We start from the raw sequence: 244,334 nt of genomic DNA on the forward strand, positions 1-244,334 counted from the left end.
CAGAAACCAAATTGAATCACAGAGACATAATCCTGGCCAAATGTAACAACATCATTAATCCAATACTGTATCCACTGAGCAATGACTCAGAGGATACAGTTGCGTCATGAAAGCTCTAGTCACATACAGGTCAGTAACATCAATCACACTCCTGCTCATTCTATAATGAGGTTTTCAGGTACTTCTTATTACTTCAACTCTGTTTTAGTGACTGATGTTTTATGGTGGTCATGCAAATGTTCTCTTGGATCCAAGTATTGAAAATGAATGCACATGAAATTCATGCATGAAAATGCAATTTGTGATGGCAGCTTCAATTTTTTTTCTTTAAAACTTGTGCATCTGTCTACCAGTAAGACTCAAGTCATTTTTGTTCTTTCCCATCTATGTTGAGCAAATAGATAATGAGTTTCCTACCTTATTCAACAGAGGACGAAATATTCTAATAACAAAGATGTGTCCTCGCACTGGGACCACCCTGATAGTGGTGTATAACCCATCTCACACTCCTGGTCAGGCCCAGGTGGGTCATTTCCATGTCCAGTGTTGATAGGCATTGATTGGATCTGCACAGCTCTGACCCCAATATGAGCCTCAGGAGAGGATTTCAGTTTCCAAGGTATACACCAGATCTGCACTGTCAGTCCTGCTCCATCATAATTATGTCCAGCCAGGACCAATGCATCCCGTTCTTCCTGTTCAACACAAATGAGCTCAGAGGATTGAATGGAGCATTAGGATTTTTAATGCTGCAATTTCAATGGCAGACAGGAAATTTGATTTCCAAAATGAACAGAATGAACAACATGATTGCTTGCAATGCATTACTGGAATGCACTTTAGGACAAACATGATAGAATTGCATGTGCTTTTGCAGAACCAGGTAATACATTTTTATGATAAAACTAAATGCCAAAAAGATAAATGATGACTTCAGTTTTATGTTATTTCCCCTCTTATCTTATCTTTACTTTTCACCAATATTGGTAACAGGTTATATTTATGTTTAGTCATAAACTACCTCTGCAATTTTGGGTGGAGGTTTTTTGATACTTTTGTCAATTTTTGTGCATAAGGTGAGAAACAATCAATATTCTGAATTTGCATCATCAATCAGCATCTCACTCAAGTGTCTTACCACTCACTTACATTTTGTTTCCCTGCCTGCCCATTACAGGCAAATATTAAAACAAAAGACTTGCCACATTGACTTTCATAAGGAATATATCACTAATATTTTCAACCACGGCTGTTATGATGTGTAAATTATGCACCAGATTTGGCCTTATTTTATAATCATGAGACCATTCACTTTCAAGGTGTCAGACATTTTCTCTTGCCACGATTTGCCCTTTAACTCACAGTGTCTGAGAACTTTGACGGAGAGGCTTTTAAATCATTTGGATTTTATGAGGCACTCACGGTTCCTCAGACAGCTGAGGCTATGCGGTGATGACCTGGGTTTTTTAGCAGCATCATTTCTCTACCTACCTACCAAGCTAGCTACATTCTTGTTTACTTGTTTTTCAATATTGTTTGCTACTGGCTGCTTCCTTTGTCAGCGTCCGTGTCAGCATTCGTATTGTTACCGACATCTAACTCATCCTTGTTGTGGCCAAAGAAGCGGAAAGAAAAGATTTACAGATAGACACAGTTTGCATGGCTTCGCTTCGATCGGGCTCTTGTCTGGGAGCTCTTAGACACACCTTCCTAAGCACATTAAGATCTCATCTAGGGCAGGAAGAATTGATTCCAGTCAGCTGTGATTGTGGGGTTCCATGTCAGTAAAGAGTGCTTGTGTAAGAGACTGCAGGCTGACAAATGGGATGAACTTTACAGTTCTACTCACACAGTGGTGTCTTGTCCTTTAAATTGCACACATGCAGAAAAACATATACAGTTACACCTGCACATATACAAACTTGTGTATGTGCACATACTGTTACACACATACACTGACTTTTGGGTGTGCAGTGAGATCTAAGACCCTGTCGCCGTGTCTTCTTTCTCAATGAGTTTTTATTCATTCTGTCTCCAGAGCATCATTTAAAAGTTATAAATTCTTTGAATATAACAACCAGCAAAGTATGACAGCTCTGTATTCCAGTTCCCGGTCTGTCAGCCTCTCAGTTCCTAATCTGTGACGTACAATTTTGTAAGCCAGCCTTTCAGCTTTCAGTCTACTTTGTTGAAGGCTTTGATGGCTAAAACGACCACACAAGCTCCTTGACTGTGGACATTAGGAGAAGGCCACCTGTAAATCAGACTTCTGGGAAGAAGAGGAGATCGGGGATGGCCCAGACCAATTAATCCCTTCAGGATTTGTGGGGCTGTGCCTCAAGACAGGTGTGGTTTAATACCCCTCCCTGAGCTGTAAAAAATGGCACTGCAGAGTACATTGAGGAGGTGACATTAATTCCTGCTCTATCTGCAGGTGTCACATAAGACCATCTATCTTCCTCACTCTTGCTGTATGACATATTAGACACTGCACTTGGGAGCAGTCTCACCTTCCTGTCTATCACTGAGATGCTGAATACATTAATGAACAGGCTAATCTGTCTCCTCCAGAGACTATGCATTAACTACTCAGTGTGCTGTAACAGATGTGGACTGCTAAGATAAAAACCTCCCTCTGGTCAACTATTGCGTTCTTTTGCTCTGCCTTCCCATTTCTTTTAGTTTTTTGGGTTTTTTTTTTCTTTTTTAAAGAAAAATCTTGGTAAAAATGTTCCCCAAATGTTCCTAAATAGTGCTGGCCATCCTTCAGTGGTATATGGCAAGCGCAGTGTGGATGTGGCATATGCAGGGTGTAGCCGGGTTCACCTCATGTGATAATGCCCCCACCACACTGCCTTTTAAAAAACAGCTTGTGAAAATGGTTTGCTTGCAGAAATATGAATCGATGAACAGTAAGTAATTATTTTTGTACTCAGCATATGATGCCTTTTTTGCCAAGAAGAAGATGCAAAGTGGAAGTGCTAAACATCAGAAGCCCGCCAGTGAGACAGTGAGCAGTTCCAGTGACAGGCTTCAACTATATTTCCATTTGGCCTGTGTGTTACAGCTCAGAGAACCACATTTGGATCTCTGCTGAGGCACCGTTTGCTCATTTCTGACCAGCAGTGGAAGATGTATTCAGATCCTGAAGGAAGCGAAGCCACAATGTAAAAACACAACATACGTATGTTAGGAGAACAGAAGCATTACTGTACTTATCAAAATGTATATAATGTATGAAAGAAACTAAATTTACCATGTGTTTGTACCTTAATCTTAGTCAATGCAAAATAACAAGTAGTATAGCTTATAAAATTTAGTTGAGTGTAAGCACAAAGAACCATTAAATGAAACAGAATTTTGCTTAATTAGTAATTATTTATTTATTTATTTACTGAACAGACTGTCTGTAACAGAAAATGCATGTTAAACCCTGCAAGATGATAAAATATACACCCAAAATATGAGTGGCATACATTTATGTTAAACGTAATGTGCTTGAGCGAAGCAAGATTTACACACACACACACACACACACACACACACACACACACACACACACACACACACACACACACACACACACACACACACACACACACACACACGTATATGCATTTACACAAAAAATCTCAGTTGTATCTATGGAATAACATCATAACACTAAAACATCTTGCATGAAGCAATGGAATGGGTTGACCCCCCTGCAGGCAGTGTGAAGTGGGCGATCGATATCCTCACATGAGGCGTGCAAGTCTCTGGCACAGGAGCCAAGCACTCCAGGTAATGAACTGCCTGCTTGATATATATCCCTCACAGGGCCGGATTGCAGCGGTGCAACATGGTACTGCAACAGCAGCAATTCTTTGATTGGCCATTTCTCCTCCATCACGCTTCTCTGGCCCACAGAGAAATCGCTCACACACATACACTAAGCGTCTGTCGATGTGTCAACATGTGCGAACTCAAACTGTCCTGCAGGACACTCACAGAGGTCATGCCACCTTTCATACTGCAGAGACATGACAGTTAAATGACAGTTGCAGGGCTATTTCACTGTTTAATGAAGTTCAGCCCGGACAGTTGTGGTTATTCTATTTATCTTGGGGTGAGATGTTTTAAATAAACCACTTGTTTGCTATTTAATTTCATCTAGATAACGTCTTGCATGTTTACCTTTGTGTTATGTTCTTTTGTGTGATGCAGACTATTTGTAACCCCAGCCTAGTGTGACACCACACTAGACTAGTGGTAATGACACTCTTAAATCAACTGCCTGAATCATCAATGGATATAACCAATGACCAGCTAAATACGTTTGCTTAAGTCTATTCAACTACACTGAAATGTAAAGTACTAACAGGTCATCAGTCTGCCAGATGTGTTTGGATCCTCAGAGCTGTTTCCTGTTTTTATTGTGTCCACTGAGAATCCAGACAGGCTTCCCACTAAAGTGAACTTGATTATGATGATTCAGGGAAGTAAGCAAAAGGCTGTTTAGACTGATAACAGAACACTTCACATCCAGGACAAAACAACAGAGCCTCTACAGACAAGAGAGCTCATCCGCCCAGACATCTGGTCAGCGTTCCCTTTAGATACATGCTGTGACCCTGAATTTCTTACTGTCTGCTTGCCATATTGCTGAGCTTCATTCTACTCTTCTCCATGCACATATGATGGATTAAAGAAGTTGTGTTTAATAAACCTTAAATACATGATGTATAATAACAAGTCTAAGAGTCTACAGCCATCCTAGCAGCTCTGTGACTCTCTGGCTATGTGGTCATAATGACAGCACTAACATGTTTAGCAGGTGGACTGTATACCATGCTCTCCATCTTAGTTTAGCATCTTATCATGCCAACATTTGCTAACAATATGTGAATGTTGTTAGTATTTTGCATTTGGTCATGAAGCAAACTGTTGCACTTATCAAAATTTTGACCTGATGTTGTTGCTACATGAAGAGCCAAAATCTTCAAATTGATTACATTTGAACCTGCAAGGGACATTAATGTCTGCACCAAGTGTCAAAAAGTGGCTAATATATCGTTTGCATAAAAGGCATTTAAGTGCTAAGGCAGTGAATTGTGTGGCGACAAAGCTTTGCTTTTTGTGTCTGGGCTTTTGCTTAATGGCACTTAATCCTTTAAAATACTGCACCTTCCTGATGAGAAAGGAAAGCTCGCACTTCATGATTCAGAGCAACCACAGAGGACTTTTCCCCGGGGCCTCATTACTGGGGTGAATAAAAGAGAGACGTCAACATCTCACTTGATTCTCTCATACGTGTGTTCATATACAACTATTTAGAAGACATTATCAGGGAGCTGAGCAGCTTGGGATTGGGTAATTGAAACATAAAAATCTGTTTCCAGCATCACACTTGTCATCAGCAAATTGTCAAAAGTACATTTTCAGATGTTATTCTTCCTGGGATGATCTTACTAAATGTCTTGTTTGACATTTACATGCATTCACACCTGGGAGCTGCTTATTGCAACTTGCATACTGAGCAGTTACTGAAGCACATCTCCCTCAATTCAAAGTTTTTATTTTGCCAATCAAGAAGTTAAAAAAAAAAGAATCAAATCGGTGCCAAAGGCCTGTGACGGACCGTCACACTGCACTTGCAAACCCCCTCTTTGGAATTAATGAAGTATTTATACATGCATCCGCTGAGATATTAGGGATGCAATTATGGCTTTAATCCAAAGTCCAAACAACCTTCTTGCTCTCCAATCAGAAATCCTATTGTAGACACTGAACCTTTCAGAGAATGTGTCCTTGTAAATTGTCATCACTGTGTAATATGATGAAGCAGGTGGCCATTTACGAAATGAACTGGCACATGATTCATTTCTGAGCTTTCATGTTTCACCACTCATGTCTGTACTGCAGTTCACTGAATATTCAAAGCAGAGAATCAAGGCTGCGTGTAGGATCAACATTCAAATCATCAGAGCTGATGGTGCGGTTCAAGCATTTTTGCACTTTTATGTCATAAAACATTACATATGTTGTCTTTGTACTGTTTCCAATCGAGTATATATCAAAAAGGATTATCAAATGATCACATTCTGGTTTATTTGCTTTACACAGTGTCCCGATGTTTTTGGAAATGGGGTTGTATTAGAATTTACCAGCATTGACGTTTGTATTATTTAATCATGAGTAATCTTTTCAAGTGGTTTTAGTTTTCTAACATTAACCACTGTATACCTTAAAGTCCACATCCACTCATAAATCTGTTTTTCTTTTGTTGATTGTTCACTTGGATGTTTGAGCTTCACTGTGCAGGTTGATGTATGTGCACAGTCAGAAAGCTGTTTTCACATTCATCTGCTGAAAGAGGAACATTTCTCTGCGCTGAACTTTAATCTGACCACTCCATGCACTTACAAACTTTCACTCTTTAGACATATTAAACAACACTCAGATAATAAAGTAATTTCTGATGATGACAGTGAACATTGTGTAAATGATACCTTGAAGGGAAACCCTCTCCGGGTTCATTTCCACTAAAACATAATTAACTGATGCAAAAAAATGCAGTTGAATACAGTATGACCTTAATTTGTAGGAGAGTGTGTTTTTTTCTAGCTTCAAATGAGCCTTCACTCTGCTTTCATTTCCCTACAGTATGAAAATAAATGTGTGGACACTTGAGACCTGGTATACAATCACAGTCACCGTCATGTCTGCTTTCATTGCTCTCAGTGAGAGGCAACTAAAGCATAAGCTCAGACTTAATTGAAAAGTCTGCGCTGAATAACATTCAACCATGAGGTAACGCAAAGGTGAATGAAAAGCAGTGACATAATGTTCACAGTGATGGATCCACTATAACTCAGTCTAAGTCTCAAGGCTATGCAAGCAGATGTACAGTGATATTAAACAGAGGAAAACCAGCTGCTGACTGTAACGCTGGAAAAAAAAAAAAAAAACACATTTATATGGGGTAATATCTGCAGTATATATCATATATTGATAGACTAAACAAAGTGAAGATAGTTGTATAATCTTCTCTGTCTGCATCTGTATTTTGGAATACAATGTTGCTTTGAATGTGTGATTTTTATGTAGTTTTCCAGACAAATGCACCAACTGTGCAGTCCAGAGTTCTGTCCCCTTTGACCTGATTAAAAAGCAAAAGTGAGGGTCAAACCTAATCAGCTCCCATTGATCTCCTCTCCATGATCCAGAATAGAAGTCTTTGGACGTGAAATTTATAACCTCAGGCGAGTCCTTGGGGCTGCCCCTCATGTCTGATACAGTTCCTTTACTGGCCATTATAATGAGGCTTTAAGCAGCGTGGAGACTGTAAATCTGTTATGCTAAGATTGCACTGCTCCTGGTCTGACTGGACTTCACCTCACTAAATCTCACATCCAGGTCCATGGAATAATTTATTGTCTTCTCCCGAGCACGCTCACCAGAGCAGAGTGAAGACAGCGATCAAGTCACCAGGAAAGTCAACTATTTGTTGGTGGGAAGAGATTTAGCCAAACGTGAATTTATACGAAATTCTGTGCTCAGATGTCTGGTGAGGATGCTGTTTAACCAAAGCTGTGAGGACAGAAGACTTCTGCTGACATGTGACTGTATGATGTTTTCAAGGCAATTAACGCGACATTTTTAAAAACAGTTTGACTATTGTTTATCTTTTCTGTACTAAAGATACTGAATTTATTCACATCCATAGATCATGTTTAGCTTGCGAGGACAACAGAAGTCAGAGAAGTAAATATGGGCCAAACTAAGTGCACTGACAGCATTACTTCCCTACAATTCAGGCATGTCCTCACCAAACCAAAGAGCCAAAGTATATATTTAGAATAAACTCCCGAATAACATATTCAGTGGCACATACCGCATAAGTAGCCCACCATCTAAAAGAGCTGCTGCGCTGGTGTAAACTTGACCAGCTGATTGCAGACCGGGTACAGGACCTGCAGGGCTTGCTGGGGACGGAGAGAGCAGCGCGCCAGAACAGGCTGCTGCGCGCTGGCGGAGCGTAAAGACCGCTTTTCCTGGGGGACACGGTGAATTTCATGGGGCGGACTGTTGTAAAGTAACGACATGATGAGGCAATAGACGTTTTTATTCGGTAAATGACCTATTTTTCAGGCATCAACACAGCGTTGGTCAAGTGTCCAAACCGTGAGCGCGCAAGAGTCCGGCATGTCAGAGAGGACGAGCGCTGGACACCGCAGCTCCGAGGCTTCATCACCGATAACTCCCGCGGATCAGATGGTGCCGAAAAAATGACTCGGGCTCTCTGCGTCCTCGCTTGCCTTTTCTCTTTGATCCACTGTAAGTGTGTCTTTCTTTGCCTTGTGTGACTTCTGCTAATTTAGGCCGTTCTAGCATGTGCGTTAATCTGAGTCAGATCCAGATTTATTCGGGTGAAAGTTGTGCGCTGAGAAGTGATTGTCTTCCTTTTAGTGTCCCAAAGTTGGAGCGCGGTTCAGTTTAGTTGCTCAGACGATGATAATGAAAATGCAGATCCCCCCAAATTTCTTGCTTTATTTTTTTTACCAATAAAACTTGAAATTTTAAAGTACACTTACTATAAGTCAGAAACACATGCATGGATAGCATAGAGGCAATTTGATGAGTCAGCCCTACTATAAAAGTGGCCTGTTTTCACCAAATTAGCAATCAGCACTGGTTTGAGATTTTTTAGTCACAACCTATAGGCACTTATACAATTGATAAGTGTAATACAATATTACAAACAGCTTCCTAAACATATAAAATTACAATTTCAGGAAGCCTTTATGTTCACCACCCTTCTCTTAACTCCTTCACTATCATCACTATTGTGTGTGTTTAGTTGATCAATGAGTTTACTGATGTTAAAAAGTAAAGTACTGTATCGTCCCCTGTGTAAGTATTTTGTCAGTCCATTATGGCGTTTATGTGATGAATCCTCATGTGTGTCACAAAGACAAAGCTTCTACTTTATTCTCCATAGGGACTTTTTATACGGAGAACCTTTGCCCTGCGTCTTGGCTCATTTACACACTTGATTGCACTCATGTCTCCAGATGTATTACATTTTGGTAGAATTATGTTTTTCAGTGTGGAGGGTGCAGAGTGACCTTATCAGCTCCACAATGGCTGACTAGTATTGTATTAGCACGCCTGACCTCACTCTCAATCAGGGTAATGTCAACACAACACTTATGAGATGCTGTTCATTTTACACATTAAACCTACACACACACACACACACACACACACACACACACACACACACACACACACACACACACACACACACACACACACACACATGCACCAGTGGCAGTTCACAGCGGGTAATCACAAGTTTGGTTGGGCCTTCGCCTCTGGGGAAAGGAGAGCTTGTTTGACTCTGGTCTCCGAGGGCTTTGACAACACACCATCTGTTACAGAGGGCTGCGGAGGTCCGACCGTGTTGCGGAGGTCCGACCTCACTCAATTGACTGACAAAGGCACAGTCATGGCAGCATGCGCTGACCCATGGGGCTCGGCTGTTGGTATGCCACGCCCTGCAAAGCTCCAGGAGTTTGTGGGCTGATGATGACGCACGTAGTTGGATACTGAAATTGGAAGTCTGACATTTTCTTACTTATAGTACCAGGCATCATCACATAGCTTCACGAAAGGCACATGAGATGCATCTCTGGGGTCCTGCAGCCATGAATATCACTCTGCAGTTTATTGACAACAGCAGCGATTCTTCTTCAGCAGGCTCATCAGTAGGAATCTCACCTCATTGGCGTGTTTCTCTTGAGTAAGTCGACTCAGCTACTCCCAGCCTTGTGGGGGCATCAATAACCAGCTGCATGTAAAGAAAATGGAAGAGGTAGTGCTACATGTATTCATTCTGCTCCAGATGGGAAGCACTGATCATCAGTTTCAATCAGGCTCGTATTCACCCCCTGACATGAGCTTCATTTATCAGGGATGGATGTGGAGAAAGAGGTGGGGTGTAAGACTTTGTATTCATAGCTTATTCTCATTTGAAAGATGCATCCAGTGGTTTAGCTTTAGGCAAAGACAAAATTATTAACATGCTGTGAAAATATCTGCCCTCATCCCAAATGTAATTACTTATTTGAAAATAACTGTGGGGAACTACGTAACATTTCAGCATAATTTCCACAACACAGCCGTCTCTGGCTTTGTTAATTGACAGCTGCTGTTACCCTGAAGACTTGAAAAGTTGTATGAAGCAGTCTGACACATTGACAGTGGAAGAGAGCCTGTATTGTATATATCAAGTCTGCAACAGTACATCCAGAAGCTTCAACAGCTGTACCATCCCTGTATTCCCAGTATTCCTATGAACACTGAAATTGGATGGGGTGGTGGATAATTGTCTGGCTTCCAGCTTTTATGTAGTGCACCATGAGCTCTTGTGCACTTTTAAATACCTGACTTTAAAGACACAGTGAAATAAAAAAAAAAAATATATATATATATATATATACATTTTTCCATGTTCTAATTCTGTGTTTCTCAACATTCATGTTCATTATTTGTCATGTGCACAACAATCTCATTGAACCAGTCGTTGGGAATGAAATTTTCGTTCTCAGGCTCCCATCAGCCAGCCAAGTAAATGAGAAATGAATAAAGATAATCTAAGACATAAGGCATCGTGTCTGGCAATAGTGGTAGATTAAAACAACCCTTTTATTGCACATTTAAGAAGACCTAGTTTTTAAGTACTTATGAGGACTTCTCTGGTCTGAATGCCCAGAATGGCCAGGGAGCAAAGCAGCACTAATCTGGATTGTTTGGGTCATAGTAGGAAACCGCTGCAGTACACTTTGTCACTGACATCCCCCTCCGTGATTTAAAAATAAGCATTGAATAAAACTGTGTCACCAGGTAGCAGCGGCGCTGACTCGGAGGAGCGTCTCATGAACTGGTTGCTGGGAAAGAATCGTTACAATCCGCTGATCCGCCCGGCTGTCAACAGAACCGAGAGAGTCACAGTGAAGCTGCAAGTGTCTCTGGCTCAGCTCATCAGTGTGGTAAGTCACCACATAGTCCTGTCCACCAGGAAGATGTGTGTGTATTTATTTATGTGTATGTGAGGGTGCTAGGGAGACAAAGAGCGAGACAGGGAAAGAAAGACAGGGAAAAAGAAAGAGGATGATAGAAAAGACAGAGGAAGAGCCACAAAGCTTTGAGAAAGCAGTTAATTACAAACCTGCCTGTGTAGAGAGGCTGTAGCTCTAAAAGGATGGATGAAGTGGAAGATAGATGTGGTCAGCTGTGATCTCTGCCTCTGTCATGTCCAGATTGAAACTTCAGCACATTGGATTAAAAGGGGCCATAAAGCTGTTTTAGCCACAGTGATAGAGGCTCTGCTCTGATTTACAGTGGAGGCCACTCCTGGCTGCAGACCAAGGCAGCAAGGCTCAGTTTATGAGTTTGCATTGTACCATTTGGACTAATTGCCATTTGCTATCGATTTATTGGAAGTGTATGTCATGGCAGTGTGATGACAATGCCACCAACAAACATGTTAACAAGCAGTCTGAGAAGGATTTAAATGCAGCCATTTTTGTCCTGTCTTCAAGCTAGCAGCCAGAGCAAGAATGACAGTAAGGTTACAACAGCTCTGCCCTCGAGTCTCCAGGACTTTTGCTTTGCATTGAAAGTGAGAGTCAGAGAGCAGCTGTTTTGATGCTGACACAGTCCAGTCAAAGTGGTAATTCATTGTGTATGCTAAAGCTTACTGTGTGGTCGTTACACCAGCAGAGACTACCTTCTTCTGTTGGTCCTCAGCGTCTTCATTGACTCTGAAGCAGCTTTATCATCTGTAATAAGTAGGTCGACAGCGTTGACCTGTGATCAAAGGTCCATTAAGTTTCTCTTTTTAGGAAAATATTTTGTTAAAATGTTCTTTGGTGAGCTCTAGCTATTAATGTTAACACTGTTGATTAAATAAAAGTTGATATTGTTAATAATCTTTCATAAAATTGAATTGTCAGTGCTGGTTTGATCAAGTTTACATTCATACTACAGCTCCTCAGACTGACCGTTTCAACCATTTACCCATTGCTTTTTGCTATTTCAGTATTTACCCATTACTTTTAGCAATCTGTCTCAACTGTTTATTAGTTACTTCTAGCTATTTAAGCGACCTCTCAGTTATTTCACTTTCTTTGCTTGCTCGCTTGCTAATTTGTTGCAGTGTTACGGTGTGACTTGTAATTTGCCTTCGCGTTTTCCTCCATATATATTTTTAATCTGGTCATCATTTTTATTTTTTCAAATGAGCTACCACACAATCCTTCCACCCTCACATGTAGTGAACAATCCACATCTTAAATCAGTGTGCAGTAAACACTGTAAAATCTGCTAAACTTTATTATTATTTAGTATTTGTACATGGAAACTGCTCTGAATGTAATTCCCACCTCACTTGTACATTTCCAGAATGAAAGAGAACAGATCATGACTACAAATGTCTGGCTCACTCAGGTAAGTGTGATGAAGCTCAGAGTCATATACCCTCAGTCAGCCTATGGCTTGTTAAGTGTCCTTTCCCCTGAACTTGAATTAAACCATATCCCGTCTTCTTCTCTCGATGTGGAACAAACTGCCCCTGTAATTGTGCTCCAGACGTATTCCACTGATAATGAAGCATGTAATTAGAAATGAGCTGGTCTTGAGAAAGTGTGCAGAAGTCAGACTTGACAGCCTGCTCTCTCCATTTCTCCAGCACTGGGTCGATTACAGGTTATCATGGGACCCTACAAAGTACGAAGGTATCGACAAGCTGCGTATTCCCTCCAGACATGTCTGGCTGCCAGATATTGTCCTGTACAACAAGTAAGCATCACTGTCATAGCGTTAAGTGACAGAGATTTTATGTCTTAAAATTAAAATTAAAATGAATGGTTACTCTTTAAAGAACCTGTCCATGTGTTCTCTGTAAGGCTCAACCTGCATTTTTGGATAGGAAGAAGAAACTTTCTCTTATAAACAAACATTTGACAATGAAGATAAATTACTAACTTCCAACATGAATATATATATGATGAAGTTATTAGTCTGTCCTCTGAGATCTTGGATTTTGGTCTGATATTGATTCAACTGTCCTTGGCTATAGACAAAAAAACAATACAAATTTCAGATTTCAGGGCTTATAACACAAGTCGAAGAGATTGATTCACAGGCTCTCTAAAGTTTTCTTTCTCTTTCCTCCTCTTCTCACAGCGCCGATGGTACATATGAGGTAACAGTCTTCACCAACGTCATTCTCCTTTTCAATGGCAGCATCAACTGGCTTCCTCCAGCCATCTATAAAAGCGCTTGTAAGATTGAGGTCAAGCATTTTCCCTTCGACCAGCAGAACTGCACCCTCAAGTTCCGCTCTTGGACGTATGACCACACAGAGATCGACCTGATCTTGAAGTCTGAGGCGGCTAGCATGGATGATTTTACTCCCAGTGGTGAGTGGGACATCTTGGCGCTGCCAGGCAGACGGACTGTCAACCCTCTGGATCCCACCTATGTGGACCTCACGTATGACTTCATCATCAAGAGGAAGCCCCTTTTCTACACCATAAACCTCATCATTCCCTGTGTTTTGATCACTTCTCTGGCCATTCTGGTCTTCTACTTACCTTCAGACTGTGGGGAGAAGATGACCCTCTGCATCTCTGTCCTCCTGGCTCTCACTGTCTTCTTGCTTTTAATCTCAAAAATTGTTCCTCCAACCTCGCTGGATGTGCCCCTGATTGGCAAGTACCTGATGTTCACCATGGTGCTGGTGACCTTCTCCATCATCACCAGTGTGTGCGTGCTCAACGTGCACCACCGCTCTCCCAGCACCCACACCATGCCCTCCTGGGTCAAGCTGATTTTTCTTGTCAAACTGCCTGCCTTACTCTTCATGAGACGCCCTCACAGTAACTCTGCACGCCAAAGACTTCGCCAACAGAGGTGTCTACGTGCGAGGAGAGCCATTTTGGGCCTGGGTTACCCAGTCGCATCCAAAACAGGTATCACCTTGTCGTCCTCTGCCCTGCTGTCTTCCGACTCAGCCTTCTCCACACCAGGACACAAAAATGTGGCTCCTCCACTAAGCTACAGCCACTCCAACAGGAAAGGGGACCTGCGCTCCACTGATTACCTTCCCGGTAGTTTGACTTCTACACAGGACCTCCAGCAGAGAAGCAACTCAGATTGGGCTGCTGACGTCCAAGAGGCGGTGAACGGGGTGCGCTTTGTGGCTGAGCACATGATGGGAGATGACGATGATCAGAGTGTATGTATACACATTTAAACCAAATGTTTCACTGCATCTATGTGGTGCTATAAAAACAAACGTTTTGCAAAATTCATTGTGTCATTAAGGAATTTCACATTTGTTAAATTTAAGAATTTACGAACAATGGATGTTTTGTCTGCAGAGAAAGACATTTATACTGTTAAGTTTTTAAACTTAAATAGATTTTTAAAAAAAAAGAAGAAAAAAACGTTGCATCAAAGTGCTTCTTCCGTAAATGTCAGACAACATCTGAAAATCAGACCAGAACTTGGAACATTTCTGATTTATGCTGTTCTCCTCAGATCCAATGTTGAGTACATTGTATATTGAATGAATATATTGTTTGCAGATATTCAGAGCATGTGAGTCATTCACCAGTGAACTTAAGTAAACCAATCAGTCATTAACCTTGATGGACTGATAAAGTAAACCGTATTATCATTGTCATTGCTTACTTAAGAGTAATATCATACATAACACTTCTTATAGTGTGATGCATAAAACTTTAATATGTAAGTCCAACCAGTGTCCAGGGCAGTGTCAGAAAATGTTTCAGAATATGACTGAAATTTAAAGAAATAGTTCAAAAATTTGGGGAAAACATATTAACTTTCTTTCCGAGAGATAGATGAAAAGACTGATGCTACTCTTATGTATGCGAATAATAAGGCAGCTCCACAGACCTTACAAACCAAAGTCTGTTTCCAGCCTTGAAGAGCACAGTACGTCTACATACGTGGAAAAAAAAAAAAAAAAAGTTGTGAAAAGCCTTTTGTGACTCCATGGTGGTGAAATCTGGGGTTGTGGAGTAAAGAAGAAGTGTCAAACTGCCGAAGCTCAAGTTGCATGGTGGATAATTTTGGTGACAGGTTTTAAGCTAGGAGACAAAGACAAAAAGACAAAAAGTTAAGGATGCAAAGATGTTGGTAAAGAAACACTCTAGTTTCTGCACATAAAGTCTTTCTGTTTGTTTGCACATGGCCGAAATAAACAAAAATGTCTTCATTTGGGAGTTTTAGAGGTGCTGGGAGGTGGATTTTCAAACTTTAGAGAGTCGTCCTAGCTCTCCCAGTCTTTGTGCTGAGTGAGGAGAATCATTTCTCACAGCAACACAGTAAACAAGAGGTAAACAGAAACATGAACACATAATCTGTCCATCATCAATCAAATTATGAGACAATATAATACATTCTCATGCACTCATCTTGTGATAAGGTTAAAAGTTAGCAGTTAAAATAACATTGACTAAGTTCAGAGTTGATATATTTTGCTACCAAAGCTATATCTGATTGGGTATTCACAAAATTTAACAGGCTCCACTGTCAGCGCCCTGCTCGTCCATCTATCCTGATCCCAATAAACTGGATCAAAGGTGTTTGTATTGACGTGATAATATTTACTCCACTGTGACCCCTGAGGTGCAGGAAGCAATACCACTAATCTTCAGTAGTGGCTGTGACCTACAAAATTGAAGGCAAACTCGGGGTAATCAATTGCTTTCTCTGATAAATCAATACAATAAGGTGGGAACAAGGAATGAGAAATGACTCATTTCAGAAACTACCAAGGCCAGCGTTGAAAATGGGGTGAAAGGGTCAATAGCTTTTTCAGTACAGATCTCAGCAATGTGGAAATGGTCCTAACTTTACTACGTTCCCATTCAAATATCACTCAATCAGCATCCTAAGAATAAGCTTACTGACACTAAACAATATTACTGGCATGAAGGGAACACATATGAAAGTGTGTTACAGAACTCTGTGTGTTCCAAACCAGTCCAAATGCAAACAAACACAATGGACTACAAGACATTTAAGATGTGTCATCAGGATTTAACAGTTTGTTTAGAACCTAGATTCAGAAAATGAGAGTACTCTCACACTTATTCACTCATTCATTCGCTCAGTTACACTCTCTGCCTCTAGTGGCTGCACAGGGGCCGTACCTGCCGACATTGGGATTTGAAAAGAAGAGAAATTAGCCCTGCCCGAGCTGTCCCACCACCCTTACCACTGTCCACATTCCCCTCACAATTAGACGAGGGTACACACAGTGAATCCTAAAATCACCACTGGGCGACCACTTGCTTTAAAATATCAGAGCAACATGGATTGGCTTTACAAGGATTGATAGTATAAATACAGTCATTGGTGGAGCATGTTTCTGAGGCTCTTAGTTGAACTTATGCTTGGCAGATTTGTTACAAAGCGTGACTTTGACTGATGTTGCTCTTCATCAAGTCTGATTAAACCTTTTCCCATTTGCTATGAATGATCTCTCGTAACTACCATCTTATACTCCACATGCTGCCTCCTGCTGTACCAGAGGGGAATATAGTAAACACATATAACAGGCAGTTATGCCTCCTGTCAACATTACAGACAACCTTTTTCCCCCTTTACTAAAAAAAAAAAAAAAAAAATAGAATATGGGGGATTTACCATCACACAGTAAACACACTGAAGCAGGGTCATTTGCTCATCTCAGTGTTCTGCAGTATTGCTGGTTTATTTTAATAAATGCCTGTGGTAAAGTTGTTGCGCATGCTGACTAATTTAAATTTGACCTCTGTGTATTTACAGGTGATTGAGGACTGGAAGTACGTGGCTATGGTGGTGGATCGAATGTTCCTGTGGATCTTTGTGATAGTGTGTGTGGTGGGCACCCTGGGCTTATTTCTTCAGCCTCTCTTCCAGAATCAGATTCCTCCCAACCAGGAGCCCAGCTCAGAAACTCCTCGCATATGATGAGCAGCAAAGAAGGCAGGGCGAGTTTTAGGTTTTTCAGCCATTACAGTAAGCTGTTAGGATAAGCATTTTTACACGCAGATGCTGGCCAGGAGCAGTTGCAAAGACTGGTGTTTGTTGAAAGGCTGTTGTACCATATTGGTGGGGTCAAAAACAGCAACATAATCTGTGCCAAACCACACCAGTAAGGCAACTGAGAGGGTTAAACCAGAGCAGAAAGTACTTACAAAAACTCACTGTGCACAGCAATACAACAGACAGGATCTTTGTGTGAGATAGAACATGGATGAAATGTCTCCTAATTATAAAAAAAACACTTGGTCTACAGCAATACAACCCTCTACAGCACCCAGTATTTTGAGGAAATGCGACATCTGCATGTGGACTAATGTGGATTCATTGCAGGTCATTTCTCTTTGTGTCTAAAAAACAGCTGCACAACTGGACTCCACCTTTCACTGCTCTGAAGTATGCTGAACGATTGCAGAAATATAACCAATATGGCAGAAATATGAGGAACATCTGTCAGATGCTGTTGGACTCCTTTCTTGTGTTTAAGTTATATTACCATGTCATTGAAATGTGATGTGTGATTAAAGAATGAGTAATAAAGATAAATCTGTGTCCTCTTTCGGTTTGATTTAATGTGTGAAATCCCCAGTAAAGTCTTAAAATTGTCAAGATCTTGCCAAAGTGCTTGGATAATTTACGTTGCTGCCAGTGATAAAGTTTGTCCTCGGAGCCAATACGTTCGCTGAAGATGTGCCAATTAGAACATTTCATCACATAGATAAGACAGGTGTCCGCTTGAAATGTGAGAATGCCGACCAGGCAAAAAAAATATGTTGATAAAACAAAACCGCTGGAGATGGACCAGTACTTTTGCTGTGGTAATAGTAGTAGACCTGATACATACACACATCTGTACTAAGACTTTAAATCTGTGAGAAAGAGAGAACAACATGCATTTGCTCCAGGCGCTGTAATCTTACAGCCACTCATTTGTGCCTTTACACCAGGGCACATCTCTGTTAAATGCTTATCTGCACAGCCGAGCAAGTGCAGACACACACATAAATGATGCTTCATGAAACGCATGCTGAACTGATCCTTCACACACACACGCACACACACACACACACACACACACACACACACACACACACACACACACACACACACAGAACATTTACTGCTCGATAAACAGTGCTGACTGTGCTCGTTAGAGATTCTGCAGACTGTTGGTTCTTTTGTGAGACCTTCATTTAAATAAAGAGATAGTAATCAGTGTCTGTGTTAATGGCCGCACTTGCTCTGCTTTAATCTCTGTTTACAGTGTTTGAGATCGTTCAACGCTTTTTCATTCACCTGCTCACTTCCTGTCATTAGTTCAGAGAGACAACGCAGCGCCACAGCATATCCATCAACAGTTCATCATCTGCTTCAGGCCAAACAAAGCAGGGGGAGTCGTCATTCAGCGCTCAGTGGAAGGTCCCATAAATCACACGCCATATGTCAGCAGCCTTTTGTCATTAGTCTCCAATAAGATATGCGTGGAAACATTGCCCTGAAAATTGTCCTGCCACTTATGAACAAGGCATTATATCAACAAATATCAACCCTGAAAATGTGAGGATTAGGATAACCTTTGCAGGATGAGGTGTTTGGAAGCTGCTTGTCACTGAAGATAGTCTTGTTAAATGACCCAAGCATCAGCTGAAGTCTTCAATGTGTTGGTGTACAAACAACCTAAAGTTCCATTCACTGCTGTCTGAATGAAAACTTTCTAAAGGTCAAATTAACATTTCTTTCCATTTCCATGTGATGTAATCCCATATAACCCTTATGCATGAGCGATTGTCTTTTCACCTGTCCCACTTAAAGGAGTTGAGTGTGCGGGGTCAGACACCAAACAGCATCTCTTGGGCTTGTGGGGATTTATTTATTGTTTGAGGGCACTTCAGCAGGGTTGAAAAGCACTTGGACGTCCCTGTCATCCACCTTCAGGACAGAACTGCCAGCCCACTGGGACGCCCTGCTGGCAGAGGGAAAGAAGAATACTGCTCTGAAATGACAATGGAGAGAGAAAGAAAGGAAAGCCAGAGCCAAAGACGGAGCTATATCACAATTAGAAGTGGAATTGACAGCAGATATTGACATAAATTAAAAAAAAAATACTATGTGGAAATTAAAATCAATAAAGAATCAATCAATCAATCCAGAAAAATTCTGTTATGTTCTTAAGGTGAGACTGAGGGACACCCTAACTCCAACCCAGTGGCAGACAGTGGCTATTGATCTTATTTGATGAACCGGAAACTATTTGGTGGTTCAATATGGACGTCCAGTGTGAGCGGAAAATTTGTGTGAACACCACCTGGGTGCACATTCAGTGCCCACGGGAAATGCTCACTCTGCACTACCTCTGTGCCAAAATGTCTTCATGCAAGAGATTCAAATGGATTAAAGGTAAAGCTGCAAATCTTTCTTTATAACCTTATATATACATGGATAAATACATAGATCTTTTTTTTTAAGTAGTGTTTATTCGCAGTTTGACACTAAAAAAGGTGACTGGTTGCAATTTGATCAGATTTGAACAACCTTGATCAAACAGCCCACCGAACATGCTGCTGGATCCTGATTGGTGCACAAAAGTATGTGACATCACCTTTTTCCAAGGGAATCTGAATTACTTCAGATGAGTGAGATAAAGGAAAAGAAATACAGAAATCTCTCATGTCAGATGTACAAATTTTAAGCAAAAACTGCTCTTGTAAGGAGTCCTATCACTCATATTTAGAAGCCATTTTGGGGCCTTTTAAAAGCCCAGATTATTTTTCTTACCCTCATACCCCAGTTTAAGAACAAAAAGAGAAAAAAAAAAAACACCTTATAATGCAATGTCTTAAAACACATTTAAAAAAAAAGGGGGGGGGGGGGGGCAATCTAGCTTCAGTTGGTTTTCCAATTCAAAGACTGAGAGAGAAAGCTGTGGTGACAGTGAGGAGACGGATCCAATAGAGCAGACGCATCCTGTGTTAATAAAGGATCTAATCAAGCTCAGCTGAGCTGATCTGAAGCCAGTGGAAGCCTGCTGTGATCTCCACCACTTTAACCCTTGTTTTCTCACACTGGGTCGCTTGCTTTTTTTTTTTTTGCAGTGCTGTGTGACTGTGTGTCTCAGTGTGGCTCAGTCTCTCCTCCTCTCACTGGAGCTACGGACGCGCTTTCACTCTTGCCACTTTCTCCTCCTGTCTGCTCCGCGGAGCTCCGCTGCCACTGACCCTGGATTCGGTTAGGATTCGTCACGCAGGATGAAAGTCAATGTTTGCTTCGTTTTGCGCACATGTTCCCTCCTTCTTTTTCTAACGCCAGGTGAGTAATGACCTCCTACTTGAACACATCTTGTTACTTACTTGTTGCTTTACATGATGTGATTAATCATTGGCGCATTTAATTGTCAGCTACCTGTACGAAATCGACAAATAGAAATCTACATTATATTTTAGAAGCATTTTGAAATAACGTCATGCATTTTATATAACTTCAACATTCTGGGGAATCAAGGCAATACATTTTGATTTTAGGCTATTGTTGTTTATTTAAAGGAATGCATGTATGTGCATTGTGTCAATAATGATTCTTTTCCCTGAGGAAATAAATCAGACGAACACAGAATGATAATTTGAAGGCAAGACTGGGAATAGAAAAAAGTGCTTAGGGATTAATAATCAGTTCACTGAAACAGGTGAAATATCCTGCATCTGGCTGTTAGTCACCTTACAACTAAGCTGTGCTGTATAATAAACAAAACCACATTGCAGTGTCAGATGCCTGACCCTCTGCTCTTACTCAGGAGGCTCCTGCTCAGATGCAGAGCATAAGCTCTTCTCTGTGATATTCTCCAACTACAACCAGTACATACGACCCGTGGAAAATGTGACCGACCCAGTCATTGTACAGTTCGAGGTGTCCATGTCACAGCTGGTCAAGGTGGTAAGTGGCACAAAGGGTTTTTTTTCTGTTTCTGTGCTGGGAGTTATGGGCTGCTACTTCACACCACGTCAAACATATATCACTGTGCCCAGTGAGCTGAGAGAAAAACACAGGGAATAACATAAATGTTAAATGTGGAGGCTCTGAGCCTGAGGAGAAGCAGCCTGTGTGTCCATCTGTGGACAACAAAGTTTAAGAGAAAGGGACTATTACCATCTGAGACACCTGAGATGGGAAGAGCTGCTCCCTGCCAGTGCAAAGGAGCCCCTGGTGCACAATCCTGGGGAGGGAACTAGATGAAAAGAGGGGCTGTGTGTCTGGCCAAGACAAGATGGGAAATGTCAGCTGTCTGAGTACCTCTCAGTTTAGGCAGCCTCAATCACTGCCACTTCGGATGAGATGCTCTAGATTTAGCGGCAGGTTTTGCTGGAGCTTGTTGACCGCAGACTGGTGGGGTGGACAGACGGCTCTCTCCCTTGACTCAGACAGGTCTAGAGTGGATGTCGCTAATTAAGCAAAAAGGCTTGCGTCGGACAGGAAGGACAGTTTCATTCACAAAATGAACAGGCTTAGATATATTACTGTAGCCTACATGAGTTCTTCTGTCTGTCCTGAATGACAAGAGGAGATGATCAGCAGCTCTTTTATTTTAGACATCCTGATTGTCTCTTTATGCTATTGACAAGACAACTTAGAGATACTGCGTTACCTCCATCAAACTGATTTACATTAAAAGGAACAGTTAGAAAGGTTTGGAAACCCACTTATATAGCCAAGGAGATGTGTTTAGTTTAGCTTATAAAGAATGAAAGCAGGAGAAAAGCTGTAGAATAGCATGGCTGTGTCCAAAGCTAAAAATAAATGTAAAACATCAAACAACCCCTCGTACATAACCCCCTCTTAGAACTGCAAATTTTAGAGGTGCTAGTTGATCAGGGCTAGCTGTTTCCCCACTCTTTATGCTAAGCTAGTCTTCTGGCTGTAGCTTAATGTTTAACAGAAAGATAGAGAATGGCATCTATCCCTTCATCTAATTCTTTGTAAAACAGCCAAAAAGGATATTTCCTGAAATGTCTAACTATTTCTTTAAATTCCTAAATTAAAAAATGCTATCAGCCAACTGCAGCCAATAATATAAAAGTATGTCACCATGTGTTTGCAATAGTAGCCTAGATGAGATTTATTATAGACTGTGTAGACAGAATGGGTGATGCTTAATTCCTACACAGTGATGACAAAAAGATAAGGCGTAGTATGTGAGATTCTCCTTAACCCAGTCGATGTAGCTGATGGATGACTATCATTCCCTCCACGCACCTGGTGCTCCTCACCCAGGTGCAATTGGTATTGGTCAGCCTACACCAATTACAACTGTATGAGCTCATTTAGACCATCAATAGCTCATCTGCAGAGCTGGCTCAGTCATCAGCTCACAATTAAGGATCATATCACCTCTTTGCTCGAGGGTTTCAGAGCAGGTGGTGTTGTGGTACAGTGGTATCAGAGACTGTTCTTTAAAGAAACCTTGTGACATTTCGGGCTTATTCACTTTCTTGCAAGATGTAGATGAGAAGCTTGATGCCACTCTCCTGTCTGCCCATTAAATACAAAGCTATAGTCAGGTTAGCTTAGCTTAGCATAATGCTTTAGGGTTGTAGCTTCATATTTAAGCACAAACATGAGAGTGGAATCAATTTTCATGTCTAACTCTGGGCGAGAGCGAATAAGCATATTTTCCCAAATTCTGTATATGAGTTTAATACCCAAGGAACAGTTGCTGGTGAAATGGTGTCACTCTTGCATTCTGAGCATTCCAACCATCATGCAGGCAGAGGAAAACAATACCCAAGCTTTCCTTGTACATCCTGGAGAAAAAACACCACACTGAATCCTAAATGAGTGTTTCCTTTGTGACTCTGCACCCTGACTGCTTTGGTGGTAAGATACAGGTTGTGCACTTCAGCTATCAAAGTTCTATAACATCACCACTCTCTCAAAGATAATCAAATTAAGGTTGCGCTGAAGCCTCTTGCACACCTGTGCTCACCAGCCTCGTAGAACCTCTCCTGGATACTAAATTGTAACATCAATGGTTAATGTTATGCACTGGGTCATGAGATTTGTTCATTCACGGTCCAAGTCACACACAAACCTGACCCCCACAGTTTGTCCCTCTCCCCTGCTTTAGTCCCTCTGCTCCAGCTTTACCATTCAGTTGTTAGAATAAAAGTTAAGGCTGTGCTGCGACCCCCTGGCTCCAGCTGTCATGTGGGTTACGCTCCAGGCATGGAGGACTCAGGTGTGCCTTTCTTAATCCTCTTGTCTGGGATACGCAGTGGTCTGACCTTGCAGACAACACTGAGCAGTGAACAGGATGATTGCCTGTGATGGTGTTTTTCCTCTATTAACGTAAACATGCTAATATTTATGGGTTTTCTTTGCTTAAATGTCTTCATTATCAATTCTGCTCTGTTCTCAGGATGAAGTCAATCAGATCATGGAGACAAATCTGTGGCTGAGACATGTAAGTTTATGATGCATGACTGTGCAAATGGACCTTGAGCAAGGACACTGAGTATGGATCCAGCCCTCTGTCATATATGATTCTTCAGGGCTAGACTGACAAGTTGAATTATTCATGGAGGAGAGCTTTTTAAACACATTGATCCTTCTAGTTGTTTTAAAAAAGAATTCTAGAAAGCAAATGCACTGAGATTTCATGGTCAATTTTATAATGTTTTTGAAATAATTTGACAGTGGTCTGGAATTGATCATACTTGCCAAAGTCCATAATATTTCTTTTGACAGTGTGACAGAAACCTCAGAGCCTCTGCAGTTTACTGAAAATGAAAGATTAAACCAGTTTAACCTCAGCTGTATTTCCTAATCATGTCCATAATCTTGTCCATACATGCTGTATGGCTGGTTTTGGTTTTGTCATTTATTTAGGCTCACATGATGTGTCTGCTGCCATGATGCACAGTGCAGTGCACCAGTTTTGAATCCAATGAGGCAGGGCAGTTCTCCAGGTCCCATATTACAAGTCCTGAGCAAATGCTCATCTGTGCTGGAGCCATGTTCATACTAAAGGGTTGAGCTGCAACTGCTCTTTGCTGAGAACTGAAGCACTGTTCCGCTTACTTTAATGTCATCTGTTGTTTTACAGTCACTCCAAGCACTGTACAAACAACAGAGTGAGGTACATTTCTCCTGCTGGCCATACAAATCTAGCAATCCACTCCAGATGCGTACTGGTTATTAATTAAGTGAAACTCTCTGAGCTTTCTGTACTATTGTTGCTTTATGAGTCTCATGAGAATCACTGGCTGTTCTCTAGAGAGGGTAAAAAACTGTGGCCAAAATGTCTATAAAACACACACTGTGGTCCATTATATCTCCTCTTAGACTACATACTGCACTGTATAAACTCTGTTTATATGCCACAGTTGGAGATGATGACGACTCATTGTTTTTATGAGGGACATTTTTTCCAAGAGAATGCATTAGAACAGTAGATTTGCATAGTAAAAGATAATAAACCATGAGGACACAGCTGCTGTCCTCTTGCATTTCTATAAGGCTGTTTACAACAAACTTCTTTCAACCAGTTGGATTGACAGAACACATCATGCTTGGAAGGGACAATTTGCTCTAGGAATGGCCATGAAAGTGATGAAATTTTATACAGACATTCATGGTCTCCCGAAGACACATCTTTATGACTTTGGTGATCCTCTGGCTATTTGTGCTTTTGAGTGAAATGTGTCAACAAATATTAGATGGTCTACCATGTAATTTGGTACAGGCATTCACATCCCCGTCACAATGAACTGTACTAACTTAACCAATTTAATTTGACCAAGAATTTGCAGTGCTAATTACATTCCCATCAGCCTCATGGTACTTGGTATTCATTGCTAACACAAGCATGCTAAGCAGCTAAAATAAGAGGCATGTTAACATATTGATGTTAGCATTTAGCTGAAACCACCACTTTGAGTACAGAGCTGCGAGCTATAGACTCTTAGTCTTATACTTTAGACTGGTGTTTGGATTATATTTTGAATTTTATCTTGGAAGTATTCATGTTCTATATATCTCGTATTTTATGTCTGTGAATCAGGGGTGGAAGATTTGTTAAAGAGTACAAATGTCTGTGATTTTAGTGAATTTGTTAAAATGTAAAATTCTGCTTATATGTTAATGATTGAACAACTTGATTTATAAGAAGCAGTCAATTCAAATCTCTGTGGTAAACAGATCCATGTTTAGTCCAACCAATTTACATCCTCATCTATGCCTCAAATTGACTTGAAGCGAATTGTTAGTTATTATTGTTTTGTTTTGAAATGAATCGCCTATTTGGTTTTTCAGATCTGGAATGACTACAAACTCAGATGGAATCCAAAAGATTTTGGAGGCGTCGAGTTTATCCGAGTGCCGTCCAACAGGATATGGAAGCCAGACATTGTGCTGTATAACAAGTGAGAGTGACAACAAATAAAAACCTGGCTTAACATTTTCATTGATTGTTGGATGCATTTGCAACAATGTCATTTTTTGTTTTGTATATTCTGAAGGAACATCGAAGGGTGCAATTTACTGAAACCACAAGGCATCTTTTTTGATTAATATCTTCATTACACAATGGACAATTAATTATATCCTTCAATTTAATATTTGGGTCAAAATTAATGACTCAACCTTCGGTCTGTCCTCCTCTTTCACTCTCTCACTCTTTCTCTCTACAGTGCAGTTGGAGATTTCCAGGTTGATGACAAAACAAAGGCCCTGCTTCATTACAATGGTGATGTTACCTGGATCCCTCCAGCCATATTCAAGAGCTCCTGCAAGATCGACGTGACTTACTTCCCCTTTGACTACCAAAATTGCACCATGAAGTTTGGCTCCTGGACATATGACAAGGCCAAGATCGATCTGGTGCAAATTGGCTCAACCATCAACCTCAAGGACTTCTGGGAGACCGGGGAGTGGGTGATCATCGATGCCCCTGGTTACAAACACGACATTAAGTACAACTGCTGCGAGGAAATCTACACGGATATCACTTACTCTGTGTACATCCGCCGCTTGCCACTTTTCTACACCATCAACATGATCATCCCTTGCCTCCTCATCTCCTTCCTCACTGTGCTAGTCTTCTACCTGCCGTCTGATTGTGGTGAGAAAGTCACTCTGTGTATCTCAGTCCTGCTGTCGTTAACTGTCTTCCTCCTCGTCATCACAGAGACCATCCCCTCCACCTCTCTAGTCATCCCCCTGATTGGCGAATACCTCCTCTTCACCATGATCTTCGTCACCCTCTCTATTGTCATCACTGTTTTCGTATTGAACGTCCACTACCGCACACCAAAGACCCACACTATGCCCTGCTGGGTGCGGACTGTGTTCCTGGGACTGTTGCCCAGGGTGATGTTCATGACAAGGCCAGAGAGGGACCCTGAGCAGGTGAGAGTGGTTGGCAATGTTCAGACCATGCATTCTAGACCCTGTGCCATTCATTCATCAGGTACTTTGCAAAAGCAGCACAAACCTCAGGGGCTGGCCTCCAGCGTGGTGTCCAGCCTGACAAAGCGCCAACGGATTTTCAACAACACAGAGCTCTCCAACCTCAATAACTTAAGTGGGGACCCGGTCAAAGGTGCAGGCTCTGCGTTTTTGTGCTGCGAGGGCCGTTGCAACTGCTGCTGGCGCCAGAAATCCAGCAAACTGCCTGCAGACTCTGGAGGAGGAAGCGGAGGACTGGGCAGCCTGGGGACACTGGCCGGAGGTAGTGCTGTTGGGGTCGGAGGGGAGAGTCAGTGCTCCAGCTCTGAGTCTCTGGATGGAGGCATAATTACCCTGTTGCCACTCTCCCCAGAGGTCAGGGAGGCCATTGAGAGTGTCAAATACATAGCAGAGAACATGAGACTACAGAATGAAGCCAAAGAGGTGAGCGCTCACAGTCACAAAAGCATTTTAAACTATAGCTTTTAAACCTCTATCAGAAATTTGCTCTCAAGGTAACTATGATAATGTCGCCATATCGATTAAAATGTTTTCAATGTGATCCTCTTGTAGGTTCAGGATGACTGGAAATACGTTGCCATGGTTATCGACCGGATCTTCCTGTGGGTTTTTGTCCTTGTGTGCATCCTGGGAACAGCTGGCCTCTTCCTCCAGCCTCTATTACTTGGAGAGGACATTTGAATCAGTTTGACAAAACTAATACTTCAGACTGCTGAACTGTGCAGCATTCTTTATAAATAAGATTCTTGCCATGACTCAGGCAGAGAAAATACAGAGGAGCTCCAAAGTCAAGAAGAACAGATGATTCTGTCTGCCAAATGTTGATGCAAATGGTGTATTGACTGTTTTTTCACAGATAGAGGAGATGATCTTTGTTTGACAAAGTGGTTTAAGGACTTTCCAGTGCTGAGACCATGGTTGTTAGTCATTTCATTGTGTACAAACTCCCTCTGCAGTAACTGGCAATATAATTTATAATGCCAAGGCAACACCCTTGCCCAATCTAAGATGTGCAATTCTTATTTTGATGAGCGAGAAATGGGGACAGTGATTACATTTATTGAACTTGAAGCACGTAATCTGATGTTAAACAAGTATGTAGAGACGTTCACAAATGCAACCATTATGCCTTTATGTTCCATTACAAGAAAATCTCAAATATTTTCTTCTTTAAAACTTTAAGTCATTTTTGAGTACCATGCCAAAAATATACGTGTTCATGGAGATAACAGAACAAACTGTTCACGCTGTCAACATATTCAACATTCAACACGGATTTCCATGTTTCTGAGAACCAAGCAAGGTTTTTTTGTTCAAAGAGTGACATCATGTGGTCATCCTTTGCTACTACAAAGTATAACTAAGTTTTCTGGCAGTTAAAGGGTTAAGTCACCCAGTTTGTCATCATCTCTGTTGTTTCATATTCCCAGTTGTAAAATGTTTTGTAAAGTTTTACTTTATATGCGTAAAGATGCTGCTGTTTGATCAGCGTAGCGTAACTTTCTGGACTGGGTAGCTTAAAAAGAATTTTTGTGATCATTCAAATTGAATATTGTATGTTTGTTCTGTTTAAATCACATATTTCTGTAAATAAATCTTTAAAATAGTTACATAAAGGTGTAAGGTGGACCTCTAGTGCATCTGTGGTTTGTCTGAACTATCAGTATTTCTGAGACTGGAAATATGGGATGTAGCTGTAATTTCAAAGAGGCCACTGAGGTTTATTACTCTGTTCCTCGATGTCTCCTTGGAGCTAACTCAGCTTATTGGATCACAATCAATACAGAGAGCAAGTGATGAAGGACCTTATTGGATTCCTCTATTTTCTTCATCTAACTGTTCTTCTTCATTCAGGGCCAGACCTGTGTGACTCCATGCACTGTGAGTATCTGTGTTGAAAGGGTCCTTCATGGGGTCTGACCATCAGCATCTGATTCTTATTATACAGCTAACAATCAGAGCAGATGGCGAGCTATGTCAGTACAAGAAAATCCAGCCCGTAGTAATTGAACACAAGCAGGGGAGCACAGACAGATAGTCTATTAGCTCTCTGTCACATCTGATAAGAAACCTCTGGCTAATGAATTTAATTAAAGCTCACTGAAAATTCATGTGGCTGTTCTGCAGGAAGGCAGGAGATCTCCCAAACAGATATGCTGTATGATGTACAAAATAAATGAGCTTTTGCAGGTGTCAGTGAATATTCTCTGATGTGTCCTTTTGAGAGGCGACGTCCTGCAGAAACTGACTTCAAACAGGGGAAAAGGAACAAAAGTTATAAAGATGTACAAGGACAAATGCTCGATAAAAGCATGCATGGGCAATGTCAAACTGGTGATCAAGTGTTCAAATGTCACAAGGCGCCACAGAATGTACAGGAAGTGGTTCATTATAGTTACTACAAATTCACTCATCTAGCTGTGTAGGAGTGAACAACTGCCTGTGCAAGGTTTGACATGGTGCTGTGGAGACTGTCTTTGGGTGTCACACTGCTTGTAATCATGAAAATAATCACCGTTCTTCTGTGTAAGTACAATGACAACTGATATGTTTCATGCTAATTGTATTTATAATTGAGTGAACTTTGTGTGCAAGTATAAAGAAGAAGGACCAATTTTGCTTTTTTCTTTTCTTCAAGGTGCTTTCGCAAATCTGGTCACAAGCCAAGCTAATGGTGAGCTTTTGATCATTAGACGACATCCATGTGCTGCGTTCTCAATGTAATGGTTTTGCATTGTATCATTTATCAATGTCTGTCTCCAGACAGACCAGTCTCCAGTCTCCCTCAACCAGACAGCGATGCAGATATTTTTCCTGCGAGGATGCTGGTTCAGCAGAAAACTTTAAGCGAGAACAGTGACCTTTATCTAACCTGCAGCATATTTGGGTCCATGACAGATGCCATGGTTTATTTTTATATATGTAAGGATGGCCTCGTAATAAAAAAAGAAAGACGGAAGTCAAATCCAGATTCCACCCTTACCATACACAAGGTTGGTCTTAATTACAGTGGAAGTTACAGCTGTGTTTACTCCATAAAGGATTACTCGTTTTCCAGAGTAGCCAAGAGAGGATTCAACATCATTCAGATTGTCGTTATAGGTAAGGATTTTCATTCCTGTCAAAACGCTATGTTAATGTTAGTGCCCTCCACTCATGTTGTTCCTCTGCCACACAGCCAATTTTCTCCCTGCAGATATTTCACTAGCTGGACCGTCCACTGTCCATGAGGGAGATGATGTTAAGTTGAGATGTACCGTTTCTGGCACCCTGCAAACATTCGATGAATGTCAGTTCATCTGCTCTTACCTCATGAGGAACGAGAGCATCCTCCAAGTGCAAGCATTTAATGTCATGCGGAGGGAGGCAACTTTCACCATCAAGGGCGCCGTCACGAGGGATTCGGGTGATTACAGCTGCATGGTGCTGCCATCTAAATGCATCCAAGAGCATGAGAAAACACTCTATGGAAATAACACAGTATTACTCAGGGTCAAAGGTGAGCGTGTCAGCTGGTCATAATTACAAAGTGCAACGGAGAAATATGGAACAAATGGAGTTATTCAGATTTTTTGTTTGAGATGATAATACTTGAAAGACAGTCATGTTCATTATATTGGGGCTGACGTGTCTGTTTTGCTTTCCAGAGAGTTTGTTTTTCCGGGCAATTTTGTGTTGTGAAGCGATAACCATGATGTTATTATTGCTGTGTCTGTGGTGGATCAACAAAAGAGGTCAGATGATCAGTCACAAGTCAAAATTGCTCAATTTCAGACTGTAAATGTTGTAGTAAGCGTCACTTGTGGTTGTCCTGTACAATCTGAATGTATTTTCTTAGTATAGCATGCATGGTTTGTTTCACTTCAAAATTCTCTTTATTTTCTATTTCAGCTCTGTGCAATCCATGGTGAGTGTTAATCCAATCTGACTGATGCTGTCTGATGAATTTAAGGGCATTGCCAAATTAACATAGGCTCATCGACAGCTAGTCATTCGGGGTTTTCGTACTTGATGCACAAATGGACAGTCAGACAATGCTGAGTTCATTAAAGTTTGAATTGTGTTTGTTTCGCACAGTGCGGTGAGTCCGCAGACAAACACTGTCATGCTGGAGGAACAGCAGGAGCAGCCAGAGGGAGAGGATCTGGAAGCACTGGATGGTATGTTGAAAATGGAATTACAGTAAGGGCAAACTCTAGGGGGATTATAATGACATTTCCTCCGATGAGTTAAAAAGAAAATATAATCAAAATAACAGTAACAGGAACAACGATAACTATCTTTTATTTATTTTTTTTTACATTTTCTACCGACTTAAAATATTTTCTGCCAAAACCTAAAATGCATGAGAGAGCTGATCCGTGCATGTGGTCATTATAATCCCTTAAGAATGATTTGTATCACTGCATGTCTTATGGTCACTGTGACTTTCTTCAGAAAAGTGAAACTATTGTAATAAACTGTTGATTAGCGTAATTCAAAGGACAATGCAGAAAAATAAATGTATTTCTCTTTTCTCTCCTTTGTGCAATCTTTTCTTTTTCAATTATCAGAAGACTCTTTCAGCATGGAGGAGGAAGAAGTGTAAGAATCTAAATTAATTTCAATACAAACTATTACTTCAGTGTTACTTTTTAACTGGTGGTGAGTGAGATATGCTTCACCGTGTTATATTAGCGAGCTTTAATATTTTGAACCACATGAGAAATGATGGAATTTGCTAAAGGAAATTGACCTGCAATGAAAAATTCAGATATGAACTGATTCATATTTAAAAACTTTACTTTTACAGTTCATTTTGAGAAAAGAGAAGCGAAATTAATTTTGTGTAATCTTTCAGATTCAGATTTTTCTCTGAAGAAATGTAACAACATCTTTTATAGTGTCATTCTTAACATAAAGACATGACTATTATTATTTTTATTCTTGCCAACATTTTCCCAGATGCCATAATGCCGTGGATACTGAGGACCCTTATTCTGATGATTGTGAGGGAGTGTACAGTGTTGCAGGTGAGTGATGTGCTACCACAGAAGTAGTTTTCAAAGCTTGTTGAAGGTCACACAGATGACTTTGTTTTCTTACATGCAGATGAGACAGGGAAGGACTACGATGATGTGATCACGTGTGTGCCAACTGACAAATTTTAAATGCTAAAGGTAGTGTAAAATGCCCAGCTGTCTTTACAATGAGTACATATTGACTAAAATACCGTTGGCGAGGTGAAATAGTGTCATTCACTGAATGCACCATTTGTTCTTGGTGTTTAGATGCAACAAGATAACAAGGACGGAAAATTGAGATGAGCAGGTTTTACTGTGAGTGAGTTCAGTGTATATTACAGGAAATCCACATCTTCATTTGCAGCAGCAGGGCAGATGAGAATAGCATTTTGTGGCAGACTTTCTGACTCACAAGAGCTAAGTTTCTCATGAGACGGGTGATAGAAAAAGATCTGAAACAACCAAGAAAGAAATGTGTGGGTGCCAAAGAGCAGATCACGCAGAGCCCACTATTTAACTGTGAACCTCTCAACCACAGATGATCCACCTGAGAGACCAAGTCAACAATGTTTTTATACCACGTCCACACGGAGAAAAAAACCAGATCCAGCGCTCAGCCGATACTACCGTCAGTTAACTACATAACTATGATTTATGCCTGTTTTGTTCAGTCTGTGTCCCATGACAGTCAGGTAATGTTCATGTTTAGCATAGGTGAATATAGCTGCAGAAGGAACTGCTCCTCATCGCAGAAGGTATAAAGAAGTCCTCATACATCTCATTGTTACATGCATCCTTTCTTTGTTGCAGAAGGATTAAATTCTTTGTTTCTGCCATTTTGTATAAAATCTACCACAATTTGTTACCAGTAATCAAGTGAGTGTTGTTGCATTGATTGGATTTGCTTTGCATTAACAAGTGTAGAAAACAGATACTTCCTCGTCCTGCATTTAATCAGACATGCTTGTTCTTTGTTGTTTCCACTGTCCACACATGTAAAGCACATGCTAGTAGAATTAAAAGCTAAATAAATAGCTGATTTTGACACCAACATAATTTTAAATCACACATTTGCATTGTATTTTGATATACTGAAGATGCATATGGTTTAAGAAGAAGATAAACTGTTCAACTGTATCGACTCCTTTACATAAGCAAAAGTACAAGTACAACAATATAAAAATACTCCTGTACAAGTGAAAGCCCTGCATTAAAAATCCTGCTTAATGCAAGATACTAAAGTATTTTCAGGAAAGTGTACTGATGTAGAAAAGGTGAACAGTGGAAGTACTGGTACTGGAAACAATGTGTGACTCTTAGATGATTATATATTTCATTAGGTTGTTCATACCGATGCAGCATTGTATAAACATGATTTACTGTTGTAGCTGCTTGGCTGTTATTTGTGAATTATTGGAGAATATTATGATGATACTATCTGAGGAGATCAGAGTTTTATTTTGTAAACCATAAATGGAAATGTTAAATCCTGCCATTATCAAAAGAACTATTTTTCATTTGTTAATCTTGTACTTTTTTTAAATCTTGATTCTGAACATCAGCGGTTTTAGTGATAACTCTTAGCAGCAAAAGAGTGATCTCTTTTTTTTGAGAGAGAGAGTCTTTGTTTTAGTAATAGTGCAAGTTTCATGGAGTAGGGTCTGTGTATGAGTTGCAGGTGTAATCAAACACAGTGTAAAGCCCAATATTAATCAAACATAATGAATTGCATCTCATACCTGGACCCTCTGTCTTTATTTTCCCTTTTGTCATGATTAGATACTGTCTAATCAGTAACCTTGTGAAAGTTCAACCAAAGAGTTCAGTGACCTTATCTGATAAGAGAGACACTCCATCAGTAGCACTGACTGTAATGGCTTCCCGTGTTCTTCAGCTGATGAGCTACCAATCAAGAGGAGCATCCAGTATATTTGTCACTGCTGCTTTCCTCCTCTCTCTCATTACTGCTGCAACTCCCGTGGGAAATACAAGAGAGAAGCTGATGGAAAGAATGGAGTTACTACTTTGTCATCAAAAACAGGGAACAGATGTGCGCGTTGCTGTCAATAGCTTTCTCTGTGAGCCATGTTAAGTTTTTTTTGTTTAGTTTTGCTGCCATGTTCTCTCAAAGTTGTTCACTGTAATTTTCCATTCTGAAAGTGTGAGGTCTAACATACCAATAATTTCTTTGGGAGGAAAAACTAGCCCCCATATTACCTGCTGTTCATCTAAAAAATGTCTTATAGTTAATGTCTGCGGCATTAGCAGCCTGCATTGAAAACAGACTTATCAGCAGACCTGCACAATCTCTGCTGGGCTGCCCGACCAACATCAAAGACACGTTTGATATCCAGAATCAATGGGTTTGTTTTTCTGTGAGGAAGTTTTCAGATACAAGGGGGCAAGATATGAACCAAGCATCAAACCAGCATCCTGACATCCGGACCTGAGCACTCATCATCCACATCTAGATGACTACTACAATTACAGTATGACTGTTCAAACTCACAAAGTATGGAGAGCCTTCTGGGGGAAGAACTGTGGGAGGATTTCAGAACCAATGCTGGAGACAATGTTAGCACTTTAATGGCAGATCACACTCATATCTTTGGTCTTGTCCCATCATCATCTCTGGTCAAGCCACCATTAGATTTGATATTGAGTTCTGTTGCCTCTCTCTATACTTAGGACACATATCTAAGGAATCACAGAGATACGTTTACTAAAAACTATCATGGTAGCAGGCGACAAGGCAATGACAGGATGTTGGCATCTTAAGGAGCCTCCCACCCTGAAACAATGGAGAGATATGGATGGATCATGTCTGGTTTTCACCCTGTCCTTCCTTGGAACAAGAACAAATTCCTGTTATTTAGTGAAGGCTCAGATATGTAACCCAAGCATAATTCCTCTGCTGCACCTAAAGGTGGACTATGGGGTGTCTGTTTTAGTTTTGTGTTTTTGTTGCATGACAGTTGTATTAATTGATGCTGTTGGGACCAGCTTTACCGATTCATCATGAAACAATCAAAACTAGTGAGACAAATGACTTTTAATGACTCTTTTCACTTAATTGAGCTATAAATAGAGCAGGATACAGTTGAGGGTCTTGTCATTTTTTAATTTGTTTTACTTTTCAAGCATTTCTCAAAACACAGAAATCTGAAAACCACAAGTGGGAGAAAAGTTATCACTGCAGCAGTAGCCAGAAAAAACAGAGCTACATCCAGAGAGTGGTAGGAATACCAGGGCAGTCTGTAGGACTCTGTTCTCAGGTGAGCTGCTCCTTTGTGTCTCATGACAAACTCTATCCAGAAGAGGGCGGTATCCAGCGGCTTCATTGGCTGATCTCTGTGCAGCCTGGAGAGTCTCTGCATGTTCATCCTGTAGGAGGGCTCATGCAGGACTTCCTGTATGGCCTTCAAGAAGTTGTCGTCTTTATCCACTGTGGCTAATGTAAGAATCTTAGCTGCTCCTCTGTCTTTCAGACGCATCAGGTTGTCGTATTGGTCAAAAAACAAGGGCAAACCCACAACTGGGACTCCATGATAAAGGGCCTCCTGAACTCCATTTGTTCCTCCATGAGCCACAAATAGTTTTATCTTGGGATGTCCTAAAAGATCATTCTGTGGCATCCAGTCAACTATTAAAGTGTTGTTGCCCAGAGTTGCTGGTCTGCCTCCTTTATAACTCCAGATGACTTTCTGAGGTAATTTGGCAAAAGCTGCTGCAATCTCATCTGCTAGATCAGCAGGAAGTTCACTCACAAAAGTCCCCAGAGACATGATGATGACTCCATGTTCTCCAGAACTCTGCACAAACTCCTCCAGGTGTTCAGGTAAAGGTTTGGCAGGTTTACACTGGAACCCACCCATGTAGACAACATTAGGCATGGTGGGACGAGGAAACTCAAACACAAAGTCCACTCTCATGAGCCAAATGTCTGCTCCCTTTAATAGGTCACTATATCTGACTTCTGGGCCAAAGAACTTATTACAAACAGCTTGATACTGAGGGCTGATTATAAATCTGTCCTGAGCTTGCCAAATGATGTAAGAAATGAGATTTTTGACCCGTTGCATGAAAGTCATTTTGTCCGTCAGTCCTAAGCCAGTTATTGGGATGTAAGACAAAGGAGAAGGCGCAATGGCCAAATGTCCCTCTCCACTAGTTATCCACCGCACATTATAAACAAGAGGCAGTTTAAGAGCGTGAGCCAACAATATACCTGCACCCCATGCTGGGTCAGTAAGGACCAGGTCATACTCACTCTCCTTGAAACTATTCATTAAGTCTTTATCTTTAAACATGCTAGCGGCCATTTCGGACATCATTCTATGTATGTTAAACATCGCATGAAACATTTCAACCTGCAAACTGGCAAAAGTCAAAACTGTGCTCTCTCCTCTTTCTATATCAATGATCTTTTCCAGAATCGGCTTAATAAAGTCATGATTAAAAGCTTCAGCGACAGGAACTGTGATTGTCTTGTAGTGTGGAGAGTCGTCCTGGATGTACCAGCTTTCACTGGTTCGTAAAACGTCGATAGAGTGTCCTCGAGAGTGCAGTGCTTTGATCATGATGTCCATGTTCACCCAGTGGCTTCCCTCTAAGGGAACAACCAGAATCTTGCCTCCATGAGAAATTCTCCATGACAAGAACGTGATAGATAATAGGAGAAGAAAAGTTGCATATCCATGGCATGGCATCTTTTCCCTGAAATGGAAAAAACAAACGAATGAGAAAGTATTCATAAGAAAACTAGTTTTTAAATTTTAAAATTATTCATTAGAAATTAGTTATTTTTTACATAAAAAGGTAAATTTAAGTGTGAAATTACACATTTAAGTACATTCAAAAAAACTCATATTTGATCTGTAACACACCTGTTCGAGGAAGCTCCGTGCATGTAAGTGCTCAGATGCTGGAGTGAAACACCAAAGGTACCACTGAATAAATCCAGACAAATTCCAGGAATGCTTACACAAGTGGATTATGGGTAAGCTTTTTTCTTCACGAATGGACAACAATGTGGCCACTTTGTTGAAGCTGTGAACAGAAATGTGCTACAGCTGCTTATTTTCACATCCTCCTGTGAATTCTGATCTGAGTGTATTTCTTCTAAGTAGCATGTTCAGTATTTCATATTTCAGGTCAATGACATGCTCTCATTAGAGGAGCATTTTCAAAGGCATGCTCACACAAAATCACAAATAAGATTGAAAGCCAGTTTGATCATTTGTGAAAGAGCTATATATACATACTTTTACATGTATACATATACTGTATGTAGTATTGTGTGCGTCAGTTCAGCAGCCAATAGTCCTGACAAACCAGCAGCTTCTGCTGGACTCATCTGGACCTACTTTTATTTGTCTCATCTCCCCCCAAAAAGCCATTCTTTACCTGCACTTATTCTTTTTAAAATAATCTTTCTTTACAATCTCTATATTTACCATAATAGTGACTGAAACTGGAATGTCATTGATTTATCACCACAGTCACCAGCACACTCATGCTTATGGTGCCTCTTTTGTGTGTTTTTTTTCTTGTTTGTTGTTGTTGTTTTTCAGCTGTAATGTGAAGATATGGACATGTGGGGGCAGTGCAGGCTCAGCCAAGGCTGTGCTGCTCAGCCACTGCAGCACAATGAGTCTTCCTGGTTCTTGAAAATGTTGAACCTAAGGCGATTTGTTGCATTTCTCTGATCAACATCATTTTGAGCAATCTGTATGCGAGACAGATTTTGTTGTTACTGAACCTGTTTTCACTTCTAATGGAGAGCAGGCTAAAAAGTCCTGGTACAGGTCTTTTATTCAAGGGAATGTGTTTTTCCATCCTCACTCCTTTGTCCTTGCTCTTGATCATATTTCATGTTTACCTAAGAGAGTGTTCTACAGAAACGTTAAGATCTCTTCAGACTGATACTGATGCCATGATGCGTAAAGGGGATTTGTGAAACTAGAATTACAGAAAAGCAAAGCTGAATCATCACATTTATTTGAATTATGCCCCACAGAAAAAATAGCCATCTTTCTAAATGTAACTGATAGCAGACAGGCAGACAGAGTCTAATGTAAAATGAGACTGAAGCTCTTCTCCTTCTTGTGTGTGTATCTGCTGATCTGGTGGCGAGCTGCCACATAATTACCCACAAATTGGTGCTCAACTGAACTAAACTGAACTGGTATTCATCACTGTAACTGCCCTTACGTATATGTAAGGGTAGTTAATGAGACATTTATCCTACAATGATCCTGTGAGGACATGTGTTCTTGCCATGTAAAAATCTCTATAAATCTAAACTCTATGATGCCAGCAAATGAAATGAATATCTTGACATTTATTGATGTGTGAGCTGTGGGAAAAAATGCATTTTCTTATCACATGTAGTACATCAATGGAGTCTTTTCATTTAACTTTAAACTCAGAAGTGCAGGATTCAAACTCTCGCTAACGATATATACTCTGCAAACAAGGTCCCAAATCTGCAGCTTTATCTCTGGCACAACTGTAGCTTGCAGAGTGACTGTGGATAAGCAGGGCATATCTGAGTGGTAATCTCAGTATCTCAGTCTGTCAAATCCCAAATAAGACCCATAACGAGCTGTTAATGTGCTTTGCTTCCATTTGTGTTTGATTGAACTGCAGTTCTTAGAGGGTACTTCCAGCATGCTTAGGGACAATGATGTTTGCCCATTTGTAAATAACCGGGATGAAGAGGAGAGCAGAGCCCAGGATCGACACCAGGAGGAAGGCCCAAAGAAACATTCGGTCCAGGACCTGGGCGACAAACTTCCAGTCTTGCACGACCTGACACAAAAAAGATGCGCAAGTCAAGACTAGTTATGCACAGAGACATAAATAAGCCAGATTTTGATCTATGTGGTGATTGATTAACAAACAATTTTACAGACTTTGTCATAACTTGTTGTTAGGGCTAAAATGACTGTTTATACTGCTTCCTATTGTTGTATAAATACACTAAATCCAACATACTCACCTCTCTGACCTCATTTTCTTTAACCACATGCATGGTTATGTAGCGAATAGAATCCAAGGCTGCTTGTAGGTTATGTCTGGTATAGAGGAGAGGTGTCAGTTCAGGCACAGAGCCCTTCATCATACCCACTCTGGCAGCTCCAGTTGTAGCGTAACGGTCCACATGGCTGCGCATGCACAACAGCTTTGGCAGCCGATGCAGGAAAATCCTCTTCACCCAAGGTGCCATGCCATTATGTGTCGAAGAAGAGCGATGGTGGATGTTGATGGCGAAGACGGTGATGATAATGGACAGTGTGACGAAGATCATGGTGAAGACCAAGTACTCCCCGATGAGAGGGATGGCCTTTGATGAGGAGGGGATGATTTCCTCAATGACCAGGAGGAAAACTGTGAGTGACACCAGGACTGAGGTGCAGAGTGAGATCTTCTCGCCACCGTTGGAGGGTAGATAGAAGACGAGGATGGTGAGGAAGGACAGGCCAATGCAGGGGATGATGAGGAAGAGGGTGTAGAAAAGAGGCAGCCTGCGGATGATGAAGAAGTAGGTGATGGTGGGATAGAAAGAGCTGCCGTCTGTCCTCAGACTACGGCTACCCGTGGCCTTCACTATTTCCCATTCACCATTGTCAAAATAGTCTTGTTTGTCCACATGGAAGTCCTCCAGAATGATGTCCACCTGTGAAATACAGAGTGAAGTGCTGATCAGTGGTGGTCATGACTGACACTAATGTACTGTGCACATACTGTGGAGTAGAGACTCACCTGTGAGCCATCATATGTCCAAGAGCCAAACTTCATTGAGCAGTTCTGGAGGTCAAAAGGGAAGAAGGTGACATCAATGGTGCAGGCTGACTTGTAATTGGCTGGCGGTGTCCATGAAATGGTTCCATCATACTTAACAACAGCCTTGGTGACAGTACCCTCAAAACGCCCATCTGAACTGTTAAAAGAAATGACATTTATTCATCTAAAAGTTAACCTGTTAACTACATCATCTTATTTTATAGTCATTGTCAGAATGTCTATATCATGCAGAGCTGCATGCTTCTTTTGAGGTTAACATAGTTGCATTTTATTGAGAAACACATCATTATGCTTTTAAATTTTTTTCATTAGACTTTCATCTGTACAGGTTTTTAAAAATCCTTCAAAATCCATGGCATTTCCTTCCACATATAATGACACATACTTATCATACAGTACGACATCAGGGAGCCAGATCCTGTCAGATGGGACTCGGATTATTGTGATGCCCAGATAGTCATCAGGGTTCCATCTGAGTTTCATGTCAATCCACTCCTACATCAAGGAAAAATGGAAAGTTAGTAAAAACTGGAAAGGAAAGGTTTGACCTTTGGGAAGAAAAATGCTCATTTGAAAAAACACTGATAACACTCATGCCTGTAAGCAAAGAAGCTACAGCCAGCAATTCGGCTAACTTAGCTTAGCACAGACACAGAGGAAAATGGCTGGCCTGGCTCTTCAGTAACAAAATCTGCTCACCAGCACCTCTAAAGCTCACTAATTAACACACTGTATCTCACTTGTTTAAGAGCTAACTGTTTCCCCCCGTTTCCAGTTTTTGTGCTAAGATAACCAGCTGCTGGTGATGGCTTCCTATTTTTTGCCAGGACATGAGAGTGCTATTAATCTTATCATTTTACACTTGGCAAGAAAGCAAATAAGCAGTTTCCTTTAACATACAATATATCTCCAAGCTCCAGTCTCCATAGAAGGTACATGTTCAAGCTAATACAGCAAAACTTCCTCTTGCTAGATTGTTTGCTAGCAAATCTGTCAGACTTCAGACTTGGCATAGACATGCTGTATTTAAATGGTAAGAACTTTATGGTACAACAGTTTGGACAGTAAGCCAGTGTAAGAAACAAGCTTTAACTCAGTATTCCTTTTCGAAATCAAAAAGATGACCTCCAAATGAAAGAGATAATATCCAATTACAAAATGTCTACTTGACAAATGATCTCTAATATGATAGATAGACATCACCACTGGGGTCACTGCCCTTCCAGCTCTCCTTTTGCATGATGGTAATCCATCATAGTGAAGCGGACAGCTGACCTGAATGGCAGAGCCTGGAGTGTGGGGATAATTTATAAGATGCACGACAGAGAGGACGCCCAAGACCATGAATAAGGCTGATAGGAGCAGGAGTGAGGAGGAGGAGGAGGAGGCATGAGGAGAACGGTGCTTTGGCACACAGCCAAAAGGACTGATAAGGCCTGTCCGTGAAATGTCACCAGGTCAGATTAAAATGGGTGTATAGAGGTTGACTGGCTGTGCCATGTAAGGCAAGGGTTGTTTCAAACTAACAGCCATACTCTAACAACTTGTAACACAATGCGATGTTGCATCAGTTGATGTCGAGCTCTACTTGCCTGTTTCATCCACACGTTGGTCGTCATTCGCTGATTCTTCTCATCCTAGAATGGTGAAACAACAATGTTTGAATTTCTTGAGTTGAAATGTTTTTTTGGTTTTTTTTTGAGCAACAGTTTAATTAGCATTCTGTCTTTCAGCTCTACTGTGTTTTACATGTGCGTGTTGTAGTCAACACCTCAGCGGCACACATTCATACAACAATATCATTAACCAGTGCTGTTGTATCCTCACCACGTCAACTAGCTGGGAGATGGCGAGTCCAAACTTCACACGGATCGTTTGGTTTAGGTATTCCACTGGACGAACCCATTTCTGGTAGTTTCCAAAGAGGTATTTCAACAGCTTGTCCTCTGCTTTTGCGTAGGAGGATAGTTTTGGAACCCCTGAAAGAAATACAGAAGAACTGAAAGATTAACATTGACTTGTCCTTTGATTTATTCAGTGGTCCCTTGTAGAATCCGTGCTCGATAAAAGCTCTGTTACAAGCATTGATCTCACACAGCGCTGCATTCACCTCTCTGACCTTACTACAATGTTTATGGCTAGAGTTTCTGGGTATGACCTCTGTGGTAAAGCTTTTGTTTCAAGAGGCAGAGAAACCAAATCTTTGTTCCAGACACATGCAGAAAATACAATGGCATTAAGAATCCTTAAAACAAATAATGTGTGAAAGCCTGAATATAAATGCTAAAATGACTAGATTTGTAACCTAACTGCCATCCATCAGCAACAGAGATAGCAGGTGACCTTTATCCAGTTAAGTTTCAGTAATGGAGCCATTAAACACAAAAATGTAGCAGTAGGTAGGAGTCGGTCGGTATGTTTTTATACTCTATCATTTGGCTGCATGTCTGTCAACTAGAGCAAACATATTTAAACATAATTCTGTCCAGCTAACAATATACAGTAAGAGACTCAAAGGACTCTCATGTTTATGTTGTCACGTGTGATTATCCCAGAGTACAGCTGCAAAGCAGTTATTGCATTGCAGATTTGGCCCACTTCCTTTTGCAGCATGTTCTTTCTTCATTCACGACAGTAAGATTTTAATATGCCTGTTTATCTGTTTTGCACTATGACTCATATGCGTTGGTGATTGTAAATAATGAAGGCACTCTCACATCATGGGCCATCATTACAGAATCATTCCTTACCAATGGATCTTGGGAGAATAAGTGTAAATGTAATAAAAGGTAAATACAGGATACTGTAAGTGGGACAATGGAGTGTGTCGATGTGTTGGAAAGGTCAAATGTGTGAAAATACTTCTTGGACTGACATGTAACAATGTGCCAATTTTCACCTTTCAAAATTGGCAGTTGGTATTGATTGGCACACAAAGACATACATTAGGGAAAAAGACAGAAAGCCTATGAAAACCATATGCTACTAACTGTCAGTGATTGACCACTATTTCATTTGAGTTTGAGCTTCCTTTAGCTTCTGCACAATGCTGAAAAAAGTGTGCAGAAACTATTTTATTTATATTCATACATGCATGAAGGCATGTACTGACTAGGTACTGTAGTTATGACATTCAAGCTGCAGTAGGTAAGATGGAGAAGAGAGCAGACTCAGCCTGAAAATTTGAACCAACACAAGTTTCATGTCACTCCCCCTCCCTCTCCGCTGCACTCATGTCCTGCCTCCAAGACCCTCCTCCCTGCAGCAAGCTAACTCTGTCCAGCCGCTACATCACAGTTGCTAACATACTGTACGCGCTGCAGAGTGTTACTGTAACAATCACCATATTAGCTTTATGGTTATTTGTTGTCTTAGCCGTATCTGCTGTTGTTGGCAGCGGCGGTATGGGCAGTTTCTCCTTTGAAGGTGGCTGTTGCTCCGCCATAGCTTTCACTAGCCTCCTGACGCCGCTCACAGAGCTGTTTGACTGAGCGGCAGCCAGCAGCATGAGCAGAGGGAGGGGGCGGTTCGCAGTGTGTGAGTAGTGATTGACAGATGTCAGACAGTCCCTCAGATGCTCCTCTGGCTCTGATTGGTTGTTTTGTTTTGGGTGCAGTGGATTCTTGCAAATTGCAATAGGAGCAGTAGGTGGGACCAATGGAGCCACAGATTACATGTTTCATGTACTGCTGTCTGGGCAAAGGGACAGTTTCAGCAAATATGACAAAAAAAATACTTTTATACAAGTTACCTACTGCAGCTTTAAGTGCAGGTACAAGATGAGTGTAACTATCACTTTGTCTCAGGCTTACGTGGCTGTGTTAATCACAGTCAAGCTCTACAGTGTAGAAAATATTGATTTCATTTTGACTTATACACAATTTCTTTCATCCTACACTATTAAATCATTCACCAGCACTGTTATAAACTCAATTTATGGATGGAGAATGTGGCTGGAAATCTACCACAAGACTGATGACAAAGGCATGGTGTCACCCTCTCAGTGTGTGTGGATCAATAAAAACAAGGCTGCAGCACCCTCAGTCAGTAATGACTGTGGGATAAGCAAATTCATCATCTCTTCAGCCTCTCCCTCACTATCACCAGCATCTTGTTCGACTGAAAGGCAAGCCGCAGAATCTGCTGGATTCTACATTAATCTGTTTTGGCGTATGCTAAGTGTCGTGTAGAGTCAGGAATATACTAGTGCACAAAGATAATGTATGTGCAAGATGATAAACAGAATGCTCATTTACACCTCATACTGGAGTGCAATTAATCTTTAATGGTAACTCATTCCTGCATTTTCAAGGACACCTCAGTCAGCGCTTGTTGCTATCTGCGGTGGGAAGCGTGACAAAAAGCAAATCATCATAAATGAAACATGGGATATATAATGTATGTGTGGTATGCTGTCACACAGATGGTGAGGCATTACAGCGAGAGCAAACGAAGATGACATGTTGATACAACGAGCCAAACATGCAAAACATCAATGGCAGACAGGGAAACCAAGAAAATGTACAGCAAAAGGTGAAACAATCCTGAAATCCCATAAGGTTCAAACACATACAAACAAACTGTATGCATAAATATGCTATCCATATAAAGGACAGGCTGTATACATGTATACAAGTATATTGTACACTAGATGCACACACACACACAACAGTATACACACTGTTGTGGTAACAGTGGTCCCTCTCTTTCCTCCTCTCCTGCTACATTGCACACAGTTAATGCATCCCATACAACCCTCTCCTGTCATTCCTCACCTGCCCACAAGCTGTTGCTACAGAGTTTACTGCTTCATCTCATCACCTCACCCAGTCATTTGTGCAGCCAGTTGTGCCTGATTCACCTCAGTGTACACAGCATAAAGGATAGCTCTCAGTTTCCTCCTTTATTGAGTTGTGTAAATTCTGTTCTGTTGCTGTTGTCCATGTTCTGATGACCTTTAGTCTGCCTTTTTGCTTTCATGTCATGTTGGAGTTACCTTAATTATAACTTTCAAGGTTCATTTATTTATCATTCTACAACAGGGCTGTAAAATGAAATGCAAGCTATAGGCCCTTTATGCTACTAACAAAACAATTATTATTATAATTACAATTAGGGCGGAGAGTGGTCTCACAGCCTGAGGAAAGGAGCTAGAAGAAGAAGAAATCAGAGGGACAATCCCCTTTTTATTTGTCACACACTGCTACACATGCTAACACACACTAAGCATTGGTGAAATTTGTCCTCCGCTTTTGTCCTCCTCTGCAAGGCAGAGGATACTTCTGTATCGCTGGCCAGATGGCAGCACGGTGAACAGACTGTGACTGAAGTGGGTATCGTAGATAGTGTTTGCATCAACATCCAAGTTGTAAATACAACTGGGAAAGTCAAATTTTTCTGAAAGCTTGCTGACACCCGGCTTGGCTCATGATAATTGGGAAGTGGTTGATAACCAAGAAAATGAATGAACACGTAACATCAGGTCAGCCAAAAGTGTCTCAGCCAGTAAGTTAAACTCTTTGAAATGCTGTAATATTGTTAATGCACACTATTCTTAACAACTCTGCCATCCCACAACTGTTCTGAGTTGTGCTGTCAAATGAACACCAGGAGATTCTTTCCCGTCTTTCCCACCCATCTAATACAGCATTAGCTCGCTGTGTTTTCCTGGTTTTTTGGTTATTGACTCTGCATTGTGTAGCACAGAGACCTCATGCTTAATTATTCCCTCTCAAAATTAGAGACTGAAGTCCAACTTTTCTTTGCAAATTTTTGACTATTGGGTTTCTGGTTTTTAGGAGAAATTGCAGATGTTTAGTTAAAATTTTAGGTGGTCTTTCACTTATTAGCTAGTACAAAAGGTGCTGCTTGTTCAAGAGCTGCATAGTTTTCTTACTTTTCAAGCCCTAATCTGAATTTGGTTATCATGTTTTCTGTGCAGCTAAACTCATCATTTGCCAAAAAAAATGGAAATCAAACTGTAAAATGTAAGAAGGTAAGCAGTCACACTGACACCAGTACTTTTTGTTTGATCTGAACTTGACAAGCTCTCCTCACTCTTCACTGACCATCTGCCAATTTCCTGTTCGTGCTCTGTTTCTACATATCCACAAGAGTCCAGCTTATCCTCGACTATGCCATCTGTCATACTGACGACAGTACATTTCACCGTGGTAATTTGATGAGGCATTCCCAGTGCTTAGGAAACTTACGCAGTGAGTGGCACAGGTGGCAGCAGCACAGCAACGGCAACAGCAGCAGCAGTGCGAGAGAGGTGGCTGCTCCTCCTGCTCTCAGCATCGTATCAGAGGTGGCACTGGATCCACTCAGCTGCTCCCTTTGGCCTCACAGAGCTGGAAAATAAATAGTAAGAATGGTGGTTATTAAAGACAGCTTTTGTGTATATTGGACATACAGCTGAGCTTTTGGAGCACGGCTTTAATCATGCCTTGGGTTAAGGGTTCAAATCCCAATTGGGTAGCTTGCTCTACTTTGGTAAAGCTACATGCATTCGCAGTTACAGATTTCAGTGAATAGGCTGCGTATAGCTAAAAATGAATCTCATTATTCAAACGAAATAAGGAACTGCAAAAATCACACACATTTAGTAAACATCACGCACAAGCCAAGAATGCAGCCTACCCTCACCTTGCAGACCTCTACAAGGCAATGCTTCCATTCCACACAGCAAGGATGCAAACACTGCATACATACCACCTCTAAGTCTCCTCCATTAATACACAATCCAGAGTGGTGCTGATGGTGGAGGCGGTGGCGGTCTTGACGACAGCGACAGTGATGCTCTATTCCTGTTCCTCCATTCCATGCAGGTTCTTTCTCTCGCCTCACACAGATGCTGCCTCACTCCCTCCTGCCTCCAATTGTGCACAGGCAATGCATTTTCATCTCCTCCTCCTCCTCCTCCTCCTCCTCCTCCTCCTCCTCCATCAGAGCCCGCCCTGTTTCCCCCACCTCCTCTCCTTCTTCCAGAGCATTTCCGTGGTCACTAATCATAGACAGGGACAGTCGCCCCCTCCATGCAGCCACCTCACTGCCTCTCCCTCGGGGAATAGCAAGGACAGGTCTGCCACTGAGATTCTGCTTTACATTTTCAGATTCCAGGTTGCTATTTCGCGTCCACAGCTAAATGTGCTACACTTTGTACCTCTGGTTCCTCTCAATCCCTCTGTTCGCATCAGTGACTGTGCTTCCATGGTGACAGCATATTGTGGGACCCAGAGATTGGGGGCGGGGGGGGGGGGGGGGGGGGGGGGGCAGCTACTCAGCTTGTGTTGAAAAATCAATTTTTACAGTCACTTCTGAATATTTCATTTAGATGATTATACATTCAAACATCAAAACCTGTCAAAATAGAGATAGAGATAGAGATATAGAGAAAATGTACTTTAAACAGACATAATTTCTCTATGAATTTCAGACAAACATAATACATACAATGGCATGTCCATGTCAAGAATGCAGCGTTTAAAGAGGAGAATTGATGATTTAAAAAAAAAAAAATCCAACTATAAGAGTAAAAGGCTTGAAAATAAAACAAACAGCAAAAAGAGGGGTAACACCGACTTTTGCTCAGAATGAAATGCCAAACAGTGCATGTCTCTGTATTGATTTCTAGTTGAGTCGGGTCACTGAATCTCAGGCGTCACGATGCCCTCTGCATGAGCAGCAGCATTCTATACAAGGAATCCTAATTGCTAATTTTGCAAGACTTTCCAGACACAAATCTACAGCAAAGCAACAAGATGCGTTTGTCAATAATGGTAATTACAGTTTATTGTCATCACTCAATGAAAGCTTTCCTACAGGAGGCTGCAGCAGTGACTGCAGACAAGAGCATCCAGACGCTCTAATGCTGATAATTCAGGCCCGCTGACAGTTTGGGGTTGTAGACTCAAATGAAAGCAGTCAGTGCAAAGACTACGCTGGAACAAAGCCAGAGCAGACTGATATCAGCACAATTTAGATTGGATTTCATATGCAGCCTGTGGTGTAGTCATCATTCAAGTAACTAAATTACAGTAAGCAATTGTTATGCTTATGTGTTAGGCTGGTCTAATAAATGGTGAGTGAATGGATGAATAAAAGCACGCTGAATTCAGACTGCATTACTCACTGCTCCTCGGTGTTATTGTACTGGGCCCATTTCTCAGTCACTTCCTTACAGGCAGTGTTTCCTGCACCTTATGGCCCGTGATGGCCTGTCCTCCTCCGGTGCTCCACCTCCGTCCTCAGCCGCTCCTCCCCGGCGGACTGAGGGCGGCTCTGGAGGTCTGACGCTAGGTTCTTCTGCACCGGGACTTTTGTAGTGTGGACTGTAGACAGTAAGTAGATTAAAGAAAGTAAAAACGCTTCGTGATTAGTTTGTTTGACCGTAGATTGGCTTGTATAACGTATGTTTGACGTTGCTCTTCACGCCAGTGGAAACGTTAGTAACGTTAGGCGCTGAGCTTCACTGTTGCGCGTTGTTGTGCAAGAAGTAAATGGTTTTCTACAAACGAGCTTTACATGCGCATCTGATGAACAATGAGGGTGAAGAAACAACTGAAGTAATCAAAGGAATCGACTGCAGGCGTCTGAGGAGTGCGGCTGGGAGGACTTGTGCGGAAAAAGAAGCGACTTCTGAGCAACAGATTTTAAAGCGCGAGCTAATAGATGTTGCAGTGGAAAATTGTGGAGGTGTAGTCCACAGTTTGAAAGTAAGAAATCCTGTGAAGAAGCTCTTACTTTTCAGTCATGGTATCATCAGAAGATTTTGTGTTAACTAAGTTTTGAAGGAAGCGGTAGTTGAAATGATCACAGTGCGTCTCCATTGTAATGTTTAATGGGATGTTTTCTTTCACCTTGCCAATTGATTGTCCATTGTTTTGCATTCAGATGAGGTTGATCTGTTGCTGCAGTGCTCTGCTGCTGCTGCTGCTGCTCGTCCTCACTCCCAGAGACTGTCAAGCAGGCAACATCCTGGTCTTTCCTATTGAAGGCAGCCACTGGGTAAACATGGATATCCTACTTCAAGCTTTGCACTCCAGAGGACACAATGTAACTATAGTGCGTTCCAGCAAAAGCTGGTACATCAAGGAGAAATCCTCTTATTACAACAGCTTTACAATTCAAGTGGAGAGGAGCTTAGATCAGAAGTTCATTACAGAGATCATATCTAAGACCATTGAGTTTGAAAGGGGGTCTCTTCCCTTGCTACATTTTCTGCACATGACAGTAGGAATGTTCAGCACATTCCTTGATGCTCACGCAGCTCTGGGTGAATTTGTGTCAGCGATGCTAGGTGATCAAGAGTTGATGAGGACTATGAAGGACAGCAAGTTTGACCTGGTGGTCACAGACCCCTGCTGGGGTGGAGGAGTCATATTGGCCAAATATTTGAACCTCCCTTTGGTTTATAATGTCCGCTGGCTACTTGCTGGGGAGGGTCATCTTGCTATTGCTCCTTCACCTCTGTCGTATGTTCCTATCACAGGATCCGGCAACACCGATAAGATGACCTTTTTTCAGAGAGTTAAAAACGTGGTTTTGCATCTAATAACCCAAACACATAATTACTTGGTGGCTGAGAAAATCTACCAGAAATTATGTGACAAATACCTTGGGCCTGGTAATGATTATTTCCATCATGTGGTTGATGCAGACCTGTGGCTCATGAGAGTGGACTTTGTGTTTGAGTTTCCTCGTCCCACCATGCCTAATGTTGTCTACATAGGTGGGTTCCAGTGTAAACCTGCCAAACCTTTACCTGAACACCTGGAGGAGTTTGTGCAGAGTTCTGGAGAACATGGAGTCATCATCATGTCTCTGGGGACTTTTGTGAGTGAACTTCCTGCTGATCTAGCAGATGAGATTGCAGCAGCTTTTGCCAAATTACCTCAGAAAGTCATCTGGAGGTATAAAGGTGACAGACCAGCAACTCTGGGCAACAACACTTTAATAGTCGACTGGATGCCACAGAATGATCTTTTAGGACATCCCAAGATAAAACTATTTGTGGCTCATGGAGGAACAAATGGAGTTCAGGAGGCCCTTTATCATGGAGTCCCAGTTGTGGGTTTGCCCTTGTTTTTTGACCAATACGACAACCTGATGCGTCTGAAAGACAGAGGAGCAGCTAAGATTCTTACATTAGCCACAGTGGATAAAGACGACAACTTCTTGAAGGCCATACAGGAAGTCCTGCATGAGCCCTCCTACAGGATGAACATGCAGAAACTCTCCAGGCTGCACAGAGATCAGCCAATGAAGCCGCTGGATACCGCCCTCTTCTGGATAGAGTTTGTCATGAGACACAAAGGAGCAGCTCACCTGAAAGCAGCGTCCTACAAACTGCCCTGGTATTCCTACCACTCTGTGGATGTAGCTTTGTTCCTGGCTGCAGCTGTGCTGCTTGTGCTTTGGACCATTTTCATTCTGATGAGGTGTTTGTACACTACAGTGTGTAAGCATAAAGTCAAACGTGACTGATGGTTCATCAGGGCAAATGCGTTTTGTGTGTTAGATTTATAAAAACAGGATTGATTAAGCTAAATTAGAAATGAATACAACATTCACTCAACTAATCATTTATGCAGCATTTTGACATTTTGTTATTAAGCAATGACATAATTTTGCAGTATATTTCAATTTCTGTCATAATTGTATTTTATTAAAGTATTTTTATGAATTAAATGGATATTGTGTCCCTTTTCGTTACACTGTACAAATAAAACACTAGGAATGAAAGTAAATGTGCCAGCAGTGTTATTTAAGCTCTGTCTCAACCCATATTGTATGATTTTTCTTCTGTAGTGAACATTCTCAGTTTGTATGCACATTTGTTTGTGCTTGTGTTTTCACCTCCTACCACCAAGTGGTGCATCTGTGTCTTGACATAGCTGCTGTAGGTGTACACTGGGAGATCAGTGCAATCACCTTCAGGTGTTGCTGCTTTGTGTTGTGTGAGAAGAATCCAGTTTTTAAATGTGCCCGCTGAGCCGCTGCCTTTTGTTTGTCCAGTTTCATGGTTTGTGCTTTTCCTGAAACATTTGACAAGGAAACATTTGACAATACTGGAACAGCAAATGGTGAGCTGTAAAGAACATTACAATACTTCTGAACTGTCTCTCTTCAAACTGAGCATTTATTGCAAGTACACATCACCACTAAATCTCACAGTAACAACCTCTCAATGGCTTTTTAGGAGGCGATAAACCTTTGTTTTTCATAGTAGCATGTTTCACTTCCTTTATCGTGACTCATTTGACAACAATAAACATGTTTCCCAAGACGTGGAGTCTTTACCTCAAGGGTGTGCACAGGTCTCTGCACGTACCATGATTATATAGGCTTGGTCTATGCCTGCTTTTTAATGCAGATCCAAAGTTCAAGAAGTCATATTAAATCTGAGTGCGTGTCAATGTTTCAGATTCAGCTGATTGAGTACTGGTCATTTTTTCAGTTTTACAGCTTGTCAGTGTTGCCTTGTAGTTTTAAATGATGTATGACCACGGTAAGGAGAAACACTTTCCCGTACACTACTTTGTAGTTGTGCCTAACTGCACTAGAATGAGTGAACTTCCCTCAATGAGACGAGAGCTTAATGCTGCAGAGTTCAGCAGAGCTGGGGTGAGGCAAATGTTGCAAAAATAAAACAAAAATCAGGAAGTGTTTTTTCAGTCCCACTGGTTTGAATCCAGTTCTGCACAGGGTTTTAATGTAAGTTTGCTAATTATAGATTTGCTTCATGTCAATATGTTGCCTGTCGGTGTCAAAATGTTTCTAAATGTTTTGTTACATGGAGCAATGTTACTGCTGAAAAGGGAATGTCGTTGGTCTGTTCTGTAGCTTTTGAAAGATGAACTTTATGATTTTACCATGTCATGTCCACACCTTTGAGGACTATGTGGTGAGAACATGTAGAATGATGAATTGTGTTCCTTTTTTCTGAATTACTGCTGAGACAGTGTGATACATAAAGCATGCAGTATGCCATTTAGACTCCTAATTTTGCATTGAACTACCGTCATTCCACACTCATTGCTCTGTGTTTCATGAAATGTCTGTATTAGCACAAATATCACACTTGATGTCTCATCGCAAATGTTTAAGTGTTAATCAGTTAGTGGACCATCCAAATTATGCAGAACTGTTATTTAAGCGGCATGAATGTTGCAGCACCAATAAAGAGAAACATTTTTCTTTTGTTCTTTGTTTGTTTTTTGTCGTATTTTAAGATTCAGTAGTTCTGACTCATCTGGTCCCACCGCATTTTAAAAGGTTCTGGTGTACTGACTGTTTAAAAGGTCAGAATATGAAATAGACCGTAATGTTTAACCATTACACAGTAACTACTTCCTGTTAATAACGTCACAGCTCTGTGTCATTGCACCATAAGGATTAATGTTCCCCAGGAAGAGATACTGTAAGAGTGTTGCAGCAATGGTCTTGAGGGTGGGACAAAAGAAACCAGGAAGTGTTTTACTGTCAACCTGATTTGACTTTAGCTCTTCGCTGGTTTGTCAACTTTCTGGTGTAAGAGTTTGTTGACATAAGTGCCAGCAAGGCTTTCTCTGTAAGACTGACATTTACAGATTTTGTTTTCAGGTTATGAGGAAAGAGCAAGTGATTGTTGCTGAGACAGTTGTAAGCAGCAGTTGAGTACTAAAAGGGGAACATTTGTTTCTAGCCTTTGCCAGCTAATGTAAGTGGAACTGATATTCAATTAAATCCATTGTTGAAGGATTAGACATTTGAGCAATTGGAAAATAGGTGCATGGGATTTGTTAAACAGGGATTATGTGTTTTCTTAGCTGGATGCTCCTGAATGTTCTTTTTATGGAGAAGGAACATCGTTGCTGTTGTGAAAATGGGGCTCAGCACAGAATGCATGCAGAGCTCTTGGCACTGACCAGCATTTCCTGAGAGAGGCTCCATGTGCTCCATCCACGTGATGGAATTTTCTCACACAAATAGAGAGACAATTGAAAGGAGCATCACTGTAGCTCTCTGTTTTGGACATCCTGATATATCACCCACCTTTCTGCAAGTTTCCTGGAATACTAAAGTACCCGCTTTTCTGCTCTTCTTGTATTTCAGATTGCACAGTTTGACAGGATTTGAAGATGTTTCTGCTTTTGATTACCATCGTCTCTGTTTTGGCAGTCATTCTTCCTGCTGCCCACAGTGGGAATGTTCTGGTATTTCCACATGACGGCAGCCACTGGGTGAACATGAAGGTACTTGTAGAGGCGCTGCATTCAAGGGGACACGCTGTGACTGTCATTCGGGCTGCAGACAGCTGGTACATCAGCAAAACATCTCCACATTACAATACTGTCACAGTGGATATTGCTGGTGGTGCAGATGAGGATTTTTTTCGTCTCTTTGTCTCTGAAGTTATTCAAATTAAACGAAGCAAAGGGTCTGTGTGGGCCCGTTTTGCTTTGGACATGGAGTTAAAAAACAAGTTCTTTGAATTACACAGAAAAGTCTGCGAAGTGGTCACGTACATATTTGAAAATAAAGAGCTAATGAAGTCCATTGAAGACGCCAAGTATGATGTGGTTCTGACAGACCCCGCTAACGGAGGAGGAGTAATGCTGGCTCACCACCTTGGATTGCCATTAGTGTTTAATGCTCGCTGGACTGTTCATGGTGAGGCCCATTTCGCTATTGCACCCTCCCCACTTTCCTATGTGCCACTTCCACCTTCGGAATTAACAGATGAAATGACTTTCTTTGAGAGGGTCAAAAACATGGTTTTTTACACCATGAGAATGCATCTGTACAAGCAGACAGTTGGGCCACACTATTCTGCATTGTCTAGCCGCTACTTTGGCCCGCAAGTAGACTACTTCTCCCTGTTTCAAGCTGCGGACCTGTGGCTCATGAGAGTGGACTTTGTGTTTGAGTTTCCACGCCCCACAATGCCAAATGTTGTCTACATGGGAGGGTTCCAGTGTAAACCTGCCAAACCTGTTCCTCAGCATTTGGAGGAGTTTGTGCAGAGTTCTGGAGAGCATGGGGTCATCATCATGTCTCTGGGCACTCTGATTGGAGAGCTTCCACATGACCTTGCTGATGAGATTGCAGCAGCTTTTGCCAAATTACCTCAGAAAGTCATCTGGAGGTATAAAGGTGACAGACCAGCCACTGTGGGCAACAACACTTTACTAGTCGACTGGATGCCGCAGAATGATCTTTTAGGACACCCAAAGGTTAAGCTATTTATAAGTCATGGAGGAACAAATGGAATATATGAGGCTATATATCATGGAGTTCCAATCGTAGGCCTTCCCATTGTGTTCGATCAGGCCGACAACCTCTCCAGACTGAAGGCAAAGGGTGTTGCAAAGGTCATAGATGTTTCTGAATTGGATAGGAAAACATTTCAGAATGTCATACAGGAAGTCCTGCATGAGCCCTCCTACAGGATGAACATGCAGAGACTCTCCAGGCTGCACAGAGATCAGCCAATGAAGCCGCTGGATACCGCCCTCTTCTGGATAGAGTTTGTCATGAGACACAAAGGAGCAGCTCACCTGAGAACAGAGTCCTACAGACTGCCCTGGTATTCCTACCACTCTGTGGATGTCATATTATTCTTACTAACAATTGCACTTTTTATGTTATTATTGCTTGCTGGATTCGTATGGTCATGCTTCAGATTATGTTTGAAAAGAAAACTGAAATCTGACTAACCAAGACAGATGGATTGATCACTGTCATGTTGATCAATAGATAGGACAATCAGCAGATTACTGAAAGGAGCAGATATTTTACTTTGCAGTTGTGCTTTGAGTTGATGAAGTTCTAATTTTTCTAGAAAGGTACACTGTAAGAAATTACATATAACTGCCAGTTGTGACTGCTAACTTGCAAGAGTGGTGTCTGATTTCTTTGTTGTTGTTTGTCATTTTTTTTATTTTAACTGAGCTGCATGCATACATTATTTTATCTTTACATTTGCTGTGAACCAAATGAAAGTCGGAGACTTCACAGCAAATAGAAACTCCCACAAGACTAATAAAGCAACTTAACCAAGGAAATGAGCCAAGATACAAATTTCAGCTCTTCTATGCTCTATTTTGTTGTATATACTACATTATGCTAAAAGCTCACTGTTGAAGGATCCTGAAAATAAAAACACTCATTGTGTGATTATCAATAAAAAAAATCCAAATAACGTGGACATTAAGGCAGGAGAAATACAGTACAATGCTGTCTCATTTCTTTTTTTCCAGGGAGAATAAGTTTTCCCTGCTGAAAGCCAGTCCTCTAGGTTTGCTGAAATGGATGTATTAAAAACGCCTGATCCAAGTGAGGAGATGCTGATTTCCTTACCAGCCAGCAGTGGATATTTTTCTGCCATTTATGGTATTTTTAGGCCATATGAAAAATAAGACTGAATGAACTGAATGAATTATTGACCTCCAATAAAATTAGTAATTTAAACTGATATTTTACCCCAATCTGAACCTTTCATGTAACTAAACACCTGTAACACAGGAAAATAATCTGTCAGCTTCCCAATCATTTATTTTTATCTCTGATAATGGTTTAGCAGTTAAACACAATCGATAACTGACAGGCTACTCTCCTTGTACTCTATTACGACATGTGCCTTTGAACATGATACTGCAGTACCAAAGTCCTACTCAGGCTGGAACCTGGAAGGATTGGCACAAATTCTGCTCTCTCCCTGTGGCAAAGGACAAATATTGGACAAAGAATACTTTGGATACTAAGAAAAAAAAAACAAAACAAAGGTAGTAGATTTTTTCAGTCTCTTTCTAATATAAATGACTGTTGGCTATGTTAGTGTTTCAACTTCTGCATGGTTCTAAAATGTGCACATTGCTTGCTAGTTAGCTGTCACTGTACATGTTAAAAGGACTTGCATATGGATAAACACTGTGCTGCTGTGTATAGCACCATACATTAACAATTAGATTAAATACAAATGTAATTCCAGCAGGCTACACATACTACAGGAAAATTATTGAAAGCAAACTAACATAACAACTATAACACGTTTGAAGGATCAGTTATATAACCTGTATTTTCTATATTTAAGTAAATGACAATAAAAATGCTACTTGTACTGAAAATTCTGCATTTGATATTAAAATGCTTTCTTTCTAACTACAGAATAAAAATGCATTGGCCCTGGGTATGGATCACTCTCTGCTTGCTCTGTCCAACTGTGGTTTACGGTGGCAAAGTTCTTGTTTTTCCTGTGGACGGAAGCCACTGGGTGAACATGAAAGTCATTATTGAGGGACTACATTCAAGGGGCCACCAGGTTTCTGTTATACGATCATCAGACAGCTGGTACATCAAGGAAAACTCCCCATTTTATACTTCAATTACACTCAATATGGACTCTGGATTTGATGAAGACTTTGTGACTATGTTTGTGGCCCGGTTGCTGGAAATCCAGAGGGCAGGGAAGTCTTTCTGGACACGTTATAAACTGGAAATGGAACAAGCAGAAAAGGCCTCTGAGATGCATGAGAAAGCATCCAAAATGCTTGAGCGTCTTTTTGAAAACAAAGATCTGATACAGACGATACAGGATGCCAAATATGACCTTGTCCTTACAGACCCTGCCCTTTCAATGGGTGTTATATTTGCCCACTACCTCAGGTTGCCTCTAGTTTTCAATGTCAGATGGACTAGTCACGGTGAAGGCCATTTCTCAATTGCACCTTCTCCTCTTTCTTATGTTCCCCTGACGGGGACCGAGTTTTCAGATAAAATTAGCTTTCTTGAGAGACTTCTTAATGTAATCACTTTTGGCTTTTGGCAATTTCAGACAGTACAGTATATCTCACCATGTTATGCTGGATTAATTGAAAAATATATAGGTCCAGACATAGACTACTCATCCCTGTTTCAAGCTGCAGACCTGTGGCTCATGAGAGTGGACTTTGTGTTTGAGTTTCCTCGTCCCACCATGCCTAATGTTGTCTACATGGGTGGGTTCCAGTGTAAACCTGCCAAACCTTTACCTGAACACCTGGAGGAGTTTGTGCAGAGTTCTGGAGAACATGGAGTCGTCATCATGTCTCTGGGCACTCTGATTGGAGAGCTTCCACATGACCTTGCTGATGAGATTGCAGCAGCTTTTGCCAAATTACCTCAGAAAGTCATCTGGAGGTATAAAGGTGACAGACCAGCCACTGTGGGCAACAACACTTTAATAGTCGACTGGATGCCACAGAATGATCTTTTAGGACATCCCAAGATAAAAGCATTTGTGGCTCATGGAGGAACAAATGGTGTACAAGAGGCCCTTTATCATGGAGTTCCTATTGTGGGACTTCCACTGATTTTTGATCAACGTGATAATCTCCTCAGGATTGAAGCAAGAGGAGCCGGGAAGATAATTGATATTTTTACAATGAATGAAGACATCTTCTTTCAGGGAATTCAGGAAGTCCTGCATGAGCCCTCCTACAGGATGAACATGCAGAGACTCTCCAGGCTGCACAGAGATCAGCCAATGAAGCCGCTGGATACCGCCCTCTTCTGGATAGAGTTTGTCATGAGACACAAAGGAGCAGCTCACCTGAGAACAGAGTCCTACAGACTGCCCTGGTATTCCTACCACTCTCTGGATGTGCTGCTCCTGTTAGGGGGAGTTGTGCTGATTATTCTGGCCTCCTTTGCTGCCTTGATAAGATGTTTATACTCTGTGTGCTTGAGAACAAAAAGTAAACATGATTAATACAAATCAAAGTAGCAACAAATTTCCAATTATCTGCAAAAGCTGATTCCAATAAAAAAAGACAACAAACAGAATCATTCAGTGCTTTGCAATATATTTTATCAACAAGGAAAAACACATATTTGATTGAGTATATTCTTAAACTATTGTTTTTTCACAAACCCGGTTCTCTGGATAAACAAACCTTGACATGCAATGATTCTCTGCTGATTGGCAAGTACATTGAAAAAAAAAAAAAAAGAAAGAAAGAAAGAAAAAGAAAAAAAGAGCATTTTAAAATTTTTCAATGATTTTTATGAGCCCACTGTGGAAATAATGTTTGCATATGCCTTTGCTCTTTCCCCAGCTTTCTTGTACACTGTAGCATAATACACTTAAATCTCTCATTTTTAAACGACTTCCTTCTTTTCTCAGTGTTACCCAGCATTTAGCTGTGGTCTTATCTCATCCAAGCCAAGTGTATTTCACACACAAAGATTAGAGCGACACAGTGGGGCTATACTGGGCCCTTATATGTCTAAATCCTCGCCACATTTTTTAATTGTATGAATTTGTATCATGGGCTCTTTTTTCATGGCTCAATCCTTATTCTTTTTTTATACAACACATAAGATGACACCAGTTTCAGTGTTGATGAGAAGCCTCTTATTCTGGTCTGACCATCTGACTTCAAACAAACTGAAAAGTGTGATCAGTAAAAATATATTTGTGTTTTACAATATACTGAGATAATGAATGCTGAAATTCTAAGAATGACCGTTTCAGAAGGACATAAACACTTTAAATATAATGAAGTTCAAGTGGTTTTATTCACTAATACAGTATTTCTTTTTTTTATTTTTTCTTGCAATGACCTGACATGGCGTGCACCCTGCAGAGAATAATTGTTCTACTTTTGATGCAGCTCTCATGCCTCTTTGACTATCCTCTCATGGTGTATGAAAAACAGTTGAAACAAAGAGAGCATATCTTGGTAATGATTTTTGCAAGTTCACAAGTGGGGAAGTTGTCTGCAACATTTCACAAGATGTGCAAAATAGTTATAACACATTTAGAGTCAACTTCATTAATAGCATAAAGAGCATGCTGATCTTTACTTCATCAGCATGGGCTGTCGGTATAATATCATATATATCTTTAGCATATTAAGTCAGAGGAAATGGAGCCATCTTTGCCTTTATGTAACACGGGAACAACTCAGGACTGTCAGACAAGACAAATTTTGCACTAAAGGTTTAAAACTTATATTTGCAAATGAAAGCTTAGGGCAAGCTCCTTGCCAAACAGTTAGCATGTTATTTGTGATGAATACACTAGACTAGGAGCCTTGTCATATATAGTAGTATCTGTGACTCAAGAGAGTTGCCGTTGTGTTAAAGCTGTCCCTTAATAGTTGGATGAGGATTGGTCTCTGGAGACTTTTGTAGCAGAAATCCCTGCTACAAAAAAAGTGAGATAGCTGCAGCATTTGCTAAATTAGTTCTGAAAAATCATAAGAGTGATAGGCCAGCTTCTCTGGACAAAAACAACACATCATCAAGGTCATCCAAAATCAAATACATTCTCGCTTAGGAAGTAAGTAAAATAGTTCAAGACTCCTTTGAGTCCCAGTGGCAGGTCAACATTTGTTTGCCCATGAATATGACACCCTGCTGAGTCCAGAAGTCGGGGGAGCTGAGAGGATAAAGACAACAATTTCCTCATGGCCATCCAGGACGTCCCGAATAAGCCCTCCCAGAGGATGAACATGCCGGATCTGCCCTCATTTCTACACTTAATGGGCTTAAGTGACACTCAGATAGTGTTGTAAGTATCAAAAATAAATAAATATTACAAGTTTGAACTACACTACTGCTCTCAGATTTTGGCAGACCTGCAGAGAATCACTCAGGCTGCAGAGATCAGCCAATAAACTCTCTGAACTGCAATTTTTTCTGGATAAAAGCGCTCTTAAGACACAAAGGTGTGGCTCGCCTGAGAATCTACAGACAGTCTTTGTGTTCCTCCATAGACACCATGCATGACATTGATTATTCTGCACATTTTTAGTGAAGGGCCCCTGTTTCAGCTTTGCTAAACTACGGAATGTGTGGTATTTACTATAATCCCACTAAACATCGAAAGGATATTCCCAATGTTACCACTTGTTGCTGTGAATGTCAAAACAAGAGTATCTGTAATTCAAATGATCATGTTTTGTCCAACAGTGTATTGGTATTTGCAAAATTCACTTGCTCGAGAAATGATGCAGAGAGAAGTTTCACAACTGAGCTGATCACACATTTGTACAAACACTGTCGGTTTGTGAGCATTGTAGAAACTAACAGGCCATCAGGACATGACTGTACAAAATCCCTGAGGGTTTTACTTCAATAAATTAATTCTTTTATTACAAAACAATAATAAAAAAAAAAACATACCGCAAATACTGTTATGGAATTTGTGTCTACATCCTACTGGTGGCTGGTTGCAGCCATGATACAAATCATTACGTACAGTACAAGGTTTTACATCTATAGCTGTCAAACAGGTAAATCATGAGGAATATCAGTTCACTCTGAATCATCACTGTTAGGTAGGATTAGACGTGATGGGGGTCCAATCCTGCACCAGTCTGGAGACAGGCGGGACAACAATAATACTTCCAGAGAAAGTTCAATTTGATAGAACACTTTCATTTCACCTCAAGTCAACTAATATAAGTCAGATCAATACTAGCTGCCTGGTGGATTCCACTTGTGTCAATATAGCAAATACAAAAGACATGAAAAAAAAAAAAAAATCTTCCACATTTGAAACATGAAATGCTATTTCAAGGTATGAGAAGCTGAAAGTAAGACAGCAGAACTTATTGCGTTTCTCAGTGCTGCTGGCTCACAATTCATGTGAAAACTGAAAAAAATGTGCCAAAGTGAAATGTCACTTTACAGGAATAATTTGACATTTTGGGAAACGCTTATTTGCCTTCTTGCAGACAGATGAGACGACTGATACTACAGTCATGTAAATATGAAGCTGGAGTCAGCAGCCAGGGAGCAGAACTTAGCATAAAGACTGGAAACAGGAAATTCACTATTTTATTGGGGGTTATGCACTGGACTATCTCTTGCAGTAACTTCCTGGCGTCTCTGCCTGGCTGACTGGGTACTACAATCTTACAAAAAATATTCTGACAAACGACCCCTGTAAAACAGCAAATTGGCATTTCTATACTGGGCTTTTTTACGAATCAAACAAACTGAATATAATAGATGAATTAGTGACCTATAGAGGTGGTGGTAAGCTGATTTTGTTACCTGTGACAGAGCCAGGCTGGCTGTTTGGCCCTTTTTTGAATTCTTATGTGAAGCTAAGCTAACCAGCTGCTGGCTGTAGCTTCATATTTAGCACGCAGACATGAGAGTGGCATCAATCTTGTCATCTAAGTCTTGACAAAAAGTGAATAAGCATTTCCAAAAATATTCAAAAAGCCCTATAAAATCATGAATAAGGGCACAACACCGATAACATATTCACTGATAATACAGGGAAAAAACAAAAGCACTGTTTTCAATTACATCCACCCATTTACGGCAACTTCATATGGCAGCATCACTGACCATATGTCCAATATGTATACGGCAAAATACTTTCAAACGGCACCTATTGACATTAGTTCTGAAAACTCGTAGTAAAGTCTGTTCAAGGTATTTACAAAGTGTCCATGCCAGCAGGGCAGGTGTGGTGGGCGGTGTAAGTCCTCTCATGATGTCCTGGTCCGTAGAGAGCTCATCCTGAGCACGGTGAGCTCAGCTACATCTGCATCCTGCATCTCCACCTCTTGTTGGCAGCTTTCTCTGATTACATACACTACGAGACCCACACAGATGAAAATGAGGAGGACTATGCCTATAACCTGGGGTACAAAAGAGTGAAGCAACACTTTTAGTAAGCATCCACAGAAAATGTGTATTTTTGATTAACAAAGTCTATTAACAGAGCAGTATAATAGTTTCCAAACTGTAATAGCATCACATTGTGGATATGTTCTCTCCAGTGCATGCTCTGAGGGGGAGGTATTTCCACTCCAATCCTCCAACAAAATCTTCTGTAAACTAGGAAATATTCAACTCACCTGAGAAAAAACAAACAGCTGCTGTGAGCGGAGCATTAGTTCTTGTGGGGTGACATCTCCCTCACTAATTGGCTCACACCACTTCTGCGGAGCTGCCTTGTCAACTAGTACAAATCTACCCTCCCAGTCTGTCATAGCACAAGCAAAGTATTGGCCATCGAGGAACAACAAAATCAGCCACACGATAGCAGGAACGAAACTGGAGAGGGAAACAGTTTTCCTGCACCACGAATCACATCTGCATCCTTGAATGATTAGCATCAAGGTGAAGGCCATGACGGCAGGAATGATGAAGAATGCTGATGAAAACACTCCGTTCCATGTAGGGTTGCAAGGACACTCAAACTCCAGCTCCACCAGCTTCTCTAGTCCCATGAGGATAAAGCCAAAAGCCACATTTGATACCAGAGGACTGTTGCTAAGTTCATTTTTCAGCCTGGTAAGCCATTGTTGTCTACTTTCCATACTAGATTGACCGAAAAATGAAGACAATCGTTGTAAAAAGCCCAAAAGAGGGTCCACCGTTGTGAACACATTGGCAACAGCTAAGTGATGCGTAATTAACTCATCCAGGGGTAAGTTTTCCCCTCGGGCAAAATGCCACACTTCCACTCTGATTGGTTTTGAACAAAGGAGGGTGTGCCGTCTGCTCTGACACTGCTCTAGCTGATTGGCCTGGGCGAAGTTTCAGGTGGGGTTACATTTTAAATGTGGTCTCCCATGGACAAACTGGAGGGAGGGCTGTAAAGTGGAGGGAAGTTTGTTCTGCAGCTGTGCACAGACTAGCCATTTGCAATTGTGCAGCAAAAAAAAATGCATGGAGGTGCAGGCATGTGTCAAAGGGCGAGCCCTTGCAATGAAGAATCGGGTTACAGGCCCAGATTTTCACACAAACACAAACACACACACACAAAAATAAATAAACAGAAGTGAAATGCAAGTTGTAATTTACCATTAAAATATACTAAAGAAAAGTCACTGAATTGAGCTCATGCGACGACAAGCCGTTCTAAGTGTATCAAGTTCTCAGGTGTTTTTGGTTTATTTGCTGCAATTGTCTGCAATTTAAAAAAAAATAGATGCATGCTGACTCGGTTCAGTTCAGTTTACCACAGCTGGCCGCATGAGGTCGCCCATGTAGCAGCACAGATTAAGAACAGGGAGGATTACAGGAGGCCATGTTGAGCTTTCAAGGGGGATGTACTACGTACAGCTTGAGAACACCCAGGCCACTGATGTGATGACATAATTTATAAATGACCTCAGTGAGCTCAAGAGCATCACCATAATCTCCTCACATTAAAACCTGACAGGAGAAAGTGTTTAGGCTCTGTGAACCAGGCCTGGAAAGATGGGACTGGACTGCATAACCACTGCACGTTTTTAAATGTTCCTGCCCACATCTGGCCTGGAAGGCATGTCTGCCTCCTGTTCTGCTTAGTTTGCGACAAATCTGACTTGAGTTCTGGTGATAAACGAGCTAAGAGCTTCTATTTACATTAATATTGCAAGAGCTGTTGAGATGAGTGAGGGAATCATACTGGCCAGGCTCTGACTGCAGCCAGCGACACTCTGAGCAGAACAACACCTTGCAAACAGCAGATGACGAAAATGAGCACCTGTCACCTTGTAAAAAAATAAATAAATAAATAAAATAAAAAATAAATAAAAAAAATGAAGCGACAAGGAAACGAAGACTGACGGGGCACATAACTGACTGAACTCACAAACATCAATTTCATTCGCGCGCGTGTGTGTCCACGGTCGTGAGAGTATAGGGCACGCGCAGCTCGTCGTTGCTGCTGTCGGTGTCCTACCAGCATCTGTCCCTCTTTTTGGACCAGACTGATGTTTCGGCTACATCACTTCCTGTCGGGAATCGTTTGTGCGCTACTTTCATTTTAATCACCGAGCCGTGACCGTGAGAGCGCAAATGCGCATCGCTCTGCGCATCTTTGAGTCTTCAGAACCACACTGTGGACAATCTCCCTGACATCCGAAGACCTCTCCTCCGCAATCTGACGAGGCTTCTTCACCGCCTATGGCCGCACATCGGCATCCGTGAGCCGCTGGCCTCGTCCCGGACCTTTCACCCACCGCTGTCCTCGAAAGGTCTTTGAATCAACGGAGACGTCTGCAAACATTTTGATTCAATCATCCTCGGCTGGCTGTTTGTTTTTGTTTTGGTTTTTCTTTCTTTTCTTTTTTTTTTTTTTTTTTTTAAGAACCCGGTGCTATGCTGGGCCCATCTCTCTAGATCTTGTGATAAATACACGATCTCTCCTCCCACATTCGTCCGACCGAGACCTGCTCTCTCATCGAGCCCCGACAATGCATCCTCACGCAGCGATGCTGGCGGTGGTCCTTCTGGGGAACTTGATGCTGCCTTTCACCTCGGCGCAAAACGGTAAGAAAGCAGATGTGACCATGGCACGATTGTAAACAGCGCACTGAGGGAAAGTGACTTGACTTGTGTGAAGACGCCCGAGCGAGATGTTCCTGCGAGGATTCTGAGAATGACTGCTTTAAGGCTACTACTATAGTTTCACGCATCTCGACAACAAGGCCAGAGTGAGACGCCAACTAATCTGAAGCCATAGCTGACCATATGATTTAACCTTTAGGGAACCCACAAACTAAGAAAACAGGAAGAAAACTGACATTTTTGCGAGGTTGTCAGTCGGCTGTGGAGTGCAGGTGTGTCTGTGGGGGGAATATGCTGTCTAATCTCTGAGGTGTGTACCTTCATTGAACTAGTTCAGAATATTTACACATAGAAGGAGCCTATGCGTAGCCTTAGGCTGCAGTTTGTTAACAGGGACTGGGTAGCAGAGCATGTCAAGCAAGACTAACTTGCTCTGGATGCTGATCTAGTGACATATTATGAACATCAAACAGACTAAAGGCTCGCCCACTGTGTGCAGAGTGCTGTAAATACAAGGCCCTTCTGTATCACAGTTGCTGGCCCTGTGCATCTATTTGGCAAAACTACTCCACTATTATACCACATTTCCTGTCGCGCCAGCTTGACTGGACCATTCTCTCTTGCTCTACTGACTCAGTCTGCAGTTATTGCAAAACTAAATGCACAAGTAACATCCTTATTTCCCTTTCTGATGACCATTTTTGGCACGTTTGAGCACCAGATGTTTCTTTTATCCAATTATTCAAAGGAAAGGAATAAGGGATTTGGTTGTCAGGGATTCATGTGACTTTCATTGCAGAAGTGCAGTGTGCATTAATCATAATAAGACTGACATGATTTGGTTTAAGTAAATGTCAGTAAGATGCTGTTGGGTGTTCCAGGCTGTCCTCTGATACAGCATGTCCTGACTTCAAATTCTGTTGAATCACATCAGCCAGAGGGCCACACAAATCAGCAGCTATTCATACAATGAAAGTGGAATCTTTAGAGTCTTTATTTTTCAATTTTTCAAATAACCTCAATAGGTCCCTCGAGCAACTCTGACTTAACTGTGAAGATGTTGGCGCTTTAATCACTGCCTATATTCATATCACTTAAGAAGCTTCTGTGCCCACATGTCAAGGGCCCCGTGTTGACGAATCAATATCCCTGACATGATCTAATCTCCTTTTCCGATTTACTCTGCATACTTAAAATTTTAATGCTTAATGTCCACCTCGGCCTTTCTGTGGGATAATCAGACACCCACTATGCAAGACTTAATAAGACACGTGTTTTGATGGTGGAATGAGGAGGTTGCATAAAACGTCACTCCAGCACCTTTTAAGGATTTATTTTTGAAATGGAAAAATGTTCAAGATTAAGTCTAAATATCCAAAGAAGTAGAATATATTGGAACAGTTTGCACTGTTTTCATATTACATTATGTTGAAGTAAAACACAATATTCAGAAATGAAAGAAGTACAATAAACAAAATTTAGGTCATTTTACAAGAAAGTACAGAAGCAACCTATGTCTTCAGCTTGTAAGGAGGCAAACAACTAAAATACCACAACCACAAATACCAGTTATGTAACAAAATATTATCCCCTGAATTCCTTTCTTTCTTAATTTCTCAAAGGCACTTTAAGTATGAGTATGCACGCTGACGTGTTCTCTGATCTTGCAATCTGGAAAATCAAATACCCAATAAGCCCTCTATTGTGTGATAAAGTTCGAGCGAAGGCATTCCAAGCACTTCCTGTGGTCTTTGCCCAGTGTCAGTGTCCACTGAACGAGGCCTCGTTCACACGCAGACATGTAGAGCCAGAGGTCAGTGGGAGACAGACTGGTGCTGCAGTCACTAAATGTGTCTGTGCTTTGCCTGTTTTGTGCACAAATCCTAACTTCACAGGCAATCCACACAGAGACCCGACAGTCATTGCAGGTTTGAGCCCGGCTGTAATAAGCTACAGTTAGTGCTTAACACTGTTGGTGATATTCAGATGTTTGCTCACATCGCATGCATCCAAAAGCCATTTCAATTCTCTCCCTCACAGTTCAGATTAAGGGTAATCGGTGCATGGCTTCTTATGCAATCCTAGATTTTCCTGTGATATTACAGAATTCAGTCAGTGGCATGGGGAGAATAATAATTATAAGTGCTTGAGAAGTAATCACTGGATCTGAGAAGCAGTGGGAATTCATGCCATTGTTTCCTTCTGTTCAGGGAAAAGTAGGCCTACTATAGGTGGCTTGTTTCTGCGACAGATATTTGGAGGACTGTAAATAGCATCCGTCCATTCTGCCTCGTTTCTATTTTTACCATCGAGACACAGCACTGAGAACTGTGGCTTTAAGGTCCTTTTGTGAAAGTGAATTCATTAACTCTTAATGGACGGCCTCCTTGTGCACAGCTGCACAGCCTTCTTAAGACTCGCTAGGTGGCTGTGAACTATTTAAGCCGAGAGATGATGTGATCTTGATGCAAAGACAGGCTGTTATGAAGGTGGCTGGGGCTGACCTGAGGAAGTGCATTAATGTCTTACATAATTTCCCCCTACGAAGCATGTTGCCTGCTCTCCTGCTGCCAGTGTTTTTGTATTATCCCTGCCTGTGTAAATCTAAAAATGCAGACCATGTCAAGACAACCTTTATCTGGTATAATTACTGCCATTTATATGTTTTCTTTCATTGAGGTTAGGTTAGTGGTTGCTTAAGGCTGAGCACAACCAAAGCAAAGAGTGGTTCTTGTTAAGGTAGGTAAGTATAAAGACATGATGTAGACAAAGTCATGCCCACATGTATTGCAGTATGTACAGCAATAACAGTATGCTGTTTTTTGTGAATGTGTGCCTCTTTAAATCTGTTCTTATGTCGCTTCTGTATTACCATTAACAGAGGCCAGCACTGCATTTTAAGTGACATACCATTCAATCAGTAGACCTCTGTGATGTAGCAGCTTGTCCATTATCACATTTCTGTCCAGGCTCTGGACAAAGGTGCATTCGTGAGTCTGGAAAATATGCTGTAGGACTCAAGCCAGCACTTACACTGAGTCATGCTTGCCCACTGTGAAATCTGATATGGGCTGCACTGATTAGGAGCAGCATCACACAGTACAAAACACACTGCAGGTATATACTGATGCACAACTGTAAAGTGAGCAATGGTTTCGGCTTTTTAAAATGACACTGGGTTTTTGCTGAGCATGCATGCCGTTTTTTTTTTTAGCACCAACCTGCTTCACATTCATACACATTCACAGCTGGAAGTTCCTCAATTTAGCCGCAGCCCTGGCTGTTGTGCTGGAACAGGTTAAGAGTGCGGCATGAGAGCAGCTCAGAGACAGAATACTCAAAGAGGGTACTCTCACTTTTACCTGGCCTGATTTGTCCCAGCGGCCTGAGTATTTTAACCAATGACCCAGCAGACACAAGGCTGCTTTTCTCACTTCGAAGCTCATGCCAGCTTTTATTTAGCAGACCAGAGTAAGCTGACAAATAATAATACTTTGAATAATACTTTGAAGCATGTGGGAGGCTGGGGAATCGAATTTGTCACCCCTGCAGAAAACAGTGAGTAGTGGAAGAGACTCTCCTCGAGGTGTGGTTCTGCTATTTTTAGAATTATTCTTATTGCAGTGATGAGTATCAGTGTCCCTGTGATGCATCTTTCTCCATGCTTCTCTGGTTTTACATCAAATTATTTGAAGTCCCTTGTTTTGACCTCTGAGAGAGAAATAGGAAGTGCTCTCTGGTTGTGATTAGAGGATGGGATTAGAGCATTTCTACCCAGCACAGAGGTTATTGGGATTTAAATCTCATTAAACTGTTGCCTCTCCTCTGTGATCTGAATGACAGACTCAAGTATTACCAGTAAAATGGAAACGGTTGGCCCAGCGCCTCCTTTTTCTGGAAATTCAGCTTCGCAAAGAATGTAAATACGTTGCTCCATTGCAGTTACGTCAAATTAGGTATTATCAGTGATGTGATAAAGTCAGTGAGGGAAACTATAACCTCTCTGTCATCAGAGCGTTTGGGGCTATACATCATCACAGCCTCTGACACAAATTTAGCTGCATGCTACATATCACATATCACAAAGTGTATTTCAAGGGTATTGGAAGTTCTTACATGAATACTGATGATTGGCAAATAAGCTTATTTTAAAAAATTACATTGTAAACAAGATGACTTGTACACACTTAATAGCATTTCCCTGTATGCTAATACAAATATTGATATAAGCATATTTGTTCTGTTTGTAGGGGCAGAAAATGGCATTCTTGGACCTACACTTAACCAAAAAGTACTGCTACTACTAACCGTTTAACAAAGACCTTCTCGCCATGCATACATTGATTTATATTCATTTTAGCATATATGAATATTGACTTGCAAAGACTTGAAACTTGGCTGGCATGTGTAATTCATCATCGTAAACATTTAGAACAATGTATGTATTCATTCATTTCTATGCAAAGTGGGTTTGGTAATATGTTTGCGATCAGTATATGTTTCAGCAGTGTCTACCACACTCAGTGTACAGAGGTATCGTCTGGCTTCTTGGTGGGATTTTCCAGATACATTTTGTGAATGTCATGCTTTTTCAACTGCTGAAAAAGAAAAACTATTGGAGGATTATAGAAATAGGAAGGACTATGGAGGTTATGTTCTATGTCAAGCTTGTTTCGGAGGGCTGATTTTTAAATGTTTCACTAAACACAACATATCTGTAAGGCGGGATCAGTATTGTGACAAAATATCAAAATATTGTGGCTGATCTAGGCACCCATAGTACTCATTAGGCACTTAGCCACTTCTGCCTAATTTGACCTTTTCTCTGAATTGTGTGGGCGTGTACAGACTTTGACTGATAGCTCCATCCCTTGTCTTGTTTTGTGTCACCTGTTCAGAGCAGCAAGTTACACCCTTGTGATTCTTCTAGGTTTTTGGAGATTAGTGACCTTGGCGCACCCCAAGGATAGCTGTGCCCAACTCGAACCTGAGCGAGGTCCAAATCAGCTAGAATAAATGAAAGCATCTGTGTGGATATGGGAGGCTTTTATATTTAACCAAGATCAGCGAGCCAAGGGGTTCCAAGATTACATTCTGGCCAATGTGTTCTGCCTCTTTTGCTCTCCAAACACACTATACCTATACTCAACCAAAGCCTGCCCAAACATGATTGGTCTATACTAGTGAGACTACAAATGGAACTCAGAACCCTTCAGTTACCAAAATGTTGTCCCTTGCCTACATTAATATGCCGATAGCGATTACCAAACCATGAGTGAAGGATGTTGAAATATAAACTACTGTCACAACTGTGATCTATAGTGTCATACAAGCGACCTGTAAAGACACACATATCTGTCCCAGTACTATGCGGGTACAACAAAGATGCCACCGCATCGACACACGCACACATACTGCCAAACACAAAACCAGTTCAGTTGCCCCCAGGGGGTTTCCTACTTGCTGCATTCACTGTCTGTGTTGTGGGATGCGGATGGGGATCCAGGTTGTAGGAAGGCAGCTGACTCACTCTCAGGCTGCATGGTGGTGGTGTGTGGCTTGCTGTCAGTCCTCAGGGGAGCTCTCTTCTCTACCTACATCAGTGGAGAATGGAGGCTGTAATGACCGTGACTTCCATGCAGTCTTAGACAGAGCTTGTCACAGAAAACTGCAGGTTATTTTGCGATACTATTGTGCACATGTCATACTGGAATAAAGCGGGCTAAAGCATGTAAGGCAACACATGGCACTGTGAGGGACTTCCATTATTTTGTGTTGACTGTTTCTGTTAGACGTTTGACCTCCTTGGTTTGATTACATACATGCTACCATAGCAATTACACCTCTGCATGCATTCTATTGTGGATGGAAGTGGAAAAGACAATGGATTAGCTAAAAGAGATGGCCCCCATATTAGCTCCGCAAGCATTAGCCACCTTTAGCAGCTTTAGAAAATGGCAGGCAGTTTAACGTTGGGTTTATATACGTGAAGGACCAAGCTAACCAGTTTTCAGAGGTACCTTTAAAGCCTGCAGAGAGCAAATATTTGATACTCACATGTTAGAATTTAGGTGGAGTAAACAGTGAATGGAGGCCTGAGCTGCATGTCAGCAAACTCCAGCAAAGTGATCATTTACCAAAATTTTGATGAAGAGTTTGTTTACATGTCTTAAGCTGTTCTAATTGATTAGGTAAATAGCTCATAAAATCAACAATTTTGATTAGAGGTTAATTGTTCAAGTAATTCACCAAGCAAATGTGCAAGAGAAATAAAAATATCAATCTCAAGACATCATCTTAGGCTAAATACTTTTTTGGATTAAACAATATATTGACAAATTGAAAAATAATCAACTAATTAATCAATAAATAAGACTTATGGGCCGCTGTAGCCCTAAAAGTCTTTTACTGTGCTCACTAGGCATAAAAATCCAACATACAATAGTAAAAGTCCGCTAGCATGAGACGATGGCATGCGTAAAGATGAACATTTCTCCTCTGTCACCTCTGAGATCTGTCCATCACCCATCGCTCTCCTCTTTTTCACTTCTTGTCTCCCAGCATGCTTTTGACATGAATGAGTACCGGCTGGCTGCTTTGTGTTTTGTTCATAGACTGTATAAAAGACATAGAAGTAGCCTCCGGGTCTAAAAGGAGAAGCCAATGTGGAAGTGTCTCAAACCTGCATTCTCTCTAATGGCCAGCAGGAGGCGACCCCTGTGGTTGCAAAAAGAAATAAGTAAGCTTGTGAGAAAAGGATCCAACTTCCTCTAATGGGTTTATGGTCTCAAACGCTACAACTTTCCTAGTCTTTTGTTCTTCCTGTTCCAACGTGTCTGAAATGTGTTGTTGCATCAAATTCAGGATAAGCAGATATTAAGTTTTACAGTGTCCCAACTTTTTTTGAAATCAGGGTTGTGAATAGCTGTGAACTTGTTTCTGGGTGTTTTCACAGTAAAACTTTGACCCTTTCACCATGTGTCATATTAGTGAGATCCACCCTGATGCCCAAATATGGTCAGTTCTGCCCCTCCCCGCCAAAAAACAACATGACAAACTCCAGGCTTCAAAACAGCAGTCCACAGACTGATGGGTGATATGACTTCTTTTATACAGTCTATGGTTTTGTGTTCACTCCCAGCAGATGCTCCATGTTTAAACAACACAAAAATCAGTCTGCTCATCGGCCGAGTGTTGTCTGTGCTTTGTCCTGTGTGTATATCTCCACAGAACCTCCCTGAGCCTCAATTTAAATGAAGTCATCTGTTCCTTTTTCTGCTTTAATTATCCATCACCTTGGAGAGCATTCATTACTTTTTTAAAGCAGATACTATATTATGATTAAAAGCACTTGTGCATGACTGACAATAGTTATCTGTGTCATGTGCCAACTTACTGTCATTCCCACAATCATGGTGCAGGATGCCATAGTAAATGTTCTGTCAAACTGAAATATTGCTGTTACAGTGTAGGCGGTTAGGCTTGGATTCACCCTCTGGGATTATGTGGTGAGCTTGATGGGCCCAGATGTTTCCAGAGAAAAGAAACAAATGCTAATTACTCTGCGTATCTCCAGGCATCGCACATAGAAACACAAGTTGTAAGCACCAGATATCCTCAGACACATGGCCTTGTAGGAAGGCTACATTTTTTACATTTTTTTCACATTTTTTTGGCCAAATTCTCCTCACAACTTCTGTTTCCTTTCATCCAATGTATTTTCATGTGGCTGTGAGTCACAAACTGGTGTTGGGCAACAGACTTGTTACCATGGAACTAACTAAAATCTATTTATTGTTAAGTATGCGAAATATTTTGGCTGTACTTTGACAGCCAGTTTGAGTCCAGTGCACAGAGAATAATACTCTCAAGCTTTCTGCACACCATGTAAAATAGTGCTACAGACAAAGGGTACAATAAAGCATGTGAACCCTGTGAACTCTATTTATTCTCACCTGGCAATTAAACTTTCAATGCGGTTATTCAAATGAAATGTAACTGGCTTCATTGGGGGAGTGAGCTGACTACTGCAGTTGTTTACACTCCTTCCTCAGGCTTCCACAGGCTTATCTGTTCATGTGCTTATGATACATTACTCTGAGCAGGGCAGACAGATCTGGGAGGGCCTGTAAGCTGTTGTATTTAGACACAACACAGTCTAACACTCAAAGAGACCACAGGCTCTTTGTTCCCATTTCCTCTATGACAATTCAGGGCAGAGTTAAGGCAGTGTGTTTTTTTTTTTCCTTCTGATTTATTTAAGCACATGTGCTTTACAGCTGACAGGCTGCAGGGGCGGCACAGAATAGTGTCTGTAGTCCAGGTGATTTGTCATTTGATGGGGTTCATTAAGGCTGGCAGTGTATTGTTGGACTAACTACTGATGTGAAACAGGGTCATGAATCAGGCAGACACAGCATGGTACACTCACAGCGGTGGTAATAATGCTTATGGATCATGTTTCATTACGAATTCCTCAGCATTTCAGCTTCAAATGTGTTTCCTATTCCACCTGGCAGTAAGGTAGTTAGAAAAAATGGGGGTAGTTTTTCAGCTCCCTAAGATTAAATGCCAGTGGTGAGCTTTATTCTGGATATTGGTGCATATGCAGGTTCCTCATGTCACTTGCTTTAAAAGTATAAATTAACTGTATGTTATTCCAAAGTGTCAGCCATTCAGTGTTTATGGAGGAGCTGGTTGACCATCTTATTCCACCGTGACCACACGTGAATTTTGAAAACCTGCTCTTAAAGTCCAGCTTATCCAAAATGGGAGCTGTCTGACCTAATTTTTGGCTTTACCAGCGCGAGCTGATAAGGATGAAAAGATTAGGTTTATACATACATACATACATACAGTTACATCTATTTGTGACGATGAAGACGGGAAAGATAAACCATGACAGTTGCCATCAGTTTTTAAACATATTAAATACATATTTATATAATACAACATAAAATGCAGACATTTAAAATGGACTTTTCAGTCAGTATGTTTTAAAACATACCGGGTTACAACATCACCTAGTAGAATTACGGAGAGATGGTGGTGCCAGAAGGCCATGGGTTTGTATGTGTGTCTGCATGGGTTTCCTCCAGGATCTCCGGTTTCCTCCCACAGTCCAATGACATGCAGGTTATGTGAACCGTTGTCTTGAAATCACCCGTAGGTGTGAATATGAGTGTGAATGTGTTTGTCCGTCTGTATGTGTTAGCCTTGTGAAAGGCTGGCGACGTATCCGGGGCGTACCCTGCCTCTTAACCCATGTGTGCTGGGACAGGCTCCAGTGTCCTGTGATCCTGAACAGGATAAGCGGGCTTAGAAAACAGATTGATGGATTATAGGAAATTGGTGTAAAAAAAAATAGAAAAGTCATAAAGCTTATATGTATGCAGTCCAGTATTGAACAGTATTGAAGGATCTGTAAATATAGTCATTGCTAAAAAACAAAACAAAACAAAACAAGAACGTGACATATGGACACATTATATCATCTTCAGAGCCAAACATGGATTACCTGCTCCTCTGCCTGAGGTTCATCTTTCAAGATTCTATTGATGGCTTATTCTACTCAACTTTCTAACATCTTTGGTGGAGGCAACAACCTGATACCTGCACGACTGACGACACCGACTGTACTCAGGAATCCAATTTATTGTCCCTTTTAATTCAGCAGGGTAAATGTCCAGTGTGCAGGATTTAGTGGCATCTATCAGTGAGGATGCAGATTGCTCCTCTCCTCACTCTCCCCTGCAGTGGCTGCTACAAACAGCCCATTCTGGGCTACCGTAGAAACATGGTGGACCCTGTGGAAGAGGACCCACTCCCTCTGTAGATATGAAGAGCTCATTCAAAGCAAACAAAAAGGCAACCATTCTTAATTTAATTTTAAAATACACTAATGAAATCATACTCACAAATATCATATTCTGCCAATAGATTCATCTAAATCATACACACTGGACCTTTAAATAACTCTTAAGTGACATTCATCCCTCTGACAGATTGGTGTGACACTTCAGCTCAAGTGGAAAATTTCCAAGCCAGTGATTTTGATGAATCACACGATTTTCTGTGTAGTGTTCTTTTCCAGGTCTGACAAATGTATGGTTCAAATGTATGAAATTTTCATGTCAATGAGTTCAAGTAGGAGTGGTACCGCTGATTGCTGCGTCACAGTGAGGCACTTGTGTGATTGTTCACCTACTTCACACGGCTCTCTGATAGACAAATCTTTAAGGAGATTAAACTCAGTGAGAATGTACAATTAGTTCTCCCCTTTAACATGCATTGAGTTTTTTGGGACATTTTAAGGTAAGGTTTGCTTCCCATGTACTGCATTTGATTTACTGCACCTAACTGTTTGCATCTCATCTGTACAAGGTTAAGTGTGAGAGAAACAGACACGACTTGCCGGCATGGACTTGGGACTGTTGACTGTGACTGTGTCTGACAGCTGTATGGCCTTAGTGGGCCAGGGATCCCTGACGTTGAACAGACTGGATTAAGACAATCATTAACCTTTTCTTTTTTCACCTATCAATGATTTGAGGCTTGCTTCTTTTTCATTTGGCTTTAATCATCCTCTCTTTTGTTTGTATGTACTCTGATCCTCTTTAATTTCCTTCTCCATCCCTTGGCCTTTCCACACTTTCCTACTGCTCTAACCCTCTTCTACCCTTTCCTTCCCTGCCATCCCAATACACTTTTCCTCTCCAGCTGGGTTTGTGAAGTCGCCCATGTCTGAGACTAAGCTTACGGGGGACACCTTTGAGCTGTACTGCGACGTGGTCGGTAACCCCACTCCAGAGATCCAGTGGTGGTATGCTGAGATCAACCGAGCTGACTCCTTCAAGCAGCTGTGGGACGGAGCCCGCAAGCGTCGGGTATCCATCAACACGGCCTACGGCACCAATGGGGTCAGTGTGCTCGGCATCACGCGCCTCACGCTGGAGGACTCTGGGACCTATGAGTGCCGAGCCAGCAACGACCCTAGGCGCAATGACCTCCGACAAAACCCTGCCATCACCTGGATCCGCGCCCAGGCCACCATTTCGGTGCTACAGAGTGAGTGGTCTATGTCCTAGATGGTGAACGAACTACTAACTCCCTGTCCCAACCACTCCAACCCGTACAAAAACCTCTCAAGAGCCCACCCTCACCACAGCGGCCACTGGTCAGGCAGAAACAAACAAACACCAGTTCTGTATTCATTTGCATTTTTTAAGTTACTTTTCACGAGTGGAAACCATTTATGCCAGTGGTTGCATTTTGTGTTTTGTTTCTTAATTTGGTTAGATAAAAATTTACATTCTTTCCTAGTGAACTTGGTAAACTCCCTGTCTCTTCTAAAATTCCCTCGAGCATCTTGTTGTAAATGACCACAAACCCAGGAACTTTACCCAGTCTCTATCTACATTTCCCTCTTTCCTCCCGCACCAAACTTTTGTTCTAACTGCCTCATGTGTCCTTTTACAATATTCTAATCATTATCTTTTTCTCTGTATCCTGATTTCACCCATTTCCTATTCCTGGATTTATTTGTGATACTTATTCCCTTAACGTTATGTTGTGTATCTTGTGTTGCGTGGATTGTTTTATTTACTTCAAAGCCCTGCCTGCTAAATGCAGCGGAAACCTAGTGGTGCTTTGAAGTAATGGTGCTTTTGATATGGCTGTCTCACTCTGGGCACAGTGTAAATGGGACTGTAAGAAGACACAAGGAGGGATCCGATAAGGTGTAAAAGAGTGATTCCTGCTGTCAACTCTTTCCTGATAAAAGCAAACATTTTCTACTTTCAAATTTCAGTGTGGTAATCCATTAAAGGATAAGACCACGTGTTGGCCACGAGTGTCTCATTTCTCATTCAGATGAGACAAGAGATTTCACTCCTACAGAACAGTCTCTCTGGACTTGCCTGTGCTCCGCGTAACCTTGTGCCTTCTCAGCCATTAAGTGTGTGAGTGTGAATCAGTAATGACATTATATCCTTTAACCCTCTGCTCTGTGCGCACAAACATTCAAACAAACTGAATTTCAACTGGACCCTTCGAATCTGTGCATGCTTCAGTGCTCTGCCCACTGGAGCACAGGGAGATGTGGAATGTTGTTAGTCATAGTGAAGCTCTCTGAGGAGCTTAGGGGAGCTTGATCCTTGCTGGCTCTTCTGATTGGACTGACAAATTTTGATTTCTGTGTCAGCACGATTTGATTAGGTGTAGGGCCAATGCAATTTGAACGATTATAAGAGGTGCAAAGGACTGTTTCCTACTTTCCAACTGCAACGTGCAAGTCCTCACTAAATATATTCTGTCATTACTGAGGAGTAAATGTTCTTCGCATATACATGTAAAAGTTATTACATGTATATTACAGGCTATACATAATAGCCCATTGATATGAATGTATAGTTTGTAGCTGGGGAAACATGCTGAAGTCTTGTTTTGGCCTTTTGCTTAATTTAGCTTGTGAATGTGAATCGCTCTAAGTCACGTTACCCCGAATCAGTCTATTTATGTCATCATATATTGCCATTAGCATTTGGATTTTTAAGTAGATGCTTTTTAATGATGAATCCCACCCCCCTATGCATGCATGGATAAAACCTACTGGAGGTATATGTTTTCAAAGTGTACGTTCTACATGTTATTAAAGTGATATTCTGCTCAAATCTTATGAATATGAAACTCTCCAAAACTTTTGTTTGCTTATTAAAAGAATAGTTTGACAGTTTGGGAAACATGCTTATTAGATTTGCTTTGTTTTTTAACCCTCTCTCATGTCTATATGGTAAATGTAAAGCTATGGCTAGCAGCCAGTTAGCTTGCATTAGCAAAACAACTGGAAACAGGCATAAACGGCTAGTCTGGCTCTGTCCAAGGTTAAACACCGCCACCTGTAAAGCTATTTAATTAATATGTTATATGTTAAAAGTATAGTCAAAGTGTAAAAAGGACATGTTGTGGATTTACAGACTATTTCTGGGCTGGGAGCAGGGACTTCCTGAAGCCAGGCTAGCTGTTTCGCCCTTGTTTCCACTCTTTATGCTAAACTAAGATGCTAGGCTGCTGGCTGTAGCTTCAAATTCAGTGTACAGATATGAGAAATGCACTGATCTACTCATCTAACTGCCAGCAAGAAAGCAAATAAGCATGTTTTCTAAAATGTTGCACAATTTTTCAACAAACAGCAGCAGCCGTGCTCAACTTGAATTCATCTTGATTAAAACTGATTCCAATGGTTACAAAAACATCTGTATAAACTTTCCCAACCACTCCTGCATCTTTGTGGATTGTACAAAAAAATATGGCTAAATACATAAATGCTTTTGTTATGCACTTCTGGAGTTTCCATGAAAGTAGTTTATTTAGCTGTATTTTGCTAAAATGGCTGTCTGGAATGTAACTGAACATACAAAAGAGACAGCAGAGAAGTGGAGCATGTTGCAGGAGTGGTTTGCAAGATTTCTGTGGATGATTTTCCAGCTTTTCCAGCGTGGAAAAACTTTTCACCTTTGGAATTCCTCGTGGCCCACATGAATTCAAGCTGAGCACAGCTGGTATCTCTGTGAAAAAGTAAACCTCAAATCTTTTTCAGACACTTTTCAAGCCTCCTTGGGGTGAGTGTTTCATACTCAAATACATATTCATAGATTTTATGCGTAGTATCACAAACGTATAGCATAGATCTCAGTAGATTTTGACTACACTGCACACATTTGTGAGACTTTGCAAACTCACGTATCATTATACGTCATCATAATGGTATGTGAAGTTGTACGGATTGTATTGCAAATTAACTTAAATGTGTGTTCTAAATTAGACACAAGAATGTAATGAAAATTGCGTATCCTTATTAAGAATGAGTGGTTCAAACCATTTAGCTCAACCACGTGCTCAGAAGGCCCATTACTCTCTCTGTGCTTGCACAGACACTCGGACATCTCACTGGCAGTGCACTTTTTATATTGTAATATGCTACAGTATCATGAATTGAGGCCTGCTTCGCCATTTACAATGATATAATGTTCCCCCGAATGTAGACCTTGCCAAGTTGGTTACTATGTCTGACCTATATAGTTGAACTGATTTAGTACACCTTGGCAAAATGTAACAGAATGCAGCTCTATTTGATATCAACTCAAAACTGGTACCTAAATAACTACCAGATGATGTAAAGCCTATACAGCATATTTGTGCTCATAATGAAATAATGTTAAAAAGTAACACCCTCATGTAACATCTGTCAGGTAATTGGATACAATATCAATCTAAATCCAGCACTGTATTCCAGTACCAGCAAGAGGAAAGGGGAGATCAGGCTTCACTACATCTTGATCCATTTAGAGCAACATTCTATATTTGGTTCCATTCGGATACAGCGATACATTATCGAGCTGATTTTAAGCTGTGACAAGGTGTCCTACAAACAACCTTCTGGTTAAACTGCCTGTGGACCACTGTGCCGTGTTTGCTAAATGTTAATTTATGTACCTCGTGTTGTGTGTGTGTGTGTGTGTGTATGCATGTCTCTGAGATACTATTAATAGTACATGTGGTTCTGCTTGGTGGGGGAGAGAGAGATGTCAGGGGGGAGGGGAGAGAAATCCCCTTAGCTATTGAGTTGTATACAGAATTGTGAGAAGAAGGTTCCATGAATGCTAATAGAAGTCACTTGCCAGTCTCAGTGTCCCTCCTCTCCCCTCCCTTTTGCTTTCCTAGTGGCCTTGCAGCAGCAGCCAGTAGTAGGATTATGATGCTTCTCATCTCTGCTCCTCCCCTCGGGGGCTCCATCGTTGCTATGGTTGGTTCGCCCCGGAGGAGGGATGTGGGTGGGGGGTGGGCGGGGGCAGGGCAGAGGAGGCTTCACTACTCAAGGCAGAGCAAAGGGCACTCTGCTCTCAGATGACACCTCCTGCTTCCCTGAACGTCCTTGAGAAATGGACCCTGATACTGTTTAGCAACCAGTGTATTTAGCAATGTGGAGGGTGAAGTAATTTAGGAGCAGTTATGTAAAGACACTTTAGTGGAAATCTTCAGCCAAGATCTCCAAATACATGGCTGTTTTTACACTTCTACATTTTGATGACATTTACATGTAAGCTTGCAAAGGGTGGGTCATCTTTGGGAGCCTGTTCAGCTTCCTCTGTTACAATGACACATTAAAATTGCTGCAGTTATCAGCTGCATTCTATCTTCTATCTGTCGATATCCTCCAGGAGACTGTGCGACTGTAAGAGTACTCAGAAAAATCCTTCATTATTGCATTGCTATGACAAGACATAGGTATTTAAGGGCATCAATCCATCCAAAAATGACTACATTTTAATTCTAAAGATAAATGGTTGATACAAGGCATTCCAGCTTTCATGTGCTAACTATGTCTTTTGTTTATTTGTTGTGTGCACTTTTGTCTTCACTTCATAGACACCTTCCCACACAGATCGTATAAAAACAGCATACAGCCTACAGCTACTACACCATGGGAAGAAGCATTAAAACAGCTTTGAGCCCCAGTTCTGTGATAAGGTTTGACTGTCTCTGTCTTCCAGAACCAAAGATCAGTGCTTCTGATCAGATCATCCTGTTAGCGGACAGCACTAGCAAACCAGTTACCCTGCAGTGTAACCTCACCACTGCTCAAACTCCCCACGAGGAGAGCTTCTGGATGAAGAATGGACAGGAGATCGTCAATACGCGGACAGAGCAGAGGAACACAGTATACAGGTGAGAAGCAGCCTCCCCTCAACGTACTAAGTATAACATATTCTGGGAGAGAGGACAGTGCGGACAATGAGAGCTCCCAGCAATGGAACGTGAATGAGAATTCATCTGCAATTTATCTAAATGTTTCATTTAAAATGGAATGCAGGGAAAGAAATATGCTCTGGTAATCTTGACGAGCAGGAAATAAATATATCGTAAATAGGTCAGACCACAGACCATAGTGGTGCAGGCATTTTCCATTCTACAATGAGTCGTCAGTTTGCCATAGACATGGGAGGGGAGGAGATTGTACGTCCAGCCATCCTCAAGCTTCAAGTTACCAGAGCAATCAATACACAATGCACCAAAATGAAAAAGTGCATCATTTGTCAGCAATTAGCGATATACTGAAATATCCTTAAATTACGCAGACCTTGTTAAGAATACTGCTGAATTTGGCATCCTATTCATTTTGAATATCGAGATCAGTGCTGAGGTAACTCCTGACTCTCTCGCCCATTTGATTTTCAAAAAACAATGCATTGTTTCTGCCTTAATCCAAATATTGAACCATACCTATGCATCTCACTGGAAAAAAGAAAGAAAAACAAAACCATCATAGCCTAAAGTATCAACTAGTTGTTAGTTCCTGCTGTCACACAGTATAACCATTGGAGCACAAAGCTACTGTCGCCCCCGTAGACATACCACAGACTCTCCCTAGCCACAAGATGAGACCAATTGGTCACTTCCTTGTCACATTACATCAGTGATACTCTGAAGATTACAGCTAAAATGCCCGTGGTGCCCATCCCTGCTGCTGTTCCGTAATATAACAGCATAATGCCAACATTTTGTCTCCCAGGGCCTTGTAGGCCCCTCAAGCTTTCACTGTTGTAGTCCAAACTAATTACTTGAGTTAATGTGAAATTACTTGACTTTATTGTCTTGACTACATGCAGTGAAAGTTACTGGTAAACTAAAGTTATGGAGTAAGTGTGTTTTGTGTTTTGTTGTAGAATCATTAAACCACGGGCTGATGATTCTGGGGAATACATGTGTGTTTACACATTTTATATGGCACCGAATGCAAATGCAACAATTGAAGTAAAAGGTAAGATCCCTCTGTGACATATTAACTATGAACCTTTGTTACGTTGTTATGAATGACCCAAATATCACTACTTAAAAAAAAAAAAAAAAAAAAAAGTTGTCTTCCACCATGGTGTATCAAAATCTGAAAAAGCCCTGGTATAAATTTGAGCTTTTACCAGGTCTTCTGTGGTTTTCTACCGAGACGTGCAGAGATAAAGGTGTCCTAGAAAAGTTAACCACCCAAAGCTGTGTGAAGTCCTTGTTGACAAAGAGGTCTGAATTCGTCCAGTGCAGTGGTGATGACGGGGAGTCCGGAGGCTGTTGTCACTCTTGGCTTTTCACTGAGACAACACTCTAGCAAAGTGGACAGGCACTGCACATGCTTACCAAAACATGCAGACACAAAGCCCTCTTGAAGGCATCCATAACAGCAGCTATACACCTTTAAAAACAGAATCGAACTGATGATTTACGATTTGTTGTTTCATAGAGATAATAGCAGTTTAAGTAGAGCAAGTTAACGAGAACAGAATGTAACAAAAGAACTACTGTGTTGGTTTCATTCAAGCTAACAGCGAAGCCATCAACTTGAATAAGGAATCTTCTCTGAGAAAGGGCAAGTGGAACCCTGTTCAAGAGAAGCTTGCCTGTGTGTAGTGCTGAAGCCAATTTGCTGTGGCATGGCTATGGTGCATACTGAGCATGCCCTGCCTCTTATTCCGCGGCTGTCTTAAAGCGCTGCCTGATTGCATAACATGGGTGATGACCGTGTGTGTGCTGCTTTCACTGGATTGCGAGATGATGGGAATCATCGCCATTCAAACTGAAGTGTCTTAGGCATAACTCGACTGCAGGCCTGTGACTGTTGAGGCTTGCTATCTGTCCCCTGGAGAAAGAGTCAGTCTTTTAGCTAAACTGATGATGCATGATTTTGTCCTTTAAAGAGGTTCTGGGTCGAAAACAATGTTGAAACAACAGAATATTTTGACGTTCAGGGTACGTACAACTGCTAGATCTAAACAAAACATTTTCTTCAGTTCCTAAATGCTCTTGTGATTTTCTAGAGGTGTTTGAGATCTTTTGTGACCCAGGTAGCAAGCCCACTGTTATGCTAGTCAGCTTTGCACTGCGCTACTGGCAGCAGTTCACTGAGATCCCTCGCCTACAGTGTCCTTGGCACACTCATCCTTGCAGGACTCGGCTCAGAGGCAACAGATGGAGGGTTCTGTGATGTTGTAGGATTAAGGCTCTGAATCCGGTTCCAGCCATCTCTGTGGCAGGAGTGGAGTTTATTGTCTGTGATACTAAGCTTACCACGGATACATATTTGGTGCCTCATATTTCCCAAATTTTAGTAAATGTGAAGCATGCTGTAAATGTTTTAACATGCTCACTGATATGTCTATAGTCTATTCAATTATACACAAATTCTCCAAAACATGTAGCTACTTACTGTCGACATAAAATGTGGGAAGCAGCTATTGCAGGACCTGATTTAGTGGCTCTTCAACATCTCATGTCATCTTTATCAGCTTTTTTTCTATTCTTCCTGACAGCTTTGACCTTGCTCCTCCTCACACATCCCTCTCACATTCATGTGTCACTTCACCTCTGTCTAGCACACACAGATTAATATTCACAGTAATCGTATGAAATGGAGGTTTCTGCTTGTATTAGCGCCACTCTGAGGGCTGTCTCTGTGCTGTCAGTCACTGACATAATACAGTCAGGATAAAGCACAAATGAGCTTGGCCACTCCCCTGCTCAGGGAGCACGTGTGCACCATAATTAGAGTGGGGTGATGTCACCAAAGAGCTCAGACCCCTCCTGCTCCATTATCCATGCGCAGCTGAAAAATGCTCACTCCAGGCCTCTCCCTTATCCTGCTTAATTGCATGGAAGGAATTATTGTAATTTTGGGGATTAGTGGAAAAGCAGGAGCAGTTATCTTCCTGATGCTGTGCAGAGTTACACGGAGAGTTCACCTTTGGGAAAGACTGTTCTATTGATCAGTTTGACTTGGCATCTGTCGGCAGTGCTTTATGACATATGCCTGAATTGATTACATTCATCACCTTTGTGCTGCATTTTTATTATCAGCTATTCATTAATCAGGGCCAATTCACACCGTCTTCCTTCTGCTCAAAATCTCTTTTGTTGAATTCACTGTAGAATTGATTTGAATGGGAACATCTGGCTCTCATATCACACGGATCTCCGTCTTCCATGACCTCATTATGAATTGTATTGAAATGCTTTTATCTCTTTCAGAGTGATATTCACCATTGCTGGGGTTTGGTGGTAGGGGCGCACAAAATAACTGCACACCCTAAAAGTCATTTTTATTGAGAGCAGTAGTCAACCCTTACTCCTGGACAAGCCTCTGTTCTACTAGACCCTGTTACACAGTGCAGTTTTACAGATACAGAGCTATCTGATGTGAAAAATCATACTGGGTTATTTGTCTGTATGTTCCACTAAACAGGTACTAAAAAACTGCTGTATATTACTGTGAAGCTATTTTGTAAGCGTTCAACAACTACAGCCCACATGAGAAGACTCATTGGAGCTGTAGTTTTTGAAACCTAACAAAATAATTCGTGCTACATGTTAAAACTATACTTGCAAGTACAGTCGTAGCTACCCACTTAAAACAAAAATCCCCCTGTACTGTATCATGTTTTAGCTTTTTTATCTTAGAAAGAATGATAAAAAAAAAACCCTATGAAATGAAGAGGAGTGGTAGGAAACACGATACAGCACATATTCAGTTACCTCTGTGTGAGATACTGAATGAAGTTACAACATGATCATGCACATGATGCTTGGAAATATCTTCTACTATGCTTCGCCTTAACTGCAATAGCTTGAAATTCTAAAGGTTTCAAAGGAAACTGAGCTGCTTCAGTGAATCAGCCGTGCTGCAGAAACTCTTAATTACACTCCTCTCTCTTACACAGTCATCTGAATTACACATATTATTACCATAGCCAGAACAGCCAATCATGCTTTCCTTATTCATGCCATCTGGTAGGAGTTAAAAGGTTCCTTTGAATGTCTTACCTCTGCCAACACAGCTAATGATCAACTTTATTTATTTATTTCACCTTTCCAGCAAAACCTGATATCACTGGCCACAAGCGAAGTGAAAATAAAAACGAGGGAGAAAATGCAATGCTTTACTGCAAGTCTGTTGGCTACCCACACCCCACCTGGACATGGCGCAAAGTGGACGGGACATCCTACACGGTATATGTACATGCTCTGTACTGTATATGCACTACACAAATATATACATATAAAAACTGAGAGATACAAACATGTATATATGTATAGGCACACCACAGTAAAGGGCAGGCCATATATCTACTCCAAGTGAATCATTTTTACCTTGTTTTCAATGTAATTAACTTTGAGAAAATGATCGTTGTGTTCAAGGACATTGACAACTCCACCGGACGCTTCTTCATCACTAACAGAGACAACTACACAGAGCTCAACATACTAAACCTGGATATAAACACTGATCCTGGAAAATACGAATGCAATGCCACTAACGTGATTGGAAACACAGCTGAGACCACTATACTACGGGTGCGCAGCCACCTTGCACCACTTTGGCCTTTCCTGGGTGTGCTTGCAGAAATTATAATCCTTGTAGTCATCATTGTTGTGTACGAGAAACGCAAGACGCCAGACGACATTATTGATGGTAAGAAAACTTTTTCTCTGTTACTAGCAGTTGACACTGATAAATAAGAAACTATGAAAGTAGATAGTACATTATCTATGTGCAAAGTACGACTATGCAATTCCAAACCCTGAGACACTGAGGTTGCTTGTCTGTTCTCAGATCTTACCTACTTCCTGTACATACTGCCCTGAAACTGAGACCAAGAGGCACAGTTTTAGTGATGGTAAATCAGTAAAGCTTTGCTGTGAACTGTCTGATAAGTAAGGTCTGCTTTGAACTGTCAGATAAGAAGTTTCAGCAAGTGCAGAAACGACAAAGTAACACCCTTTTCCAAAAGGACAGTGCCTTTAAGGTCAAATGTCATCGGCAGAGGAGCGTATCAGAGCTTCAGATACAGAGATGTTTACAGATGCAAGTAAAGTACTGAATCAAAAGGTTGCATCTGCTCCCAGAGGAGATCTGTAGTGGCCAACTTGACTATCACAAAGGACTTGCCTCTCGACAAGTGTGGTGAGAGGAGGAAGGAAGGAAGTTGTCACTCACTATAAGATGCATGCAAATATGACCTTTATACATTCACATTAGGTGAACAACACAGGGCCCACGGCTAACCTTTCCGAGAGCTGGCTATTTGTGTGCTGCGCTAATGCAAAGGTAACAGCAGAATAAGTGTTCAGAAACATGCGGGGTATAAAACACATCAGTCCAACTATATAACTTAATTGGTTACTATTTCTTTCCCTTCCTCCTTCTTTCCTAATGGCAACATAATCTTAATGGGTGGTAAGTGAGAGATCCTGCATGGTTTCAGAGACTTTTTTCTTTCTGTCAGTTTGTATGTTTTTATGAGCCGACAGTCCATCCACAACCATGATGATCTTTGCTGAGATATTAACACAGTAAATTGCCTTTAAATTGCCTTTTTAAGATGATTGAAAATTATTCATTTCCATCAGGTTGAACCCAAAGCGATTGATATGTTTCCACAGGTCAAATGTCTTGATGACTGATTAAACTGTGTATATCTCCAAAGAGCCACAATCTTTAGTCATATTGAAAATCAGGATTTTTCACGAGTAAACTTTTTCTGTTTCTCCACTGACCCTAATTAAAAATGCATGCCTGTATCAGCATGTTAGCAATCCTAATGTCACAGCCTAACCGAACCACGTGAGAGAAAGAAGTGAAAAACAATCCAGTCCAAACCAGATCGAACCTCCAGGCTTGAGAGTGGAGCACGTACACACACACACATCCGAGCACCCATATGGACAAGGCAAGGAATAAGCCACCTTAGGGGGCCATCCACACTGAGAGGGCCCCCGGCCCATGACTAGGGAGCGCCACCCAAGATCACCCCAACCCAGGCAGACAGGAGGCCCCCACACCGAGGTGCAGAGGCCTCCAGCTATCCAGGCCAGAGCCGTCCCCTCGGCAGCGCCCCCATCAGTAGACCAAGAGCAACTCCTAGTGTGCTGCAGCTAAAAACCAGGGAACTAAGACATAAACACTGAATGAAATAAAATGAGTAAATGAAATAAATAGTAAATAAAGATGTCGTTAATTATTTAGTTAATTGGACTAAATTAACTAATTCATGAGCAAATACAGATTGCTGAGGAACAATAATTATTATTCAATTATACTTTCTAATGTGGACAAAGAAACACAATAGTAGGAACATAGGAATGAAAAAACATAGGAATAAAGAAATATGGAACAGGGAAATAAAATACTTAAACTAATTTATGCAACATTTCTTTCAACTTAGAGTAGCTTTGTCTATTATTCCTCCATTAGATCATCTTTTCCATTTAGCAGAAGAAAAGACCCATGTTTCGGAGGTAGTTCTAATCACATGACAAGAACGTGACAAGATCTAAATGTCTCGAAAGCCCAAAGGCATTTCCAGTCACCAAAGGTTCTGTCTGACCTCCACTCATGTGGCTTTCTTCTCTTTTCATTATGGAATACACATGAACACCAAACCACAAGTCGCCCCACTAATATGAATCACTCCAAGTGGGCAACAGTTGTACGCCACACTCTATTACAGACTACACAAATAGCACCTCAGGGTACATCCTGCTTTTCATTTACTTAAACAAATAAGATTTATTCAGTAAAATGTGTAAGGAATATTAAGTCGCTGAAGCTGTTTAGACTTCAGTGTCGTATGGCGTTCATCAGCTTTCATGCTGCTTTCTCCTTAACTCAGCGGACACACTTTACCCATATTTTATGCAATCACACAGTGAGGGTTAGAGTGACCGACTGAAAATGTTTGAATCATTTTATTGTGTCCAAAATATTGGGTACTGATGCTTCACCAGCCACTTATTAACCATACAACTGCTAAAGATATCAGGTTACAATAGCTGCCAGGACATATTTCTTAAAGTTTAAAAGATGTTAATAATTCTGACGCATTATTTAAGGCAGAATTTTGTTAGTGTATCATATAATGTTACTTGTTTGTGGCATTTTAAAATAGTTAATTACATAAATATCATAACAAAACACAGACTACATACTAGAAAATTTGCTCAAAACACATGCATGCATACACAAACAGCACAGCTCAAGTAAGCTCTGTGCTTGTCCTCTAGTTTGGTTTCATCTACCGGAAAAATGAAGCGATTAAGGTGGATTATATTTGCCATGTTTACGCCATTCAAATCAGGAATGAGGACTCCCTGCTCATGATGCACAGCCTTTCTAAAATCTCCTTTTAGCATCCCGTATTCCCGGAGGTTTTGGCCCCTGTCTGTGTGCATTATGAATTCTGGTCTCTTGATGGCTTAGCCGTGTTTGAACACTTTTATACTTCACAGGCAAGGGCTCTGAGGCAGAGGCTGACATTTCTATCCTGTGTTTCAAAACCAGTGGCTAAAGTTACAGATTTTGCTGTGTGATGATTTTCAAAATAACAATGCACTTATTGCAATGAGATGAATTTTAAGCTAACAAAACATACATCCACATCCTGTATTTTTTGATGTTACATAAAAAGCTAGCCCATGATGTCAGACTTGACAGTGACTATTATCAGTGTCCAACTATCAATCTCACACAGCACAAATCTGTTATTTGTTCTGTGCTTGCAAAGCCATTATAGTAAACATAGCTTTTGTGGTGTACACAGGAGGTGTGAAAACGGTGGGATATGCCAACAGATGTTCCTCCTCCGAGTGGTCACAGAATCATGTTTTTTGTCTAACATTATAACTGTCATAATCTGCTCCATATTAATGCCATGGAATGCTGCTAATGCTGCTTATCTCCGACTTATAGCTGCATGGAATATACCTCACTGTGACTGGTTACTTACCTGTTGACACATTTTCATCTGTATGCCAAACACCAACCACCATGTCAGCCCCAAGGTCATGGGTTTTTGAACTAACATGTCACTCAGTACAACAATGTCCACTATTATGTCTTTATTACTGATACACTGTAATGTTTGTTGTGTATTCCACTGCTGTATGGCAAGAAAGAAAGACTACTGAGAAAATTATTACTTAAAAATGTGTATTTTTATTGACCTTATGCGAGTGATGAATATAGAGATATTAAACACTGCAGGGGATTGATATGACCTCTAAATGTTGAGAGACAGCTTTGTAGAGATTCGTGTTTTTTTGCCAAGTCAGTCACGATACCACACACTCATGTGCAAGGCTCTTTCAGAATTACTGTGAAATTGCTGAGTGTAATTAAAAGATGGCTTTAAGTGAGCCATCTGTAACCCTCCTACACATATGCTCCGTCTGAAACGAACAGGAACCCCATGAGATTCAGATGCCATGTGAGGTTAAGTTTACAATCCTGGGCATGAAAGATGTGGTAGATTAAGAGACCATACCAGAGTGTGTTTTTTTTTTTTCCACATTTCAGCCCTTGCACTACAAATATGTCACAGCTGACTATTTTCCACAAACATACAGTTGTTTTTACTGAATGAGGCTTTACCACGTTCCAGTGAGCCTTTAGCAGCCGTCAGTGTCCAAAAACCTTCATTACTGTAAGAAGCTACTAAATTCACACTCCTGTGTTTGCTCACCGTTTTCCCTCTGAGTCTGTTTATCAGACACAAAGCTGTTGTGATGTCAGAGCTTCCCACCAGTGCACGACTCACACCAGCGTTCAAAGCAATCTGTGCTTTCAGCTGCATCATCACACAATACTAATGTTCACAGAAGGATTTGGTAACCTATCCAATAGGTAAACTAACGGCTGCCCGGGGAAACAATGGAGAATTGCGAAAACTGTCAGCAAACTTGCAGTAAATGTGCTGAAACATGCTACACTTCCTTATATCTTTATCTCACATTTGACTTCTGTGTTCTCTTTCTGTTCTCTTCTCGTGCCAAAGATGACGAACCAGCTGGACCAATGTAAGTACACAGGTATTCTTATTGCTACACCTAGAATTCACACGGAAATACAGGGTACTGTGATTTGAATTGCAATTACCTTTAGGTCACTAAATCATAACTGCTTCTTTCCTAGGAAAACAAATTCAACAAACAACCACAAGGACAAAAACATTCGCCAGAGGAATACAAAATAAGCAATTTACTCAAGTAAGACACTGTTGTAGGGGATGGAGGCTAAATATAGAACCCACTGTGAGGATTATCCATAGTCACGCCTTCTCTTGATTTTCTCTTCACAGATGAGATGGCTAAACTGCATTTTTTTGACTACATGAAGCTGTCAGAGGTGGATAGAGCTCCGGGCAGTTTGGGAAAAAAGCATATCTTGTCTCATTTTATGAGAAACAATATCAGCATAACACTGGCAACAAAAAGAACATAATGGCTGTCTTAAGCATGCCTTATTCAGTCTTACATGGAGATTTCAGGATGATGAATAATGACTAAAACCACCACAAAGGTGTACACATTTTTAATGTGCTGTTGGTGTCTCCTTTATTAATTTTATCATATCCTCAAATGAGGTGATCCCTTTTGTATTACATATCATGTACAATGCATGCAAGATAATTACGCAATAGGATACTCAGAATAGACATTTTCTGTTGTTATCCCTCGTGTGGCTTTTTTTGCATCTAAAATGACCTGTTTTTTATGGAGTCATCCTTAAAATTCTCTATATATATATATATATATATATATATGTATATGTACATATACACATATATATATAGTTAGTTTTATTCTTAAAAATTTGTACAGCATATCATGTTCATTTAACTGTTTGATTTTGTGACAAGAAGTCCACTTTTAACAGAACTTTTATTGTGAAGCAAGGGCTTCAAGGACTGGCAGTATTTTAAATTTAATTGAGAGTGATTACAGAAAATGACTACTGTGTGTTTAACTATCTAAACAAAAATGATACGTGTATTATTTTATTTTCTTTCCAGAGTAACTTAGGTGTCTTGTATATGTTGAAGTATGAGTGTTCAAATGATAGGAAATCTGTAAAAAAAAAATATTTTTTTTATATTTCCCAATTTCATTTATTATTATTTGGATTTTTTATTTTTCTCTCTCTTTAACTGTATAGCATGGCTATAATCCTATGCAATATGTATTCTTAAATAGATATATGGAGGGCAGTTTGTTTTACTCAGTGAAGCTTTAATATTGTGGGATCACTTGGAAGCTGGCATAGCAAAATTCACTGCTGTAGCTGCATGACTCCTGTTTCAATACAATGTATCCATGTGTGTTGCGGTGGAAACGGACCTGCATTATGTGGTGGGAACAGAGGGACCAGAGTATATAGCCACGATAAAACATATGAGTGAGACCAATATTTTTTTTCTGAATAAAAAGTTTGAAAATGAATCCAGATTTATTTCGCTTTGACAAATTCTTCTTCTAATTACCGAAATTCAATAAAATCTCAGCATCCTCTTTGAACCGTATACCATAACAACTAATGCGCAACAATATTTCAAACAACATCAGCAGCACAGCAAGAAACACTTTAACACCAGGTACTGCCTACACACACTGTATAAGAAAAAAACCACTGCACCGACTTGACCTTTCTGCCTTCGGCTGTTGTTGTGATTCTTCATTCTTCAAGCAGTTTCTGAAGCTCCCCCTCTACCTTCTCCACAAATGCATGAAAGCTGGGATCCAGCAGACAAATACGCAGGATGGGCTCCAAGTCACCTTGTGCCAAAGAACTGTGGCGATATACTTGAGGCAGAGTGACAGCACGCTCTCCCATGAAGTGCTGTGGAAGGTCCAACAAATACGTATTTTTTTTTATTGAATTTAATGAGGCAGCAGTTATTTTAGTGGACTATGTTCATGGTCATAATTTGAAGAAGTTAATTAGCTGAGCGCCCTGCGCCGCATGAAACTCAGTGCTTCTTAGTTGAATTTAATGCGAAATTACAATGAATATGTCGCACAAAAATGGACGTTCAATTTGATTAGCTGTTACTTTTAAATATGAGACCTGGGTGAGACGCTTGATGGACAATGATCCTTGGACAACCTCAGGCTCAACTCCCACAGCCGTTCCCTGCCAAGTAAAACATAGTTGTACACAAAAGAAGAAAAAAGATTGAACAGACACAGCATGACACCACAGGGTTAAGAGACCAATCAATGGATTCATTACTAATTGAACGATATCCACCCCTCAAAGCCCTTTCATCTCCACTGTGAACTCCTTCAGTGGGTCTGTTCGCTAAAGGTCACATTCGAGCCCATCGCAGAGTCCATTCCTTTCTCAGTCCTTAAATGTTGCGAGCCAGATGGCTGGATCTATGTTTTACTCAAAATCCAATTTCTAATTAAGAACACGCTCGTCAAAGTATTTGACGGTAAATAAAAGGTCACCGCTGAAATGAGGTAGAGCTGAATGACAGAGCGTCTCATTCTTATAGTGTGTCATCGGTGTGTGTTTCAACTGGTGAAATGCTTTAATGGCACGTTTTCTTGTTGTTTTTTAGCTTTGCGACAAAAATGTTTGTTTTCGCAATCAACAACTTGACTGTTAAAGGCAAAATTAAGAACTCATTGTTTCAGTTGATTAAAGGGTATGCCCCTTTGATAGTTTAGATAGTTTAGTATAGCATATATATCTATATATATCTCTCTCTCTCTCTCTCTCTCTCTCTCTCTCTCTCTCTCTCTCTCTCTCTCTCTCTCTCTCTCTCTCTCTCTCTCTCTCTCTCTCTATATATATATATATATATATATATATATATATATATATATATATATATATATATATATATATATATATATCATTGTTCTACATTCCTGTCTGTGTGCCTGTGTGTTTGGGGTAGGACATACTGTTTTCTACACCATATGCTGTATTGTGATTGGCTAATGACTCCTGTACAGTATATACTATCAGTCCACCTATTGTAGCAGTAGTGTCACCTCTGACAGCAAGACACTATTGTAAATAGCACCATCTAGTGAGCATAATATGGCCAGTGTTCATGAAGCCAACTACAGCAATGTGACAATACTGTTGATTAAGCAATCATTTATGACTATATGACACCTTCTATTATGGCAGATTACATTGCGCTGATATACTTTTTTTTTAATTTACAAAATATTGTGCAATAAATGGTGACATAGACAAGATCAGTGTCTCATTTTTACCAAACAAAGTCTACGCCACTCAAGTTACTACTTACGTCACTGGCCTATTTTTGAGATTTCGATGAGCAACACATTTGAAATGTACAAGCACCTGATCTGTGTGTTGTGCTATCAATAAAGACATTTTATTTACTGAATTGTTAAGTGGCCAACCTGTATCAGCGGTGCAGAGGCCTCAGCGGGGGACTGATGACGGGGCTGTGAGGCGTCGTCCTGAGTGGTGACAGGCATGTACTCCATCAGTTTTTCCACAGCACTTGAACACTCCTTTATAGCCTCTGCCCTGCTTCCGCCATCAAACTGCATTCTGATTATGCGGCCCACTCCCTGCAGAAATCCACAAATACATTCAATCTGTAACTGTCAATCTGAACTGCTCCAGTGAAAACAAACTCTGTGGTTTGTGTGTTGCTTTTGTGAAATCAGTATTTCATTACGCTAAAAAAAAAAAAAAGGCTTTGGCAGACAAGGAGACGGTTAAATTTGATGTTCAGGCAACTCATGTCTGAGCAATATGCTTAACAGCAAATTAGATAATAGTTCCAGTATGAGGAGGCCATTCATCACAGTATCTGAATAAACAGTATAAAAAAATCTAATCTAGAGTATTTATAGTTTTCCCTTTTCATTTTGAATATATAGAATGATCTTGTTCTTGCAAGGGAATTAAGGTATTAGGACAGACCTTGAGAAAACAGTACCCATTGTGGGATTGCAATGCATCTCACGACTCACCTTCACAGTAAATTGAAACATCAGGTTGTCAGATTTCTGGTGTGCTTTGAGAGTGTCAGAGCCACAGAGCAAAGGGATTGTATCCTGAGAAAAGATGAGAGAATAAACGTCTTCATTAGTCAGAACAGGAGACTGTTTCATCCATAGACTACATTAACTGTACAGAAACCATTTTTGGTGATTTTTAAGAATGTAAAATAATCTTTCACACTATGCCAAGTAAAACCAACTTCATTTCCGTTCATTCACTCATAAAAATTACTTGATGAAATTAATGAACAAAAGAGTATTATTCGTTTATCATGCCGATGGAGGGATAAGTTACCTAAAACTGTCTGCAGGGGTCTCTGTTTACTCAGTAACCTTAGATTTGAGGCGACAATGAGCTTTGTCATGCACACAATCGAACAGCTTAATACGCCAATCAGCCTATTTTATTAAATGTGCTTTACACATACATTTGGTTTGACTTAAAAATAACAGTGTAGGTATACCAACAGAGTTTCCCTTGGAACAACACCATTGGACCAGGAAGTAGGTGCTCTGCTGGACTGAAGCGTCGCCATTCTACATCCAATGTTGGTTATACACATTTTTGATCCTAACAGCAGCATCATGCTTAGTACTTTTATACCAATCTTAATCAAGCGTCTTTGGTGGCATTGCAAAAACATATTGCTGGAAAGAGTACGAAAATGATGTGAATCATATTCTATGGCCTTCACAGCCACCAGCTCCGAACCCAGTTACACACATAAAGGAGATCTAAGACAATACTCTCAATCATTATTATCAAATCACCAAATGAAGGAACGTGTTTTGGAACAATTGCGTTTAGTACCTCCAGCAGTGTTCTTCCTTTAAACTGTCACCATGTGTTGCATGTTGAGTACGAGTCAATGCCAAGTACATCTGCATTTACTGAGGACTGATATTTCTTTTTAGGGTGATGCCTGTTAAAGTCAGGAGTATCCAAATTTTAAGGAGAGCACATAAGGCCTTCAACAATACCTCCATTCTCTACGATACAGCAAATTCCAGTTTTGTTCCAAAGCTTTCCTTCAGACCTTATCGTGCGGCCTATAGGCCGAAGCTCTCTGTATTGGAAGTTCCTGAGCATTCACTGCACCAATCTATAATAGACCAGTCTATCATCCTCAGTGAAAGCTCTCTGCAGTCTGACCTGAATATCTGTCTGGCTCGGCACCCTGGCGCAGCAAGATAGCCGTGTCACCTGCCAGAACTCCATTAATGAGACACTGAGCAGTCCCTCAAATTTCTGTTGTCTGTAGGACTGAAAGTTAACTTTTTTTTTAACTTAGATTTTTATTAGTTTTTCATTAGTTTTAAAGTACAAAAACAAACAAACAACAAAAAAAAGTGTGTCTGGGTCAATTACTGTATGGAACTTACATGTCATAACAATGAACAGTGGGGAGTCAGAGGTCACAGTTCAGGTCAAACCGAGCAAAAGTAATACATATATATATTCACATACAAAATCGTACATGTATATACATATATTGCAAAAAGAAAATCATTTGCAATAGGTAAAGGAATAAATCATACACTCACTGTGAGGAGCTAGATTGTGGTTGGGCTTAAAAATTTTTAATCCATTTCTCCCATTTTCTGTAAAAGGCAAATTTCCTCAGTCTTAAGGTATATGTCAATTTTTCCATCAGAAAGATCTCCTGGATGATTCCTGTCCAGTCTGAATGTTGTGGTGGGTCAGACTTGAGCCAGTTTTTTTGTTATGGCCTTCCTTGCCACTGTTAGAAGGATCTTAGTCAAGGAGAGGTCTTCTTTGTGTACAGCTGTGCAATGTTTCCTAGGTACAGTGTGGTACATTCCTTTGGGACATTGTAGCCTAAAACTACATTTATCACAGTACTAACTGTTGGCCAAAATGGTTGGATTCCCGGACAACTCCAGAAGATGTGGGAGTGATGTGCCTCCGTGCTGCCACAGTTCCTCTAGCAGGACTGTGGCCTCAGGAGTTGTTTACTTTTTATATGAGGAGTGATAAAGAACCGAATCATATTCTTCCACTGAAAGTTAACTTTTTGTCTAAAGGCCACAACAACTGCTAAAAGCCCCAAATTCATGGTTTACTTTGACTATTTTGTGTGCTAAACCAGACTTCGGCAGCATAACACACCTATAGCTAACAGGAATGAAAATGTTGGTTAAACACACGTGACTTTAGTAATTCCTTGCCCGGATTGTCCACAACTGGCCTGGTTATGGAATTGAGATGTTTGTCTCACTCTGCTGTTCCAAGGGTGTCAACAAACCAACACACCAGCAGGACAACGAATGTCAAGTCCATGCTCTATGAGGCAAACCAGAACCTGAATCAAGTGATTCAACTGAATCATATAACTTCATGCCCAAGCTGACAACCACATAAAATATTTCTATCAAAATCCAAACCAAGGCTGAAAAGAGTTTAAGCTTTATATGAGCCTGAACCTTAAATATTTGACAATAATGTTCTTTCACTGATTTGGAATCTGTGCCCAAAAGGTTCTGAGGAATAAAAATCCCATCGGACTTGAGTAGAAATGTCAAGCTCTCCTGCAGAATAATTCATATAGTCTTCATCAAAGCCTTTTATCTGGAAAGTAAATTTCTGTAACAAATTTACATCCCAGAAAATCTGCTGAGAGAATGCTGGACTGGACTTTCTTTAGCCATGCTATGAAAGGTTCAGTTGAAAAATACTCATACGTCTTTACATAAAACAAAATATGAAGCCGTCATGTCCCATCTAGGAATGTCTTTTGGACATTCCTAGATGGGACATGAATTAATAGAACATGAGGACATGAATTAATAGAATTCACATTCAAGGTTCCCTCCATATGGGGGAGGACAACCAATAATAACAACTGTGCTGTGCTTGAGATTGCCAAGTGTTGGAGCATAACAACTGCAGCTGCAGGCTCAAATGATTTCAAGCTATTCCCCTATAGCCACAACTTATTTTTTTCAATTACTCACTGCAACACCTATGCAACACAGTGATTCTTGTTCCGGCATCTGCTACAGTCTAGAGATGAAATATCAAGGTCATGAGCTATAAGTCTGTATGTGAATATCAAACTGAAGTGATGTACAGCACAGAACTGCTCCACCAATTTTAAACTGAGGATTTCTCTGTATTCATGAGACTAAAGTCTATTTCAAAGGAGACTATTTTCTTTTTTGTCAACATTTGAAAAACCTTTGCTGGTGATATTTTGAACCACAAGCTTTGCATATTTCAATCTATAATTACTAATCTTTTGTATGGAAACTCACAATAGAGGTCTTTTTTGCCTTTTTGCTTCTTTTTCCCAAAAGGGTAAGAGTCACCACTCAAACAGTCCATTTGAAAGACAATGAATAGGAAGCAGTGACATGAATCAGTTTCAGAAAGCTGTAAAGACACAAAGAATAGGCCTTCTCACCACCAACAAACACACCCATTAGGCTGGATCTAAACATAGAGTACCAGGATCTGGAAAATAAGGCTTAATGTTCAGGTTGTATGCATTTCATATGGGACCATGCATGGAAAAGAAAAGCAGTCAATATAGCCACACAGTCTTCCTACCAAGCTTTGTTGTCCTTGCAATACCAGCAAGTAGCCAGATTCCACAATTGTGAGGACAATTTCTGGTTTATTGCCATTTGCATCAAATACCTGGTGAAGAGAAAAGAATATTAGCCAGTGCAAAGTTATTGTAATTTGTTTTCCAGATCAACTCTTGATGGAAATACATATTTATAAATTTTAGAGGATGTCTGGTGGCAACAGATGTGCCATTGTTTCAAATTAAGGTAAATGAGGCAGTCTCTGAGTGTTGATTTATATGGGTCTCTCTGTTCTGGGACACACATGATTTGGCAGCCTATTTGGTAAGGCACCATGTACTTGATAGCATTTTCTTAAAATTGTTATTTCTGTTATTAAAATAGCTGCACTGCCATGAACTATACATTACACCCTGCATTGCGGTGGAGTCCCATAGATGGAGAGTAAATGCTGCTAAATTAATCATTGGGAATTTCTGCCCGTTCCTGTAGTTTTACTCAGAGTTGTCACACAGTATACTTGTTGGTAATGTAGGTAGATTTTGGTTTCAGACATCCATCTCTGTCTTCACACTAAACACACGGCTCCAGCTTGCCATCTAGAGTCTGATGCAGTTAATGAAAGACAAACCCACAATTCTTGACGGAACATTTCTTTAATTCATTACGCCACAGCTTTCCCAGCTCAGTTTCCACACACACTATTCTAAGAACTGACCATTTTCTACTCTGTGGAAACAAACTGAAATTAACATTTTACCCACTACATCTCTTTCAGGAATATAAACATTTACAATTTTAAGACCAGTCTACATTATACACAATATACATGACTAGCTTTCTTCAAACTCCCTTCAGAGGTTAGTTCCCTCACTTTCTTTCCCAAGGACACCCAAAGCACATGCAGATGCATTCTTTCTGGTCAAATGGATGACCTACAGTAACATCTGTTGAACTTTTTGGCTGATGCTTCTACAAATTTGTATCCCTTTCACGTTATTTTGATCAATCTACTGATGAATTTTCTATTTCTGGAGATCTGTTTTAGTGTCTTGAACTGCATGTGAGGATTGTGTTTTCAAATAAAGTACCATAACTGAATTTAAATCACGGCTGGGAATCACTGCAGAACTGTTTTAGTTGCGAGTAAAACTTCAAACAAAGGTCTTATCAGTCAACACCAGTTCTCTCCAACATGAACTGCAGACGCTCTAAATTTGTTTATACAGCTTCCCAAGTGAAAGCTGCAGACAGTGAAGAGTTATTTTCTCATTTTCAGACGATAGTTCATTGTTTATTTAGTGGTTTATTTTATTTATAATTCTCATTTTTGGAACTGTATACACTTAATTATTAACTGATTACTCAAGAACACACAGAAGAAGAAAAAAAAAACAGATTAACAAATACTGAAAATATCTATGACTTGTATATCCAAATGGGAACATCTTAATATTTATTTTGCTCACTTAGCTTTTGTACCAAACCAGAGATAATATGGGGGTGTCAAACCTCATGCATAGCTTCATTAAATAGAGGCAGCCCAACTGTGGTTGTGTTCGTTTCTACTATCATGACCCATGTTACATGAGAGGCAGACACTGGGGCAAGTATCCTAGCTAGCAAGGTAATCTCCCAAATAAAACTAACAATACATGGAGTGAGGTTTAATTCATGGTTTTGTACACAATAATGATAAGGTGAGCCGTAAGTAACACCTGTAATGACGGTAAATTCCACCGGCCACACTATGGTTAATTGGAACTGAGAGCAGCTAGTGTCAGACTATGCTATGCTAAACAGCCGCTAATGTTAGCTTAATTGGAAAAGTTAGCGAATCATAGCTAGCTAGCATAATGTACTTGAGTAAGTGTAAAGCAAACACCAGTTACCTTCCAAGACTTCCCCCTGGTTTCCCCACAGCCTGGAACGAAGCGCCCGTAGCGTTTTAGCCTCCATGCCTGACTGGTGGTCATTTCCCGTGATGTTAAAGAAGTTCTCTGTTGATACTTTTCCTATGGCTACAATGGGGTAAGAGTTTATATTTTAACGGAGACTCATGAGAATTCTTCACACTTTCATTCTAGACAGCAGTGTTATGAGTTACCCAGAGTTCCAAGGGACAGATTCAACGCAATTATAACCTATGTTTTTAAAAGTAAAGCAGTTTCAAATCTGAAAACAGTCTATGGCAAGTGACTATTGAAAGGGAGCGAGCGTGTATTAGAAATGTGAGTGTCTGGCGGCGGCAGATGGGCACCATGGGAAAGATGGAAACGACATAGGAGAGGTATATATAGTTGGGGTATCGTTAGGTTTTCAGTTAAGGTTGTAGTTGAATATGTCTGACTAACATTTATTGAGGGGTCACTTTTCAGATATTTAAAATTAAGACATTGATAGCTATTTTGAGAATTATTAGTCAAGGGATAAGTTATGATTTAACAATGCTGAGAGGTTTTCATGGGTCTCACCCAGATGAAGTATTATTTTTGTTCTTTGTGAAACCTTCTGACTTTAATTGTTGTTTTATATTGTTTTTGTAAATATTATATTTTGGGCCTTTACCATGTCAGGAACAGCTGAAGACAATACACAATGACTCACAGGTGAGAGTTGAACATGCAGACACTGCAAAGGAATGAAAGCCTCAGCACATCGGGCGCACACCTTACTCACTGAGCTATAGGGGCATGGCTTACTTTTCTTGTTTTGACTGGATGTCAAGAAGATTATTGACAACTTTGTGGAGAAAATTTTTGATTTGATGTGTTGATCTGTGGTGCCCTGTGGCTACCGCAAGTAGCCAAGCCCCACAACTCCTCCAGCAATTGATAGTTATCATCCCAATCAGCTTATGTTGACTAAGACATTGCATGTTTATTTCTTCCCTGAGCAAGAATAAGCAAACATGCTGCTATTTTGTACAAGGAAGTAGGCCTATATGAAAATACTGCTTATCTAAAGAGATACAGTAGAAAGAGTTTGGGTCTGGTTGGTATAGCAGTGCAAAGAATGCTGGAATATGTATTGTGTGTGTAATACAGTAAGTAACTTGTCAGTGCTGTCAGGTGAAGTTATTTAAGGACTGACTTCAAAACTTCTTGTTAGTTATCGCCGACATTTATTGAGACCAGTATATCTAGAATAAGCTAATATCAGCTGTTATTTCAGCATGGCCAGTGTGTTGCTCCAGCTCTGTTAGATTTCTGCCACGTCTACTGTAGCTCAAAGCAGTTTGCTGCTCAGCATCCAGTCTCATCTCCCTACTGTATTTTTTCTTCCCAGATCTGGCTGCTAACTTGCCTAACAAGAGGGACACAGCAGAGCACAGGTAGGACTTACAACAGACAATGGCAAGAAAAGGCCTGACAAACAAAACAACCTGAATCAATTCAGATTGTGAACACCCACACTAAACAACTCTGAACAGCATTGACCCTGAACCTTTATGTCACAATCACATAGTGTGTGGTCATGTGGATTATGCTTTCTACATTTGAATTTTTGATCTGCGTTCAGTGTGAGGAGGGAAACACTGACAGCATTTCTGACTAGCACTGTGACAAAACATATGTTCATCTTAGAGTAATACTACAGATTGTACAGATGGACTGTTTATTTTTGTGACGTGTGTGTTTAGTATGGTAGTTATGACTTAAAAGGAGAGCCTACATGTTTTCGTGTATGTCTTATAATGACACTGGGACCAATAAACAGCTGAAGTCTCTCAAAGGTTTTGCATTGTTCTGAAATCAAAAAAAATGCTGATTGTTGGATTAAATGTTTAATCCAATTATTCATGTTCTATTTCAAATAATTAATCATTTTAAGTGTTTTAAGTGTTCTTCATCATTCAGGTTCTACTCTTTCACCTAACTGATAATAGATTTTTGAGGCAGCTACCAATATGATATCTGATATCATGGACTGTATGCCATTTTGTAGATATGAACATGTAACTAAAATTTTTGAGTGTACCTTTTTGAATTTTTTTTTTCAATTGTGACCAAGATATGTACTTTTGTGCAAAGCGAGTACAGTAAAAAATATCTTCCCCAACATCATCGATAAAATGAGCCGTGACTAATTACAATGTGAACATTTTGGGTTTGTCTGCCAGCTTATATAAGGGTAGAATGTTGGAGCTAATAGGATGACTTTTTCTCATATTGAAATGAACAGAAAGTAAAGGACCTATACACACAATGAAAGTATCATGTATCTACTTTGCTAAATGAAAGTTTATTTGTGTTTGTCACAGACACAATTAGATTAACAGTGTGGTCATTGTGAATAAATGACATAAAGGCTCAGAATCCAGGCTGACAAAGGTACATCCTTTTTCACATACATGCCATAAATGATTAATTGCGTGTGGGGAAATGATGGGGAAGTTCCCTACAGCTACATATCATTACTGAGCCATGTCATTAAAAGCAGTGCAGGGAAGGCAAGGGAACAAACAGTTGCAAAAAGGGTTTACTCATAAGATCATACATTTGTTATTCTCTTGACAATATGCTTTGTATTTGTTTATCAGTAAAAACAGGAAAAACTATTTAAAAATATATTTGTCCATTCTAACAGGCAATGTGCTGTGGCACCACAAAGATAGGCCTATATTATATTATAAAGCCATAATTGGACAAATAATAAGGAAATCCAGTATGTACCTATTTATGTATTGGCATGTGAGAGATAAGTCGCATACCTACAAGTCTCGCCTGTTTGATAAAACACCGTTTGCCAAATTATAGACAAGCCTAATAATAAACCTCAACTGTATTCGTGTGCGCAAATTACGCAGTGGATCAGGCTGATAATAGGGATGGCAAACAGGCGGTTCTTCCAAGCGGTGCCCACTGGAAGGCTGAACAATGGGTTTGCATCGCCTACCTGTAGCCTTAACTTAAGAGAACAGGAGAGCGTTTTAAGAATGGGAAGAGCATTCCCCTTTAAACAAGGTGGGCTGAGCTTATTTGCAGTTCTCGCTCCTATGGCAACCCAATAGATCAGCATCATGAATATTCACAATTCGCCAAAACGCACCATGACTATGGATCAGTGATGTCAGCGGTCCCTGGAATGCTCTACTGTATTTTGCATGATTGTGTCGCGTTATTTGATGGCAGCTGGCAAGACATCTGGTGAAAAGCGCATCCTGCGTCGTGCATGACCTTTCCCTCGTCTCCATATCACGGTCCGTCGGCACGTCCCTCACATGTCACGCTAAGGTGACTTTCAAGCAGTTTTTTCCACTTTTGCGCACAATGTCGGAGCGGCACAAAGATGTACATCGGGGACGCAATGGCCAAGCGGACCGCCCAGGCTGTGCGTGAGGACATATGCAAACTGTCAGGTAGTCTAATTATGAAAAAGACTATCTCTCATCTGCTTCAGTAGAGCCACGGCGGTCCATGTCATGTGCAGCAGGCTTTCATGGATTCAGATTAGCTCCAGACTGATCGCTCTCACGAACAGATAGGGAGCGTGGGGCTGGTGGCAATAATCGTTAGCTCTCGTACAGCCTAACAATCTGGGTTCATTGAATTTTCTCCACTGTGTCTCAATGTCATAATGGACAGGTTGCACTCTTCCATGCGTAAAAGGCTCTACAGTTTGCCACAGCACATTGGACAGAAAGCATCTATAATGGGCGAAGGAGAAGACGCAGACAAGGACACCCGGAGGAAGAGTATTAGGATGAAGCCTCTACCGTCACCGTCGCCGACCTCTGGGGGAAGCTGCAAAGGCATCGGGGAGACCAAAAGTGGGGAGTCTGTGATCATGGAGACGGACATAGGAAGACCGATGAAGACCAGCTCAAATGGAGACTGCCGGAGATTTCGTGGCAGTCTCTCGTCCATCACAAGTCGGCATGTGCACGACTCTGACTCGGCGGAGGAGAGGCGCCTCATCACCGAGGGGGATGTCACCCCGAGCGAGGAGAGCCCCCCCGGAGCCATCGGTGATGGGCCGCCGGATCAAGGCGCGCAAGGGGCGAGCGGCGGCGGCGGCCAGAAAGATTCCCCAGACCAGCAGTCAGGGTTTATAAAGTTGGATGGCATTGATCAAATTCTGCCGGACGACGAGAGATTATATCAAGCTGGGTTCATACACAGACAGTTTGGAGCAATGCTTCAACCAGGGGTCAACAAGTTCTCCCTGAGGATGTTTGGAAGTGAGAAGGCGGTTGAACGAGAACAAGAGCGGGTTAAATCCGCCGGATTTTGGATCATTCACCCGTACAGTGATTTCAGGTAAATTTAGACATCTTATACTCAAGCTCTCCAAACAACAAAAGGTTTAGAGTGAAGCGTCACGTCGATGCCTCGCACAGGCCCAGATGTTTTCTCAGTGTGTGTTGATCATTTATGAGGGCATTCATCAGCTCAAGAGCAGCCCATTCATTGTTTCCTTCAGCCTGACAGCACCTTCATCACTTATCTTACTGCTTTGCGTTGAAAGATGACATTTGACCAAAGCCATAATTATAATCAATTGCCTGTATTGTCCTGTAAATTGCAATTGCAATTTACTAATTAGTTTATAGATTCATCAGATTTTTCAGTGTCAGCAGAGGAATTATATTCATGAGTTTCAGGGTATGTACATATTACTCACGAGGCCTGTAGTTACACTGAGTTGTGTTATGGAACGACCCACAGATAGCTCAACCTTTGCTAAATAGGCCAATTTACCTATCTTGTGCAAATGCTATCCATAGGATGCATACTTGCAGCCGTTTAGAGGTTTCTCCTTGATTTGAGAAAACTTGTGCACAGGGGCCATGGTTTCTCACTGATGAGGGCTAGTGATCAGGCCCTCACTTCAAACTGTCGTTAAAGCTTTACATATTTATTTTATCCTCCTTTTTTACATGGTATTTTGAAAAGTAACGAGCAAAAGCCATTTGAGTTTAATTAAGTTTTACCAGTGATTATACTGCTAGATCAATTTTGAAATGATCGACACATTTGAAGTCAGCATTTAATAGCATCGTCTACTCTAGTGACAAACTGCAGCCGCAAAGCTAAACAGGGAACGTCCAGGAGCACTCCTGTATCGGCCTACAGATTCCTCTCTGTTGTTAGTGCCCTTGACTTTGTTATTGGCCATATGCATCTGATTCACGGCCACATGGAGGCTCTTAACTGCCAAGCAAGGCTGGATTTAAGGTCCTTCATCCTTGCTTTCTGGATTTTAGAAAGATGGTGATGCATTGCTTTTAAACAAATGATGATACGCAGCAGTTTAACTCAAATGCATATCTATGTGTGTATGTGCATTTTCAGCATCTCAGGTGGCCAATTTCTAAGAGGTGCTGGTCAGCAGTTTGTTTACACTTCTTGTTTGTCACCAAAACAGCAATACTTTGGGTCAAACTACACACTCTACACATTATACACACTGTGGCACACACGAGCGTGTAGGATCTTGGCATTATTGGATGGACCTCATGCAATGATGTGGTTTTGATTGAAAAGTGCTCACAGAATTTGCTTCCTTCAACATGTCCGGTTGAATCAAATTTGATTAAAAAAAATCTAATTTGACTTCTTCATAGCTTGCGTTGTAAGTCAAGTAATGGACCTTGTTTACTTTTTTAAAATTGAACACATTTTCCTCTCGTTTGAAGGACTTCATTCGGAGCTGTGTCAGCGTTGGCAGTTAGTTCACGTCTACTTCGTATCATTTAAAGCATGTGGAGATATTTGTGCCTCTATTAAAGGACCTACAGAAAGATTGTTCTTGTCACTCATACTGTATTTCTCCTTGTCTGTGACATTGAATGTTGCCTGCTGTTTCAGTGGCTGTGATGGCGTAATTGCGTGTGATATAGAAACTCACTTCCAACCAAAAGTGTGTTTTTCTACCACATGAACAAGATGTCTGACTTGACTGAGAGACATGAGAGTTGCAGTGTGAGTTGTTCACAGGCCCAGGTTGTCAGTGGAAAAGATTAAATAAGACTCTTCCTAGAATAGAAAACAGACACATTTGTCTGCCTGTTTATCCTGAGAGAAGCAGCACTGTGGTGGCTAGACTGGATGTTGTCTGCTGAATGTTGTTTTTAAGACTGACTCATACATCAGCTGTCTCAAACTGTCGTGAAAAAGTATTTCTTAATCGCGCCAATATGCACTTGAGAAAAGAAAGAGGGGAGATATGTGAATAACAATTCAGGTACAACGTCTGGCATACAGTACTTTGCCAGTGTCTGCTCAGTCAAATCCTGTAAACAGGTACAAGCCTGTCTGAGGCATGTCAAGCATAATGTTGTTTGGGACGTATTTGCAGCTATACTAAAACACCACGCTTATCAGCGATTCCTATTTCCACATCCACACACAGTTTAGACAGGTCATCATCAGCAAGTGAGACATGTATTCGACAGTTTGCCATTTTTGTGATGCTCCTCCCAGCTGGTTGCGATTCCTCTGACCCCCCTGCTCTCTTACTCACAGTGTTAAATGTCATGGGGAAGGGTGATTTGGGGCTTGGGGAGACTGTCCTGATACCGAAAGGTCAGGGACTTGGCACCAGCCATCAGTTTTGAAGTGTCTTTGAGCAAGATGCTGAAACCGGGGCTCCGCACTGCACTTTCTCAGCGAGATGCTCTAAAATAAACAGATAAATGAACGTGCACTGAGAGAGAAGTGCTCTGAAAAATGAGGTTAGCCAGCCACTTGTTTGGGGTCTGAGGAAGGATACTTCATATTACCATAATTAAACATTTTGGCGATTTGAGAGCAGTTTGCTTGTGATTCAATCACTCGCCACTATGATTACGTAATCACTCTACAATTAAAACCACAGATGTGGCACTCAAGCAGGAGGGTAAAAAATGAACCTGCGCTTCGGCTAACTCTGTTTGGGAAGAAGACTCTTGTCCATTTCTCTGAGACAACATGAAGAAGACAAAGCAACTCCGTAATTCACATGTAGATTAAAGGATAATGAGTTATTACAGAAGGAGGTCGATGTCGATGGCACCTTTTTATCAGTATTTAAATGCTTCATATCATATTTGAAACCCATCTCCCTGCCAGATGGAGAAATAGTATGTTATGTCAGTGAGTTAACGCAGCATGCTGAGATGAGTTACAGCTACTATTTTATTTTTAATGAACTGAAGGAGAAACATGATGCTTCCTCCAAAATCAGGATCAGAGACAGGACAAGATGACTGTAATTAAAGTACACAAGGAGATGAGTGGGACCTTTTAATGGGCCACGAGAAGAGAAGGGTCTCTGTGACTAAAAGTTTTATTCCCATGTCTGCATCAAAGCTTTGCCACTATAAGCTCAAATTAGAGTGTCACAAGAAATCACATAGTCATCACTGCGCCGGAATTCAGCAAAATCTCCTCTTGTCAAGTTTTGTATAACGCTAAGAAGCAAGGGAGGAGAAATATCTTGCAAGGGAAAAAGACGGATTAAAAATGGCATCATAATCCAATCTACAGCCTCATTTCCAGATCCAAAGCTGAACAGCCTCCTTCGATTCTGAACAAGCCAGTGAGCAGATGCGGTCAGTTAACCGAGTGAGTGGCACCCCAACCCCCCCACCCCCCCACCCCCCCAAAAAAAACACAAGGAGACAGGCTTTGCTACAAAATTCCTGATTCATATGGAGCCCTTTAAAGAAGGATGATGCCTACGTTTCTTGACCGTAAAATATCTGTGGGGGGTTGATAGGATTGTTGAACATTATAATTGATGGTGAGATTACTGGCTGCCCCCCCCCCACCCCACCCCCGCCCTGCTCCTCACTGGCTGCTTCTGTTGGATATCCGCACAGCTCTGCCAGCTCCTCAAAATGTGACTTTACATTTCCTATTTAAAAGCTGCTATAACCATAAACTGTGCTGAAAACCATGGACAATGTCCTTGGTCTAAATCTCTAGATGTCATATAATGCTTATTGCCCCTTTTAAAAATAGAATATTTCAGCGCTTGACTGACAAAATGATACCCCTCTCACAGAATAGACCCTCTATCTTGGTATGATGAAAACCAGGTAATGATTTTTTTTTCTTACCTCGGAGTGGTATCAATGCAACTGAGTTCTACACAAATAGCGCCACACAATATTAGAATGCAGCCCTCTGATCGTCAAGTGCCTTTTAATTATCTTGTGATTTAGAGCCCAGAGGACACATCTGTTGGAAAGTCTTCCACATTTCCCTGGGGAGATAGAAAAGGAGATGTTGCACATAAGAACTTTCTTTTTGTACTGAAGGCTCCATTAATCTCCCTTTTTCCTTTAGAAGCGTGTTGCCAACACTATCAGAGAGGGGGGTCGACTGTCCTGCAGTTTCTGTCAATCAGTTAAATCCCTTTGCAACAGTCAGGCGAATCCTTCCGTCGCCTCTGCAAAGTCCACTCCTTTAAACAGCCTTTTATTTCTCCCGCACATCCAGTTCTGTTTCCCAGAAGACTCGTACCTAGACAGTGGCAAAAATAAATCCTCTGAATAGACATCTTACAATTTTGCCTCTGTTGTTTTTTGCAGAGAATACATTAAAGAAAAGTAGAGCAGACGTAGTCACAGATGTGCACATTAAGGTTGTGATACAGTTAAAGGGAGCTAAGTTTGAAGCAAAGTGTTGACTAAATGAACTGTGTTCCTCAAGCCGTTTATGTTATCTACTCATGCAGCCAGTTTCTAATTTTATGTTTTCGTTCTCCTGCTAAAGTGAGTCATAGCATGTTTATTGTCTTCCATTAGCCCAAATAAATTGGACAGCTTCTCACAATATGAGCATAACTATATTGACTTTTACACATTTTTATATCTATAAAGACTAAGGACAATCTTTGCGCTACCTGCAATTACACTGCCCTTGTCCTTTGTGATAAATGTGGAAAAATAAATCCCACGGTCGTCATTGGCTCGATGAATTCTGAGATATTTGAATACTGTACGTCTTAGCTTTACAGTCCTTATCAAGCATTAGCTGCCACTCACAGCCACAGGCTTTTCGTTGAAGATACAATACTCTTACTGTACCGGAGTGTGTGCACATGTGTCTGTGTGTATTGTGTTCGCGGGCGTATGGGATCAGATTAAATAACAGCATTCTCTAGTTCAGTCAGGTTGATTACAGTTGATTTGAGAGTACGTTTTGCTATTGATCTGTTTGGGTCCTGCGGGGCCTCCGGCTCGCGATCGCTGCATTTATTGAAAAATGAGATGGAGAAACATAGACGGCTGCAGCGAGGGTAATTCCCCTTCTTGTGGCGGTGGCAGGACTCATAGTCTGGGTGAGAATTACACAAAAGTCAAGGCGAGGTGCTGGAGGTGCAGTAGAGCAATGTAAAGGCTGCACATTAAGAGCCACATTTAGACCATTTTTGAATAAAAGATGCATGAATTGTGCCCAGACTGCAGAGTGTTAGTGTCCCCTCGTGGACCACGTCGTCTTTTTGTCTCAGAGTGCTAATCTGCATGGGAAAGTTGGAGGAAAAGGCCTTTTGACACTACATAGGATGAATGACACTCTATTCCTTTCGGTCTCCATTAAATAATTCCTCTTTTAATTTAGTGAGGGTAAAACATGGGGATTACAGATGGTTCTGGCTGGGCCTGAAAGTGGGGTAATCAAAATAGACTGCTGTGCTCATCCACGAATATTAGGAGCCAAGAGATTATTACAGCACAATTTATTTAATGGAGGGAGCCCAGGGAGGATGTGCATGGCCGGTGGGTGGAAGGTTGCCTGTCATAGTGGCAGAATGATTGAACAGTACCGTGTGACCTCGCCAGGCACACTTGTGTGGGAGTGTGAAATCAGCACACGTGATCACAACTGTAAAACAATGACTTTTTCATTCCTTTTTTTTTTTTTCATAGGTGAGTGTCCCCTCGCCCCCTGATATGTCATTTAATTCATCTTTACGTATTAGGCAGACAGCTGAGTTTAACCTTGGCAAAGTGATGGTAATCTGGAGGTCAGATTATATTGATTGATTGGACATCATATACATTTTGAAAATGGGAAAGCCTGCAGGGAGCATTTTCTGTTAAGTGCCGCATGTCACCCAGCTGGAAATGCTTGATGTGTTTTGGTCACCTGACAAATGTAATGTTGTCCTTCCCACGCCACCATCCTCTGCGCTGCAACATCAATTTATAATCTCTCCAGGTGGATACACAGCACTAGTCAGCCAAGAACCATTCGCGAGTTTTTCCCCTTTGAGCACATTTCAGTGTCAAATGTATTTCTCTTGCTGCTGGACAGATGTGATTATTGTCCCACTGACTAGAGGTAAATATGTCACTTTCACTTATCTCATCATTTGAGGGCGGTTGATGGAGAAAATCTATATTTGTTGACAAATTATCAGTCCATAGTCAAGTCACGTTTGAAGTGCCTTGTGTGTGACATGAGAGCAACCAAGACCTCCATTGACCTTTATGTATTCCTGTTGACACGCTCTGCTTCTGGCTATGCTACAGAATCGTTTTCGCACCACTTCTTGTTTTGAGAAAGAGACGAGTGCACAAAATATATATAGATATACATAAAGAGTGCCTGCTCAGTCTGCACAATGACCTGACGCTTGTCCCTCGTTGACTTCACCTGTCCGTGCAGGGGAGAAGTTGTACTGTATGCTTTCCTTTTTTGGCCTGTGGCGCAGTGGCAGCAATTTTCCATCCAAGCTGTGGCTCCAGTTATAAATCTCATTTTACACATTTAGTTTTAATTTCAATCTGACATTTGACTTGCAATCAGCGCTGGTCGAAAAGCAATCAACGTCAACACAGATTATGTAGGTGTAATCTTCCAATGATACCCAAGAGGGCATTCTTTACTCTGATTAGGGGCACTGCAGTGATTCAGCCTCCTGCATCATCACCTAATTGATAACCAGACTAACGAATGTTCTCTTTGGTATTTTTTGCTTTTACTAACCCATGTGTGTGTTGGCTGAAGAATTCATTGCACACAGAAAATGAAAAATTTGAAAACAAGATATCACTTGGTTGCCAGCAATCAAGAAAGCACAGCACGCTGCATTTTATGGGAATTGTCAGCATGGTGGGAATGAATAATTAAGATTGCCTGGGTTAAAATACCTCCTGTGTGCTATCAATTCTCTCTGATGTCTTCCATTCAGCGTCCAGGCACACTATTCACACAGAGACCTGGGTGAAATACTGTTTGCAACTGCTTTTCTTTGCTTAGGAGCCAGATGGTGGGACTGTCTATTTTTAACAACGCTATGAGGGTCCAAAACACAAACACTCACATGTTACGGCACTTTTTTTGACCTGATATATGAAAGCCCATCCTTTCGCGTCCCATGCAGGTTAATTAATTGCAAACTAGATTTGAACTCTGATTCGTCTTTCGCGCGCAGAAAACTGGTATATTTTCCCTAAAATATTCCTTAATGTTTCATGCGTAGTCTTTATCATGCTCTATCCAAAACACACCTTCGCCTGTGTTGACCTCTGCATGCACGCTATAGCCCTGGCCTGTTCATTCCTCCTCACACAGATTCTGCTATATCTAGTACAGGTTGACCTTTTCAGACCTCCCTGTGTCCCAGGTGGATTCTCACACACCCTGTCTCTCTGAAATTGGATTGCTTTTTTTCCTTTCGGCCTAGATAGGAAATGGCCAAGATGTCAAACTGGCAGTGATATGCTGCTGCAGGGGGTGGACGCAATATGAGAAACACCATATTAAAAAGTATTTTATGTTTAATGTAAGAGACTTGTCATTAGAAAGACAGCTTCACACGCAAGTTCTATTACACTCAGAGCCAATTAGTAGAGTGTGCCAGAAACAATGATCAGTTCCACCTGCAGGTGACTCCGGTGTCATGTAACTGTGACAGTTACTTCGCGCCAGGACTTTCAGGTTATTTCATTCTGCTATTTCTCGTGTTTCTTAATTTCTTACTACCAAGTAATGTAGAAAATGATATAAATGTGAAGAGCAGACGTAAATTAAAGTAGAGCTGCAACGATTAATCAATTAGTTGTCAAATATTTAATTAATCAACAACAATTCTGATAAATGATTATCTGGTTTGAGTAATTTTTTAAGAAAAAAAAGTCAAAATTCCCTGATTCCAGCTGTTCAAATGTGATTATTTTCTGGTTTCTTTACTCCTCTGTGAATATCTTTGGGTTGTGGACAAAACAAGACATTTGGTCTGTGATGGATCATATTGTGTTTAGCGTTAAATATTAAAACAAAAAAAATTTGCTTAACAAAATTAGAAAAATTCAAGATAAAGATTGAAATATCCGACGTGAAGTGGACCTTGAGTTGTTTTGTCAAATTACAGTTCCCTAGGAATCAATAAGTACTTAAGTACTATATCATGAAAAGCAAGCGTTCTACATATCTGCTAACGATCCTTCACACAACCTGCCCATAACTCACCTGTGATCGCCATTCGTCCATCGCTAATGTCACTCTCTGCAGCCACCATTGTCGAACAGACATGGCAGGAGGATGGCATTTCCTTAGAGGACCTCTCCGCGGTTAACTCTGTAAGAATGTAGAGAAGACTGAAGTGCTTTGGAAACAGTGGGGTGTCCACTCAGAGAGGACCAGAGTCCAGTGCGCTGAATAAGGAACTCTGTGTGTGGCTGGTGTGATTCACAGGAAATACTTACCTGGATCAATGTGTTTGGCCTGGCCGTGCCACACGCTGGGTGTCTAGAAGACTCAGACAAATGACTGGATTATGAGACATGGGGTGGTGAGAGACAGATTGTTCCCTCTCCTCTGCTATGGGGGGGGGGGGGGGGGGGGGTGTCCTGATTTATTTTCACCGTCCCTATAGCCGATAGCATGTTTTTCCCTTTTGGTCATACAAAGTTACCCCATGCGTAATTAAAGAGGGAGGCAGCAGCAAAGTTGTTGTATAAATCTAATCCCTGGCCCTGTTTTGCATGTACAATCGAGAAATTATAGCGCTAACAAATAAACATGATAAATCCTGCCCTGTTTGGTTTAACAGTCAGATAAGCCGCCGCTTTTGCTTACTCATGCAGACCGGCAAAAATCAGATAAACCGCATCTCCTCTCCAATTTGATTTAATTTCATTTCATGCTCCAAGTGTCTTCTTAGTGAGGGTTTCCCATCAGCTTTTAAGCTGTATTAAGTTTGCTTTTATTTACCTGCACCTTTTTAATTTCCTCTTTATGTAATGTTGCTCAAAACAACAGTGTGGAAAGAAAAGTGATGTGTGTACAGCAGGCCGTACCGACACATATCTCTTCATACACTCCCTCTCTTGGTTGTCAATGCACTTCGGCATTAATGTGCTGTACAGAATCTCATTTTCTCTCACTGTTTCCACATTTTCTCTCCCCACATTTTCTCTTTTCATGCCCCTTCCCTCCTTGTCGCCCTTTGACCTCAGATCGCCGTTTTCGGAGATGGATAGAAAAGGCTTTCATTGTGGCTGCTCCATTTGCTGATTGCAGCTCCTGAGGTGGTGAAGATAATGGCCCAGCACTGGTGCAGGCCAGAGCAAGGGCACGAGGTGACGGTGTACAGTGTGACCAGCTCCTGGTATTATAGACAGCACATTATCTTAGCACTTCATCTATGTTAAGAGAAAGCCCATCTCTCTCTCTCTGGCTCTCTCCTGTCCAACGGAGCAGCGGGCTGGTGGTTGGGGGGAGGGGGAAGGGGTTTTTGTGTTCAGTCGGAGACACTGGCTAGTTTTCCTTTGTCACACTCTGTGGCTGGCTGACAGGGGACTCCTTTGACATGACCCTCAGGACCTTGTGGGAGATAACAAGGCATCATGATAAAACACAGAAGCAATTAGTGGTAGGATGACTGTCCAGTGCAGATACTGGCATATGCTAGTAGGATAAGTGCGTGCCGGCAAGCTTTCTGTCCTCTCCGTGTCTTCTACTGTACAGCCCTGCCACTCACTGCTGCTCTGTTTTTTCCCCACAGAGGACATATTTATTTGCTGACTGCACGATGTCCGTGTATAGCTTTTGTTCCTCTGAGCAGACAGGTAGCAGGTTGCACTCTGGGAAACTGTGAAGGACTCTACAGGACAAGGACAGGGATACTGAGCAGTCACTTGTGGCGCCAGGCAGAGCCTCTCCAGCAATGGGACAGGAGACTTCAGAGCATTCTTCTCAGTGGGCTCCCTGATTACATCTGGTCAGTTTGCAAAGTGGCCCTGGTGATTCACGATGTAGCCAGAGCTCTTAAGTGCATACTTCAGAGCTATTCAAACATCAGAGCAAGTTTAGGCTGGACTTATTTCAATGAGTGTATCTGGGGCATATTCTTCAGTGTCTGGGGCTGCCGCTGCGGCATTTAGAGAGTTCCACTGAGATGATTAGCCTGGTTCCACACCTCTGAATCAGTGCCCGCATCCACATTTTGAATGAAGTTGAAGCAAAAGGAAACCAGCGATTCAGTGATTCTTACACATCTGAATGGTTTAGATCTTTAAAGCAATAATAGAGGATCATCATTGAAGGAATGGGCCAGGGTTTTTTGTTTTTTTTTTGCTTTGTTTTTTGCAAATACTCTGATCGAGTGAGAGGGCTTGCAGCAATGACGTGTCTTTATGTATTGTCAGTGCTTACCTTTAAAGGGTCAAACCTCTACCTGTTAGAAAATGTTCTACTGCAGCCGATTTGACATTGTCTTCAGCATTGTCTTTCTCGAGGCTGTGTTGAATAACAGTCCTAGACAGAGCTTTAGAGGTGAATGAATTATCATACTCTGTACCCTTAACTTGATGTCTTACCATAGAACTACTTGTAATCTTATTTATGGATCTCTTTCAGCAGTGTTGACCCAGGTTGACTCCTTTCAGTTGGTTTTGCTTCTCCTCTCCCCTCTGTAGGTATTTAGTAAATCCCTCTGTTTTCTCGTAGGCTAAAGTTGGGGAGATTTGCCTCTCCCTCTGATGAAATCTTCTTAGCCTTGGTTTGATAAAGCAGCGTGCCTCACCTAAATATAGCCACCTGCGACTGCACAGCCCCAGTGTCAGTGATGTGCTTGCAGTGTGCCTGCTGGCAGTGCTCAGCAAAGACAGCGCCGTTATGACAGTTCATTGGAGCGGGTGACAACAAAAATAGGATTAACCCTTTTAACCCAATTTTTTTCTCTCTTAGACACTTAAGTCTTGCTGTGTTTGCTAACCAGCTTGTTTAATGCCAATGGGCTGCTCTTTTATGGGCAATACGCAGGCATTTTTTTGTCATTACAGATGTTCTCCCGTTAAGTGTGACAAGCTTTATCATAGACTGCCTTTCCCTGTGGCTAAGTGTAGCTTATGTAAAAAGAAGTGATTTTTTTTCCCTCTCAAGAGCATTTCATGCTTAATTTTTGTTCAATCCTCCTCATTCATTCATTCAAAAATGCCAATGAACTTAATGAGGCTGTCTGTCAGTTATCGTTTGAGGTTAACTGAGATCTGGTTCAGTGAAACTGATGCTACAACAGCTATTTGCAGATAAAATGCAGCTACATGTAAAGTTAGATTCAAACAGGAACACCAAATGCATTTAGGTATAGAAGTAAGTTTTAGGAGAGGAAATGTGGGAACTGTGTACAGGCAGTCCAAAATGAAACAGGGTGTTGTGCTATTGATATTTAATGTAACTTGAGCCGGAATTCTCAGCATATTGTGAGTCAGTACTTCTGAGCAGGACCCCTGATAACCAAATCTTCAGAGAGAAAATGGGAGCACACACACGCACGCACGCACGCACGCACGCACGCACGCACGCACGCACGCACGCACATAAATGCATTATTCAAAAGGGAAACTGCTTTTTCATGCAAAAGCAGATAAATTTCAATCATTTAATCAGCCCAAATCACATTTACGGTGCACACAAAGTTGGCTGGTGCCCTCGTGGAAGTGTAGCCTGGGAGCACCCACTGTTCTTCTGCTGTTCCCATTCAGTCAGTGTGGTGCAGAATAAAGGGAGGCACTGTTAACTGCTGTCTGCCACGTGTACCTGACATGACAGATGATCTGCTTGCGTGCTATGCCATCAGTCTCCCAGCATGGTAGCCAGCAGATCGGCATCTCTACAAGGGTAAAGTAAACAAGTGCACACATGTATAGGTGCACAAATACATACACTACCTGTGTATGCCAGACTATATGTACTCCATTCTGGTTTCCCCTGTCCCCCTCAATTTACATATAGGCCACTCTGAAAGGTAAGTGTGTGTCCATCTTGGACTGTTGGTCGCGGCTCTCACAATCCCTTTCAGGTAGCCTGGCTGGCAGGGTGAGCAGAATGAGAGAGGCTTATCATGTAGTCAGATGCACTCTGAGGGTGACAACATGTTCCTGCTGTCCCTGGTCACCCCACCGGAGAGCAGAGTGGGCTGTGGCTCTGTCCCCACAGACAGCAAAATGTCAGGGCTCCCTTCATCAGTGCATTACGCGCTCAGCACCACAACAAGTTAGGTGTGAGCTATTCTGCCGCTTCTTTTTCCGCAGCGTTTCCAGTGTTTCTCTGCTTTGCTGGGCCTCAGTTCTAAAAGTGTGTACCGCCGCGTTAGCCTTTACTGTTACTTCAGCTCAGTTCAGTTTTTTTTTTTATTTTGGTTCACCTTCACGCAGTCTACCATTTACTTCGTTGTCATGCAGGCAGCTCTGACATTCCCCAGTGATCATGTAATCGTATGAACACACACGCAAGCTTTGGCCATGTTTTTTATGTGTTCAGAGTCTTATATGTTTTTATCATATTTTTTATCTTATGTATTTTGTTTCCTGCAAAGCCCTTGCGCTGTCACATGTCAAAAAAAAAGAAAGGATAAATCCTCATATTTGTTTCATGTGAGATGTTTTTCTCTCACCAAACACCTGGGAACATCACCTTCATTTCATCACTGCTAGGTTGCTGAATTTCTCTTTTTCGTTTTATTTCTAGACAGGTGGTATACCACCACACTGTGTAAGCCTGTGATTTGGGATGCAGACAGAGATATGGGATTGTTTAATGCCTTTGAAATGTCCGACTAACATCCCGCTCTTTCCCAACTGTATTTATAGAACAATGTTCTTCTATGTCAGGGTCCCAGTGCATAATAAAACACAGTAAATGGATCCCTGCTATGTTTAGGTGGCCTGACCTCCATTAGGAGCCAACCGCAAGAGTGAAAAGGAGAAATCATGAGCATTTACTCTGCACATGCATGCACGCACACACGCACGAACACGTGCATGTAAAACCACAGTCTGCACAGCACTACACAGGGAATCCTACACAGCTCCTTGAAATTCTGCATACTGAGATATGTTCTTTTCCCATAATATTGCAGTGGGTCAATGGGTGTCGTCAAACTCTATCTAAATAATGATCATAAGATGTCTTCCACTTTTTCGATTTATTAGAAAAAAATCCAATCGTACCGTGATCTAGTGTGTTTTTCTCTTTTTTGTCTTGGAACATTTCCTTTCACATTTAAAAAGCGCCATTTTCACAATGAGCATACAGCAGCTGCTGTTAATCTTACCAGTCCCCACACTCCTGTGACAAGTGAGGCTTACTCAAACAAGTGGCAGCAGTAGCTGTGTTCTGCCAAAGTGACGTCCAGAGGTCTTAAACAGCATTCTGCCTTGTTATTCTTTCTGCAGAGATGCTGAGGAGATCTCCTCTTTCACTACTTTTCTATTTTTTCACTTTCTGTCATTCATACAGTGTCATCTAACTGCTGGCTGATGTTTTTCTGTAAGGTTTGATTTTAAACATCTTTGTCAAACTCACTTCAATGCCTTGACTTGTTGTTTTTTTATGGTGCTGAAAGATACCCAGTTGTTGAACTCAGAGTGCATTTCTTTTTATTAGCCAGGCTAGCTGCATGGCTGTAGGGATGTCAATATCGGTTTGTCTGCATCAAGTCAAAGTCTATTTGTCTCAACGTTTTGGTTTATGATCACAGTACCTGCAAAATTAATGACATTCGTGTCAGCCTTAACTGTACCTGGTGTATAGTCCTAATTAGCAAATGTCACCATGCTAAAGTAAAATGATGAACATGGTAAACTTGCCTGCTTGTGTACACAGCCCGACCATGGAATATCATTGTTTTATGAACATCATTTTGAATGTTTGCTGTCTGCTATAAGTCATGCTGTATGTATTTTAAATTACCATTAACCACAATATTCATTAATTTATGTGGGAATGTGGTGTTAACTTACAGTTGCATTGCCACCCACTGACAATGTGACTTTAGTTTCACATTCCTATAGACTGATTTTCACCAACTAAATGAAAACCGACGTCAGTGTAGACAAATGAAAACAGACATTTTTAAATGCTATGGTATGCTTCAGGAAATGTCTATTTGTCATAGTATTTTGTATTTTGTAGTAACCAACCTGCAGGAATAGAAAAACATTGACATTGTCCTTTAAATGTGAAAAGGAGTATTACTCTATGTGTGTGGATACAAAGAGCTAAACAAAGGCAAGGATTTGCAGTTATTACAGTCACTTAAAGATGCAAATAATCTTGTTTATTTGCTGCCAGACCCTGTGAAGTGCAGGGAGCACACGTATACAAATGCACAGGCTATCAAGCATTTGTAATGTTAGAGAACATGGCAACATGAAGAACAAATGTCATTACCTATGTTTGCATTTCTTCCTTTGGAGTTTTTCTTGTCCTCTTGGGCTTTCAGTCTTAACATGAGCAAACACAATAGTGGCAAGGTCTGTCTAAATAAAACTGCACTTGACAACAAGCTGGAACAGTAGATACCCTTTTACTTTGAAGAATTCCAATTACTGTCACTATTCCTTAGTGTGTGTGTGTGTGTGTGTGTGTGTGCGCTGTATATTGATGTATGCATGTGTAAGTGTGATATGCTCTTGTAAACTCTAAGTGTCAAGTGTCTGCTACTGAATAGCTGCTACATACATAGTTTTGCCGTATTTTGCAGTAATTATTTATTGAAAGTGACGTGACCTCTTGTCTCCAAAGGCAACCATGACAAAGAGTAACAAGGAGAGGACAGCGCTGGCCATAACTGATGTCCCATGTTTTGTCTCCTATATGCATCAGTACTGGAGTTTAGTTATGCTGACAGAACCAAAAAAAAAAAAATAGAAGACTGCTAGCAAAAAAGAAATAAATATTAGCTGTGAGCAACTCTGCACCATTTAAAGGACAAAACTCACAATTTCTTTTACGGCAACGTGGAACCCCAGTGACTGTGGTGGCATCAATGGGGCTTCATCACAAGCAAGGGAAAAGGCCATTTTAGATCTAATTAATGCTCAATGAAATGGTAAAAAAACAAAACAGGACGAACAGGAAAATGTTAAAGGGAAAAAAATGGAAGACACCCGATGTGTGCCACGTAGGTCTTTGCTCTGTGAGGCAGAAAGTATCTACCAAAATGTAAATGTTGACTCAACTTGACTCAGAGCAAAGGTCTTTATTTACTCAGTTATTTACTTCAGCACACTGTGAATCAAGCATGAAATCTATAGACGTCAGCTGCAACAAGGAAAGTGAAAGAGCAGTAATTATTTTCTGTAGTCTACCCAGCTTGCAGTAACATGCGTCTCCTCTCTGCTTATGCATGTAGTATTTTTTCTTCCTGATTTGTTATGGCCCCACTCTTGAAATTGGTTTTGCACAGATGCAGATTTTTGTGGCCCAGTTAAAGGTGAGTGGGTAAATCATCCAAGCTCACTGGGCCAGAGCACAATGCTGAACTCCGTCATGGTGCAATCTATAGAGTATCCAGGATATATCGCCCTCAACACAAAAGAGCCAACCTGGATTCAATTACCAAGGCAGCAGAGAGTGCAATTTATATCCAAACTCTCAGGCCTGGAAGATGGACGAGGTCACAGTACAGTTTGTAATTAACAGTTAACCCTCATTGACCTTTGAGTTGTGATTTACAGTCCAAACCCAAATAGCTCTCATGTCAAGCTGCCTTCCAGCATGGTGGGCAGGTTGCATACATATATATATAGTTTATTACACTATCATTACGCCCTGTGTGTGTAAGCCTGCTTCCACCACACATCCACAACACCCAGAGGCACCTGAGGTTAAAAGAGGCTTGTGATGAGACACCGTGTGAGTTACATCAGTGATTGCTCATACAGAGAAACAACACATCAGTCCGTAAATGTGTGGCCAGATAGATGATTCATGTTTATATTTGTCTGCAGTATTTGCCAAGCAGTGTATATGTGGGTCAGTGGAGGCCATTTTCAAAAAAAATCACTGTCAACAAAGAGATACGATTGATATTTATTGATCCCCATCAAGGAAAATATACTGGAAAGCAATAAATACACACCTAAAGACTTGAGGAACATTAAAACGACTTGGGAATATTGAGTTCAATTAATTTTGTGTACATGTTGTCATAACCAGCAAACACAAAGAATTAATTTAACATATATATGAGATCAGTCTGCAATTTATATGACAGTATAAATTATTGAAGACATCACAAGTGAACCTATAAGCAACATTATTACCTCTGATCGGCCTTGATCCACAGCAGACATTGAACTTGTCACTGTAGGAAAAGCACAGGTGGTACTAAACAATGGCTCAGTTCTACTCAGGTGTCTAAGTAAGCATGACAGACGACAGCGTAACAGTGAGCCAGCGTGCACAACTCCAGCACCCGATGCTGAAGTGGCGAACGGGAATTCAGCCGTCATTCATTTTGATATTACACTTTTGCTAATGAGACGTGTCTGTGTCTTCTAGGAAAAAGGCCCTAACTATAGATGTTTCACATAAAACTCACAATGATACATTTCTCTATTAATATTAAGAAATTAATTTATTTCTTTTTGTGTGACAAACCCAAGAGTGTGAATTACAGAGAATAGAGGATATATCTGTTTGTGTTTATCTCTATTTGTTGGATGACCATGATAGACAGAGTGTGCATGCTTTAGAGAAGGTCCTTGTTTAGTTTCTGGTGCATTTTATTTTAAAAACCTTGAAAAAATGGCAGCTTTGACAAAGAAGAATAATGTTACCCTCTAAACATCCCATCTCTGTCTTTCTCCATTTCTCTCTCCAACAAGGTTTTACTGGGATTTGACCATGCTGCTGCTGATGGTGGGCAACCTCATCATCATCCCCGTGGGCATCACGTTCTTCAAGGACGAGCACACGCCCCCCTGGATCGTGTTCAACGTGGTGTCCGACACCTTCTTCCTCATGGACCTGGTCCTCAACTTCAGGACAGGCATCGTCAAGGAGGACAACACAGAGATCATCCTGGATCCGCAGCAGATCAAGATCAAGTACTTGCGGAGTTGGTTTGTGGTGGACTTCATCTCCTCCATCCCTGTGGACTACATCTTCCTCATCGTGGAGACACGCATTGACTCAGATTTCTACAAGACGGCGCGCGCCTTGCGGATTGTCCGCTTCACAAAGATCCTAAGCTTGCTGCGACTCCTGCGCCTCTCTAGACTCATTCGCTACATCCACCAATGGGAAGAGGTAGGAAAGTGCACCTTTATGTGTTTACTGTATGTGTATATTTGTGCTGAATGTTGCCCACTTTCCTGTATGATGTGTACGGTGCATGCTATTTCGGCTTGTCCTTGGCAAACTGGATTCCCTGGATGTCGACAAAACGGATTCACACAGAGAGAAAAAGACAGAGATGAGGAGACGGGGAAAATACCAAGGAAATCTCAGTGATTGACAGTCATACAAGCATCCCATTTGATGATGCTAGTCAAACACAGGGCTTTACTTCCTAAATCCAATTATAATCTAAATGATATTTCCATGCTGGGGAGCTACTGCAAGTATGTTGGCAGATCTCTGTACCTTCCCCTTTCCCCTGAGGAGGAAATATAGATAGATGCTGCTTCTGATTACATCCACCCTTGAAATGAGCGAAGAGGCTCTTTTGCTGTACCCCAGTCACCAATAAGTTGATGAAGCAGGGATGTTGATTAGCAGTTTCTCTCTGTGTATCCATCTAGCTAGCAGTGGGACCGCAGAGCCCAGAGAGGCAGTGCTGCAATACGGGCATGATTATAATTGCGGCAATAATTAGAAAAGTTTCCATTGCTCTCACTGGATGGATCTTGTTGTTTAGTCTCAGAGGTAAAAGGTGCAAAGTGAAGCATCAGAGTCTCAGCGTGGAGTCAACAAGAAGGCACTCCACTAGAGGGTAATATGGGACAGCCAGGGCTGCTCTAGTGAGTCAGGCATAAGAAAAGAGAGAGCACTGGATAATTTAATGAATGCGATCGTAGGACTTCCTCTAATAAACTGATGTTTGTCGTTTCACATATCTTCCCTGAGCCGCAAACTGAGCCGCCGATGAGCTTGTATTTCTGTGAGGTGCTGGCAGTGCAGAGTGGAGGCTTTAGTTCAGGGTGTAGTGTCTGCAGGCCCAGATGGATTTCACACTTCATGTCTATACATCTCATAGCACACTGGAATATGACTGGTTCCCACAGCATTGAACTCTAAGTGTGTTTATTACCCAGTAATGACTTTTGTGTTCAAATTACTTCAGTTTCTTTTCCTATCCAGCCTCAGTTTTGATAGTTATAGTATTTAATGGGACCTTATGCATGATTACTATAGAAAAAAAAACATTGAAAAGGTTTCACTGTTTAACTATACATAGAAACTGTAAAGGCACGTAGAGTAGACCTGGTCCATGGCAGTGAGGAAAATGCATTAATTATGTTTTGCTGCAGCTTCCTCCCAAAGAGCTTCATTCGGTTTCAGTGTTACTGAGGGAAGATGCTGTTTACTCTTCATAAAAACAATCACAGTCAACAAAATAAAATAATAATTCCAGTGTGAATCTCCGGTTATGTTTCTCTCTTTGTGGCGCCACTGATTGAAGTCCTTTAATTTTATCCATGAAATGCACACAAGTACACATCACTTTTGTTCTTATGGACAAATACAAGCAAACTTTAGAATGATGAAAAGAATAAGGAACGTTTTCAGAAATGAGGTCCTTGGCGCAGCTGTGTTGTGCTTTGAATTAGACTATTTTAGAAAATGCACAGTGGACTGCTCAAGGTCACACAAACAGCACATGGTAATTTTCTTTTACAGTGAACTTTTGCCTTTATTTCATATTCACATGCTAAAAACACTGTATTGATTCATTATTTAGCCTCTTTCAGTTAGTTGTGAGTGTGTTCACACGATGTATATGGACAGTTGAAAAGGTTGAATAGCAAGCTGATTGCCAGTCATGCATCCCCAGACCTGCCCGTGGGTATTCTGAAAAGTTCCTGGTTTTTCAAATATTCAGCTGGCACTCTGGGTAGAACAGTGTATATAAGTGTGGTGACATTAATCATGCAGGGCCTCTGTGATGCCATTTCAATGAGAGGAAAAGTTCAAATGAATCACTGGGGGAGACTCCCTTTGCCACCCTGTGCCTCCATGAATGCCTGCTGCTGTACTTCTGAGCCCAAAATGAAGGCAGGGATACATCCAGTTGAGGCCAGCCTTCATTTGAATAGAGTGGACACGCTGACAGTGAGCTGTCACAGTCTGTGCAATAAGGCGACAAAGGAAGGAGAGGAGCGAAGAGGACATGATGGGAGGAAATGAAAGGAAGGGAAAGAAAGACAGAGAGTAGCATCACCTGCTGAACGAGCTCATCATGTCTAAAAACCACCAAAACAATACAACAAATAAAGGGGACAATACACTCTGAGAGCCAGCTGCCATTTCCATGTTTTATGCCTGTGTGTGCGTATGTGAGGTTTGCTGATGAATGCTAGCTAGGCAGACAAAGCGAAAGGCCAGCTTTGCCTCAGCGCCAAAGTACTCCAAATGCAACCTCACAGAAATGTCATCTGTCACTGCAGAATAACTTGTCGCAGAGATCTCACCACCTGACTGACTTTTTGACTTTTCCTATTGACAGCTACACTTCAGACGTGTGTGCATCTCATCGCCCTTTGAATGTTTTGGGAGCTCTTCACACTGACCTTGCTTTGGTCTGTTCACCTGCGTATTGTGCTTATGAGAGGATTTGAAGCGACACAGTAGTTACTGTGGTGGCACTTTCATACATTTATGCTAAGCTCACCTACAATTAATATCTTGCACAGCGAAAAATAAAACAGCTATAAAAAAGTTATTATGCCCTCTGGTTTTCACAGCACATTTGCGCAGGATCCTTGTGATCCATGACACAGCGCAATTTTTAGCCTCTGTAACACCACTGAATGCCACTGAGCATCGCTTGCCACTCTAAATATGGCGCCCAGATGAGGTGCACACCTCTGACACCACAGAAGCTGCAGACCTGTGATGTCCTGATGTCCTCCGAAAGGCGAAGCTGATTTATTTTACCCCTATTTCACAAGTATCTGCGAGCTATAAATACCCCTGCACGAATTCATTTGGTTTGTTATTGTTTGAGTTTCATTTCCTCCCCAGTAAGAAGTCACACAGAGGACACTTCTTCCGGGAAGCGTTGAATACAGCTCAGTGAACTGTGCTGCATGGTTTAATGCCTCGTAGAGTGATACTGTTGGGAACAAATTTTAAAATTAGAATCTTTTCTCATGTGCTCGCTGCAGTGAATAAAGCTTTTTAGGAATTCAGGACAAGACAAAGGAGTGTAACACGTGCTACTGAAGAGATGGAGAAGCAATATGTTACAGCTGAACATTTCAAGACCATGTCTGTTCTGAAGTTGTCAAAAATAGATTCACACAATAGGACACAGAGACCATGCAGAAACCTTTGTCAAAAAGTAAAATGACACCCATGTGATCTTCACATTTATGTATGTATGTATGTGCGGCGCGTGTTCCTGCGTGAGTATGTGGATGCTCTGGCTGGCTTTGTTGACATGAACTGTAATTGCATGTCCTTAGTAGAGCATACTGTGCTACAGCGGTAGCCTGAAGCTCAGACATGTTTTCACATAACCACAAATTGCTGAAGTGTCCTTGAGCGTGATGCTTGACCCCCAAACTGCTCCGGTGGGGATTCACAAAAGACAACAGAAGGGATTGTGGGTCAAAGCAGCATCAAACATACAACAGCTCAGTGTTATGGTTTTTTGAGTATTGCTGCAGTAGTAATAAATAACTTACTCCACTGTGTGTTGCTTCACAGATTCAGATTATTCATTCCAAATATAATCAACAAATAAATTATCATGTGATAATATACATTAAATTATCCAGCAGTATTTAAAATAATTAGCATTAGCTCCACCTTTACCAGCTCCAAATTGATCTGTACATTAATGCATAAATAATTATTCAATGATATGTTATATTCTCAAATGAGCCTAATGAGTACTTTTACTTTTGGTACTTCAAGTATATTTTGACGCTAAAAGTTTTGTACTTTTAAAGAAGTAAAAGTTTTAATGTAAGTATTTTAGTTTTAGCAGAATATTTCTGCCCTGTGGTACTGATACTTTTACTTATGCTCGGATCAGACAACACAGTATTTTTAATGGCCACCGTGTGTAACGCTCACAGTGCCATAACGCCTTGCTCGGGTGACTGGCATGACTTGTCCCCAACCAATCACTGCACGTCTTACTTCACGATTATGCACGAGGTCAGATGTTATCGGGGAGGCGGGTGAAGCAACTGTCAGTCATGGCGACAGAAGTGTTGTGTGTGATGCTCGTGGTCAAAGAAGAGAGCGAACAAACAGCTGTGGATGCTCTCCTGGGTCACGCATGAAGAGGACAGTATGGACAACCAACTTTACTTCCCTTGTGTTGTCCCAGATGATAGCAGCAACCTCAGCATCCCCCCTCCTCCTCCCCTTTGCCATGTTTGTGACCTGACTGTGCTGTGAAGAGGGCGTGTGATCGGTCAACGTTAAGGAACACGTCGTGGGAGATGTCACGCGCAGCGTGTCAAGACAAAAACGTCTGACATGCGAGACTTTTCACCAGGGTGTCGTGGGATGTCACAGATGCTGCACAGCAAGTTTAGCACGTCAGACTACACTGCTATAAAAGCCTGATTCCTGTCATTCATAATCTCAAACACGAGAACTATTTTCTCTATTCTATCTTATTTCCCTTTTTGTATAGTAATGCACTGATCATAAACTAGGACTGAAAAAAGAATATATGTGTTTTACACACTCTTCCTGGCTCCCTTTGAAGTTTGGGATGTAATATTCACTGTCCTAACAGTAAAAGGCCTGTTTGTGTCAAGTCTGTTGAAGCAGTGTGTCTTCACAGTAACATCCTCACAGTTTGGGAAGGGAAAAAGACACAGTCCACAAAATGCTCTTATGACATTTCAGCAAGCAAAGTGATGTCTGAAACTGTAATCATATCATCTTCACCTCCTCAAACACCACCGCTATCCCTCTGCATAACTAAAGCGATGCCCCGATCCCCCACCAGCTCGCAAATCTCCCTCTTCCACGTCCTTTTTACCACAGCTGTCATAAATTAGCTCTGATTGCTTCCATTTCCTCTCCAAACACTCCAGATTTAAGGGTGTTTTTTCACAACTGCCATGTTGACAGAATGTTGTTTACAAACAAGGAGGTTTTGGTGGTGGCGGCTACGTGCCAGTGGTAACACTGTGGAGCACGATGACGTTCAGCACGGTGTGCAGATATCCATCACACACACACGCACGGAGCACACTGCCGTTACGGCGTCTCCCCTGTCTCCCTCGTCAGCTTCCTCTTGTCACTTTTCATCTAGATAAAAATAAGACTGTGGCCGGATATTCTCCTCATTGGAGTTGTCTCCTGTTGACGAACCAGTGACTTGGATGAAATTAGTCATCCTGTTAAATCAGATTCAAGGCAGTGCGCTAATGACTAAGCTCAGAGGGCTTCCTTCCATCGTGCCTGATGCCTGCAACATAACTGTCTCCACTGGCCGACCCAGTAAACATTGCTTATAGCATGAATGGAGATGAATGTATAAGACAAGAGCTGAGGCCTTAACTACAGGGAGGGCAGTGTAGGGGATGTTTTCTGGTAAGGTGAGTGGTCAAAAGACTATCCCACACCACCTGTGTTTAGTTATTACGAGGCGGCAGAATGCCTATCTCTATTAATACTGGCACCTTGGATCGTTAAGATTTATGACTCTACTCACCGACGTGGCTGTGTGGGAGAGACAAAACAAAATGCTCTGTTAGAAGTTAGTCATGTGGCTGCCCCGTGGGCCCAGAGAGGGAGCGAGGCGCCTTCCACCCAGTGAATCTATACAAAAATATTTAGATAAAGTTACCAGCACCAGTCACTGACCCATTACCTAGGCCAAGGAATGGTCTTTCAGAGATAAGAAAATCTGGAAGAATAGATTTAATGGGCTATTATTGAGTGCACAATGAGGCTTGCCGGTGACAGTGACAGGTCCTCAATGCTCTGAATAAGCCTCGTGTGATATCAATACCCACGGTGGATTTGCTTAAAAAACTATTACACAGAAATTTGTAATCCTGCACAAACCCAATGGCACATCTTGGTAGGGAGCAAAGTGAGAGTGGTTTTTGTGATCCGAGCCCTGCAGGCCTGTTCAGACAGATGATGGAAGGGTGTTCCCAGCGGTCCACTCCCAGGCCTACTTCTCATTCTCCACGTGTGCTTTGTCCACCATGACAGCATGCATGAGCGTGACATTTTGGTCTAAGGCATTTATAGTGAGAAATCTAACCCCTGCCCCCATCAGTGTGGATGATTTCATTGATAAACCTCATTACTCATCACAGGGAAATCATGTCTTGCCCAAACACAGGAGGATGCAGCATGTGGCTCACTAAATCTAGCAAACATAAAAGATGCAGTACAAAATTAGCTCTATTTATAGAAAAAAGACAATGACATAAATAATAATGAAAAATGTTTCTTTGTATTTAGAAATGGTCGAGTTGAAATGTATGAAGCTGAGAGTCAGCAACAGTTGTTAAAATCGATCTTTTTATGTTGCCTCTGTGTTGTAAACTGATCAATCAGATTCAGCTCATACTGTCACAGTTAGATTTTAAACCATATCTTTGTAGTACAAACTGACAATGACTGAAAACAGTGAGCTCCACTATGTACGAGTGGTGAATCCTCAAAACCAGAAAGATGATTATCACTAAATGACAGTGTTATTTATTATTTAATGCAATAATACATTATTTAATTTGGGAGCTGTCCAGTTGATGATTTTTGCCCTCTGTGTTGCTAATTATTAAATAAGTGTTGCAGAAATGGAGCTTTTACAATTAAATGTAATTATTACATGAATTATGCAAAACCAATTAAAGTAAATCAAGCAACTTTTTTTTTTAATGAAGAACATCACTTCAAGAGCCAATGGCCAAGATCTGAGGTAAACGGGACACGTGCTGAGGTTCAGTCAGCAAAATGGCGTCATAAAAACAGTAAGAGTGAAGAATTTTGTTTTCTCTTATGTGTCGAGACGCCGTCGTGCCAAACATTCATCATCATTAGCGGCGCGAGCAGCAAACACCAGATGCCTGGGTATATTGCTGCGTCGACTGTGTCTGGGCAGCTACCATCAGCACCATGGGACATACGTGTCTATTCTCTCACCTGGATCACGCTCTTCTCACTCCATCTGTTTGAGATGACTCGGCAGCTGCCTTCATCCACTCTGTGCCTGTCTGGGCCTGATCGCTGGCTCACAGGATGCAGATTAGGTGATGAGTTTCTCACGTAACACTGCTTATGACCGCTGCCATGTTTTTTATTTCTTTATTTACTGGTTTTATTTGTCTGAGAAACACTGTGAAAATCTTTGATTTCTCTGTTGCATTGGTAAAAGTCACTTTGTGTTAAAATGTGCCGCAGATGCATTTATTTGTAAAGCATTACTCGACTGGTGTTCGTAGAACTGTAGTTTAAGTTGAAAGCAGTGGTAGTCAGCAGGGAAATAGATTTTAGTAATCCAGCACGTTCTCAGCCCAGGTTGTCAAATACTGATGCTGGTTTGTCACGCCTCCTGGCTTCTCATACAGATGGCAAAGTGTCTGTGTGCGACGTGCAAAGTCTTCCTGCCAGAAAACCTTTCAAACACGTCGTTAACGTGCAACTGTCACTGCTGTGAAACGCTCACAGTTTGCTTATGTTTTAGAACATGCTGATTTGAGAAAAGCCACTCTAAAACATGGTTACAGTTATGAAACTGTTCGGTTAGGTTCAGGAAAAGATTGTTGACTTTTGGTGTCACGCCCTGGTCTCCTGGGTGAAGGTCTACACTGACCTCCTACCTCTAAGGACTTTTTTCTCTTTATACTGTGTCACCTTGAGTGTCTAATATTGCCGTGGATGGGTTGACAGTGGAGTTGAAAGCCTGGTGCGTCTCATACAAGGGTGCACCTGTATGAGATGCTGAGGGCAGTGACCAAACATCTGTATTTAACAACCTGGGAATGAGAGAGGCCTCAGTAATCATAGTATTTTCAATTGTAATTTAGTGACAGTAGTAGTTTTATGTGTTGCTTCATTTGATTTTTTAGTTTGCCTTGTAACAGTCAGTGTGGTTAAAGTGGCTTTCCCACACAGTTACTGTGTACAGTCTTAAACTGCTTACAACCATATAATTGCTGTTTCATTAGTCGCATTTATGAAACCGCTACATGGATTTCTGTAGGTCACATGATTTGACCCATGTTTTTCATAAAAAAAAAAAAAAAAGCCTTGCAGACATCAGCATGGCCCCTCATATGGAGAGGCCTAATGAGGGTAGTGAGAGTAACAACCAGCTCCCCATAAGAACCGTGCCCTCATCAATCAAAGCTCTCTTGTTTATGCTGATGCTAATACTGCCAGGCTCACTCTGTGTCCCTATCAATTAAAAGAAAGTGGTCAGCAATCCATCATCCTGCATGTAACAAGCCATGCTGCGTGTTGTGTTGTGCCGTGTGTGCAAACGGTGCGTGTATTCACATTCGTGTGTTTGTGGTAAATACTCTATGTGTGCATGTTTATGGCGCAGCATGTTTCTTTGTTAAACATGCACAGACGCTCAACTGTGTGTGGCTGTTTTGTCATTTACAAGAGACGACAGAACTGAAAGGAGAGGGAGAGGAGATGCAGGGACCTCGTTCGTTTGCCTCACTATAATGTTCCTTTAATAATGATCCGACCTTCTAACAGAACCAATCTTGGAAACAATTTTTCGTAGCTGGAAAGTCTGTTCCTGCCTGGCATGGCTGTATTTGAATTGATTGCAGCTGTGAAGAGAGATAGGGGAATCACCTTCCTCCAGTGACAGTAGAGTTTGGGTTACAAACTGGAGATTTGCATGGCATTACCCGTGACAGTTCTCACAGGCTTTATTCTCCACACAGTGGTTAAGTGCCAGAGGTCTTTTGAGGGCACATCTACAGTAGGAACGTTGCAGGAGTTATTGTTAAACAGTAATGAGTCATTCCGGCTGTGCCACGAGATATTGAAAGGAATTTATCCTGCTTCAGAAATATACCGACACTGTAGAGAGTTTGATAGTATTCACTATATTGACAGGCTCAAGGACAACCCACACAATGTGCATGACACACTGGAGACAGTAGATCATGCACCATAAGAAGATTTCCAAAATGAGCCAGTGCTGTGCACTGTTTTGGAAGATGGAGGTAACACCTACAACCTCAAAAGCAATACTGGTGCTTAAGGGGTACTCCACCAAATTTGTATGGTATTTCCATTAAGGTGGGGGACTCACAGCACGCATGTTTAAAAAAGAATAGTCAAAATCGATGCAGCAGAGGAGGAGACATCCTGACTTATACATACTCAGAAAATGAGAGATCCCATATGCCCATGATGCAACTCAATAGTCTCTAATTAAACCCCCTCTGCCTGGTAAATACCCGCGTCTATCAAACTCAGAGCCTCTGAGTTCCTCCAGAGCTACAGAAGATATAATACAGATGTTTTTACATGACAAGTAAGCTCATTCTGATGTGTGAAATCAGAGCAATCTGAAAATAAAACAAATGTGGAAAAAACACATTACAGTCCAGTATCATAAATCAATCAACAAAATACACAACTTTGTCCCGCAGAGCAAATGTAATATTGGAACAGTAATAATGTCAAATCTCAAATAACTATTTAATCTATTTAAAAATCAGCATTTCAAATGTAAACAATGCACTGTGTGTTTGCAAGCTGTGTACCTTTGTCAATATTTAATGTCCCAGGAATTGCTGTAAGTCACATTTTACTTAAAAATGTGTTTCTAGATTTAAAAGCAAAGCTTCCCTTTCCTGACGGGAAATACGATTTCACAAATGAAAAATATATCAAGCTCAGTGTGGGAGATGGAAAGGGGTACTTCATGATTTATTCATTCGCCACAGAGTGAATTTAACACTCTAATGTTATGGAATGCCATTATGGCTCCAGCAGGAAATTTGACATCACACATCGCTGCATATTAGATGACATAACTTACTTATCACTGCATTTAAAGAAAATACTGGCTGCTAAAAAAGGATAAACAAACTACCCCAAAACAACAAACAATAACTCACATTTGACGTGCAGCTGTGAGCAAACGTAGAAAATTAGGGGATGCTGTGCGATGAGCGAGAAAAGGTGCGGTGCAGCTGGGCGGATGATTCAGCTAAGGTGTTGTGAAAGTGCCTAAGGCTAAACATTTTGAACAAGAGCCCAAAGAAAAAGGGGATGGGACAGAGTGGGAGAGGGACACACTGAGTTTCAGTGTGTAACGTGTGTGTAGACAGACAGAGTGCGTGAGCGGGGATGTCTCCATCCACCCTGAGAGAGAGCGCCTGGCTCCTCTCCTCGTCCAGGCACTTTTTCCTGGGTGTACCTCTGGCTTCATGCTAGCCTGCTGATGGAGCTAAATTGATGTGATTTGATGGTGCAGCAGCACCCACACCATCCCAAACACCGCACCGGTCCCTGCCAGCCCTCCCTCTTAACACGCACACAGATACACGCTCGCACTTGTATGCGTTCAGACAGAAACAGAAAAATAAGTCCAGTGCTTTAGGAACTAGGACTAAGAGGAAACTTTGGCTGACAAATACGTCCTCATCATCACCTACAACAAAGTAAAGATGGAGTGTCCCCTCTCATTTGCAAGCTCTTAAAAGGCACCGAGTGGATTTTAATAAGGAGTGGAGTGGTTAGCAGTGCACACCGTGGTCTTCGATGGGATTAAGAGGCTTTGAATAGTTGAGGCCATTAAAACCTACACCAGCCCTGGAGTCCTGGAGTGCCTCATGAGCATATTTATCATTAGGATTAACAAACCAAGCCTGTGAACACTCTCACCCCAGGAGCGCAGCCAGGGGCGGACTGGGACAAGAAATCAGCCCTGGCATTTTGGACCAGACTAGCCGACCACATTTGATAACGCGCACCTTTTCGGTCCTTTCGGTCTCTTGAATGTGTGTACCAACTGTGCAACTCTTTAAAACCACATACCTTAAACCATGCAATGAGTTAACGGGAATCAGTGAGAGTGGACACATTAAATACTTCCAAAAAGTGTAATTTATTAACACTACAAAAAAAGTATGCTCCACCACTCCATCACAGTAATGGATCTTTAAGCAGAATTCATCCTATTGGGTGCACCTATGTGTTTCAGGGAGGAAGAAAAAGAAAGAATAGAAATGAGAAATGATGGATCAGAGGCTAACTCTTCCAAGAGTAGTATTCAATAAATTGTGAACTGACCCAGTCCAAAAGGATGAATGTAGCTGAACTCCTGAATGAACTTTGAACTGTGTGTGTGTGTGTATGTTTGAGAGAGAAAGAGAGAGACAGAGATTTAATTATTGGTCAATCTTCAAGATAAAAATAGCAGCTTAGAAACTGAAAACTTAAGAGGGATGATGACAAATGAATGAGGGAGAGGGCTACATACACAATGTCTTATTGCATATACAGGTATTACAAACTAACTAGAATACAAACTCACCTGGCCATAGAACATTAGTCAAAAATATGTTATTGATGTTTTATCATTGTCAGATTTACCAAGGGGCTGGGTTGCTTTCCTCATTACAAGTGTTCTGAAAGCAGTCCAGCTGTTTAATGTCGCCAGCACCACCACTGTCATCGGCCACGGGAGCTGATGAAGGCCCTGCCGTGGCAAACATATCATATAAATTTTTGCGCATTTGGCAGCGTTGGTTTGAAGGGCCAGCTTCTTCCTGTCTCGCAGTTTCTCTGCACCTCCTTTTTGTTTTCTCTCCATTTTCAAAGTTCCTAACAGATTATGTTACCGACAAAAAAGGGGAAGTGTTTCATGATATGATTGGGCGAGATGAGCACCGTCACATGTCAGTGAAGGAAATAACCTATGGGCCACAGACCAGCGTGTGTCGAGGGCCGACTGGTGGTTATGAACAAACTCTTGCGCTGACTTTTTTTTTGCCGAATGCATTTCGCCGGCAGGACCAAAGCGAAAGGGGTTGGTGTTTAACGATGTGATTGGGCCAGCCTAATGTCAATCGGGCCACTGATCAATTGTCTGGTATTATGGGCCAGTCAGACCAATCTTTAAAATAAAAAAAAAAGTGGCCGACTAGCACGTCGGCCCACCAGGAAAATGCCCAGTATGCCAGATGGTCAGTCCGTCCCTGAGCGCAGCCACCTCTACCCTTGTACCATTATTGTGTTTGGCTGAGTGGCTGATGATAAGAGCGATTCAGCAGCAGGGTAGGTAAAGCTCTGCTCCCAGTCTGCTGACCATCCCCAGTGGACCATTCTCAGAACAGCAACAGCTGCATCCACCAGCTCATCTGTGTGCCATGAAAAAAGATAAGGTTTCTACAGGCTAAGTACATTGTAGTCTAATTCCTAAACCACAAACCGTGTTCATGACGTGATCACAGAATAGACCCAGAAGTCGCTGAACTGCTTGTGGAGGAGAAAAATCTCCCCTGAGGACATGTGTGTGTGTGTGTGTGTGTGTGTGTGTGTGTGTGTGTGTGTGTGTGTGTGTGTGTGTGTGTGTGTGTGTGTGTGTGTGTGTGTGTGTGTGTGCGCGTGTGTGTGTGTGTGTGTGTGTGTGTGAGAGAGGGAGAGAGCTTTGCAGTCTCGAGAGATTTCAGGGATTTGGCCATCAGCGCGTTGAGTCATCCTGCCCTAACCCATTTCCTGCTTCCTTCGTGTCCAACCCCTCAGATCTTCCACATGACCTATGACCTTGCCAGCGCCATGGTAAGGATAGTCAACCTGATCGGCATGATGCTGCTGCTGTGTCACTGGGACGGTTGTCTGCAGTTCCTGGTGCCCATGCTGCAGGACTTCCCCGCCGACTGCTGGGTGTCCAAAAATAAGATGGTGGTAAGTGCTTCTCCTGCGCAGTGTCCTCCTGCCTGTTCGAATCAGATTATGCCCTGTCTTATCTCATCCATCATACTTCAGTAATTACTATACTAAAACCCTTTAGCATCCTTGGAAATATTTCCGCTCATATCTGTCATTTTAAGCCCTAAATCAAATATATTTATCTGCTACATTTGCCCACATTTATTCAATTCGCTGGTTATTTTTATTTATTTGGACCTCTCGACATCTGTCCTTATTGTGAAAGGAGAGAGACACTGAGGCCATGCAGGGAACATTGATTTTCTGAGGAGGAAAGACAGCCCTTATCCAATATTGGTTGAATATTGATAGTTTCCGGTGAGCACTCATGCTGTGCTTTAATTTTGTTGTACTGCTAAAACAGACGCTGGAGGAGAGTCTCCGTTAAAGCCCACCTCACCATAGAGTTCTTTTTTATTTGCTTATGGAAGCGGACTGTGTCACACCTGATGTGCGACTGCATCACCCGCAGCTGATGACCTCGTGATAACTTGTTAGGTTATGAAAGAGTGCAGCTCCAAAGGAATCTGAATTAATGTCAGGTTTTGAGGTGTTGCCCTCAATAGGGACTGATCTGACATCAGTGAATGCTTCTCTCTCCAGTAATAACATATCAATAGCTCAACATATGTGACCCTGAAGGAACGCAGCTGAGGAGAAGGGTTCCCTAACTGATGGCTCATCAATATACACACTGATGCAAGTGTCAATAGGACAATGCGTGAGCTTTCTTGTGGTCGGTGACTCATTGAATTAAAAAACTGAAAGATGTCCACAAGAGTAAAGGACTGGTTTGAATAGATTTATTGACGACATTTTGACCAAACAAGTTTTCCTTGTCAATGTATTGACGTCAGCTGGTTAATGTATAATGATATCTATATAATATAATGATCACTTCCCTTTTGTCATAATTCTCTTTGTAGAAAAATACATATTGTTTTTATTAGATTTTAATTACCATGCAGGGTAATTTTACTTGTTTTAAAGTTATTTAATAATATACACAAAACACTGTATTTCTTAACAGAATAGTGAAAGATTGAAAGCCCACAATAAATGCATTTTTAAACTGTGACAACAAAACAAATTCAAGGAAGCCAACTTTTAGTTTCACATCAAGCAGCTTCTAGTCAGCTGTATGTTCAGCTCTCCGTGCCAGAGCAGATGTCACATGAGTAGCTACATCGCTCAAGGTAGGATGTATTTGGTTCATCATGCCTCACTGCCTCCCTGACATGCTCACTTGTTATGTTTAATCATAAGAAATGACAGATGTTGCAAACCGCTGTCCCTTGGGATGTTTCACACTTAAGCTAATTTTAGCTTGTTTTCCATACCTGTCTGTGCAGAGATACAGTCAGGTGAGGTGGTCCTGCTCAGGAACAGTGCCGGCACTGGGGATCAAACCAGCAAAGAGAAGATCCTCCCAGTTTAACAAACCTCTTTCAGTGATCTGGATTAAGACATTAACATTAAGATGTACATTCAGTCTTCTAGAAGTTGCAAATAGTTACATCCAAACCATCACCGTTTCCTTTTTATGCTGCTATTTCCATTTTTATGCTGCTATTCCCTTGTGTGCCATGAAAGATGCATTTTACCACTAGTTCAATATGCATAAAGCCAAGTTGCTGGGGAATTATGTTAAATTACATAAGGCTGAGCTGTTAGGCAACATGGTGTAAACTGTGGCTCATCATTAAGGTATAGTACAGTATGCAGGGATTCAGATTAGATTTGATGTCTTGTTCTTCAGCAGTGAACACACGTGAAAACAAGGACATGATGTTTTACTGATCTTTTGGTTTTATTCTGACAAACATACTGTATTTGAGCTTTATGTACATTGCAGAGGTAGAATTAATACTGCTTGATACACAGCAGAGAAGGGCATTTAAAATAGTCCTGTAGAGCAATATGAGACATTTGGCATCTTGTTTTTTAATTAAAAAAAAATGACATTTTGCTGTTATGTGTCCACGTATTTAGAAAAATATTCCCAATATTGCTTTTATCCTATATCAAGGCCTACTTTTTCTTTACCATCATTTATTATTATTATTAAAACCTAAAGTCCAGTCTTCCATTTCTTAAATGTTTTAATACCCTCGTCTCAGCGACTCCAGAATAGGGACTCACATGCCAAAGGCCCTGTCACGAGATGATTTCATGCAGTTCTGACTCGATTATATTTAGGCATTTTCAGCTTCTCATGTTGTTACAGCTCAGAGTCATGTTCCCAAATCTTCCGCAGAGGTTGCGCTGCTTTCCTCCTCGGATTTCTGCACCCAAAAAAAGCCCTTTGCATCCAGCAGTGCTGAGGCCCTGAGATGTGAGGAAGGACACTTGTAATGTACTCAGTTTAAAATCCAGTGTGAGGCATGTAGGCTCTCATTAACATCAACATGGAGTTAGTTGTGTTTCATACAGTAAACACTGTCTAATTAACTGCATTAAGTCGAAGAATGGTTCTCAGCGAGACAGAATAACAAATATATCTTGGTGAATTAATTCAAGCCTCAGGGGCAGGCACCTCTCTGATGGAAAGCTGCTCATGTTTCGCTGACATTACCAGTTAGACAACGAGTTTGTTCGTATCGACTCAGTCATGCTTGGTTTGGTTCTGATTAGAATCATTAGGAGACACTTTTTGTCTTCTTTTACAGTAGCGGTCCCATTATCTTACTGGGTCATCCCTCCTTACCTTTTCAGGAGGGCTCTAATAAAATTGCTATCTCTCTCTCGGCTTTTCCACTGTGGAAATGAGTTTGAAAGCAATTTGGACATGTCACCCCCAGGAGGGAGTTGATATTGATTTGCCATGAACTACCACCGGGATCTAAAGGAAAAGGGGCAATTTATCTACAAATGAGAAAACTCACAGAGAAATCACATTTTTCTAAATAGCTGACCTACTTACTGTCATGCAAGCCTCCAGTGTCTCATGCTCCATCCGTCCATTCTCAGGGCTCTGTTTTAGGCTCTCACCCAAATGTCTGCTTGCTCCAAATGTTTGCATATTGAAAAGTATGTCTTACCCTGCCAGCTGCTCTGTATTGAACTATAAGACAGTTTGAAGTGGACATCTGCCATTAGTTTTGTCTTAAGAAATTGGATGTGTGCGTGTATGTGTGTGAGCTGTCAGGGTGCTCATTGACCTTTAATGTGCCATCAGCACCATTATGAAAGAGAGAGAGAGAGAGACAGAGAGAGAGAGAGGGAGGGGGGGGGGGAGAGAGCAAGATAGAAAGTGTTCCAATGTACTCACCCTAACTCACCCCATGTCCTCTGTTTCATCCAGAATGACACATGGGGACAGCAGTACTCCTACGCACTTTTCAAAGCTATGAGCCACATGCTGTGTATTGGGTATGGCATGTACCCCCCTGTGGGCATGACAGACGTGTGGCTGACCATCCTCAGCATGATTGTGGGCGCTACCTGCTACGCCATGTTTGTGGGCCACGCCACCGCGCTAATCCAATCTCTAGACTCATCTCGACGGCAGTACCAGGAGAAGGTGAGTCAAGATGACGTTTTGCTGACAGCGGTGTTGTCTTGATTTATTTGGAAGAGAGAACATTGGTGGTAAGGTAGGATGCGGGTTCATCTTCAGCTTTAGACTGGCTTCTGTTTTGTCGATTAATGCAGAAGTTCACCCCAAAATTTTATTTCTTTGATGTTTTTACAGGTACTAAAAACGCACTGACATCTAGGCATTGCGGTGCCATCATAGCACTTTTGAAATTGGAAAATAAGCACCATCAGAGTCCTCTAAACCAGAGCTTTTCAAAGTGTGACACTGTGGGCCCCCCTCTGAGAAAACAGATAACTGTGTCCCCAACACGCAACTCAAATGTCAAAAAATAGTAGGTAGTTCAACATGAACAAAGATCCAATCACTGAATTTTGTCACTCCTATTAATATTTGTCATACTCACAATGATGGTACACTTCTCAAGATATTCATACTCCAAATTATCAAACTGCCTTGGGAATGAAGAGGAAGCATAATGTTGCCATGGATTCAGTTAGTTATGCTGTAGTTGACACATACATATTGATATTTGTTTACAGTTTGGCAAATTGAAAGTGTACAGCATTAGCTATTAGCAGTACATGTCTGCAATATACTCATAGATATACAGACAAATGTCACTGGATTACTGTGATACTGAAGAAAACCTGAAAACATGATGATCCTCAGACAGTCCTGGAGTTATAAGGAGTGTAATTGATTATTTCTGAGCAGATATATGGACCTTCTGTCCAGCTAGAGGACGTTTGAGTGGCACATCACTGTCCTGTGAAAACAATGCAGCAATGCAGCTCCAAAATCAAGTGTGCGTTCAGCAAAACAAATGCGTTTTTGAATGGTTTATCTATGGTATCTTAAGAAGTAGGGCCATTTTCTTGAAGAGGGAACCCTTCAATTGATACATGGTTTTCTTTGGACAGCAACAAACACAGAAGGCACCATTACTATAAATGAGGTATCCACATCTTCTCAGCTCTTGCAAGTCCGCCTTTTGTCTTTGGCTGGATGGGGGTTTTTGGCTGTGGAACCATCCATATAGAGACAGGAACCCCCAGTCTCCCCAGTTCAGTGAAAGGAAAGCCCTGACAGCTTGCTGTGAAGGCCGAGCCATGTTCCACAGTGCCATGCCCTCTGTCAGCCCAGCGTGGGCGATAATGAGCTGAGTTGCCAGGCTGCCACCTTGCCCCATCATCTGTGGCGAGGAGCACACAGGAGAGGATGACCTCCAGGGAATGGAAGCAGAGGCTCTCAAGACCCCACCCAAATGAAAGGGGGAGAGTGGGAGTGAAAGAGGGCAGAGAAAAACACCCACGCAGACAAGCAGAGGAACAGATTAGCTGGCGTAATGGGTGTGTGTTGCTCCATCTTCAAAAGGAGAGAAGTTGCACTGGATAAATTAACACCTCAGATCTTGCAGTGAGTAACAAAGAGACTAGTTTTCCACCAAATTCTCACCAGATAAAAAGTCCAAAAAATTGAAACATGCAAGTGCTGCTGATCTGAGTAGCTGCTTAATGAAAGGGGAGAAAACCACCCCCCAGCTCAGCGCTCTCCACTTGTCTGCTTCTCAGCTTCAGAGATGCCTTGCTGCCAAGTAGAGTGAACAGCTGGCCTGTCTCAGCACCAGTCAGCATGTGCTACCAAAGCCATTTTCTGCTGTTTCTGGGATCACCCCCTAAGGCGCCTTCAGAATCCCCCAGCCAGCTAAAAAGGTTCCCCTGTGCTCCCACAGCTCCCATGGTGCCTGCCTGCAGAAAGGTTATTACTGCAGACTGCAATTAATTTTAAAGAGTGTGGATTCTCTCATTTATCTTTCCGCTTGCCTCAGTGATAAAGCTCTCTCTGAGTGCACTGTCACTACATGCTCATCTGGCTGTGGTAGCCAGATAGTAGTAATTTGTACCTCACTGTCCTATACCCACTCCTTTCTGCTTATAGACGTTAGTTCCTTCAACAACATAAACCTTTTTGTCATTTGCCCTTGCATCAGTTGTGTGACACTCCGCTTTTTTGTGTTGGAATAACACCATAATCCACGTGCTGAAGAAGTGGGCAATCCATTGGTCAGTCCCTTGAGTTTTGAGAGCACAGGTGCTGTTTTCAGGTGACCATTGGCCCGTCATGACAGGGACAGCTGTTGTCTGCTGGGACTCATCCTGGAGACACAACTGCTAACTGAGACACCACCAACACAGCAGCCAGTGTCCAACCTGCCGTCATACACCAAGTTATTGTACACGCCTGTCTGTAAGAGTCAGCAAGTGATTCTTTGCTGTCTCACTCGTTAAAGAAAGGTGCAGGATGGTGATATGTCAGAAATGAGGTAAATATGAAATACTAAATGATTACAAACAATGATGCAAATAGCATCATATAAGAGGTATAAATCTTTATTCTTGAACCCAGTGAAGGATATGGCACACACTGGGTAAGAATTAATGGTGCACCAAGGCAATCTGCATAACAAAAACATTAATTCCACTGCTTTGAAATATCAAGTAAAAACACCGTTCAAAGACAGAAAATGCCCTCTTTACGTATATATTTGCATATTATATGGTAGATACTTTAAATAATGGTATATGTGTCAATATTAATCTGTGCTCTCCTCTCAGGGCACATTTCTGAGTGTTTTTGAACTCAAAAACTCTCAGAGTGGGTGCTTTACTTCACTCATCAAAACCGCTTTAGGTGTGTAACACATTATATGAAAGAGGATTACACAAAGTGGCTGTTCATGTTTTTAGGGTGTCATAAAAATTAAGAAAAAAAGAACTCTCATAAATATGTTGACCCACAGCTCTGCCATAAAATGTGTTTTTCAGCTCTGGTCTCACGGTCTTTCTTGGTTTCTAAACATCAACACAGTGTTCAGAGACACTCTTTTAACACATAATTTGGCGTGTTAACTCAACACATGCATAGCTGATGTTGCAGATTACAGACTGTGAAATGTCTGAGGAACTAGACTTTTTGACTCATTAGCAAATGCTGGAAAATGCCACCAGTCTCTTATCTGTTGGCTGTTGGGTGCTTAAATGGATCTCTGTAGTTTGCAGTTTGGAGTTTTTGTGTTTGGAAGCCAAATGTGCCCATCTTGATATTCCAAAGATGCTGTCAGCATGAGTACAAAACTGCAGCATTTGCATACACCACCAGTCTGTGAAGTAGCATCAATTGTCTGCAACGTAGATGCTATGCAGCCGCATAAATCAATGTTATGTGTTTTTATAATCATACTTTTTACACAGTGATTGCAAAATCCAATGTGCATGGGAGGATAAATAAAGGAGAACATTAGCTAGCATGGAGCTCTATTACAGTTGTGTATGGCCTCTGACCTGAGCCAGCGTGTGGGTAAACACCCAAAAGACAACAACACAAATTCACACCCTCTACCGTCACAGTGGGACAGATAATAAGTTATTGAAAGAAGTCAAAAAGCAGATCAATGTTGAGCCAAGCTGCACATCGCCATATTTAACTGTTAGGCTCTGTATTCTGGAAATGAGCTGCAAAATTGAGACCATGGGGCTGTCATACGTGTAACTGTATGGTCAAGACATGAGGCCATCTGTCCAGTTGGTATGCAGAGGTGATGTCCAGGTAACAGTTAATTGGCAAATCTAAATTGTCCTTAGTTGTGAATGTGAGCATGAATGGTTGTTTGTCTCTATGTGTCAGCCCTGACACATAGTGGACCCCACCTCTAGTTCAATGTCAGCTGGGATTCAGCTCCAGCCCCCCACCATCCTGCAGAAGGATGAGTGATTATAGATAAAGGATGGACCAATGAGAGAAACCTCTTTGGGGGACTATGATGAAGAAATCAGTCTATGAAGGAATCTTAGCAGTGTACAGATGGAGAATATGAAAGGAGGGGGGAAAAAAAGCTCTGCCATCAAAGATGGTGAAAATTATCATCAGAAAGCCCGAGTATAATCTTTTCTGAATAGAATTCTATTACAATGTGGTGCCATGTGATAAATGCCTGGGCTGTCAGAAGCTAGCAAGCAGGCTTAAATGAGCTCTTAAATAGGAATCAGGCAGCCTGTTAACTGTTACACAAAGTAGAGAGCGCAACAATCACGCTAAATATGAGGGGTTGAAGTGTGGCCCCCACTGAGATGAAAAATAACATTAATTTTCTCTCTGTTGAAAATGTATGACTGATGTCAGTCTTTCGCTGAGTGTAAACAGAGCCTGTAGGTGCAGAATAATAAAACGTGCTTTTTCTGCCCGTTTGCTACTCTATTTGCTGCCGATGTACCTGACTGCTTGTGTTAGGTTGGGTCCATATCAGGTCTGAATGGAAAGGAGACGTTGAAGGTGGATGTGGTGTAAGCTTTTCCTCAGCGCTACCTTTTCTACTCAGTGACTTCCATGTGCAGAGTGCGAGTTACTGTGTGCTGTAGTCATGGGATTTTTTTTTCAAGTAGAGACACACACTGTGCTTTCTTTATGTGAACTAGTCTGCGCTCCCTGCTCATTGAGTTCACTTTAATTGTACCAAATGGTGCTCTGACATTTTAATTTTTCTAAAATGCTATAGGGCAACAACTGACTCATTTTGATTGTTCTGTTGATTATTCTTTTAATTAGATTTCAATTGTTAATCTATAAAATGGGAAGATGAAACTTTCACATTGCTTTGTTTTATTCTAATAACAGTCCAAAAGCCAGGATAGATAGCCAAGATTTTCAATTTACAATGAATATTAAAAGAGAAAAAGCATCAAGTACCCTCATTTGAAAAAAACATATATTCTTTGACATTTGTTGCTTAATAAAGGACTTTAACAATTAGTAGAATGATTATCTAATTTGGTCAGTATTGGATAGGGTTAGGGTTCTGTTAAAAAACATGACAAAAGACTTATAATACTATAATACTAATACATTGAAGAGTAATTTGCCCTTTTTTTGGTCATTTTCTGTCCTATTTGCTCTAACTGTCTCTACAGGAGTACAATGTTACTGTTGTGGAATGGCACTGTAGTACAGAAAAATACATTAAAAATACAGCACTGTAGTTTCTAGTATTTTACTGTATTATAGAATCATGTGGCATTATTCAGTAATCTGCTCCCCTCATTGAACACCTGTATCACCCAGTGAGAAGTTCTGCCACTCCACACTCTAAAACATTACGAGCTGGAAAGGGTTAAGTATCTGCCACATTCCCCCAAGGATTCCCCCCTCTTGTCTCAGGCATGTTCGGAACCATTATCACACAAAGAGAATCACATCTCTCCAGATTGGCAGCACAAGATGGCTGCATATGTGACTGTGCATACAGGGTACGCCTGCCACTCCAGCTCTGTGTAAGCTGCTGCTTATCTGCCACTATGGCCCTCTACAGTGGAAACGCATAGAGCACAGAGAGAAGGGGATGGAGACGGTAAACAAAAGACATAATCTCATTCATTTGTAGGTAAATTGTGATCCATGTTGTCTTACTTTAGAGAAGCTCTCTGATCCTTTTAAGCATTTCTCCTCTCAGGTTTTTCTCAGTATATTGTTAATATTGTTGTGCGTGGGATAACAGAGTGATGTTCTATTTGTTGTTGGTAGTGAGTGATGAAATCAGGCATGCCCAGGAGGGACTTGTATATGAGGAGCGTGTTGAAGCACGCCAGTCCCAAATGGCTTTAGAAGGAAATGGCACTGGGGTGCTGCAGCCCCTCCACTCTAAATCTCTAATTAACACTTGGCAATTAAACATGGCTCTTTGGGGGATAGTTAATAAGAGGCCCAAAGCTGATTATTTGAGGGTGAAGAGGCTCTAGAGATCTTTTGTTCCCCTACTTCAATCCCCCAATCAAGACCTTTGGCAATACAGTAAATAGTCATCAGACGGGGACTGTATTTTTACACTTAGAGAGTTGTGACTTTCTTCCCGAGAGGAATAAAAATGGATTAATGCTGTCAGGGAACTACTAAACCGCAGTTCTTGTGTTTTCCTTAATTAGGCTAAATATTTCACCCTGTCTGCATTGAACAATGAAATAAACTAGTATGACAAAGATGTAGGTTTTATCCAATAATAACAATAACTTTGTGGAGCCTTGTAGAGGTTAAGTCATGATTTCCCCATAAAACCAACCCAAGGACACAGCTGTCAACAAGTTGAGGAGCTTAAGTCTGATTCTGCCTTACAGTAAGAGCTGTTCTCATTAGTCAGGACCTGACTGATGGCATTAATCTAAACCCTGTTATGTTCCCTTTTCCTCTCTGTCTGACACACAACTTTCACTGCTCATTCAAGGACTGTTGACATGCCCCAGAGGTGCTCCCTGAAATACCCGCTCTCTGAGGGTATGAACTAAACCAAATCAAAGGCGCAGCTATTGTCAATAGACTTTAGATTTTATACCAAATGTATGCTTTCTGCAGCATTTGCAGTGGTCATTTTAAGATCGCCATTCCTACATATGTACAGCATTTTATTTGACATGCAGTAGCAACATAGTGTTTGTGAAGAACAAGGAAGTTACTTTCGGCTAGGATGGACCACAGTCATCAGTAACTGATCACACCCTCTTAACTAACTATAGTCCGATGGCCTTTGGACTGATAACATCATAAGACATCACTAAATGTGAATAAATACAGATACATATATGCATACTAACTGTTCATTATCTTGGTTTAACCAGCTATGGTTTGTTAATTAGTACTAAACACAAAATTAGGTCAATTGGAAGGTCCCTGTGGTTTTGTAGATATTTGGTCATAAAGCAAAAAATCAGTATCATCAAAGGTTTTACAATTCATCCTGAGCAGGCCATGAATGTCTGTGTCACATTTTAAGGCCGACTGGCAGGCCAACAGTGGCACCACGCTTCTAGCATGGCTAAAAACCTCGATGCAGTTTCACACAAGCAGAGGATGTAATCAATGCTTCCACAATTAGCAGAAATTAGCCATGGTTAGTGGAATAATTAGATTGGATTTACATGCGAGCAGTCATTTTATGAGACCGCTGTAGCACAATATTACACCATATGAACGGCTGTCCACAAGTGCCACTGCCAGTCCTGAATTCAATGGTGTTGACTTCACTGAGAGTGAGCTGTCCACCAACACATATATCACAGAATTAGCAGGTGGAGCCTTCTTTATAACATGTTTTGCTAATTTCTCCTTTGCTCATTTTTCAAACTTGCATATGTGGGTGCAAAAATAAGTAATATTTCAGTTAGCCTTATTATATGACATATCTTTTGTATCTTTTCCATGCAATGCAAGGTTATGGACAAGGAGATAGAAAACAGTGAAGAAAAATAAATGTTTAGAAAGTATAATTAAGTGGCTGACATTTCTTTTGGGAAATGAATTATTCATATTTTATTTGGTAAAAAAAAAATAAATAAATTAGCATTTGCTTGGAGAGCTGCATGAGAGAGCCTGGACAAAAATTAAAAAGCATGATAAAAGAGCAGAGGGACAGCAGAAAAAAAGAAAAGTATGAATGGGAAACAGACCAAAGAATGGCCGTGTGGAGACAGATCAAAACAGAAAGAGAGGAAGAGGGAGAGGATTTGTGAAATGAAATATCACGAAGATACAGTTCTATATAGCTACTTCTGTAATACTGCCAAGGCTGCAAGCTAATAGGCTCACCCACACACACACAAAACATCTATACTGTAATGGACTTAGAGGATGGTAAATTACAGTAAGGCACTTATATACTGTACAGATGCGTGGTTCACTCTCAACCAGGTCAGTACAGGCAAGGTTCGCAGGGATACTTTGTGTACAATCTACCCAGATGAACAGTCCAATGGTATGGACATGGGGAAGACTTGAATATCACAAAAACTCTAAATCAAAATTCAATATCCATAACCAAACAATGCAGTGTTAAAGCCACAGAAGATGATTGAAAATTTGTCACACTTTGATTTTGACTTATTTGTTGTCGTGCCAAGACTTGAGAGAAAAGAATGATATCACTCTCATATCTGTAGTCAGCAGCCCGTTAGCTTAGCATAGCATGTAGACCGGAAACAGTGGGAAACAGCGAGTCTGTCTCTGTCCAAAGGTAACAAAATCCTCCTACTGCCACCTCAAAAGCTTACTAATTAACACATTATATCTTGTTTGTTTATTCTGTGCAAAAACCAAAGTGTAAAAAAGACTTGCTTATGTAACTATTTCTTGGCTCGGTGCAGTAACATCCTGGAGTCTTGTCATTATCATGAGGATGCCAGACTTCACTGATTGCCTGCTAGTGGAATCTTGGTTGCCTGAGCTCTAGAGGTGTTGGTCGGCAGGCGCTTTTTTTTTTACCTTTTGACAAAGCCAGACAAGCTACAAAGCCTTGTGCTAAGCTAAGCTAATCAACTGCTCATGGTTACCGTGCAGATATGAAAGTGGCATTGATCTTTTCATTCACCAAATTTGGTATTTCCTAAAGATCTAAAGAAAGAAAGACTAAATCCTATGGTTCTTATCAGCTACTCTTAAATTTTGAACAGCTGCCCTGCAGCCTGAACCCCCTGGTTTTCAGAGTGCAGCAAGGGGTGCTGATGGTGGAATGATTACATCCTTAGTGCTGACTATAACTCGATTTAGCTGAGTAGAGCAGGAGAGCAGGGATCTTCTTGATGGCAGTGTGATGGTGACGGTGTGGCAATAAGATAATTTCCTGTCGCGGGGGGGTGGGTGTTATCAGCCCATCGCAGTGCCAGGAGAGCACAAGACCCCCCCCCCCAGTTGGTGTCTTTACATCCGTGTCAGCTCCTCTGTGACTCAGCTGTGATTAGTAAATATAAAATGCCTCTGAGTGAGCTACTGAGCTACTGTATGAACTACAGCTGTACTCATCACAATATAAAAGCATTATGACATTATTGTGCATTTGTTCACTTGACTAATGCCCTTTCATGCTGTGGGAATCAAATTGTGACACGTCGAAAAGCTGAGGATAAATGGTTGCATTACATATCAGCAGCGTTTTGTTTTTTGATAAAAAATAAAGGCTTGAGAGACATTCTGAAGGAGATGATCCACGCCTTTGAAACAGAGCGCCATGCTGTGGCATGTCTAATGTGGGAGACATAAAGACATTAGACAAGATGCAGAATGTGGGTTACACCTGTCATCTTCACCCCGGCATTACACGCAGACAAGCCGTCTTTGCTGCAATACTCAGCAGCCAATGGGACTCGAACTGGAGACGTCTGCGATTGTTTTCTAGAGCTTTCCGTCTCTTGGAGTAGAGGAGCAAAAGTTCCTCTCTGTGCAAGGATTCTATTTCATCATCAGATCAGTAAATGCTCAATTTTATGCCAAAGGGATTGTGGGGATAAAGACTCAAACCCTTACCCCATGACAGAGCTCATCCATCTCCCCACAGATACACAGAGACCGGATATCTAAAAGCTTCTTTCCACATCTTATTCTTGCTTGTGCAAGCATTTAATTTTCCCTGGTCGCTTTACACATACAAATTGTCAAATATTTCACTTGACATTCCTAAGAGGTGAAGTTATATTTTAAGCATGTAAGATGAGCAGTTTCTTCGCGTTGGATATTCCAGATAACTGATGTGTCATATCTGCAGCATTTCCTGTTGTAGACTGTGTGCACGTGCTTTTATATGGACACACACATATGTATATATTGTAGTGTTTGTGATTGTAACAACAGCAGTGTATTAAAAATCTCCACTACAAGCTGGGACACACCACACTTTGTGGTCACAATCAGGGGGCTTTATCATCGATATGCACGGGCTGACTCCAAACTGTTTTCTTTGTTCGCGAGGGACTCGAAAGGCTCCCGTCAAACACAGACTAAAATCCATCAAAATTTGGCAAAGAGGGGAGCATAGGGGGCAGAAGAAAACATTGCTGAACTGAGCGTTGTAGTGGGTGAGAGAGGGGGCCGCAGAAAGGAAGATTACAAACACAACAGGGTGTCTGAAGGTCGTTGCAAGGGTAGAAGACTTCACCTGCAGAGCCTCGTTGTCAAATGGATCAGACTCATTCCGAAGTAGTTATACAGAAGTTTATTCTGCCTCCATGTTTTACGGCACTGCACTCTAACCCTGTTCGGCTCTGTGTTTCTTTCCAAGTCTACTCGCATCTCCTGATTTTCAGGAAGCCTGACAGCTTCTCTGCTCTCACAAAAAAACAATCTGACTTGCATGAGACAGCTGTCTTTATTTACTGTGCTATATTTCCAAAAGATTGGCCTTTTGATCTCTTGCAAGATTAGCAGTGACTAGAGTATTAGAGCCAGATAACAAAGACAGAGACATCTGAGGTCACTCGTGTCACTGAGAGGTAGAGCTGTTGGTAGAGTAGAAGTGGTGATCAAAGAGCACCTCCAGCATTGCCCTATGAATGGCTAATTTCTTTTTTCTTTCTACTTAATTTTTTCTTTCACTGAGGGTCAAGGATTCTACCTGTTATTATTCCCGAGATGCACCCGGTGTGCTTTGATCTATATCTCTGCCTCCTATACTGTAGAATCAGTGAAAGGCCGTCCAGCACAACGCTTTTCTTTTTAACAACGTAAAGGCTGGAGGATACAGACACACACAGTATTCACTGCAAACATACATATACATTGCTAGGTGTTTTGATGTACACAGCGATTGAGGAGCCAGAGGGCTTTGTTTGTTACGAATTACAACACTACACTCACATAATACTGTATAAACAGACATTATCATAGTACACATCAATGAGAACACAGCATGGTTTTCATACAGAGGAAGATTTTTCATTAGATTTTATTTTGATCTCATTTTAGTGCCTTTTGTACTTTGGTATATTTTTTTTTGTAATCTTTAATAGTTTGTATTAACAATTTCCACATTCTTATTCTTTGTATGTGAACAAAAATATGAACTTTTGTTGGTTTCAAGTATGATTTAGTTGCAGTTTATGATGTTAGCAGAAACCTATAATTGATCACACATAGATAAGTACACGCATTCACACACACACACACACACACACACACACACACACACACACACACACACACACACACACACACACACACACACACACACACACCATCAGTGTCTCAAGCACCTGTCCTACTGTAACTGTTCTTTCCTGTCACTGCTTTAAAGGCGTGATTTGAATTTCTAATCACATCACACCTTTTCTTGAACACCATCACCTCATCACAATCCTTCTTTCTCACACTTAATTCACTGTTCTATAGCCCCCAAATACTCACTAAATATAAGACATTATAGTGTCCTGTAGCCCTTTATGTGATTTATCTATTATTAGCTACTGCATGCAGATTATTTGAGTGCCACAATATGAATGAATGTTGATAGAGGGTCAACTCTGGTATTCCGGTGTACAAATAGTTGTCATACCAGCTGCTAATAAATTTGAGGGGACAGAGAAACACACACTCCAACTGGATGTTGAAGTTACAGATTTACTTTAGTCTGAGAATATTTCAGTAGCAAACCAGATCTAGATTAGCCACAATGGTGAATCCTTTCCAAGCTCCAGTGAATTGTCATGATTAAAACACCTCTCAACAATGATCACATTTCAATCCATTTTAAAACAACCTGCCCTTGATCCACCAGCGTAGACAGAAACAGCTCTACTGGGAATGACAAATGATGTCCTCATGCAGGCTGACGATGGTGAACGTTTAATCTGGCCCTGTTTGACTTAACTGCTGATACTATTGATCGCTCCATCCTTGTTGAACATCTAAATAAGTGGGTTGGTCATATGGACTGCGCCCTCCGTCAACCTGACAGTAACTGTGTTTCTCCTGTTTGGGCCCCATCCCTCTGGAACAGTCCCACCTCTCTGTTAGAGCCGTTGCCTTTGTGAATGGCTTTAAAAATTATTCTCTTTTTTGCATCCATAAGGGTGCTGTATTATTATTATTTATCTATCCATTTTCTGTACCCGACTATCCCTTTTCGAGGTTGCGGGGGGGCTGGAGCCAGTCGATTGCAGGGTAACATATATAGACAACCATTCACACTCACACTCACACCTAAGGATAATTTAGAGTCACCAATTAACCTAATGAGCATGTTTTTGGTCTGTGGTCTCACACAGAAAGGCCCCGCCCGACCCGGGGATCAAACCAGTGACCTTCTTGCTGTGAGGCACGCGCCACGTGCCACCTCTGTTATTATTATTATTGTTCAGTATATTTCTTTATATGTATGTTGTTTTTTTCTGTAGCCTGTGCAGAACTTTGTAACTTTGTTTTAAAAGGCGCTATACAAATATGATTTTACTTACGTACTCTCTCAATTCTCAGATATCTTTAGGGAAGCAAAACTGCACTTGAAATAATATTTAATCTGTTTATCGCAAATATGGAGTTAGTGCATTATGCCAGATTCCTTTAAGTCTTTTTAGACGTATAGACTGTAATGATCGAAGACTGGAAAAGTGCTATCTTGTTGGGCGTAACCTCCAAGAGCCAGGATGGCCTGTTTGTATCTGTCTCTGTTTCCTTGTGTGTCTGACCTCAGTGCCAGCTGTTCCCTGTGGCTGTGTATCTGTGCTACAGCACTATGGCCTTTGAGTAACCTGATTGTTGTGTGTCTCTGTGTCCCTGCAGTACAAACAGGTGGAGCAGTACATGTCCTTCCACAAGCTGCCGGCAGATATGAGGCAGAGAATCCACGACTACTACGAGCACCGTTACCAGGGCAAGATGTTCGACGAGGAGAGCATCCTAGGAGAGCTGAATGAGCCGCTCCGAGAGGTGGGATGAGTTGAATGTCTGCGTTTGAATCTCCTGAACATGCAGCCATGATGTAGTCAAAAGCTTGTGCATTGCTTGACATTTCCCTCAGTTTTTTTAACTGCTATCTCCATGCGCTCACGCAGGAAATCATCAACTTTAACTGTCGAAAGCTGGTGGCATCCATGCCTCTGTTTGCCAACGCCGACCCCAACTTTGTAACCTCCATGCTCACCAAACTGAAGTTTGAGGTGTTCCAGCCTGGGGATTATATCATCAGGGAGGGCACCATCGGCAAGAAAATGTACTTCATACAGCACGGGGTTGTCAGCGTACTAACCAAGGGCAATAAAGAGACCAAGCTTTCAGACGGCTCCTACTTTGGAGGTAAGACGAGCTGGTGCTGCACGAGAATTGCAAGCTCAAAGGTCACATAACACACACATCGTTCTGTGGAGCTTCAATCTGCTCTGTTTTAATATTAATAATGCTGTCCTTTTGCACCTTAAAAGGTTGGCCTGGGTTTGAATTTTTATTTTTCGAGGCAACAGCATTTGGATAATGCTATTCTGGCTCTGATATTAGCTTGTCGTGAGCATGAAGTGGTATGCTGTGCAGCACTTGTCACCTCACTGAAAAATTCTGCTTCATGGTTTATGCAGGACTTTTCCCTTAATTCACATCATGAGCTGTCTCTTAAATATAGGCCATACCCAACTTAAGAAAACAGTACTTGCTGTCGCACAAATGAAGAAATGTGCATTTAAAGGTCAGAGAGTCAGAAAGCTGTGAAATTCCATACTATGTGCATGCTTAAGACTTGCGTGATAACCTGGAGTTGTTATGTACTTAACTCGTGTTCTGTTCTTAATCAGGGTCAGATAATGCGTGGCCCTCTCGTGGTCCCACTGCGCCTATGACACATGTAGGAGACAATGCTGCCATACTGCCCTCACCAAATACCAATTAATTTGCTCAGTGACAGCGTATCATTTAGACTGCACTGTTAAGTAATGAGAAATGGTGGCAAAGCGTTTAACAGCACATGACCTGCCTGTGGAAGTTTAATTACGCCTTGCCTACTCAAGTCCATCCTCATGCCCTCTCTCCGGGGGGTTCCAGAGAAATAATGAAAAGATGGCAGGCAATCTATCTCTACACATGCCAAAACTAATCAACATTTTAGACAACATGGCCTCAGTTCTCTCGAGGGCCATGTTGTCCAAAATGTTCCTTCCTTCAGTCCCTTCTCAGCAAGGCAGAGCTCAGATTCAAAGAGGGGCTCAGTGAGCTTATGGGCTTGTTTGTAGCACATGCCTCGTGGTAATGGCACAGTTTGTGACATTCTGCCACTCAAAGACGCTGAACTGAGTGTACTCTTGACGACAATGTCATTTTAATGCACTAGAGGTGGATGTATCTGACTTTTTTCTTGTTGCCTTAAGTAAACATGCGTAGGGAAACCAACAAAAGTGCAAATGCACTGATTTTGGAATAGAAACTGGCTTGCTCACTTTAATTTTAGGCTATGGATCTGTAATTATTTTCCCCTTTTGCACACTATTGGCACAAGGCTTTTGCCTGTATTATCGTGTGACTGTTCCTGGCAGTGCCACTCCTCTTGCGGGGTTGGGGACTCGGGGGGTGGTTGGGATGGGGGCTAGTGAGGTAAGCCTGGAGCAACTGGGAGTTTGTTACCAAACATGAGTTAGTCACTCATGAAATGAATTGGTGCAGGATCAGCACAGGGAGTATGTGGTACATGTGGCTATCAGCAAGCAGGAAGTCAAAAGCAATAAGTTTGTTTGTTTTTTTTTAATATGTGCAGAACACGGAGACCTCCTCCATGTGGATTGCAAGGTTTTGCCTCTCTCCTGGGTGTGTGAGCATGAAGAGCAGCAGCCGCACAGTCATTGAAAAGCTTTGTATGTCAAACACATTCAATGTCAGCAGGCTCCAGTTTACAACACAGCAAATGGCATGCGTATATGCTCATCACCATCTCAGCAAACCCATGTACCGTAACTATTTCATTCATAGACGGCCTGAATTATTCACACAATTATATACTCAGCAGTCTGCTTCAGTTTGTTAGCTGTTGGATTAGCTCGAGCCAGAGAGCCTAAAGTCTAAAGTGGACACGACATGTCCTGGATGGGAGCGTCGGCTGGGCACACAGCGATCCAGTGGAGAGGGGAAATGTAATGTGACTGCAGTACTAACGCCAAGGGACACATGGATCGCTGCCAAGCCCACTCTCTGGACGCTGCTCTGGGCTCAGAAAGAAAACATGCACCCCCCCATCCCCGCCTCCACTTCCCTCTTTCTCTCCTTATAGTTCAGTATTGAAACACTTATCTGAACAGCATCTCCGCTGGCCTCTCAGTGCCCAGACAGAGCAGGTTATTGTGTTGTTATAGTTCATCCTTTGTTGCCTTCAGTAATTGATGTGTTGCCAGCGCAGACTGCACCTCTCTCATGGTTGGAGTAGAGCTCAGTGACCTTGTGGTGGCCCTGCGTGCCAGTCAGAGGTGCTTATCAAAAGCTGCCTTTGATTGCACCCCTAAGATGGCTCACTTTGCCTGTGAGTGAAAGGCCTGGAGCAGCTCTGTGAGTGGGGGTAAGAAAAGACGGTGAGACGGAGTCAGAAAGTGGGAGGGGGTTGAGGAGGGTATTAAGTCAACGGCACAGTTTGCAATCTCCTGTTTTGGCTTTACTGTCTTTGACTGGTTTTCTGTGAATGGTGCTCTCTTAATCGGTAGTCTTGTGAAATACTTGGTTAGGGGACTAATACTCCTCCCGTCTCCCCTCTCCCTTTCACTATTTTTTGCCCCCCCCCACCACCCCTCTCTGGGCTCAGACTGGCTATGCTATAGAGCTGACAAATGGCCACCCTGACTGAGCGAGTCAGTGAGAGAGCCTGGCAGCAGGAAAGGCCCAGGTAATCCTCCCAGTCCTTAACCCAGTTAACACCTCTGCACCTCTTATTCTGAAGCCGCATCAGCTGAAGATCTAGGCACTGCATCCCTGACTGAGTGACAGTCTGGGATATGATGATATATATAGCAGTCTCTGTAATATGACAGGTTGAATAGGATAGCATTATATACAATACACTGCTTTGTTTGGATACAACATATGATGTGATACAACACAATACGTCGTGTCATCCAAACGCTAAAGGTGCACTGCGGTCGACTGGAAAATGAATGATGGCACATAACAGACGATGTCATACATATACATACTAATATTATGGAGTTATTAGATAGCATAAGGGTGCGATATAGTATACAATGAAAAGCATACAGTAGGTGTATATTTATACAAACTTTACTGGTCAAAGCAATCCCTGAAGTAGCAACTGCTTTACCAACTTCCATCCTGGATATATGTTGCCATCATCAGCTGTTCTCTGATTATTTTTCTCTCATTACAAATAATGAGAGATTATTTTTCATTATTAGCATTATTTTTGTAGGTATTTAATCAAAAACCAAAGTGTTGGACAAAATTATATTTTTTGGCCGTAGATGAGAAGTTAAGGGATCACTGAAGTTACTGGAATCTATCTTGAAGGGAACATGGATATGTGTACCATATTTCGTGTCAGTGCATCCGATAGTCAAGACATTTCTCTCAAAACCACAAATGTGAACCTCATGATATCGTTACTGTGTAGTCTAGGGATCATTGAAGTCATTAGGTTTTATCCTCTGGGGACCATGACTATAGAGACATTTGTGCCACTCCAACCAATATTTGCCGCGATATTTTGGTCTGGGCCAAGATTAAGATTAAGATTAAGATTTTACTTTATTAATCAAAATAAATAATCAAAAAAAATTAATCAAAAGCCAAAGTGGTAGACCAACCAACAGACCGCCATAGCCATCCACTAGCATGGCTGAATATTCTTATTAGGACAATGGAAATGCCAGTAATGATTATTGTTATGTTTTAGATTGTTTCTATTTTGAAAAGCACAGTATGCCACTGTTGCTTTAGGCTTATCAAACCAAAAATGAGTTGATTTGTGGATTTGCATTTGTATGTATACACAAACATCTTCTGCTTCTTGAATGTTGTTTTATTGTGCCTTTTGTCCCTCGCCAACATAACCAGCCTCAGTTCAGGGGGTTATAAAGAGACAATGAGATGTGACGGGACCCCAGCATCGGCCACAGTGCTGAAAAACTCCAGATATCCCCTACCTGTCTATGCATGCTAGCCAAACGGTAGGTGTTTGCACAGCTATGCTAATGCTGTGAGGGAGTGAGCATGGCATGTCACGGGGAATCAGGCAGCCCACTGTGGATGTTTCAAAGGTTAGACAATGCCCGCTCCGTGGGCTGGGGGCAGTGTCGGGGAGGGAGATGGGAGCTGACAGCAGGACTCAGACTCCAGGTGAGCAGACCAGGCTGCAGGACACAGATACTTTATCACAGACCAAGCAGTCCTGCTCAGACTCATTAATTCACATCCATGCACACTTGTAAGCAGAGAGGAAGGCAGGTACACACATTGAATCACATGCAGATATATGCACACTGAGACTTAAACTTATTTAAAAGCACATTCAAAGGCCAAAATTTGCCCTTTCACTCAGACTCATGCAGAATAGTTTGCGGTATGTTTACCATATGTATGTTGTTTCTGCTGTATCTGCTTATGCTCACACCTGTAACGATGTTAGAAATATATTATGAGACAAACAAACTCACTGCTCTAATGAGTTTCATACCTTTGCAGAAGATCTCTGTGTTTGTGGTTTGGGTCTGTGATTTCGATCCAGATACAATGCCAAACTCTCGCTCTTATGGGAGTTGTAGTCTGTTTTCTTTCATGAATATAGAACTAAAGCGATCACCAGACATCATGAATGGACCGACTTCAACAGATTTTCCCTGTGAAAGAATGGTTATTACTGGATAACAGAAACCCTGCTCCAAGTCAGTAGCTTTCGCTGATGTGGGCAGGCTTTTCTGCCCTGGCTAGCTCACCCTTCTCCTCAAAGTGTTTAGTCAGAGTAGCTCTCAATGGCACAACATACTCAGAATACTTTGAATCCCTCACCCTCTACCACACTGACTTACAGCGTATCGTTCTCAATCATTCAGCACGCCAACTGGGTGATGGCCTTGGACCGGCGTGCATCAGACTGTGTTCCTAGATGTTCATATCTCAGTGCTACAGTCTCTCTCGTACCAGTCTTGCCTTGTGAAGAGTTGTCCCAGTGTGGATGCAGCCAAGAGAGAGTCAATGAAAACTCATAGAGAGCATAGTTTCCTGTGCATCATGTAGATGTGTCATTACACTTTGAGCATGCAGTGTTCAAAAATATAAAGACAGTGATGCACCCAGGACGTCTTTCCTTCAGTTCTTCCTGAACTGAACACACTCATGCACACTGACATCTTGCATGGCATGCAGCCTGCTCTCCACTTTGAGAGCTGGTGCAAGGACTCGGGGGAAGCATCTTTCGAGTAAGAGCCCAGAACACGTGGGCTGCAGCATCTCAACAAAAGACCAGTCATGTGTGTTCTCAACAAGGTCACAGCTCATGATGTCTTAGTCCTCCTCTCCCTGAGCAGCATCCAATTTTAATTATTGTCATTCAATTTTGATGAATGCATTGTCACTTAAGTGCGAAAATGAAACACATCGCAGCTATGGCAAAGTAACATCCACTAGTGCACAGATGCAGTTTCCCTTCTCGATGGTGAGACATCTTTGTTTCCGTAGCACCAACTTGCCAGAAACAGTTTTGGAAACGGTCAGTGCTTGGCCAAATGAGCAGGACATCAGAGGGAACAAGACAGGGAGATTTATCAAGTAGTCCTTTGGAGTTTATTCTCCAAGCTGCATCTTTTTTCACTTTTTCACTCATTCTTTTTCTTGAATGCTGAATGATTACAGTGACATGTTTAATTCACAGCCAATCACTTTTCATGATGATATTATAACTTTGCTAATTTGGGCTAACAAAGCCCACATTTTTTGGGCTTTTTGTGAATCATCTGATTGTTAGTGAAGACCGCACAAATGGATAATTGTAGAAGCAGCAGTCAGTTTGAGGAGAAAACACACGCCCCTTACAGAATGCAGGCTACACTAGCTACACCAGCTAAGCCTGTTATATGATTTCAAGCAGGATTTGGGGAGCATTGCAATGACTCACAGGACATGTGGGTAAGCAGTGGGAACAGAGCATTCATAAACAAATTGAATGTAACTCACAAACCAGCCGCAAAAGCCATCGAGAGTTTGACGGTGCAGAGCAGAAGTTCACTCAGCGCTCAGCACTGTAAAAATATCTTTTACATTGCAGAGTGGACTGTCCCATAGTGTTGAGTAATTCATAAATATGAAAAAATGAAATAGATAATCATATGAATAAACAGAACTGAATTAACAAATCAGTTATAAAATAATGCTGGAGTTGAACTTTAATAATAAAAATGTTTAGTTCAAAGTTCCCTTTTTCAACAGTCTGATTGCTTCAAAACGGTATTTTCAAAGGGACACTTTTATTTTCACCTTTCAGCCAATCAACAAATATTAGATATCAAATACAAATAGTAAATATAGTAAAAGAGATATTAGTGAATAAGAATAACACAAATCCTTTCACTGTAAATTACCAAATTCCATCCATCCATCCATTTTCTATGGCGCTTATCCCTTTCGGGGTCGTGGGGGGCTGGAGCCTACGGGCTCTGTCAACGGGCGGGAGGCGGGGTACATCGTGGACTGGTCGCCAGCCGATCGCAGGGCACATACACACAACCATTCACACTCACACTCACACCTAGGGGTAATTTAGAGTCACCAATCAACCTAATGAGCATGTTTTTGGTCTGTGGGAGGAAGCCGGAGTACCCGGAGAGAACCCACACATGCACGGGAAGAACATGAAAACTTCACACAGAAAGGCCCAACCCGGGAATCAAACCTGCGACCTTCTTGCTGTGTGGCATACGCACTACCTGCTGCACCACCGTGCAGCCCAATTACCAAATTGTTCCAGTGTAATATAAAAACAATAAATACGTTTGAACTAGAACATGGTAACATTAGATTGGATTAGATTCAACTCTATTGTTATCATAAGAATCATAACACTGCAGGTGAAACTGTGAATGAACCAGTTATCCGCTGTCTTCACACTTTGATGCGGAGAAGTAATTCAGGCTCGAGCCACCTTAGCTTGTTTGGTACTAGCTGACAGGAGCTAACGGGGTAAATGTGCTGTTAGCTGTTGAAACAGCAAAAATAAGAATGATAAAATAACATTTCATAATAATAAGCAACGTTTTAACAGCACATTAAATAATTTTACAATTTGTTGGTTCATTATGTTTATTCATTATGTGATTGTTCATTTTATAATTTCTTGTTTATTTCTTCAATATTGAACATTCCATATTACTGTCGGCTTAATTAGAAAATAAATATAATCTCATACAAAAATTATTATTTATAACCATTTTTTGTGAAACACATTATACATATTTAAATCCAATTGTGGCAAATCACTTAATTTTGACACCACATTTAACTTAGCTCCTAATTTCAATTCCTGACATCCATCACTGCATTTAGCCGCTCAGCACTGAGAGTTGTCTGCTAATCTCTTATTTTTTAGCGAGTTGCACCAGACCCAAACCATGCCATGGATTTTTTTTTTCTCTCTTGTAGTTCAGATGGCACCACTTAGTGTCTAGGCTTCACTTGCTTTCTGCAAAGACAGTTAGATGAGGCCAGAGGGCTCACTGCCTCATCTTGGCAGTATTGGCTTCATCCAGAAAGCCACGGGACAAGAGGATTTAATACAGAGCCACGATGCTCCTCTCCAGAGGGGATTACTGGAGCAGTGCTGTGGGAAATGGACCCCCAGCACAGCTCCAGCCTGGGCTAGCACAGACTTACAGTTCGCACACAAACACAAACACAAACACAGACAGAAGAGCATGGTATTTTTTTGTCTTTCACATCCACACAACTCTCTTGCTAACTTGGCCACTGCCCATTGCGCCATGGTGTCTCACATACACATGTACACACAAACAGCAGCACGCTACAAATGAGGTTATTCTTTGCTCCATGTAGAGTAGCTACATATTCCTTATTCACTGTGCTGTCTAATCATGCATTCCGCCATTGTCTGTTCCCCTATCTCATTTTTCAAGCGATCGCACACAATCATAACCACTTTACACTCAGTGACCAGAAAAATATGTAGTCCTGTGCCATCAAATGCGGCCCAGTCCAGTCACTGTGCAGTGAATGCTATGTGTTCACTTGGCTTCTGTTTTTCAGGGCATGTTTATATGCAGTTTTTATTTACTTTTATCCTATTGAGAGGTGTTTTTGAAGGCCCTCCATATTTGTAAATGGCATGGACAAAATGTCTCTATGAAAATTAAACAACTGAACTTCATATGCATAGTGCATGCATTTCTATTTTTCTGTCCACAGAATATATATTCACTCAGCCAGTGGCTCTGAGGCCTGAGGTCCAATTTCTGTTCAATAAAGAAAAGTAGCACTTACAAACTGAATCAGCTCTACTTTAGCTCAAACCCATATTGTTGACAGTTTGTGATCTATGTATGAGTGTTGAGGTGGCATGTTTTTTTTCCCTTGCTATGGAGCATATTTTGGTACCTTGCTAGTGGGAGAAGAAGTGCAGGAGGGGGAGTGTCATTGGCAATCGAGCAGTGCGCTGCAATTTTGGAGGCAACATTGTAAGCATTTTGTGCCATCTGTCTGCTCAGGGACTGTGAACTCTGCTCTGCACCACAAATGGCGCCCTCTTAAAGATCCCTTCAAAATCACATTTTTTCCACTTTTTTTTACCTTCCGCCAAGGAAGTTATGTTTTCAGTCCAGGTCTGTGGTTTGTTTGTCTTTTGTTCCACCAGCATTATAACAGGAAAAACTACTGGGACAATTTTCATGACACTTGGTGGAAGGGTGTAGCATGGGCCAAAGAGGAAGCCATTACATTTTGAAGCAGATCCAAATCACAGAGCAGATACATAGATTTATTTTTACATTTGTTAACTTTGCAGGATAGCACATTTGACCCAGGTGGAATAAATGCCATACATCTTACAATCCACATTTTTTATCATGCAAGTAATTAAACTTTTCATTTCACGAGAACAAGCAACAATAATACTGACCGCGAAAGTCATACTTGCACATCATAGGAAAAAAAGTCTAGCAGTCTTGGTGGAGGTCTCTGAGTGCCGTTCTTGTTAATTCATTCATTCATCTTCTTCACTTTCATTATACAATCTTCTATCTGTGTATATCAAATTGCAAAGAAAAAAAAGGGGGTTTTCCTGATTATTTCAGTGATGCCAAGAAGGGAAAGTGAATACTAAATATCTGGTATCTACCAGCATCCATCATCAACCACAATCTATCATGCTGTGGCTAATTAACTGAAAGCCTTTCTCTTTCATTTAATTAACTCCTTATGCGGTTGCCTGATATGGCTGTCCTCTACAGAATGTTTTCCATCTGCAGTTCCCAATGTGAGTGGTGTGCATTGTCAAATTGCACTTGGCTGCTTTAGATAAATCACACACAGTAACCTCACCAACATTTGCATTCCTGTTGGGAAGCGTGACGGAGTTCATGTCCCATCTCACATGGCAAGTCATCGTCAAGTTTTTCAGTATTTAACTAAGACCATGATATTTCCATTCACTAAGTTTTTTTTGGTTTTTTTTTGACTAAACATAACCATAGATAAAAGCTTTAATGCTTTAATTGCCATTAAAGAATGTATTATGTAAAACAAATAAAATATCTTGTCACAGAACATTTTTAGAATTAATTTTGTTGCGTAGTTGAGTATGAGTGTATCATCAAACACTGGCAGTGAACAATGTGCAAATTAATGTGTATGTTCTGTTAATATATAATAATGTGAGCGCTGCTTTTAGAGGAGAGGAGAGGAGAGGAGAGGAGAGGAGAGGAGAGGAGAGGAGAGGAGAGGAGAGGAGAGGAGAGGAGAGGAGAGGAGCCATCGCCATTGGCTTGATTCTCTCTATGTCCACCCAGGGCTCAGTGACATTGATCATTTTCTATCACACAACCACACACAGCACACCGTCATCGTAATATCCACATACAAAAATATACAAACAAACAGGGATGCACCTGTTTTTGATAAAAGCAGACATTGCCCAATACTGTACAAGGAAGCTCTGGTGTGTGTATATATGGCTGCAGGTTAAGCACATGTAAATACGAACCCTACAAGCACCAATGTTTTATAGATGTGCAATAGCTAAAAGGGTAAAATAGAAGCAAAGGGCAAAGGAAGCAAAGACAGTCAAACTATGCATGAGATTTCTTGAGATAATGTGGATTCTTTGTGGATGTAGGCTAACGGGGGGAAAGTAGGAAAGTGCATTACGTGGGAGAATTGAGAGCATGTGTGTGGTGGATGAGCTTGAAATGGGTTTCTGAGAAAGAGGATGTGATAGCAAACACAGGAAGGGAGGGCAGAAGACGAGATGAAAGCTAAAGAGAGAAGACATGAGGGAATGTGTACAAACACATGGCACACTAATATGCAACCAACGTCATAGTCACCTAACCTCTGTCCATATTAATACACATACTCATTTAATATATAGCATTTTATACATGTATACAGGATATTTGTACTAGTACATTTACTTATATACATTTGTGAATATATAGCCTGTATTTTCACCAGATCTTACTCTCCTATAGTGCCTTGCTATCATGAATAAAACACAAGCATGCATGCACACAAATATAGCACATGCATTTCACATGCATTTGTGTGCGCACACACACGCACACACACACAAACACACACACACAAACACCATGTACAGACACAGGCTCTTACATACTACTTGAATAGTCAGAAATTAGTCTCATGAATGGTGCATTGATGGGAAAATTGTCATGCATCAGAAGGCGACCAAAAAATGTTCAATAGAGTGTATTTGTTTGATTAATTTAGTATTAGACAATGAGAGACCATTAATAGAAGTTGTACATTATGTTTGCTATGTACAGAAGTTAGTGTCCGGCTGCATGTCATCTTTTTGTTATCGTCAGTCATGGCTGCTCGCTGATTAACAGGCTCGGGATTAGCCAAGATGGGGAGTGTGAGTTTAATGACAAATGGTTGGCGGAAAAGAAGTTTCCGACGTGGTTGGCACAGGAATGGAAACAAGATGTAATTTATTCTGAAAGACTTTCACAGCATGGAGTAATTTTATAACACTGTGAGAAAAACAAAGGACTGAGGTAGTGTGAGTTCTTCACATGGTGAGCAGGCACCGTTCATTCAAAGTCCAGTGATGACACACATTAAGACTCCATGAATTGTCTCTGTTTATAAACAAAGAAAGATTTTTTTGTTGAGGTCTTAAAAATGTCTTTAAAAGCATTGACTTTAAAGCACTTGCCTTTAAAATTTGTGCAAGCAACCCAAAAATGTGCATACAGGCACATTCGACATCTGCATACAGTACAGACACGTTTGCACCCAGACACTGTCTCTGTGCCAGAGCTCTACAGCAGAGCAGCTGTTTAAATGGAGCATTATTTTCCTGAGCGGGCATGGCAGCTGAGGGCTGGCAGACCTCTAAGCTCTGAAAATGGCATTAAGTGCTGCGCCGGTGGATTACAGAAAAGTTGTAGTTTTTAATGCTGAAAAATAAAACAAAACAAGTCTGGAGTTCAAATTTTGCTCAGAAAATGTGTCGTGTTTTACTTCATCACTCAGCATAAAGTATCTGCTGGGGATCTTTAAAACTATGCCTTTGTGTCCGACACTTTAGGTCATGTTCAAAGAGTTAAAGGTACATCAGAGACATGTTACAGTAAATACATGTGAATTTCAGTTTAACTTGAAAACTTTTTTCTGCTGTGTTCTGTTGCAGAGATTTGCTTGTTGACGCGGGGAAGAAGGACAGCCAGCGTCCGAGCGGACACGTACTGTCGTCTCTACTCGCTGTCTGTGGACAACTTCAATGAGGTGCTGGAAGAGTATCCTATGATGAGACGGGCCTTTGAAACAGTTGCCCTGGACAGGCTGGACCGTATTGGTAAGGAACAACAATTTCAGGAGGAAATTTTGACAATTTTTTTTTTATCACTGTAGATGCCACCAGCTGAATTTTGCAAACCTTTATCTGAACATGATGGCCTTAGTTGGTGTTTGAAATAAGCTATAATTCACTGTGCACTTTTAATATTTTCAAATAAACCATGTTTTAATGTAGTTTTACCCAGTCAACACCTCTATAAGTACACTGCAATACTGGGTTAGCAGAGGATCACTGTATCTCTGCTGCTGTCTACTTTTATTTACTCGTGTGTGTATGCACTGACGCTGATAGGAAAAACAGTAGTATTTCAAACCAGAGCCAAAACTCTGAGACAAACCTGTAGGTCTGTAGGTAAAAAAGGTTCACACTGATACTCACTGATTGAAATTACTTTCAAAGTCATCTGCATATAAACATGCAGATAGAGCTCTGGTTTTGAAATTCCTGTGTGACTTCTCTTACACATACAATTGATATTCTCTCCATATCCATCACTGTTCCCAGGCTCAGCCTGAGCAGATGAAAAATTCACAATGAAAGGCACGCCTGTATCATCACTCAGCCATCACTGCATGCTCTGTTTTATCCTCAGCTATGTTTAGAATGGAAGATAGAGAAATTGCTTTAGGGGGTCTCTTTGTAGAAAATGGCTGCTTTGAAAAGATGTGGTGGGCTGATAGTGATGTTTCTTTGCGATGGTCTCTGGCGTATGTCCTCTCTGCTGGGCTTGATGCTCATGTACATCCTTCTTCCCTAATAAAGACACTCTCACAGCAATGATCCACAAATTAATTACTGCCTTGATGGACTTTGCGCAATCTGATTGGAGGTGTACAGGTCAGGCGGTGTGAGGGTCAAGCTGGATGTAGATACAATACTTCAATGCAGCACCTCTACTAATCTGCCGCCAGTCATAACAGAAAATGGAGAGATTGATCTGGGCATAATTGCATTTACAATATCTTCAGATTTTACAGCCTTTTGTTCGTACCAAATTGAAAATGGCTCTCATGTGAATGAACCCTGTCACTGCTAGTGCAGCCATTCAACAATGACGAATGGACTTTGCGGTCAGATGTCCACACATTCCACTATTAGGTTGGGTCAGCAGTTAGTATGCCTGTCATAGTGACGCAACTTCCAAATTGTCTCACTGACCTTGTGCACAGCTCACAAGGACTTTGTCCATTGTCTCAGTGCAGCTCACACTATCCCAGGCTGAACCTGCACCTTGTGGTACCATGTTTGCTTGATGCTTTGTCCCTGTTACCTCGGGGATCACAGTAAGAGCTAGTCAAACATACACCACCTACACCTTAGGCTCATGCATCCCAAGCCTCTGTCTCTGGGTAGTTATCTCCCACCTATTTTTTGCTGTTTCTCTTATTCTGTGCTATTTTTCTTAAATCTAATTTCCTTCTTTTTCCCCACTTGTGATTTTAGGTACACTTTTTTTTCCTCATTTATTCCCTTCATAGCTGTTCCTTTGCTAGTGTCTTCTATTGGAAAAGGCTGTTAGAAAATAGGGTGGTTACTCGAGTACACCCAAATGTCAATTTGATTCTAAAAGCCTGCAAGATTTGTGCTCAACATCCTTACATCTCCTTTTCTCTCACCTCTGTGTGTCTTCTTACATGTTTGTGTGTGCATGTGCTTTTACAGGCAAGAAAAACTCAATCCTGCAACACAAGGTACAACACGACCTCAGCTCCGGTGTGCTCAATTACCAAGAGAATGAGATCATCCAACAGATTGTGCAACATGACAGGGACATGGCCCATTGTGCCCATCTCATGCAGAACGTCCCACCTCAGACACCTCCCTCGCCTACCCCTGTCATCTGGGCCCCCCTCATCCAGGCCCCTCTCCAGGCAGCAGCTGCCACCACTTCAGTGGCCATTGCCCTCACACACCATCCCCACCTTCCACCAACTCTCTTCAGGCCTCCAGTTTCTGTTCTGGGGTCCCTAAAGGACCCTTCCAGCCGGCTTAAGAAGTTCCACACATTTGTTCCTCCATCCACAGCACCTGGCTCTGCTGGGGACTCTCCCTCTAGCACACCCTCTAAACTGCGCACTGGGGTGGACATGCCATTGCTGGCCTCTTTTCGGGCCCAGCACGTGACATCTGGTACGGGGGCAACCGGCTCTAGCAAAGAGGCCTCAGGTAGCGAAGGCCAGCGAGGACCTAGTGGGGCTGGGTCCAGTGGTGGAGTGGCCTCTGTCTTCCCCTTCGGACCATTCTCTTCCTCTGGTTCACCTTCATCTAGTATGGCCCAGCTACACCCACAACCACAACATCAACAACCTTTTCGCTCCAGCACCCCACCTCTTTCAAACCTTTTCCACCAAGGATCGACAGGTGGAAGCACAGGGTCAGGAATAAGTGGAGGGGCAGTTGGAGCCTGTGGTGGTGCAACAGGGTGGTCTTCGGGTGGAGCGGTTGGAGGGTCTGTGGAAGGAGCTACTGGAGGAGACACCGCTTGGGCTGGAGAGGACTTTACAATGGGAACTACAGAAGTGACTTCTGGGTGTCACTTTGGGTTGGGAGGAGCTACTGGCGGATCAGTAGGAGACATCTCAGGGGAATCAATGGGAGGGATATCTGAGGGATCAGTGGGTGCTGCTTGTGGCAGATTAGCAGGTGGGGCATCAGGTGTATCAGTGGGGGGTATTACCTGTAGGCCAATGGGAGATGCAGCCAGGAGATCAGTGAAAGGGGCTTCGAGAGGATCGGTGGGAAGAGCTTCTGGGGGATCAGTGGGAGGGGCTTCTGGAGAATCACTGGTAGTGACGACCACTGGAGGATCATTGGGGAGAGCTTCTGGTGGATCGGTGGGAGTGGTTTCCAGGGGATTGACAGTGGGGGCCTCTGGGGGGCCACTTGGAGGAATTTCTGGTGATTCAATGGTATTGAATCCTGGAGGATCGTTGGGAAGGCCTTCTGTTGGGTCAGCAACTAGCCATATAGGAGGAGGTTCGAGTGTGCCAGGTGGAGGGGTGATTGGAGGACATATTGGCAGAGTGGCAGGAGGGGCAGTAGGGAGCCATATAGGAGGGTCTACAACTTGTCCTGTAGGAGGGACTTCTGGTGGAATTACTGCTGGACTTAATAGCTCCTCCCATTGTCAGAGTCCTATATCTACTGGCTCATCCAGCCCTATGCCTGGTCAGCTTCTCCACAACCAGCCACCAGCCAAGCCTCCTCAAGTGGCTCCTTTGCAACAGTTTGCTGGTGGAGGCAGGACTACCAGTGGCTTAAATCTCTTCCATTCCCCTCCACAAGGCTCCCCATCCTCTAGCAGAGGACAGCACAGCCAGCAGCCTGCTGAAGGCTCCCCATCTTCCCTCAGCCATTTTAGCCTGGCAGGCCTCCAGTCTGGCTTCGTGCCTCACCAGATGTCCGTGGAGAGGTCTGCCCTGGCCTCTCTGGCACAGTATGGTTCAGCAAACGCCTCCCCCTGCCTTACCCCTGTGGCACCCAGCCCTACTATTCAAAGCCCAGTGGCAGGCAGGACTTTTCACTATAGCGACCCCTCCAGTGCCACAGGATCCCACAGTTCTCTACTCATGCCTCAGTCTTCTCTCCCTTCACAGCTTCCCAGCCAGCCACACCCAACAGGGAGAGATTCTCCGCTGGGTCGCTTTTCTGAGGACCTAAAGCTTTTATCCAGCTCACACCCATCTCTGCCCCAGGAGGTGGCCCAGGCCTTGGGCCACCATACTCCTCGCTCATCTGTGGAAACTGGATATCACCCCTCACCCTTTTCCTCACCCACTCTTGTGCCCAAACCCTGTAGCTCAGTGCCAGGGCGCATGACTCCTCCAATCCAGATGTCTCCAGGGCACCCTCACCAGACTCAGTCCCCTGGGGCCTCGCCGGCCTTTTCTCAACGGAGGGGCTCTGCTGCCTGCTCATCAGACCTAGAACCTCAAACTGTCCGCTCTAAACTCCCTTCCAATTTGTGAGGATTGATCACACCCTCCTGTGCTCCTCCAAACTGAAACACACACACAGACTATCTCCATGTGTGACATTATTTTCTTTCTGTCTTCAGACTTCACTGTGTTCCACCTCTCATTATTACCAAGATGTTAAATTTACTGTGATTTAAAAGACACTTTACCGGGTAACTCGGACCTCTAGAATACTCTATATTTGTTTTATGCTTTCTCCTCTTTTTTAATTCATACATACTGTATATAGATAGAGATATATTTAAATGATAAGTTAATCAAGGGACAAGGAGGGTGTGAAACATGAACTCCATTTAAAGGACAGTCATTTTCTTTATTTCTATAACTATGCCAAATTCATCTGGTGATGTTTGGGAAGACAATTCAATGGACTACACAATAATACTCTTTTTCAGCAGGAACCTATGCACTAATACCTGCATGTATAAAGGCTTTTTGTGTGTTTCAAAAAAAATATCTACATTTTTAGCTAAAACAACATGCTTCAAGGCTGACTCTTGTACCATCTCATACAGGATCACATATTGTTGATCCTTAAATGTATCTATTAGATTGTACTTATTTATCCTCTGTATAAACTTTTCAAAACCTTATGAGAGATGGAGAAGAGATTTTAGGAAACCAAAAAGACTTTTCCTGTGGGGTAATAATTCACCTCCTCTTGGCCCATCAATCCTTATTTTATACCACTTTATCCTAATAATACTGTTTTTTGAGGCAGGTGGAGAGGGGTTGAGCGAGCTACCCTCCATCTCAATATTGAGACATAACAGTATGTGAGCGACTGACTTTCTGCAGAGTCCTCAACCATGTCCTAACAAGCTCACTTTGTCTTCCAAGCTCATGCCGCTGTTGTGTAGAAAGCATGTGTTGTTTCTCTTCCTGACTGTGTGCAACTGTTAATGTGTGAGTGTTAGCAAGAATAATGTGTGATTCAGTGGAACAGTCAGATGCAAAGCAAGGCTTTTCCCTGGACTGATCAAAAGGAGGTTTGCCTTTTTCACACACAGAAAAACATAGGACTTCCATTAACCACAGCTTGTGTGTTGCATTGTGTAGCACTCAGACCATTGAAAAATACCCAAATATATTATAGCCCCAAAACTTTCAGTCCTTGAGCAAATACAGTACACATGCTGAAATATCCGAAAAGTGCTGGAAATGGAAATATGCCACTTGATTTGTGCATTACTTCTTCTGCTGTAGCTGCTATATGGTCAACATGGACATGTTTCCTCATTGAAGTTTGAGATGTTGAATGTATGTACATTTGTTGTTGCTAAAAGTAAGTACTGTAGCTATGGTAAATGCACTGAAGGCACGGTGCCCCAGGGGTTTAATAGACTGTTTCATTACTAAAAAGGTCATTGGTTCAATATATTTCACACTTTGTCATTTTTCCTGCCAAAGTGTCCTTTAGCAAGACACGGAACCAATACCGACTAAATTGTTTTAAAGCAATCTGGATATATGACTCAGTAGGTTGCCTGAAACAGCCCACTCTTTACAGCACTTTCATAAAGTATTTCTGAACTGCTGCGCTGCTTTTGTAATTCGAACAGAAATTGTTTTCTTTTAGCACATCAAGGTGCAGGAAAGACGTCATTATGACAGTATGACTATTTTAAAATATACCACTAATTATTAAAGATGCTGCAGGTATATCTGAATTCATATCATATACACTATGTACGGTGCATGGAGCAAATCTAGATTAAGCTGCTTGCAGTCAAAATCAAAGATTGGAAAAGGTCCATCACATATGTGTATTCATTCATAATCTGGTGTCACTGTCAGCAGGCCTTACAGTGGTCAAGAAAACCGAATACACCGTAGAGGAAGGTGTCTAAACTCTCAAAGGAGAGCAGCAGTGATATGCTTGTACATGTTTGTCCATAGCTCATCACCAGGACAGACCTGGGTTCCACTCAGACAGCTGAGTCTCTAACTCAGTCACAGCACTCAGCCACAGCAGTCTAATTTAACAAGACATGTCTGCAATCCCTTGACCCTCGCAGGCTATCATGTACTCACACACAGAGGTGCACAGTGACCATGCCCTCCCCTCATTACAGTCCCCAGAAGTCCCTGTAATAAGGTATAGCAATACACATGACATGACACACAGCTGAACGAATACACATTTACAGACGTGCACAATCTCAAGTGCAAACAATGACTGTTCCTGGCAAAAGTAAGAAATACTCAGTAATCATATGTTTTATCCATTTCATTTGATGTCGTGCAATCTATGACCAATTTATTTTCCACTATTGCAGTCATATCTGCTAAGACAGTTAATATAGCCAGTACAGTTTTTACCACTTCAATGATTATACATTCAATGTATGATATTTGTTGGAGACATTAATACATGCACTGTTAGCCTAGGAAGACTTAATAATGTTCATTTATGAATATTAAGTAATACAGAGTTATATCTTTATTATTTTTCATCCATTTTAAATAAACGTTTCAGTTTTATTTGATCACAAGAAACTTGTTTGAACTGGAAATGGTTACACATATCTTTTGAAGATAATGGGGTATCATGTAGCCCAACTGACAACCATTATTGCATTTTGCAAGTTCACACAAAACGAATGGCTGAATGCAGTGCATTTGTTATAAGCACCATCTCTGGGTCTGAAAAATGAGGCCAGTTCAGATGTGCTAAAACCTGCTGTACCTCTAATGGCTTCTTGAGGCTGGCTCCAAAAGTGAGTCAATCCCCATAGACTCCCATATTAAAATTCCAGACTTTACAGAGGAAATAAATATGTTTACAGCCAAACAACAATAATAACAAAAAAACAGTTTTGGTCTGTATAGTTAATTCTCCTATTATGACAACTGTATGGGGGTTTAATGTTTATATAACTCACTCATTTAAATTATATTAAGGCTTAAAGTAATGCATAATTATGGGCATGGCCACTTTGAGTGACAGCTAGCCACCAGGTTTCAGCTACCAGGCTTCATTTGGCCCATCTCAGCTCCACCCACACTCCACCTCTTTGCCCATTTTTTTCATTATGTGAAATGTAGAACATCCACAACTGACAGAACTGGACAAGGCAGCGAGAGCAAAACTCTGATTATTTGACTTATCATTACACTCTTGAGTTATAGGTGAAATCAATAAAGGACCATAGCTTTTATCTGTATACACATGACCTTTTCATGGTCTCCTTTGCTGGCCAAGCAGGTGTTACTCATGGATAGAACAGTTTTGTTCACCTCTCCTACATTTACACATTTACACTCTGTAGTAAAAGCTATCTAAAAGACTCTGAAACTTTTACACTGGCTGAGCGCTGCGATGTAGGAAGCTTGGGGCTCTTTTGTCCACCATCCAGAGAGGCAAAGGGGTGGGAGGGACATAGCTCTGCGGCAAAAAATAAACACATAGAACAGTTTCTGGAATACTGATTGTCTGCACACAGGCATTTAAACCTTTGTCTTCCTGTAATCTGCTATTCTTGCAATGCACAAAAGCAGACAGACTGCTGCGCCTCCCATGTCAGGAAAAAGTCCCCTTTTTTCCTCACAATATGACCTTATTAAGGCGTGAAGTTGGAGAACAGTTTGAAGCTGGCCAGTGAGACAAAGGTGTACATGTGAGGAAACACTGATGCACTGAGGGAATGATGTAGTCGGACTTTCAGCCACAAGGGGAAGACAGGTAGACAGACACCCCATGGGGTACTCATGCTGATGGGGTGCTTGTTTCTCGGGGGGACTTGCAGCATGTCGCCCCTTCCTCATGATTGCTGAGTGTTAGTGGATGCTTGTCAGTGTGGTATTGATTGGAAGGATGTGAGGTAAAGCTTTGAGTGTAGCTATGCAGCCAGCAGCTACTGAGCTACTGTTTGGGTGTGTGTGTGTGTGTGTGTGTGTGTGTGTGTGTGTGTGTGTGTGTGTGTGTGTGTGTGTGTGTGTGTGTGTGTGTGTGTGTGTGTGTGTGTGTGTGTGTGTGTGTGTGTGTGTGTGTGTTTCCCATGCTGCCTGGCAAGGTTGATGGCAGGAGCTGGACACTGCTGGAGGAGGGTGGGGCAGGGAGGCACAGGTCATAGCTTACAGAGAGATAGACATCGGACAGGGATTGATTAGTTGGCCTGAACTTAGTCTGGTCCATCATCACACATAAGTGGTTTAGGGAAGGCTTGGGTGGGCGCACAGTGTATAAGCTGAATCTGTCACTGTCAGTTAGAGAGCAGACACAATCTGCATCTGTTTCATCTTGGCCGACGTCTTCGCAAAATCTCATATCTTGGGCTTTTTATGCAAGAAAACTGCCAGTTTTTCTGAAATAAAGAAAAGCAGTTTTTGATTGATGACCATGCAGTTTTGAAATTATGTCACAGAAATTAAAAAGGGTTTGATAATAATTTTCTCAACTCGCAGAAGATCATGTAATCCTACATTCCAAGTAAAGACATGAAAATAACCAAAATGGGAGTAACAAGATTTTCACCTGACAGCAGTGTTTATTCTTCAAGGGGATTTGCTATTTCCATCCTCCTAGACTATTTGCTGCAGCCACATCTGTAGCGTAATGTCGTATAGAGACAGTGTTTTTTAGAGGAATCAGCTGGGAATTCGATAAGGAGGCTTTGAAACTTCGTGTCTTTTGAGAAAAGCGAATAAAGAAAAACAACTGTGACTCACTGGCTCATACAGGAAACTATTTTCATTATGTCTCCCTGTGTCACCCATCGAAACATGGGAAGAAAAACGGCTGTATGCAACAGAGGAAGTAGCAGTGAGGGGCAGCTGAAGCATCACAACAGCTGCCGCAGTTGTCAGGCAACTATAGTCTGCTTAGAAATCAGTTCAGAGGAAATAGTTGAAAAGCACCCGACGTGTCTTGGTCCTCTAAGGTATTATTGTTTCATTTTAACATCTTGCATTAGTATGAATTAGTCACTCTGTTTTGGCTGAATGTAATCGAGGTCAGGGCTAGTCTCGAGAATGAGACCTGTCAGGCCTGAGGCCATACCTGGCTGTGGCCCTGCTGTTGGCCCTCAGTAGTTGTGCATCAGCCAGCAGGTTTGCAAAAATTGCTTCAGTGTAATGTTCATCCCACCATCCCAGAGCTTTGGTGGAGCCCCACATGTCACCTTTATACCATTTCCAATTCATGGTTGTTTCTTTAACACAGTGTTCTCAGATTCTGTTTGGTGCACTTCCAATTTCGCTGCTTAATCTTAGCCTCTCTCTCCCTTTGTGCTGCCCTCCTCACCCATGAATATGGGTTGTTGAATCAAGGATGCACACTGATGAAATCATTTGCTGTGATTGGGGTTTACATGCAGCAGCAGCGGAATCGAACCTGCAATTTCTCGAGGGAGAAAGAGACGCATGTGTTTTTCCGATTATTCATTCATGACTCACAAATTCCTCCTTCCCTTCGACAAACTCTCAAATCATTTCGTACGCAAGCACCAGAATCAGGTGTTCTGTGTGACAGCGTACCTCAGAGTGATTGGATATGATATGAAGATTGCTACATGCAGTGAAAGTTCTGTTTATCGTAGCGTCTAATACAACTGACCTCTTTTGCTGTTGCTCCAGTGAGTTGGAATAACACGACAGTAATGTTATTTTGACCACAAAGTGGACTGTTGGGCAATGTAAGCTGGATATGACCCAGTTTGAGGATACCTTGCAACAGTGGGGAGCATATAAATTCACTCTAAGTCTACATCTCCTAAAGATCCTGTAGGGTAACAGCACTGTACCTCTGACTGACAGGAGTCTCTCTTTTAGCTGTCAATTCATCCCACTTTACAGCTTATTCATTTAAAATTCCTTTTGGCTCCTTAAACTAACAATCAAACAAATTAGATGCTTAGATTTGGTTCTGAAAATAGATGGTTTCATATGTTTCTCTACTGGTTGCAGCTGATCAGATCAAATCCTGCGTTGATGCCAAAGGTGAGGCTGTTCTTCACTGGATTAGTGTGTGGGAGGGGACACAGAGAGGTCACCATCGTACTACATTTGGAGAGATGAGGGTTTACAAAAAAACAATCCTGCTTCTCGAAGCTGTCTTTCATTTGCTGAAGTATGTACTATAATTCCACTTAATCTGATGTTGGGAACATAATGTCGACAAGGTACTTACTTACAGATTTATATATTTCCATAGGACCTATTTATATTTCTGTATTTATTTAAGACTCTCTTAATAAGCGATGTCCTCACCATAACCGATAATGATAAGCAATGTTCACCAAATTGTGTGTCTGTACAGAGTTCATAACATGTCCATGATTTTTAAGGAAACATCTCATTTGCATTGTATAGTCTCTCTACTTTGATGCGGCGCAGGAGTGGGACATTTTCCCTACATGATGCTACAGACCAAGACTTTCTACCTGAAGGCTCAACCTTTTTGTTTCATGAAGGCAGTGACTGGTTCAACACTTCTTATGAGGACACACGACTTTTTGGGGAGGACTGTATTTTGACCGCTTTGCTATTGATCAATGGATATCTATTTTTTCTGCATTTAACACAGGAACTATGGGCAAAAGCAATAAGGGAACTGTACAGGTATGGTGTGATTGGATGTGTACCTGCAGGACATTGCGCTGACCCACACAACAACCACACACACAGTAGCAGTGGCTCGTAGTTTGTGTGGCGGTGAAAGGAGTGAGGCAAAAACTGCATTGTCGATAAGCACACATACTGGATGAAATAAAACGATATAGAATAAAATATAAGGAATACCTGCCTGGAGTGTTTTTTTCCTCTGTTCAATTGCACTTCACAAAGTGGCGTAGACATAGCACGGTGCAATATGCTCACCTCTTTAGGGCATTCTCACACCCTTTTTATTGTTCTTTTTTTGGCAACCTGTGCATGCAGCTGGGTGCAAGAATTGGCCAATTTGTGAGGCTACTCATTATTTTTTCCCTCCATCTTGCGAGAGGTGTCAATAAGCAAAAGTCTGCCGCACACACATTTGCTCACAGATGCACACAAAGCGCAGTCAAGAGACAGGTGAAGCTCCTCAGAATGCTGGAAATGTTGGCAGACTGTAAAAAGGAGGACAGTCGGTGTCTGCCCCTGTGAGCACTCAGCCATCTGCTTCATTAGAATTCCCCCTTGAGGTAACCTTCCCTTCTCCAAGAGGAACTCATTGAAAGTGAAGGGCTTTGTTTTAGATTGTCTATTGTAATTACACATTATTCTCCTCCTCTGATGCCTGCCTGCTGAGAGGAGAGGAGCTGGCTTATGGCCGCCTGCTCGGCATTTGAAGGCGACAAAAAAAAAAAAAAAGCATGCGGGATCATGCCACGTGAACCCCTTGTATGCTGCCTCTGTGTTGTTTTGTGCAGTGGGCCAGATCAGTGAGGTCATGGTGACATCCTCATGCTTGAGGTGGCCGTCTCTCTGCTTCCATAGAGGGACAACCAGCACTAATGCCTTCTTCTGCAGCATCTGGGATAATCTGCTCTCGTTCTCCTTGGGTCAAACTCAACAGTAATTAATCCTACCATTACCCAGCAGGCCTCAGAGTTAAGGCACTGTATACGCATGTGTCTCAAGTTTTTTTTTTTTTTTTTTCCCCAGATAGTCCCTTTCAACTCCACACTGGTGCCGGAGCAGGGAGAGAGCATGAATCAACTTTCACATAAATGAAAATGTTTATAGTAACTTTTGAGATGGACATGAGGATTTGGGTGGATTTCAGTCAGCCAGGGGGATGAAGCTTGAGTGTCCTGAAAGTCTAAGATCTGTACAGAGCAATAGTGGATCAAAAGTAGAGATGATCTTGTTACACATCCTTTTTTTTGTGTGTGTGTGCTTTTCCCCAATCTCGCAGATCTGTGATATTTGTGACACTGTTTTTAAGGAAAATGCTTTTACTTCTTCCATATCTTCTCACGCTCGTAGCATGCAGGCCTGGTACTCTATTTTTTGGCAGCCCAGGGCCCAGAGCACTCAAAAACACACACAGTAACTACAGCACATCCGTATTAGTGCTTTTTTTCCCTCTAAAACCCTGCCGTCAAAGCCTTTTGACATCTGCCAGTTTGTTCGCAAATATTGTCCAAATGCCAACTTTGCAATGCTCCAGCTTTTGATGCACATGGCTGAAAGTTTTCTTTTTGTGTCAGTGTGTATGTGTGTGTCCATGCACGTGGGTGACTCTGCATTTGTGTATGTGTGTGTGTGCCTCCTGGGATTAAGTTCGTGAAAGCATACGCATGGATAACATCAGAAAGATGGCCACAGGTTGCCAACCTGATGTCCCCACTCTGCCTCTTCCCCTGCCAACCCCACCCCACCCCCTCCTCCCAAAAAGCCCCGGTCCTCTGCTTGTTCTGTCCCTCCCTAGCTGAAAAATCATGATGGTCAGAAATGGGTCATGTGTGCCCTACTTAGAGGTAGAGGAAAGTGCTGACAAAACTGAGTGAGTTAGTGTTAGAAATAAAAGTTGATAATGTGATCTTATGGACCAAGCTAATAGTTCCCATCGACAGGAGAAGACATGTGAAATGTGATTAGCCCAGTGATGGATGTGTGCCTGTCAAATTGGATTTCCTTGTGTAGGCTATTATTAACTCACCAATTATGATGACACTCCATTTTCCGGTGATGGAAAGTAACCAAGTACATTTACTCAGGTACTATGCTTAAGTGCAGTTTTGAGGCATTTATACTTCAATAGGTCCACCTATTCAACATTGGTATTGACATACAAACATTTAATAAATGGTTGACAACACATGTTATGTAGTTGCACACAGTTACATGAACATTTTAACTGTTTATTTAAAGTATCTGTCAGCAATTACAACTTCCTCTACCAAGACATAAATAACTTTTTGTTTTATTATATTGTCTTTCATTATCTGTTTACACAGCAGCCCAAATACATTAATAAACACTTCTGTTATATACTGCATGTACATTTCGACTATACTTTTACTTAAGTAACATTCTAGGACTTTCAGTTGTAATTGAGTGTCTATACTGTTCTTACACTTTAATGTACATTGAAATTATATAACATAATATTTTCTCTTTTTTCACCTTTTCTGGTCATTCCTGTGTCATCGGGTGTCAAAATCTGAGAGAGACAGACTTTGATGTGACGATGCGCTGCCTTGAGCTGTGACCCCACTGTGATATGTCAACATGAGAACTAGCGGCTCAAGTTGTCACCCTGCCATCTGCTAACGGTCCGTCCTAAATGTCCGTTTCTAAGCACAGCCAATCTCCCTCCAGTCAAACCCTCCGAGGCTGATTCAGTTAGCTGCCTATTTCTGACTAGGGAGGCTTAAATCCATCTTGCAATGCTCATAAAATGTTTAAATACTGTTTATTGAATCGGTCCTTCAGATTGAATTGCAGAGATTAATTCCAAAATGTGATATCCGGCATTTCCAAAATATGACCCCTACTCTGCTTAACTGATTGCTGGCATGAGAGTAAAGTATTCCAGTGGATATTTTTGGGATTTTAATTTAAAGGAGAGTGATGTTTAGCGCTAGTCTTTGAAATGCTCAACAGTAAGCTGATGTAGTTTTCTCTCCACAACAAACATCGCGTTTTGCAGAGAAACCAAATGCATTTTAATATATTAGCATGCCATATAGTTCAGTGGATGATTCCTGCATATTTCATAAAGCCTCTCTCTCTTCTAAAAATAATAATACAAAAAGAAACCCAGAGGAACTCATTTGAAAGAGGGGAAAATACCACTTTCTTATTTTTAGCAATTATAATCCTCCATGACTGGTGATCCCTGAAACATCCTCCTCCTCCACTCCCTCCTCTCCCTTCCCCCCAGTGAGAGCTGATGGGGAAAAAGATCTCCCATCCTCACACCCCTCTGCCCCCCTTGGCTGTGGAGACGCTGCATCTCTTGCCAAACACCACTGCTTGCTTTTCACAGGGTGGGGGTAAACTGTAGAGAGCAGAAGCCCCCTCCTCCCCCCTGGCCTGCAGCCTCTGTTCCCTGTTTATCATATTAGCTCGTGCCCTTGAGCATTTTGCAGCCAGACTCATCCTTTGAACTAAGGAGAGAAAGCAGACCAGGCTGGCCATACCATAAATCATGTGGGTTTAAATTCTGACAGTAAATGGCCTTGTACTAAACCATCGCCAGGCTTCAGAATGCAGCGTCTTGATTGGCTGTCTTAGTAGGGTTGTGTTCCTGCCATGGCTCATCTTCCAGCCTTGAGGGAGATCAGGAAAACACAGTCCTTTATCATTTTCTCACTGGTGATGAAATCTAAATAAATATTAGCAGCACAATATATTTAGTGATAAAATCATGTCAATGTGAGAGTCAGCCACGAAGAGCTGGGGGAGTCAGGATCAAATTATCTTCCAGCATATGCATCTAGAAAGGCTTAATTACACCAGTGCAGGACTAGCCATTGTTCAGAATAATTAAGATCGTTTGAGCATCATTACTGACTCCCATAGTCATAATTTTGCAGCGGAGCCTGTCTATTGAGCGGAATAGGAGCAGTTTTGGAGTCAGCCAGCCAATACACTGAATGTCACACTGTCACACTGCTTACCTATACACTTCACCTGCAAATGAAGGTCTTAGCTGCTGATGGGAGGGAAGGGAGAAAGTGCAACCCATTCATGTGATGGATTCCCATAAAATGTGACTGGAATCGATGACATGACCAGACTGGAGTCTTTACCGCTTGAAAACAAACAAACAAGCAAACAGCTTACCTGCGGTGGCCATCTTGTGCTCTGATGCATGCCCCAAATTCACAAACAAAATGTTCCTGATCGTCCAGGTACCAGATGGAACACACATGGCCTAAGAGTCAAAGCCAACATTTTGATCATCCTCCTTATGTCAAGTGGCCTGTACTGTTATGTCATATAGCCCAGGAGAGCTGTTACATATACCAGCACTGAGTGAAAACCAAATCAGCTGTGGCTGTTAGACCTTAGTACAATGGAAGCCTGACAGGCCTCTTGTTGAATGATTTGTTTTTGTTTTTGTTTTGTTTTTTGTTGTTGTTGTTGTTGTTTTGTTTTTTGTTTTATGGAACATAAAAATTCTGTGTGTCGCTGACTTCCTCTGGTGCACTCAAGAGTCAGAAATAGATCTCACCATGAGACTTAAAGGACTGTTGAACAATCAGCAGCATATTCACAAAGATGGGGCTGTGGAGGGTGGAGGGTGGAGGGTGGAGGAGAGGGCTGGGTAAGGAAGGAGTGAGGCAGAGGAGACAGAAGAATGAGAGGTGGGTGAAGAGGGTGACCTCAAGCAAAATGAATTAGGTTTAAGTCAATGGCTGCATGGTCTAAAGTATGAAACACCTGCGTAATGATTGACATTCCTCAGTGACCAGGTCGGCCCATCTTTTGGCTGCCTTTGCAAAGGGCGCTTTAAAATGATTTCTGCGCTTTTGCCAACATGACTTCAGAAAGAATCAAGTCACATTCTGCTTTAGGAGATGTGCAGATCATTCAGGCATTTGGCAATGCTGCCATTCTCTCCTTCTGCCTGTCGGCGCTTGCAAAGTTGTACCATTAATGTCAGTCTCTTGACAACTGAGACAGCCACATATGGAAAAACTGACACGTGACTAGCTGAGGAACATATAAAACAGGTTACATTCATGTAAAATAAAAAGCGCAACAAATCCACGACTTTTATAATCATTTCAAATCACTGTTGCAAAAAATCTAATCTTACACAGCTGTGGTTAAGGTTTGGTAAAATTTAGGTACAAAATGGACTTTGTTAAGGTTAAACCTGTGATTTTTGGCCACTTGGGGCAAGTGAACCCAAGTTGTGAGCACAACACTGACATATCATCAAAAAAATGTTTGCCAAGGTCGAATCCAGTGTTTATATCCAAAATTTCCACAGACTGCACTGCAGCTTGCCAATGCAGCAGATGTACATAACGTATGTTCAACGAAGAAGAGCAGAGCGTAGCTGTTCTGTGTGTTAAAGATTGGATTTAAACACTGGTTTCACCAGGCAGACAGGTAACATCAGATGGATCGCAAAGGTACCTGTCTGTCATTTTGTTGCCCCATTCGACCACCCTGACCTCCTTCCTCTGCAATCTTTATGGCCATATAACAATATCACATACGTAACTTCCTCCATTGCTCCAAATGGACAAGAGTAATAATTCCTATGGCCACCTGTGACCTTTGTCACTTCAATGTACATATACAGTATGTTGTTTTGGGGTATCATCTATTGTTTTTCTTGCAAGGGACATGGTCAAGTGTCATCCCCTACAAAACCTGGTCTTCCTGTCTTTATCACTACCAACAGTCATCTATAAGGCAGGCTTCACAGAAGCTATAGAGTCTTTACATAACATGAAGGAAGCAGATGCTAATTTGTGTAAAGGGTGACTCACTTTCATTAGCAGAAGTGGATCCTTCTGAGCTGTTGTACCTTCGATGTTCCCTCACGTGTTTCACGGGAATCACTTTTATTTGCAAAATGTGCAAGAATTTTATTGCATGTGTGTGTGCGAGTGTGTGTGAGTGTGTAACCACATAGCTCACAGCGATGGATACAATAGACAGTTACAGTACAGTGCCAACTTCCCCAGAGCAACAGAGAAAAAAACAACAAGAGGGCGGAGTGGGGAAAATTGTATTTGTGTGTGTGTGTGTGTGTGTGTGTGTGTGTGTGTGTGTGTGTGTGTGTGTGTGTGTGTGTGTGTGTGTGTGTGTGTGTGTGTGTGTGCGCGCGCTTACACATGTGCCTGTTTGACAGTGTCTGTGAGTGTGTATATGTCTGTGTGTGTGCCAGGACACAAAAGCTGTAAGTATGTCAGTATGTGCAAATGTGTTTGTTTTGTGTGTGATAGGAGGGATAGAGGAGGGGGTGAAGGAGAGCATAGATAGTATAGGAAGGAGGTGGAGGATGTGAGAGGGTTGTGCATGGATGAGAAGTCCTGTGAGGTGCTGGGCAAGCAACCGAGTGTGTCTGTGGCCAGGGTGTGTGTACTATAGGTGTGTGAGGAAGAGGTGGACAGACGTGGAGCGACGGAGGTGGTGTTTTTGAGCATCCTGCTCTGCTTCCATTCTAATCCTGGCACAGTCGTTGGGATTAAAGGAGGCAGTTAAACTCTGAATATTTCACGATTTTTATGTGTCAATCACGTTCATTTAGATTAATAACGTGCTGCTTTCTGCTGTGGTGATTAGAAGAGTCGACAGTGTTTGTTGTTGGTCCTCTTGAGCTATTGTTGCCGTCCTATTTCCTGTTTGCCCAACTGACCATTCATCAAACCCCACCCCTGAACAGCTACAGTCCAATCAAATTATAGCATAGCAACCATGACCAGTCACAGAAGTGGAAGTGATGTACATGACGCTTATCTGCAAGAACGCAAGATTCGATTGTTAGCATGTCCAGCTATCTTGTGCACATACTCAGTAGTAACTTAGACTTACTTCCCAGACGAATAGATAGCTAATAGCTATCCAATAGCTAACTACATTAGTCACTGAATTACAGCTTATGTTAAAAAAAAAGGTCCAGTTCATGACTCACACATCTGCTGTGTAGTATTTTCCCACTGTGTGGAAGCGACCAGTCCTGGATGTTACCATATCAGAGTGCAGGGTAATGTTACCAGCTCTATTCTGCTCCTCATTGGATTTGAGGAATTTTACACTTCAGCAACTCCAACTCCAGTGCCAACAACTGAGATAGCATAATGCTTGCCAAGCACACTGGATAGTCCCTGAAAGCCTTCATTTTCTCTTGTAAGTTAAAATATACTGTATGCACAGTGGACTGCAAAATATGAAGTATGTAATTTAAGCAGCTAAACTGATTGAAATAATAGCTGATTTTATGACTTATACTTGTAATGCCATGGCTAAATGGTTCCGCACTGCAGTACAACAATGCTGTTTTCTCCGTGAGGCTGTTTCTTCTATGCTGATTAGCAGTCGGTAAGGATGCAGGACTATATCATGTAGCCATGAAGTGCATTTTTTATGCAAGTGATCATTTTACAAGACTCTTTGGTTAAAATGGGTCCCCCTACATTAGAAAGCCAGCTGGAGACTGCGTTTTTAACCACAAAATCAACAATCACAGGCTGGAAATAGGAATCCAGAAGGATCCATAATATTAATCATTACTATGATTTTTGAGTGGTAAATCTGGCCCTGTTACTATTGGCCATGCACGGTCCAGGAATGAAAAGCTTTACTAATCTCCGTCCTTGTTTGTATTCCTCTCAAAGTGCAGCAGATTGTGATTGTCACTGCTGGTAAATGGTAACTGCTACCACTCTAATGCTGCTGTCCACTCAGAAAATATGGCAAGAAAAAAAAAAAAAAAATCAAGACTGAACATGAAAGCCGGTGCATGTTTAATTCTGTCGTTTATTTATTACAGGGTTCAGAGTTTACACTTAGCCTCCTTTAGGAGAAATTGTGCTTGCTTTGTGAGATTGTGTGACTAACTGGCTGTATCCAATCAGTGTGTGGAGTAACTGCACTGAGATGTCTTAAACCTCATGGAGGGAGTTGCTGAACAAATTCAATAATTCCCACATAAGACAGAGCTTGCACTCAAAGAGATTCCAGCGAGGTGAAATCCACTTCCTAATCCTCTGCCAAAAAGTCAGCTGGAAAAGAAAAAAAAAAAAAAAGAAAATTGTTTTTTCCCTGGTATTATGTTGGTCAGCAGTTATCAGGCTCTGGAGCTCCAGTCAGGATCCTGTGCTGTCTCTCTCTGGCTCCCCCAGACACTTCTTCCTCCCTTCACCTCCCTCCAAAGCCCTAAATCACTTTGACTGTGGACAAGCATCCAGCTAATAAACCTAACAACCAGCATGGAAGTGTTAGTGTTGCCCATGTGCGCATGTGTCTGTGAGAGAAGGCCTCTAGGAAGGAAAAACTGCTGCTACTAATAGCAGCTTCTAGTGATAAGTCCATCCACCATACTTTCCAGAGCCATCTTTAAACCTCATAACCTACAGTATGAAAACATCCATGCAGAGGAATGATGGTGTACTGTATGCAGGAAAACATTTCTCAATGACTGCATTTAACAAAGCTCCAAAATACTGAAGACATGATTCATTATCTGTGGCACAGAGATGATGAGGCGTCAAAGCCAAAGCCGAATTTGGGTATGGACGTTCTGTGCTGTGTCACGGCTGAGAGGCTGGGTCACACAGTTTGATATGCAGGTGCACAGAAGCGCAGGGTTTCCTGCAGCAAGCAGGCAGCTCTCTTGTCAGAGGTGTACTGAGGCATGACACGCAAAGACACACACACACACACACACACACACACACACACACACACACACACACACACACACACACACACACACACACGTGCGCTCCCATCTCCCCTCTTGGCAGCCATCCGCCATAGGACGACTGATAAAAATATCACAAGCCCTATCAGGCAATTAAACAGGGAGATGCAGTAGCAGAGTGTGTTGGCTGCTTAATGGCTTCAGCCTCCCCGCAGAGGAGCCAGTGTGACTGGCCAACAGGGGGGATACAGACCACTGATGGAGTGGGAAATCAAAAGGTGGGTGAAGCAGCTGAATTGGTCTCAGTGAGCAGTTTTTCTGTCATGTAGTAGGAGAAGGGTGCTCAGGGAAGTTTTACCCCATACTGAGGAAATGTTGTCATGGAGAAAGGAAAGGATAAAACTGTGAATTTATATTAGAAATTATAATACAGATTCATTGTTAATCTAAATAAAAATAGTTTTAACATTAGAAAAATATAATAATAATAGCATATTGGTACTTTGTAGTGACTAAAAATGTATAAATTCTCAAATAACGGTCAATGAATCATTTGGTAACGCCTTACTTATCAGTAATAAGCCATTAATGAGGAACATTAACATTTGGGTTGCCAGGTTGTGAGAAACTTTAACTGGTGCTCATCCTCGAAGCCGTCTTTGTATTTTTAGCTTCTTTGTAGCTCTTTACAAATGGTGTGTAAGTTCTAAGTAAGGGCTTTATTAATACTTAAAAAGTCATTTATCAGTGCCTTAAAGATGTGTAATATTTCATTGATAAGAACAACTTTGATTGCATTTGTAGCTTCTCCATTGGATGATTTGACCATTTAATTTATGCGAAAGAGCTGCAGAGAATAGGGACTAAAATCCTCTTGGCGGCAACTGAATAAAATTTACAACTACAGACTTTCTGACCTATAAAACATGAGTAAATTATTTTTTACTCAATCAATGCAATCATTAATTACAACTCATAAACCACTTATAAACAATGACTGCATGCTCTTATTTCATCCTCCTCTTGGACCTATTATATCTACATACGATATTCCTACTTTCATCTCTCTCAATGTTAATGAAGAGACCCGAGTCATTATGCATCGGCTGCTGAGATTTCCACTATGTTGGAAAGATGGGCGAATGGAGCCACTTGCACAGAGCGAACCCATGAATGTAAGCAGGCATCTGCCCTCGAGCAAACCGCTCAGTGGCCTATGATGCTGCTGCTCCGTGTCCAACAGTCTAATGGTCCTGGACAACCAGTTACACTTCATTTTATTATCACGTGGAAGAAAAACATTGCAATCTGAAATCACAGGGACTTACGCCTCAGCTGCATTCCTTGTGCATGCAGACGTCACATCCCTGATGCTGCTTCAGCTCAGGACAAGATGGATATACACGCCATAATGGACATTCCTCAAACACAAATGGACATTATCAGCTGCGTGATAGAGGTCGGTATCTGCCTCATGTCTTGGCTCCCGGCGTGTCTACCACTCTCACCTCAGCAAGGCGCTCTGTGATGGACTCCATATCGCCTCACACAATCTCAGCCAGCCGATACAAGGTGGCACCACTGCAGACTTGGATAGAGACACAACTTCTTTTTGGTTTTGTGTATGTGTGTGCGCGAGAGAGATATAGTAAGAAAAAAGAGAATTGGAGTGACAGTGTTTGTCCCATGTTGCCTAGATTCAGGCTGCAGTTAATGGAGACAGATAGTACTTACTCCAGTGGAACAACAGCACTGATAGACTAGACTGCTTGTTTAGCACTCAAACAGAAATAAACATTCACCGCAAGGGCAAACTTCCTCTCAAAGGGGCTTTATTTGTTGGTTGCAAAAACCTCTTTCAGCTCTATTAGATGTAAACATAACAGAAAAGAGGAGACATATTTTGGCACGTTGGTAAGCATGAAAACTCACCCAGGTAAACTCATTCTTCCTGTATTTCTGCCTGCAACCTTTGTCCAGAGTAACACTATCTGCTGTTACTTAATTAGCAGAAATAAACCACAATAAGATAAAATAAATTTAGCTTAAAATGTGTTTGGAGCGTGTTGGTTTGCAAATGTGAGGATTAGGTCACATTAATCAGGGTTACTGGTGACTGCTAGGTGATTCTTTAGTGCAAAATCTGGGCCTTCAGCAGGCAACCAAGCATCAGGGACAATACTGACTAGAATAAAACTATCAATAATATAATAACCAGCCTGCTGACGTGTTGCCTAACGTGTCCTCCCTGTCCACTTACATGAGTGTTTCCAGCCACATAAAGACACAGAGAACGCGCCTCGCCACGGCAAATGTGGATACGGCTGACAAAAACCATGAACACACATGGAGAGTGGGTCGAAATGAAGAATGGTGACGTGATGCAAAAGCTGTATGTGTGGCTGCATTCACTCTACATCCCACGCCCCTCCCCATCAGCACTAAGATCCAGATGAAGGGCTGCTAAGTCAGCTCTGATCCAGCCTGCTCCTGCTCCACAGCTCAGCCTCCCAGTGTGTGTGTGCTGCAGACAAAGATAGGACTCTCAAAGGGCCGGCACAATGCTGGGCGGCTCAAAGGCTCCCATTTCTGCTTGCTCCTCTCAGTGTCCCTCTATCACACTTTTTCTGATGGAAAAAAAAAAAAAACGGCCCACACATCAGAACATGCTGTAGCATTGACAAAATGACTTATTACTCCTTGCTGCACACTTCCCTCTCCCTCCCTGGATTCATCAAGCTCCCAACCTCCCCTCAAAATGGCTGGCACCTCCTGGCGCTTGTCTAGCCTGTCACCCTTCCTCTGCAGTGACCTTGAGATAGAGATGAAGGAGCGATGGTGCTCCCATAATTGCTGCAATACAGTTCCTCTCCCCCCACCAAAAGAAAATAAATAAAAAATACACAGCAGCAAGATGGCTCTCACTTACACTGACAGCTGTGTGTGTGTGTGGGGGGGGGGTTCTGCATATCCACATCAATCAAAATAGGATTAGGGTGCCTCTCTCTGGTCCTTTTTATTTCCCATTAACTTAAAGTTGCTGATGTAATATGGAGCTGTTAAATGGTAACTGGGGTTGCAGAACCACAATGCAGCTTTTACTATCTTCAGTGATTATGTTCAAGAAGACAACAATGTTTTTTTTTGTTCTTTTTTGTTTTTTGAATAACACACTAACTTTGTAAGAATCCTTCCACTTCACTAGTTTAGATTGTTTGGGTTGTAACCCTTTCGTATGCCAATCCAAAAAATGTTTTTTATAAGTATTGGCATGATCAGTGATAGAATTCGAGTTTGGAGGCTTTGTTGTCACATGGGTGCATTGCCGTTGTCAATGACACAGGGGGGCAGAGTCTTTCTGACAGCAAGGCACACAAATGAAATGACATGACAATGTGTGAAACTAAACTGTCTCCTGCGATCAACCACCTTCACAGGCAAAATTATCCACCCCCTCTAAGGAGAATGTTGTGACCGGTCACATGACCTATCGGATGCCATTTTTCCATGTCCTGGTGGGATGGGGCGCAGACAGGAGATGATGCATGAATTCTTAATCTAATAAAGACAGTGAGAAGTGATAGGAGTAGAAGGCAATCGTCCTGGTCATGCTGAATTAATGAGGCGCTGGCTTCCTTCCGCATGCCAGGTTTCCAAATGACTCGGCTCATCAATGTTCACTTTCTGGAGCCATCTTTACCACCCTGTTCCATCCCTGAGCCGGTTCAGAAACCCATACCCTCAAACTCCACTCTGTGATATCTACACTTCAGCCAGAACTGAAAAGACGATCACTACACAGCCGTGTTCTCCTCATGACCTTGAGCTCATGCAGGAGAGGGCCGCTTTCAACAGGAAATTTTCAGTTTTCAGTCTCTGCTGAAAAGTAGGCATCCATGGCTCAGCTGAGGGTGAGAGCGGTGGGGTCCCAGTGCGTGGCTGTCAGGTGACCCTGTCCAAATCCCGTCCAAAACACCCCTCTCTGACCACCTGAGCCTCCACGCTGTGTGCCGTCTGCTGGCAGTCGAGTCAGGCAGCACAGAACCAATTCATTGCTTCACACCAATTCTAGAAATCTATCTGTACTTTCCCACCTCCTCCCACACACTTCTACCTCTTTTCTTAACACCTGTGGTGATGTCACTGTGTTACCCTGCCAGGAAAATGCTGCTGTGTCCTTTCCCCCAAAAAAGTTTAAAAAAAAAAAAAAAAAGTAAGAATTACTGGAGGAAGAGTTGGGCATTCCCATGGCAACCAGGTCCTGTGTTATAGGCAGGGGTATCAAACCAAGCCCAATGCCATTTGCATACAAATAACCCAGCTGGCACCTTGTTGTTATGACAACGGCACACAGCTCCCAGAATTCATTTGGAAGTGAAATACAAAAGGAAAGCAGCCAGGGAGGAGAGTCATTGATAAAATTCCTTTCCTTTTATAATGAAGACTTTGCTGACGCTGGCACTATGTTCTCATGTAAATCCACTCAACATATAGTACCTGAAGGAAATGAGAAAAATCTCATGTATTATATAAGATAATGACTGGAATGCAGGTTAATTACAATTATTAAATATTAAATTCTATACTATGTTTTACAGCCATAAAATAGGTTTAAAATGTTTTTTTTTCTTTACAAACAAGAAAAAAACAACAACAAGAAATTGTGTATGACCTCTGATAGATACTTAGAAAAGTGCATCTGTCTTCTTCTTGGTTCACCTGATTTTGCATACCTTTATATAATTCCTGACAATGAGCCATGCCAAATTCTCAGAGCTTAGAGAGAAAGTGAACTCTGACAACACAGTGTCCTCTACTGGCAGCATGTGGCAGGAAGTTTACACAACCGCCTGTCTGGCTAAACGAATAATATTTAGCTCAAGGGCAAGTGAGCTGATGCTTTTCCATAGTCATCCTGGCTCAGCTTACTGGCCAGTTAAATTGCCCTGCTGTGGACTCCATGAGCATTCTGTGAACCCAGCATATCTATTTATCCCAGAAACCCCACAAGACTCTGGTTTAATCATTGGCTTCTGTGCGCCTGTCAAACCATCGCAAGCTAATCAGTGCCTTTCTCAGTAGAAAACAAAGCAGCGCCTGGTTCCAATACTTGACCTGGAAATTGCTGATCCATGGGCAAGGTGAGCCTTCACCCTGTACACATGAAACTCTGCATTTTTCCCCCCCTGGTCATGTTAATGATGAGAGCCCCACTGATGGTGTTGTTAGAAATTGTTAGACACAACTGGAACGAACCACTTCAACCCAGATTGAAAGGCCTGTGTCAGCAACAGCACAACACCACCACAGCGTATGTGTTTATTTGTGTGTGTTGCACCCTCTACCTCAGGGTGGGAGCAGAAGGAAGGTGACACATCCTGCCTCCCCAGCATATAAATGCAGGAGCCTTCTTGCTAAAGTGCCGCTGGCTCTAAGGCGTGACAGTTTTGTACATTTCTTCCCCCAACGTGCAACCTTTCCCAAGGTCACAACTCACCAGCAGCTCAGATCTTTACTGAAGCACCAACCTGCTCATTTGTCACTTAGCATCCAATTCAACATGGCAACCCGATGGGGACTCTGCGGTGCGGGGAAGATCAGCCATGACTTCAGCGTGGCCATGAAGACTCTGCCTCCTGGAGATCACCAGGTACTCTATCCAAACAAGCTCACTACATCTTCATTATCACACAGAGTGTCATCCTTGCACCGAACAGAGCTGCTGACAGAGCAGCACAGTGACAAATGTGTGTGTGTTTTCTCTCCTATGGACAGATAGCAGTCATTGCATCGAGGAGCTTGGTGCGTGCCAAAGAGTTTGCCAAGAAGCACGGTATTCCTAAGGCTTACGGCAGCTATGAGGAGCTGGCCAGAGACCCAGACATTGGTGAGTTAAGAGCTATGAGCGGCCTGCCTGCACAGGCAGAGATAATGGCGTGTTGGGGTTGTTGTTTGAAGCTGAACCTGGAACATCTGTGTCCTCGCAGACATTGTGTACCTGGGAGTGCTGCACACAGAGCACTGGCGAGTTGGCCTGCTGTTCCTCAAGGCTGGGAAGAATGTGTTGTGCGAGAAACCTTTCGCTATGAACTCCAGACAGGTGAAAGACCTTGTTGCTGCAGCCAGGAAAAACAATGTCTTCCTGATGGAGGTAAGCTTGACGGGATAGAATCATTCATATAGTACTTTGCAGAGGGGCCACTTGCTGGCAGTAGGGAGTCATTGCAGATGCTAATGCAATGCAAAAGTGCTATTGCTACTTGTTGTTTTTTGCAACAAACAAAACTTAATTTGTTAATTAACATGCTTTAGAGTTGCAGGTTGATGGGTTTTGTTACCTTGAGAAAGAATGGGGCTAGCTGTTTCCCCCTATTTCTATTCATTATGCTAAGCTAAGCTAAGCTAACCAGCTGCTGGTTGCATATGTACCGTACAGACGTGATAGTGGTAGCGATCTCCTACATATGTGAAAGTTTAAAATTCGTATTGCATTGCATTTTAGGTCATTGCAGTGCCATGAGTGCAGTCCTAAGCTCAGGAGATTCATATAAGAGGCAAAACTCTGAATGTCCTCTGAACATTTATGACTCATGGTGCAGGAAAACATCTTGCCATGTCATGTTTGACCAGCACCTCGGCTACAGTGCTCGTGGGAGGTGGAGGAAGTGGAGAACTGTGGTAATAAACTGCTGCTCAGATGAAGCTCCACTGTAAACTGTTTACTGTTGCAGTGGTGCTAGGTTGCCTGCTCTGTCCCTCTCAGGCCATCTGGTCCCGCTGTTTCCCCGTGCACGCTGAGGTGCGCAGGCTGCTGGCAGAGGAGGCAGTAGGGGAGGTGAAACTGGTCAAGGCCTACTTTGGCTCCCCTCAGCTCCACATCCCCCGCTCAGTGGAGAAGGAGCTGGGTGGCGGAGCACTGCTGGATATTGGAGTTTACTGCCTGCAGTTTGTGCTGATGGTGTTCAATGGAGAGAGGCCAGAGTCCATCCAGGCCACCGGGGTGCTGCTCGACTCAGGTATGATTCAGCATACAGGTCATGCAGCAGAGTGGGATGTAGATTAGTATCACTGACCACACAGCATGAATCAGTGAACTGGTTACTCTGACTGCTCACCATAAACAGAAGAAGAAGAAAATAACAAACCTGAGCGTGACACAGACAAAACTTAGCCAGAAAACCACTTTTTTATGAACTGTCCAGAATGTAAACACCTCAGGGAAGAATTCTTCACACAGAAAATCCCAGACTTATCTTTAAAATGTCAGGCTAATCCAAATCCCTCTGGGGAATACAGTAATACAGTAAAAGTGGCAGGGAAATATGTAGCTGCATGTCTTACAGCAAGATATCCTTCAACGTAAGACCATCACATCACGCTGTACATGTAATGAGCATGTTCTTATCTTTTTCTTACCTTTATGTAGCATATTTAGCATTATAAGGAATATACATCAGACAATTCACTGTGTATATTTGTGACCTTGCCTCATTTTTATCAAAAAGTCATGCCAGTAAAGCTGAATAGAAATGAACTGGCTCTACCTAATGGAAGTGTGCTGATAGAAATCTGCATTGAAATGACCTGAAGTGAACTGGATTGAATGGAACTTGCAAATGAATTTAACAGATATCAAAAGCAGTTTTGTTAGCAGTCATTCATTCATTTTGCTGCTCACCAGTGTTACAATGATTTTTTTCTTTTTTTTATGTTTGGCAGGAGTGGATGAGTCAGTGGTCGTGGTGATGAAGTTCTCCAAGAACAGGATGGCCTTCTGTACCTTTTCAATCGCTGCTCGACTTCCAAATGACGCCGTCATCAGCGGCACCAAGGGCTCCATTAAAGTATGCCATGCCAGTCTTGCACAGGAACAGTTGACTTAATTAAGAAATGATTGGGACATGCAAAAACTGAGTTGACTGCTAATTACTTTCACATTTAATTAAACTGAGGTATTCAGAAAAAGATCCATGCCCACTGCATTTGATGATTTACGAGCTGAGTGATTGGATTAACAGAAGTGCATTTCCTCTTCGCCCTGTAGGTTCTGGGCCCCATGCACTGCCCCACCACCCTCGTGGTGAACGACAAGGAGACGGAGTACCCTCTGCCTGAACCCTGCCTCCCTCTCAATTTCACCAACAGCACTGGGCTTCGCTATGAGGCAGAAGAAGTGAGGCAGTGCCTGCTTAAAGGTTGGTTGTGATAAAAGGAAAGTTGTGTATTTGTCTTCAAGGAGATAAAATTGTCTGTACAGCAGGTGAGGTGAGGTGAGTCTGAAAGAAGGACTGCAGTTCAGTGAAACAGCTGCTTTCCCGGAGCTTCTCATGAGGATACTCATACATGAATCCCCTCATCAGATTGATTCTGGATCAATGCTGTTATCAGTCCTTGGAATGTCCTCTAGCTTATATAATGCCACACTCCTTTTGGCTTCGCCTCCTATATTCATTTACATAATCTTCATCCCTGCTTTGACATAATTCATGCTTCATTGTGAATATGTGCATAATTTAACTGTGGCTGTGAACAGACAGTCTTTTCAGTCAGTCTAATTTTCCTATGAAACTCCTGCTCATCCGCAGGACTTAAGGAGAGCCCACGGATGCCTCTGGCAGACTCCGTCTTGCTGACAGAGATCATGGATGAAATCAGGAAACAGGTGGGCGTTGTCTTCAGCCAGGACAGCCAGTGACATCACTCCAAAGCCGGGGCTGTTTCACCTGAATTAAACCTACTCAGATGAAACAGAGGGAGCTGCTCGGGGCGGGCTCTGGTTCTTTGGTTTAAGCAGATTTCTCATGGCACTGTATGACAAAGCCAGAGCAGAGGCTGTGTCACTGAGGCGACTGTGACTCAGGTAACACAACGAGCTGCCACTGAATTAAAGATACAACCTGCAAATTAATTGGTCGTGGAATCTTGGGTACATTTATTACTGTTTGTTTTCTGTATGCTTTTCTTTTTGAGTCTTATACACCCATTAGAATCCCGAGCATTGTCATTCTACCCCAGAGCCACCATGTAAACATCCTGTAGGTCCTTATAACACAGTGCGTGACAAACACTGTTGGCTGAAAACGATGAGGGTGAAAACGTTATTTTTAACCAGATAAATCACAATGCAAACAAACAGAGCAACCATGTGGAACCATCCCGTAATCAAGTCCTGGGCCTTTAAAGACAAACACAGCTGTCACTGTGAGGTGTGTGATTGATGAATCCAATAAAGGAATGATTGTGAAAGCCTTGTTTCATTCTAAATATCATCCACGGGAGAGGATGAGAGACTTCGAGTGGCATATTTGAATCAAAGTATTCTGTCATGTCTGACCTCTGCAGCCGCGTGCGAATAGATTCATGATCTCTGTACAAAAATAGGTGGCACTGTCTGCTTCTCAAGGTTAGGACAGAGAAAGGCCTTTATGAGTCAGCAAAGAGCATGGCTCATTTAATACTTGTTTTCAGCCTTTTGGGCTCGTAGGACTCCTGAAAACTGGAGGATGTCTCGTTCACATAAGATACAGTCGGTGATTGCAAAGTGACACATTTTGGTGCAGTAACATTATTTTGCCTCCTGTTTGGCTTGTTTAATAAATAATAATGAAATATTCATTCAAAAAAGATTTGGTCGGAAAAACAATTACATACTTACTACATTTTTCTGTGCCACAACTTTTAACCTTTTGCATTTGGACTACTCAGTCCAAACACATACTGTATGATGGGTAGTATTAGCACTAACAAAATTAAATGCTCCTGTACGTGTCAGCTCTTAAGAAAGCTGTTTTGTGGCTAACCAAGCATGGTCAATGTTAAAAAAGAAAAAAAAATCCCATCCAGAAAAGAGATGCAATGAAGAGTGAAAACATAATGTTGTCGTTATTATTATCATTATTATTATTATTATTTAGAATAACAATAGGTGCTTTATTTATCACAAGGGCAATTCAGGCATCAATGAAGCATAATACAGAATGGCTCACACCATTCGTGGTTGTAAAAATAAAATACCAAATACAGTAAAAGAAAATAGCAAATATTAGATTAAAAAATAGATTTAAAAAATTATATTAATCCGAATAAGAACAGCAGCACAGGCAGGGAACAGAAAACATACTGTAAAACAAACATACAAGCATGGTTTGTTTATTCTGGTGTTATTTGTCTTATGAGCACTATCTGGAGGTCACGTTTCTGCTCTGTTGCACGAATCATCATCATCATCATGTTATTTTTGTGTGACGTCACACAGGTAAAATTAATACTGTACCGCCACCTAGCGGCGGAGAACTGCCACTGTCAATGACTCCGTCACTTTGCTGTCCAATATGGCTACCAGGTGGGGGATCTGTAGCGCAGGAAAGATCAGTCATGACTTCACTGTGGCCCTGAAGTCTCTTCCTCCTGAAGACCACCAGGTATGAGTATGATGAGCAGATGCGTAGACACAAACACGTGTCTTTGTTTCACAGGCAGGACGTTTGCTCGGCACTCCGCAGAGTTTGTGGCCCCATGTAGACCGTCAATACCTGCTGACTCTGCCGATCTGAAGTTTACTCTGTTCAAATCTGATCCTGATGAAATGCTGGAGAATTGTAACGTTGCAGCTATAACGAGCTGAACGCCCCAACAGCCAGTTAAGGAAGCGGTCCCCAAACTTATTTGCGCCACGGAGCGGTTTCACCGTTTAAAGCAATAATTTGCCGGACCGGCATAGAAACGAATAAAAACAAATTATTGAAAATACAACTCACCATTACCCTGAATGTACTTGTTGTAATTAGAGGGAGCCCTGCGCTCACCTATGTGAACGAGACATTTTAAAAAGGACTGCTGATTTTGTCTTAAATGCAGCTTTCTTTTTTTTTATTCTTTTTTTTTTTTTTTTTGGAAGTTGTAGGCTTTTCTTCTTCTTCTTTATTTGGCCTTTTCCCCTTTACGTAGAAGCTCTCCAAATACGTTTTATTTTATTTTATTTTTAATAATTTTTGCTAGATTGTGGGCCACCTTTTTACTACCGTATCACGTGACCAATACGAGCTATTTAGACATGTGAACAGACTCAGAGGCACAGGCGGAAGCACCTGATTTTCAAAATAAAACTTCTTTCAGACTCTGAATGAAATGTGTTTTGTTCAGTCTCTTTGTGGCCCGGTACCAATTGGCGCTGGTGGTTGGGGACCGCTGCACTATTTACTGTCAGTGTCAGATCCCGGGTCTTATTCAAAACTCTGCAGCTGGACTATGAACCAGAACTAAGAGCAGAGAACAAATTAGTTTAGTTTTAGCTGCTCTGCACTGACTTCCTGTAACTGTGTGTTTGACATGAGGCATAGGCTGATGCACCTGATATGATGATCAATAAAATATTTTTTGTTCAGTCTCTCTGTGCAGCCTGGTACCAAATGGTGGCCCGGTGGTTGGGGACCGCTGAGTTAAAACACACTGGAGGCTTAAGTCTGCAGCATTTCCTACGTTTTGGCATACCTTTTTTTCTTTACCGTAAATACGCACTAAATGGGCATCTAATTTTGCGCTGTAATTGGCGAGTTACGGCTCTTTCTTTCTTTCACGGCAACAGTGTTGCATAACAAATTATAAAGCAGTTTCAGATAATGCACCAGTCGCTGTCTGTCCAAAGTGAATACTGCTTAGAAAGTTTTACATCAAATTATTTTACGTTTCTAGTCTGTATCCTTTCACCATGCATTAGCATGAGTTACTGTATGAGAGTTATGAATAGTTTACATGGCAATTCTGAGTCCACACTGGAAAGAAAACTTGCCAGACAGCCCAAACGTCAGTCAGGATTACAGGCTGCACACATTTGATTGTAGCCACTGATCAACCTTTCATGTGGGTGGAACAGGAGCACTGAGTTTCAGTCGATCATGCTTTGAAACTGTATTCCCAGGTTGTGGCTGTGGCAGCTCGCAAATTAGAGCATGCACAGGAGTTCGCCAGAAAGCACAGCATTTCCCGAGCGTACGGCAGCTATGAGGAGCTGGCCAGAGATCCCGACATCGGTGAGTTTCTGTCAGACCCCTGACGCTCCAGTCAGAGCCCAAACTTATATTACAACAAACCCCAACTAGCTGTTGAATTTCCACTCATTTCCAGTTCAGTTTGACCAACAGCTTTTTTCATTTCCTCTTGATATTTCCCTGTTTTTGCATTATTTTCACTGACAGAATCATCTGTCCTCTACCAGCATGCTCTCTGCTCTGTGTGTTTATGGGTGTGCAGATGTGGTGTATATTGGCGTCATCCACCCTTACCATCTGAGCACTTGTCTACTCTTTACGAGCGCCAAGAAGAACGTGCTGTGTGAGAAGCCGCTGGCCATGAACACTAAGGAGGTGCAGGAGATCCTGGCCTCTGCCAAGATGAACGACGTCTTCCTCATGGAGGTATGGACAGACCAAAAAAGGTTGCAGCATTGTTATGATACTTCTGTGAATGCAACATTAATGTGGCTGTATGAAATGCCTCCTTTGCTCTAAGGCTGTCTGGACCCGATTCTTCCCAGCCTCGGTGGAGATCAGACGGCTGCTGGCACAAGGGGAGGTGGGCGACGTGAAGATAGTGAGGTCGGAGTTCGGCGTGCCAGTGATGCACGTGGCGAGATCAGTGCAGAAGGAGCTGGGCGGAGGAGCAATGCTAGATCTTGGCATCTACTGCCTGCAGTTCATATGCATGGTGTATAACAGAGAGAAGCCGGAGAGCATCCAGGCCATGGCGGTCTGCATGGAGACAGGTAAAGAAAAACAGACCAGGAGGGTCTCACAGATGTGATTTGATCATTTTGTTTTCAGAGGAAGCCTCGGACACAACAACCATTTATGCTGCACTATAAGAAACTGTGTCACTAAATTCTTATAATTCGTTTTATTATCTTTTCATCAAATGTGAGTCATTCATTTTGTCTGTTGTTGCAGGAGTGGATGAGACTGTGGTTGTCACTCTGAAGTTCTCCAAGAACAGACTGGCAGTGTTTACGTGCTCTGCGGGTATGCTGCTGCCCAATGACGCCGTTATTGTGGGCACAAAGGGCACCATCAGGGTAGGTCCTCACGGCCAGACCCCATGGTAACATTAAATTCAAATACTCCTAAAAGGTGTACCCATGTATGCTATGTGCTTCTGCGTGTTGTGAAGTGAAGCAAGGTGAGGCAGTGTGGGAAGTTGTGTGTTGTGGAACAGGAAGACCGAGAACACCTCACAATACTGTATAGATCATAATTGTGAAAATATGCTGTTGCATGTTTTTTTAGGTCCCGGACCACATGTGGTGTCCCACATCATTAATGGTGAATGGGAAGGTGACGGAGTACCCGTTGCCAGAACCCTATTTACCTCTGAACTTCCTCAATAGTACAGGGATGCGTTACGAAGCAGAGGAGGTTCGACAGTGTTTGCTCAAAGGTACTGCAGCATAATAGTCTGTATCTACATCATCACAAGAACGAATGAATGTATTAACAAAAAAAACTAAAATAAGCGTCACCAATAAATCATCAGTGACTTTTGAATGCTCATGCATATTACTTGTAATACACACACCCAACACAGGGTGGCATCAGAAACACTGAAATCTTGAATGGCATACATGCAGACTGAACAGTTTGATTTTCCCATGCAGGGCTGAAGGAGAGTGCAGTTATGTCCCATGCGGACTCTCTCCTGCTTGCTGAGGTGGAAGACGAGATTCGCAGGCAGGTGGGGGTGGTGTACAGCCAGGACCGCCAGTAAATGTTCAAAGTGAAAGCAACATCATTTCTCCTGGTTATTGCAGGTCAAGTTTACAATGGCAAATAAATTTTGGTCTGGACTTCACTCTGAGTGAAAAACATGTTCACTTTTTTTGAGACATCTGTCCTTTTCTTATTTTGCTGCTATTTTACCTTCAGTGTGGTTAACATGTTCACATGACGGTGGTTGATATTTTTCAAACTCATCTTAAGTCCGGCTGCACGGTGGCGCAGCAGGTAGTGCGCGTGCCTCACAGCACGAAGGTTGCCGGTTCGATCCCCAGGTCAGGCGGGGCCTTTCTGTGTGAAGTTTGCATGTTCTTCCCGTGCATGCGTGGGTTCTCTCCGGGTACTCCGGCTTCCTCCCACAGACCAAAAACATGCTCATTAGGTTAATTGATGACTCTAAATTGTCCGTAGGTGTGAGTGTGAGTGTGAATGGTTGTTTGTCCTTGCATGTGGCCCTGCAATCGGCTGGCGACCGGTTCAGGGTGTACCCCGCCTCTCGCCCATTGTAGCTGGGATAGGCTCCAGCCCCCCCGCAACCCCGAAAGGGATAGGCGGTATAGATAATGGATGGATGGATCTTAAGTCCATCATAAACCTTTTTTCAAGCAGGGCACTACACTGTAAAACCTTTTGATCATATTTATGTATTTTCATTAACTTTGTTCTACTTTAGTCTCCAGAATGTTTCACCCAAGTCCTGCAGAGCCACCCTCAAACTCAAATTCAAACAAAACACTTGCAAGGCTGAGTTAACACAGGTGCTCATGTCTTTTATTGATGGAAATCCAGCCTTGAAGGACAGCTCAGTACACCAGCTAAACATTAGAATACCCCTTTACATTTAGTTAGTTCTTAGACTCAGCGTTACAATCAAAAGCATGTTAAACAATGAAGATGACTAGGGTCACTAACATAGGAGAAAGATAAGCAGAGGGGCTCTACCCATCACCCACTGGGGTTGAGAGGGACAGGGCATCATCCCTTCATCAGGTCCCCTGTGAAAAAGACCCCTCAAAGTGCTCATTCATATCAGTGGACTTTAGTGAACCATACATGATTCATAAGTGCCAACTTGGATATGATCCAAATGTAAAGGCTTTATGACACATCTATTAACACAAATACAGTAACTAGATCAACACCTCTGAAGAGGACATCCAAACTAACATTTCTCTATCGTCAGACAAAATATAGGTAGTATTGGATGCCTTAAAACAAAACTTTACCATTCACAAAAGTCAAGTATATCGAATGTAACATGGTGTGGAGTAGATTAGGAGTGCAACAGTTACAGATACACTTAAATACAGTGAAAGCTGGCATTAAGAGAGGACACTTCATACACACAGCACTACAGAAAGACCTGTTTGGGTGGAGAGGTGGAGCCAAGGCTGCACTGTTGGAGGAGCCCTTTGATTTAGGATGCCACGAGTTTGTTCGTTGAATCGGCAGGAGTGCGATTAGTAAACTGTTCCAGTACTCAAGGTGCTCTGTGTTAAAGTCAGCCTGCCCCACGACCCACCCCACCTAAACAAGAGACAGTATGCGCATGCACACAGACCAGGATGCATTCACTCTCAGACTAGTTCACTTTTCATAATACAAGTTTTTGAGTGAATAAATACAGCAGTTTCTGGTCGGGGTGTATTAATCTGAGGCCCTGCAGACTGGTTTGACAGAGAGAATCGATGTGAAAGGAATGAGGAAGTGAAGTGGAATTTACGAATCAAGCCTCCACTCTTACCCACAACAGCTCTTTGGCCACAAGGGCTATGCTCTATTTATATTCTAAATTTCTTAGCATTTTGGCTAAATTGTTCAAGGGATGACTCTGTCAGCCCAGGTGTTGGATGAGAAGGGCTGTGAGCTGAGGTGGATTGTCGGGTGGAGAGCTATGAAAGATAGATGAAGGTGGAGGGAGAAAGCAGAGCAGCCCTGTTGGCTGTTCAAGCCACCAGAACCACGCGCATGGTGTTGGTGTAACCAGAGCCTGGACGCCAGCCGGTCAACACGATGACAACGTCTCCCTCTTTGAAGAAACCTCTGGCTTTGCCTGGAAATTAGACACAACACATTTTATTAAATATTGCTTATTACGTGTCTGAGATTGTGTTAAGTACAAGGTCTTAGCACAAAGCTTCACACCAGTATGTATTATACTGGAAACACTGTTTTTTTTATCTTATAACAGCTGCACAAGATACTAAAAGATACTATAGATACTGTCAACAAATATTCTAAATTATAATTTGTCTTCAAAATAATCCAGTAATTACTATTCTTTGCTTTGTTTTTGTTTTATCCAGGAAAATCTACTGAAGTCTGATATATTAAAGTCTACGTAGAGAAGAAAATATTCCAGCGCCACGTGCTGCTGCGCTGATGTCCGCCCTCTCTCTCTCGTAGAATTTGAATGAAGCGTGTTTTACGATGACAAAATTACTGTGAATGGAGTCTGGTGGTTTTGGTGAGAGCGACATAATTATATGATTGCTGTTTCTGGTTAAACAAAACCGGTCTTACGCTTAAACAAAAATGCAGCTCTGTAGGGATCCTTTTCATAATGTTGTCGGACACTTAGTATAACAATCTGAGCCTGTCATTGACAAGAAAAAACACCTTTACTGGACGCACATTGACGGTGTGCAAACACCGGAAGGGATTAAATCACACCTGTTTCCTGACTGCTGGCTGCAGAGCTCTCATTCTATACTGAAAACACTTCAAAAACTTTGAGACTGCTCAAAAACAGATATTTGGACCTGTGTGTTTTATAAGCGGGAATATTTGAATGTCACTTCTGGCCCTAATACTTACCCATATCCATGGCAAAGTTGACACGCATATCGACGTCCTCTGCCCATACATCGTGGGCGGGCTTGGTGTAGAGAACGGGGAAGATGCCGCGGTACAGGTGGGCTTGGCGAGCCGTCTGGGCGTTACGGGTCACAGCGAGGATGGGGGCACGGGGCCTGTACCTGGAGATCAGGTGGGCGGACCTGCACGTGCACACACACACAGACATACAGCTGAGTATAAAAGATAATTGGCACCCAGATATCCGCAAGCAATGCACCCAAACCACAATGGTTTCCTGAATCCTAACCATGTGTTTTTTTTTAGTTGTTTATTTTAAACGTAACCAAACAGTGACTGCAAAGAACTGAAGCTATGTAATTAAAAATAAGGGAAAAAAAGAAGTCAGCATTGACTTTTCAAAGTCCTGTGTTTTACCCCATTCGTCCACCAGGACCTCCTCCCTGTGTGTACCTTCTTCGTGACACTCGAAAAAGATTACCTCACTTTATTCATATTTAGACTATTTTCCTTCAAACTAATGATTAGAAGAGTATGAGCAGATAATTATTATCATTAGGAAGAGAAACAGCTGAACAAGTTCAGTGCTAAAATACTCATGTAAAGTCATGCTTCCTTCAGTCTGAAGATAAACAGAACCTTACGTTGGATAATGTTTTGAGCACAGTGTAAGCCATTAACCTTAATCCTTTGCACATGTAAATGAACTCCATGCAGATGGATTCTTGGTAAAAGCGATTCAGTGTGACTAAAAACCCTGCAGCCCACATAGGTGTTCCCAGATATTCTGGCTGACTTTGACCTCTTCTTAGGCTCTGCAGGATTTGTTCAACAAACCCCATAATTAATTAAAACAACAAAAGGTGTTGACTTGCCCCACCCCAACAGTCACAACATAACTAAGAACAGTCAAGGAAGCCGAGCAGACTGTAACTGCCCAAACAGCCCGGAGAAGTCTAATCAGCCAAAGTTAGTGACAACACTTATCATGGGTGTGCAGAGGCTTGAAGTCACTGTCAATTGCCCGATTTAAATGTCCACACACACACAGACTTTGATGTCTATTCCTGTTAAACCAGTGAGGGCTCAGGGCTGCAGTGAAACTGACTCTCTGTGGGACAGAACTGTAGCGGACCTTGCTTACCCACAATACTACTGTGGTATAATGTTAAAAATGAGAAGGCCAAGTTTTTATGTACTGCATCTGGCAGGAAGCACAAGTACAACTAATGATCTCCAATAATGTTTTCTAATTTGCTGATTTCATACACTATATGAAGCTTTAATATCACGTGATTCAATTTAACAAAATGAAGTCTGGAGGATGGACATTGGGAAGGGGCTAATGACAATCCCCACTCTCACTCTTGTAATCTATTGCTATCTCCACCCACCCTCTGCAACAGCCCATGTCAGACACACATGCACACACACACAAAATCAAAGAGAGGAGATCTGCGAGAGCGAATTAGGTGCTGGAGGGAGAATCAGGAGCCGTGTTGGACGGCTTGTCATGTACTTGGCACATTACCTTCAGGACCAGGCTCATTTCCCCTCTTTGCTTCTCTATCTTACCTCCCAGTCTTGGTGAGAACAATGAGGGCACTAGCGCAGCATTTGAAGGATGACTCGACGGCACCAACAGCAACAGCCTCTGAGGGGTCTCTGGTCAGTTGGGAGTGTCTCCTCAGCTCCTCAAACAGCTTCCTGTGGAAGGTGGCCGCTTCGGCCTCCCGTGCTATCTGAGCCCAGAGGGACCATGAGGGAAGGGGTCGGGGGTTACTCTCAATCACACACACACTACCGCACGCACCACTGGGAGTGACCGGCAAATGCTAAGCTAGACTCCTGGTTAAACAAAGTTAGCGGACGGCTAATTGTTCCTTACAGTAAACTGAAAGGTGCCAAAAGACTTCAGTCAAGCTCTTGGGTTAAGATGTAAGTTTGTGCTTTTTTCCAGGGTTTTGATAAGTGCTTACACTCGTTCACATGAATAAAAACCACCCAGCAGTCTGCTTAAGACGTTTGCCAGCATCTCCCAGTTACTTCCTCAGTCAGTCTCTGTCTGACCCTACTCTCCCTCTCTCAGACTGCTCAAGAACCGATATGTCCTCCTCGACCTGCCAGGACCTGCCTACCTTCCAGAGCCAGTGAGCACAATGATCCCAGAGGCTAAGCTCTTAAAGGAGGCCTCAACTGCGCCAATTGCAATAGCCTCAGCGGGGTCTTTGCAGTGCGGCGTGGAGCGGCGCAGGTCCTCAAACACCTGCCGGTGGAACATGGCTGCCTCGGCTTCACGAGCAATCTGGCACAAGTGAGGGCAAGATGCATCAAGCAAGGGCATTCCCACACCGAGCACACACAGATGTAAAATGTGGTAAATGGGACGGGAAAAAAGGACAGGAAGATGGGACCAGAGAGGGACAATGTTGGAGAGACGCAAGAAAAGAGGTTGAAGGAAAGGACAGGAGAGACAATGAGGACAAGAGTTTAGGTGTGCAGTTAGTGTGGGTAGACAGGGAAACATCAACGCTGGTGCATATCCAAGAGTCCAAACTTTACCACAGCCATTTACATGAGGTAATACATGTAAAATAGTACAATGCAACCCATGCTAATCTGGAGTGAAGGCAACTGAACTGCTACCTTTTAAAAAGGTCTAGTTTACTTTCAGATTAAAACAATAATACATATAAAATGACAAAAGAACCAAATGACGAGCTGAGCTGAATAAAACTACAAAATAAATGATCAACTTCTGAAAAACCTGACTAAAGTCAACTAGGGGATTAAAAAGAGAACTGGGAGTTACACACAAGTGTGAAGACATGGTTAAAGACAGTCAAGAAAAAAGTACAAGGAAGCTTAATTTATGATGTTAAGACTGAAGTCAATGAGGGAAAGACAATGCCTGAGAGCAGAAGCAGCTGAGAAGCAGGTTTAGTCCATGTGATTTCACAAGAATAGCCTCCTCAATAGTTGAAGTTGTTGTTTACTTTGGAAGTTGTTGTTTACTTTGGATTGGAAGCACCTCATGCAACTTCAGCATGAAGGACAGCAAGCTCAAAGGAAGGAGCTGTGGCACTGCTGAGTCACTCCTGCATCTGCATAGCAGTGCAAAAACAGAGCGTAGCTGAGAACAGTGGAGGTTAGCCAAGAAAGGCCTGAACACTGAGAGACAGACATGACAGCTCTGACTGCATTATCCATACATGCAAATGATCTGAACTGCAAGATTTCATTGAGACCTAATTATTAACAGTACTGGGTCTCAAACTTCAAAAAGGTGTTGTACTTGTGTCTGTCCCTGACTGACAAAACAACAACAACAAAAAACAAACTGATCAGTAATTGATTCACCATTAAAAGCTTATAAAATGCAAAAAAGCAGTAAAGGCAGTTTGAAGCCCCTATGTGTGGACAGTTTCACATTTCTTTCTTTAAATCATCAGATGTTTAATGGCCATCAGTTGTTCACTGATTATTCATTAGCATAAAGTGGATAAGTGGATTGAAAAATGAATAAAGGAGAGCCACTGCCAGTCTGCCTAACAATCCTGCTGATACTTCTTTTAGCAGCTGTTAGACCAAGTGGGGGAAAAAAGATGCAGCATTGTTGTGCAACTGAAGTTACAGATGTGTTCAGGAGAACACAAAAAGTAGGAAATGAGAAAGAGTAACCTCCCAGTAAAACATGCTTAGAGTTAAAAATGACAAATCATGCAAGATTATTCCATAAATATAACTGACTTCTCCGATCAATAATCCTTACGATTTAAAATCCTCTTTACATTTTGATGTTGAATCAACTCTCCTGATGTTTACTGTCATTCTAATGTGCGTTAACTCACCATGTGCTGTGTGCGCACTGCCTCCAGAGGGTAATCCCCCTTGGCGGTCTCTCCGCTCAGCATGATGCAGTCGGCTCCGTCCAGCACGGCGTTGGCTACGTCACTGCCCTCAGCGCGGGTTGGTCTGGGCTTCTTGATCATGCTCTCCAACATCTGAATGGTGTTCATGTGAGGTGTTAAGAGGGTGACATATACAAATAAGCAAATCTGAAAATAACAGCCTTTTCAGCGCTACAGACGAAATGAGAGCTAACCCTGTGTTTTACGAGGATTAAACAGAGACTGCCCTCTCTCACGTTCACACAGCTGCAGATACTGACACATATAAGCTGCTGGGGGAAAAGCATGTCCTCTGCTTTTATCTAACCTGAGTGGCGCATGTGATCGGCTTGCCAGCTTTGTTGCAGCGCCCAATCATCATCTTCTGAGCTAGGAAGACCTTTTCTGTGGGGATCTCAATTCCCAGGTCACCACGGGCAACCATGATGCCATCGCTGGCCTCCATGATCTCGTCAAATCTGCACAGTTGACAGAAAATTACAATATAATCACAAAAAACAAATGTAAATCATCACAGGAGGTTAAGAGTTTTAAGGCCTTGTAAAAGAGGTGGGCTCATAAAAGGTTGCTTTTCACAGCTGGCACTTCACAGATATGGCCTCATGCGCAGCCAGTGACAGAATGAATAAAATGAGATCAATAAACTGTAATTACAGCATGAATTTATCATGATGTAAACAACAGTGCTGAATTGCTGGACCCACACTTCCTCCACACACACCTGCGCACACCCTCGTGGTTCTCGAGCTTGCTGATGATCTTAATGTCTTTGCCTCTCTCTCCCAGCACGGCTCTGACAGCGTGCACATCTGCTGCTTTGCGGATGAAGGAGGCGAAGACCATGTCGACTCCGTGCTCCACACCAAACTGCAGGTCTTTGATGTCCTTTTCTGAAACAGCAGGCAGGTCGACAGCAGCACCAGGGAGGTTCACTCCTTTCTTGCTGCCCAGGGTGCCGCCGTTCTCAATCTCACACATGAGAAAATCAGAACCTGGAGACACAAGAAAATCCGAATGGGTTGAGGTCTTTCATCATATATTAGTGCTTCCTGAACATTAAGAATGATGGTGATCCTTAAGGATCACAGGAGATTTTATGGGGCTGCTACTCACCAATCTCTTTGACCTGCAGGGATATGAGTCCGTCGTCGATGTAGATCTTGCTGCCAACCTCCACCACTTTGGTTATGTTCTTGTAGTCGAGCCAGAGGAGCTCCTCACTGCAGTTGTCTTGGTGAGAGTCGTCTAAGGTGATCTTGATCATGTTGCTCTTTTTCAGCTCCACCTCAGCTGTGCCACTCTGTCAAATCATGGACATTCATAATTTCTTTTTTGTTCATCTCATGCCAAATGTTCTCTCTTCAGAACATTCTCTAACAGCTAATAAAGCAATCAAAAAATCAGTGGGTCTAAACTCACTCCCTGGATGAGGCCTGTCCTGATCTCTGGGCCCTTGGTGTCCAGGGCAATGCCGATAGGCCTGTACTGGATACTGCCAGGCTCGAAGCTCTCGCATGCCTCACGCACATTCTTGATGGTTTCTGCATGGTACTGGAGAAAGGAAGGCAAGTGGAACATGTTAAAATATGTCCAGAGAAAACACAAAGCAAGAAACCAACAATTTGGCAGAGGCACTGGTGTTACAGTTACTGTAAGATACAGATTTTCTTAGGCCAGGGCAATTAAAAGATAGTGTGTGTCTAACAGCACAGCCATAAACATGAGTCATACTGCCACTACTGTCTTTCCACCACCCTTGCTGCTCGCACCAAGCAGAATAACTGAGAGCCTCTGCAATAAATGACTTGCAAATTAAGCACATTAAATAGGACTTAAGGGATTACATTTCATATTGTATTGTAGCAATATACAGATATAGAAGGTCATCGTAAGTATGTGTTCTTGAGCTATGATGAAACCACAAAAGCTACCTTGTGTCTCCAAGTTATAAGGAAGTGCAGGAAGACATTCCTGAGTGCAGTCGAGGTTGAACAATAGACACAATAAAACCAAACAATCTAAATCATATCAGAAACATAAGCAGACTGAGACTAAGATCATTACTCGTGACCTGACCTTGTTCACACCATCAACAGACAAATTCCATTTGACAGGATGAGAAAAACAATAAAGGTAGGTGCACTTTTACCCATGAAATGTTGATGACCTCTGCTGTAAAATGCTTTTGCAAATGATGGAAGGGACCTTTAGAGAAATTCAGCACTGTCATGTTACTAATGTAGCCTATCATCAAGCAGGCTAATGAACACATAGCACAACACTGCCTCCTGCTCATGGCTCATGCCGCCCACCTCGGTGACCAGAGCTTTTTGGTAATAACTTAAGAGGCAGGTAATCACATTGGCTGTCTCTCTCATAGTCCAGTACTGATGAAATGGCCATACAAATACAACCTTGATAAAGGTTAGCTTCAGAAAGTTGATATATCATGATAAATCTATGAACGACGTCCTGGCAGATGTCTCTAGAGTAGTTAATAGACAGGTGTGCCAGTCACTACAGTTTTATGACCAATGCTGCACAGCGAATTCAGGTCAGGTAACTATGTATAGGTCAGGGTCAAACTCCACTTAATGTTCAGTTAGTGCCAATTTCATTCAAAATTATTAGGACTGCTTTTAAGAAATGTGACTTTCTGGATTTGCAACTTAATCTTCTTTCTACATCCCACTTTACTGTAGTTATAAGTGGACTGACCTTGGCGTTGCTTTGTGTGCACACAGTAAGAGTCTAGGCGTGCTGCCTGCTGAGCAGATAAAGGCAGGACAGGAAGCTACACATGACATATTTATAGCACCCCAAGCCAACAAAGCTCTGGTTTCCTTTGCTGTTCTCCCAATCAAGCCTAACCCACACAACAACCAAACCAACATGGACCACAGATGCTTTTCACTGAGGAGGGCTCAAAATACTATAAACAGAAGTAATCATTTCACTATTCCCAGATCGTGAAGGGTTGAGTCAGGTTGTCCGCCACATTCAGCTCACCTGGACTGACTGCTTCACTATACTACATACAGTGAGCCGGTGGCAGTCAGCCAGCCATCTCTTAGGTGTGTTTGCTTTGGTAAAAGCAAAACTAAACCAATTTAAACTGACAAACCGTGTGTGTGTGCGCCTCCTCCCTCTTCGTCTTACCTTGAGCTGGTTTGCAGCATTTCAGGAACTCACACCGGCCCATGCCGTCTTAAGTTTACCTAATCAGTAAATTCATTCATAGATTTGTCTACATATTTTCCAATAGACAAGTCAAGAAGTTATAAACACTTATTTGGCGCTTTAAACGCTAAGTTTAAAGTTCACTAGTACTGTCCTACTGTGCTTTCAGGTGAGATCTCCAGATAATATAAGCCACTTCATTCATCTGTCCTCTCAACAACTTAAAAGATAGAAATACTTTGAAGAGCATGTGCCATTACATGAAATACACACTTACTCAGGCTGCATCACTTAACAGTTGAACTTTCAGTAGCTAGTCCAAACTCTATTGTTAAATTAGCAGTACAATTTTTTCCATTCATGCTGGCAAACCCACTCTTTCAGTTCATGATAATGGACATGCTTCTTCACCACAAGCTTTGTTGGCCTAGTTTCACCACAGTTCATTTATGCAAATAGTTGCCAACACTGCTTGAAATGCTTAAACAAGCTAGACCAGAAAAAGCAAAGACTGCCAAAAAGATCAACCTAACAAGCAACACCGTTCTGTGATAAAGCACAGCGCCATGCTGGATTAAAACTATCAGCACAGTTCAAACGTGACTTTGAACAATGTGGCTGGATTTCTGTACCTGCCACAGTCATTTACACAGTAGACAGAAGTGTGGAAAGACGCACCTCGTGTGTGCCATGGGAGAAGTTCAAGCGAGCAATGTTCATTCCAGACTTGATCATCTCCTTCAGCATATCCACAGAACGGGAGGCTGGCCCTGCAGGAAGTTATTGAAAGGATTAAGACACAATAGAGCGTTTTAAATTCTGAATTGATTTACATTTCATGGTAATTAAGTGAACTAGATCAATGGTATAGTATGTTTCATTTTCTGTGTAGGGATTCTCTTTATTGAGTTACGTGTAAATCCAGATTAAGTTGAGAGGACATATTATTTTTTGGTGAGCAAAGACACAGCAGTAGAAGCAATGGACTACTTGGCCGTAATGGCGCAGCCCTGCCAGGTATCTATCCAGTAGCATCTATATATCTCAGCGACTAAAATGTCAACCAATAATGTTGACCAACCAATGGTGCAGATGATGCCAGTGTTGCGCGCGGTGGTGGGCTCGGAGTCGATGTCCAGCAGGCACATGTGTTCCAAGAAGGTGTCCGCCATGGCGGCATTGAGCTGCTGCGTCTGGATGAAGGCAGAGCCCATGTCTAGTGACTTTCCTTGAGGCATGGTGTTCGATGGCGCAACTGTAGAAGTCCTACAGGGGGAAATAAATAGAGGAAAAAAGTTAACTACAGGGCTAAATTTATGGTTTCACCTCCAGCACAACTATCTCCAACTACCCTCAGACACCATGACTAAGAACAATAAAGACTACATTTGACTTACGAAATGTCACCACTGCAATTCTCTTTAAATAATGTGGTATTGTGTGCTACTTTGCACAAAACTGTCCTTTATTGAGCTACTATTTGCCTTTTAAGTTGCACAATCATCAGCTTACACAGTGGCCAACTCTATGCTTATATCAATTGTGGGCAACTGTTTACAGTTTGATAACAGAAAAATGAATGTAGATCAGAAATGCTAAGGAACATGTGCTTTACTGTATCCATAATCTACACTGACAGTGGCACAGTATAGCTTATTGAGCTGCTCCACCATACCGTACACTCTGTTCCCCCCTCCACCCACCCACATCTCTCTGAGTCACCCATGGAAAAGACACCGCCACAAAGCTCATCTACAGGACTGGAATTGGCAAGATTTCATCACGACTTTTTCATTACTGCTTTTAGGCCAGAAGAGGGAAAACACACTGTATAGTGCACAATAGCACTAAAAGAGATGTTATCAAACTCTGTGCACTTGTAAATTGCTCAATATGGCTCTGTGAACACAGAGTGCGTGGATGGTGCTGAGACACTTCCTCGTTTCTCCTTCAATCTATACATGAAAGAATTATGAGACGCTCTCTATAAACACACTGACATACAGGCATGTTTCAACAAACAGACGACAAGGCAGGTTTATTTGAGCAGGGTGCAGCACTAACACACCAAAATGATGAGGAATGTGGCGTCTACTACAGCTCAGGTTACTGTGGTTACATAACTAAAGCACAGCTGACTGAAGCCGAAATGCTTGGTTGAACAGTCTCAATCTGGTGGCACAGTACGCAGCAGAAATCTGTGTGACTCAAGCTCTGAGCCTCATGAGGTGGTCAGAAACTGGTCAGACTGTGACTCTTTATTGAAACTGGGCTCCAGGACAAGCAGGTCTGCAGCTTTTTCAAATATCATTAATTCATTATGGTGAAGATCTTGCTGCTAAATACTTGGAAGTATGCACATTCAGTGTACTTTTCCAAAGTGTTTTGCAATAACAAAAAACAGTGATTGAATCAGGAATAAAACTGAGGATGAACAAAGCAAGATTGACTGATGAAAAAGCCAATGCAAGTAAAACATTCATAAATTAAAGGCAGCGTGCAAGAGATGTGAAAGTCTATAGTTGGCAGAAGATACCAATAGCCCAAATGTTAATCTTTCTCGATTATTTTAAAATGATAATGTCTGTCTGCCAGGTGCCAACTCAGGCCACAATTCAAACCACCCAGTGGAGAGATCAAGTTCCCACAGTTTAAATTATAAATTAAAGTGCATTTCATTTCAACAGGGGACACTCTCACTGGTTGCTTCTTTGGCAGAACAACCTCCCTCCTTTTCTGATCCCCTCTGCACAGAAGCAAGACCTGTCCTGGGGTCCTAGTGGAAACATAGCAAAATGTGCACGTCACCTGAAGTGAGTCTAAATGTTCAGTGTATACTGAATATCACTTACAACAGAATTAAAGAAGAATTTGAAGGTACTATTACCAAGTGGGTATTTTACAAACGCATCATGGTGGGAGATTCCAGGCAGAGACACTATACCAACACGATCCTTCATCAGGGGCTGCTGATGATGTAACACTCGAGTCAATGGAGCAGACCAATGCCAGACCAGTGCTCTACGTGAGCACAGTCACATCCCACTACTGCAACACACACAACCATGACCAGGCTGCAGGCAGACATCAGAGTGGACTGAACCACAGAGGAAGACTGCAGAGGGGGGAAACAGTCTGGAATGTTTTTACTGAAGAATAAAAACTATCCAAACATGCTAATGGATGCCATTTGGTGAAATGCTTTTCTCAACTGGTCTGCTACTAGAGGATGACCAGTAAAGATATCACAAGTTTAACGTACTTTTTAAGATAATGCAACAATGACAGTTGCAGTTGCAAAACTGAAAGGGGACGGACATTTGTTTTAGAGGGAACAACTGAGATGAAGTTTCACCAAGCTCCCCTTACAAGCTGTTTTGCTAGCTGATCACATGCAAGGACTACAAATCAGATGCATTACTGCCTCATGGTTGTGTGCCTCCACCAACCAGTTAAGCTGCAATCTACATCCGTGTCTTCTCCAGACATATGTTTAGTGAAGACTTTGAAAGAATTTTATAAAATGTATTAAGTCAATTTTTTTGGCAAACTGCAAGTTATCAATATATTGACATTTGTGTTTCCAGTGAATAATGTCCAGTGAACTTGTGGTGAACTACAATGCTTCAAATATGGATGTTGTTGCAAAGAAGCTACAAACTGTAAAATGTGGATGCCTCACACACATCATAGTGTCACCAATTCAATATCAGACCAAATCTGAAATATGGTCACTGTTCCTGAGTTCTGGTGTTAGCTAATGGGCAGAAAAGTGTTTTCGCAGAACAGTATGACATCACCGTGAAGCTGGCTTTTGACCTTTTGGATATAAGATGTCACAATTTATCATAAACATGTGTGTGAAAGTTTGTCATCCATTCAATTCAAGGTGTCACAAAGCAAGGCTTATTAAGGGACTGCAAGTGTCGGATACTCTATTATGCATATGTTCAGCCTGTTTCCCCTCAGTACCCATGAAATGTGCATCCACCACAACATTCCTGAATTTCTTTGCATTATTGCCATGGACTCAGATTTCATTAGCAAACAAGTCAGTCTGTATCGTTGTCACTTTCATGAAATGTCATCCTGAGGAAACTGACCTCAAATTTAGCCTGTCTCCTCAAATGATGTGTTATTTTTAGAGCTATCAGGGGGAATAAGACTGGTAAAAGGTATATTAAAAAAATTTAATCTGGTAGTGACTATCCTTCCCCGAGTGCAGTAATGTCAGACAAAATTATATCATTGATCTCTGTTGCTGGCTGATAGACATGGACAGCATGTCTGACCCCAGGACAGCCAGTGAGCACAGGCCAACAACAGCGGTAGTAACCCTGACACAGATGCAGGGCTAACTTTAGAGCTGGCAACTAATAATCCCCTCCAATCCCTTTCCACCACTTCTACCTTTGTATCATACTCTCTCATTGTAACAATCTGAGCCACTATCTTCTCATGTCTTTCCAAATAATTTCCTCATCACTTATCTGTGAAAGACGCCTGCACAATCATTGGCAGCCATAGTAGCATTGCTACCAGGGCGACATGACACTTAGTATCATCCATTATTGATGTGACGTAACACTGGGCTAATCCAAGTTGGCTCACATAGACAGTAAATGGCTTCTATCAGTCACACTCACTCAACCAAGGCTCCATTTGCAGGTAGCGCTACATACCCCCAGTAGATCTTCCTGTTCCTCCTGGGAACAAACAGGCACGTTACCACAAATGACCTCTGCAACAACCCCAGTGTGTAGGACCGTCCAATACCAATGCGCAAACTTCTCCCTGCAACAGCAGTCAAAGAAGAACTGACCGCTGCAGTGCGCGTGCCAATGTACGATACTTTCAGGAGCTCAAGAGTAAATCCCTTCAATGAGGATAAAGGACATGGAGAGCGCCTGCTGTGACCAAGCAATCCCCATGACCAGATACAGTGGACGTACATGAGACTTCCACTACGACGCACCAGAGCCATGTTGCACCACTGTTACTACCGGCCTAGGTCATACAAGGCCCCAGGTCTAAAAACAGAGTAAGCTAATAATAACGCACAGTATGTCTGTTTGTAGAAATCTAATACTTGGCATGTACGGTGGCACTTACACTATGCAGGCCTGTGAACTGCATGAGGGTACTGCATGAGTTGAAGTTCATGAATGGTACTGAATAATGTGCATATTCAATTCATTACCAATATGCATCCATTAAACACAAGCACCTTACATCAAATTGAGGGCACAGAGTTTTGTCAGTGTAGTCAAGTGCGTCTGTAGTGGCAAAGGAAATACCCATAATTGGTAGTGTTCCATCCCACAGCTCTACATAGCATTAGTCAGCAAACATGCAGCTATGGAGGGAAGGGGCTGCATGAGAGCAGTGCCAGCTGCACTGATCACTGGCTCAGGTGAAACTGAACTATCTTACAACAACAGCAGGTCAAAGATATGTTCATTCAGAACAGAAAAATAGCAGTTTCGCCATCCATTAACTGCTGTAGCTGGTAGACTCCATAGTTCATTATTATCTTTCCAAATGGCTGACTCCCTGCCAATGTGCTTCAACATCCAGAGTTACAATTACAAATTATAATATACACTTGCATGCTGTTGTAGATTTCACCAGCAGTTCATGTCTGTGGATGAATACATTCTGGTCTGGACTTTTAGATGAACTTTCTACAGTCAGTACATGGAATTTGCTAAGAGTAATTTTAATAGGATGTAGGGGACTATTTATGACAACTGAGACTCCAAAGTTGCCTCCTCCAAGTCCACAACCTTCATTTAAATAATAAGCAGACACTTAGCACTTCCCTTCGTTGAGCTCATCACTTCAATGCTGACATTAGGGCCTGACTGGTCCCATGAGATAAACTCCATTTTGTCAAGAGGGCCTCCAGCCAGGAAGGACATAGCAATGACAGAGTCTCCAGAATTTTGTTATACACAAAACAAGCATTTGTCACAACATAAAGCATGTGCAGGCCACAGCACAGGCACTAAGCATATCCTGCATGACATCACACTTTAAAACGTTACTTTAGAGAAAGCCTGGCTTTGGTCAAATCTTGTTCTTTCTGCAGCTGTCCTATAAACAGGAGATAATAATCACGTAACAGAGGACAACACAGTTCAAGCAGTACTTACAACCTAGACAGGCAGGGTGAGACTGGCCTTCCTGTGCATGTATTCAGTGTCAACAAGGCCTGTTATCTGTGGCACCACTGCAGGAGGCTACTGCAGTGAAGCCGCTAGAGCAATGTACACATTTCAAACTACAGTTAACATAGGATGAATATGTCCTTCAACACAACGAAAGAAGACAGTGATGTTGAGGAGAGATGACAGGAAGTATGGATTAATAAAATGATGATCGATGAATTTCTGACTCTAACTGCAATGTGACGACGACACACGTCTTTCAACATGTTTTAGCTTTGGTGCATTAATGCCACTAGTAAAGACCTATCGATATTTTATTATAAAATACTCCAATAAGGAGCCGACGATGCGCCAGAGGTCACGTTCCCATCCTGCGTCACATTTTCCTCGACTAGAGACATCACGGGCACTGGCCAATGGGAAGCCGAGAAGACGGAGGGGCCACACCCACAACAGGGGGCAACAGGAAGCGATTCTTCATCGTTAAACACTGCATCACATTTAATTTCTCCATTTAAGACTTAATGACTGTGTTTCGCGATGAAACACAATTGCAGCATGTTAGCTGCTATGAACAGAAAGACATGCTTAAATCACGGACAAATTCCCTCAATTTATCCATTCATTAACTGCACGTTAAAAAAAACCCAACAACAGAACGTTGTTGAACACCTAACGTTACCAAACAGGCGTAGCCGGAGTGAATTGGCTTATCAAAGCTAATCACATACGTCTAGGTGTTCTGGCATTTTTCAGCATTATTTCGAAAATGAAAAGATGAAGAGTCGAGACAAGCCACGAGTGACTCATACATTCCCGGACTCGCAAGATGTAGCGTTGGCTGCAAATACAATAAAAGACAAAATTGTTTAGAAGGCGGAAATGTGACAGCGCAAGTATCCTACGAGCTATCAAGTCACTTCATACGATCAATAACCCGCAGTCCCTGCTGATGATACCCACCTTACCTCGTTGGACAAGTGCTCGGACTGATGTAACTGCCGTTACACTAACACGAGCTCAAGGTGATCTCCCTACTCCCTTACTCTGCGGAACTACTTTGCAGGGATGCTAAGGCATATCCATCCGAGAGAGTACATGTTGAATGAATATGAATATAACTTCTTAACACATTTATACCAACCGCACTCATCACAGACTACTCAAATGTATGTTTTATTTCAATATTACTCCCTTGGAATGTCAGGAAATACTAAAAACTAAAAACGACGCGGAAGGATACGCACATACGCGTTGGAAGTGCTTGGTAAAGTTAGGGAGCCAATCGGCGCGTGTGAACGCATCAGTAGCGCGTGGAGTCTGACATGTGACTGAGGACGGCGGAGTGTGGTTTCCTGAAAAACGCAGTGGTTTGGCTGCAATGGTTATTCAGTGCCTTTCCCAATTTAACCGCCAGAAATGACATTATAGTGGGCATTGTGTCAAAAGGTCAGTACGTGTTTGACTCGTACGCACGTGAAAAACTGTCTTGAAAGCTATTAAAAAATTCCGCTCCCCTCTAATTTCTAAAATCTGGTACAATAATGATACCCAAATACACGTGACAGAAATGCATCATTATTCACTGCCACTCTGGATGGTTGAGTGATGAACAGGGACCCTTGTGGTGTAGCAGTAACTTGCGGTGTTTGAGGCAATACCTCCATCTAGTGATGAACAATGATATGATATATTTTGTCACTGATGTGCATTTATGTACATTTAGGTTGAAGTACCTCATATTGAGAAATGAAAAAATCTTTTTTGTCTTGAATATTAGGTATGATTCTTCACATCATTCACTCTATGTTTAATTGATTGAAAATACATTTTAAGTACACAACCAATATTGTTATACCAATACCATCCCATACCAACTTATAAAATGCAAATAAATCTGCTTCTAGCACTACTACTACTACTACTAGTACTACTACTACAACTACTACCATTACATTTTACAACACCCTTAAATATAACAATTATTACTTGATTTCAACACAAGTATGAGAAACTTTGTTGGTGGCAGGTGGTACATCACTGCGCTGCTATACGTCCTCAACTTAGTGTAATGTCACAATCCGAATCAGCTGTGGTATATTAATGAAAGACAGTAACTCCAGATATAATGATTGTTCGCCTAGTGCAGACAGCTTTGTTCCCCTGGATGATTCATTCTTTTGTTATGATAATCAGCTCTGCCAAGGAGATGGCAGACAGAAACTAAATCCTTGCCGCAGACACAACTGCCTCAACCACAGTGAAATTCAAATCTAAACATTCAAACTCCGCAGCAGAGATCAGACTAATGAATCTGGCAAAGACACTCCTCAAATTACCCTTTGCAGATACACAAAAAACTGATCTTTTATCTATATATATATTGCTGGACTCCCTGAGGCCTGCTGTAAGGGTGCACTTCACAGAGTCCATGTCTCCTCCCTCTGTGTCTCACCTGTTCACAGCTGTGGTGGTGTTAGCACTGCTGCTTCCACTGCCCATGTTGCTGTCGCACTGGATTTTGACAGCCTCTGCCTGGATCCACGGCACTCCACCGCCTGAAGCCAATGGACACACCTGTCCAGGTGAGGGACAGTTCTGCTGTCCAGTCACCCTGTCCACCGGCCAGGCCCCTGGCTGTCACTCAGTATTAATAGCTGCTAACACCTGGGCCACGAGGTACAGTAAGACACTGTGGGAATGTGCTCAGATAAATCTCAGATGAGCAGACAGGACGTCCTAATACTTCTGAATGAATTATTACTGCATAAGTACAGCAACTGCTACTCATGGATATGAATAAAAGGGTTCAATCAAATAACAATGTGAAATAAGCACAACTTGAGGCACACATAGAAGGACTAAAATAGCAAAAAATGTATTGCTTGTGTTGTGAACATAATAAAATAAAAAGAAAAGCATAAAAGAAATAGCACCATTAGTGATAGTTAAAATGAAAGTAGGTGGACATATTTGGAGATATGTGAATATAAGATATACTCTCATAGTGCAAAAGATAGAAGACAAATGACTTTATGCTTTAGTGGGTGTCAAGTTTATATTCTAAAGTAGTCTGGTTAAAGTGTGTTCTTTGCTAACAAAATGAAATATGCAACATATTTTATATCGGAGAGAATTAATAAAGTTTAATCATGTTCTGCATTATCAGCTGCATCCAGAAAAAACACATTCTGACTGATGCACGATAAGTGGAAGATTGTTCTCGGGCTTCTACTGTAGTTCATTTGAACCTGGAACATCTCATTATATTGTATACGAGCAGTAACAGGCATTATAACTGTGGCTGACAAAGTAACTCTGGCATGACGTCAAACTGTTTCCACATATTTGTACTGTGCATCAGAGTCCGTGCCCTTTAGTTTTCCTTATTGTTTGGCAAATTAAAATGTGAAAATCTTCCTCCTGGCTACAGCTACACATTGAACAGACAGTTGGCCTAACACCTGTTAATTAATCTGTCCATTCTGTAGGTCAGCTCTTAAATGGATACCTTGAGATAATTAGGGTAAAGACTGATTAGCTCAAAGGCCTAATGGCAATTATCTAACACATGCACACCAGGGCCGTGCAGAGACCTTTGGAGAGGCAGGTGCTCAAAGTTAAAAGGGGGCACATGGAGCACGAATTTGAAACACCATACAGAAACATACCTTGAATTATAACCGGTTGAATGGTAGCAACCCATATTCATAAAGAAGTAACATGGAATCACAACATACCATATCATTGTCCACACCTCATATATTTGTTAGAGGCCAGTGCAAAGCAAAATTAGTCTCCGTTTTACCTGATGGGGTACATTAAACAGCTTCTGTTGAGGGGGTTGGTGAGGAGGCTGCTGCTGATGATATGGCATTTCATACCTTTTCAAAGATTGTACTGTATAGCCAAATTTAATCCATTCATAATCTGCCCTTTATTATTCCTAACGCTAAATTAATAAAGTAAAAAATAATTAAATTATATAGAAATCATGTATTTAAATATTTTCGTGCTTTTATTCAGTTTGACTATCGACTTTGACAGCAAGGCTCTAAAAGTTATATAATTTGTATGCATATTATATTTAATATGTGTGTAAATGTTATAAACAAACAAGTACTGATATGTTTAAATGAGAGGTTGAGAAAATCAAAATTCAAATTCTTCTATTATTCTTGTATTTATACTGTAATAGTCCAAAATTATGTGAATATGCATATTGCCATTGCCTCTAGAAACATAGGAAAAAACACCTTGACAGTAAAATAACACATGATATCTCTCTAATGCACTTTGCCCATGACAAGAGAAACATACAGAAACAAATAAACAAACAAAAAAGCCTCACACACGCTATGTGTGGTTAACGAGCGGCTATAACTTGTGAGAGGTGTGTGTGCAGAGTTGGATGACACAGAGGATGCTCATTGCTCACTTCACTTACAAATTGCATTACATACAAATTGTATGTAATTTGTAATTTACATACAAAATGTGTGTGTGTGTGTGTGTGTGTGTGTGTGTGTGTGTGTGTGTGTGTGTGTGTGTGTGTGTGTGTGTGTGAGGGAGGTACACTGTAGCGTAGTCCATTAGAGGCTCATTTGTAACACTGCTCTGGATTTATGCTCAAAGCGATCATAAGACCATTCCCTGCTGCAGGCCTGTATTATTTAGAAAAACCTTAACATAAAAAAGAGGCGTGACCTCGTTTAAAGCAGCATTAATTTACTTTTTTTGGCCACTTGGGGGCCTTATAAAATCGTTTGAGTGAATGTGCCAGAAATGTAAGCCTAACATTCCCTCACCTTTAATTTAGGTTTGTTCTTCATCAACATCTGAGGTTGATGAGAGTTGGTGAGGGAGGTGTTTGTCACTGCTCTCACATTACACAGAGTCACATGATCCATTGTTTTCAGCGTTACATTCAAAACACAGAGGGCTCTATTTTTGACTCCGCCGCCGGCGGAATGCAGGCTGCGCGTCTGGTGGAGTGATATCTTCGAGCAGCGCAGGCAGGCGCACAGCGCACTTGGTATTTTGGTAAACCAAGGCGCACAGAGGTGCGCCAGGATGGGCGTTGCGGCGCAGTGGGGGGAGGTGTCGGCATAATGAGCCGTGGTAATGAGCCAGCAGGTAGAACAACAGTGTGAAAGCAACTCTGCTGTATTTAAAATACTACTGAGATTGTGTCTGTGTCTGTCAAACTTTCATTCATAGATTAAAGTGCTTTTTCATATCGGGTCCTTTTCCTCACGGTCTCCCTCCTCTTTAATTTGGTGATTGTTTATCCAGCTAGAACAGTCTGGTGAATACACACCAAAGATGAGGTGCTGGTCAGGACGATGGCACACTGAAGAGATGACACTTTGCAGCTCATCTTCTCTTTCATTTAAGATTATTAATGCATAATTAATCATTTTTAATATAATAATCAATAATCGATAATCAATCATATTAATCATATTTACGCTGGAGGCAGCAGCAGCACTCACCAACAGTTCTGTCTCATTCATTTTAGTACAATCAGATATGTAAAAATGTTTTAAAACCCTCTTAAATGTTCTGACGCAAACACTGCGTTTGCACTCGTGCTCACATTGCTGGAAAGCTGAGATTCCTGTGATTCAGCTGATGCAAATGGCTACAACAAACAACTGCTTTTAAACTTTAGGCAACAACTGAACGGCGTCGCCCCGTCTTATATGTCCGACATGGTTAAGACACATGTGCCTGCGACGTCGCTGAGATCATCTGACTCAAACCTACCGATTGTTCCTGAGGCCAGAGCTACAAGGCACGGACAGGCTTGATGTCATTTGAAATCAACAACAATTGAATATATTTGTGATCTGTAAATATAGAAATCAGGAAAATAATAAGAATCTTAATAATAAATAGTAATACAACCTGATTCTCCAGATGGTTTGTCACACAGCTTGTGACCTGGCCTCTCAAATGAGAAATAATATGAAAATTAATGAAATGGAAACAAAAGAAAACCGAACTGGTGGAGACAAAAAGCCAAGACGTTCTGCTGCTGGACGTTCATCATAGAAAACAGGTAAGGAAAATTTAAACTCTCAATATTGGCTGAAACAATTGATTCTGCTTGTGTTTTTCAAAGGTTTTTATCAAGTCTGTCTGATTTATGTTGGAAATATGACATTCAGTGTTTGTCAGTTGATTCTGTTCTTATTTTATTGTAGCAAACATACATTAAATACATTCATTTCTACAGAAAAATCTCGAGATTTTTTTCTTTTTTTTTTTAAATAAATATTACAAATTAATAATAATTTGTAATATTTATTTTGGGATGAAATTGGAGCACCCAGAGAAAACCCAAACTAAGAGCAGGATAGATGCAACTGAAAGCTACCAAAGCTGCAGGATCTGTGGATTATATAGCTGCTGGACTGGATGGAGCCTTTTCAAGTCGCAGTAGAGTCCTTTCAGTTTTCTCTTGCCTTCTCTGGCGTGAACTTCTATCCATGTTTTGTTTTGGTCTTTGTGAATATTCAGATGGCGCTTAGGTGTACATGTCCACCTTTTCATAGAGATAGATTATCCCTGTGTCATATATGTCATCTGGGTAGCGCTCTGGTTCGACAGATATCTTCCGATCGTCTGCTTTGATGGTAATATCATCAAAAAACAAATATGACCAAATGTGCAGACCGCCGTGAGAAATGACAAAGGACAGTTTGTAGAGCTGCGTTACGTCTTTGTCCACAGCAACCTCAACATAGTCAGACGGAGCCACTTGTACTCTATCATCTGGTCCCTGAAGGCGAGGCAAATAAAGGCTTAAAATGTCTGGGCTATTCCAGACCTGGCGTGTCTCTACGGTGGATCCACATGTCTTACATTTTCCAACGCTTGGACTGAAAACAGCCTTGAGGAGAGAATAAATGTCTTCTCCTTGTCCTTGTAAAAAATAAGTTGTGTTCACAACTGAGGCATTAGATGTGGTGACTTTACATTGTTCACACCTGCTCGTTTCTGTTGTCCTCACCATCGTTTGCACCCCGCATTCGTCTAACCAGAGCAATAAATGCTTTAATAAATGCTTTAATGAATCAGCAGAATCATTAAATGCGCAAGGGGTCAATTCTGGTACGGCCAAAATTAAGTGGTTCAATGCCTTAAAGATTGGCTTGCGACCGAAAGTCGTCCCTGGGTTGCTGAGGGCTGTTAGAAAGAGCCTTGCAAATGCTGGTGCTGGTGATAATTCTACCAAAGCCTCTGAGGATCGGTGCTTCAGTTTTTGTTTCACAGGTGCCAGATGTACAACAACAACATTGTACTGTTGCATTCATCCAACAATTATTGAAGCGATTAGGAAATCTGCAAATGTTCTTGCCGAGATTATTGTTGACGTCTTGTGCTGTGGTGCACGGTGAAGCATGCAGATCCCATGTGATGGGAACAGGAGATCTTCTTTTGGTGTCTACACATCCAACTCCCTCTTTTTGGCTAAAGATGGGAACAGGAGGTCCTGTGTTGGTGTCTACACATCCAACTCCCTCTTTTTGGCTAAAGATGGGAACAGGAGGTCCTGTGTTGGTGTCTACACATCCAACTCCCTCTTTTTGGCTAAAGATGGGAACAGGAGGTCCTGTGTTGGTGTCTATATCTCGAGCAGCCTCTGCTTGCATGAAGATGGGAACAGGAGGTCCTGTGTTGGTGTCTACATCTCGAGCACCCTGTGCTTGCATGAGGATGGGAACAGGAGGTCCTGTGTTGGTGTCTACATCTCGAGCACCCTGTGCTTGCATGAGGATGGGAACAGGAGGTCCTGTGTTGGTGTGTACATCTCGAGCACCCTCTGCTTGGATGAGGATGGGAACAGGAGGTCCTGTGTTGGTGTCTATATCTCGAGCAGCCTCTGCTTGGATGAGGATGGGAACAGGAGGTCCTGTGTTGGTGTCTACATCTCGAGCACCCTGTGCTTGCATGAAGATGGGAACAGGAGGTCCTGTGTTGGTGTCTACATCTCGAGCACCCTGTAACTTGGGTGAGGATGGGAACAGGAGGTCCTGTGTTGGTGTCTACACCTCCAGCTCGCTCGTCTTGGCCGACGATGGAAAGAGGAGGTTCTGTGTTGGCGTCATCTGAAGGTTCCTCATTTTTGCTGAAGAAGGACTCAATAAGCCTTCTGGCACCTTTAGTGACTAAAGTGCCCACAGCACAACCGAGTCCTGAGAAGATGTTGCAATTATAACATAAAATAGACGGCCATGCATGCTGCGTTCACTGACATGCTTCATGGTAACTGACGGGAAAAGTCACGTTTTGCAAGACAAATAGATAATTTATCATTTTTTTGGTCAGGCCAGTGTGCCTACTTTATGGGATGTAAAAAGGCCAATCTCGAGCATCCTCACAGCTTGAAAAAAGCTAAACTGAACCAGTTGCAAGGATGCTCTAAGACAGTCAGATGATTGATTATTGATGCATTTTTTCATAATTAAACCTTTATGTTTTCAGCTAAGTCCCATTAAGATCACAAAATCTAAATTTCAAGGGAGACCTGGCCAAGGTAGCAGCATTACAGTGTTACAAGCAACATGCATGCAATCATTAAAAAACACACAAATACAATAATAACATCAGCCATTATATGATCCAAGTAACATTAGACCAGTATTACCCAAATTATTTTTCTGGGGACCCACCTTTTAAAAATGGCAAATCATTGTGATGAGTTTCCCAATAGCCTGTATCTATAAATGATGAGATAGCCAAAATGAATGTTGTTCATCATTTTTACCATGATTCATAAATTGTTGGTTTTATGTAAATGGTATTGAAAACATATACACTCGTTAAGTGCTTTATGAGACAAACATGATAAGAATACATGAATTTAGGTGGAAATAAGACATTTCCTTGCACCAGTAAAACTATACACACAAAAATACGATATAGAGAGGTTAGAGGTTAGCGCTTCAGTGAGTAAACATAGCAACTTACCTGGCCAATATACTTATGTCACATTAGTAGCAGAAAACTTAGCATTAATTAGTGGAAAATTAGAAAAATAATTTGGGTAATACTGGTCTAATGTTACTTGGATCATATAATGGCTGATGTTAGGCAGTTAATGATCCTTGGTTGTCTGTTAGCATTGTATAGCTTACTTGTTAGCTAGCCATGATGTCACATCTATAATGTCCCAAGTACTCATAACTAAAACATACTTAATCATGCATGCCAAGGCCAGGCCAACAGCTGGACAAATGTCTGGGCTGCTGCCTGACAGACCCTGTCAAACAGTCATTATATTTACTATAACTTCAATTTAATTGCAAGATGTTAACTTAACCTTTTTAGCATGCGGGAACGCTAGCATAGCCCGCTAGCATACGCTGCTAGCTGATGCTATGATAGCTCGCTAGCTCATGAAACTAGATACACACTTAAACCACGTAACTATATATTTCATACAATTTTCTAACTATGAGGAAACCTCACAACTTAGGAAAACTAAGTAAACCTGTATAATGTTTCACTTACACTTTCCGCATTACCACTGCCAGACGCCATGGTCATGGTCAACGACGGCCTGTCCTTGGCTGTGGCAGGCATTTATAGTGCTGTGCGGACGCGTTCATATGATTGGCTGAAAAGTACATCCCACCCCCATGTGGGGCACGTTCTTGTGATTGGCTGAAAAGAGGGCGACATCTGATTGGCTACAGATACTTCCCTGTTAAAAAAAATGTATTTGTGGATCGAGAGACGGCAGGGGAGTCTCAAAAACATTCACACACAAATGCAGCAAAGTTCACAAATGGAGAGCGGTTCGCAAATGCAGATTCGACAGTTCGTGAATAAATGTCACAATATACATATATGATTTAGATGAAAATTGCAATTTTTTTTTAGAAAAAGATATTTGTGGATTTCCGTGATATATATTTAAAACAAGTTACATTTGTGTGTGCATCAAAAATACATTTGTGAACTTTATTAATTTGTATGTGGATTATTTGTACATTTATATAGAATGAGAAATATTTGTGTGTGCATTGAAAAATATTTGTGTGTTGAGAGACATTTATATATAAATCCCAATATACATTTGGGAATCCTTCTGCGTGCATTTATTAATTATGAGACTGATCTAACTCCATAAAACTAAGACAAAATCAAACAGCCACTTCAGGAGAAAGCGATGTAAAAAAGACTTATCTTTAGATGTTGTTCAAAGGCATCGACAGATTTAGAACCCCTCAGACCTTCAGGGAGGCTGTTTCAGAGTTTTGGGGTGTAATTAACAAACGGAACAATCAAGAGGTTTGAGTCAGAGGAATTCACAAATCAATTACAGTGGGATCAAGCCGGGGAAGCGTCGTGCTGTTGGCGGGAACATGGATGGCTTCTGCAGCCAGCGAGGCCAGGGGCTCTATCTTCCACTCCGCCGCCGGCGCGGCGCAGGCTGCGCACCCCGGGCAGTGGCATTTTCATGCAACGCAGGCAGTCGCACGGTGAGCCAGGATGGGCGTTGCGGCTCAGTAGGTGGAGGTGTCGGCATAATCAGCCGGCGCATTTGGATTTTCGTTCCATTTCGGTCTGCGCCGGAGGCGCCAAAGTGCGCTGAAAGCTCGCCACCCCAGACCTGGTCAACCCTGTGCGCCAGCGACGCACCGTCGGGCAAGTGTATTTTCGTAAACCGGCGGAGTCGCGTGCTACGTCACCAACACCTCACAGGCAGGTTTCCACAGTGTCTGGCATTTCACTGCAATCAATAATTAGCAACAGCCACGATTCAATGCAACTATCTGAGTCAGCACATACAGTCAGACCTAAATTTATATATTTTGATCCGTATCTCACAGGGCCATGCAGACACCTTTGGAGAGGTAGGTGCTCAAAGTTAAAAGGGGGCACATGGAGCACGAATTTGAAACACCATACAGAAACATACCTTGCAATATAACTGGTTGAATGGTAGCAACCCATATTCATAAAGAAAGTAACATGGAATCACAACATACCATATCATTGTCCACACCTCATATATTTGTTAGAGGCCAGTGCAAAGCAAAATTAGTCTCTGTTTTACCTGATGGGGTACATTAAACAGCTTCTGTTGAGGGGGTTGGTGAGGAGGCTGCTGCTGATGATGATGATATGACATTTCATACCTTTTCAAAGATTGTACTGTATAGCCAAATTTAATCCATTCATAATCTGCCCTTTATTATTCCTAACGCTAAATTAATAAAGTAAAAAATAATTAAATTATATAGAAATCATGTATTTAAATATTTTAAGTTATATAATTTGTATGCATATTATATTTAATATGTGTGTAAATGTTATAAACAAACAAGTACTGATATGTTAAAATGAGAGGTTGAGAAAATCAAAATTCAAATTCTTCTATTATTCTTGTATTTATACTGTAATAGTCCAAAATTATGTGAATATGCATATTGCATAGTTTTAGTAAAATAACATAATCTATGCCTCATTGCCTCTGGAAACATAGGAAAAAAACAGCTTGACAGTAAAATAACACATGATATCTCTCTAATGCACTTTGCCCATGACAAGAGAAACATACAGAAACAAACAAACAAACAAACAAACAAACAAAAAAGCCTCACACACGCTGTGGTTAACGAGCGGCTATAACTTGTGAGAGGTGTGTATGCAGAGTTGGATGACACAGAGGATGCTCATTGCTCACTTCACTTCGTCAGTCATCTTGCAAGAATACACTGTGCCCAAGCGAATACGCCGCAAAACCTATTCACCGGCACTATGCTGCCTCGGGTTTTCTTCAGTTTCGCGAGACTAGCAGTGGCCGTACGTCTCCAGCAGCTCAGTGATTAGCAGCAGGGCATATCTGGGCACGTCAGGGCAGCGACGCAGAGTGAGGGCACGTTGTGGATCATGTGACCGACCAAGGTAGATCTAAATTATTATTATTTGTTTTATTTATCATTATTTTGGGGCACACAGACGGACTCTCTCTCTCTCTCTCTCTCTCTCTCTCTCTCTCTCTCACACACACACACACACACACACACACACACACACACACACACACACACACACACACACACACAAATTACTTTGAAAAAAGGGCACTTTGGGCATCAAGGGGCAAAGCCCCCCCCCCCCCCCCCCCCCCCCCCCCCCGCACGTGCCTGATGCACACAATAACACGGAGAGAGACACAGCAGGGTGTAATATTTTTTGTTATGTTGATTTTTTGGAAGGAGCGCGTGCATAGCTGCATCCATGCAACATGCAGAGCAGCTAAAGTTTTTTTTAATGAAATTTAGACACCAGCATTAACCAGAGGCTGCCTCCATGAGTGCACGTCAGCAACCACATACACCCACAGCAGTCAGACGCATAAACACAGTCTTTCCTCCATTTTTCCTCCTATTTCTCACCAGCAGTGCAGTCAGCTGCAGGTCACGTGACTGGCCGCACTGAGCATGCTCAGACCCATCAGTGTTGTCAGGCAAAATATAAAAGACAGCAGTGGGAACAGAGAGATCTGCAATAGATAAACACACAGACTAACACACACCAGCTGGATTGCTCGCAGACACACACGCACACACACACACCACAAGCACCAAGAGACAGACGCCGCAGAATCGGACGATTGCGGCTCCGGTTTCTGCGAAATCTTCTTTTTAATGGGCTTATTGTCATCTGTCATTTCAGTGGGGAGACAGCCACCGAGAGAGAGGGGCAGGTGTGCCCTTTAAGAGGGAGAGTAGCTGAGGCAAGGACAGCATCCGAGTCTCCATCCTCTGTGGAGGTAAGTGTGGACGGATGGGGAAGGGGCGCAGAGCGCGGGGGGAGGGGGAGATCCGCCCGACTGCATCTGTGTTTGGGTTGAATGTTTTCAGAAGCCGGAATGAGGACGGTGGTGGTGGATGGTGTGTGTGTGGGGGGGGGGTGTTGGTATGTGAGACGACAGTGACTATGAGAATGGAGTGGGGGCGGTGGAGGGGTGGAGATGCTAGCAGGCTTGAGGACATGGCAGGGCAGAGACAGAGGAGGAGAGGAGCTGAGGTGGAGGATGTGCTTATGAGGGGGGGCCGTGTTGATCAGGGTGCAGCTGGTGTGGACAAGGGACGAGCGTAACAGGACAAAAGGCCAGAATCCTGAAGAGGACAACACAGGACATGATTACTCTGTGTGGACATAGAGATAAGGCCCGATCTGAGGTGGAGATGAGCTTCGTGTCTGATGGAAAAGAGGAAGTGAATAACTGGTGCTCATTTAATTATATTAGCCTATACATGGAATAGATAAATTCATGCTGGCTGCTTTTTGCAGTGGTCCTGTGGGGCCAAGCTGCGTCTCCAGCCAGTCTTTGTGTCAGGATTCAGTCCTGGTAAATCTCAGACATTCTGCTCTTCTTTTGCTTTGAAATGCATCAGACTGTGTACATTTCAATTTGTATTCTGATGCTGCAGTGTGAAATGTGCTGCTCTGCATCTGCAGCTCGGAGTCCTGTTAAAAGCACAGCATGCTCATTGTTTACATGTCTGACACCAAATGTGATGCCTTGCTATGAAACACAGCGTACTGTAGCTGCCTCTGGATTAGCTGATGGTTTATCTCTGAACCTGGACCATTTAAAATTCAACATCATTTTATTTTCCCTCATCTTGTCAGCTGTAACTACTCCACAGGCAGCCATTATTTTGATATGTTAAATTCTTGAGAAATGTCTTCCACATGATTTTTCACTCACCACCCTGTGGCCACCACCTCTCCTTATCCAAACCCAGGAAATTACGTGGCATTTCAGAGTTTCACCGCCATTTATTTACCAGGCAAATCAAAACCGTCAGTCTGACAGTGACATCAGCAGGCACGCTGTTCTATTAAGGTGTGCCACCCTTTGGCGCTTCGATATTAATAGATGATGTTCCTGGAAAAACAACAAAGCAAAACAATGAAATGGAGCCATCCTGGGTACTGAACGTACAGCACACATCACCCACACGTTCTCTCCACAGTGATTAATGCCACTCTGAAAGGAGGCAGAGATGGCTGTTGCTAGGATACATGGCAAGGTGAAGCGCAGACCGTTTAAGGAAAAGAGGAGGAGGGCACATTCACAAAGCATGGCATCACTGGAGATGGCCTCTTTGTTTCATGTTTTCTTCCTCTACTGAACAGAAATTTCTGTTTCTCCAAGGTTTTGCTGTTCGGAAGAGGGAAACAGAGAGAGGGGTGGTCCGTCAAAACTCTCCGGTTTGCTGTTCTTGCTCCTTCCACCTGGAAATAGGCTGCAATGGTTGGCAGTGTTCAAAGGCCTAAACCTGTCTGAGTGAGCCCTATGAACAGTAGATCCAATGGTAAGACAGCTCCAATCCTATTGGTGTGATCTGTGTTCGCGGTTAAGATGTGTCATTCGTTCTTGGTTTTGTTTAAGGTTTATGAATTGGTAAATTAAATAAAATTTCGTTGCTGTAGCTACTGGTGGAAGTGCAGATTTTCCTGAGACACTTCCATGCTGTGTTAACTGAATCTAAGTTAAATACTGTCTGCTTATGCAACAGGATCTCCAGGCTTCAGGCTTTCCTGGAAATGACAAAAGTTGATGGTTATTTTTATACAAAAGATAGATATTTTTATCACGCCATCCCTTTTAATTGTCAGTTGCGTATTCTTCTGAGGGCTGAATTCAGAGAGTATCCTGCCTTTTGGAAATAAATAATGTCTCTTCGTCTCTCTCTCTCTTTGAGATGCTATATAAAGCAGTGTTTTGAAGCCTGAGAACGGGAGGCTAAAAAGGGAGATGTGAGAAAGGATGTGAGATGAAAGGATGTAAGAAAGAGGTTGCATTTTCTTTCCACTCCACTATAATGGCCTTTTCACAATGCGTGGGCCCACAGGACATCAAAGGCCAGTGTTGGACAGACGAGGAGTCGGACGGCGAGAACGAATCGGAGCAGTTCCTGTATGGCATTCAGGTACAGCAGAGACATTTCCGTTTCCTACGCTGAATGTATGTGTTTATCCAGGATGCTTGTCAGTACAAGTTAATTATTATTTTTTTTAACCTAAATATATTTTAGTTCCAAAACAAACTGCAGAAGAGGTTCTGATGATGGATGTGTGGATGTGTTTTGCTGACTTACAACTTCTGATGATGATCTAAACATGTTTAACCACTGCACATTTCAAGGAGAACCAGCTCTAGTTTTCAAAATACAGTCATAGACCTAAGTGTCGGTGAAGGGGAATTTTTGACCCGATGGTGACACCAGACAATAAGTCAGGCGTCACCAAAGTCATGTGGAATCACTCTTTTGGGGATTATGAATATTCAGACCAAATGTCATGGCAGTGTGGTGAATAGTTATTTTGCTGTGGTAGTGCACAGCAGATGGACCAGCTGACTGACATTTCCATCCTACTGCCTCGCTGCTAGCAGGGCAAACATTTATATTCATCTGGAGCAGGGTTCTGTTAGAATGTGAGGGGCTTGGTCTAAAATGTGATTTTTTTTACCAGCTGGCAATGGCAAATATGACATTTACCACTGAAATACAATACAGGTTTAGTACTGTCACCCTGTACAACTTTAAGTATCAGTCCCAAGCAAACACTGCCATTTCCATTTCCATGGCTGCCATTTCACATATCATCTCATCTCGTTCAATTCCCCACTTCCATATAAGATCGTAATCTGTTGCTCATCCTTTTTTCACTGTTATCTTCCAAGTCTTGGGATTGAAATGTAAATCTAGTGTGCGACTTAAAGCTCATTTCTATGCAGTCAGGGAACATGAAAGCAGAGTAGTGAAGATAAGGATGAAAGTGTGGGATCTGTTCTACTCGCTCAGAGATGAGGAGATGAGAGTCTGACTTCAAGTCTAGACACCAGGAACACGTATGACAAACTTAGGTCAGCTACTGTCATTAATACTTGAAAATGCGAGTTATGGAGGATACGGAATGTGATGAGGTAACCACAGAACATATGAAAGGACAGGATGTAAAACCATCAGTGAAAAATACTATGAAAAAAAAATACATATGAAAATGACCCATCACATCCCGCTGAGGGAAGCCCATTTCATTCAAAGAGACTTTTCTAAGAAAAAGAGAGTTTTAGAAATTGGAACAAAGTTATTTGTTCCTTCCTCTTTATCTCTGTGAAGATTCCTCGTCATGTTTATCCAAGGAGGACTGAATCAGGGTCAAGGTCACTGATACCACTTTTATCATTGAAACTACTTTTAACAGCTCATCACAATTGGCCTCTTATGACGACTCTAACTACACAAACAGTACAAGTGGTTTCAGCGACCCCACAGAACTCCCTACAAGTCAGAAGTGAAGGAGCGCCTCTGTCCTTGGATATCGCTTATTTCTTATTTTATTTGATCGCAAATGTAAAATATGCTTGATGTTAGATCAGAGCTGGGAAGGGCTGATTAGATTAAACAGGCCGTGTCGAACTGGACTTACTTCCTTAAAGCAAAATTTGGGTATTCTACAACTGGGAGGTAATTTCATACCATGAAAACCTAGTTTGGAGTGTGTGGTCAAGAGGTGGGAGATTAAGTGACTCTGCTGAATTGAAATGTAAATGAATTTGATTAACAAACGAATACACATTGAGTCAGCTGTAACACCTGGACACTATGTGTTGCAGCTGAGAGTGTGTTAAAAACTAGTCAACAAGCAAACAGAGAGGATTCAGCAGGTAGATAAAAGTAATATATACATGTTAAAACAGTGAAATGGAAGAAGTATAATGGATAGACAGTTAAAATAGTTAGCTTGTTGAACAAGTGTTGCACAAATACTGAGCTAGATTTAATTGATAAAAAATAGATAGCTTAAAGTAATAGTGCACAGTTTGAAAAAGTAATAGATAAATAGTGGAAATTGATAGTTGAGATAGATACCCGCTGTTAAAATTATTAACCAAGAGTAACATCAGTAGTTTTCTCGTAAGAATATTGGCAGCAGTACTTTTTTTTTTTTTTAGAATCTGTACAAATGTACATTAACATAGTTGTTTTTCTATTCTGTATCCTGTACACTTTTTTATTTTGACCCCTTTATGCCACCGTGCTTGCTCTTTGTCATACTTGCTGACTGTAACGACTGAATTTCCCTGGTGTGGGATCAATAAAGTATGATCTTAGTGGTTAAATGATAGATAGATAGATAGATAGATAGATAGATAGATAGATAGATAGATAGATAGATAGATAGATAGATAGATAGATAGATAGATAGATAGATAGATAGATAGATAGATAGATGAATGCAATCTTGACCAAACTGATCCACCATTACTTTAACTAATTAATTGTGTTACGTAGCATCTGGTTCAAAATAATTTTTGAATCAAATGAACATGTCGAGTGGTGTCGGCGAAGGTTACCTGAGTTCACCTGCTCGGGCTGCGTGTCGGGTGTGGAACCACTGCTCTGCAGTGTTTCCTGTGCTGCATTTATGACCAGCGTTGATGTACTGCTTGTTACAGGGGAGCTGTGCTGCTGACCTGTACCGCCACCCTCAACTGGATGCAGATATTGAGGCAGTAAAAGACATCTACACTGACAGTGCTGTCTCTGTCAGGTACAACACAGACACTCACAGACACTCACACACACACACACACAAACACACACACACACACACACAGCTGTTTGATTTTGAAACAAACAAAATAACCAAATGGCAGTGTGATTCAGTCTGCTTGCATGTCTTGATGTGTCACGCGCTGTCAGCGGGCACGATTCAAATATGTGATGTACTAATTTTAACTAGGTGCTGTCTGGCAGAGTAGGAAAAAAAAAGCCTTGTTTTTCTCCCTCAGGGAATAATCAGTTGAACGGGTTGTGTACTGCATCCCATTACTTGTGACAAATTAACTGTATCTGTCGTTGTGTCTCTGAACAGGGAGTATGGAACCATTGACGACGTGGACATCGATCTTCATATTAACATTGGCTTCTTAGATGTGAGTCAGCTTCTCCCTCTCTGCACCCACCTTCTCCATCTTTGCCCATTACTATTCTAACGCAGACATTTTGCGAAGTAACACATCATTTATAATGCATCATGTGCTCATAATTTATTTATGTAATGAGAAATGGCCGTAATTAGGATGCTAACTCTGCATATTTGTGTGTATGTGTGTGTACGTCTGACTCAGGAGGAGGTTGCAACAGCTTGGAAAGTTATCAGAACAGAGCCCATTATTCTGAGACTGCGCTTTTCTCTTTCTCAGTACCTCGATGGACCTGGTGAGTAAAGATGTCAGTGTGGATGTTGGTTTTCTGGGAGGGACTTTAGGTATTTGTGCCACTCACTGAGCGTGGGAGGTGAGTATAATATGTGCAATACAAGAGGGAACGTGAAAGAGCGTCTGTGTATCTGTGCGCTATGTAATCATGTTTGTCATCTTCACTCAGAGCCGTCAGTGGAAGTGTTCCAGCCCTCCAATAAGGAAGGCTTCAGCCTGGGCCTGCAGCTCAAGAAGTAAGTCACATTACTTCTACTGTTTTATGGGGAAATTGTGCAGAACAGATTTCATCATTTAACTGCAGTTTCCTACAAAAAGTAACCAAATGTGCAGCCTCAGAAATACAAAACAGCAGCTCATTAATTTTTCAATTCAAAGTAACCAATGGCCTTACAAAAGAGATGCATAAACATTTGTCTGCAGTCTTTTGTCTGGTCTAGCAACATGTTCACTCGCACTTCTTCCTGCTCGACTCCCCTTTTTTGTAACACGGCAGGATCCTGAGCACGTTCACCTCACAGCAGTGGAAGCACCTCAGTAATGAGTTCCTCAAGGCCCAGCAGGAGAAGAGGCACAGCTGGTTCAAAGCCGGAGGAACCATAAAGAAGTTCCGCGCCGGGCTCAGCATCTTCTCCCCCATACCCAAGTAGGTCTCTCCCTCCCTCCCTCCCTCCCTCTCTGTGCATGTTTGTAGCCTCTGTCGTATGCTGACATAACACAGCAGTAGTGATGCACGATATCGACACATTTGGCCACATCTGACAGCTGATGCAGGCCGCTGTGGCCAGTGTGAATGCAGATATTTCAGTCCACCTGTGTGCTTCACCTGTGACTGTCATTATCCTGTTATTGTCCTGGTTTATTTCTAAACACTTCACTGTTGCCAAGTGTCTGCAATCACTCAAAGAGACGAGCACAGATTAATTTACCTCAAGTACAGAAAGCAATCACAACTATTCTAGGGTTATGTTGGCATAACATCCACGGTATGTTGCTGCATTTTTCCACAGTAAGTAGATTTGAAAAGGTGTCCTGTGGCTGAGGTGAAAGCAGTTTTTAGAAATGTTAAAAAAGGGGGCAAATTCTGCTTTCGTCAGTCGTCAGAAAGGTTTTTAGGAAATAATAGAAGGCTGTAAATTTACTTAATTAGTTTTCTTAAAGGTTTTAAATTCACATGTTTTATTTATGTGTTTGTTTTAATTGTGTTTACTTATGTCCATAATGTTTGACATTTGACATCTACATAGTTTTTGTGGCTGCAGCTTCCGTGGTAGCTCATGCTCTGTGCAGCACAATCTTGAATAAAAGGTGCTATATAAATAAAGTTTTGCTAGCTAATTATTTATTATGTGTTATTTAGTAATGCCTTGTTATTGCTTATGGACTTTTCATTCTAAATAATAAATTATACAGAGTTCACGCATAAACTAAAGTCCATCTGTACCTGCTCACAAAACGTTCTTAACACCTTACCAGGAAATACCCTCATTCACAGGGAATGGTGTCTACAGTTTAGATTTTCTGTTTTACCTATTACTTCTACATTGTGTCTCTGTTTTATGATTTTCTTTTGTTGAAGCTCTTTATGATGTCTGATCTGCAAAGGTGCGATATAAATATGTTTATCGTAGTTACACACTTAAATACAATCGAGCTGTTTTCTCAGGACGGGAGATTTGTGAGGGATCAGGGTAAAATGTTATCCATCTGGTCAACGAAGTAAAGTAAATATAGTGATGTGAATACTTTGTGAAGGTTTATCTGTGCAAGATGAGCTGGAGCAATGGAGACGAGCAGGGGAAAGGAAGCTCTGATACAGCATACTACAGATTGACTTCATTTCAGAATTTGACACACTCAACCAGTTCCCCCCAAGGGGGAAGCTCTCTTCTTGGCCCCTGTCTTTCTCCGGGACACTCTGACAGTTATGGGTGCACTGGGATTGTGTCCCAGCCCACTCGATGGAGGTCATCTTCACTAACTACTAGGCTGTCGAGACATCCTCACAACTCGACAGGAGTCTCGTGTCACGAGTGGACAAGGATAATGACTGAGAGTGATGGTGGAGGTGAACACTGGTTCTTGTGCTGTATATTAACAGTTAGTGATTTGAGCTGCTGTCCAAACAGATGTCACTAGTGTGAGCTAGAGTAATACTGTAAGTGGAGTGTGAGAGTGTATTTCTTGAACACATGCTACTTTATAATTACCCAGGTAATGACCACGTACAGCACACTCCAGTCTTACCATGTAAGACTGCAGCAGAGGAGATGCTGCAAACAAGCATTACAATAATAAGCTCCTTTCAGATTGGGCCTTTAAAGCCAAACCCTCCTCTATTTAATTTGTACAATGACATGCACAAGGACAACTTTAGCATCTTCTCATTATAGAAAAAAATGGCTGACGAGGCATAAATTGTGTCTTGCTTTTTTTTTCCCTAGGTCTCCAAGTTTTCCTCTGATCCAAGACACAGTTTTAAAAGGGAAGCTGAGTGTCCCTGAGCTGAGAGTGACCCGCCTGATGAATCGCTCCATCTCATGTACCATGAAGAACCCTAAAGGGGAGCTCTTCAGCTACCCACCAAACAGCCAGGTCAGTGCCACTCTGGACAAATCAGCACGCGTATTTGTGGAATTAACAGAATTGCACCGCCCTCCCACTGTTTTGTCTTCAATGTGTCTCACTCAAGTATGAAGTGGTGGTCATGGTGCTTTCGTCACATCTCTGAGGCGCTGAACAATACACTCCTCACATTTACTCATAACAGCACTTATACAGAAACTCACAGTGCTATCAAGAAAATGTTGATGATGAATGCTGTTTTTAAGGCACCGTGTTTCATTCTTTTCTGTTTTACTCCTCTGTGATCCACTCTGACCCTCTTCTCAGTCACCTGCCACCTGCACTGTTCCCACCTGAGCCTTTCCTTACCCCTACCGTGACATGGCTGCTGTGCCCTTTCCCATAATGCTTTGTCTTCACTTGACTCATCAGACTGTGGCTGTCCCGGCGGCCAGGGCCCCAGCGCAGATTACCACGAGGCAGCTGATTGAATTGTTTTTCTCATCCCAGGCGGGCGGCCACTGCAAGAACATCCCTACCCTGGAGTATGGCTTCTTAGTGCAGGTTAGACATCTAGAGGATATGAGTCCATTTAACTAGACACTTACACAACCTGTCCTTTGAGAGCCCTTACTGCAGCCACAATCATGAGCAACAATTATTTACTGTATGTATGTCAGCAACAGTCTGTTTGGATGTGAGCTCCCTGTCGTATTAGCTATTTATTCAGAGGACTCTGCATCTGCTGGTAGCTGGCAGTAATAAAGCGTGGGGCCCACAGTGCATTGTTGTGCTAGGACCTCTTGGCAGGTTAAGCCAGCCACAATTGCAGTGCAAATTTGTACTTTTGTGACAATTCAGCTGCCAAACTAGTTCCTTTATATGGCAGTGCTTCAAGTGGGCGTGATAACCGGGAACACCCCTTTGCTTTCCTCCTACCAGATAATGAAGTACTCAGAGCAGAGGATCCCCACGCTCAACGAGTACTGCGTGGTGTGTGACGAACAGCACGTCTTTCAGAATGGATCCATGCTGAAGGTAGATGAGCAAGAGAAACATGCAGTGTAGATTTCTTTATTTACAGCATGTACGTCATGTGTTCTCTGTAGTTATGCGATTCTTTTGATGGATTTTCCACAGTTGTAGTTGTGAGGACGCAAGATTGTTACTTGTGTTTGTGTCGATATGTAGGACACATTTAAATAAGTATACTTTCATCCCTCTGTCTGTGCACATGTGTGTTCATACAGCCGGCTGTGTGCACCAGGGAGCTGTGTGTGTTCTCCTTTTACACCCTGGGTGTGATGTCCGGTGCTGCAGAGGAAGTGGCCACGGGAGCAGAGGTGACGACAATACAACAGATAGCTCGTGACATAATTCAGATTATTTGGATTTTTTATTTGCATTCTCATGGGAGAATGAGTCAAAGATGGCGTGAGACAAAGGCAGAAAATACGAATGTAAAATCTCTCTCTTCCCAGGTGGTGGACCTGCTTGTGGCTATGTGTCGAGCTGCTCTCGAGTCTCCCCGTAAGAGCATCATCTTTGAGCCCTACCCGTCAGTCGTTGACCCCAATGACCCCAAAACTCTGGCCTTCAACCCAAAGGTCAGCATCCTTGCATCCTCACTGCTGACATCGTGATTAAGAACTAATTCGATGCACACGTTTCATTGCAAGATGACGCATCCATTTGTGGATCATATTAATCATATTACTATGTGGAAAATAGTGACAATGTACTCCAAACCTTTGTACCTCTACAAGTGATTTTAGATGCCTGTATGTTGTTCCCTCTCTCATTGCATACAATGGATGTTTGGTTCAACCGATGAACACAGAAGAAGAATTATGAGAGACTGCAGAAGGCACTGGACAGCGTCATGTCCATTCGGGAAATGACCCAGGTACAAGAAGGAGATGGGAGGGGGAGAAGGGAATGGCTCCAGTGGACCACAGCTACCGTTAGGCCTGATGTGAAATGTCTGTATTTAGTGGACTGTTGTGTTAAAGCTATGTGGGGTCTTTGTTGATCTTCTCTGGACTTCCCCATTTTTCTTCTATTGCTTCTTTACCCACCGTGGCTTGACTGCATCTATACCATGTGTAAAATGCATCATAAGTCTGCATCTAAGCACTTGCTCATTTGACTTTGGAAAAAAAAAATCTGTGAGAAAACAAAAACAAACTGAAAACAACCTATGCTTGTGTGTTTTTCCAGGGCTCGTATCTAGAGATCAAGAAGCAGATGGACAAACTTGACCCTCTGGCCCATCCTCTGCTACAGTGGTGAGTAGACGGGATCTGGTCGAAAATTGGGTTTACTCTGCTTTGCATGTTATCGTGATTTGATTTCATTTTGAACAGAAGGGAGCATATTCATGATACTGGACTGCATAATAATAAGCTAATTCAGAGAGGCTTTTTTCACAGAAAAACAAGTAAATAAAGAAATCAGTGATGGCTGAATTTCATTCAGCTGCTTTGGCTTCACGGTCTGCTATCGTGCATGTTGGCTCGCTGTCACACTGTCACAGCTTACTGGGACACCTTAATGGAGTGGAGCCATCTTTAATGTTATTAACAACGCCCATGCTTTTCCTGCTATGACAAGTCAAAATGTCCGCTGTGAAAAAGGCCTATTGTGGTGGCGTATTCGTTTCTTGACCCTCTCTCTGTCTTTCTGCAGGATTATTTCCAGTAACAGGTCCCATATTGTGAAGCTGCCTCTGAGTAGGGTAGGGAACCACGTCAAGTGCCCTCTATCAAAGTTTTTTAATGCTACAGTATAGAATTTGATGGTTCAAACTCATCCTCTATCTGTCTCTCTCTCTCTTGCTCTCATTTGTCTCTTATGATCTCATTGTGATAGCAACTGAAATTCATGCACACCTCCCACCAGTTCCTGCTGCTCAGCAGCCCCCCAGCCAAGGAGGCTCGTTTTCGCACTGCCAAGAAGCTGTACGGCAGCACCTTCGCCTTCCAGTGAGTCCACTTTGTTCCTCGCATTCGCTATTTTCATGAATGGCTACTTTGAAGCGCATAAGGCTGTTATAAAATAGCAGAAAATAATTTGTAGTCATGCTGCTAAACTTGGCTGTTGTGAGAATATAATGTTAGAAATCACTTACTGTAAATAATTGATCTGAAATCAAGCTAAAATGCATGGTTCATTTAGCATTACGGCAGCACACTTCAAACATGAGCATGTCTCAGTGTAACACCTGGTCATTATGTTGCGGATGGAGGAACCACTCTAGCAGATTTTTATGGAACCATAACAAACAACAGCACAGAGCAGCGGCCATTCTCTTGGACGGAGAAACCACCTTACGGAGCCAGCGCATGGAGCCAGCAGTATCTGCGAGATAGGGATTTGTACTGTAGCAGATGGGACTTTGCTGATTATTTTAGATACACATGGCCCATTTGGGCACACGCAGGCTACAACTAACTCACGGGCAGTGCTAACAGTCTCTCTTTATGCTGTTTAATACTACAAATTTAATAATCTGCCACAGGAAGTGCCAAATTAGTATGTCAGCTTGGCTGCCATCATTTTCTATTGATATAAATAGAAACATGCAAAATATGAGTGCATGTTCAGAGTCAGTTTAATGACAGTCTGTGAGAATCAGACGGGAATACATAAACAGCTGATAACTGAAATTAAGAACTTTTCTCTGTTCATTTATTAGCCTGTGGGGACAAGAAGTTCATAGTGCTTCAAAACTAGATAAAAATACCCGCTTGTGACACTGATGTGACCGCTCTATTTTATTTTAAGACCGTCCAGATACTTGCACTGGGAGATGTATTCTGAAAACCCATCCTGTGCTGACAGACAGCAGTGATGGGTTTTTTAACTTTGATCTTCATCTTTTAGTGGTTTTTTTAGTATTAAGTGATGACTATGAGGACTATGACGATGTAACAGAATGTCCTGAAATATCCTTGCAAAAATTGTATAAATAGATGACCACCGTACCTCCTTAGCTGTGGGCAGAAGAGAGCTTGAATCTTCTCCTCTCGTGAATTTCAGATTGCAGCTTTTGCAGAACGTCTGTGATGATAAAAAGTAAAAATCTGTAAAGCTAACATAACGAATTATTGATTTTTTTACAGTAATTATTTAGGATATTTTCAAATACAGTAAATAGTAGGATAATATTAAATGAAATAATAGTGAAAGTACATTTGCTTATCCCTATTCAGGACTCAAAGGTCAAATGTTATTAAAACATTGTTGAGCAGTATGGATCTGGCTTCTACACGTCAGAGGTTGCACCCTCAGATACACACTGTTGATATTCACACAGCACTTTGTTTTATCTCTTCTGTCTCATCTCTCCCTCTCTCTACACTTGCTCTAGTGGTTCCCATATAGAGAACTGGCACTCTGTTCTGAGAAATGGACTAGTCAATGCCTCTTATACCAAACTGCAGGTACGTAACCCTGGCAGTTGGCTGGAATTTATGATGCATCTCCTCTCGGACAGCGAGCCTGCTCTTGGACAGAGCAGGCTCGCTGTCCGGCTGATTCATTTTTGCAGTTAATGGATGCCAGCTTCCCTTTCATCAGCTTTGCAATTGGCATTTCAGCGAGCGGGGCACACTGGGAGATTTTCCTGGCCAATGTCGGTCGCTTTTTGCCTCCTCCGTCGGCAGCAGCGGACAGCACGTCTCTTCCTGTTGCGGGACAATGGGAGGGGGCTGTGGTGTCAGCTGTTATGTCAGGAGGCTGTCTGTGTGCCCTGTTGGGGTTAACCACCTAGAGCACTGAGTAGGTTAGGTCTGAAGCTGAAGGATGCAAAGGACAAGCTCCATGATAGTGAGTATAGACTTCCTGTGGGTGATTAAGGAGGGCTTCCATAAAAGGTCAGTAACTGGTGCCACTCATGATCTTTTCAGACTCAGGTCAGATAGTAGCCTGAAGCCATTTAAAGTTCATTCAAACCTAGTTGATGCCAAATGAGTACAATAGATAAAATAGGGGCCATAAAGTTTGTTTTAAGGCAGAGCAGAAACTTCTAAATGTATTCTTGTTTTCCTGCATCTGTCTGCATCTGTGAGGTTGTTGTGCCAAGGTCAGCGTTGCACTTTGTGACCCTTTGGTCTGCTAAAGATAGATAAATAATAAAACAAGAAAAGAAGAAGTAAGCTCTAGAGAGGGGCGGATTGGCTCATTTGCACAAAAGGCCGATAATGACTGCTCGGAGATACACCAGCATGTCCTGAAAATGGATTAAACGCAATTAAATGTGAAATCTCAAGGATCTTTGAAACTTTGATTGCTCTATCATGCTGATGTGTTTCATTTATGCACTCTTTGTTCTCCAACTTTTTGAACTCTCCATCTTTGATCTTGCGTCAGTGCTCGTCTTCCTCCTCTCTCTCTCTCTCTCTCTCTCTCCTCTCCTCTTCACCTTGAGCATTGACATGCTTTGTCATTGCCTTTCACAGGAGGAGGACTGTGTGCCTCCAGCTCCAGCCATCACACAAAACCTCTTGTCTGTTGTTCCTTTTGATTTCTTCCAGATGTGCCACACCCTGACCTCCATCTCCCTCACATTTCATTCCAAATCTCTCGAGTCTTTGCTCTCCGTCTCGTCTCTCCTCTGGTTTCACTCTGGCTCATGCACACTTGTCCATGTTACACCTGTGGTCCTTTTCGATTTTCCTCGTTTTGGACATTCTTGTTTGGAGGCTCATCATCATCGTCATCGATCATCCTCATTATTTGCCATCTTTGCCTTCAAGCCAGCACGCATGGCCTCATTTCCCATGTCAGCGTTGCTTGAATACCTGAACATTACACAAAATTCATTCACAGAATTCAAGAGCTTCACGTGATCTTCACTTGGCTACATTATGTTAATATGAGAAAAAATGTTGGCAGTCTAAAGGTGTGACTGTGTGGATTATTGGAGTTGTTTCAGATCAGTGGAATAATAAAACTATCTTTTCTTTCTTTGGCTCTTTGCCCTCCACCATCTTTGGGGTTTTATGTGTGTGGGTGTGTGTATTTAGAATGCTTGGTTGCTGAGGTTTGCCAGGTACACTGTCACAGAAACATATGCAACCCTGACTTATACTGTACATGCTTTGCTGTGATATTACTACAGAGGACTGGTATGTATTGCACTGTATGTGTGAGTACATCCGTGTGTGTGTGCTTGTATATGAGGCTGTCCTGTGCAACTGCTCAGTGACCCTTCCTTCCTTCCTGCTCTTTTCAAACCCAAGCTGCATGGGGCAGCGTATGGAAAGGGCATCTATCTGAGCCCCATCTCCAGCATATCTTTTGGATACTCAGGTAGGAACGGCTCATTCCTTGCCACTCAGCCCTCTCCGGCCTCCCCCCTCCATTATTTCCCCACCATGTTTACTGAATACGCTCTGTGTTTGTAACATGGCCTGATTATCATCCTGGAACACTTCATTGTCACACACCGGAGCTTTCCATGCTATCCTGTTGTCCTGATCTGTGTTCTGAGTCCATTTTGGGTGCTGGGCCTTGGGCCTTTTCTCTGAGCTTGTGTGCCGCCTTCCATACCATACATTATATTGTGGCTGTATAAAATGAGGCTGTCAGTGGATCTGTGTGTGTTACCTTGTACTTTGTTGGCTTTTTATATTGTTTTCTTCAGGTGGGGGTGTAAAGCCATTTAAACTAAATTTACTTTCCCTTGTGTATTTGTGCTGAAACACAATTTCAGAGGTTGGCTTTGAGGGCCGACCATGGTAGTCTGGTATTGGTGCCGGTTATGTGGAAAGGAGGTCAGCAGGGACCCACCTGTTAGCACTGTTAACAAACCCCTAAACAATGGTTTCCTAGCTTGAAGGATGCTTGTAGAATTCATTATATTAAAGCTGCAGTAGGTAAGATGGAGAAGAGAGCAGACAGCCTGAAAATTTGAACCAACACAAGTTCCACGTCACTCCCCCTCCCTCTCCGCTGCACTCATGTCCTGCCTCCAAGCCCCTCCTCCCTGTGGCATCTGTGCGGCTGCTGTGACAACCAGTAACGTTAGCCTTAGCATCGGAAACAAGCTAACTCTGCCCAGCAGCTACATCACAGTCGCTAACATACCGTACACACCACGCAGTGTTACTGTAACAATCACCATATTAGCTTTACGGTTATTTGTTGTCTTAGCCGTATCTGCTGTTGTTGGCAGCGGCGGTATGGGCAGTTTCTCCTTTGCAGGTGGCTGTTGCTCCGCCATAGCTTTCACTAGCCTCCTGACGCCGCTCACAGAGCTGTTTGACTGAGCCGCAGCATGAGCGGAGGGAGGGGGCGGTTCGCAGTGTGTGTGAGTAGTGATTGACAGATGTCAGACACTCCCTCAGATGCTCCTCTGGCTCTGATTGGTTGTTTTGTGTTGGGCGCGATGGATTCTTGCAAATCGCAGTAAGAGCAGTAGGTGGGACCAATGGAGCCAGTTTTTTTTTTTTTTTTTTTCACAGATTACATGTTTCATGTACTGCTGTCTGGGCATAGGGACAGTTTCAACAAATATGACCAAAATTTACTTTTATACAAATTACCTACTGCAGCTTTAAGATAAAGACTGCAAATGAATGCAACAGCTGCTGCCATTATAGTCATTTGCCTTAATCTGTCCTTGCTCAATAAAAAACAGTAAATACGTACTTAAACTGATGGCATAGATTATCAGAAATAATGGTACTGTGTAAAGCAATGCAGTTTTGTTAATAAACATGATAACGGCGGTACTTGCCGTGTCACCATTTTGTCGCGATGCTGAATGTCGCAAATCATTTTGAAATATTCAGTAGCGATTGGGAACAATAACCTTCACATGGAGTTTAGCTCTGTGGGTAATGATTTCGCTGTACAAGGAGTTCAAGACCGCCAGAGGAAGGTTTTTCACAGCTTGAGTGACTCGAGGTTAGGTCGTTCTGACTCAGGGCTGTTTGCTCTCTGTGTGCTGCTTCTTGCAGGAATGGGGAAAGGACAGCACCGCATGCCCACCAAAGATGAACTGGTGCAGCGTTACAACCGAATGAACACCATACCACAGGTGAGAGAACTGGACAGATTACTGAACTCATAAGAGTATCATTGGAAAGACCATTAGGCTCTGTGATTGCCATTATACACAAAGAATATCAAGGACGGATTGGAAGCGTTGACAGATATTATTATTGATTTCCAGTTGAGGGCTATGGCTCATGTGGCAGAAGGTATTCAAGAATGATTTGTATATTGAGTTGAAATGTTCTTACAATCACTGTTTCCGGTTCTGACTGTTACACTCCATACAATGTCAGTGTTTGTAATTATCAGTGTGAGAACAGTCCTCTGTATGCATTCATTAGCTTGGTTAGGTCATGGTCTTTACTGCAGCTGCTTGCAGTGACTTAACTGTTGCCTCTTCTTTCAATAGAGCCGTCCGATACAATCAAGGTTTCTTCAGAGTAGAAACCTGAACTGCATCGCTCTATGTGAAGGTAAAAACAAGAGGAGGGTATAATGTGTGTTAAAGCATTCGTGTATGCAATAATATTCTGTGGTGTGTATACAAAGAGCAACTTATTGGTGAAGTCTGCAAGGTAAACTCTAGAAATGTTCAAAACACAAATAATGGATATGTGTCTATTCAAAAACAATGCTATGCTGTGTATCTGTCTAAAAAAAACATTGAATTCAAATTATATTTAACATAAAAGTATATTAAAACTGTCTAATGTGAGTAGTGTATTAATGTGCAATAATATGTATTATAGTTATAGCAATTATCACAATATGATCATCATTTAACAGAAAACTGAAAAATAAACAGGAGAGAGCACATCACTTAAGGTGCAGTGTATCAATTACAATTACATGCGGTAATAATGATGGAAAAAGAAGGAGCTCCTTGTTTGACAGTTTTTTTTGTAACATGCGTCTCTCCTGTAGTGATCACATCTAAGGATCTGCAGAAACACGGCAACATCTGGGTGTGTCCAGTTTCCGACCATGTCTGTACTCGCTTCTTTTTTGTGTGAGTATCTCCGACATTTTGAACTCTGTGATGATTCTCACAGACTGAACGCATCATTACATTAAGACAACAGTTGGCATAGCAGCCAGTAAGTCTGAAAATAGCTTTCACGCTTTAAAATGCAGTTAATCACTCAGAAATGACGGCACTGCATATGCTGCACTCGTCGCCATTTAAAATCACCAGTGGATAAATTGTGCCGCTGGTCGAGTGGTGCTGCCACTCCACTGAAGTGGGTCCCTCTCAGGTCAGAGACTTTCAGTGTGGATGTTTAAAACTGTGTTCTGGAGCTCAGCAGATAAAACGTGACTGCTGAGGTCCAAGCTCTGGACACTCGCATTCACCAGATGGCAAAGTCTATTATCATGTCCACTGCTGTCTTCTGAGTTGGAAATTAGATTTGAGATGGCCTGCAATCAAATTGAAATAACAGCTAAATATAACTCAGTTGTGAACTTGCGCTCAGTTTGTGGCTGTATTTTTCAGCGCAAGGAAATGTTTGATATGAATAGAATTAAAAACAAGGTTTGTTGTGTCGGACCTTTTACGCTATGTTATTTATATTTAAACTGGGTCCTTACAAGAGAATGATAAAACTTCAAGTCCCCATCCACTCAGAAATGTGTCCTCTTGTTCTGACAGTTGAACGTTGGATCTTGATGTACATGCAGAGTTGACACTTAAAGGCTCTTTTCACATTCATTGCTGAAAGTGTCGATTTTCTCTGTGATAGCTACTACCTTAATGCGTGTGTGGAGGGGATCTTTAAGCAGCTATTGATGAAAGGATGGAAAGAAAACAAACACTTGCCAGCTCATCTGTGTGTGTGTGCAGGTATGAGGATGGCCAAGTGGGCGACGCTAACATCAACACCCAGGAGCCTAAGGTCCAGAAGGAGATCATGCGTGTGATTGGGACCCAGATCTACTCCAGCTAATGGAGGTTGTCCATACATCTCTCTGGCGGAGGCACACAGGCAGGCAGACAGCGAATGTTTGGGCGAGCTGACCTCAGGCCTGATACTGAAGGCCGAGGGAGCTCTTGAGCACATTATTTCTACAGTCGTTTTGTTCTGGTCCTCTCATTTTCCTCTCTTTCCTTGGGTCCTCGTCTCCGGTGGTTCTGCATCACGTTCATTTTACCTTCAGTTTGGTTTAACCTGGTTTCAGTCAGTCTGCTTTCCTCAGCTCACGTCACTTTCCAACTGAAGCGTAACATGCTGTGAAGAAGAAAGGAAGTAGTCACTGATGTGGCTCTCTGCGCACGCACACGCACGCACGCACGCACACACACACACACACACACACACAAACATGCACACACGCACATACGCACACATTTTCAAACCCAAGGTCAGCTTGGCTTTCTCCTTCCTAGCTGCACTTTTACCGATCCTTTGGACTATGTATCTCTATCATTTCTCTTTGTGAATATCTAGTAGAAAATCATCCCAAATGATAATTGGATCTGTTTGTGGCACATAAGAGCTGGATTTACATGCACATAGAAGTTTGTTCTCTTATTGTGTTTGCAAAGGCATTATCTCTGATCTGTTTATTTAATATTCTTTGACTAATGACATGAAATGAGGTCTGGTTATCTGGGGGACAAGCTCCGCTCTGTCATTTTGTCCGTGCTCACTGGACGGAGCTCCCAGAATCCAATAAGCGAGGTGTGGCTGGAACTCAGCTTACATACACTATGGGCACTTTGATCAGTATTATTGAACAGTAGTATGATTTTTATTTTTATTTTTTGTAAAGAATTAAGACAGTTCTCATTGATGATGCACTTTCACAGCCCCCAAATGTCAAACAGTGGACAGATGTGTAACAGGCATGGTCAGTAACAAGGGTCATACTGTGTCCTTACAGCTCCACTTAAAGATATTTTGGTGTTAAATGTGATGAAATGATGCTCTGTAAGGCAAAAGGGCTGATCCCACTGAGAATCAACACTCACGTCTGAAGCTTTTTGCTTTTGGTTCATTGTTTTGGTTTGCAGAGGTTAGCTTGTGATCCTTTGGACTTCACTCCACAGTTGTTTCTCTGCCTGTCTGAAAAGCTGAAACATGGCACTGGAGTATTGTGTCATTCACTGTACTTACTAGAAAGCAGCCTGATGTTTTGAAGACAGTAAAACAGACAACATTTTGTCATTGCTCGTGAGGTTTTTGACTCTGCATTGACATTAAAGTCTCATGAGAGCTGCAGTTCTTGGATGCTGTGAGTGACGCAGTGCATCAAGGCCCAGTTGCAGCGAGTTTAGCGTCTCTCTGCTCCTTAGTTGAAGATTGCTTCATGGAGGATATATCAGGTTAAAACCTTAAGCTGGTCAAATTGAAGCTGTGAGGTTAACCCCTCATCTACAGCAATATAGATACAGTATAATGATGAAATTATACGTTTTTTCACTCTCGCTGAAATAAAAAAAAAACACTGAATTGGATTTAATATGTGTATGTGTTATATCTGTTACCTTTGTTCTGTGTTCAAAAAACTACCACACTCTGTCACACGCAATCATTTTGTTCAAGTACTCATCAGTTTTTTCTTTACGTGGTGGATATCTCATTTTGAAATCAGTCTCAACACTTTCCACTGGATTCACAACCTACACTGTACAGAAAATTATGGAGAGTTTTACCAAACTATCTACTGACAGTATCCAGTCCAGGTGAGCTCACATCCTCCCTGACTAATGGACACTGGATGATCTAGATTAATGCATTAATGTGCAACTCTATGGGTTCACCCTGGAGAATGGCAACCTTGTATAGCTAATCAAGTTTATCAGTTAGTCATGTACTGTATGTATGTATGTACGTGTGGGTTTGTATTTTCTTGACATTATACTAGACATTGCACTTATTCAATGTTTGCCTAACCTGGAGTAATGGACTGTCCTCGGACCTACAGCGGACGGGCAGCAGAGGAAACGTGGAGAGAAAAGTATTTATGGAGTCAACAAGACTATAATCCAGCATCTTAACCATGTCTGGACTGAGATGGGCTTTCAGTGTCTCCTGGAGCTAAAAATTCTGATCACTGAATGGACTTTGAGGCACTGAAAGAAGGCAAATTGTAAATAAGGACATTGGAGACCTTGCTGAAATGTATTGCCCAAAAAGAAGTGGACGTGCAGGTTATTGTGTTGCGGGACTGTGCTGATAGCTGATGCCTGTTTTCCCCAAGAGGTTTGAGCTACGAGTCTCTTTGAGGCTTCATTCTCTGGCTGTCTCTGGTGAGTAATGTTTTCAAAGATGATGTTGACGACAATGATGGTGATTTTGATGGTGATGAAAGGCGATGATGCAGGAAAAAAAAAAAGAAAAAAAGAATAAAGCCTGATTTTGCACAGTTTTACATACAGTCTCCTTTTCTTTGATGCCTCTATGGAAAATAGTTTGACCATTAAATATACCATTGGCCATTGTGCTGAGGCTACGTTTTGGGCAGAAGGGGGCACCATTACTCCACCAACATAGACTCAGACCACCTGAGTCCTCCACTTGAAGTCTCGTCTGAAAATCAAACCACCCTTTTTTCCCCACATTCATAACCCTCACATATATAATTAGCAGAAAAGTTGATGCAATTGTAAGTGAGTTATAATGTTTTGCATAGTCACAGTTTGTGGACATTTTCCATGTGAATCAGATTTCCTCTTCAAGTTCATGCAGTGACATAAATCAGTTATCTGCAATCAGTACTTCTATTCATAGAGCCATTATGTTCTGCATTTGAAAAGAATTGAGTGAAACATGCTTGATGTAAATATAATTTATCTGGTTTGTGTGTGTCACAAAGCATGTTGGCAACACATAACGAAATGCTCCTTAAGTGATTTGCATGTGAAAACACTATTCCTCAATGCTACTGCTGAAGACAAAGAAAGTAAGTGGCATGAATAATAATTATAGACTGATTAATAAAATATGTGCTGTAACTACAAACAGTACATTGCACATATTGTGCGAATGGCAATTTTAAGGACAGGTAGAGAGGAAACTGAAGAAGTGCATACAAATGCTGAATTATACTAAGATATACATCATACTAAACCTTTTCTTTAAGTATCAAAGTAAATAAAAGAAACACAACACCACAGTCCTGAAGCAGGACACCCCCCAGTCAAACAGATTTTTATGTTAAAAAATCATTGATTTAGCTCTGGAGGAAGTGGTGAAAGACAGACAAATATGCTGGCATGTTACTGCCGCACCTCCAGGCTTGCTAAAACTACATCTAAATGTTTCCAATTTATTACATCACAAATCCATTCAGGTTTCCATTGATTTCTTCCTATCTAAGCTCTCCTGGATTAACTACGGCAGTGTGTGCTCTCACCTCGAAGAGAGCAGATCACTAATAGCTGTTGACCAGCCAGTTGCTCCCTCGGCTTGCCTCTCTTTCCGTCTCTGACCACAGAAAGCTCTCCTCTCTCAAACCAGCTGAACACATCTCATCTCACTGTTCTGCTGCAAAAAGTCCAGGCTGATGGCTGTTTTGGCACAGGAGGCCCTGTGTGTGTACGACAAGTGCTGGGTGTGTAGAGAGCAGGCGTAATCATGGGGAAGCTGAAGCACTCATGGGCCCTTGAAAGGCACTTTATGTGTGTATTTGTGGCTATCATAATTGGGCCCCTCCCTTTGTGAGCTGACCCATTTGA

The 244,334-nt window shown here is 41.9% G+C and overlaps 12 protein-coding genes and 2 pseudogenes across 27 annotated transcripts; 10 read left to right on the forward strand and 4 right to left on the reverse strand.

Annotated features, from left to right (window-relative positions):
- Positions 1-7,997: 7,997 nt before the first annotated feature.
- chrnb4 (cholinergic receptor, nicotinic, beta 4 (neuronal)) lies at positions 7,998-17,666 on the forward strand. Of its 2 annotated transcripts, none has more exons than XM_070968356.1 (6): positions 7,998-8,319; positions 10,891-11,036; positions 12,451-12,495; positions 12,737-12,846; positions 13,234-14,287; positions 16,873-17,666. In XM_070968356.1, exons 1-6 carry the CDS (start codon positions 8,118-8,120, stop codon positions 17,035-17,037), a joined length of 1,722 nt encoding a protein of 573 aa, XP_070824457.1. In that variant the 5' UTR covers positions 7,998-8,117; the 3' UTR covers positions 17,038-17,666. The 2 variants fall into 2 exon arrangements, with proteins under 2 accessions (XP_070824457.1, XP_070824467.1); XM_070968366.1 differs by lacking the exon at positions 7,998-8,319 and adding an exon at positions 9,778-9,787 and having other exon boundaries at positions 16,873-17,170.
- Positions 17,667-20,329: 2,663 nt separating this feature from the next.
- Positions 20,330-27,631, forward strand: chrna3 (cholinergic receptor, nicotinic, alpha 3). Of its 2 annotated transcripts, XM_070959213.1 has the most exons (6): positions 20,330-20,415; positions 20,897-21,036; positions 23,516-23,560; positions 25,411-25,520; positions 25,788-26,988; positions 27,118-27,631. In XM_070959213.1, exons 1-6 carry the CDS (start codon positions 20,355-20,357, stop codon positions 27,244-27,246), a joined length of 1,686 nt encoding a protein of 561 aa, XP_070815314.1. In that variant the 5' UTR covers positions 20,330-20,354; the 3' UTR covers positions 27,247-27,631. The 2 variants fall into 2 exon arrangements, with proteins under 2 accessions (XP_070815314.1, XP_070815322.1); XM_070959221.1 differs by lacking the exon at positions 20,330-20,415 and having other exon boundaries at positions 20,973-21,036; positions 25,793-26,988.
- Positions 27,632-34,668: 7,037 nt separating this feature from the next.
- On the reverse strand, positions 34,669-36,613 carry LOC139335345 (UDP-glucuronosyltransferase 2A1-like). Its single transcript, XM_070968906.1, has 2 exons — positions 36,455-36,613; positions 34,669-36,284 (listed from the first exon to the last, which is right to left on the reverse strand). The coding sequence occupies exons 1-2, from the start codon at positions 36,475-36,477 to the stop codon at positions 34,688-34,690; spliced, it is 1,620 nt and encodes a 539-aa protein (XP_070825007.1). The 5' UTR covers positions 36,478-36,613; the 3' UTR covers positions 34,669-34,687.
- A 525-nt stretch (positions 36,614-37,138) lies between these two features.
- On the reverse strand, positions 37,139-46,528 carry chrna5 (cholinergic receptor, nicotinic, alpha 5). The gene is made up of 8 exons (XM_070959229.1): positions 46,092-46,528; positions 45,590-45,730; positions 41,205-41,356; positions 40,970-41,014; positions 39,763-39,872; positions 39,336-39,513; positions 38,572-39,249; positions 37,139-38,381 (listed from the first exon to the last, which is right to left on the reverse strand). The coding sequence occupies exons 2-8, from the start codon at positions 45,675-45,677 to the stop codon at positions 38,223-38,225; spliced, it is 1,410 nt and encodes a 469-aa protein (XP_070815330.1). The 5' UTR covers positions 45,678-45,730; positions 46,092-46,528; the 3' UTR covers positions 37,139-38,222.
- Positions 46,529-48,272: 1,744 nt separating this feature from the next.
- On the forward strand, positions 48,273-49,994 carry LOC139328884 (UDP-glucuronosyltransferase 2C1 pseudogene; annotated as a pseudogene).
- Positions 49,995-52,431: 2,437 nt separating this feature from the next.
- LOC139328976 (UDP-glucuronosyltransferase 2A2-like) lies at positions 52,432-54,184 on the forward strand. The gene has a single exon (XM_070959110.1). It carries the CDS (start codon positions 52,502-52,504, stop codon positions 54,077-54,079), a length of 1,578 nt encoding a protein of 525 aa, XP_070815211.1. The 5' UTR covers positions 52,432-52,501; the 3' UTR covers positions 54,080-54,184.
- A 1,442-nt stretch (positions 54,185-55,626) lies between these two features.
- LOC139329146 (UDP-glucuronosyltransferase 2A1 pseudogene) lies at positions 55,627-57,111 on the forward strand (annotated as a pseudogene).
- Positions 57,112-62,996: 5,885 nt separating this feature from the next.
- On the forward strand, positions 62,997-89,966 carry LOC139335635 (neuroplastin-like). 2 transcript variants are annotated; one of them, XM_070969380.1, is made up of 9 exons: positions 62,997-63,632; positions 74,370-74,717; positions 79,202-79,376; positions 80,375-80,469; positions 83,566-83,699; positions 83,889-84,162; positions 88,523-88,544; positions 88,660-88,733; positions 88,826-89,966. In XM_070969380.1, the coding sequence occupies exons 1-8, from the start codon at positions 63,557-63,559 to the stop codon at positions 88,718-88,720; spliced, it is 1,185 nt and encodes a 394-aa protein (XP_070825481.1). In that variant the 5' UTR covers positions 62,997-63,556; the 3' UTR covers positions 88,721-88,733; positions 88,826-89,966. The 2 variants fall into 2 exon arrangements, with proteins under 2 accessions (XP_070825481.1, XP_070825563.1); XM_070969462.1 differs by lacking the exons at positions 62,997-63,632; positions 74,370-74,717 and adding an exon at positions 74,771-76,265.
- Positions 89,967-90,198: 232 nt separating this feature from the next.
- rec114 (REC114 meiotic recombination protein) lies at positions 90,199-98,053 on the reverse strand. The gene is made up of 6 exons (XM_070969587.1): positions 97,970-98,053; positions 96,097-96,186; positions 92,496-92,579; positions 91,910-92,087; positions 90,592-90,662; positions 90,199-90,363 (listed from the first exon to the last, which is right to left on the reverse strand). Exons 1-6 carry the CDS (start codon positions 98,051-98,053, stop codon positions 90,199-90,201), a joined length of 672 nt encoding a protein of 223 aa, XP_070825688.1.
- Positions 98,054-101,161: 3,108 nt separating this feature from the next.
- hcn4 (hyperpolarization activated cyclic nucleotide-gated potassium channel 4) lies at positions 101,162-165,719 on the forward strand. The gene is made up of 8 exons (XM_070969426.1): positions 101,162-102,340; positions 119,137-119,560; positions 132,188-132,349; positions 135,678-135,896; positions 148,497-148,643; positions 148,769-149,009; positions 160,570-160,734; positions 162,400-165,719. Exons 1-8 carry the CDS (start codon positions 101,658-101,660, stop codon positions 164,703-164,705), a joined length of 4,347 nt encoding a protein of 1,448 aa, XP_070825527.1. The 5' UTR covers positions 101,162-101,657; the 3' UTR covers positions 164,706-165,719.
- A 19,805-nt stretch (positions 165,720-185,524) lies between these two features.
- On the forward strand, positions 185,525-188,853 carry LOC139333274 (trans-1,2-dihydrobenzene-1,2-diol dehydrogenase-like). Its single transcript, XM_070965541.1, has 7 exons — positions 185,525-185,626; positions 185,752-185,863; positions 185,964-186,127; positions 186,740-186,992; positions 187,696-187,820; positions 188,021-188,171; positions 188,562-188,853. Exons 1-7 carry the CDS (start codon positions 185,537-185,539, stop codon positions 188,669-188,671), a joined length of 1,005 nt encoding a protein of 334 aa, XP_070821642.1. The 5' UTR covers positions 185,525-185,536; the 3' UTR covers positions 188,672-188,853.
- Positions 188,854-190,294: 1,441 nt separating this feature from the next.
- Positions 190,295-193,823, forward strand: dhdh.2 (dihydrodiol dehydrogenase, tandem duplicate 2). Its single transcript, XM_070961581.1, has 7 exons — positions 190,295-190,397; positions 191,894-192,005; positions 192,226-192,389; positions 192,484-192,736; positions 192,918-193,042; positions 193,254-193,404; positions 193,622-193,823. Exons 1-7 carry the CDS (start codon positions 190,308-190,310, stop codon positions 193,729-193,731), a joined length of 1,005 nt encoding a protein of 334 aa, XP_070817682.1. The 5' UTR covers positions 190,295-190,307; the 3' UTR covers positions 193,732-193,823.
- A 665-nt stretch (positions 193,824-194,488) lies between these two features.
- pkma (pyruvate kinase M1/2a) lies at positions 194,489-212,399 on the reverse strand. 6 transcript variants are annotated; one of them, XM_070961207.1, is made up of 11 exons: positions 212,273-212,399; positions 204,729-204,913; positions 204,326-204,417; positions 201,887-202,018; positions 201,581-201,767; positions 201,189-201,459; positions 200,775-200,925; positions 200,408-200,560; positions 198,695-198,861; positions 196,557-196,738; positions 194,489-195,792 (listed from the first exon to the last, which is right to left on the reverse strand). In XM_070961207.1, the coding sequence occupies exons 1-11, from the start codon at positions 212,317-212,319 to the stop codon at positions 195,686-195,688; spliced, it is 1,674 nt and encodes a 557-aa protein (XP_070817308.1). In that variant the 5' UTR covers positions 212,320-212,399; the 3' UTR covers positions 194,489-195,685. The 6 variants fall into 6 exon arrangements, with proteins under 6 accessions (XP_070817308.1, XP_070817558.1, XP_070817395.1 ...); XM_070961457.1 differs by lacking the exons at positions 198,695-198,861; positions 212,273-212,399 and adding exons at positions 198,132-198,298; positions 210,781-210,879; XM_070961294.1 differs by lacking the exon at positions 212,273-212,399 and adding an exon at positions 210,781-210,879.
- A 9,113-nt stretch (positions 212,400-221,512) lies between these two features.
- On the forward strand, positions 221,513-243,028 carry LOC139331278 (protein mono-ADP-ribosyltransferase PARP6). 8 transcript variants are annotated; one of them, XM_070962884.1, is made up of 24 exons: positions 221,513-221,742; positions 222,517-222,613; positions 224,009-224,168; positions 224,709-224,786; positions 227,321-227,415; positions 227,740-227,800; positions 227,996-228,086; positions 228,255-228,321; positions 228,582-228,731; positions 230,530-230,680; positions 231,083-231,214; positions 231,593-231,688; positions 231,901-231,993; positions 232,132-232,257; positions 232,491-232,556; positions 232,871-232,938; positions 233,339-233,387; positions 233,522-233,634; positions 235,023-235,095; positions 236,896-236,965; positions 238,618-238,697; positions 239,064-239,127; positions 239,579-239,663; positions 240,498-243,028. In XM_070962884.1, exons 3-24 carry the CDS (start codon positions 224,166-224,168, stop codon positions 240,598-240,600), a joined length of 1,914 nt encoding a protein of 637 aa, XP_070818985.1. In that variant the 5' UTR covers positions 221,513-221,742; positions 222,517-222,613; positions 224,009-224,165; the 3' UTR covers positions 240,601-243,028. The 8 variants fall into 8 exon arrangements, with proteins under 8 accessions (XP_070818985.1, XP_070819141.1, XP_070818905.1 ...); XM_070963040.1 differs by having other exon boundaries at positions 221,525-221,742; positions 232,494-232,556; XM_070962804.1 differs by lacking the exon at positions 221,513-221,742 and having other exon boundaries at positions 222,212-222,613.
- Positions 243,029-244,334: the final 1,306 nt, after the last annotated feature.

The sequence above is a fragment of the Chaetodon trifascialis genome, chromosome 1 (assembly GCF_039877785.1).
Source record: "Chaetodon trifascialis isolate fChaTrf1 chromosome 1, fChaTrf1.hap1, whole genome shotgun sequence".
NCBI lineage: Eukaryota > Metazoa > Chordata > Actinopteri > Chaetodontiformes > Chaetodontidae > Chaetodon > Chaetodon trifascialis.

Bases quoted from the DNA above. Each gene is read 5' to 3' on its own strand.
- chrnb4 (XM_070968356.1), top strand. From the start codon at position 8,118: ATGACCTATTTTTCAGGCATCAACACAGCGTTGGTCAAGTGTCCAAAC. The intron at 11,037-12,450 runs GTAAGTCACCAC...GTACATTTCCAG, and splicing joins TGGCTCAGCTCATCAGTGTG to AATGAAAGAGAACAGATCAT. The intron at 14,288-16,872 runs GTATGTATACAC...GTGTATTTACAG, and splicing joins GAGATGACGATGATCAGAGT to GTGATTGAGGACTGGAAGTA.
- chrna3 (XM_070959213.1), top strand. From the start codon at position 20,355: ATGAAAGTCAATGTTTGCTTCGTTTTGCGCACATGTTCCCTCCTTCTT. The intron at 20,416-20,896 runs GTGAGTAATGAC...GCTCTTACTCAG, and splicing joins CCTTCTTTTTCTAACGCCAG to GAGGCTCCTGCTCAGATGCA. The intron at 25,521-25,787 runs GTGAGAGTGACA...TTCTCTCTACAG, and splicing joins GACATTGTGCTGTATAACAA to TGCAGTTGGAGATTTCCAGG.
- LOC139335345 (XM_070968906.1), bottom strand. From the start codon at position 36,477: ATGCACGGAGCTTCCTCGAACAG. The intron at 36,285-36,454 runs GTGTGTTACAGA...TTTCCATTTCAG, and splicing joins CACGGAGCTTCCTCGAACAG to GGAAAAGATGCCATGCCATG.
- chrna5 (XM_070959229.1), bottom strand. From the start codon at position 45,677: ATGCTGAGAGCAGGAGGAGCAGCCACCTCTCTCGCACTGCTGCTGCTG. The intron at 41,357-45,589 runs GTAAGTTTCCTA...TATTTCTTTCAG, and splicing joins CCACCTGTGCCACTCACTGC to GGGTTCCAAAACTATCCTCC. The intron at 39,250-39,335 runs GTGAGTCTCTAC...TGTATTTCACAG, and splicing joins GGACATATGATGGCTCACAG to GTGGACATCATTCTGGAGGA.
- LOC139328976 (XM_070959110.1), top strand. From the start codon at position 52,502: ATGTTTCTGCTTTTGATTACCATCGTCTCTGTTTTGGCAGTCATTCTT.
- LOC139335635 (XM_070969380.1), top strand. From the start codon at position 63,557: ATGCATCCTCACGCAGCGATGCTGGCGGTGGTCCTTCTGGGGAACTTG. The intron at 79,377-80,374 runs GTGAGAAGCAGC...GTTTTGTTGTAG, and splicing joins CAGAGGAACACAGTATACAG to AATCATTAAACCACGGGCTG. The intron at 88,545-88,659 runs GTAAGTACACAG...CTTCTTTCCTAG, and splicing joins GACGAACCAGCTGGACCAAT to GAAAACAAATTCAACAAACA.
- rec114 (XM_070969587.1), bottom strand. From the start codon at position 98,053: ATGACCACCAGTCAGGCATGGAGGCTAAAACGCTACGGGCGCTTCGTT. The intron at 96,187-97,969 runs GTAACTGGTGTT...TCTCTTCACCAG, and splicing joins CCAGGGGGAAGTCTTGGAAG to GTATTTGATGCAAATGGCAA. The intron at 90,663-91,909 runs GCCACTTAACAA...TATGTTTTACTT, and splicing joins TGCACCGCTGATACAGGTTG to GGCAGGGAACGGCTGTGGGA.
- hcn4 (XM_070969426.1), top strand. From the start codon at position 101,658: ATGGACAGGTTGCACTCTTCCATGCGTAAAAGGCTCTACAGTTTGCCA. The intron at 102,341-119,136 runs GTAAATTTAGAC...CTCTCCAACAAG, and splicing joins CACCCGTACAGTGATTTCAG to GTTTTACTGGGATTTGACCA. The intron at 135,897-148,496 runs GTGAGTCAAGAT...GTGTCCCTGCAG, and splicing joins GACGGCAGTACCAGGAGAAG to TACAAACAGGTGGAGCAGTA.
- LOC139333274 (XM_070965541.1), top strand. From the start codon at position 185,537: ATGGCAACCCGATGGGGACTCTGCGGTGCGGGGAAGATCAGCCATGAC. The intron at 186,993-187,695 runs GTATGATTCAGC...TATGTTTGGCAG, and splicing joins CGGGGTGCTGCTCGACTCAG to GAGTGGATGAGTCAGTGGTC. The intron at 187,821-188,020 runs GTATGCCATGCC...TTCGCCCTGTAG, and splicing joins GCACCAAGGGCTCCATTAAA to GTTCTGGGCCCCATGCACTG.
- dhdh.2 (XM_070961581.1), top strand. From the start codon at position 190,308: ATGGCTACCAGGTGGGGGATCTGTAGCGCAGGAAAGATCAGTCATGAC. The intron at 192,390-192,483 runs GTATGGACAGAC...CTTTGCTCTAAG, and splicing joins ACGACGTCTTCCTCATGGAG to GCTGTCTGGACCCGATTCTT. The intron at 193,043-193,253 runs GTAGGTCCTCAC...ATGTTTTTTTAG, and splicing joins GCACAAAGGGCACCATCAGG to GTCCCGGACCACATGTGGTG.
- pkma (XM_070961128.1), bottom strand. From the start codon at position 208,631: ATGGCTCTGGTGCGTCGTAGTGGAAGTCTCATGTACGTCCACTGTATC. The intron at 201,768-201,886 runs GTGAGTTTAGAC...ATGATTTGACAG, and splicing joins GGACAGGCCTCATCCAGGGA to AGTGGCACAGCTGAGGTGGA. The intron at 198,299-200,407 runs GTGAGTTAACGC...CTCTGGGCTCAG, and splicing joins CAGTGCGCACACAGCACATG to ATAGCACGGGAGGCCGAAGC.
- LOC139331278 (XM_070962722.1), top strand. From the start codon at position 224,631: ATGAAAGGATGTAAGAAAGAGGTTGCATTTTCTTTCCACTCCACTATA. The intron at 230,681-231,082 runs GTCAGTGCCACT...TTGACTCATCAG, and splicing joins GCTACCCACCAAACAGCCAG to ACTGTGGCTGTCCCGGCGGC. The intron at 232,557-232,870 runs GTACAAGAAGGA...GTGTTTTTCCAG, and splicing joins CCATTCGGGAAATGACCCAG to GGCTCGTATCTAGAGATCAA.